Genomic DNA, 216,607 nt, shown 5'->3' on the forward strand with positions numbered 1-216,607 from the left:
CTTTCACCCCCTTAAGTGAAAATGGTATTTTCCTGAAAGTATACATTATTGATCCAATATAAACACTTTGATGAGGCTAACAGTGGACGTGTGTGTATATGCGTATGTGTTTATACACACACATGCACACATATGTATACACACATCGAGCACTTTATTAGTTATTCATTACTTTTTTTAGACTTCTACTGCTGTAGCCTATCCACTTAAGAATTATGATGCGTTGTATGTTCAGAGATGCTCTTCTGCATACCACTGTTGTAATGTGTGGTTATTTGCATTACTGTCACCTTCCTGTCAGCTTTGACCAGTCTGGCCATTCTCCTCTGACCTCTCTCATTAACAAGGTGTCTCTGTCTGCAGAACTGCTGCTCACTGGATTTTTTTGTTTTGTTTTTTGCACCATTCTTTGCAAACTCTAGAGACTAGTGTGCGTGAAAATCCCTGGAGATCAGCAGTTTTTGAGATACTCAATCCACCCTGTCAGCCACCAACAATCATTCCACGGTCAAAGTCACTTAGATCACATTATGATGTGGTCATTAACTGAAGCTCCTGACCCGTATCTACATGATTGTGTGCATGCTTGTTAATGCAAATATTGAATCATCTCTGAGCACACAACGCATAAAACCTCTAAGTGGATAGGCTCCAGCAGCAGAAGCCTTTTGTCAAAAAAAAGTCTAATAAATACCTAATAAAGTGCTCACTGAGTGTATATTTATCCACTACAGGTACCACTAATTAATTACAAACCCTACAAACAAGTTTATCAATGTTTTTGCAAATTTAAAAACCATATAGATCATCTGAAAATTCGCTTGGAAAGACAGGAGGATCAATGATATTTCATGATATTTCTGCTGGAAAAAAATAAAATCTGAATCACAATGGAAATGCAATCCATTGTCCCATTCACTGCCTTTTCCCCATCCTATAATGTTGGTGTATACATTCAACCAGTAATATATATATACATAATTTAGCAATTAGTAATGTTTGAAAGTTTTCATCAAAACAAATTAATAAAATAAAAAACATTCATTGCTGTTATTTTAAGACGCTTAATAATTATTTGAAATGTATGATCACATAATTTTAACATTTCTGAAATAAGTCACATTTTATATGTAAAAGAAAATCCAAATGAGTTTTTAGAGCATCAAATATGAGCTGGTTTACACATATCCATTTTGTGCTCCTGTCCACCATGGAAGTATACCCAAAACCTTGCAATCCATAAATTCACAGCAGTGCTTTGGCCACATTTGATTTGGTATGGTCTGAACTGGATGCTTCAGTGCAGTCATGGCTTATTCTTGAGCAGGTGCCAGACAAAGTTTCCAACCCTTGTAAACGTTAATCCACAAATGCACTTCAACAGCGGCCCATTGCCACGGTGCCTCTGCCAGTGACTGACCAGCTTGGCACTTTTCCTAAATGACACTCCACAAAGGCAGCAGATGTAGCTGCCGGATTGGACATGTCCCAACTCGTGATGAAAAAGGTCGAGGCGGTAACCGAATGATCGGCCACAGTGGCACACGTGCTTGGAAGACGGCAGTTTCCTATGTCTCTTCCGCCGATGTACAGCAAGTGAGTGTGGCCAGGTGAAACGTCCACCGCAGTCCAAACAGCGACGTGCTTTGAGGGAAAACTGCAGTTGACTGGCAGGTTGTACACATAGTTTATTCAAGGCTGTAAGAGGTGAATGCAGTAGTTCAAAATGGCCTTGGGCATTGGGTGGCACAGCTTTGCCAGTATGACTTTCACATGTTTCAACTTTCTCACATGTCCCCGTTGTTTCTTTGTTTTGTTGGCAGAGATACACTTTCTTGACAAAACCCATTGTGGTGGCATCTGAGGTTTTGGTTTCGTGGCATGGATGAAACATGCAGATTTTTAGACATGTTTCAGATCTTGATTCCAAGGCTGGGAAGTTGGAGGTTTCTCCATTCTGTGAATTTTGGGCTAGGGACTCCACTGGGAAGCTGAACTTTGGGCAGGTTTTTCTCATGGAAACTTCCTGCCATTCTTCTGGAAATTTAGTGGAAGAGTCATCAGAAGAGTTCAATTCAGGTGAGCCTTGGGCGGAGAATTGAGGCATCTCTGTCTTTCCTGAGATTTCATTCATAAGGACTTCCCGGGATCGAAAAAGTGGGGACTGGGTGAGAACCGAAAGACTTCCCTGCAGAATGGTTGTCACAGGCTGGTTGGAAGTCCTTGCTTCTGATGATTCCTTGCGACGAAGAAGCGCCCTCTCCTGAGCCTTATGCCAGCTGGACAAGTGGACCTGGGCGTGCATAGCTAGCCAAAATTGACTTTCAAACTTTCTGCCACATTCTTTGCACTCAAATAACTTTGTGGTCCCAAGCAGGAGCTCTTGGTTTACCACAGAGGAAGTAATGGAGGCTTTGCTCTCTGGGAATAATTTACCATGGATCTTCAAGTGCTGGTTCAGTTTCCAGTGGTTGGGAAGCTGCAGGCCACAGGAGCGGCACTTCAGGGGACGGGTGTGATGCACCCTCAAGTGAGAGACCAAGTTCAGGTGAGAGGGAAAGGTCATGCCACAGAAGTTGCATCCGTGAGCAGCCATTTCAAATCTCATGTTCCCTGGAGGATTCCCAATAACCCGTCTTTTTTCTCCTGTCAAGTCGTGTGCTAATAGGGTTCCACTGGCTGCAGCATCTGTTTTACTTATGCCATTATCCACTGAGGTATGCTGCTGACTGCCACTCTGACTCACAGTAACACTGTGATGGAGCGTGTAGCCACTGTTCTCCTCAGTCTCAACAATATTACGTGCTATAGGGAATGTTCCAGAGTCCTGAGTATCTTGCTGGCCTTCAGTGTAAACTGAATGAAGCCCCTTCTAAGAAAAGAGAAAAGCTACCAATTATTTATTAAGAAAATTTGGATTGTGCAATCTGAAATGCATCTCATTACACTGCCTGTGCTGTGTTTCAACAATTGATTTTACTGCTGTAAAACTAGTACTTACATAGTAAATCTATATTTCATGTGCAAAAAAGCAATTCAGCACATCTTGTTAATATGAATTTTAACATGGTAAAGATATGCATGCAACAGATGGTTATGCTGATGTTCTACATATGTCTAAAGGTGGAATAACAACTGTGCATAGACAATGTATGAATAAGACAAGCACTTACTGAACAAGAGTTTAGTGTTGCTTCAACAGGGTCCTCATCTGAGGACTCTGGAATTGTGACTGGTACCTGATTCAGAACACAAAAAAGCGAATATTGTATGATGGCTGTATTTAACAATGAACAAAAAAAAGATTATCACTAAATTGCATTATAATTACTTTAATTCACATAAGATGTATGTAACTGTAAACTAACCAAGCAATACATTATAAATTCTTGCACAGAATCATTTCTTTAGTATATCAATATAATCAGTGGCCCAAAATAACATTCAGTTCATGACCACTTAAAATTCTTACCATTTCAAAGAGCTCTCCATCACTGTCATAGAACAGGGAGGGCACGGCATTTTTCTTAAGCTTCTTTGGCCTTGAATGGTCTTCATTCTTTAGTGTTTGGGTATGATTGCCGATGCCTGTTCTCTTGTACTGATCTGGTGTGAAATGAAGCGAGCACAGTTTGGGCACAGCAGGTAAGGGAGAGACGCCCACCATGCCCACCCATAACTTGTACCTGCTGGAGCCCCCCCGGGGGAAGGAGTGCAGAAGAGCAGGGCTTGAAGTACTTAAGGGGATTAAGCCGATGTTGGGGCAATTTTTTGCACAGCATACCACCATCTTCTTCTGTCCTGACATTGGCACAGTTAAAGTAACACCAGCAACAGATCATGCAAACTTATTTTCTGGGTTCCTGTTGTTTAACGCCTCTGGTGCCATCTGGAACAAAATAAATAAAACTGATATCATTCCAGTACATCACAATAAAAGTACCTGTGATTACCACTAGGGGACATTAATTTCCAACTGAGTTGGGGGGCGTGGAGACAGAGCTTCCGAGTTCAACCCTGTGCCTCTCAGTTAGCAAAAAACTGCATGACATCTAAAGCAGGATTGCAAACATGAGAATAAATGTATTGAAATAAAGGTATATTGTTTTCCTATTTGTTTGAGGATAACATGTAGATTAGTATCGGTGTTACGACATACAGTCTTGCTTCTTCCTTTTTCACTGTTATTTTGGCGCATGCGCCATATCATAAAAATCTCACTCCAGCCAGTTCATCAAAGTTGGCAAACCTGATCAAATGATTTACGGTATATTAATTAATGGTTAGGGGAAAAACTCAGATAACGTAATTTCGTTTGCAAACGTGAAAGTAGTCAAAGCATCCTTTGGTTGTTAAGAGTTCATTATTTTACAAAGAAAATTTAACTAAATTTAAAGTGAACTATGTCTACAATTGATCGATTCAAAATTATCTTTGCAAGTAAGACTTAAGTTATAGCATACTGAACTGCACATTGCTGAATATAGATAATTATATAAACTCGGAACAGATCAGATCAGACCTTTGAACAGTTAGCGAACTCCCTGAGAAGAAAACAGATTACTGTCTATTTTTATTGGACTAAATAACGTATAAGCAGGAAATTAATAGTCGCCTCTGACAGGTTAACGACGTTATCTCTCGTTGTAAGAACGTTACAGTCACTGTTACCTGCACATTGGATATTAACTAGGCCATATAGCCTAATGTAAGTTAAGACTGACATAATCTTTAGCAAGCCTCAACAGAATTTACCTTTATTTTGCTTCAAAAGTTCGTCAGGTTGTGCTTTCATTATTTCAGTGAACTTACTGTCAATTTCTCTTCACGGAAGAGAGGTCCCTCCCCTTTCTCTGAACCTGTCATTCTCCTCGAGGTAGTTTTGGCAAAGTTGTGGCAGCACGCAGTAATATAATTACCGTACATTGTGTGTGTGTTTACCCATTACAACATGATTTAAATGTACTGTTCAGCTTGAAAACGTGTAAATGCTGCAGTCGGTTTTTGCAAGGCGAGTAGCTAAATCAGCGCTACCTAGAGACAACTCTACCTGGAACTAATATCTTGTACATTTGTTCCCCATACGTCAATTGTAGTGATGCTCCACGGTAATTTACTGGAAGGCAGATACTCGATACTGAACAGTGTGGATCAGTGTGGAGAGGTGGCGCAGTGACTGCTGCGAGGCATCCAGGTTAGATACAAGTCAACGAAACCGCGCAGTTTGCGCACGTCGACGCTCTCAACAAATCCACTGTTTAGTTGTCGCTAGCTGCCTCCTGCACTAGCAATTTGACGAATTTAAAGGTAGGGTAGGTTTATTTAGTAATAAGTAGCCGTAATGAACATTTTGTAAAATAAACATTTGTGTTTAAGCAAAATGTCTGAGTCGGGGCATAGCCAGCCCGGAATGTACGGACAGGGACGGAGGAGAAGACGACGCCGAGAACGGGAGCCTGGTCCGCCTGGACAGAACCTATCCGGTCCGGGCCGTGAGCGAGAATATAACCCCCGGGAGCGCAGGGTAAGCAGAGTTTGCTGATGTGCGACACATAAGTAACATCGCTGTCGGAACTGTTATTGCCAGCTAAGAATTGAAGACCAAGATTAACTCTTGACAACATTACTGAAACATAGGCCAAACAATAGGCATACCGAAACTGTTTGGCACATGATTCAGAAGAAATCGAACACTGATGTATGTTCGGGATCATTGCCTTGCTCTAGGATGAAGCACCATCCAATCAGTTTTGAGACATTTGATTGAACTTGCTGATGAGATGCTTCTGTACATTTCAGAATTAATCTTGTGCAGCTATCAATGAAGGCATGTGCGTCAGCATATATGGCAGTCATACATGCTAAACACCCCTTTCTTTAATTCTTGGGGAGTTCCTGCCAGCCTCCACACTTTGCTTTTCCATAACTCTGATCCAATGAAATGTTAGTGTCATCCAGTCATCCAGTACCTTTTTTCCTTGTGGTTGCAGCATGTGGTTTGCACTTGTTTGCTGCAAGCGGTAGCCCTTGTTGATCTGATTATGAAGTGTTCTGTGGAGAGTAGACGCTGAAACACCCACACACACACCTTCATCAAGAATCAAGACTGAAAGCTTTGTTTTACTGGTACTAAGAAAGCAATTGAATACACCTGAATAATCATAAGGGCGGCACAGATGGTGCAGTGGGTAGCACCTCACAGCAAGAAGGTCCTGGGTTCGAACCCCGGTCGGCCGGGGCCTGTCTGTGTGGAGTTTGCATGTTCTCCCCGTGTTCGCGTGGGTTTCCTCCCACAGTCCAAAGACATGCAGGTTAGGCTGATTGGAGAGTCTAAATTGCCCATGGGTATGAGTGTGTGAGTGAATGTGTGTGTGTGTGCCCTGCAATAGACTGGAGACCTGTCCAGGGTGTATTCTTGCCTTTCGCCCAATGTATGCTGGGATAGGCTCCAGCCCCCCTGCGACCCTGTTCAGTATAAGCGGGTTAAGATGATGGATGGATGGATGGATGGATGAATAATCAGATGCTGTCCAATTAGATTTTGTGCCCTATGTATAAAAAGGGATTCAGTTCCTACATGGATCACCCAATATTGATGTAAACACCCTCTAATTAAAGGTGACGTCTATATTTTGGCCTGATATTCATTGTTTCATTTCAAATCCAATGTGCTCGTACAGAGCCAAAAGAACAGCAATTGAACCACTGTCCAAATATTACGGACTGCACTGTATGTACAGCCACCGCGCACTTTATTAGCCTTCTTATTCATGCGATTATCTAATCAGCCAATTGTGTGGCAGCAGCGCAATCATGTAGATATGGGTCAGGAGCTTCAATTAATGTTCACATCAACCATCAGAATGGGGAAAAATGTGATCTAACTGACTGACCGTGGAATGATTGTTGGTCACTAATAGGGTGGTTTGAGTATGTCAGAAATAGCTGATTTTCGCCCACACTAGTCTCTAAGGTTTGCATCTACGCCTGGTTAATGTGAGACATCAGAGGAGAAGGGCCAGACTGGAAAAAAGCTGACAGGAAGGTGACAGTAATGCAAATAGCATCTCTGAACACACCACACATCATAACTCTCTGGATAGGCTACTGCAGTAGAAGTCTAAACCTAATAAAGTCAAGCATGGGCTCCAAAGATCTCGCAAAAGAAGTCCGTGACAAAGTTGTGGAAAGGTACACATCAGGTGAGGGATATAAGAAGATTTCTAAGGCTTTGAAGATACCTTGGAGAACTGTTAAGACCATAATTAAGAAATGGAAAGTGCATGGCACCACTCAGTCTGCCAAAATCAGGGCGTCCGTCTAAACTGGATGACCGGGAGAGAAGACAACTGGTCAGAGAGGCTACCAAGAATCCAATGGCAACATTGAAAGAGCTCCAGGATTTGGCATGAATGCCAAACACTATGTTTGGCGAAAACCCAACACCGCTCATCACCAAAAAAACACCATCCTGACTTTGAAGCATGGTGGTGGCAGCATAATGTTATGGGGATGTTTCTCATCTAAAGGGACTGGGGAACTTGTCAACATTGAAGGGAGGATGGATGGGGCCAAATACAGGGATATTCTGGAGAAGAACCTGAAGAAGTCTGCAAGGAGACTGAGAATGGGTCCAAAATTCATATTCCAGCACAACAATGACCCAAAGCACAAGGCCAAAGCTACCACTGAGTTGCTAGTAAAGAACAAGGTGGATGTGCTGGAATGGCCAAGCCAAAGCCCTGACCTAAATCCAATTGAAAACTTGTGGAATGACTTGAAGGTTGCTGTCCATCAGCGCAAACCAACAAACCTCTCCTAGGTTGAACAGTTTTGCAAAGAGTGGGTGAAGATCTCCAAGTCCAGGTGCGCCAACCTTGTGCAGAGCTACCAAAGAAGACTGGTAGCTGTAATTGCTGCCAAAGGCGCTTCCATCAACTATTGACTCAGGGGGGGTTTATACTTAAAAAATTACGAAATTTCAGTTTTGTCCAGTAAATGCACTTTTTTTCAAATTAAAATAATTTCACTGCATTCATATGGTATGTTGTGTTCTTTTGGTCATGGAAAAACAAGTTCCATTTGAATCCATTCAATTTACATTCTGTGACACAACAAGACATAAAAAATATTGAAGGGGGTGTATTCATTTTCTATCTGCTGTGTGTATATATATATCATTTATTTTTTATTTGTTATTTTTATTAAATACAAAAATGTCTGTAACATATTACTGTAAGCAGTTGACTACTTTTTACACAAAAACTTGATCAAGGCTGTCTGAGGAGCCAACCAAAGTCTGCAGAAGAACTGTGGCAAGTTCTCCAACATGCTTGGAACAACTGCTGACTGTCTTAGCCAATGCTGTCCTGCAGTTCTATATCTCAAACTCAAGTGATGCAGTTTTACTGCCGAAGGGTGGTCACAAAAAATATTGATTTGATTCAGTTTTCAACTATTCTGCCAAATTACTAAAATGTAATGTAAAATGTATAGGATGATTATTTAGGACCTTTCATTTAATTATTTTTGAAAGAATCGTATCTGTACAGAATGTTATACAGACGCCTAAGCGTTTTGCACAGTACTGTACTCGACTCGCCGACCTTTAAAGAAATCTAATGTAACTTATACATCTGTTTTTGCAGGATGGCAGCGAAGAACCACCTGGCCCTGTCCTTCAAAAGACCCCTATCATACTGGCAAAACCCCCTGGAGAAAGGGTAGGGAAGACATCACTTGCAATTAATTTAAACTAATTTTAAAACATTCTGCTGAAATTATTAATACACTCGTTGGCTAGAAGCAAATCATAACATTCATCCACCAGCTGGTGGCACATGTGAAACAATGTCCAAAAATAAATCTGTTTTTTTTGGTAGTGGCAAACTGTGACTGCCTGGAAGTTATGGGTTTTGCTGTTATCAGTATTAGCCAGTTTGGTGACAAAATACTTATTTATGGAATGCATCTGGTGATTTGGGCGACATTGGCTCTGGCAGTAAGAGCAGTCGTATGGCAGGCGGAGGGTTGCCGGTTCGATCGCGCCCTGGGTGTTTCAAAGTCTCCCTGAGCAGGACACCTAACCCCCAAATGCTCCTGACGAGCTGGTTGGTTCCTTGCATTGCAGCCAATCGCCGTTGGTGTGTGAGTTTGTGTGTGAGTTTGTGTATGAATGGGTGAATGAGAAGCATCAATTGTACAGCGATGGATAAATGCGCTATATAAATGCCAACCATTTACCATTTAACTTACTGTAAAGTGTCTTGCTTGCAGACTAAGCCCAGTCAAAGTGCCCCCATAAGCACGCCCCTGGAAAAGCCTATCATGCTCATTAAAACCAGGGAGGAAGGAGGGAAACCAGGGACCCCCCCTGATGTAACCCTTCCTGCCCCTGGCCCGGGGGCTGCTAAGTTGGAGAGGGAGGGGCAGCGTCCCACCCAGCCTGTGTACCAAATCCAGAACAGGGGAATGGGCTCGACTGCGTCCAGCAGCGCTATGGACCGTGAGTTCCCATCAACGCATACCACATTAACCGCTGTTTTCAGAGCCCACTGAAATCAGAAAGAAATGTGTGCATTTCCCATGTTTTTCACACGCAGCCAAATGCCACCAATGTTCAGGCCTACTGAAGACCAATCAGTACTGTACGTGGAGTATGTGTGAAAATGACCCAAGTTGTAAAAATGACAATGAAGTTGTGGAATTCCTTTGCATATGAATTAGACTTAATAGGCTCTGTCATAGTTAAACACTGGTAGTTGTAGTAGTTGTACAACATTTGGAATCTGGGCGGTGATGACCAGGTGTGCATGAGTTCTCCTTCAAACTTCAGACAGTTTGAGCTGTGGAACCAGAAGGAAAAGTATACGATGTGATGGCAACGGGTATGTTTAATTTTGACACTGGGACATAAAAGATTGTAAGTTGTAGCTCCTCTTCATTTTATGTTCTAACCCCATAGGGGAGTGATTTGAATACTCCCAAATCTTCCTCAGGCCTGTTTTTCCTACTGACAAACTGTTTAGATGGGGGTTTATGTCCCAGTGTATTGCAGTCTTGGCAGTAAGGACCTATACAGAAAGTGTGGTAATTTGTGTGATGGTATTCCATCCGAGCTGCTGCATGGATCTAAATGATATTTTACTCACTGTTTTTACATCCGATATCCTCTTCACCGTTATTCTTCCAAGTAAGTGACACTTTGTTTTTTTTTTTTGCAGCTGTGATTGGCCAGACAAAGCTCCTCCCACCTGAGAAAATGAAGCACAGCATTAAGCTGGTGGATGAGCAAATGAACTGGTGTGACAGTGCTATGGAGGTGGGTTGAACTGACTGACGAGGCAGCCTGTGCTTAAGTAGTAGCAGTAATGCTTGCCTTTGCTTGCATTGTCTGGCATCCACAGTGACTGCCATCTATGGACAGATAAATTAGTTTAACATTCATTGAAGTCTCATGAGTCCATGTCATTTTAGGTTCTGTAGCATAAATGATAGAAGCATCCAATAGAATTACAATAAAAATTTCAGCTTCTGATCATGTATTAATTGATATTTCTTCTAATATCATATGACTGACGTTCTGCACACTTTGCCTTTATGCACATGCTTCCGTGCTTGCTGGACGTGACGTCACGGGGACTCACAGAGCTATTTTTCTCTTGTGACTGGTAGTATCTGCGGGACCAGACAGACATGCTGGTAGTGGGAGTTATTGGCTTACAGGGAACGGGCAAGTCCACTGTCCTGTCACTGCTGTCAGCTAACACGCCAGAAGAGGACCAGAGGTACATCGCCTTTAAGCATGATCCTGGGTGCAGGAGAGAGGGGTGGATGTGTTTTTTTTGTGGAGCGCAGAGAAGATAAGCCTTGTGTTAGACTTCGTCTTTTCTACCTCTTCAGTACTTTAGTCCCACAAGCATGACTGTACTGGTCTAGAATGCAATGGTTGATAAATTTATGTTGCTAGCCTGCATTAAGGTGGAGGTGGTGGTTAATATTTGCACAAAGAAAGTGACTAGGGGGATACTGTATGCATAAAGGTTGATGATTGAGAAGAATGTGAGGAAGAGTGCGAAGCTCTGGCCACTAGTAACTTTAAATTCATGTAAAAGCTTTGTGGAGGCTTAAATATTATAATGAGAAGGGAGATTTATAAAGCAACGTATAAAAGTGCATTTCTCATGCTAAGCAAATTCCACAAGAGCTAGAGGTACACAAAGTTGCAATCATCTAAGTGGCACCAACAGGGTGTATGCCTCTAGACCAGGGGTCAGCAACCATGGTTCTGGAGAGCCAAAGGGTGTGCTTGGTGAAGATGAGGCCAGTTAACTGTGTATTCCACTGCTGTCATTAATCAAATGCTGAGTAACAACGAAAGCTAGCACACCCTTAGGCTCTCCAGGGCCAGGGTCGCTGACCCCTGCTCTAGATCTGCAAGACAAAGGGAGAGAAGGGTTTGTTTTGTCATTAAACAAGAGTGACAGCTATGAGTGGTATTTATATCCTCTGAATTATTTTCTTTACCTTTTTCACTGCCAAAATAAACACATGTATAAGCTGGACTCATTTAGCAAATTATTTTCTGGGAAGTCTCAATGTGTAACCAAATGCCATGTGGTAAGTTGTGGTAAGATCTATGTCCTGAGGTCAAACGCAGTGCTTTGGCCAATTTTTGCCAGTATGCATCGTATACTATACTGTATCATGCAGGCCTGGATTGAACCTGAATTAACCTTTTATCTCGCCTGTGTTGTGTAGGGCTTATGTGTTTATGGCACAGAGTCAGGAGATCAAGGAGAGGGGAGGTAACCAGAGCAGTGGAATTGACTTCTACATCACCCAGGAGAGAGTTATCTTTTTGGACACACAGGTAGGATTGAACGCTGCCATTGTACAGTGCTTTGCTCATCCTAAACCTGCGTGTGTGCAGTCTTCCTACTACTCATGAGCTTTATGTATGCGCCACGGTGGTAGGAGCATTTACTGTGGGGTGAAATGCACATTCTTCATAAGCTCTTGCAAATGCTCTAGCTCCAAGTGGGTCAGTCGAGGAGACACCCGACGCTTGGGTTTGTGCTTCTGCTGTTTTCATGGTACAAGTTGATGTATAGTTTCAGTGCTGTGCCTCTTTGACATTTTTTCTCTGACAGAGGGAGAGGGACAGGGCCCGGGTTCGTAGGCAGTAATAACCAGGGGCTAGCCATTTGTCGGATGTAAAATTTCAAAATGTAGAATTCTGGTTGTGATAACTCAGTAAATTAAAGGAGCACTCTCACACTTTTTTCAATTGAGATTATTTGAATTAAATGCTTAAATTATGTGTAGGCATTTTTTTAAATTGCCATCAGTGTAGCAGTAGCAGCCATTTCCTAAATATGGTACAACTTCTTCTGCAGCAATAGGAGGATTTATTGGAAGAGGTATCCACAACCAAGATTTTGATACAGCTTGTTAGCTAGATATTTACTCTACTCGTCACTTAGTTTCCCTCCAGGACCCCTTGGTTGTGGATGTGTCTTCCAATTAATCCTTCTATTGCTGCAGAAGAAGTTGGTAAGTACTGCAGGATCTAGCAAGGGTTCAAAGTTATTTTTGACAATGATGCAAACTTCTTGTCTGTGTTCCTCTGCTGTCTCTCTCTCTCGTTCACGCAATTCTTCCTTTGTAAATTCCGGTTAAAAACAAGATAGATTTTTCTTCATCAAAATCGAAAAGCTCGTCCTCTAACTCGGCGAAGTCAGAGCTGTCCGTCATATCGCTCAGGCTAGCCAAGGTGATATCTGTACGCGAACGTTACCATATTTTTGTTGAAGTGTCTGACGTGTTTGGGGGAAAATGCAATACTTACAGACAACTTGGATGGGTGGCCGCCCATAAACCAGTGTGGAGTTTGAGCCTTCTGGATAACACAGGCTGGAGATTCAAGCCAAACACGTTTGCCCTTATAAGTTTTGACGCATATTTAGGAAACGGCTATTTAAAAAAAATGCCTACACGCATAGTTTAAGCATTTAATCCAAATAACCTCAACTGAAGCGTTATAGTGCTTCTTTACTACATCTGAGAATGCTGCCAACCGTTAACTAACACTTATTGTACATCTAAAATCACAGCTAAGACATTAACACTGTGAAGATTGCGGTTTTGAATCGGTCTATGTTGGAACTGAAATTGGAACCTCTAAGTATGCTTTTTGAAAATGAAGTCAACATTTATCCATGTATTCCTATCAATAAACACTGGTTAGGAGATTCCTTGTTATGACATGCTAGTTTTCCTGAGATATGGTACTAATGAGGAATATTCTTTTACCCTCAAGCCCATCTTGAGTCCCTCCATTTTGGATCATCTCATCAATAATGACCGCAAACTGCCACCAGAATACAATCTCCCCCATACGTATGTGGAAATGCAGGTCAGTATTGGGCCACTAGGGTGCACTGCAGACATTGGATTTAGTATGCGATGTTTGGGGAAATTGGGACTTGGAACTGTACTTTCTCCTGCTTAGTCTATTCAACTGTATGTTGCTCTGGATAAGATGCACTTAAATTGAAATGAAATTAAAAGTTTCTAATTATCACAATTTACTATAAAGAGCAGTAGCAGTATCAAATCAATATTTGTTGTGACCTCCCTTCATCTTTAGAATTGCAAAAAAATATAAGTTGCATTACATAGGCATTTGGCAGACACTCTTATCCCAAGCAACGTAATTTGAAGTAAAATAAATTGGCTGGCAGATTGTTCCAAACGTATCGGGCCACAGGTCTTCTGTAGACTCACTTTTAGCTCTCCAGGTAATCCCAGACAGCCGCAATCAGGTTTTTATCAGAAATGTTTTTATCAGAAATTATTTTACTCTCTTTAATGATATATGAAACATCTCTGTAACATTTAATTTCCCCCCCCCCCCCTTTTTTTTTTTTTTACTGGAATGGAATTGGAAAGTACAATAAAGAAAGAAACCCCTCTCTCTCTTCTTTGTCTGGAGTGAATCCATGCACTCTAGCCCAGATATTTCTTGGCAGTTGTTCCCAGGGGCAGATTGGCCATTGCAACAGTTTTGTCTGTGGTCATTTTTTAACTAATTTGAAATGCTTTGGCCACTGTTAAAATTACAGTAGTCATGGAGGACTGTTTTTTGTGTCATAAGTACGTTTTTTTTTTTTTTACCCATTTGTCAATCACCAATTTCATAAAAATGTTGGTGTTTTATTTACATTATTATTATTCACGAAACTCTAGTTAGCTTGGCTAGTTATTCAATGTGTCTGTCCCTACACAACTACATACATTTCACGTCAGCGTTACTCTTATATCTAGACATGCCCACTCTATGATGCCTGAGCAGTCTCAACAGTATAATCAGTATTTGTAACATACTGATATTAAAAGAAGAAAGAAAATATGTTAATATTTTGGTACAATGATACACTGCTGTTGGTGTACTTTTTACGTGCGAAATGACATGTGAAACAAGTCTCCAGCAACCGATACCAGCAGTCGGCAGTATAAGCACTTTATTTGCTTAAAAAAAAGAAAAATTGAAAATGGAAAATTATGAGTTTGAACATTATTGCCAAGACATAAATAGTGTGGAACTATAGCTTCTAATGTCTTCGAAAAATGTAGGATTAAATTAATGAACAGGCTACTGGTATAATGGTTGGCCTAGAGAAGATTGGCCCTAATTGTCCACCTCTGTAGGTCTGTAGCATCTGTGGTATACTGGGGGCGTAGTGGTTAAGGTAAATGCAGTGTAGTGGTTAAGGTAAATGTAGCGTAGTAGTTAAGGTAAATGTCTGGGACAAGCAAGGTCGGTGGTTCGAATCCCGGTGTAGCCGCAATAAGATCCGCACCGCTGTTGGGCCCTTGAGCAAGGCCCTTAACCCTGCATTGCTCCAGAGGCTGCTAATCAGCTGTACGTCGCTCTGGAGAAGAGCGTCTGCCAGATGCCAATAATGTAAATACTGCTTTCGGTTTGCCTGCTGACATTTTCTCCATTTTCATATTTTGCTCCAGTCCCTGCAAATGGCTGCCTTTCTCTTCACTGTGTGCCATGTGGTGATTGTGGTTCAAGATTGGTTCACAGACATCAACCTCTACAGGTATTTTCCTGTCCAAATGATGATATTCAGAAAAGATTAAAATGAAAAAATATTCCTGTATAAAGATTGTTTTAGTATGTAATAGATAGTGCAGCTTATGTAGTCCAATTATACATACACAGATACTGTTTGTGTCCCAGAGTTCTCTTGACTGCATCTGGGTATAGTAGTGTCTGCCTGGTGTACTATTTCCATTCAAGAAAGAGGTCTGTTGAAATAAAGCACCGCTGGGTGCCATTCCAGTCATTGTGAAGCACACTCTGGAAATGTGTGTACATTTCTGTATACGAGCAGAAGGTAGCTCCTATAAGGTGTACTGTTAAGTATACGTACACCTTATTCCCTCAGGTTTCTGCTAAATCACGAACGATGAAGTGCTAACCGTACTGAACGTAGCCAAGTAAAAAATGAACGTGTACGAGGTCTTGAGTGGTCATTACAGTCCATTCCACACCAGGTTCCTCCAGACCGCCGAGATGCTGAAGCCATCCACCCCATCTGCCAGTCATGACAGCTCTAGCTCATCTGGCTCTGAAGAGGGATCCGAGTACTACCCTCATATCGGTGAGCTCTGTGACTTTCCAGCGATGGGCCACAGGCAGGTGCATGCAGACAGACGGGCATATTGCAGTCATTTTTGTGGAACCGTTTTTTTGGAATTGTTTAAAAGAATTGTCCCGACTTTTAATTTTAATTATTAATTTTATTATTATTTAAATTTTTAATTTTTTTTCCTATCTAGTGTTCCTGCAGAACAAGGCGAGGAGGGATGATTTCTGTCCTCGGAACCTGAGGAAGATGCACACGGCCGTGGACAAGCTGATGGCACACTCTCACCTTAAGTACAAAGGTGTGCGTGCCGCACCAACACAAAGCAATCGGAAATAATGGTCATCAGGAAAACTCCGTGAAAATAAAGTGTGATGGTGAAACTGGCCATCAAGCTAGCAGAGCGTAAATCACCCAAAAATGATATTTAATTTAAAAGGAAACAAATGAGACTACTTGATGGCTTATCCTGTTATGGCCCTGTTCTTGTGCATGGATAGGTCCCACAGTCTGCTTTCAGGGTGACACTGAAGTAACACTAGCGTTCTCCTGGGAAGGGAGGACTTCAGTCGGCCGATGTCGGTCGACAGTGTGCTTGCAGCTAAGGGTCCTTGCATATCTATCTGTTGTGTAGTGACGTATCCTGACGTGACGCATTTTCATTGCTGTAGACTCAGAGTACATTCCTGGCCAAGAATGTACAAACACGAAGCTGGTACTGAGAGCAAGAGCACATCATGAGTTAATATTTATACATGTACGTACATTAGTGTCCATATTAGTATAAAGCACAGATTTATTTGTGTTGGGCCTTGCAGAATCCGTTGAGTGTGTATGCTTAAATAAGCATACACATTAAATAATACATTAAACAATGGTGAACTAGTTGCATTGTTGAAACATTGCTGAGATTATTACATTATATTTTCCGGCAGCACATGCATGCACACATTTACAAAGCCATTACCCTGAAGAAGGGCTGTACTGAGCTCGGATTCTGATGTAATCAGTGGGGAATTTACAGTGTTTGACTCCCTCCCCTCCCAGGCACACTGTCCATGCTGGACTCTAACACCTTCCCTGGCCTTGGGCGAGACTACCTGGAGACCGAGGTCAACCTGTTCCTGCTGCCACAGCTGGAGAATGAGGGGGAGGACGCTTTGACACGGGGAGGTCTGAGAACCATCCACGTCTCACAGAAACACCATTGTCATAGCATTGTCAACATGTTAGCAGTGATTGCAAATGTAAATCAATCCTCACAGCACAATTAAGAGTTGAATGTGATATGCAAAGTACCTCTGCTGAAGCTTTCTACCCCACCCAAGTGTCTAACGTATTTCTGTGGTGTGCTAGGGCCTGGCTCTGCCCCCCTGTTCTCCCTGCTTCCTGGTTACAGGGGACACCCCAGCTTCTCCTCGTTGGCTTCCAAGTTGCGCAGCCAGGTCCTGTCCCTGTCTCGCTGCCAGCTCTCCCACACCATCCTCACTGAGAAGAACTGGTGAGTGTACCCGCATACCGGGGGCGACATACGCGTAAACGGGTAAAAAGCCACACAAAAATCCTGTGTGTGAAATAAAATGATTAATTAAAAAGTATACAGTACTCTCCAGAAGTATGCTGAATGTAGAGGAAAATGCATTGGTTTGGCAATATACTTAAGGCTGTTTCTGTAAAATGATAAAATATATAACCATGTAAGTACCTTGTAATAAACAGATTTCATGATACTTTCAGAGGGCGCTGTGTGAGTTAATATCAAGCCTTATTGCGATCCTCTGTCTTGGTTTTAGACAGCTGGGTGACCTGCTGGGAAGCTGAATTGTTATGGGACGTACAGAATGTTTTATTGTTTAAATTCAGTTCCATTTAAACCTTAAGAGTCTGGAAATCCCTAGTTCCCTTGAGAAGCAGCTCAGAAAATTTGATTAATAATAAAAAAGAAATAAGTCATACTGCCATTGAACTTGAACTTGAATTTCCTGACTTGATCAAATTTAAGACAGAATTGACCCCTGCCTGTTGTTGTATGTTTGGGATCGGGTCAGGTTTCACTACGCGGCTCGGATCTGGGATGGGGTGAAGAAATCCTCGGCTCTCTCGGAGTACAGCCGGCTGCTTTCCTAACGTCCACCGTGGATCGCCATGGAAATGGGACACCCTGAACTGCTGGAATGACCCAGAGACATGTTTGGCTCAGTGGAGGAAAAATCCACACCCATGATCACCTGATCCAAGCCATCCTGGATGTTATTGAAGATACATGTGAAATCTGATATCTTGCCATGTTCTCACCTGGCGCGATTTGTGGGACTGCTTCTGCAGCTTTTGCTCAGTTTGGGCAGATAAATGGTTCTTATCTACAGCCCATACTGTAGAAGGCCAGAAGTGAAACGCATCCCTTTTAACAGAAAAAAGGTTGAGCTCACTCGAGTGCCATCAATTTGTAATAAATGAAAATGTACACTGGTGTTTGTTTTTGTGAAGATTTATTCTGGAACATTGAATATTCAGACACATGTAAATGCATAGATACTGAACACATTGGCTACAGACTGGTAGTTGTTGTTACTGTACCTTCACATGTGACATAAATTTGTTTTATTTAAAAGATAAAATAGCCCCAACCCTGTATGTGCTATACCAATCCCGAAAGAACCGAACATGGATAGTTTCCTGAGGTGTAGATGGGTTTACTTCTGTACAATAAACCAAACCAAACAAAAGTATTTGTCCATGGTGTCAATAAATTCTCTTCATAGACCGGTTAACATGCCCACATAAAAATCCAAGGTGACAGTCGTAGATTGTAATAAATGTGTATGCTGTTCACATTATAAAAAAAAGCTTAGCTATGTTCTTTTTGTTTGTTTTTTTCAATATAAGCAATACTAAATATTTTAATTCCATAAGAACATCATGAAGATCCGAGGCACCAGGTGACCACTACTTTATCTAATATTCGTGAGCCAAAAATGAAAAGGTCCGGAGTAGTTTTGAGATGCTGAGCTTCAAACATTCCAAAGTCAATGCACTCCAAGCAGATACAACTTAAATTCCATTATATTAACATACTTTAACCGTATTTTGGTGTAAAACTTCACGTATTAGTGCCGTATAACAAATTTATGACAATGGAATATATCGAAAACCATTTTCTATAGCACAATGCGATCAAATGATTTGCACTTAAATAGGTACAATAAACAGCTTGCATAGCAAAACGAAAGTAGCAAAAAAATACCATCCTAGCAAACAAGTTATTACGCAAGTAATTACACACTGTTGAGAACTGAACAACAACAACCAATCAATTAGATATTACAGGGAGGTAGGGAGAGGTGCATCTTGAAGAGGTACGCTTCAAGAAGTCTACGCTTGAAGGTGGTCAGAGTCTGCCGTTCTGACATCTACGGGGAGGTCGTTCCACCACCGTGGAGCCAGAATAGACAATAGTCGTGACCCCGGAGGTAGAAGTGCGGAGAGGAGGAGGCGCCAGGCATCCTGTGGTGGCCTGCATGTAGTGTCTGATGATCTTTGGAGGTAAGCTGCTTGGAAGGCTAGCACCAATGTTTTGAATTTGATGCGAGCCATGACAGGCAGCCAGTGGAGGGAAGTGAGCGTGGGCGGGAGACCCAAGGCACGAGTACAGAAAGGCACTTGAACTGGTATGAAGTTGACTCTTCACATTCCTGTCTGCAATGCTCTCGTCAGGAGGTTATTGGCGTCGTCCGCCAGCTCGTTCAAGCAGCTTGTCAGCAAGCTTTGGGTGATGGCGTACGGGATCCCCCCGGCCGCCATTGGACCGAACTCCGGGATTATGCTGGCCCAGTACCTCATCATCCCTGCCCCAGTGGCTTCATGCAGCAACTTGATGACCACGTCAGCCGATATGTCCTGGTGGAGGGGGGATGTGAGGACCGCCTTCAGCTCCTCCAGTGGCACGTCCATTTTGTCCGAGAGGCTTTTCAGGAATTCATCATCCAGGCCAAAAGCCTGGTAATATCTGGTGAGCTCTTTGACCAGAATGCCTACATCCACCACCACAGACAGACCTGGAATGGGTATGGCTGCCACGGTGCCTGACAGCAGGGACACCTTCCATATGTTGGCCTGCAGGGCCTCCTTGTTCCTCCGGGTGATTTCCTGGGTATCGGGCAGCGACAGAAGGAGGACACGCCGCTTGAGCTTGGGCAGCTCTTTCTCCATCATCTCCTCCAGCTTTGGGAAGTCGTAGAGCTGCAGGTCAAAGCTGGAGATAAGGAAGACCGTGGGAGATTCCACCCCGTGTTTCTGGAGGCCTTAAAGAAACAAAATGATAAAAACAGATGACAGATTTGGAAAGCTAGGGAGTAATGTGGCATTGTTGATTAAAACAAAGTACAGGGATTTTTTTAATACTGCTAATACGTACTATATAACTGTATTAAGTCATGGATATTTCTTGTAATTTGTCAGGTCCTGTTAATTGTGTATAGTGCAGCTTTCATATGGTGTTGGTTTCTGTGAAATAAAAAAATACTTTCAACAACTTCGACCCCTACCTTTGATGCAGTCTTGCCGAATTTGACTGAGGGTTTTGTCCTTATCAAAGCCCTTCTTCCTTTTCTCTGCATCAATGCTGTTGTCAATCTTTGAGCGAACAAAGTAGAACCTCTTCTTCATGCTCTGGATCTCTGAGACCAGGTTCACACAGCTGATTTTGAAACGTTCAGTGATGATGATGATGAAGAAATCATAGTGTTGGAATTTTACTCTTTCAAGGTACTCGTCTCCTTTGAAGTTGAGCGTCCCAAGCCCAGGAAGGTCCCACACTTTGACGTTGGGATATTTAGGGTGAGGGTACACAGTTGGCTCCATCGTTGTCTCAACCAGGCCGGTTTCAGCTGCGCCATCTTCGCCATCCACCAGACCCAAGAATGCATTGAGGAAGGTGGACTTGCCAGAGCCAGACTCTCCAGTGATGGCAATATTTAGTTCCACACGGTCAATCTGATCAAAGTGGTCCAGGATCTTAGCCACGGCTGAAGTCAAGGTCTCATCTTCCAGTGCCTCTCTGATCTGCCTCACCTCATTCTCATTGAGAAGTAAATAATCCTCATCCATCACCCTGAATAGGAAAATAAACAAATAGCATAATAAAGAGGCATATATGCATTATTTAGCATGATTTTATTTATTTATTTTATTATACTTGTAAAAGGGGTCTAAATCGAAAGATTATATTTAACCATTGTGTTGTCTTAACATTCTGTATACTCCCCTTGTCCTAAGGGTCAAAAATGACCAGCCTGCACTAAACCCCTAAACTAAAGAAGCTTAATTGAATTTTAAAACCCAAATCTATTTTGCATGAAGAAACAACCTGTCACTCAAAGCAAACTTTGTCATGAAATTTCAAGTTGAAAAAAGATCATTTAGGGCAGAGGTGGCAAAAAGGGCCGTATCTGTTTCTGGTTTTCATTCCAACCGCTGGCCTTAATTACTTAATTGCCTCTAACATTTACACCATATGACATTTTAGCGACATGTCTTGATGAGTGCTTTACTGACAGCCAGACACTGTTTTCGTGCTCCTGTATGATATGATTTTACTGTGATCTAATCTCAGTGAACTAGTGTTGGAGTATACGGCCAATTAGCTCATTTAGCCAGAGTAATTGGTTGAAACAAAAACCTGCATACACACCGGCCCTCCAGGACTGGAATTGCCCACCCCTGATTTAGGGTGTTTTCTCTGCTCTTAAACATAGAGGCGGGTTATTTGGGACCCTAAAGACAACAGAAGGTTTAAAAAAATAAGTTTTATATAATCAAATAGGCCCTACTCCTTATCTTTGTTGTACTGTCAGCAGTTGAAAATGTACTTCCCTCCAGGGTCTTTCAGCACACTTATCCCTGGTTATGAGTATGCACTTTGTTGTACATCACTCTGAATAAGAGTGCCGGCCAAATGCCATTAATGTAATGTAATGTCATATGTAATAGCCTATATGCTGAAATAAAAGTAACATGGAAACACTACTCTGGGACCTCTTCATAAAGGGACCATTTCATTTTGACGAAGTTGAATTAGTGTTATAATGTTATTTGGTTGACGCTTACCAAACATATTTATTTCATATTTATATCATGTCTTATGCCAAAGATAGATGCTTTTATACCAAACACATTTATTTATTATGACTGAATTAATTCATAATATAACTATATCATATCATTTTAGCGACACACCTTTATGAAAGATGCTAACAGAACCTAATTTTGTGCTTGGCATACCTGACTTGACTTAATGAAAAAGTTATAAAACACCCATAGGGTATCATATTGAAATATTAGTGAATCAACCAATTAGCCAAATGTACCCCTGTTCTAAACCTCCCTCACATTGAACTTTACTCAGAGCGAAGTAGTGACCACAAAGTTTATACAAGCACGCAATGCCATGATCAAAGGGAATTTTAGGAAAAATAAATCTGGAAAATACAAAAATGTTATTCATGGGAGAGTTGCAAGGCAGAAACCACTGTTAACCAAAATAAACATCAATGCTTGTCTCACATTTGCAAAAAAGGACCTGGATGATTAAGCCAGGATGATTATGACCTCAAGCCTTTGAGAGGTCCCATTATGTTTGGCATAAGGCAAATCACAGTAAGAACATCATACCAGTCAAATGTGGTGGTAGTGTGATGGTGAGGGGATGCAACAGACTCCAAATGCTATTTCCACATCTAGAATTACCTCTACACATTTTGCTAGCTTTCTGGTGCATGAGCTAATGATACAATGGCCCACAGCTAGCCAAGAAAGAACTGAGCTGCCAATTGTCCAATTAAGTTTAGTCCCGTAAAATGGGGTGAATAAAAGCAAATAAAAAGTGTAAAGGGCAGTCGTTCCTACATGGTTCATATGGATGCAAACGCCTTCAAATGAAATCTGACACTTTTTCGTTTTCATTGTTGAATTTTAAATACAGTTTGCCAGATTACAGAGCCACTGATATTCGGCCACTGTCTAAATACGTACAGACTGCGCTGTATGCATATTGTAATAATACTGTTAAAAATGAACTTACATTACACTGACATTGTACGAATGTTGCCCTCTGGTAAGTACAGGCAATTGTAGTTAGGCCTAGTCCTACGTAAGGCTCTAACCAAACATGTATTTAGTTAAACAACAGGCTATTTTCCCATGTTACGTAGAAACCCGGGTCCTGATTTACCCTGGTCCACAGGAACGTATCCCTTAGCCTACTACTGTATTCCTCATTATAAATAGGCTACCGAAATGACTTGTATGTGGAAGTCGCTGAATGACCGTGACTTCATCTTTGTGTGACATTCGTTAAGTTAAAGCAATTAAATGAGCATTATAGGATAGGCTGGGTGGGAAATACGCTCGGCTATTTATTTTACACGAATTCAGTTTAAATTTAATGACTGCGGAGAGGCGGTCATTTCCATTTTTGTAATTTTTTTATAAACTTACCAAGTGCAGCTCTTATGCCGATTCAATTTCAGCTGATGTTTCGGGGTCTTAAGTTAAAGCGCAGACCATGGGTGGCGACTGGTGAGGCGCAGTGTTTGCTTAGCAGAGCAAGTAGGCTGATATCAGTTTCGATTTACTGGAAAGATTTGTTTTGTAAACGCATGGCGAAAGTGAAAATATGCATACACACTGCCAGAGAGACCAGTTGTGTTCATTAATCGAAGTGTTAAACCCCTTAAGTTTCAACGGCCCTTTTTCAATTTATTCAATCAGGATGCAATTTTCAAACACTATGGTAACAGGAAAGACCGTTCGAAAGCGTTAATGGTAATAGGTAATCAGCTCCGTGAAGTTGGCAAATGTTGCTGGCCACAACTGGAGACTTCCGGTTCGCATTTATCAAAATAAAAGTTCAGTGAATACAATTATTTATGAACTGAATTTTCTCATTTTTCTTTTTAAAATTAATACAGTTGGATATAATTTTGATGTATTTGCAGAGAATATAAAACTGTGCACTCATTTAACGTGTGGCAAAACATGCATTGTTATACACTATCAGTTCACAACCAGCTGATTTGCAAAGCTAATTACTAAAAAACTATACATTGTTACCAATTAAAAGGGGGTATATGTTTAAGCCATAGACCCATATCTTTAATGTTGTACACTCTTTTCTGTGAAATCATGTTCCTAGCAATTGTTGCTGTGTTTCCAGTGTGGTATGGGCATGCAATGCTATTGACTGTCAGTTGACAACCTGCTCATTTGCATAGCTCATAACTCAAAAACTGTAAATTGTTACTGAATGAAAGGGGGCATACATTTACTCTAGATAACCATATCTTTAATATTCTACAGTAATTTCTGTGAAATCATGTTCCCATCAATTGTTGCTGTGTTTCCAGTGTGGGGCGGCCAAGCATTGCTATTGACTGTCAGTTGCCACCCAGCTCATTTTCATAGCTGATAACTCAAAAAGTATAAATTGTTACCAAATGAAAGGTGGTACACATTTACTAGCTGAACTCATATCTTTAAGATTGTATAGTATTTTTGGTGGAATCATATTCACAGCAATTGTTGCTGTATTTGCAGTGTGGGGCGGCCATGCATTGCTATTGACTGTCAATTCACGAACAGCTCATAGCATAGCTGATAACTCAAAAACTGCAAATTGTTACCAAATGAAAGGGGGTATAGCTTTACTCTACAGACCCATATCTTTAATATCAAAATTGAATACACAGTAGAATTAGCCAGCAGTAAGGCCTCGATTTCTATCCTAGAAGTCCCATCTGTGCCCCTACTTACGTCCCACTGCCTTATTGTCATTTTCTCTGGTTTGCCGGGTGGAGAGGAGGATACCCTGAGTCGCAACCATGCTGCAGCGCTGAGACACTACCCCCCCCTCCCCCCCTGCACCCTGCCAATCTCCCACACATTCAAAACCCATCACACAACCAAACTATTCTGAATAAATTGTTAATCTTCTGATCTGACCATCTAAGCCCCTAAGCCGGCCAGAGGAGGATGCCCCCCCCCCCACCTTAAGTCTGGTTCCTCCCAAGGTTTCTTCCTTCTCCACCTAGGAGGTTTTTCCTTGCTACCGTTGCCCTCGGCATGCTTTTGAGGGGGGAAATGCTGGGGCTTACTCTAAAGCTGTGTTTCTCAACTCTAGTCTTGCCAGAAGGTTTTTGTTGTAACCAGAAACTGAAACAAATAAAATAATAACTAAACCAATCATACCACCAAAAATGCCCTTAATTAATAAAATCAGGTTGAGAAGCACTGCTCTAAAGCATGTACTGACAAATATAGTGTGAAGTGTGCAACACAAATAAAGTTGATTTGACTTTAATTTCATTGTAAAATTGCATGGTTTGGGTTTATTCCTGGGTATATGGGTCTATCATGAGCAGCTTGTGAATTCACAGTCTATAGCAATGAATTCCCACCCCACACCTGACACACAATAATAATTGTAGGGAACATGATTTCACAGAAAATTTCACTTTCATTGGGTAACAATTTATAGTTATCAGCTATGCAAATGAGCTGGATGGCAACTGACAGTCCATAGCAACGTATGGCCATTCCACACTGGAAAGACAGCAACAATAGCAATACAGAAATTCCTGTAGAGTATTAAAGATATGGGTCTGTAGAGTAAATGTTGTCGAGGACCCGGCCCTAGGCCAGCCTGATGAGAGATTGACAGAAGATGGGTTAGGCAGGAATGCATTGTTAACCCCTCGCACACGCCATTGAGGTGGTAGTAAGAACCCCCGTAAGAGGAAAAATATGTGGTTCAGAGCTAATGTGCAGCCCTACTTGTCAGCAGAGGAGTCTGAAGTCGGGGGACTTAGATTTAGGGTACTAAGGAGCAAGGCTAAAGGTCTGACTGAGACCATGCGTAGAATGTGTTCCAGCATGACTTTGGAGGAGACTCAACATGCCGAACGGGCGATTGGTGACACAGGGGGTCTGGCTTTCACAGAAATGGTGAATATAATAACATTCTTGATTGAGAAGTGTGGGCTTGCTCCTACTGGGGAGGTACATAAGGCCTGGTTAATGCAAAAAGATGAGGAAAACAATGTGGACGATTGGGAAATGAAAGAGTAAGATGAGATGGAAAAATGTAGGAAAAATAAGGAAGAAGGGAGGGATATTTATACCGAAAGAAGATTAAGAGGCTTTAAGGGCCTCCCTGATTATAGCACTGACAATTTGTTGGATAGATTCAAAGGACTGACTGTAGAGGAGTTGGGGGATGAATTACACTCGGCTATTAGTTGGATGTCCTTTATAGATCCCTTAAGGCACCACAAGAAAGAGCAGCTGAAGAATGTATTGAGATGGTGGAGAGCAATTACTGCTGGCTTGTATGAAGTCAAAGTGTGGAGAGAGTCCAAGAGAGACTATGACAGTGAGGCAGATAACAGTGATGAATAAGCTCATTAAATAAGTTGCAAGAGCTAGTGTAGTCCCACTCGGTATAATGGGGATATTTCTGGATGAATTTCTTACCAGTATAAGTACACTTCTGTACAAGTTTCAGGATATATAATGAGTATGCTTTTAGACGTTAAAAAAGGCTCTTAGGACTTCGCTTGACGAGGAGGGCGGGACGGTAATTATATTTTATATTACTTATAAGGTAGAAGGTAGCATTGTTAGCTGATTTAAAGTTATAAGTTTCCTTTCATTTTTATGTCTTTTATTTTTCAGTAAGATACTATATAAGGTAGGAATAAAGTAGAAAAGTTTAGGGGTGTTCATACCCATTGTATTAATAGGAGTAGTAGCTTTAATCTCCCTGAAGGGGAAGCTATAGGATAAGGTAAAGGCCAAAGAGGATGGATATTTGAAGGGTGTATCTTGGCATCTGGTGGAAAGGTGAATTAGGAAAACAAAGGGGTTATATGAACCTTATGTGAATCACGTAAATGCACCGGTATACGGTTGAAAGAATATAAAGCAATGTATGTGACTAGCAAACTGAAAGATCATATTTAACCTGTGAACTGTATAATTCTATTTACTTGACTACAATAAAATATGCTTAATCATAATTATAATTGAGTGGAATTGAGTCAACTAGAAAAACTACAGTGAATACAGGAGATTATATAACAGCGTTGCGTCACACCACTTCACTTCGAGACTGGGCTGGAAGTTCAGTAGAACTTACCGGTTCTCCAGGACGTTTGAAAGTACTTAAAGGAAAAGAGAGTTTGTCTCCGAGACACCTCCTTGTGGGGTACTGCTCGTGGGAACGTGAGGTCTGAGCTCGGCACGGGGTCCGGGCTCACGACAATGTATACCCCCTTTCATGTGGTAGGAATTTATAGTTTTTGAGTCAGCAGCAATAAACACCCTCAAACCACAGCACCCCTCCCCCTTCTCTGTGAACCTGCTGACGTTGAACCCCCCGCCCCCCTTATAGTTTTAAGGACTATTTACATTACATTATTGGCATTTGGCAGACGCTCTTATCCAGAGCGACGTACAGTTGATTAGACTAAGCAGGAGACAATCCTCCCATGGAGCAATGCAGGGTTAAGGGCCTTGCTCAAGGGCCCAACAGCTGTGCGGATCTTACTGTGGCTACACCGGGATTAGAACCACCGACCTTGTGTGTCCCAGTCATTTACCTCAACCATTATGCTACAGGCCGCCCCGACTATCTTTTAAACACCGGCAAAGGGTGAGTCAGCATATCAGTGAGCCTTTTTCAATGATAGGAAGGGATATACAATGGTCTTGTAACAATGTTTTAACACAAAAATATTAGCTATTGTACCTTTACATTTTACGGTTTTATCTGTATAACCTGTATATTTTATGATGCCATTGCTTTAGTGACAACAGTTCCTTATTTTGTAACATGTGGGTGGTAAATTAGAATTTAAAAAAATTAGCTGATATTATTTGTTCAAATCCTAATTAGAATAATCTATGATGGCTCCCTAGTCAGAATAATCACACAGGCTTCTCCTGATGGTGTTACTCCCAAACAATGCTGTAGCTTATCGTATCTGCAATTTTTGATACATTTTTATAAATGTAGTCAAATAGTTTTTACTCACGACTGAGACAAGGATGAAGCTGCAGTTTTTGGTTTTTAGGCCTCTGCTGATGCTTTCTTCCCCACCCTAGTGTCTAACATATTTCTGTGGTGTGCCATGTCCCTGTCTCGCTGCCAGCACTCTCGCACCATCCTCACTGAGAACTGGTGAGTGTACCCGCATACCGGCCCACCTCAGAGAAACCCATTTTCCCAGATGCTAAAATGCTTTGTGTGGAATGAAATACAGTAAAGGTAGAGTGAAATTTGTTATTTTTCCCAAATGTGAAGGCTTTTGGATTTGAGACAAATATGTTTATGTAAAATGTTTAAATATTTAACCATATTTGTCTCATATTCATCTTTTTATCTGAAATGTAAATGCCTTCAGTAGGCGATATTGCAAATATAACTAATATACCTTTGTAGTGTCCTAATACCACCCCTTGTTGATACCCTTTGTCTTGTTTTAGACAACTGGGTAGCTGCATTGGGGGTTAGCTGAACTGTTATGGGACATACAGATTGTTTAATTCTTTAAATTCAGTTCCTGACTTGACTGAATTTAAGACAGAATTGACCCCAGCCCTGCTTGTTGTTGTATGTTTGGGATGCGTCTCGGATCTGGGATGGAGTGAAGAAGACCTCGGCTCTCTCTGAGTACAGACAGCCACTTTCCTAGCGTCCACACAAGCCTCTGCACCTGACAGTGGATCACCATGGAAACGGGACACCATGAGGAAACACCGTATTCGTATTCGTAGACGTATTCGACTCACGGAACGGAGCAAGGAAGAGGGAACCAGATTTAGGCTTGTTTTCCACAAACTTTACTCAGTCTTATCTTTTCAGAAAGTTAGAATACAGAAAAAAAGGTCAAACTCAAATTCATAACAATTTAATATGGGCACAGATAGACAGAATTCATAGATAAACATAAACCCATAGGTAGATTATATTGGTTACAGATTTAATTACTTGGGAGATTAATTCGTTTTATATAAAAGAAATATACCAGAAAAAATACCAGCACCAATTAATGTCCCATAATACCTAAAGACCAGAACATGGATACATTTCATGAGATGTAGATCATTTTCATTATGTAAAATAAACAATCCTGCTAAGTATTTGTCCATGGTGTCTCATTACAAAGATTGCTTGGCTGTTTTTTTTTTCAATACAAACAGTACTACATATTGCTCAAAAATACACAACCTAATTTATATGAGAACATCTTCATCAAGATCAAAGGCACTAGTACAGAAAGGCACTTGAACTGCAGAGAAGTAGTTTCTTCACACCTCTGTCTGCAAAGCTCTCATCAGGACGTTTTGTGCATCCTCTGCCAGCTCATTCAAGCAGCTTTTCAGCATCCTGTGGGTGGTGGCGAACGAGATTCCCGCGGCCGCCATGGAGCCGAACACCGGGATTGTGCTGGCCCAGTACTCCAGCAACATTAACCCTGCTCCGGCAAATTTGGTGAGCAACTTGATGACCACATCGGCTGATATCTCCTTGTTGAGGGGGGATTTGAGGACCACTTTCAGTTCCTCCAGAGGCACGTTCGTTTTGTCAGAGAGGTTTTTCAGGGATTCATCATCCAGGCCAAAAGCCTGGTAATAACTGCTGAGCTCTTTGACCAGGATGCCTACATCCACCACCACAGACAGACCTGGGATGGGTATGGCTGCCACGCTGCCTGACAGCAGGGACACCTTCCATATGTTGGCCTGCAGGGCTTCTTTCTTCTTCTTGTTGATGTCCAGGGTGATGTTGGGCAGTGACAGCAGGAGGACACGCTGCTTGTGCTTGGGCAGCTCTTTCTCCATCGTCTCCTCCAGCTTTGGGAAGTCGTAGAGCTGCAGGTCAAAGCTGGAGATAAGGAAGACCGTGGGAGATGCCACCCCATTTTCCAGGAGGCCTTATAAAATAGAAAATAGAGTACTGTTATAAAACAAAGAAATGGAGGACAGATTTCAATGTTCAGCTAAAACTTCTCACTGTGTAATACCATCGCAAAAAAATATAACTAGCTACTATCTAAATGTTCCCTATGGAAAAGTTGTAGAAGAGGACGCACAAAACATCTCACATTGACCCGTTACCTTTCATGCAATCTGCCCGAATTATACTGAGGGTTTTGTCCTCATCAAAGTCCTTCTTCCTTCTCTCTGCATGTATGCTGTTGTCAATCTTTGAGCGAACAAAGTAGAACCTCTTCTTCATGCGTTGGATCTCTGTGGCCAGCTGCACATTGTTGACTTTGAAACGTTCTGAGATGATGATGATGAAGAAATCATAGCGTTCAAATTCTACTTTTTGAAGGTACTCGTCTGCTTTGAAATTGGGTGTCCCAATCCCGGGAAGGTCCCACACTTTGACTTTGGGATATTTAGGGTGGGGGTACACGGTTGGCTCCATAGTGGTCTCAACTACGCCGGTTGGAGCTGCGTGCTCGTCTTCGTCCCCCAGACCCCGGAATGCATTGACAAAGGTGGACTTGCCAGAGCCAGACTCTCCTGTGATGGCAATATTTAGTTCCACACGGTCAATCTGCTCAAAGTAGTCCTGGATCTTAGCCACGGCTGAAGTCAACGTCTGGTTTTCCAGTGCATCCTTGATCTCCCTCACTGCCCTCACCTCATCCTCATCAATGATGGCATATTCGTCAGCCATGGTCAAGCTATTGAGCAAACATAGAAACAAATACCATCACATATGTACACATAGTATTTCTTTCTTGACGCCACAATTTTTTATAATGAAATAATTTGTATGTGGCTGAATTGTACACTCAGCTTTTATTTAAGCTATTTTTATACACTTTGGTTTCACCTAGGAGAAATAACAGTACCTTTTAAAAAAATATATATATATATAGTGGCCTCCAGAACTAATGGCACCCTTAATAAAAATTAAGGCTGCATAAAAACAACACAAAGAATAAATAATCTTGTCATGAAAAAATATTTGCCCCCTTCCTGATTTCCTCTGTGATTGCATATTTGTCACATGGAATGGTTTCAGATATTTAGCCAAAATGTAATATTAGACAATGGAAACCTGAGTAAATGAAAACAAAAACACATTTACTACTTAATTAATTTAATGACAAAAGACACCCATATCACCCCTGTGAAAAATTAATTTCCCCCTTAATCTTAATAACTGGTTGCTCCACCCTAAGCATCAATAGCTGCAATCATATGCTTCCTAGAATATGATATAAATAATTAATTCTGACAAATTCATAGACATAGATCAAAGAAAAATCCAGAAGAGATGGGGAAAAAAAGTTGTTGAAATATCAGTTTGGAAAAGCTATTTCAAAGGCTCTAGGCCACCGAAGCTTGGACACTTGGAACAGTGGTAAATCTTCCAAGGAGTGACCAGCCTGCCAAAATGAGTGATAACTCATCCAGGTAGTCACAAATGATCCAAGAACACCCAAAGATTGAGGGGGGGGGGGGGGGGTAAGATGATTACTGTAATGCTAATGGGGATCCCAATAAACCAACCAATAAAGACCTGCAGGCCTGTCTAGCCTCAGCAAATATTATTATTCATGACTATACTATAAATAAGAGACTGGGCAAAGGGATTCATGAGAGACTAGCAAGGTGGGAAGCACAGCTTACCAAGAGAGGCATCAATTCTCATCTCACTATTGCACAAAAAGCCCCTGGATGACCCAAAGCATTTTGGGATAATGTGCTCTGGACAGACCAGTCAAAAGTGGAACTTTTTGAACGATACATGTTGTTTGGTGTAAAGCTAATACAGCATTTCACAGTAAGAACATCATGCCAAAAGTAAAAAATGGTGAAGGTACTGTGTTGGTGTGTGGATGTTTTGCTGCCTCAGGATCTGGACAATGTGCCCTTAACCATCTGAAACCATTCAGTGTGTGAAATATGCGATAAAAGAAATCCGAATCAGAAAGGAGGCAAATACTTTCACGGCACTGTATATGTTCTGTTCAAACTTATGGGAAAATGATATACTTTTATTTCAATACATTTACTCTCACACTTCAATGTTTTTATTAAGTAATCTAATTTTTTTTCTGAAAACCATAAACAGATTATTGGCACTCCTAACAATTATTGTAGATAAAATCAACAAAATGAAATTGGTAATACAATTTTACTTCATTTAGTTAATCTCAGTTTGACGGAACTGCAATGGTTTCCAGAATAATTGGCACCCTTGATAAATATTCACCAAAAACGCTGCAAAATAAAAAAACTAACATAAGTTTTATTTTCCAACATGTGTCAAGCAGTGTGCATTATTAATCATTCAATGGAATCGAACAAATAAAACTTTTTTTTTTTAACCCCACAATTATTGCCACCCCTGGTTTAATACTGAAAACGCCCATGGAAAACATCTGTGAGTCTTTTCCGATAATTTTAGAGAACACAGGGACTTTTGACCATTTCTCCATGCAGAACTTTTCAGAATCATCAATACCCTTGGGATACCTGTTATGTACGGCGCTGAGGACCCAGACGCAGACTACAGGATGATCCAAAATCGTAGTTTATTAGTCCGTAATCGTAGCCAGGAGATCCAATACAATGACAAAAACAGAAGGTAAAAGAATGGTCGAAAAACAGGCAGGAAGGTCAAAAATCCAGAAAATCAAAAGGCGAAAGTACAGAAGGGCGTAGGCAAAAATCAAAGTCAGAAAACAAAGCAGAATATCAAACAAAACCAGAAAGACAGAATTGCAAACAAAACAAGAGGGCAAGGCAGGCTCGGAAGTCAAAGGCGAAGGGGTGTCTATCAAGAATCTCAAGAATTAGGCTTACGAGGAATTTGGCACTAATACTGATCAACGTTCTGACAACAAACAATGCAGAGACTGAGGTTTAAATACATGAGGGAAGGTGACAATCTAGGCGGGGCTGGGAAAAAGGTGGGCTAAACAAATAGACAACAGGTGGGGAAACATAATAGGGTAATAACATAATCACAGAAGGGAGACAAAAACGTGGACTGGATGCACGTAACCAACATGTAAAACATACGGCTCCGGGTTAGGGAGTAGACATTTGCATAGATTGAAGACGTAGTGATAGTTAGAGACAGGTGCGAACACTTCGCTGAAACTAAACGAGTAATCAGGGATAGCATAGGGAGGCGGAGTTATAGAACAGTGCAGAAATACTAGACAAGAGATTGCGTTAGTGAATATTTCTAAACTACCCAATAAAAGTGATTGTTAGTTAGTTAGTTAGACAGACAGTACGTGTATTAATCGGATTAGTACTGTACAATACCTAGATTAGTAGTAGTAAGAATAGTGCTTTACAACATTTAACTACCAAGAAAAAGCAGGAAGTAAGAATCGCGAGTTTAGAAGGAATGTATGAAAACCCGAAAACTACCGTAATCACCTGAATAGTGGGACACGCAGACAGGGGAGTGACTCAGCTGGTAAACATTCAGACGCAGACATGGGGGGGAAGACGAATGAGAACTCTAATGGAAAACACTAACCAATGATCTATGAAAAATGAATAAATAACAAGAATAAACATAAATACACACAGGACAAATACAGGAACATTACAATACCCCCCTCTTCAGTTCAGACCGCAGGTTTTTCATGGGATGTAAGTCTTGAAACTGAGATGGCCATTGCAGAACATGGTCATTGTTTTTACTTGACCATCCATCCATCCATTATCTGAACCCGCTTATCCTGATCAGGGTCGCAGGGGGGCTGGAGCCTATCCCAGCATACATTGGGCGAAAGGCAGGAATACACCATGGACAGGTCGCCAGTCTATCACAGGGCACACACACCATTCACTCACACACTCATACACTCATACACTCATACACTCATACCTACGGGCAATTTAGACTCTCCAATCAGCCTAACCTGCATGTCTGTGGGACTGTGGGAGGAAACCAGAGTACCCGGAGGAAACCCACACAGACACGGGGAGAACATGCAAACTCCACACAGAGAGGCCCCGGCCGACAGGGATTCGAACCCAGGACCTCCTTGCTGTGAGGCGGCAGTGCTACCCACTGCACCATCCATGCCGCCTCTTACTTGACCATTTCTATGTTAATTCTGATGTATGTTTGGAATCATTGTCCTGCTGGACAATCAGCCTATGACCAAGTCTCAAATTCCTGGCAAAGGCAACCAGATTTTCTGCCAAGGGTTCCTGATACTTAGTTGAATTCATTGAGCCATTGATCTTAAATAGCGCCCCTGGACCACTGGCAGTATAACATCTCCAAAACATCAACGGCCCACTGCAGGGTTCCCACACCTTCATAAACATCCAATTAAAGGACCTTTCAATGACTTTCAAGGATCAATAGCCTAAAATTCCAGGATCCTTCGCAGCATAGTTTGAGAGACAACAATTAAAAAGAGGCTTGAATGTGTGTTCACCAGGTCTGTAAAATAATTTTATTCTCTAAACATGTATTCATTTAGACAGTAAAGCTGCATGTCGGAACTTTTTGTAGTTAAATGTTCACTTTTTTACTATTAAGTTTATAAATTGGCCTTAGCATGAGCCAACAAAATCATTAGCGTGACATGACACCAAATGAGAGCTTGAGAATCAATTCTATTATAATTTGTTGTACTGGAAGTACACTGGCGAGAAATCACAGGGAAGTGACATGTTTTGCCCAAAACATTATCACATGTTGCTGCCGTTTTTTGGTTGTTTTATATAAGTTATTTAGTATTTGCTGTGTTTGTCATGGATCTGGTAGGCATTTGGCTAGGTTTCCCAGACATTACCGTTTCGTGCCATTGTTGCATTCTGGCCTATTTTAGTAATTAATTCCACTTTGGAAATGAATGGCGATTAGGTAATCTATGCCCTCGTGTTGATGAATGATTATAATTGCCGCGTGGCTAGGCTAGCTACGTGCCTGTCTATTTAATGCTTTCCACATGCTTTCTCATTTTCTATTTGTCCACATAGTTAACTTCCGCCTTTGTCAAAAGCTACCTTTAGGAAGTAAGGAGCTTTAGGTCGAGTTAATGTGGAACTAGGAGTTCTGAGACCCGTTGAACATCTCTGGAGAGATCTGAAAATGGCTGTGCACCGACGCTCCCCATCCAACCTGATGGAGCTTGAGAGGTGCTGCAGAGAGGAATGGGCGAAACTGCCCAAAGATAGGTGTGCCAAGCTTGTGGCATCATATTCAAAAAGATTGAGGCTGTAATTGCTGCCAAAGGTGCATCAACAAAGTATTGAGCAAAGGCTGTGAATACTTATGTAAATGTGATTTCTTAGTTTTTATTTTTAATAAATTTGCAAAAATGTCTTCTTTCATGTTGTCATTTTGGGGTGTTGTGTGTAGAACTTTGAGGAAAAAAATTTATTTATTCCATTTTGGCAGCTGTGAATACTTTCCGGATGCACTGTACATAAAAATAAACTAAGCAATACATCATTGCACAAAATATTACAATACACTGTTTACATTCAATCCACAAGCTACAGTCATACAAGCAAAAAATCTGCAGCCATTTCAGAGGGTTAAGAATCCAAACACCGCATGGAATTGAATGCTACCATACTGTAGTTGTAAAATAATTTTTGTGTTTTAAATCCGTAGCTGTTAGTCCACTTGCTTATTCTATGGCGTTTCTTCATCCGTGTTTATTCGTCTATGCGCTATCTAGCTACACAAAAATAAATAAAGCAAAACTTTATCAATAGGCTATTTATCCATCGGAGAAAGTTAAAAATGGACACATTAATCTCACCACCACGATTGTCCCACGCCATATAAAATGCATTGGCATATAAAGTGTAAGTTTACTGTTACATAAAATTATATCAACTAGCACAAGGTTGAAAATATAATTACATTTCCCAGTAATCCAGTAAAAAAAGAAAGATACGACCCCTAGCGGTCATAAACAGTATCGGTAAACCGGTTAACCGTTTAAAAAATGCGATGGTAACCGGTTACTAAAACTGATTTGTCACATCCCTACTGCAAACTAGTCTTTGTCCACAAAGTTTCAGTCTGCTATAGTTCCCCTTAAAATAAATACATTAAATTACTGTTTATTTCAATTACTCCAATTAAAGTGGGGTATTTCTCTAATGTTACTCTCACTATATCACCATAGCTATAGGGTGCACAGCTTCACCAGTCAACCAACACTATAATGTGATCAGGCATGCACTATGACAAGATAAAACTGCCAGTCAGGAGATTGAAAACCGAAAATATGACTGAGTGCAATGTTGCCAGAGTGCAGCGTTGGGCTGCGATCACACCTCAACGGGTCATACACAGTTCATTTACTGTTTGTGGTTACCAAAACTAGACTGTTTGTCTGGTAGTGTAACTAGATGGCGTAAGCAGCAAACTGTGCTCTACATGTCATTAACCCACAAATGCAGCCGGGTTTCACATAGTTTTATTATGTAGCTAGCTACAGAAAACAGACATTCCCCACTTTATTCAGCTTCAAAAATCAGAGCAAGAGCCAGTTTTCTTCTCGTAATTTTTATCAAGAAAATGTTTCAGTAGCTGTTGTAGCTAACTATTTTATACACAAGATCGAAACGGTCTCAACCTTTCTTTTCTTCCTCAAAATAGTTTTTCTTCATTAAAAAAAACACGTTAGGTGTGAACATTAGTAACTAGTTAGTAACTAGCAAATGGTTATTATTACCTTCTACATGTTAACATTACCAGAATACAAGGGGTACTGTATGTACCTGCTTTTAGCTTGCTCAGTGCCGTCCGGTGTGATTTCCCAGCTGCATGACTCATCAACACAGTTTCGCCCATCGCGAGATTTACTGCAGGCTCTACTTCGGGACATATGAATCTTTGAGTAGCCATTCTTTATACATGGCTTTTGTGAGCCACGAGTCTCCAAACTTTCTCGAAATTTTCCAGGCATGATACTAGGTGACGGTTCATATAGCTTTTTTAGCTTGCTTGTAAACACAGCTATTGACCAATGACTATCGCACTGAGGCAGGTGGCGCTATTCACAGATGGCAGGAGACACATACAACGGAATGTAATGCAATGTTATGTCCGGTACTAACAAAATTAAGTAATAATAATAATAATACATATATATGACTTGAATTTCCATTATTTAAAATATAAATATTCAAGCACTTTCAATGATTTTTCCCAGTCAAAGGGACCCGTGGGAACCCTGCCACTGCCATATCTGATGGTAGATATGAGCTGCTTCTTCTTGTGTGCATTCCATTTTGCCGTTGAGTCATATGTTTAACCGTTTATGTATGTTTTGTACCCATACCATCTGTATCTTCTGAATTGACTTCTTTGGATTTTCTTGCGCTCATAGTTGACAAAGGGATTTTCCTTGCTTCTTACCTCATTTTTATACTGGAGTTTGCATAATGCATAGAAGGAGAACCACCTCATACAGTACTTACTGTTAAATATGTGGGTAATTGATGCTTGGGAGATGTATTGCTTCCAGTGGCCCAGAGGTACCAGGAGGTTTTGGCAGAAAATCTGATTGTCTCTGCTAGGAAGCTGAGACTTGGTTTTTGGTAGATTTTCCAGCAGGACAATCACTCCAAACATACATCAAAATCCAAACATAAATGGTTAAGTGAATCCATAAGCAGTAACCCAAGGCATTGAGGAATGGTCAAAAATCCTTCCAAATGTGTTCTCTAACCTTATCACAGATTACAGGAAAATACTCATGGTTGTCATCTTTGCCAGGGTTGTTCGCACAAAGTATTTAACCAGGGGTGCCAATAATTGTGAAACCTGTTTTCTGGGCATTTTTTTTAATGTAAGACTTTACACATGTTGGAACTGTTGGCACACTATACTCATGTTGGAAAATAAAGCGTACGTCCATAACTGCATATTTATCAAGGGTGCTAATAATTCTGGAGCCCACTGTACAAACACTGATTTTTAAGCCTGTACTTTGCATTTGCATTGACTTATTTGGTCGTCATGTTGAGTGACAACAGCAACAAACTCCAAATGCCAATTCCACGCCTAGAATCAACCGTTTACCTTGAAAAAAACAGAGCTGCCAATTGTCCAATTACTTTTGGTCCCCTTAAATGAAGGAACTCTGTATAAAAAAGGGCTGTCATTCCTACATGGTTCTCCCAATATTGATGCAAATGGCCTCATATCAACGCTGACAGCCTACACTTAACTTCGTTTCCATGTTGAATATCAAATCCAGTCTGCCCGAGTAAAATGACAAAAAAATGCCAATGTCTAAAAACTGTCCTGTAGCCTATGCATATTGTAATAGCCCAGTATTTTTCAAAATTAGATCACCTATAAAGGTATTTGCCGACGTCTACTGGCATTGAACTTTTTGGTATTGATATGTGATTATCAATCACTTATTTCAACTGCTAAATGTAAAATATGTTGTCCTCTGTAAATACAGGGCTGCATTTGGGAGTTAGGCCTAGGCCTAAGGATCGTGATTTCTTCTGAGCAAACATGTATTTAGTAAGCTAATACTTTCCCAGTAGAAACGTCATTTACGCAGTAGCATAGGTAGAAATCCAACTTACATTGTCTGTCCCTGGGAGCGTATCCTTTACAATTATTAGGTTACTCGGGGACTAGTATAGCAAAGTCATGTAAACTTGCTGAATGAGCGTGATTTCATCAAATGTACGTATTCGTTAAGTTAAAACAATTGTAGGACAAGCTTAATTGACAAGAGGCTAATTTATCTGAAATAGATCCCGTTTATGGTAGCCTAAATTTCATGACTGCGAAGAAGCGGTAACTTCACATTTTGTAATTATTTGATAAACTTACCGAATGCTGCTCTTCTGCCGATTTAAATTCACGGAATACGCACTTTAGCTCATGTTTCCGTCTTTTATGTTCTAGCGCATACCATGGGCGACGAGGGGAAACTGCTCCTACTTAGGCTGATATCAGTTTCGTTTTACTGGAAAGACTTGTATGAAGAATAAACGAAACAAGGTCACATTAAAACGCATGGCGAAGGTGAAATAATGCATTAGAACTACCCAATAGGCGTACTTCACACTATGGCAGATAACCCAGTTGTGTTCATTAATCGAGATCAGTTTAGAACGTGTGATGTAGCCTGAACTATTATTTCACCTGGGTGGAAAATATCATCCGTATTGTGTAACAATTGTAATACTTATAGGCCATATGTTGAAGGTTATATGCATTAAATGTTGACGTGTGCACCCACTTCTTTAAATTCAGAGAGTTGTCAGAATCTAGAGCAACTACATTCACGGGATCCCTGTAACACACTGTAATAGTCCTACTATATCACAGCAACTCGCACGCATATGCCCGCACTAACTACAGTTTCAGTGTCTGTGCATGGTCACACAGTCTTACATTTTACATTTTAGTAATTTGGCAGACGCTTTTAATCCAAAGCGACTTACAAGTGCATAGGTTCTACCACAAGTCAAAGCATCACATCCAGAACTAGGAAAATACACCTGGACTGCTGTTCTAAACATATAGTCGTCATCATAAGTGCAATTTTTTTTTTTTTTGGGGGGGGGGGGGGGGGGGTTAGACAGGGCTATCAGAAGGGGTGGGCGGGGTAAATCAGGAGGGAGGACTAAGGTAGAGTTTGAAGAGGTGTGTTTTGAGTCTGCGTCGAAATAGGGGGAGGGATTCTGCTGTCCTGACAGTGGTAGGCAAGTCATTCCACCACTGAGGAACCAGAACGGAAAACAGGCGTGAACGTGCAGCTTGACCGCCAGGTGCCCGTAGAGAGGGAACCGTAAGGCGACCAGAGCTGGCAGACCGGAGTGGTCTAGCTGGGGAGTAGGGAGTGATCAGGGATTGTATGTAATGTGGGGCAGTCCCCTTAGCAGCCTGAAATGCCAACACTAGGGCCTTGAATCGGATGCGTGCGGCAATAGGAAGCCAGTGGAGGCCAATGAGAAGCATCTTCTCTCCCGATTGAAGATTCCCGTCAACACCAGCCTCAGCTGGTGAAAATACCCCTGCTGCTTTTTAAATAGTCTATAACAATTTACTGCAATTCGCTGACATTATTATTTGTTCAAATACTAAATAGCAATAATCTATTACACCGACCTATACACCAACAAGACCCCTCCGTTCTGCCACTTTGTGCCGTCTGGCACCTCCCCCTCCACTTCACGCTCACGACTGCTGTCTGTCCTGGTCTCACGATGGTGGAATGACCTCCCGGTGGATGTCAGAACGGCAGTCTCTGACCTCCTTCAAGCGCAGACTGAAGACCCATCTCTTCAGGCTACACCTTTCCCTCCCCAATTCACAATCACCGTGATTAGCCTTAGACCGTAATGGCACTTGTGTATAGATATCGTTACTTGTATAGGTATTGTTGTTTTTATTGGCTGTTGTATTCTAGCTGCCAACTGTGGTATGCTAGTTTGAAAGTTGATTGTACTCTTCAAGGGTTCTGAATTTCTGTATGTTTACACTAGGACTCGGAACTGTACTGTCCTCTCAGGTCCACTTTGCACTTGTTCTTGTGTTTAATTTGCACTTTGTTGTACGTCGCTCTGGATAAGAGCGTCTGCTAAATGCCACGTAATGTAATGTAATGTAATATTATGGCTCCCTATTCAGAACAATGATGCCGATTTCTCCGGATGCCGTTACACGCAAACAACGCTGCAGCTGATCGTATCTGAAATGAATGTGACCTGGCATAACACCACTCGATTACGCCACCTTGGAAATTACGCCCAAGGAAATAGACGTGGATTCAATAATAAAACAGAGTTTATTAATTACAATCCTAAAAACAACCCAGAGGATCCCCAAAATTATAAAATGAGCAGGTAGGTCTTCCCCGCCGCTAAGGGGCGCTACTGGATGCGTGCGGGTACGGGTCCGTGGAGGGTAGAGGATTTACCGGAAGTGGAACCGAAAGGTCAGTCAGTCGTGAAGGTGCCAGCAGACACACACGCACTGTAAATCGGTGAGATACGGACACGGTGAATCAAATATTCTACTTCCGCACACTCACACAGACACACACAGACACACACACACACACACACACACACACACAATAACATGCAGTAAAAGAACGGCCCCACTTCCGACGGCGCCCTAGCGACCTCCACGCCAAACCAGATTCCAAACCACGCACTGCAACGTAAGCAGTAAGCCGCCCCAAATCCCCAACTCCATCAACAGTTGGTTTGTCAATAGTACGAATATTAAAACTAGAAATGAATATGGAATCCCAGGGAAAAGGTGGATACAACACAGTTTAAGAACACAAACGCTCCACGTAGCCAGTTACTGGTATATTTGTAGAACTGGCGCCCTGCTATCCACGTCCCTTAGCTCTTTAATGAGCCTACGCGAATTTCTAATGTCGGCAAAACAGCAGCTAGCAATGTCCTATAATGGCAGAAAAACATTTGTTAGTGCATAGGTAGTGTGGCGTTGTGGAAAACGCAATATTGTAGCGGGGACACCCCCAGAATGTGGTTACAACGGTTTAAACAGTATTTCCAGTATCAATTAGTAAAGCTATCTGTATCCCGAATGTGAAGCCTCCCAAAGTGCACCGGATTGATGCGTTTGACCGTTAGATTTCCTGAAAATATTTGTTTCATAAAGCAATGAAAGATCGGTTTGAACCTCATCGCCAAAGTTAAATCATTCATTATTATTCCATACTAGCATACGCACTGGCATTGAGAGTCTAGTTGTGTTTATTCTTATACACTCAGCCTTCTGCTGCTGTATCCACTTTGGTTATTATTATGTAGTTCATAGATTTAAACCTTCAATATCTCATTCATTCATTATCCTAACCCGCTTATCCTGAACAGGGTCGCAGGAGGGCTGGAGCCTATCCCAGCATACATTGGGCGAAAGGCAGGAATACACCCTGGACAGGTCACCAGTCCATCGCAGGGCACACACACCATTCACTCACACCTTCGGGCAATTTAGACTGTCCAATCAGCCTAACATGCATGTCTTTGGACTGTGGGAGGAAACCCACGCACACACGGGGAGAACATGCAAACTCCACACAGAGAGGCCCCGGCCGACGGGGATTCGAACCCAGGACCTCCTTGCTGTGAGGCGGCAGTGCTACCCACTGCACCATCCGTGCCGCCTCTTCAATATATCTTTAGGGCATTTTTAGTTAAAACTACATATAAATAGCAAGTTTTAAAAGACCAATTCAAAAACATATAAACAGAAGTGAGAATTAGTTCATCCACAAACTGACATGGAGGAATCAAGATTTACCAGTGAACAATGATTTAATACTTTAGAACAATTAATAGTGTAAGCTGGATTCATGAACAACAGCTCTGACTGCATATTTCTTTCATGTTGCCCTGGTTACAATGTAATTTGATCATGTACTACTGTATGTACTGTATATAACACTGAAGCCAAACAACAAAGGCTGTTTAAAAACAACTTTTAACTGCCTCAGAGAAATCAAATGCTGGATGACCACTGGCTAAATGCTGGCTTTTCTGACACTCCAACTCCAGATTGCTCAGATCCTCTACCCAACTACCAGTTCCACGTTTGTGGCTTAAACTGAAAGGGGATCTAGCCTTTTCAGTGGCTGCCCCGAAGCAGTAGAACGCTCTGTCACTCCATGTCAGAACTGCCTCCACTATTCCAACACTTAAATCCCATCTGAAGACCCACCTCTTTTCTCTGGCTTTTGGAGACTATGTTGTTGTGTCCTTGTCTCTGTTTTTGTATGATGTAAATTGTAGTCTGTAAAGAAAAAGTCATGAAAAAGAAAAGAAAAGTTTTTTCCCTACTCGAGTAGTTGACAGCCCTAGCCACAATGACATCACAAAAGGAAACAGATACAAAAGCCACATTCTTGCTTTGACCTTTTGCTGACAGAACTGGTTCCACGGGCCAGAGTCAGAAAAGACCAGTGAAAGTGGTTGGACTACATATACTACTGTATGTACAGCATATAACACTGAAGCCAAACAACAAAGGCTCTTTGAAAACACTTTTTAACTGCCTCAGTGACATCAAATGGCGGATGACCAAAAACAAAGTCGACGCTGGAAAATGTCTGTGTTCACGATCGATTATTGCTGTACAACAATGTCCAGGCCTAATTCAATCCGCATCCCATTTGCAGTTTTAATACATAGTCCTCTGTAGGGTTCCCCTCCCAGCATCACCCAGCCAAATCCCCGGGGTCACATTTGGCTCCCTTAGTCCGCATAAAAATATCCTGGATCCGGAACGTCCTCTCGGGTGTTGTCTGCCCCATCCAGAGCTCTGTGCATCACTCTCTCGGCGTCCTCACGCAGGTCCTTGATGGCAGACTTCAGTAGGCTGTACGAGGCCATGAAGGAGACGCCCCCTGAGATGATGTTGCCCAGCACCGGGATCCGACTCTCCAGCAGAGCCGACAGGACCTGCTGGCCCAATGCCACCTGGGACAGCATGCCCTCCACAGTCTGCCTTGAGAGATCCCTGCCGGAGGTGGAGCGCACCTCTCCGTAGAGCTCCTGCAGAAGGGTGAGAGTGCAGTCAGAGGTGCCGTCGGTGGAGGAGACGGGAAACAATAAGCAAAGGACACGGTGAGCACTGTATAAAATAAACACCGCAGGTGTCATGAAATTGGGGGGAAATGGGAAATACACATTAAATGTGTCGTAATGTTTTACAAATATTTACAAATGATGATGTTCGGGTCTTTTGGTGTTCGAACTAAATAGCAGGACGCTACAAGCTACAAGTTACATTACATTATTGGCAGTTGGCAGACGCTCTTATCCAGAGCGACGTACAGTTGATAAGACTAAGCAGGAGACAATCCTCCCCTGGAACAATGCAGGGTTAAGGGCCTTGCTCAAGGGCCCAACTGCTGTGCAGATATTGTTGTGGCTACACAGGGAATCGAACCCCCAACCTTGCCTGTCCCAGTCATTTACCTTAACCACTATGCTACAGGCCGCCCTAGTGCCGTAACAAATTATATTTTAGCAGGAAGGAGCAAGAAATAAAAGCAAGAAGTAGTAGTAGACAACAATAGGCTTCAGGGAAATACTGTATCCAAACAATAAATGCATAGCTGGGTTTTGCCATGTTTTAGAGTCAATGGCATGAATAAGAGTCATGTAATTGTGTAATTAATGTGTAATTGTGTTGTGCTTTTGTATTGTATTGAATTTCATGTGGTAATCTCTGCTTGCTCCTCCCTTGGCCAGGGCTCCCTTGTAAAAGGGACTCACCTGGTTAAATAAAGGGAGAAATAAATGAGTAAAAAAGAGGATCGAGCTTTGAGCTATGGTTACCTGAGAGGATTTTCCCGTCATGTTGGCCAACCGGAGCAGGGAGTTGGTGTCCAAGCCGAAGCTACGCTGGAAGGACTGCAGGGTGCTCATAAGCATGGGCACGCTGCTGTGAACAGCGCCCCCTGGCATCGCGGCACTCAGACAAGCCGCCATCGCCGTCTGCCACACGCTCCCGGCCAGCGCCTGCTGCTTCCTCTCCAGCACGGCAGCGGTGAGGTTGGGCAGCGCCAGCAGGAAGACGTGCCTCTTATGACCCTCCAGCTCCCTCTCCAGGGTCTCGTGCAGCAGGGCGAAGTCGAAGCGCTGCGGCTGGAAGCAGGAGAGCAGGAAGACCTGGGGCTGCCCCGCCCCGATCCTCTGCAAGCCAGCCTTACAGTTGTCTCGTATCTCCCTCAAAACGGCCTCTTCGCTCAAGCCCATATGCCCCCTCCTCCGGGCGGAGGCCTCCAGGTCGTTGTCCACCTTGTTGCGCACAAAGTAGAACTTCTTCCCTGCCTGCGCCACGCAGCTGGCCAGTGTCACATGACACTCCCTGAAGCGCTCTGACGCCACGATGATGAAGAAGTCGTACTTGGTCAGCCCCACGTCCTCCAGATAACGCTGAGGTTGGAAAGTGGGCGTCCCGATGCCCGGCAAGTCCCACAAACGGACGGTAGGCGCAGTGGGGTGGTCGTATGCTATGATCTCCTGGGTAGTTTCTGTCACACCGGTCTTTGCCGCCCTGGGGTCATCATCGTCATCAGCGATGCCTCTGAAGGCGTTGATGAAGGTGGACTTCCCTGAGCCTGACTCCCCCGTGACCGCGATGTCCAGTGTGGCGGACTGCCGTTGTCCCAGCATGCTTTGCACCTGTGCCACCACCTCCGTCACCACTCGTGACTGCAGCACACTGCTCATCTGCTGGATCTCCCCCTCGCTGATTGTCTGAAGCCTTGCCATCGTTGCTCTCTACCCCCTTAGTGAAGCACTAGAAACACATTGCCACAGGTTCAGATCTATAGCACTGGAGACAGAAGCATTCATTTCCGCAGGGGAATGTAATTGTTTTCTTCACAAGCGCAATTAGCGGGAAAATTCAATTGCCAAAGGAAAAAGAAAATTGCATATTCTGTGAATCGTTAATTTAATCCAGCGCAGCAACAAATGCAGACACGCTACTTGATTCTTTCATACAGAGTACACATTCACGCACGCACACACACATACTTGCTGTGAGTAAGGCACACACAGAGGCCGATGCAGAGAAGGATAAAGCCAGAGCAAAAGTATGGATTCCAATGTCTGCATGTGCAATTGAAATGGCAAGAAGTAAAACTGTTTTCGGTAACATGTGAAAGGTGGAAAATATCCTTATTATGGCTGAAAGTATGTATTTACTGCTACAAAATTTGCAGACCTTCCATGGGGTCCAGGCACTAAACTTCCCAAGGACCATGAGGAGTTCTCGTGTGTGTGTGCGTTTTTCTCTCTTATATATTCAATGAGTCTAGATGGGTGAGCTTTGCCCGTCCATTAACCTCCCCCTTGAGTTCCCTTGACCTCTCAAAGCGTTAGATAAGACTAAATGATTATTTCTGATTTACACCCTGTTTTTGTAATGTTGGTTAGAGGTTGATATGTGCTTATTAAGTATTCTGTATTCAACTATTTACTATTTATGTCTTTATTTTCATAGCTATATACTTCCATATCCAACGTTAATATCCACTTATCAAGTTTTTTTAGGACACCTTTTGAACAGTTAAAAAATATCCTTGTATCTGAACATATACACTCAGTGACCACTTTATTACAGTATGTTGACCTATACACCAACTTCTTAATATCGAGTCTGCCAATCATGTGGCAGTAACGCAATGCATAAAAGCATGTGAACATGGTTAAGAGGTTCAGTCATTGTTCAAGCTAAATATCAGAATGGGGAAGAAATGTGATCTAAGTGACTTTGACCTGATTGTTAGTGGTCTGTGTATTTCAGAAACTGCTGATCTCCTGGGATTTTCACACACACAACAGTCTCTAGAGTAACGGTCAGGCCCAAGGCACTTGGAAAAGGATTAGAAATTATTAGCGGTTAATTTACGGTTCTTATTTTGTGTGGTGGCCTAATGTTGACTGTTTATGTTGTTTAAAACAAATTCATAGTGTTGGCAGATTTGTATCACAACCTGCGCCTAAGGTATATCTGCATATCATTTTCGGGTGCTGTTTAAATAGTAATCATGTACAGGTAATAGTAATAGTACAATAGAATTTATGTACATTATGTAACCTCAACCGTGTCCAGTGATTGCTGGTTTGTCACACTGAACAAGCTGCACTGTATCCTATTCAATCAATATTTGCTATTAGCTGACGGACAAGTAAGCACAAACATTACACTAGTTATAGTGATAGCTGAAACTGTGTTTTTGAAGATAAGAGTTATTAAAGCTGAGGACAATGTTGGTATTCTCAAATCCCAGCCTATGTGTTTTGTAAACTTAAGTCACAGTGAAATATCCATCTGTAAGTTTGTTATGTGCCTATCCAGTTAATTTGTTGGAAGTTTGCATTAATTTCCTTCACAGCCAGTAAGAAATGTACTCTAGGGTGTAATAAGTTGTTTAGCATAAGGTAGAAATAATTTAATAACTTATTTATACCTTTTCTGAGAGATCTTTCAGAAAGGCAGAAATGAGAGCAAATACTATCGTTTGAGTTGAGTTTCTACAAGAACTATACACCAAATAGTCCAGCGACAGGACATTTTGTACAAAGTTATTCGCCACGTTATGTAGCCTATGATAATCCCGCTTTACAGAAATATACAAAAGACGAATACACGTGCAGCACAGACACATTGTGTTAAATGCGGTGATTCGTAGGCTATAAATTAAAAAGATGATTAGAATAAAAAAGTATATAAATCTGCTCAGCGAAAGGAACTAATTATTATTTTACTAGCCTATAGTCGACATGGTTCACGAACCACATCCGAGTCGCCCAATGGAAATATAATCACTAATTTCTTCCACAATGCCGTCCAATGTATCGACTATTGAGTTATAAAATAAGACTTTGCTTACCTGGGTGTTGGAAAAGCGTTGAAACCTATCAAGCTCTTATCCCTCGCAGTCGGAACTGAAAGTAGCCTTAAAATGAAACTAACCAATAGGCCTACAAGTTCAGTAAATACAATCTTTTGTGTTACGCTGCCCTCTATGTGTGAATACATGTCTTTACTTTACATTTCAGATCGGCTGACTGAGAAGCCTGTTTTTTTGGGTTTTTTTGTTTTTTGTTTTCCTCTGGCCTATATCTTTAATTTAATACATGCATACAGATACACACAAATTAAAGAAAAAACACGTATAACACAAAAAAGTTTAAATATTTTGTTTATTATTTTTTAAAATATATAATACATATAATACATAATCTCGGATGGCAAAAACATGTTGTGGTGAAAATATTTAACCAAAAACTGTATTTTTAGTTCTTGAGATTAAGAACGTCCCCTACAGGCCAGAAATGAATAAATATAATAATAATTAGCCTACCTCGTCTAGCCTACCTGGATATAAGCACAATCATAGTAAATTAAATATCGTACAATTATTCATAGCTTTACAGTTATCAGTGGAAAGTTATCAGTGGTACTGTTCAAACACACTTAAAATGACAATAAAAAGTGGTTTCCCATGAAAAAATATTTGTGTGAAATTTAGCATATATAATAATTACTTTTACTAGACATCTCTACCCTTACTTGTCAGATACGTATGTGGAAGCAGCCACCCTTCAGCTGGCAGTTGCCACCCAGCTCATTTGCATAGCTGATAACTCAAAAACTATAAATTGTTACCGAATGAAAGGGGGTATACATTTGCATGTTGCGCCATGTGAGTGGAGAACCCCAGAAGGACCCGTGCAACACAGCCACGCACACGTTACGCATTAGGAGAGGTATGCAAAGTAGTCTATTTAGTCTAAAAAGTAGTCTAAAAAGAGTGAGAGGAAGAGCCAGCTCCGAACCGGGTAGACGACGGACCGTCTACGCCCTGCCGTACCGACCCCAAGAACCAGCCCTGAAGGAGACCCCACCTTCCCCGACGGCAACCCCCAAAGACCCGGAATCTGACGCCGGACACGTGAGCCTAATGACACCCAAGAGGGAAGGAGGAAGGGGGCCCTGGAGCAACTTGAGTTGATTTTGCCTGAACGGCCCCTTTTATTTCTCCTGTTTTTCCCTACCCTTGGCCTGAGGGGTGGCGCTATCACCAATACCCCCAAAAAAAAAAAAAAAAAAATTTTTTTTCGGATAATTGCTGACTCCCGTGTCTGGTTTTCAGCTGGGCCCACCCACTGCACCTCAGGATCCACCCCGAGGCACCACATATGGTGGAAAATGCCGGCAGACTGATGCCATGCTGTGGAAGTTGGTCTGGGCAGAAGAACCGTCACGGTTGAGTTTGTGAGAGTGAATGGAAGCAACACACCCTGGGGAAGAGAGAAGAAGGAGACGACTGGCTGCACCTACCCTGGCCGAGATGCAAGGCGCAGGAGCAGAGCCGCACCACCCTGGCCGAGGGTGCAAGGCGCAGGCGCAGAGGAGGGGTCCTGAGGGATGATGATGGAAACACACTTAAAATGACAATAAAAAAGGGTTTCCCATGAAAAAATCTATATGTGTGAAATTTAGCATATATAATAATTACTTTTTTAGTTTTTTTTCTATCATAGACATACTATCCAAGCAATACAACAGAAGGGGAATTCTGAATGGATTGTCGATTAGCAAAACTGTTTTATAATGCAAAAATTGTGTAAAACAGTCTCAGTTATACGAAATAACAAAGGGCATCAGAGTCCTTCTGAATTTTCTTTCAGATAAAAATGTTCTGGGCAGTATCTACGGATAATTCTAAATTAGACACCTCTACCTTTGTCAGATACGGATGTGGAAGCAGCCACCCTTCAGCTGGCATCACTGTAAACTAGGGGTAGTTTCAGTTCAATGATCATCCTAGATTTAAAGGTTCAAAACATAATGGGTCTCATTCATGAAACGTTAGTAAATCTATGTGCAGATTTGCACATAAACGTCCACGCTACTAAAAACCTACTCCGGATTCACAAACGCCGCGGGAAACTCAGATCTGATCGTAAACACGTGTGTATGATCATGAATGCCAATCCATCGTAAAGTGAAAGCACGCTCCCGGTAATCAGCAATTAGCATAAATCCCCGCCCATGAATAGACAATGATTACCATATAAGGAGGTGTAGACGCATCCAGTCGACCTGTCAGTCATCATGGCGCAAACAAGGAAAGAGAGAGAAAGAAAAAAAAACTTTTCCGAAGCGGAGATCGAAATCATTTTGGGTGAAGTGGAGTCAAGAAAAAATATTTTATTTTCTTCTATCAGTAGTGGTGTTGTGACAGGGACAGGCAAAGCGAAGGCCTGGAAGGAGGTGACAGATGCTGTTAATGTTGCCTCTGTAGACAATAGAACCATATCCGAGGTGAAACGTAAATGGTTTGACATGAAACTGGAGGCAAAGAAACGCATAAGCGCACACAAAAAACATGCATCAGCCACAGGAGGAGGAGACTCACAGGCACAAATATCACCTGCTGACGAGCGCATCGCTGGCATTATTGGGGAGACGTCTCTGTCAGGAATTATACCTGACGGAGACACCGACATGCCTCCACTGGAGACAACATCAAACCCAGATGGTAAGGTGATAATTGTTGTATCATAATACATTCTGAAAACCATCACTGATAGCTTAGTGGTTAGTATAGTTTAACCTAGGTCATACAGTCCCACCAAACAAACAGAACATTTGTGGGGGTTTCTCTTCGGATTGAATGAAGCGGAAACGGGAAACCAATAATGTTATATTGTGCGTAATGGTGCGTAATGGATATCAGTGTCGGAATGTAGAGCTATTTAACATTCATTTCAAGAAAGGATACGGATAACATATAGCCCACTGCAGTTTTGTATGCATCGTCTTCAGATTATTTGAATCTTAATAGGCTAAAGCTCTGTTTTATACTGTACAGCTCCAAATAAGTCAGTCTGCAGCCAACGTAAATTAAACATTTTTCAAATAAGATTTATTAAAGGTTTCTTTCAAATGAAAAAAGGGCCACACATAAAACGAAAAAAAAAAGAAACGTTGTCTCCTATTTCTAGCTGGCGAGAGCTCCTCCCATGATGTCGCTCCAGCACCTGCCGCCGCCGCTGCTGCTCCTGCGGCACCCAGGTACCGAGGCCGAAGAGGTGATCCGGCTGTCCTTACGGATGAGGTCCTGAGGAATCAAGAAAGTCTACTTACAGCAGTCAACCAAATCAACACGTCCCTCCAAGAAATTAACACCAGCTTGAAGGAAATCTGCAAGGCACTTTTGCGTCCTCAACAACAAAGTGTTATGTTGTCAGTATTGTGTGATGTCTGTGTTTATCCTGGGAAAACACTTATTTACTACAAGATAATCAAGCAACTCTCTTTTACTCTGATAATTAAATATAGCATATTTGTATACATTTTAAAGAGCATGACATGAAAATGAACTGAGGTAGCCTACTGAAACAGGATGTTGTATATAAATATAAAACAAAATACAAATGAAACTAACTTTTTGCAAAGCTTGTCGGCCTAAAATGTGCACAGCTTATTCAGTCTTAGCAACATTTACCTTAAAATTGCTCTCCAAGTCTCTGGCGTGTCTGTATAGCAGCCGCATTTCGAGGCCCAAGAGCTGGTTCCGGAGGCAGTCGTTCCTCTGCATTGGGGACTTCAGGCAGGGGAAGGCCCTGTTTAATGGCCACATTGTGCAGGACACAGCAAGCTAATATTATTTTGCACACCTTCCCGGGTGCATAAAGAAGGGTGCCACCTTTATTGTCCAGGCAGATCCATCTTGCCTTCAAGACCCTGTTTGTGTGCTTCACAACGGCCCGAGTAGCAGCGTGCGCCTCATTGTATGCCAGCTCCTGTGGTGTCTGCGGGTTGGTCAGTGGGGTCATAAGCCACGGCGTCAGTGGGTAACCCCTATCCTCTATGGATATAGAAGGGTAAGTCCATATATAAAACACACATGCAATTGTATAGGCAGGCTATACTCTTACCAATGAGCCAGCCGTTCCTCACAGCTCCATCCTCCAAACGTGTACCAACTGTGCTATTATGCAGGATAAATGCATCATGCGTCCCACCGGGCCACCGTGCCACAACGTTTAACAGCACACACTTTGCATCACAGATCAGTTGCACATTAAGGGAATGAAAGTTTTTCCGGTTTATGTAAGCAAATGCATCACCAGATGGAGCCTTGATACGTACGTGTGTGCAGTCTATGGCACTGATGACACCTGGCATGTTTGCAATTGCACTGAATCCCTGCATCGTTTCTACCTGCCGTTGTGCGTCATAGGGAAATTTGACTAGTTTTAAAATACCATTGAGCACAGCAGGGAGGATGCGGCTCATAGTTGGTTGCGAAATGCCAGACCTGTCACCTATCTCATGCTGGAAGGTCCCTGTGGCTAGAAAACCAAGCACAGATAGTACAGGGATGGCATGGCTGCGTCTTGTTGGCCTTGTCAGATTCGGCTCCAAAATGTTGCATAAATGCAACAGAATTGGTCTTGGTAGTCGGAAACAACTAATTCATCACTCTCAGCCAACATATCTGCCCGATCCCTGAAATACCTCTCTCTCCAGCGTCTTAATTGCGCCAAATCATGCAAGAGCGCAAGGTCAGCCATTGTTACCATTAATTAAGACTGAAGGCCTTTTATATTGTGGGAAGTTTAATTAGAATTGACACCACCTGAGTGACCCAGATATGGTAATTGTTTACATCCTTTTTGTGATTTTAGCCTATTATTGGCCTATATTCTTATATATTTATTTTTTTATTATTATCATTCAGAAAGAATGTGTAATCTATTGAGTCGATTTACATAGATAATTCACAATCATGAACCTAATCTGGATCTTAAAAATGCTAATTGCCAACTAATTTAACTAAATTGTACATATCTGGATACATATATCCTAGGTTACATTGTACTACATTATATTTTTCTCCCACAATACACTTTATTTTAGTTGAAGCAGAGAGGTGACTATTTGGGGCAGAGAACAATGGAGTATTTCAAGTGGCCATTGGTGGGCCATGGTGAATTTATGCATGATGTTTGGTGTACATGTGAATTGTGCATGATGTGTGTTGCTGAGTGGTCCTGTGTAACTTGGTTTACATGTCATGTTTATAGCAACACAGTATATAGTGACTAGATATCAGAATGTTGTTTTTGGAGAAAGATGTTGCAATGTGCCACTGAATATTTTCACATACCCCTCCTCAGCCCACCACCTCTACCACTGGAACCACAATCTGCATCCGGCCCTCATCCTGCAAAGTCCAGCAGCCTGCTGAAACCAGCTAAAGCCATCTTGAGATTTCACTAAGAGATACATTCAATCATCATTCAATCTTCATCTCCACAACACACTGTCCCTGCTGTCTTGTAGTTCATTACAGTCATTTAGCTGCGAAACACGTTTTAATTTCGTTATATCCAGCCATATACTGATAAATTAGGTTTTCTTCTGCAACACACCTTGTGCTGTCCTGAAATTATTTTTTATTGTTTGTATGGAGCTTTGGTGGCTTTGGTTTTTTAAAGTCTGTGTTTTTTTTACTGTATTTATGGATAAATAAAATGAAGCACAAGCGTAAAAAATCTGTTTAAAACTATAAAACCAGGTACAATTTAACAGTTAAAATGGTGAAAATTAAGCTCAGCAATAGGCTTTATGTAATCTTCTTACCAAGCCACTTTTGAGGAACTGGTAAGCCTGGTTAGAGGAAAGTTTTAATATCGACATATCCTATTAGAAATGTTGATAAATGAGGTTCGCTTGACAACACCCCTTGTACCGCCCTGAAAAAAAATCATACTATTTATGAAGATGTTTTTGGTGGCTTTTCTTTTTTTTATCAATGTTTTTTTAAAAACAAACCATCTCCTGGGAAAACATACAGTGGGTTCCAGAATTATTGGCACTTTTGATAAATATGAGCAAGAAATACTGTAAACTAAGAAATAATACAATTATTGACATAGGGATAGATGAAAAAGGGATTTTGCATGCTTGTTACCTCATTTTTATACTCTGGTGAAACTGGAAGTCTTGTAATGACACAGTATACTTCCTTTAGACTGGGATTAACTAAGTTAAGTAAAATGTATTGCCAATTTAACTTTCTTTGATTTTATTTACAATAATTGTTATGGGCGGCAATAATTTTGACCCCTATTGTTTTCAGAAAAATTTGATTACTTAATAAAAAATAAAAACATTGTAAAAGCTATCTGTGTAAACATGGTCAGCTCTCTGTGCTAACATGGACATCTCTCTGTATTAACATGGTCAGCTCTCTGTGTTAACGTTGTCAGCTCTCTGTGTTAACATGGACAGTGGCGAAAGTTAAGTGGAGAGAATACAATCGTGAACGAAAGGGAGAGGGATCGCAGAGCAAAATAACCAGTAAATAACTAACTGACTACCTAATTTAGAAGATCAACATGGTTCTCAAAAGATATGGAAAGGCTTTAGGCTCGGTCTCAAACAGGCAGGTTAAATATTAAGAACATGACACCAGACCATGTGGTAGGGTGTGTCTAAGTCCAAAAAAACCCCACAAGAGAACAGGATCTACAGTTACAGTAAATATTTTGAGGTCATTCACCCCCATTGCATGGTGATAACAAAGCATTTTCTGGAACCTTGTGCTGTTGCACTGTAATGTGAGCATTACCTCGAACCTTCTGTGGAGATGGTCAGCACCTTTTTATGTTTTTGATGCACATATTTGTTGAGCTAATGAACATATTTTTCTATCCTGTTGAAAGCAGAAAGTGCGGGAGAGAGTAAGCAAAGGCACAAAGTCAGTATCCAAAGTATTTACGCGACAGGGATAAATACAGTTAACACACCCCATATGTGATAACATTGTAAATGGTAAAATGGTAAATGGCAGGCATTTCTATAGCGCCTTTATCCAAAGCTCTGTACAATTGATGCTTCTCCATTCACCCATTCATACACACACTCACACACCGACGGTGATTGGCTGCCATGCAGGGCCCCGACCAGCTCGTCAGGAGCATTTTGGGGTTAGGTGTCTTGCTCAGGGACACTTCGACACAGCCCGGACGGGGGATCGAACCGGCAACCCTGCCAGACGACTGCTCTTACTGCCTGAGCCATGTCGCCTCCATTTAACATTGTTAAATCAATGCTTATGGAGTACATTTTGTTCCTATTGGACTAATATAAAAGGCTGAATAACCAGCTGAACTGGAAAAAGCTTTCTTAATTACTATTGATGAAGTTTCAAAATTGTACAGCCACTCACACATGATAGGCACATTGCTATAATACATTAGTCAAAACAAACCCATTCTTGCACCAACGCAAATATGCAAAATCCCCATGTTTCAACATGCCCTCTGTTCATTTGTCCCTACTCTGTCATAGTCATAGTTGTAAGTTAAGTTAAGAAGATACAACTATGACAGAGCTGTTCACATTGTGACTGAGGATTTGCTTTTGCTGATGGAGATTAAGAACACTATCGGAATGTCAGATCAATATGGGTCCACAGGTGCTGGCTACATTCACAGACCCTCCGCTGATGCGTGATGCCACTAGAAGCAACATTTATTAATAGCTCACCTCCACTCAGTTGAGATAATGATATACTATATGTTGAGCATTTATATTGAGTGCTAAAGCTCCATGCACCACAACATAAGCATTCAAAACTATGTAAATTCAGGCTATCCGGCCATAAGCCTTCAGCCGACATTGGAACATGGCCAGGGTCCTGATCTATTTGATAAGTTATAAAATGTACTGTATCTTTATTTTGTTGTGGACGGATGGTGCGGTGGGTAGCACTGCCGCCTCACAGCAAGGAGGTCCTGGGTTCGAATCCCGGTCGGCCGGGGCCTCTCTGTGTGGAGTTTGTATGTTCTCCCTGTGTCTGCGTGGGTTTCCTCCGGGTACTCTGGTTTCCTCCCACAGTCCAAAGACATGCAGGTTAGACTGATTGGAGAGTCTAAATTGCCTGTAGGTATGTAGGTATGTAGGTATGTGTGTGTTTGTGTGTGTGAGTGAATGGTGTGTGTGCCCTGCGATGGACTAGTGACCGGTCCATTCCTGCCTTTCGCCCAATGTATGCTGGGATAGGCTCCAGCCCCCCTGCAACTCTGTTCAGGGTAAGCGGGTTAAGATAATAGGTGGATAGATCAAAACCTGAACCTCATGCATGCAATGCAACCCAGTGGTGCAAACTGATCCAGAAGTAAGCCAGAAGAACTTGGGAGAGACTGTTGGTGGATAAAAAATGAATGAATTAATTATTGGTTAATAATTGGGTTACTCTAATACATTGGTTCACTAAACATCAATCAACACTCCCTGATTAGTTATATAACTTTCCATGTCTTATAGTATACATGGCTATATTATTTTCCACTTCACCACCAGGCATTTCCTCAACTTACTGTAACTACATGTTTACTTTCTGCTGCTGCTTTACCTTTGTAAAGGACTGCTGAAATCTGAAAAAGTTAGTTTAAAAAGTCAAAGGTAACTGCAGTATGATGACAATATCACCACTCGACACTGTGCATATATGAAGTTGGCTTGACATCTGTTGTAATGAATATGTTCAGGCTGATACTTTGCTTAATGTAGGCTGACCAGATGTTCTCTTTTTTAAATTCCTTAAAAATGTCTGATTATGTTTTGCTCAAACAAATAGCCTTGGCCTCTTTTTTTTTGTTTAATCCAATATTTGGCCCCCCGATTTACTGCCCATTGTACGGTCTTCGCACGGGCCGCCAAATGACGTAGGGATTTTACTCTCTACGAAACCGGGGCGCCAATTAATGTTATGTAGCAGTATAACTGCAAAAAGTAATCAGTCTCAAAAAATCATCCCATTTTGAATGACATTATGTAGTATAAAAAATGAAATAAAAACATGTCTGTTCAGTAGCATTGTCTATCTGATGGACATGACAGGACAAATGTTTTAGCAGTTTTAAACGTGGGGGGGGGCGCTATCAGCAATACCCCGACGGAAAAAAAAAGAAAACAGAAAAAATAAAAAGACTAATTTTTTCTGGATTACTGACTCCTGTGTCTTGGATTTCAGCTGGGCCCACCCACGGCCTCAGGATCTACCCCAAGGCACCACAATACATTCAATCATCATTCAATCTTCATCTCCACAACACACTGTCCCTGCTGTCTTGTAGTTCATTACAGTCATTTAGCTGTGAAACACGTTTTAATTTCGTTATATCCAGCCATATACTGATAAATTCGGCACTGTGTTTTCGGGTTATTTATTGTTTTATTGGCTGGATCTACGTGTATGGACTTTGCTTGTTTTGACTACGCTCCTGGGATTCGTCCCGAATAAAGCCCTGATGGGACTTTATTTTACCATTGTTTCTGAGTCGTGCATTTTGGGTCCAACCCCCATGCACCTGTCTCAGTAACTTGGTTTACATGTCATGTTTATAGCAACACAGTATATAGTGACTAGATATCAGAATGTTGTTTTTGGAGAAAGATGTTGCAATGTGCCACTGAATATTTTCACATACCCCTCCTCAGCCCACCACCTCTACCACTGGAACCACAATCTGCATCCGGCCCTCATCCTGCAAAGGTCAGCAGCCTGCTGAAACCAGCTAAAGCCATCTTGAGATTTCACTAAGAGATACATTCAATCATCATTCAATCTTCATCTCCACAACACACTGTCCCTGCTGTCTTGTAGTTCATTACAGTCATTTAGCTGTGAAACACGTTTTAATTTCGTTATATCCAGCCATATACTGATAAATTCGGCACTGTGTTTTCGGGTTATTTATTGTTTTATTGGCTGGATCTACGTGTATGGACTTTGCTTGTTTTGACTACGCTCCTGGGATTCGTCCCGAATAAAGCCCTGATGGGACTTTATTTTACCATTGTTTCTGAGTCGTGCATTTTGGGTCCAACCCCCATGCACCTGTCTCAGTAACTTGGTTTACATGTCATGTTTATAGCAACACAGTATATAGTGACTAGATATCAGAATGTTGTTTTTGGAGAAAGATGTTGCAATGTGCCACTGAATATTTTCACATACCCCTCCTCAGCCCACCACCTCTACCACTGGAACCACAATCTGCATCCGGCCCTCATCCTGCAAAGGTCAGCAGCCTGCTGAAACCAGCTAAAGCCATCTTGAGATTTCACTAAGAGATACATTCAATCATCATTCAATCTTCATCTCCACAACACACTTTCCCTGCTGTCTTGTAGTTCATTACAGTCATTTAGCTGTGAAACACGTTTTAATTTCGTTATATCCAGCCATATACTGATAAATTAGGTTTTCTTCTGCAACACACCTTGTGCTGTCCTGAAATTATTTTTTATTGTTTGTATGGAGCTTTGGTGGCTTTGGTTTTTTAAAGTCTGTGTTTTTTTTACTGTATTTATGGATAAATAAAATGAAGCACAGGCGTAAAAAATCTGTTTAAAACTATAAAACCAGGTACAATTTAACAGTTAAAATGGTGAAAATTAAGCTCAGCAATAGGCTTTATGTAATCTTCTTACCGAGCCACTTTTGAGGAACTGGTAAGCCTGGTTAGAGGAAAGTTTTAATATCGACATATCCTATTAGAAATGTTGATAAATGAGGTTCGCTTGACAACACCCCTTGTACTGCCCTGAAAAAAAATCATACTGTTTATGGAGATGTTTTTGGTGGCTTTTCTTTTTTTTATCAATGTTTTTTTAAAAACAAACCATCTCCTGGGAAAACATACAGTGGGTTCCAGAATTATTGGCACTTTTGATAAATATGAGCAAGAAATACTGTAAACTAAGAAATAATACAATTATTGACATAGGGATAGATGAAAAAGGGATTTTGCATGCTTGTTACCTCATTTTTATACTCTGGTGAAACTGGAAGTCTTGTAATGACACAGTATACTTCCTTTAGACTGAGATTAACTAAGTTAAGTAAAATGTATTGCCAATTTAACTTTCTTTGATTTTATTTACAATAATTGTTATGGGCGGCAATAATTTTGACCCCTATTGTTTTCAGAAAAATTTGATTACTTAATAAAAAATAAAAACATTGTAAAAGCTATCTGTGTAAACATGGTCAGCTCTCTGTGCTAACATGGACATCTCTCTGTATTAACATGGTCAGCTCTCTGTGTTAACGTTGTCAGCTCTCTGTGTTAACATGGACAGTGGCGAAAGTTAAGTGGAGAGAATACAATCGTGAACGAAAGGGAGAGGGATCGCAGAGCAAAATAACCAGTAAATAACTAACTGACTACCTAATTTAGAAGATCAACATGGTTCTCAAAAGATATGGAAAGGCTTTAGGCTCGGTCTCAAACAGGCAGGTTAAATATTAAGAACATGACACCAGACCATGTGGTAGGGTGTGTCTAAGTCCAAAAAAACCCCACAAGAGAACAGGATCTACAGTTACAGTAAATATTTTGAGGTCATTCACCCCCATTGCATGGTGATAACAAAGCATTTTCTGGAACCTTGTGCTGTTGCACTGTAATGTGAGCATTACCTCGAACCTTCTGTGGAGATGGTCAGCACCTTTTTATGTTTTTGATGCACATATTTGTTGAGCTAATGAACATATTTTTCTATCCTGTTGAAAGCAGAAAGTGCGGGAGAGAGTAAGCAAAGGCACAAAGTCAGTATCCAAAGTATTTACGCGACAGGGATAAATACAGTTAACACACCCCATATGTGATAACATTGTAAATGGTAAAATGGTAAATGACAGGCATTTCTATAGCGCCTTTATCCAAAGCTCTGTACAATTGATGCTTCTCCATTCACCCATTCATACACACACTCACACACCGACGGTGATTGGCTGCCATGCAGGGCCCCGACCAGCTCGTCAGGAGCATTTGGGGGTTAGGTGTCTTGCTCAGGGACACTTCGACACAGCCCGGACGGGGGATCGAACCGGCAACCCTGCCAGACGACTGCTCTTACTGCCTGAGCCATGTCGCCTCCATTTAACATTGTTAAATCAATGCTTATGGAGTACATTTTGTTCCTATTGGACTAATATAAAAGGCTGAATAACCAGCTGAACTGGAAAAAGCTTTCTTAATTACTATTGATGAAGTTTCAAAATTGTACAGCCACTCACACATGATAGGCACATTGCTATAATACATTAGTCAAAACATTCTTGCACCAACGCAAATATGCAAAATCCCCATGTTTCAACATGCCCTCTGTTCATTTGTCCCTACTCTGTCATAGTCATAGTTGTAAGTTAAGTTAAGAAGATACAACTATGACAGAGCTGTTCACATTGTGACTGAGGATTTGCTTTTGCTGATGGAGATTAAGAACACTATCGGAATGTCAGATCAATATGGGTCCACAGGTGCTGGCTACATTCACAGACCCTCCGCTGATGCGTGATGCCACTAGAAGCAACATTTATTAATAGCTCACCTCCACTCAGTTGAGATAATGATATACTATATGTTGAGCATTTATATTGAGTGCTAAAGCTCCATGCACCACAACATAAGCATTCAAAACTATGTAAATTCAGGCTATCCGGCCATAAGTCTTCAGCCGACATTGGAACATGGCCAGGGTCCTGATCTATTTGATAAGTTATAAAATGTACTGTATCTTTATTTTGTTGTGGACGGATGGTGCAGTGGGTAGCACTGCCGCCTCACAGCAAGGAGGTCCTGGGTTCGAATCCCGGTCGGCTGGGGCCTCTCTGTGTGGAGTTTGTATGTTCTCCCTGTGTCTGCGTGGGTTTCCTCCGGGTACTCTGGTTTCCTCCCACAGTCCAAAGACATGCAGGTTAGACTGATTGGAGAGTCTAAATTGCCTGTAGGTATGTAGGTATGTAGGTATGTGTGTGTTTGTGTGTGTGAGTGAATGGTGTGTGTGCCCTGCGATGGACTAGTGACCGGTCCATTCCTGCCTTTCGCCCAATGTATGCTGGGATAGGCTCCAGCCCCCCTGCAACTCTGTTCAGGGTAAGCGGGTTAAGATAATAGGTGGATAGATCAAAACCTGAACCTCATGCATGCAATGCAACCCAGTGGTGCAAACTGATCCAGAAGTAAGCCAGAAGAACTTGGGAGAGACTGTAGGTGGATAAAAAATGAATTAGTTAATTATTGGTTAATAATTGGGTTACTCTAATACATTGGTTCACTAAACATCAATCAACACTCCCTGATTAGTTATATAACTTTCCATGTCTTATAGTATACATGGCTATATTATTTTCCACTTCACCACCAGGCATTTCCTCAACTTACTGTAACTACATGTTTACTTTCTGCTGCTGCTTTACCTTTGTAAAGGACTGCTGAAATCTGAAAAAGTTAGTTTAAAAAGTCAAAGGTAACTGCAGTATGATGACAATATCACCACTCGACACTGTGCATATATGAAGTTGGCTTGACATCTGTTGTAATGAATATGTTCAGGCTGATACTTTGCTTAATGTAGGCTGACCAGATGTTCTCTTTTTTAAATTCCTTAAAAATGTCTGATTATGTTTTGCTCAAACAAATAGCCTTGGCCTCTTTTTTTTTGTTTAATCCAATATTTGGCCCCCCGATTTACTGCCCATTGTACGGTCTTCGCACGGGCCGCCAAATGACGTAGGGATTTTACTCTCTACGAAACCAGGGCGCCAATTAATGTTATGTAGCAGTATAACTGCAAAAAGTAATCAGTCTCAAAAAATCATCCCATTTTGAATGACATTATGTAGTATAAAAAATGAAACAAAAACATGTCTGTTCAGTAGCATTGTCTATCTGATGGACATGACAGGACAAATGTTTTAGCAGTTTTAAACGTCTTATACTGTATACTTCGTGCAGATATGCTGACAAGATTCTGTATCCTCATCGGAGGCATCGTAGTTTTGCGAGAAAACTACCCGGATACAAATGGCCGATTGTTCAAAGTACAAATGTCCCATGTACTCATGTGCTTTTACGGTCTGTACCTTGATCATTATTAATTTATTAACATCTCGCCTGCCTCCATTTTGCGACCACAAATAGTAGATAGTGTAAAGCAGTATCTATTGTTCATGTGTGTGTTTATATTAACCATGTCCTGACTTGTGAAGGTCAATAGCCTTTTTTTTGTTTTGTTTCTTTTAAGAGTTTGTTGCCTTTCCTCGAGGTGACTATTAACAGAGGCATTTTACGTCTCAGCTTGTGTTTTAATTGGCAAAAATATATGCAATGGGTGAGGAAAATGATGTATACAGTATACAGATCGCTAAGATTGAACAAAAAATCCGAATGGTATGTTAATGCCGATTTTGTATTTTGGAATATAATTGTCCAATTACGATTCATAACCGATATTGTATTTATTGTCATCCTTACTCGTCTTTATCAAGCGTGTGAACACTTTTGGAGGTTTCCTCACTGCACCCTGCCATCTTCGGTAAAAAATATAATAAGCAACAGTAACCATGTAGTGTTCAGTAGTGTTGTCTACCTGATGGACATGACAGGACAGATGTTCTGCTGTTTTTAAACCTATTACCCTAATTTACAGGAACATGCACAATTTTAAGTTTATATTCAGAGAAGTGCTTTGAAACTATACCAGGGTCACGCCTTTACGCCCCTCCGGTTCACAGTATATAAATGGTCTCGTTTTCATGCATTGCGCGCATAATACTGGACATAATGAAACTCCTAGTCACCATTGCCCTGACGTGCGCACTCTTCTCCAAAGGTAATACCACTAAAACTTGCTCTCGTGACAGTTTGAAAGCAATAATGTAAACTGAAATTGTTGTCATTAATGGCATGTGGGATTTAGTTTAGTATGTAGGCTACGTTGGCTAACACAGTATTCTCCTACAGACTATTGTTTAGACCTTCTCAAATATTCACCCACTCAGTTCGTGAAAACCGAGAAGACTTTCGGCTAGTCTTGTGCTAAATGTAGATTGGCTACTTCTGTTTAAATTCAGTGAAGGTAATTATTTTGTGTTATATTATATTTCGTTTTTATTGTCCTTTTTGCATGCAGATTTTAAATATCTGTCTGGGATAGGTGTCACAGGGTCTGCACTTGCTTGGTTTTCCTCCTACCTCTCTGGTCGTTCCTACCAGGTGACTTGGAGTCCCACAGGGCTCGGTTCTTGGTCCTCTCCTCTTCTCGCTATACGCCATGTCTCTTGGTTCTGTTTTCTCTTCGCATGGCTTTTCTTACCACTCTTACGCCGATGACACCAAACTCTTTATTTCCTTCCCCCCCGATAGCCAGGTCACCACACAGATCTCTGCCTGCTTGGCTGATATCTATGCGTGGATGACTTCCCACCACCTGAAGCTTAACCTTGCCAAAACTGAGCTTCTCTATATACTATATGTTTAGAACAACACTTCATGTGTATTTTACTAGCTATGGATGTGATGCTTTAACTTTTGGATTAAAAGCGTCTGCTAAATGACAAAAATGTCAATGTAAATAGAACTTTTCATAAAGAGTGACATAGAAATTAGCTCTTACTTTAGAAGGGTCTGCAACTGTATATTTTAAAATAATTAAATAAGTGTTTTTTTCCCAAATATGTTTTAGCATACCCACTGGATTGTGTCACGTGTGAAGGCCCTGGACCGTGTTCGCAGACAGAAACATGTCCTGCAAGCCAGACCAAATGTGTCAGTTTCACAGCAGCAGTCACCCTGGGTGAGCTAGAACGACGACAAGATGTGCATGCTAGCAGGCGTTCTTTTACCAACAGCCTTTACTAAATCGGCTGATTATACAGTCACCCAAGGGGATATGGCTTCTAACGTGTGCTTGGCATTTTTTCCAGGCAATAGTCTGTAGTGATTCCTAGCAGAATCATCTGAATTGTGATGAGGATTTCAGTCGTTCAGTTTGTCATGGGTTATGTGCAAAGATCTAGATTATTTTTGTCTAGTGGTTTGGTTGATAAGGAAAAACAGGACTCCAGTAACAATGGATCCTCTGTTGGTTTAGGCTTGTTGAGGCTTGCCTTAAAGTGAAACACACATTAGAAATGTTATAAACTCCTGAGACCTGGCAAAAAAGTTACATATAGTTTTTTTGACATAAAATGGGTGACAAAAAATGTATGAGATTTAGACCAAAAACTCATGTCCCCTACAGGGTGTTTTATATGTAACAGGCTTTGATTTAGATTAAAAATAAATAAATAAATAAATAAATATATAAATATATATATATATATATATATATATATATATATATATATATATATATATATATATATATATATATATAAGTGCACCTTCTGTCTCATTCTCCATTTAAATAAGTGACAATGTTATTTGAAGGATGAAGATATACAATTCCCGGCGACAGCAGTGTTGCATATTTCACAAATTGTCTTTGTTGATCGTGATTTTTATTTTTGATCCTTCTTGACCCTTCTGTCCTTTGGTCTTTAGGAGAAATATTGACTGAAAAGAAGAAGTCATGCGCCACACCAGCTCAGTGTCTCAGTGGATCTCTTAACGGTGGAATCTTTATGGCAACTATCAACACCCAATGCTGTGATTCCGACCTGTGCAACAATCAAGAACCGCCAGGTAAACATTCCATATTTACATTTTGACATGAGAATTACAGGGTACTAAGTGACTAATTTTTGTTCAATTGTTTAATTTCCCTCATTAGGTCGCGGTTTACCTCTGAATTAACCAATGGCTGATTTATTGGTAGTCAGGTGATTCACAATTAGACATCAACTCCAAGCTTACATAACTTGAATGTTTACCATTTTACTTTTTTATTTTTACTTTATGTTATGGTTATGAACAGGCAGAGCTCCCTGCGTCTTTTTAAGTCTCTTTTTTACTTAATGTCCAGAATTCACACATTATCTTATTATCCTGTTATACTATAAATGAGCGCTTAAAGGCCACAAAACAGTCATTTCATCACATTAAAATTCCACCTAAGCAGAATTCTTGTCCACAACATGTTAATTTAAGGTTAAACTGAGATTTTAATCTTAATATTCATATTGACTTCTGGAAATGAATTTTTCTGTTGTCCTCACTACTGTTATAGCATTACCAGAATCCAGCACAAATGGAAAAAAGTGTTTCACCTGTACAGCTTCTGGTGACTGCACAAGTACTTTGGAGTGCAAGGGAAGTGAAGATTCCTGCTTTAAGTCTTCAGGTGAGAACTATCTTATCTTGTAATTTTATGCTGGGAATAGACATGGCACGAATGTAACAAAAAATATGGGCATTGATATTATTAGTTGATGTTGTTTTGCATAAAGCAAACCAGAATGTTATGACAAAATATTTGTGTAAAGGAAACCATTCTGTAAAAAACATCTTATAGCTGAATTGTATTGTATTGGAACCAATAAATACCACATTCAATCAGAAGTATACATTATACATCTGTTTTTAGTGATGAGGCATGTTCTTACCCTTTACATAACATGTGAGAACGTATGTCCACCTGGTAAATTATTATGGCTATAGCAATTTGGAGGAGTTATCGAATTTGAATTTCAATAATATAAAATATTGGTCACTTAATCTGCAAGAGGTTAAAATGGAGCCCCCGTACGTACCTTGGTAAAACAAATAAAAATTCTGAAATCCGTACACTCAGTTTTGCAAATTGTGCGCTCGGTTTGCCAATCTCCACCCTCACTTTTGCAAACTATGCGCTCGGTTTGCCAGACTGTACCCTGGATCGGCAAACCAAATGCACAGATTGCAAAACCAAGAGTACAAATTACCATGTAAAATATTAACACAGAAATTTTGAATATTTTTTTTACCTAGGGTAACTAAGGGGGGGCTCTGTAAGACTTAAAATACAGGAAATAAATCTTTAGGCAGATGCGTCGATATTTTTTCTTGAAAATGACATTTTCTCCCCATTGTTTCAGGTGGGAAGGTGAAGGGATGTGCATCCCAAAGTTTCTGTTCTGGAGCCCTGAATGCTGGACGGGGAGCCATTGTGGACCTGAACTGCTGTGAGGGAAACATGTGCAACAATGCCCTGCGCATCGGACAGAGCATCCTCTTCCTCCTCCTGGTGCCTCTGGCCTCCTTCTTCCTCTTCAACTAAGCAGTACTTTGACCTGCACACCCACCCCAACGTTCCTCGACTACTCGAGGATAGTGCAAATCAAATAAATTCATACAATGTTGGTTAAACTTGTTCAATTTGATAAAAAAAAAAATTCTAATCAAATACTTTTCCTGGTTTTATCATTCCACTTCTCTGCCTTTAACTAAATATTCAGAAAACATTTAATGTTGTTTACATTATAGGTAACACAAATGAGTTTGCGCAGACAGGAATGTAAACTGCAATTCGACTGGTTAGCGGAGGCATACAACCGCGAGGCGATTATTTCGCTCATTTGAAATAAAAATGTAAAGTAAAATGCCTGCTTGGGTCATGTAGAATCAGATTAAAGAATTCTCACAAGCCACTGTGTTGGAGTTTCACCCGGAGAACGAGAGGGTCGCCTCTCTGCGACTACGTGTCGCTGGGGGGAAAGCTCTGACTGTCGTTTGTGGTTATGCACCAAACGGCAGTTCAGAGTATCCGGCCTTCTTGGAGTCACTGGGCAGCATCCTGGAAAGGGTGCCGCACAGAGACTCCATAGTTTTGCTGGGCGACTTCAATGCTCATGTGGGCAACGACGGAGAAACCTGGAAGCGGCCAAAATGAGCTTCCTCAGTAGGGTGGCTGGGCTCAGTCTTAGAGATAGGGTGAGGAACTCAGACATCCGGAGGGAGCGAGTAGAGCCGCTGCTCCTTTGCGTCGAAAGGAACCAATTGAGGTGGTTCTGGCATCTGATCAGGATGCCTCCTGGGCGCCTCCCTTTGGAGGTTTTCTGGGCTTGTCCAACTGGGAGGAGACCCCGAGGTAGACCCAGAACTCGCTGGAGACATTATATATCTCTCCTGGCCTGGGAACGCCTCGGGATCCCCCAGGAGGAGCTGGAATGCGTTGCTGGGGAGAGGGACACCTGGAATACCCAGCTTTGCCTTCTGCCGCCATGTTTCTGCTTCTCTTATCTTACTGGTATTCATGCCCTATGACACATATTTGCTTGCGTTGCTACAGTTCAGTGGAAATTTACACTGGTAGACAGCTTCTCTCTGCACATTAGTAGAAGTGGGCACATATTAATGCTTTGCACATTTTACTGTTAATACCATATGAGCTATATTTTGTGAGCCAATTAAAGTTTTCCCACAACCCTACTCCGGATAAGCGGATGAAAATGGATGGATGGATGGATGGTTTCTAATCAGCCTGGCTTCAGACCTGGCCACTCAGTGGAGACTGCACTCCTCTCCGTCAGTGAATCACTCTGTCCTCCTGTCCTCCCTGTCAGCAATGGGGATTTGCGGCACAGCCCTGAACTGGATTGAGTCCTACCTCTCTGGTCACTCCTTCCACGTTACCTGGGCTGGTACAGTATCGACACCTCGGCCCCTTGCCACAGGAGTTTCCCAGGGCTCAGTCCTAGGCCCACTTCCTTTCTCTCTTTACTCTTGTTCCCTTGGCCCTGTCATTAGCTCAGACAGTAAGAGCAGTTGTTTGGCAGTCGGAGGGTTGCTGGTTCGATTCCTGCCCTGGGCGTGTCAAAGTGTTCCTGAGCAAGACACCTAACCCCAAAATGCTCCTGATGAGCTGGTTGGTACCTTGCATGGCAGTCAATCGCCATTGGTTTGTGAGTGTACGAATGTGTGACTGAGAAGCATCAATTGTACAGCGCTTTGGCTAAAGGTGCCATATAAATGCAAACCATTTTGATGGGTGGGTGTGTCTGTATATTGTAGTGCAGCTTTAAAGAGCAAGAAGCAATCATACAGGAACTGCAAATAACACTGGTGTTGTGCAAGGCAATAAATTAGCGTTGCTGAGATGACAAAAAAAATGCGAGCGGGGAATATGACTATTACAAACCATATTATTTGAGCCAGATGAATGAAGATGGGATAGGCTAGCCAACAACCATGGAACGGTTGTAGTGGCATTCATTCTGGCGCCCAGCTCCCTTGTAAAATACTATTAATTTTACTAGCCTCCCTTTGCTCTCAAAACAACTTCAATTCTTCGTGGCATGGATCTTTTGAGATTCTGTTCCATGTTGACATGATTAGATCAATCAATTACTGCATGATTGTCAGATGCACATTCATGCTGCGAATATCCCGTTCTACCACATCCCAAAGGTGTTCTATTGGATTCATGTTCATGAAACCAGTTTGAGACGACTTTTGCTTTGTGACATGGTGCATTATCGTCCTGGAAGTAGCCATTGTGATCATGAAGGGATGCACATGGTCAGCAAAAATACTCAAATACGCTGTGGGATTCAAATGATGATTGATTGGTATTAACAGGCCCAAAGTGTGCCAAAAAAAACACACTGCTAGGCTGCAAATCGCAAATACAATATCGGACCATGCTCCTGTTTATCTGAAATTTTCACATGGGGATGCCCAGCAACGCTCAAATAGATGGCGTTTCAATACACATCTGTTAAATGACCCATATTTTTAAAAAGCGACTCTTGCCACAAGAGCAACACTTAATTCACTGCTCACTCGCAAGGCAGAGGAGAATATAAGACTTGTGAGACAAAAATTATATGAATTCGGCATCAAACTCAGCAAATACTTAGCTGGCTTGGTGAGGAGAAGGACTGATTACCAGAACATCTCCTCTGTCAAAGATGCCACTGGACAGGTCAAACGTGAACCTTATTTATGCCATTGCTTTCAAAGAATTTTATCAAAGGCTGTACACAAGTGAACAGCCGACAGAGGCCTTAACACTAATGGTGAGTTTCTCTAATCTATCCCTTCCCAAGCCTAATAACAAACAAAAAACAGAATTGAATGGACCTATAACAATAGAGGAAATAACGGAAGCAATTTGCATCCTTCAATCAGGAAAATCCCCGGGACCGGACGGCTTTAGCTCAGAATCTTACAAACAGTTTAAATTACTGATGTATATAAGAAATATATACATGTTCAATCACTCTCTTGAGATAGGTTCTCTTCCCAAAACTCTTACAGAAGCCCACTGTAGGGTAGGGGCAGGGTGGAGGGCCAGTAGCGACTGAGGTTCGACCCTTGAAGGCGAACTCACAATAAAGTGAGATACAACAATAAGACCTTCTCCCGGGACACAGGGAGGAACAGAAACTAACCCGTAGGCGGTAATGGAAAGAACAGAAATTAAGCCCAAAAAACGGCTGTAGAAAATAAAAACAACCCTCAGAAAACAGGGCGAATACACAAACCAGATATAGTGCTGGGAAGTGAGCACTGAGAAATAATAGTGAATTCCCCAAATAAAAGTACAACCTAGCAAAAACCGCTAGGCACAAAACAAAAACCCATGAGGCGCAGCTCAGGAAGAAAAACACAAACTAAAATACAATACCGGGGACAACGTCCCTCTACCACCGGCTCACACGAGCCCCAAACAAAAAGGAAGAAATGAAAACCTTTCAGGAAGGCGTCGGTGAACAAACACCACAACCGAGCGCCTTCCTTACCTAATTTTTTGGTAGTCTCAGAGATTTTTTGTAAATAACCAACACCGTACCTGACTCTACCAGAACAGAGTCTACCTGGTGTCTTACCGGCTTTGTGCACGTGCAAACGTTGAACACAAAAGCACTGAAGGGAGTCAGCACTGGCTTTAAATACTCTTGGGGAAGGCAATTCCCCAGGAGTTAATGAGGAACAGGTGGAACTAATGATCCTCAGCCCTCTGGTGGACCCACCAGGTACTACCTCCCACCATGACACCCACATTAGCTTGATTCTTAAGAAAAATATACCAGGGGATGAATGTTCATCTTTCGGGCCTATCAGTTTGTTAAATTTAGATGTCAAGCTTTTGTCGAAAATTCTAGCCTTGAGGCTGGAGAAAATCCTTCCACACATTATCAATAAAGACCAAACGGGGTTTATTATTGGAAGGAACTCTTGTAACAATGTTAGAAGGTTACTCAATATTATTCAATTATGCCAGCAAAATAGTCTCAACGGTATGGTAGTTTCCTTGGATGCTGAAAAGGCATTTGATCGTATAGAATGGGATTTTCTGTTTGTCACACTCAACCAATTTGGGCTAGGCAATAATTTTGCTAAAGTGTTATACCATAATCCGGGGGCTGTTGTCACAAACGGTAAATGTTCTCTGCACACAACAGAGATGCCCCCTGTCTCCCTTGCAATTTGCGATGGCGATGGAACCACTTGGGGAAGCCATTAGATCCCACCCCAATATTCATGGCATTCCAGTTAATCAAAGACAACATAAGATATCATTGTATGCAGATGATGTATTGCTGTTTATTACAGAACCAGAAATATCTGTAGCAACAGTCCTTCAGGTTATTACTCAATTTAGTGAATTCTCTGGCTATAAAATAAATTTGAATAAATCAGAGGCAATGCAATTGGGGCAGGTACGTCAAACTTTTCCCCTTGGTATGTCACCCTTCTGATGGGCAACACAAGGTTTTGTTTATCTAGGTATATTTGTCACTCCTGTGCTCCAAAGGATCCCTGGGGAGGGGATGGGGAGAAATGTAAAAGTTGATGTATATGTGAAAAAGATTTGTTGAATGTATTATCAATAAAGATATGTTTAAAAAAGAAAAAAGTTTTAACGGCCAAGGGGACACGGATGTTGCCAAATAAATTCAATATACAAAACCAAACCAAGCTAGAACCAAAGATAGGCTGACTGAAGTTGTAGGGAGAGCTGAATGAGAGTGGGTGAGCAGCAGCAAACACACAGACCCCCCCCCCCCGCCCCCCATGGAAATAAGTGTTTCACCTGTGTGAGTGGTGACTGCTCATATATGGTCAGAACTGTAGAATCTCTTCCCACCTTCAAGCGCAAACTGAAGACGCACCTCTCCCCGTCCCTCCCTACCTCCCTGTGAACCTTAATTGTTGTCTTTCTGTGATTTACTTTTTTGTGTATTGGTATTTTTAGTTTGGCTAGGTAAGCCGTGTTTGGCGAGTTAAGTTTGGTCACTTTTGCTTTGTTAATTTGTAAAAAAAAAAAAAAAAATAATAATAATAATTGTAATAGGCCCTGGTCCTTATCTTTGTTGTACAGGTAGCAGTTGAAATTGTACTTCCCTCTAGGGTCTTTCAGCGCACTTATTCCTGGTTATGGGTATGCACTTTATTGTACGTTGCTCTGGATAAGAGCGTCTGCCAAATGCCATTAATGTAATATATTTTGGAGTCCTGTGGAAAGTCCACAGGTCAGAAATGGATCAGCAATATCTTCTATCCTGGTAATTTTATGTATAACCATATATTATGTTCTTAGTGAGGTGGCATATTTTTGCCCTTTCCATAATGTCACAACGTATGCCCATCTGGTAAAGTAACATAGCCATAGTAATTGGGAACAGTTTAATTGTAATAACATAATGGGGACTAAATCTCTAGGTCAGTCAGTATTTTTCTGCCCATTGTTTTTGAAGTGCATCGATGTGAACTGTTGTGCGGGAGACATGTGAAACAATGCCCTGCGCATTGGACATCCTCTTCCTCCTCTTCCTCCTCCTGGTGCCTCTGGCCTCCTTCTTCCTCTTCAACTAAGCAGCACTTTGAGCAGCCCACTCACCCCAACCTTCCTCGACTACTCCTTCCTCCTCCCCAATTCCACACCACCAGCTCTGCTCTCCAACTCCACTGCCCTGTCCTCTCAGAAAATAACATTTTCATTCTTTATTTTTATATTAGTGCAAAATTATTTTAAATTTATTATAAAAATGTAATGGAAGTCAAACGGCACCTTGTGTGAGTGGTCAGGCAGAATCGTGTAAGAAACACCGTTCATGCTATAGCCTACAATGTTAGACAGTATAGTAGTATATTATACAGTGTTATTAATATTCATTACGCATATTCAAAACGCACTGTAAAAAGTCAGTCAACATTGCTTTTACTTTTTGCAGTAAATGTATTTTTAATGATGCTGCAAAAATAAAAAGTACAATTTGAAGATTAGTTTCAACATTAGTTTCCCAGCAGGCCCTATACAATGCATGCTGGGATTGGCTCCATTCCACAACCATGACAGAGCAAACAGTATAGAAGATACATGGATGGATGTATGAAAGTTTCTCTGCCTTGCCCCAGTGTAAAATTCGTAGTTTTATGAACTTGATAATTTTGGTTTTGTAGAATGATGCAGAATGATGTCACCTCTTCAAGGTTTTACATGTGCATTTTGAACTGTACTGTTTGTGGAACTTATTGAATATGCATGTCTCTTTACTGCAACCTGCATCACCATGAAGCCTCAAAGCATTACTGAAACTGGCTGTATGTTAACACTGGAAAACTATAATTAATCAGAGAGATTAATTCATTTTAAAAGCTAAGCACAGACACTACAATATGGAATTCATTTCACTTCATGGACTTCATGGACTTCATGGACTTCATGGACTTCATGGACTTCATGGACTTCATGCTGTGGATCTTCTGCTTTCTCAGGCCTCGCACTGGACTGTGAAGAGCTTGCCTGCGTCTCCGCGCTATCCGTTGAGGAGCTTGTCTGTCCAGGTTTGGGCTTTCCTCGCTGGTGCTGGTGAAGGTTCGGTTCTCCTTTCCCCTGAACAACTTGCTTTAACCCCCTGCCCTGTCTGCTTCTCTCCAGCTGGAGCCTGTATTGTGCCTCCTTGCGTTGCTCTTCCTTCATAATGCGGTTCTCATGGAGGCTCATGTACTCCATGTAAGTTTGGACTCCATTGGCGAGGACTCTGGTCATGCTCACCACTGCCTCCCGCTGGGCGGCCTTGTCCTTCTCCTTGGTGATTTCCATATTGTTCTTCAGTTCCTGGATCTCCTCCTTCAGGGCATCCTCTTTCCTCTGGAACCCCTTGGCCATCAGCCACTCATGTTCCTGCAGTTTGCTCTCCATTGCTCGCTCCAACTCTTTCATGGCCTCAGCCGCCTCCTTCTGCTTCTTGACCTTCAGAGACAGATTTACATTTTTAGGCATTTGACCAACACTCTTTTTTTCCCAGAGTAGCTCACACACACACACACACACACACACCTAGCTTTTGTTTAACATACTGCCCATTTACACAGCTGGATATCGACTGATATGGTTGGTCCATTGATTCCAAGACCGTATCCACCATCAGGTCAGAATGTTGACAGGGAAGTTAAATGGGGGGTAAAGTATTGAGAATAACTGTACTACAGCCAAAAACTGTTTTGATATCTCGGATATAGTTTTTGGCCTGTATTCAATCAACACTTGTCTTTGGTTTTGCCAAGGTCAGCATTATGTTAATTAAATGTTGAACTGAAAGTCATATATACAGCGGCTATTCATACAAGCATGCACACACATACAGTGCTGTAAAAAAAAGTATTTGCCCCCTTCCTAATTTTGCTTATTATTTTGGTGCTGAATGATTTCAGATCTTTAGACAAAATGTAGTACTAGACAAAGGGAACCTGAGTAAACACAAAACACATTTTTTAAATGATTGCGTCGTTGATTTAATGAAAACTTATCAAATATCCATGTCACCCCTATTTAAACCGATTCTGCAGGCAGACAGACCAACATTTTTATTGTTATTTCAGATGTGGAGGGTTCACCTGTAACTGACGTATGGTCTCCTGGTGACTCTCTTCTTGGTCCCTTAGCATCTTCTGAGCCAGTTCTAGTCTTTCCGTCTCCCTCCTTTCCTCTTGTTCTAAAATGGCCACCCTCTGTTCCGCATCTGAGACAGGAGCAAGTCAAAACATCCTCACAATTGTAAAACTAAATATTAAAATACATGGCTTTAGTAAGCATCCAGTTACCACAATCCTATCCTCAAATCATTTTAAAAGGAACAAATGTTTTTTTCTTTTGAAATGATGACTAAAAGGGAGTCTAGGGTATTGGCAGTCATAAAAGATGACACTCCTTTTTGAAAGAAGGATCATTTTTTTTCCATCTTCCTTTTGGCCATTCTCTCAACTTCCTTGCGCCCCTCTTTGTTGCACGATTTCACACGATAACAGCGATCACCAAGTCACGACCACTATCAGGGCCTTACAATTGGGTGTGACGTAGTTCAAGTCCAACATAGCTCACCAACAGGTTATATAGGTTTCTCTGGAGAACAACATCTACTAAATGCAATAATGTAATGCAAGTAGAATGTGGTGTTGCAGTGAACTGTGCAGCTTTGAGTTAAGGAAATGAGGAGGACTCAACATGGCTTTGCAGAACCCACTCACTCACAGTGGTTGAAGCTTCTCCACAAGGGGGGGCCATTAGCACTCAAGTTAAAAGCATTGCTTAACTGTAGAGGGGAAGAATACTCTGAGCATTCCTCAGTAATCCAGCCGAGCCCTTCTTTGAAGTTTCAGTGATGTGGGAGAAAACAGGTTCACCTGGACACCATGCACTGGTATGACCACAGAGAAGTTTGACAAGTTTGAGCACAAGTTGACAGGTTTGTTGCGAGGGCTTACCGTGAATCCTTTTCTCCTGCTCACTCAGCTTGTTGTCAGCCTGAAGAACGGAGTTGGATTCCACACTTTTTTCTTTCAGGAATTCTTCCAGTACCTCCTCCGCCTATACATTAAGGACACAAACACACGCACATGTCAATATATGGACCATCCGCTGAATACTAAAAATCCAGGCAAGCATGCCTTTCTCCCAGACTCTGCTACAGTACATCATGAGCGAGTAGTCACCGCTACTTCATGATTTTGATTTTGAATAAACAAACCATTAAATATCAGGCGATGTGAGTGTCATTGTGTTTCTTATTTAATAATGATTATTTAAAGTCTTTAAATACATGGCTTATTAAATTTGACTTTAATAAAGCCAGGTCTTTTGTTCCTCAACTATGCAAGCCAGATTTCATACCCCTTCCACTGCGGCATTCTGCTCTGCTAGTTTGTGTTGTTTTTTTGGACACTTACCACAACCCCTTTGTTGGGCGTGCTGTGGAACTGGGCCACGACAGCATCGTTGTCCGCGCAGTAAAGCTCGTAGCCCCCCGGTTCGGCATAGAAGCCCTCCTGCATCCTCTTGCCCATCGGTGCAGACAGTTGAGCCAGGAGGTTCCTGCACAGGTCCTTAGATGCTTGTTCATTCTGGCAGAGAAGTTCGGCATAGTGCTCTGCGATGGCCTCCTGAAAGCAGACACACACGCCAGTGGTAACAGGCAGATCTGAAATGCGATGCCATCCCCTTTCTCTTTAATACGGTTCCATCCCCTTTCTCTTTAATACGGTTCTGTGCCTGTAAGAATTTCACATCCCTGTTTGGTATGGGGGTCATTCTGTGCCATAGACTTGTTCAACTAATCCTAAATTACTTTTCAGCAGATGGTCCGAGGTTCCATGGGGATCATGAGCTACAGTTCATATACTGTAGGGGGTCCACGATTGCACTCAACCCCAGTCCCAAATCTTTAGAAAACATTTTTTAAAATATAACCCTTTTATTTTTCATTTACGTTGGGGGTCCCATGATGCCTTAGAACCAGGGTGGAGCTCCCTGGATCAAAACGGATGGAAAGCGTCTAATATACAGTGTATGGGCCATCTCTGGTTTACCTTTGCATTCCCACAATGAAAGATTTTTTTTACATGACATTACATTATTGGCATTTGGCAGACGCATTATCCAGAGCAATGTACAACAAAGTGCGAAGTGCAAACTCACAACCAGTGCGCTGATAGTGCTAAGAGTGCAATCAGGGCCTATTTGATAAATGGTTTAAATTTACATCTAAAAACTGTTTATACAGCAGAACCCAATAAAATGATATACACTTCCATATCAACAATAAACAGCTTAAATAGCCGAATGTTTGTATTTATTAGTGGTATAGGCCTCACCTTATCAGCGTAACTGATTCAGAAAGCCTGATGAGAACTACAGCATGTTTTTCTACATTCGTTGCATGTTTTGAACGTGTGTTTTGCACACTGCTTCACGGGGCTGTCGTTTTATATTTCTGACATTACGTTTGGCTGCAGGATTAATTGCTCATCGGGGCCAATAAAGACTGACTGACTGATGAGTCTGTGCCGCTGGCTGCAGATACGGCGGTTGTGATTACCGCCAGGGCTTTCAGGTGCTCGCCGCTGTCGTCCTTGAAGGAGCGGCTCATGAAGGTCTTGGTGGCCAGCGAGTCGCAGAGCCTGTGCTGCCGGGACATCTCCTGGACGTTCACGGGGAAGCAGAGGTCCTGCATGCCCTGCTGGTACTCCTTCAGGGCGTCTCTCCTCGCCGCCTCGTTCTCGATCTGCGCCATAGCCAGCACGGCGTTCTCCAGGCAGGGCACGTCGCCTCTGGCGATGGTGTCAACGTAGGTTTTTGCCAAATGACCAAGCACTGTGACAAAAGAAATAAGGCAAGAAAGCAAGAAAAATGGCCAATGAGCTGAGACTTCTCAGGCAAACAGTAACTTAAAACAAGCTAATATTTTCTACTACAGAGAAGTCTTTTTATGAGACTTTTAGTGTGTGAATGTAAATGTGTGTCTGGAAATGATTGTGATGGGGGAATGGGTGCACTCACTCCTTCCAGTGACCTGCACCCCTCCTTTAACCGTCTTGACGTTGCTCTCCATAAAGATGTAACTGCAGAAGCTGGAGGTGACGGTGCGAAATGATTGGCTGAGATCGCATTCATCCAGGGAATCCAGACGTGACATGTTCTCTGGAGTGGTGGGGGTGATGAACACAAAACACCGTCTCGTCGGAAAGTAGCTGCGGATGCACTCCCGGGGGAGGTTGTAGTCTGCAGTCTTCTTGTCCCTGCCTATGGAAATATGACATTACATTTGAACTTTGTGACTCAGCATACACCTTCACGTTCACCGTTTACGTATTTTACAAATTATCCATGTAGTACGTAGTTTTTATCCATTTACGCAGATATTTTATTCTTATGGGTAAAACCAAAGGGCCACCACCAGGAACCTCTTTAGCAAGCTCAGTTACAAGTCCAGTTACAGACCCAGGTCCTTTCCTCAGCTGCGATATTCCACTGCTGACCACACTGCACCAGCTGTGCTGTGCAGTAATTGTATCTATTCTCTTAGTTTCCCACCCTCACCGATGGAAGGGGGCCAGTTGCCCTCTTCCCCGGATGAGGCAGATGCCTGCTGTCTGTCTACAGTATGTCCACTGATCTGGCTGGCCACCCCATTCCCTGGACCGCCATCCACAGACACTGGTCTGAAACTGATTTTGCACTGGGGAACCCACACCCTGAGGCAGCCAGAGGAGGCTGGCCCACTGGGTCCTTCTGAGGTTTCTTCCAACATGTCTTTACAAAGGGATTTTTCCTGCCTCCAGCTTGCTCTGTGGGTAAAGGGCGAGGTGTATTGTGGCAAATCCCTTATAAAAGGGGCACTATCTCTAAAATGTCATAGATTGATTGATTGATTGATTGATTGGTAGCGAACACGTTGCATAGCGGGCTTCTGGGACCCAGTCACCCTCCCTTTCCGGCCCAAGTTTAGCATCTTTGTGCTGTAAAATGAGAAGTAGGATATGGTGAGCTCTATCATCTCCTGAGTTCAAACGCATGTCATTTACCTTTCCTGAGGGACAAGGAATGTTCCAAATACTCGTTGTCAGTCACGGCCCTCCCGTCAATCTTGAGCTCCAGCGTGAAATCCCGGATGACCCACACAAACTTGGGGAAGAACTGCACAAACTGTGCGTCTGCTCCGTCCTCAGAGGATGAAGCGCCACCGGGAGATTTGACTTTGATCCGTTCCGTCAGCTCTGTGACATATCTGCCGTAGCTAAGGAATAATAAAACCCTAAAAGGCTCGTCGAGTCGGACGGGAGAGATGACCGATTCCTCGGTCTGCCTAGGAACAGAGGCGTGTCCCAAACAACCACGAGTCGAGCCCACAAGGCGCATACAAAGCCCGAAAGCATAAAGTACTATTTTGCTAAGTTCTGTTTTTGTTTGTCATTGTGACAAGGGCCATTATCAAAATACTATGACAACATATGACAAAGACAATTAATTAAGTTCAGTGTGACCACCAAAATGAACATGTCAAACAATGTTTACTTTAAACAAGCAGCACTTTAATTTTAGTTAAGTGGGTCACATTTTACAGCCCATTAATTACATAGTATTTACTGTGTAAATACCAGGTACTTATTAGCTAACTATTTTGATTTCAGCGGGGAGTACTATGAAACAGGCTGCGCTTACATATGGTACTTAATGACTTTGTTTCATAGCACTTACCACTGAAATCAAACTAGTTACCTAATAGTTACACAAGTACCTTTGCGCGTACCCAATAAATACTAGGTAATTAACGGGCTGTAAAATAAAGCGTGACCATTAATTGAATCCAGGCCTATCTAAATAAAATAAAATAATGATACATCCATGCAATCAAAAACCTGAAAGTCAGGAATGCTGCTGGTTTTGTTTTGATAGTTATTTACTGATAATCTATCGATAATCTACTGATAATCCCCCGATTAGAGGGGATGAATGAAAACCAGAAGTACTACTGGCCAGTTGAATATCCCTCCTGTAATCCACTCCATTATGACCAAAACTACTCTCCAGCTGAGTCATATTCTCTGCAGCTGAGCATCACTGAAAAGATACTGAAGAGTCTCCACTGCTTGGTTGTCTATGGTCGCCCGGCAGTTGTAGACGAGCATGCTGCTCAAGAGGATGGCCAGTGAGAAGACCCATGCGTCATTCTTCTGATCTCCCTGAAAAACAAACACAACACCACCTCAACCCCCATTTCCAGTGCGATTACAAATGAACATAAAAATGAACCTCTACGTTTGCAGTGGTTTCAAACCAAAGAGGAACAGGTTCAAATTAATGAAATTTACAGTAAAATAAGTTCAATAATGACAACATACAATGGTGCAGAATGTGGATATAGCGTAATGGCTATATGTGAATAGCATGCAATATTATCCAGAACTAATTCCACTTTTCCTAATCTGTTCCCAAAGATCAAAGAAAAGAAGTTTACTTTATGAGTGCAAAGTCTGAACTAGCAACTTCTTTCTTGATAATACTAACTGATCTTTCCTGAAGTGATGACACCCATCCAGAAATTCCAAACCAACCACCTAAATGCACAGAACTGGATATGCAGCAAATTAATCAGAAATTGAACATGAAGTGTATGAGATAAAGCATAAACAAGGCCTTACACTTCCTGTTTATAATACAATAAAAATCACACATGAAATTAGCCTTTTCAAATAGGAAAATCACAATATCATACTTGAAATTCATTCATTTAATTACAAAAATGGCATATGTGAACTGGACATTTTCACATCTGATTGTGATGTCTGATGTGATAATTGTACTTCACATGTGAAAACAAAACATGTGACTAGCATAGGTTACCTTTCCATGCTCTCATCTCATAAATGGCATTATTTTTTATAGTTCACATGCTGGGTGTTCACAAGTGATTTTTGCACACATTGGAGTGGTCTGTCTGTGGTACCAACCTTCTCAACATCCCCAAGCCCCTCAGTGTCCAGTAACACCAGGGTGTGGCCTGCTCTTGTGGGATGTGGAAGGGCCCACATCCAGATGCCCTTGGTCTGTGACTGCACCGTGTCTCCCAGGGCAAAGCCTAAAATAGTGACCAAAGAAATAGGAAAAAACATCCAGGAGAGTTTAAATAGACTGATCGAAGACAAAAAGGTAGTGCAGCACACAATACAAACATAGAGGACAAAGATATCATTGGTGCATTAGTAATTACACTTACTAACAGTTCTGACACTCATATTCAATTCTGACCCTAATATACTATTCATAGCAACAGCAAATAAAATGAAAACACTCTTTTTGCATACATTTAGCATTTATCTAGTGACTATTGTCACATAGTATCACTTCATGTGGAGGTATATTGAAGTATCAGTTCAGTTCAATCATCAAATGAATGCTAACAAGCCCAGTTGCCAATTTGTTAGACAGTTGGCCCTAAGGTTTTGGTGGCCCCCAAAGTGCCCCAACATAAATCAATAAATCACACCCACAACTTATGTAACAGCTGAACTGTGTGGCCCAGGGATGGTTTAGGCCCTAGATGATTGCATAGTCTTTATGCCAGCAACGGGCCTATTATACAGTCAGTGTAAAGGAGGGGAGGGGTCCTCACCGTGCTTCTTCCCAGCCAGTTTGTTCATGAGGTAAGACTTTCCAGAGCGGTACAAGCCCACCACGGCCACCACCACTGCTGGCTGATTCAGCCCCATCAAGACATCCACCGCCTCTTGGTTCACAGAAAGGTTTCCATCCGTATTTTCAATCAAGCACATAGGGGACTCCATGAAGGCAACAGGGCTGGCCATGACTGCTTTGGATGGATGGACAGAATATTATTTCACAGGGTCCCCCCCACAGCCACAAAATCACGTCTTCACCCATGTCGGAATATCTTACACTGTTAAATACATAGATGCCTCATCTACACGATACAATCGTATACGACCATATTTTCAGTCCTAATTATTTTAAGGTATGTTCCATTTGTTTTATTTTGAGATGAAAAGCAAAACAGATGAACAACTGTAGCCTACAAAGGCTAGGCTATCTTTTCTCCATTGCTCACAAAACAGTCAGTTGCGTAATAAAGGGCTTCATTAACTCAGGAATCATATACCTACCTGATCTACTTTCATTTTATATCCCTCTTTTACTCGTGTTTTATTTCATTTGTGAGTTACCTGTATTATCAGTCGAAAGACTGCTTGATGAATGTTCCTCAATGGCACGGGCTTGCATGATAACCCGACGTCAGATGATGAGGAAGTGTGGTAAACAACACTCGAATTTTCGCTCGCAGACTGAACATGTTCAATTCTACGCGCTATACGTTCTTGCCTTCAAATTGACAATCTCCGACAAACAATACTTGAAATACAAGCTACCAGCTGTTTCAAAACATAGCTTCAGATGGTCTAATTGGCCACCGTTTTTTTTTGTTCAGCAGGGGCCAAGGCTCACTAATTGTAGTCTATATTCCGACATTGTTTCTGGGCTCGTGTTGTGTTAAATAATAATTCTTTTTGGTTTGGTTTTGTGAATTATGGTAGCCTAAATCAGTTTGAGTTTGCCAATTACGAATTTAAAGTAAAATCCCTCTTTATACACGTGAGCATTGCAGTTCCTTTTATTGTCGACACTTCCAGAATAGTCATTTTAGATTAATCAAATACATTGTATGCTAATTATATTGCGTCACGACTGCTTACGGGTAGTGTTTTCTTGTTTAACTTTGTTAGCTAGAATTCGTTATAGGACAAACCGAACTTTCGGTAGCACTGAATTTAGTTGATTCACAGAAAAGACATTAGGTTTTTCTTTTTCAGGGTTTAAATTTTTCCCATTGAGCAGAATTTTGTTGAAAAGACATCTAAAAGCACAGCCCGTTTACATTAGCTGGGTGGAAAGCAAGCTGTTACCTTTTGTCATTGTTGATGCCATGAAACCAATAATAACACAAAAACACAACCTCTTCCCAACATTTACGAATAGGATGTAAGCCAAATGCAAAATTAATGAAAACTCACCAGTCAATTATGTCCTTTACAGCGCTGGGTTTTCCAAGTAGATCGACTTTAGTTTTGGATTACGACAGTCCCGGTTCTGCTGTGATTGGGGGGGCAGACAGAAATATCGTGGGGGCACCTTTTTATTTAGGGCACTGTGTGTGCCATACAGTTCCCAGGCTCTCTCCCCCCTCGTTTGCATATATTTGTGTGTGTGTGCGTGTATCCTTGCAACCACACGATCAAAGCAATTGATTAATTTAAGTCAGTGGTCAAAGATTTGTGGGGGGGAGGGGGACAGCAAAAAAACCCGCCCCCCTCTGATCCGGCACTGGTATACGGTCTACAGTACGAAAGTGAAAGAACATGGACTGTCAGGCCTCTGTAGATGAATGTGATGTCATCGTTATCGGTATACACAATCAGAGTATTTTAAGATTGTATTCGTTACTTGCAAGCCAATAAAGAATGGGGGTAAGAGGGGACACTGCATGTCGCATGTCTCTTGACTGAACACATTACAGAAATTTAAGCTGTCTAAGCATTCACCAGTCTTGCAATATCCAAAGATGTTTGCTACCAAAGCGTATGTTCATCATATTGATTGCTCATCAGGGGGCTGGGTTGGTGTGAACACATTAAATACACAGAGGCCAGGGCTTGATTTAATATCTTATCTTTTCTCGTAAACATGTCATTCCCCCACTTGAATGTCTGTCTTCCTCAGTCCACATAACCTTTTGCTCAATGTATTTTGAACCCTAAAACCCAGCCTCCCCTTTTCAACCCTATCACAAGCTGCAATCTGAATGTTTCAGCACAACAGTTGGGCACACTGTCTTAATGAATTGCCAGGTCCAGGCTTAGCAGGAGTCCAGCTACGGGGCCAAGTCCAGGCCCCAATTCCTAAGTCTGGAGCACTTGACCAGGTCTCTAACTACAGACCAATTTCAATTGCACTCTCAAAGATTCTTGAAAAAACAGTTGCTAAACAACTTGTTGATTACCTTGAAAGTAATCACCTTCTGCACCACAAACAATTTGGATTCAGACCAAGGTACTCAACAGAGTTTGCGAACTGTTACCTCAGTGAAACTATAAAACAGTCATTAGAGGAAGGCAGTGTAGTGGGAGCAGTATTTTTGGACTTGAAAAAAACCTTTGATACTGTGAACCACAAAATTATTTTAAATAAACTGCAACAATTACATTTTTCAAATGATGCAATAACCTGGTTTAGATCTTATCTTGAATGCAGAGAGCAATAGATTCTACCCAGTCATCTGTCCAAACTTGCCGAATGGGAATTCCACAAGGTTCAATTTTAGGCCCTTTACTTTTTATTTTATATGTAAATGACTTGCCTGACAGCTGTAAAAGAGTTAGATGCCAAATGTATGCAGACGACATAATTATATATATGCATGCAGAAAACCTTCAGATGGCAGCAGAGATTCTCACAAAATAAATGACTGGTGTGTCACAGTGGCTCCAAAATAATCATCTGATTTTGAACTATAATGAGACAGTCTCAATGTGCTTTTCAATAAAAAATAAATTTCAATGAAAATTTTAGAATAAAGATTGACGAACAATAGATGAGGGACATTAAATAACATTTTTAGGTGTTACTTTAGACTCTCAGTTAAGTTTGATAAACATGTAAAGAGGTTGTGCAAAACTGTCAAAACAAATTTAAATTGCTTCCGCTTAATTAGACATTACATACCTATTAAGGCAGCACAGTTTATACATGCCATGATATTTTCTAAATTATCATACTGTATAACAGTTTGGGGCCAGGCCAACCAAACAATAATTACACCCATCAGGTCATTATATAAACGGGCACTGAAAGTAATGGATCAGAAACGAGTTAGTTGGCACCATTGCGTAATTTTACAGAAACATAACATACAAAGTAAATTTTTCATTTATTAAACTTATTTTTAAATGTGTACAACAACCTTGCCCCAGAAATACTCAATTGGTAAACAAAAAAAACAGTGGAATTAGAACTAGAGGTGCAAGAAGTGGAAATTGCAGAGTAGCAAAACACAGAACAACATTTGGTCAGTCATTCTTCTCAGGAAGAGGTGTGGAACGCATCACCATCTGAAATTAAAAAATTGACAGAGCTCAAGGTTAACATACATGCAAAACAATGGCTGAAACTGAAGCCAGTCTGTGAACATTGATTTGATGTATTATTAACATTTTTATTTTTTGTCTTTGCCCTTATTTTACCACTTGTCCTTATTTTAGTCTTTTATCTGTACTGCTTTTTAACATTTTGGTATTATTTGAAGTTAAATGCTTCTGTACTTCCTGTTTTAACTTTTAAAAGCCTGGCCTGGGACAGGGGTTGCAAATTAGCCATGGCTAGAAACCTGTATGCATGGCATTGACTTTGCATTTTATATATAAAGCAATGTTGTATGCATTGTATGCATGTCCCTGTTAAATAAACATTAAATAATAAAAATAAATAAAAAATTGTCTGTTTGTAAAAGGATCAGAATTCAGCTGATAAAGGTAATTTTTATGAGCAGTTTTTCCTGCGTAATTAATTTCCTTCAGGATTAGGTGTAACAGTTATAGATAGGTTCAACTTCATTTTTTCATGAAGTTTCTGTATATTTCCTAATTTACCTTAACATTTGGGACAAGAATATATATTTTCTGTGTTCGCTCTGCACTCCACAATGTTATCTGCTCAAGTTCACCAAATCCCTCCAAACTCATTGGACAGTACAGGTCATAGCCCTGCTGTAGGTTCATCCTTATGTGTGCAAGAACTTGTAAAGTGTTGTAGAGATCCTGTCACTCAAAATTACAAAATTACAAATTTCTTACTTTCAAAAGATAAGTTGTGTATAGAGTTATGCTTAAGTGACACGCTTGGAGATGCGTGAATGAGTTTTATGAGGAATCTCATTATAAAACTTTCCTTTCACAGTCCATGCATTACTTCCTTAGTTATCATTATCATTCCTTGTTCATTTTAATGATAGCCAGTGTTGTGGAAATATCCTCTTATTCCTATTTCAGCAGAGGGTGGAGAACTCAGTTCAACACAATCCGAGTATTTTAAGACTTTATTCGTTACTTGCAAGCCAATAAAGAATGGGGGTATGTGCTTACCGACACTTTCCCCAAAATGCAAGAGGAGGGACTGCCTGTCACTTCACTAAACACATGACATAATTTTAAGCTGTGTAAGCATTCACCAGTCTTGCAATGTCCAAGGTACAATGTTAGGGTTTCTAAAGATGTTTACCACCAAAAGGTATGTTCATCATATTGATTGCTCATCAGGGAGCTGGGTTGGTGTGAACACATTAAATACACAGAAGCCAGGGCTTGATTTCATACCTTATCTTTTCTGCTTTGTAAGGTGTATCTTTTCTCGTAAACATGTTATTCCCCCCACTTGAATATCTATCTTCCTCAGTCCACATGACCTTTTGCCCATTGTATTTTGAACCCTAAAACCCAGCCTCCCCTTATCAACTTGTCACAAGCTGCAGTCTGAATATTTCAGCACATTGTCTTAATTAATTAAAACACAGTTTATACATACTTATACTTTGTAGGATTTATACAACATACAAAAATAAGAATTTCTCTATACCAGTTTTTGGAAATGGTCTCTTTGTAAAATTATCAGAATTCAACTAATACATTTGACATTTGTCTGAGCAGTTTTGCCTGCGCAATTAATTTCCTTCCGAATTAGGTGTAACATCATAGATATGTTCAACTTCATTTTTTCAGAAAGTTTCCATATGTTTCCTTATTTACCTTGAGGTTTGTATATTTTCTGTATTTCACTCTGCACTCCACAATGTTAGATTTAGGTTTCATCATGTAGAAATGATGGCACTTTATAAGTACATCTTATCTGCTCAAGTTCACCAAATCCCTCCAAACTCATTGGATGGTACAGGTCATAACCCTGCTGTAGGTTCATCCTTATGTGTGCAATAACTTTAAGTGATGTAGAGATCATGTCACTCATGTAGCATACACATTCATTATATGTACGAGATGATGAAATAACTAAGCTGTAACAAATAATTAAGCTTTGTCATTTTTAAGCGGTGGAAAAATAAAATGAACCTGTGGGACAGATTGCTCAAAACCTTACATTCCCATTTCTTACAGAAACAGCAGAAAATATCGATGTAACAACAATTCAAGGCTCAGTCCCCCAAAATCCTACAATTAAACGCGGCTACTTTCATTTCCATTTACAATTTCAGTATGGCCCAAACGCCATGCTGCCCTGAAATGGGCGGCACAACCACGCCCACAAGTATACGCACCATAACACACCTCAGCTGCACACCATTTAAAGAGCAGAACGACACCCGGAAACCGAAATTGGAACTAAAACTGCTATCCGCAGGGAAGTTATTGGACAGCACAGTATTGGTGTCTGCTTGTAAGTGAAAGAAGTCGCCAAACGGTAGGAGATGCATTTATTGTATGTTTTCTCTCTTGATTTTATTAAATATAGGCTATTTTATTTAATCGCCGAGTATCGGGCGTACACTGGCGTACATACGTTTGCACGCTGAAAGCTTCTTATTGTTGCTTTTGTTCTTCTTTACAATGTATGTTATGCTGCTTAAAAATAATAAAGAACATTTTTAAGTAGCCAGGATTTATTAGTTTATTTATTTACTAATCAGTTCGATGTGGATGCTCAAGTGACCGCAGCACTCTCGGAGTTCAAGCTCATTATTTTATAGAATCATTGTAGTCCAGAAGTGCGTTCACAAAATGGGTTGGCAACCCCTAATCGGGCAATTGCCTACTATTGAACACATGCCGTGTTTGACTATTGGCCCTTTTTTGGTACTAGAGCATGCGCACTGGGTGCCTAAACGTGAAGGGATGAATAAGAATGAAAAATAAAAAGGGCCGATTTTTATTAACTCTAAAGGATATTGAACTGTATGTAAATGGTTGGCATTTATATAGCACTGTACAATTGATGTTTCTCATTCATACTCACCCTCACATACCAATGGCAATTGGCTGCCATGCAAGGCACCACAAAGCTTGTCAGGAGCATTTGGGGGTTAGGGGTCTTGCTCTGAGACATTTTGACACAACCAGGGCGGGATCGAACCGGCACCCGGCAACCCTCCGCCTGCCAGACAACTGCTCTTAGCTCCTGAGCCAATGTAACCATAATTGCTCCATCATTAACAAAACAGCAGTTAAAAGAATTGTTTATTGAGACGAATACATACACCTGCTCTCTTGTATTTTTTGCCCTCTTCTTTTTTTCATTGTTTTATTTACAAAATCTCAGCCAATTTGCAATACACAAGTATACTTTAAGACGTGTTTGTATGGTTATGAAGAATTGACTTGATTTATTTTTGTGTTCTTGTGTGTTTGTGCAGAGCATCATGTCAAGTGGCAAAATCTTAATGGCTCAGCCGGAGTGTCTGATTCAAAATGACGAGCACGGGAACCTGCTTCTCCAGACGAAGGCTGTAGAGATCCTGAACCAGATCGATCAGCTTGTGGTGGTTGTGGCAGTAGTGGGTCTGTACCGCACTGGGAAATCATACCTGATGAACAAGCTGGCTGGGAAGACGAAGGATGAGAAGGGTGAGAATTTTCCATTAGAAATAGTACCACCATCACTAAATGTTCCCTACAGTACATAACATGCACATGCTTATTCATTTACATCGAAGACCACAACAATCTTTTTAAAAGGCTAAGGAAAGTAAGTAACCCAAAGTGTCATAAAGAGGGAAGAAAAGTTTCCAAACAAAGAAAAAACAATTGGGTTAAGGTCAGAACTCATGGTGGCCAATTCATGTGTGAAAATGATTCCTCATGCTCCCTGAACCATTCATTCACAATTTGAGCCTGAGGAATTCCAGAATTGTCATCCTGGAATAATTTCATGGCATCAGGGAAGATTATTGATGTGATAACCTGGTCATTCAGTACATTCAGGTACTCAGCAGACTTAATTTTATTGCCACATGACATTGCTGAGCCTTGACCTGACTGACTGAATGAACCCCAGATCATAACACTGCCTCCAGATGCTTGGACAGTGGGTGCATCGCTTCATGCGCTTCCCTTCTTACCCTGAGTGCCCATCGCTCTGGAATGGGGTAGATCTGGACTCATCAGATCACATGACCCTTTTCCATTGCTCCAGGGTCCAACCTTTATGCTCCCAAGCAAACTGAAGCCTTTTTTTCAGATTAGCCTCACTAACAAGTGGTTTTCTTGTGGCCACGCAGCTGTTTAGTCCCAATCCTGTGAGTTCTCGTTGCGGTGTGCGTGTGGAAATACTCTTCCTTTCACTATTTAACAGTTGACTACTGTTTAAATACTGTTTATTTATTCCGACCACATTTCATCCACGAAATTGACAGTTCACCACTATCGTTCCAGGATTTAATAATGTGCTGGACAGTTCTTAACCCGATTCCAGTCATTTCTCCTATCTCTGTTTTCTTTGCTTGATGCAGGCCAATAATTTGACCCTTCTGAAACACAGTAACATATTTCCCATGACCACAGGATACATCTTCAGACACTGTTGTTTAAGAAATAAGAAGCTACTCACTGCATCAGTCAGGGTTAAATGAATTGTTGTCAACTGAAATATGTTAACCACTGCAGTGATTATTCAATCATAGGCTAGTATTTGCTTATTAAAATCCAAATGGCAACTTTTATTTTGGCCAGGCAGTGTATTTTTGTTATAAATAACTGGTTCAACCCTGTACTTAGTTCTGCCCTTTGTACCACTTAAGGATTTGACCTGGGACCCACCGTACAGGCAAAGACCAAGGGCATCTGGATGTGGTGTGTTCCTCACCCAACAAAAGCGGACCACACCCTGGTGTTGTTGGACACTGAAGGGCTGGGGGATGTGGAGAAGGTGGGTGATTCATTGTTTTCTGTCTCCAACATGAATAGACAGATCATAAAGTTATGAATAGGCATAAAAAATGTTGTGTTATAGTTCACTTAATCATGCATTGTCCCCATGGAGAAACGTATCTTTTTTTTTTTTTTTTTTTTTTTTTTCAGAAACAATGTGAATATAACATATAAATGAATGATTTCTGATCTTCAGAAAATATGTAATATTAGACAAAGGGAAACAAAAAGCTTTTTTTTTTTAAACTGTTGTTTCACTGATTTAATTAAAAGTCATCCACACACCGTCACACTAACATCAACAAGTTTGACTCTGGTATGATGTTCCTGTGAAATGCTGTGTTTGCTTTATGCCAAAATGGGACCCATATCATTCAAAAGGTTCTGCTTTTGATTCATCTGTCCACAGAACATTATCCCAAACGGCTTGGGGCTTTTTGGAGATTTACTTTGATCACGGCATACCAAACCAATGAATTTGTCTGAATTAAAGCAGTTCTGCAAAGCCAAGCCGAAAGACCCAGGAGGGAAGTACAATTTCAAGTGCTAACAGTGCAACAAAGGATAAGGACTAGGGCCTATTTGATTAATCTGATTTAATGGATCATATTTGTATCTAAACTGTTATACAGCACAACGCAAATGAATGATAAACAGCTTACCTAGCCAAACAAAACTCGCAGAGACAGAGTGCAAAGTCTGACGCTTAGGCTCTTCATTTTTATATACGCAGGGGGATCCAAAGAACGACAACTGGATCTTTTCCCTGGCAGTCCTCCTGAGCAGCGCACTGGTGTACAACAGCATTGGGATCATCGACAACAATGCCTTACAGCAGCTTCAGTATCCTTTTCCGGGGGCTCTTCTACTCCTTTCGTGCAGCATGTTGTCAGCTCTTAAATCAAATTTCTTATTCAAATAAAATTTGGTGGTATGCATCAAAAAATACTTAATGGAGACCATGCAGAATTTCTCGCTTCTGTGTTTACATACGTCTGCGCCCCATTCGCAACCACGTCTCTCCATTGCAGAAGACCTTGTGCCAAGAGCTAAGAAATATGATTTGCAGAACATCAGCTTTAGTATTCCCTTTCCACACCCCCCCCCCCACCACCTCATTCTATCGAGTGTCGAAGGTTAGTGTATTGGACAAATGCACAATAGGCCACACCCAGAAGAGGCCCAAGGAGTTTTTAGAAGCAAGGAAGCTATTGGACAGAAGTGAACCCAGACATAGGTTGCCAGTGAATCATAGTAATGACTGAGCCTGTTTGTTCTATGATATTTATAAAGTACAAATCCTGCATAGTATGCCTTCAGCATATTTTTTATTTGAATTCATACCTTAATTCTTTTCATTTAGAAAATTCACTGTCATAAAACTGAATTTAGGAACTTAGGAAGCATACCTCGGTTTTAGTTTATTCTTCCTTGAATCACTGAATGTGCAGCTATGTGACAGAGTTGACGGAACATATCAAGGTGAAATCCCAGGCCGAGGATGAGGACGGTGATGAAACGACCGAGTTCATGCGCTTCTTTCCCTCCTTTGTCTGGACAGTTCGGGATTTCACCTTACAGCTAGAATATGAAGGGAAGCCCATAACCGCTGATGAATACCTGGACAATGCTCTCAAGCTGAGGGCTGGTAAGGATGATAGCAGAGAAAATTGGCTGTCAAGATTGCAGATTGAATATACATGCAGTATGCATGCACAATTATTCATCCCTCAGTTTCAATTTAAAAACTGTAGTCTTTCTGTTGGGAGGAATATCTTTTGGGTACATGAGTTATGTACCCAAAAGATATGTACACTACAGTCCTACTTTTTAAGGGTTTCAGTGTTTAGTTACTGTCCCTCCACTTAAGATTTATTAAACACTTTGTCACTTTGGTTGAAATAACTATAGTTCAGCACACAGTGCAGATCACGAGGTGGCCAGAAGGCCAGCCTAGCAACTCATGAAGAATGGATCAATGAATAAGTATGGTCAGCCGTTGGCTCCGAGCACTTAATGCTGAACCAACCAGGAGCATGATAAATCCTCTCCGTTAATGCCATTGGTCTGTATGATGTTTTGGACACGTTATTTCACGGATACCTGGTGTACTCCCGGCCGTATGATGGGAGGGAAGGGTGCGACATCGACACTGCATCAGAGCCGGCGAGTTGGCAGCCTCCTGCTGGGAGGGCCTGGTTTAAATGAACTCCGACATTTCTTTCCCAGGAAACGGGGTGTAACCATTTTTAATTTGTTACAGAATACATTGGGGAGGGCCCGATACGTTTTTTGGGGGAATTCATAGCTGTGGCCCAGGGTGCAGTTAAATGGACAAGAATTCCAGTTCAGTTTGAAACGTCTGTTTGAAAGTAGCCTAATGAAGTTACTTGATCACGCCACAAGCTAAACCAAAGGGGTTGTTTTGTTTTTTGTTTTTACCTCGGGAAGGCCATGGGAAGCAAGTAATGCAGTTCAACATGCCGCGGAACTGCCTGCGGAACTACTTCCCCAAGCGGAAGTGCTTTGTCTTCGACTGCCCCACCAGCGCTGAGAACATGAAGCTCATGGATGAGCTGAGTGACGAAAAGCTGGAACCTTCCTTCGTGCAGCAAGCCACAAGCTTCTGCGATTACATCTATGGTGAAGCCAAGACCAAAACCATGAAAGGAGGCTACAATATGACGGGCAGAAGTGAGTACTACTGACCAACCGCCCTTTTATCATCCATTTATTCTTTGAGTCATTCAGTTCAGCCATCATGGAAATGAAGTAGTTCTGTTATCAGCTGAAAGTTAGGCTAGAGGCCCACTCAGTCATTTTGGTTTATAATATAATGCTAATGGCTGAGCATGAAGACAAATATATGGTACAATAATAAATAATGATAATATGACATATGACTTACCTCATATGTACTTGGCATTGCCACAGCCACAGTGTGAACTGCAACAGTAACAAAGGCTCAGTATCATTGAGTTCAGTGGGCCAAGCAAAGTTGTTGCCCAGGTTACCAAGACCCCAGTGCAACACTATGTGTAGGATGATCCACCTAGGTATTTAATTGTTGTCCATGTAATCTTCATTTAAAAGTGACCGAAATTGAGATTACTGAGCGGGCCTTTAAGCATGATGGATGCTAGGCCACACACTGGCATGCTTAGCACCCTGTAAACAGACCCATCACTGTGTCTTGCAGTGCTGGGGAGCCTTGCAAAGATGTACGTGGACGCCATCTGCAGAGGCCAGATCCCCTGCCTGGAAAATGCAGTTGTAGCTCTGGCCCAGATTGAGAACTCCAATGCAATAGTCAAGGCCATGAAGTTCTACAAGGAGTGTATGGACAGCTGGGTCGCTTTCCCCACCGAGACACTGGAGGAGTTGTCAGACGTACACGGCACAGTTGAGGAACAGGCTGTCAAGATCTTCATGGGCCTCTGCTTCAAGGACGAGGATCAGAAAAGCCAACTTAAGCTAATGGTAAAGGAATGCAGTTGGTCCCAACTGTTTGCCATCACTACAATTCGGGATACTCATGCCAGAATAGTGGCCAATGTTTGGATACTTTGACATTGTAGTATTTTTACAGTAAGATAGTATGCGATTTCAGATGCAGCCCATAGCTCAGGGCTGAGGTGAATCACTTGGTGCATAGTCTGTGTCTTATCCTGATCTGCCTCCTTTCTCCCCTTTTGTAGGAACTGATGCAGGTAGAGTATAAGGCAATCTGCGAGAAGAATGTCGTTGAATCAAAGAAGGCCTGTGAGTCTATCATCAAACGCATATTCAGGCCACTGGAGGAAAATATTGCATCTGGACAATACACGTCAGTTGGAGGATACGAGCGGTACCGCAACGATTTAAATAACTTAATCTCAAAATACAGATCAGCTGAGGGGAGAGGAATAAAGGTACGTACTCTGGACAATGTAAACAGGAGGACGTTTGATTCATGTGATTTATTGTCTAGCATAAACATACACTCATCGAGCACTTTATTAGGAACATTTTTACTTTATTACACCTGCTTATTTATGCGATTATCTAATTAACCAATTGTGTGGGAGCAGTGCAATGCATACAGTCATGTAGATACGGGTGAGGAGCTTCAGGTAATGTTCATGTCAACCAACAGAATGGGGGACAAAATGTGATCTCAGTGATTTTGACCGTGAAATGATTGTTGTTGGTAGACAGGGTGATTTAAGTATCTCAGAAACGGTTGATCTCCTGGGGTTTTCATGCATGACAGTCTCTACAGTTTGCAAAATCGCCCCAAAAATACAGTGAGCAGCAGTTCTGTAGACAGAAATGCCTTGTTAACGAGAGCATTCAGAGGAGAATGGCCAGACTGGTCCCAGCTGACAGGAAGGCGACAGTAACGCAAATAACCACACATTACAACAGCGGTATGCAGAAGAGCATCTCTGAACACACAACGCATCATAACCCTAAGTGGACAGGCTACAGCAGTAGAAGTCTAATAAATACCTAATAAAGTGCTCACTGAGTGTATATTGTAGTACACAGACAGCCCTGCACTTTTAAGTAGATTGGATTGGTTTTATATTAATGTTCTCACTGTTTGTGTAATATGAGTGCTGGGTTACAGGACGAGGAAAGTCTAAAGGAATACCTGGAGAAGAAGAAATCTGTTGGACAAGCCATAATGACTGCTGACCAATCTCTGACTAAAGCACAACGGAAGGAAGAAGGTGATGTCACAAAGGATTCACTCAATGCCTTCTCCCGATCGCATTCTAAATATTTTCCTCTGGTGTAACATCCTTTTGCAATATACAACAGATTACTATGAACCAGATGGCTGACTATTATTTATATTCCTTCAGTCTTCAGTTTTTTCGTAATGACAGGCAGCCAAGTCGTAAGGAACAAGAGTTTTTGGTGATTCCAATGCCCCTTGCGATTCAGCAAGATTATGCTGACACAGTATGGGACACATTTGTTAGCTAAATGGCTTTTAGTCATCATAGGTCCGGGGTATCAAACCAGCCTCAAACAACTGTGCCAGTTTTTTACAGATACACTTTCCATTGAGTTCCACAGAAAAAATGAGTCAATAGAAATAACCCTTTTACCATCTACAGCATATCTGACAGCAGCACAATGGGTTGAGGCTCATCTGATACCTTGGATCCTTGATGACATTTAGCCAACAAATGTGTTGTGTACTGTATTGGCATAATTTACAGCTGTTTTTTCTGGTCTGCCATGTACGATAAATTAAGTGGTGAGTAACAAAACATAGAAAAACAGTCAAATCGGGTGGATTTCCAGAACCCCTACAAGACCCCTGAGCTCTGGCCTTTCCTTGTGCAAATTGCTTTAATTGACTCCTGATTAATGCTGTTGAGCTGACATAGCCGTGCTTCATCCTCCAGAAAATCGAGTGAGAATGGGGGCCATGGAGCAAGAAAGACGAGCTTCTGAGGAGCAGAGAAAGATCTTGAAGAAGCAGATGGAGGACCAGGAGCGAACCTTCATTGAGAACATGGCACAGCTGGAGAGGAAGATGGAGGAGGACAGGAAGAATGCTGCCAAGGAGTTTGAAATGACCCTGAATGGCAAACTGAAGGTAGATTCTGTGGGGATTTGGACTCAACTAGCTTGTAGACCTGTAACCAACTCCTCTATCACAGATGCCCTGTAGGTTTACAAAGTGCATGATTGCCTCTAAACTAGTACTTCAGTTCAAAAAGTAACTAAGTATAGTAGTCAAATACAGTTCACACACCTCACTTCTTTTTTTTTTTTTTTTGGGTTGAAATTGCTTGCTGATTTTAAGGTGAGCTTTAAAATAGCTCGAGTCCAAAGGACACCACATTTACAGTTGATGTAACACTCATAAGTTTTCTGTGGGGCGGCACGGATGGTGCAGTGGGTAGCACTGCCGCCTCACAGCAAGGAGGTCCTGGGTTCGAATCCCTGTTGGCCAGGGCCTCTCTGTGCGGAGTTTGCATGTTCTTCTTGTGTCTGCATGGGTTTCCTTCGGGTACTCCGGTTTCCTCCCACAGTCCAAAGACATGCAGGTTAGGCTGATTGGAGAGTCTAAATTGCCCGTAGGTATGAGTGTGTGAGTGAATGGTGTGTGTGCCCTGTCATGGACTAGCGACCTGTCCAGGGTGTATTCCTGACTTTCGCCCAATGTATGCTGGGATAGGCTCCAGCCCCCCTGCGACCCTGTTCAGGATAAGCGGGTTAGGATAATGAAAGAATGAAAGTTTACTGTGCACCAACATACATTCTGGCTGTACTTCTTAGTACCAGCACACTCCTTGCTTGGAGGAGCTCGTCTCTGGTTTCTATATACAAATGGTGGCAACAACCACACAAATATAAACACAGCATAATCCCCAAAACGACACAAACCACAACATACTGTAACCGCTTCAAATTCAAGTTGACAAATTATCAAGATGCAGGGGTGACAGGGTAGGTATTAACACATAGAATTATTCAAAGAAATTGAATTTTGCATGTGGGATAAAATAGTTCTTAATAATATTCCTTCTGGCCCTGGGTACCCTATGCCACCTCCCAGAAGGGAGCTGGTCAGATTAAAGAAATGATTTACTGGACTTTCTGCCTGTCACATAACACATACTGTACGTATATTACAGAAAGCTGACTCTGTGGTTTCCCTTCGATCTTCCCAGCCATGTTTAAGATCTTTGACAATTTACTCCTGTTCTTAGCCCCAGGAATGCCAAACCATCCTTCCTGTCAGGGCAGTTTGTGCACTATCAATACAAAATCCCACTGATATATTCAACCTGTTTATTATGTGCCAGTGCAGTGCCAAAACACCATGCACTCTTAAAGGGGAATACCAAGCAGTTTAAACACAAGATGTGTCATTGATATACCCCTGAGCTATTCTTTGGGCAATGGAAGAGAGTCCAATTCTTCGTCGTCTTGCTTAGTACGGAGCATCGTGCTGCCTCAAGCTTTTGGGATGTGACATAAGCACTTTTCCATTTTCCAAGTTAAGGTCTTTGAGTGTGGTTTTGTTTGTTGTCATTTCAGGAACAGCAGGAGCTCATGAAGCAAGGCTTTGATGAGCGGGCAAAGCTCATTGAAGCTGAAATTTCTTCCCTGAAGAAGGAGAAGGTTCAAAATGAGAAGTCCCCTTCACCTTTTTCTGTTATTTTGGATACTGTGGGACAAGCAGCCTCCATGTTTTTGCCAGGGATAATCCCAAAGATGGCAGGAGTGGGTCTCTCAGCCCTTTCACGCCTGTTTTGAAAATAGTCTGAAACTGAATAGCTGGGCTGTTTGTTTTGTTCTGTCATTTTTTCCCCATTTTTTGTCTCGTTGTGTATGTGTCTTTTGTTTCCACATTTATGTGTATATATACATGTACGTATACATAGGTGTGTGTATATGTATGTATATGAAGAAAAAAAAAAAGAAAGAAATTATGTACGTACCGAAGCAGCAGCAGTATCATTACCGCACCCTTTTGGGACAAACACAATGGCCTAGATCCAATCAACATTCGCCCTCAAATTTACCATACAGGTAAATGTACTGTAAATGTTCCTTTCCTTCACAAACTCAGTTTGGCAAGTTCATTTTAGTGATTGATACATTCACCCATTCATCTCACTGTGAAGAGAAATAAAAAGCAAAAATCTTGCTTTTACTTAGTTTGTCAATGTTAAGGACAATTTATTTAATATCAGCTATTGTGTGGGTGTCACACACATTTAGCGTTTCCATAAAATTTATACATTCTCAGGGATGGCTAAAAAAGTGTGTATACATTTTTCTGATTGTCATTTTATTTGTCAAATAAATAAGGCTTTTGTACCAACTTCATATGATGAATATAAATTATGTTATCTCATGAATTATGAGACCCAGTTTATATAATAATATAACTTTGAGTAACTCTGTTTAATATTCAATAGGGTAGTTGTCAGCAGTCTGCATGTCTTGTACTTTCTCTCTTGGGATTTGTCACTATGGATAAGATCATCTGCTAAATGGTAGCGAAGTCGAACAACAGTTTTATATCGCTGATTTTCCTTGGTCTTGAAATAACAGAAGAGGTGGTGAAATCTTGTGTGCAAGAGACATGTTCACAAGCCATCAAATGCAAATCTGAGTCAAGTCTCAGGTCTCCAGAATGGTGCAGCTTAAACAACAGTATGCCTATAGAAATTATTGAAGTTGAAGTTATAGAAACCAGAAGTGTAGATGACATTTTGTATATGACATCACGTGTATGACAACTGAAGAAACAGTATTAAAGGGCACACACACAAAAACTGGTTATTTCATACATTTATTCATATATCAATGAACTGCCAACATTTTTGCAAAGCTTTTCTCAAGGAGGTAAGGGAAAGGCTTTGCCAAAACCCCAGGTCTAGTGTGGTAGGCCATTGATATATCATTAAATAAGATGAAATAAGTAACCATTCTGTAATATAAAATGGGGGTCAATACCAAACCAGGGGCCTGTTACATGGACACAGATTAAGCTCAATCCTGGACTAAATGCAGCTTTGTATGGAGAATCTCCAACTGAATTTAGCCTAGGACGAGTCTTAATCTGCGTCTCCGACTTAATAATAATAATTATCACTTTATTTGTAAATGTAATTACAGTGTTGAAACCCAATAATTTTGGTTTATTAACATACTCTTACTTTTTAATTTTTAAATGAAAGGTAAGTTTAAGCATCATTCAAAAGATGATTTATTATAATATTTTTATGCAAAAAATCAGGAGCTATGACTGTCTGCATCTGCATTATGCTATAGGAAAACCTAGCTAGAGTCCTAAGGAATGCCATTATCCAGTTATCCAATACATAGTGAAATTATAACACATTTAAAAATGAGTTACTACAGTAAATGCAAAATTTAAGGCCAACGCCTATTACAAACAAGCTAAAGTACATACATAACGTCACCTAACAGGAAATTCTAAATAACTCACTGTCCTGCTTGCATATCGAGCTTAAAGATCAACCCTCCTGCTCCAGATTAAAATCGAACGGTGATCTACGTTGACAATTAAAATGGAAGGGGCTTTTCAAGCCAACCTGAAGAAGTTTGTCCAAACATTATTGTACAGTTGCGTTAAAAAAATAGCAGTACAACATCAGTAACCTGATGAACCACTGTTATTAGTAGTAGTGATATTTATGCATGGCAAATAATTTACTTGTAGATGTAGTAGTGTAATAGAAAAACAACAGACCCAACTGTCATGACATGCACGCTGCTTGTTCTGAGTAATTGACTCATTCATTGAAAGAAGCATATTCAAAATAATAGCAATGTGGAGTTTAATTAGAGAATTCATTCATTCTGTGAAAAAACAGGTGTCATTAATTGTCCTTTATTAAGGAAGAAGGGAAGCAAATGTTTCACACATTGTTATAAAATGTATTTCCTTCTGAATTGCTAAGTAAAATGGGCCGTTCCAAACATTGTACGGAGGAACAACGTCATTTCATTAAAAAGTTGATTAGAGAGAGGAAAACGTATAAAGAAGTGCAGCAAATTATAGGATGCTCAGCTAAAATGATCTCATGCTTTAAAATGGCAACACAAAAACAAAACATGCGGAAGAAAACAAGCAACTACTGTTAAAACGGATCGAAGAATAGTCACAATGGCAAATATTCAGCCATTCATCAGCTCAAGAAAGATCAAAGATGATCTACAATTAAGTTTAAGTGTTATTAGAGTCAGAAGACGTTTGATTGAAGCTAAGCTATCAGCAAGGAGCCCCGGTAAAGCACTATTGTTGAAAAAACGGCGTGCGCCGAATCGGTTAAAATTTGCCACGGAACACATCGATTGGCCCAAAGAGAAATGGCGTAACATTCTGAGACAAGCAATAATATAAACTGAAATTGTCATTAATGGCATGTGGGATTTAGTTTAGTTTTAGTTCATTTTAGTTTAGTTCAGCCCTTCTCAAATATTCACCCACTCAGTTTGTGAAAACTGAGAAGCCTTTAGGCTAGTCTTGTGCTAAATGTAGATTGGCTACTTGGTTTTTCATGTCATTTTTGCATGCTGATTTTAAATAGAGTGACATGGAAATGAACCTTACCTGAGAAGGGTCTGCAACTGCATATTCTTAAATGTGTTTTATTCCAAATATGTTTTAGCATACCCACTGGATTGTTTTGAGTGTGTAGCCACTGGTACTGGACCATGTTCACAGACTACAAAAACATGTCCAGCAAGCCAGACCAAATGTGCCAGTGTCACAGCAGCAGTCACCGCGGGTGAGCTAGAACGACAACAAGATGTGCATGCTAGCAGGTGTTCTTTTACCAACAGCCTTTACTAAATCGGTCTCTCGTTCCTCACCTTTCAGACTTTCAGCTGGGGAGACATCATATCGATCATCAACAAAGTGTTTTGTAAGGGTAATTTTCTGAATCGATTCTTAACTGACAATGTGTGTTAACATAAAGACAATCACATGATTACAAATAACCTTTTAGTGATAATCCTTATTACTATTAGACCACTTTCAGAATTAAGTGCTTACTATGAGTCTTTCTCTGTCTCTCTCCAGCAGACAGACAGCCTTTCACCTTAATGTCTCTTCCTCTCAGCTAGCACATTCCGGTCTTACAGCAAGGTCAACAAGGGGTATTCGGAAGACAAAATACTGATAAATGTTTGTGGCCAGCTTCATGTCTTTTGTTTTGGTAAAGCCCCCCCTTCTGGAAAAGTGTGTATAAGAGTCTTACTATGTCTGATTCAAATCAGAAAGCCGGTAAGCTTTCTCACTTTCTGTCATTTCTTTGCAAATAAATACGAAAGTTAAATAGAAGAATAGCTATTGTTGTGTTTTTACTGGATCTGTTTCATCAGACAATGCTCACCTGTGATATCTTATTTGTGCATGTTAAAAAGGACATTTTTCCCCGCACAGGTTGCAGTCACAGTTGTGACTATATAGGGATACTACTTAGGAGCTGCTTCAGGTAATTTACTTGCAGTTCATGGAAGATGCTGCTACCAAGATGTTGGTGACGCTGGATGAATGCAGTCTGCCCACTTCCCTCTGTGAACTGCCAAGGGATGTCTTGATTGCAGCCAAGTAGTCAACCTTATTCCCTTCACGCATGGCATAACCTTGGTCAAGGGACGGATCTGGCTCAAACAGGAAGGCTGGGCAACTTGTCCACTCATAAGTGAAGTCCTCCACCTTCTTGTCTTCATCCAAGTCCCGCACAAAGTACAGGTTTCGGACAACTGCACTCTCCCTCGTAGACCTTCTTAGCTTTGAGTGCCATGGACAGTGACTTTTTTGGCTTTGCTGCAAATGTGGCAAGTTGTATTGGGGCTATTTTCTCACTGTCTGTTTTTCTTACTGCAGCCAGTGGCTCTAGTCCTTTTTCACGGGTGTTCATCTAGTCTGCAGATGCAGATTTGTGGCCTGTTGAAACGTTCATCAGCTCCTGTTCATCACATGTGAATGAATTGATCATGTGGTTGTTGATGACATGTTATTTTCCTACCACTTTCTACCTCCTTTGTTCCTTGGCTGTTGAGTCCTCATGGTGTTTGGTGTCATCCATATCCAGGTGTGCCATAGCCTTTGTCTGCTCTGAAACTGCTGTCAGAACTGGAAGAGCTTGCAAGTATTTCTCCATGGCCACTGGCTGCTGACTGATGCCAGTGAAGAGTTCTGTCTTGGCGTCACGGTTGTAGGTTATAGGCAATTATCGTTATATGTAAGTGCCATATAACTGTTGGCTTGTCATCCTTTGTATATTTTGTAATTAAAATCCAAAATTTGTTGTTTTGAATTTCTTTTGTTAAAAGTATTTTCTTTGGGGTACAGGGTTTTGTTAAAATTAAACAGATGTCTTGAGGAATTTTGGGCGTATGGGTAATAAAATCACTACAGATTCATTGATTTTGGGTTGACTTTAATAATCTTTACTGTGGAATGACTATGTTTTCTGCAAAGAATGACACGTTGGCTGGGCATAATTGATTACTAACAAAGTAAAGATGATAATAATGGAAAAAAGCGTGCCATGTCAGGTTCAACCCATTTTCTTGAGCTTTTGGGCCCATGGATCCCTGACTATTCCCATCACTAGTCTGTGGATAACCTGCCAGATCTTAAGTGTCACTTTTAATGCATTGTCTGAGGCTAGTGGATCTGTTTGTTCAATTCTGTTCAAATATTTTTTGGTCAAAATTGAGTTTTGTTTAAATATATAAGTATATCATTCAAGTTGCAGATGTAATCTCACATAAAATACAGAATGCTCACCAAAATATTTTGTATCTTTCAACAGGCGTAGAATGTCTTGACATGGCAGTTACAGACTTGGCCTACCTACCTTGTGTACTGGACATATGATATCGACACAATTATCCTCTTTTTGGCTCTATACACGACAAGATATGCTTTAACTGCAGACTTTCAGCTTAAATTTGAGGGTATTTACATCCAAATCAGGTGAACGGTGTAGGAATTACAACAGTTTCTATATGTGCCTCCCACTTTTTAAGGGACCAAAGGTAATGGGACAATTGGCTGCTCAGCTGTTCCATGGCCAGGTGTGTGTTATTCCCTCATTATCTCATTTACAAGGAGCAGATAAAAGGTCTAGAGTTCATTTCAAGTGTGCTATTTGCATTTCAAATCTGTTGCTGTCAACTCTCAATATGAGATCCAAAGAGCTGTCACTATCAGTGAAGCAAGCCATCATTAGGCTGAAAAATCTAAACAAACCCATCAGAGAGATAGCAAAAACATTAGGTGTGGCCAAATCTACTGTTTGGAACATTCTTAAAAAGAAAGAATGCACCGGTGAGCTCAGCAACACCAAAAGGCCCGGAAAACAACTGTGCTGGATGACAGAAGAATTATTTCCCTGGTGAAGAAAAACCCCTTCACAACAGTTGGCCAGATCAAGAACACTCTCCAGGAGGTAGGTGTATGTGTGTCAAAGTCAACAATCAAGAGAAGACTGAGTGAATACAGAGGGTTCACCACAATATGTAAACCATTGGTGAGCCTCAAAAACAGGAAGACCAGATTAGAGTTTGCCAAACAACATCTAAAAAAGCCTTTACAGTTCTGGAACAACATCATATGGACAGATGAGACAAAGATCAACTTGTACCAGAATGATGGGAAGAGAAGAGTATAGAGAAGGAAAGGAACTGCTCATGATCCAAAACATACCTCCTCATCAGTGAAGCATGGTGGTGGTAGTGTCATGGCGTGGGCATGTATGGCTGCCAATGGAACTGGTTCCCTTGTATTTATTGATGATGTGACTGCTGACAAAAGTAGCAGGATGAATTCTGAAGTGTTTCGGGCAATATTATTTGCTCATATTCAGCCAAATGCTTCAGAACTCATTGGACGGCGCTTCACAGTGCAGATGGACAATGACCCGAAGCATACCAAAGAGTTTTTTAACGCAAAGAAGTGGAATGTTATGCAATGGCCAAGTCAATCACCTGACTTGAATCCGATTGAAAATGCATTTCACTTGCTGAAGACAAACCTAAGGGAAAATGCCCCAAGAACAAGCAGGAATTGAAGACAGTTGCAGTAGTGGCCTGGCAGAGCATCACCAGGGATGAAACCCAGCGTCTGGTGATGTCTATGCGTTCCAGACTCCAGGCTGTAATTGACTGCAAAGGATTTGCAACCAAGTATTAAAAAGATTTATTGTTAGTTCCCATTACTTTTGGTCCCTTAAAAAATGTGAGGCACATATACAAACTGTTGTAATTCTTACACCGTTCACCTGATTTGGATGTAAATACCCTCAAATTAAAGCTGAAAGTCTGCATGTAAAGCACATCTTGTTGTCAAATCCATTGTGCTGGTGTATAGAGCCAAAAAGATGAGATTGTGTCGATGTCCCAATATTTATGGACCTCACTATATATATATATATATATATATATATATAATTATTATTATTATTCGGTGTTATTATGCCTCCGGCCACAGACTTATCATGGTTAGCAGTTCTCACGGCTCACCCGCGAACATTCCTTACTAATTCTTTACATTCTGGACGTATGTGCCTGTATTACACACTGAATGATCCCACTGTTCATCCAGGTGCCAGGTGGGTTTATTTCAGCAGTTATCACTGTAAATGCAATTAAAACTGTAGGGGGAAATTCACAGAACAAAAGATCTCCCTCAAAATCAGGCTCAACCTTGATGAGCAGGCTGGTTCCTCCAAAACTCTCGATGATGTATGCTAAAAGTGTATCAGTATATCCATATGAAAGTATGATATGTAACCTGTACAGTTTCAAACTGATTAACTGCTGCTTGTTATCAATTCAAATGAACCTAGAACATTAATTATAGCTGATATTATGAAAACGCAAGAAACCACAGTGAAAACTGAGCAAAGAATGCAATGTACATTTACTCACTTAGAAGAGAATATTAATCAAATGTTTAGTATGTCTGTATATTAGAAAAGAATATAAGAAGAGAATATTAATCAAATGTTTAGTATGTCTGTATATTTTCAATGATTACTGCTGCTTAGTTCGTTTTAGAAAAGTGACCCATATGTGGAAAAAACCATGGCTGAAGTGTGTGCTAGAGGCAGTTCGCGAGGGCGGGGGCACCCTGAACTTTATAGAGATTTGGCAGAGCATGACTGAACTTTGTACACAGTTGGCAGAGCATGAGGACTTTGGGCGATTTGCCACAATGATGTTTGCACCTGTTGGGGGGTGGAGTTGTGGGAGGAGTTAAGATAAGAACAGTGTGGGTGATTTGCCACAATGAGGTTTGAGGAGGAGTTGTAGGAGGAGTAACTGTGCATAAAATGGGTGTAAAAATGACGGTCCAGGTCCATGTTTATGAAAATGCACTTGTGCTAAATAAAGTCTGATTTTCCTGAACAGCTTGCTGCTGTGGTGTCTTTTCCCTCGTGAAGATGTTTTTCGACACATTTGAGATTTGGACAATTTGTTTTAAAACAGCAGTGCTACTTCTATTTCAATCAGTTGCCTTATTCATCAAACAATATTATCAAACATGAATCACTTTACTTCAATTATATAGCTTTTATACATCAGATGCATACATTGTACCACAAATGAAATAGTCTAATTAATATAAGTGCATCTGCAGCTTGAGCACTTCTGACTTATGATTACCGCAGTAACATTACTATAGCCAGCCAACTTATTCCACGTGTTGGCTTTAGCCATGGAGGCGAGTTTCTATTCCATCAAAACACGTTTAAATCTTTGAAACCAACATAAAACACGGCACAGCGAATACGAACAAGCTTAGTATAATAATATGTGGTGCTTGTGTACTTCTCTCACCTGTAAATGCAATTAAAACAATTTGTTTTAATGCAGCAGTGCTTCTCTTCTCTTTCCATGTAAGTTACTGACTAAATGCTTATTCTATTGTAAAGAACTATTGCATTTGCAGTCAGTCACTAACATAGATTTTTTGTGATGTTTTCTGAATAATAATCTGAAAAAAAATAATGGTAGGGGGCCAAGTTAAGATACCAAGTACAAATACAAGCAGAACTCAAAATGTCCAGGGTGGCACACCTGCAAGCCAAACGCTGTCTTCTTTTATGAAGAAACAAGCGTTTGGCTTGTAGGCAAATACAGTACTGTGCAAAAGTCTTAGGCACCTATATAACATTCTGTATAGATTCTTTCAGAAATAATTCAATGAAAGGTCCTAAATAAATATACTATACATTTTACATTACATTTTATGAATTTGGCAGAATAGTAAAAAACTGAATCAAATCAATATTTTTTGTGACCACCCTTCGGTTTTAAAACTGCATCACTTCTCTGAGATGGCCAACGCTGTCCTGTAGTTCTGTAAGACGATCAGCAGGGAGGTTGTTCCAAGCATGTTGGAGAACTTGCCACAGTTCTTCTGCAGACTTTGGTTTGCTCCTTGCTTCTGATCTCAGACAGCCTCGATCAAGTTTTTATGTAAAAAGTAGTCAATTGCTTACAGTAATGTGTTACGTTTTTTTAAATGAAATACAAAAATGTCTCTGTAAAATTAAATATTTTTGAAATCTCAAATGTGTTCAGTATACGCAAATCTTTGAAGTAGTCCTATCTTTCTCAATGACCCACGACATGCTGTAGATCATAAATTGTCAGATACCGATAGAATGCAACGAATTCATTGCCCAGGAAATAAGACACTTTGCAATTTGTTCACATTATTTATTTTAACCTCCCTTTAACCAAGGGTAACCAAGTGAGCAGCAATGCTATGGGATATAGCAGCGTGGACCGATAATGTCACTGTCGTAAATCCACAATTTCAGGTTGTGTGCAGGTTAACGTTACGGGTAGGGCATTGAAAAATGAATTTCAGTACAGCGCGACTGTGCCTCAAAGTGTGTGTGTGTTTTTTTAATCTAAAGGGGTGACTATAGTCTTCTTTTTTCAAAATCGGTATTACTCGACACAACTTCCGCCGTATAAACACATTTTTAGACTACATTTGCGCGTCAGGGACTCTTCAAAAAATAATCTAAGAGCCTCGCGTGTCGAATGTGCTGCGACCATAACGAAGATAGCAATTAGCTTGCATCCACATTTGCCGGGACTCACGGTAAGAATACATTTTTATGACGACGTTTACGCATCAGTGAACAGCGGCGCGATCAGCTCCCCTGCTGGTAAACTGACTTACCTTTCCGTATGAGTTTTCAAATGTCTTTTGACATTTGACGTGGTTGCTCCCGAATCTTTTATTTTAATTCTCCACATTTTGCTAGTTGCAATCATTTTGTTTGGCTCGATGAGCCTGAATTATTTAAACTCAAAGGCCTCAACATGCGGAACTGTAATCTTTGCAAGAAATACAGCTAGGGTGTTGCTATGGTTGCAATTAAAAGGCGCATAGTGCGGCGCGTAAAACGACGTTGGGTGTGTTTTAATCAAGTAATATCTTTCGTATAAATAATTGAAAAATAACCATTGGCTGTGGCATTATTCACTTCATCATTTCCACGATGCCATTTGGCAGACTCTTATTGTCCGCAAGTCATTTTTGGAGGAGTCCGAGTCGAGTCTGGAGTCCATATATGTGCGACTCGAGTCCCCATCTCTGGTAATCATGAATTGATTAAAAATGTCAAATTGAGCTAAATTGAGAAAACGCATGAGGAAAGGTGGCGTGGTTAGCATGCCATCTGCAGGCAGAGAGGGAGTGGTTTAGCCAGCATGCAACCACAGCGGCAGGTAATCTGATAATCATGGCTAATCCTTTATCTGTTCTACCTGCAGTAAGATCAGGGCAGAGGGTATAGACCCACGCACACAGGAATGAGGCTAAGTGGTTTTGTGGACACCTCCCTCCACCGACAGCCCTGACTGGCAGGTATGCCGGACTCCACCAGCAACAAACCCCACGATGCTCTCACAGCCCCTCGAAAATGACTTGGTTTGCCAGTGGTCAACTCAAGATCTGGCGGGTCATCCACAGACTGAAATGTTACTTTTAAAGCATTGTGTTCGCTAAAGTGTTAGCTCTCTGAGGGTAAAGGATCTGTTTGTTCTTTTCAGGTTCAATCATTTAAAATAGTTTTTCTTTAAATATATACATATATCATTTTATACATCATAGTATTTCTTCTCACAGAGAACTGAGTTGTCATGTAGAATCGTATGAGAAACACCTCAGTAGTGTTATTGATATTCATTACGCATATTCAAAATGCACTGTAAAAAGTCAGTCAGCATTGCTTTAACTTTTTACAGTAAATGTATTTTTAATGATGCTGCAAAAAGAAAAAGTACAATTTGAAGATTACGGTTTCAACATTAGTTTCCCAGCAGGCCCTATACAATTCATGTTCCATTTCCCACACAACCCTGACTGAGAGCAAACCCTATAGAAGATGCATGGATGGATGTATGAAAAATTATCTGCCTTGCCCCAGAAACACCTTTTTTTATGTCTGCCCAGTATAAAATTCATAGTTATATGAATTTGATAATTTTTGGTTTTGCAGAATGATGTAACCTCTTCAAGGTTTTACATGTGCATTTTGCATGGTACTGTTTGTGGAAGTATATTGAATATGCATCTCAACTGCAACCTGCATCACCATGAAGCCTCAAAGCATTACTGAAACCTGCTGTATGTTAACACTGTAAAACAAGATTAATTCATTTTAAAAGCTTAACACGCACACTACAATATGGAATTCATTAGACTTCAAGGACTTCATGCTGTGGATCTTCTTCTTTCTCAGGCCTCGCACTGGACTGTGAAGAGCTTGCCTGCGTCTCCGCGCTATCCGTTTAGGAGCTTGTCTGTCCAGGTTTGGGCTTTCCTCGCTGGTGCTGGTGAAGGTTCGGTTCTCCTTTCCCCTGAACAACTTGCTTTAACCCCCTGCCCTGTCTGCTTCTCTCCAGCTGGAGCCTGTATTGTGCCTCCTTGCGTTGCTCTTCCTTCATAATGCGGTTCTCATGGAGGCTCATGTACTCCATGTAAGTTTGGACTCCATTGGCGAGGACTCTGGTCATGCTCACCACTGCCTCCCGCTGGGCGGCCTTGTCCTTCTCCTTGGTGATTTCCATATTGTTCTTCAGTTCCTGGATCTCCTCCTTCAGGGCATCCTCTTTCCTCTGGAACCCCTTGGCCATCAGCCGCTCATGTTCCTGCAGTTTGCTCTCCATTGCTTGCTCCAACTCTCTCATGGCCTCAGCCGCCTCCTTCTGCTTCTTGACCTTCAGAGACAGATTTAGATTTTTAGGCATTTGACTGTTTAACATACTGCCCATTTATACAGCTGGATATTGACTGAACCAAATTCAATAAAACACAGCAGTACTGAGGCAATTCTAAATGTTGGTCCATTGATTCCAAGACCGTATCCACCATCAGGTCAGAATGTTGACAGGGAAGTTAAATGGGGGGTAAAGTATTGAGAATAACTGTACTACAGCCAAAAACTGATTTGATATCTCGGATATAGTTTTTGGCCTGCATTAAATCAACACTTGTCTTGGGTTTTGCCAAGGTCAGCATTACATTAATTAAATGTTTCACTGAAAGTCATATATACAGCGGCTATTCATACAAGCATGCACACACATACAGTGCTGTAAAAAAAAAGTATTCGCCCCCTTCCTGATTTTGCTTATTTTTTTTGGTGCTGAATGATTTCAGATCTTTAAACAAAATGTAGTATTACACAAAGGGAACTTGAGTAAGCTCAAAACACATTTTTAAAATTATTGCTTCATTGATTTAACGAAAAGTTATCAAATATCCATGTCACCCCTAATTAAACCGATTCTGCAGGCAGACAGACCAACTTTTTTATTGTTATTTCAGAAGTGGAGGGTTCACCTGTAACTGAAGTATGGTCTCCTGGTGACTCTCTTCTTGGTCCCTGAGCATCTTCTGAGCCAGTTCTAGTCTTTCCGTCTCCCTCCTTTTCTCCTGTTCTAAAATGGCCACCCTCTGTTTCTCATCTGAGACAGTAGAGACAGGAGCCAGTCAAAACATCCTCACAATTTCATTGTAAAAAATGCTTCATTGTAAAATAAAATATTAAAATACATGGCTTTAGTAAGCATCCAGTTACCACAATCATAGCCTCGTTATTTCAAATTTCATTTTAAAAGAACAGATGTTTTTTTTCTTTTGAAATGACTAAAAGAGAGTCTAGGGCATGTATTGGCATACAGTCATAAAAGACTGGTCATTTTTTGGTCATATTTTGGGGGCAGCACGGATTATCAGTGGGTAGCACTGCCGCCTCACAGCACGGAGGTCCTGGGTTGAAATCCCGGTCAGCCGGGGCCTCTCTGTGCGGAGTTTGCATGTTCTCCCCGTGTTGCGTGGGTTTCCTCCCACAGTCTAAAGACATGCAGGTTAGGCTGATTGGAGAGTCTAAATTGCCCATGGGTATGAGTGTGTGAGTGAATGGTGTGTGTCCCTGCAATGGACTGGTGAACTGTCCAGGGTGTATTCCCGCCTTTCGCCCAATGTATGCTGGGATAGGCTCCAGCCCCTTGCGACCCTGTTCAGGATAAGCGGGTTAAGATAATAGACGGATCTTCCTTTTGGTCATACTTCTTGATTTCACATGATTTATCACTTTTAAAAAAGTTCTGTATGCGTTTCGGCTTTTTTCGTCAAGGTGCTTTTACACTTCTCTCATGTGTTCCAACTGGTTTGTCTCTTACATTTTGAGTTGTATTTTAATGCTGTCGAACTTCTAGAGCACTACAGACTACAGATATGTTTGTTAACCCCTTCGCCCAAGGCGGCTAGTTTCACAATGCCTGCCTTATGTGACTTAAAAGGATTAAAAATACAGCTTTTCTATGCACCACTGCCGTCTTGAAGTTCATAGGTCGAACAGCCCCCCCTTGCCCAGTCTCATATGCAACAACATTGACCCACTGGAGAATAAAGTATGTGGAAGCATGAACGCGGTTGTAATAATATTTTCTAATATTTTGCCACCAAATATTTGTATTCCGTCATAGCAGCAAGATAAAACCAAAAAAAACAGAATTGTTTTCCGATACAGTGGTGAAAAACGCTGCTCATTGAATCAACTAGATGAATTCTTGTGTAATTATACCACATCATTCTACTATCAATATCTGCAACTAATTATGGAATACATATAAAATCTCACCATTTGCTTTACATGTAGACATTCAGCGGTCATTTTTGGTCTTGGACATTGCGCTTTGGAAAACTGTAGAATCTCTTCCCACCTTCAAGCGCAAACTGAAGACGCACCTCTTCAAGCAGCACCTCTCCCCATCCCTCCCTACCTCCCTGTGAACATTAATTGTTGTCTTTCTGTGATTTACTTTTTTGTGTATCGGTATTTTTAGTTTGGCAAGGTAAGCAGTGTTTGGCTAGTTTGGTCACTTTTGCTTTGTTGTTTATTTGTTTAAAAAAAATAAAAATAAAAATAGGCCCTGGTCCTCATCGTTGTTGTACAGGTCGCAGTTGAAATTGTACTTCCCTCTAGGGTCTTTCAGCGCACTTATCCCTGGTTATGGGTATGCACTTTGTTGTACGTCGCTCTGGATAAGCAAATGCCATTAATGTAATGTAATGTAAAAACAGGCTCATTTGTAAAGCCTGTCCATCGTCTGAATTAGCTGTGTGTAAAACAACACTTGCCGTTTAGTTTGTTGTGGGGCATTCCAATTAATTATGATTTGAGTGACATACCGCTCATCCATTAGAGTACAGCAACTAGTTTCACTTATTTGGTTTTCTATTTGTATTTGTATCCAAATTATGAAAATAAGCTACATTAAGTTGGTATTGTAAATGGTACAAGTGTCTTGCTTAATTTAAGTCAAGCGTCTGTGATACGAAGCGATTAAAGCACCCCAGGACAAAATTGCTGTGGCCAACCACTTCATACACACGCTTAAGCTCAGGTAAGGTCAGAGTCAGAAGCTGTCAGAATGAGCAGTGCTCAGGATTAAAAAATAAGCTTGAGGCTTAACATTTTCTAATTTAAGTTCAATTCAAAGGTTTCACATTTAAGTTTAATCGCCTCATTTATATACAAGCTGTGAGATGAGTAAAGTTCCAGCTTTTGTTTGAATTGCCTTGGAAATTGAGATGTATGACATTACAATACACAATACACAATACATTAAATTGCAGTGAATTCAGGAGCAAACTAGTTCACTTAATTTACATTATAATGTACACTCACTTATATCACCAATTTATTAGGAACACATGTACACCTACTTATTCATGGGATTATCTAATCAGCCAATCTTGTGGCAGCAGTGCAATGCATAAAATTGTGCAGATATGGGTCAGGAGCTTCAGTTAATGTTTACATCAACCATCAGAATGGGGAAAAAATGTGATCTAAGTGACTTTGGTTGTCGAATGATTTTTGGTGGCAGACGTGGTGGTTTGAGTATCTCTGATCTCCTGGGATTTCCATGCAGAGGTCTCTACAGTTCACAGAGAATGGTGCATCCAGTGAGTAGCAGTTCTGCAGGCAGAAATGCCTTTTAATGAGAGGTCTGTGAAGAATAGCCAGACTGGTCAAAGCTGACAGGAAGGTGACAGTAATGCAAATAACCACAAATTACAACAGTGGTATGCAGAAGCGCATCTCTGAACATGCAAGGCATCAAACCTGTAAGAGGATAGGCTACAGCAGCAGCAGAAGTAAAAAAAAAAATAAAAATAAAAAGAAAAAAGTCTAATGAATACCTAATAAAGTGCTCACTGAGTGAATAATATAACAGTGTGTTGAAAAGGAGATACCATTGAACATTTGACCGCACAAAGATTAAAACTGAAAGTTCATTCCAAGTGGTTCATTTATTTGTCATTTTACTGGGCAAATTGTTACATATCAGTTCAACTGCCAATAACACACAGATTAAGTCACACATGCATGCATAACACACTTGTTGTGGGTGTGTGTATCTTAAAGCTATGTGAACTAAAAACCTGGGTTTTCAACAGGGAGTCTGTGGACCACTGGGGATCCTTGAAGGTAACTTATGATGGGAGTCTCTGGTTGCCTTAGAGCATGGATGGGGGGGGGGTCCCTGGATCTTTATTTCATTTTTTTATTTTTAGATTTATATCGGGGAAAAGAGGCTTTCTTGAAAGCCTTGTATTGGAAAATAGAGGTCACCGCCCCGAGCGCTTCGCCGAGTACTGGTAGGATAGTTTTGGTCCAAACGTTTCCAGAACTGGCAGACTCGTTTTTCGTCTCCTTGAGGATCTGGATCTCCTGGTTCATGAGTTCAGCCTTCTCTCTGAATCCTTTATCCAGCAGGTTCTTCTGCTCCAGCAGCTTACTCTCCATGGCCCTGTCTGCCTCTGCCAGCTGGTTCTTCAGCTGTTCCTCCATCTTCTCCGTCATCATGCGGATCCTCTCCTCCTGGCTCCGCCGTTCGTCCTCCATGGTCCTCTCCATCTCCACGCGCTGCTCCTCCTCTGCCTGCCTTTGCTGCTCCAGCAGAGCGGCTTTCTGGGTTTGCTCTGTTCCAGCCATTGCACCAGAAAGGGGGGGTTGGGGTGCAGACAGAATATGTATGTTTATGCTGTGCTTAAGAAAGGTATTTCATGGATTCATCAATGTCACTGATTGGCCATAGATCCCACTCACCTAATGTGTCTGGAATAGGTCTTTGATTACAGGGGAAGAATTAAAAGCTGCAGTACTTTTGGCCTCAATGACCAGATAAGATTGTCCCTGTGGTACAGAGTCAACCACATCAAAGGTGTGACAAGCCATCACATTGTTTTTGACTCATCCAACCAGCCTTTTAATTACACAAGGATCGTTTTTGATCTTCAAAATCTAGTTCTTTTTCTGAAAAAATAATGTTAAAATATTACTAAAAGTGCCCAGTATTGTGTAGTCTTAACATTCTGTACACTCCCCTTGTTCAAAAATGACCCGTCTTCACTAAACCCATAAAATAAAGCGGCTTAATTGAATTTTAAACCCCAAATATATTTTGCTTTAACAACCTGTCACTCATTTGGGAGGGGGGTTCTTTGCTGTTAAACATATGTGGCGGGTCATTTTTGAACACAACACAAGGGTTAAGAAATGTACCTGTCTTTATGTAATCATATGCACTGAAGTTTCCTTTGCTGTGGCATGTAACAGCACATCACTGATATTGCCAGGGAACTGGCCCTTGTGATTAGGCCTGCAGATAACCATGGGTTCATCCCCTTTCCCTCCCCTCTACTGATGTCCTCGTAAGTTTATTTCCTTCTCTGGTTTGTTTTCCTATGTACTTATTTTGCCACATTTAAGTATTTTTTTTTTTTCTTCCCAGCTAGTTGTATCCTGCAAGATCTGAGACCCTTGTTTTGCGTACTTTGCACACTGTTTTATCACGGCCCTCAAGCAGCACTCGAACTGAATCACTGGTGAGCCTATTGCATGTCCAATTGTTACTTGGCCATTGAATTATTGTCAAATAAATTTGACAATATACAGCAGGTAAAATAAGTATTGAACATGTCACCATTTTTCTCAGTAAATATATTTCTAAAGGTGCTACTGACATGGAATTTTCACCAGATGTCAGTAACAACCCATGCAACCCACACATGCAAAGAAATCAAACCTTAGATGTCCATAAATTAAGTTATGTGTAATAAAATGGAATGACACAGGGGAAAAAGTATTGAACACATGAAGAAATGGAGGTGCAAAAAGGCACCAAAAGCCAAGACAACAGCTGAAATCATTCAGTAATCAGAAAGCAATCCTGCGCCTTGTCAGGGCAAATTAATATCAGCTGGTTCGGTCCCAACTGATGGCTTATAAAAAGGTCTCATTGCCAAGGTGTCACACAAGAAACATCTCATGATGGGTAAAAGCAAAGAACTCTCTCAAGACCTTCGCAACCTTATTGTTGCAAAACATACTAATGGCATTGGTTACAGAAGGATATCTAAACTTCTGAATGTTCCAGTGAGCACTGTTGGGGCCATAATCCGGAAGTGGAAACATCATTTGCTCCTCGCAAGATTTCTGACAGAGGAGTCAAAAGAATTATCAGAAGAGTTGTCCAAGAGCCAAGGACCACTTGTGGAGAGCTTCAGAAAGACCTGGAATTAGCAGGTACAATTGTTTCAAAGAAAACAATAAGTAACGCACTCAACAGCCATGGCCTGTATGCACGCTCACCACGCAAGACTCCATTGCTGAAGAAAAAACATGTTGAAGCTTGTTTAAAGTTTGCTGCACAACATTTAGACAAGCCTGTGAAATACTTGGAGAATATAGTCTGGTCAGATGAGACCAAAATTGAACTCGTTGGATGCCATAATATACACCATGTTTGGAGGTCAAATGGCACAGCACATCACCCCAAAAACACCATACCAACAGTGAAGTTTGGAGGTGGGAACATCATGGTGTGGGGCTGTTTTTCAGCATACGGCACTGGCAAACTTCATGTAATGAATGGAAAAATGTACCGAGACATTCTTGATAAAAATCTGCTGCCATCTACCAGGATGATGAAGATGAATCGAGGGTGGACATTACAGCAAGACAATGATCCCAAACACACAGCCAAGGAAACTCTCACTTGGTTTCAGAGAAAGAAAATAAAGCTGCTAGAATGGCCCAGCCAATCACCTGACTTGAATCCAATAGAAAATCTATGGAAAGAACTAAAGATTAGAGTTCATAGAAGAGGCCCACGGAACCTTCAAGATTTGAAGACTGTTTGTGTGAAAGAATGGGCCAAAATCACACCTGAGCAATGCATGCCACTAGTTTCTCCATACAGGAGGCATCTTGAAGCTGTTATTACCAACAAAGGCTTTTGTACAAAGTATTAAATAAATTTAACTAAGTGTGTTCAATACTTTTTCCCTGTGTCATTCCATTTTATTACACAACTTAATTTATGGACATCTAAGGTTTGATTTCTTTGCATTTGTGGGTTGCATGGGTTGTTACCGACATCTGGTGAATTCCATGTCAGTAGCACCTTTAGAAATATATTTACTGAGAAATGGTGACGTGTTCAATACATATTTTACCCGCAGTATATTTTTTGTGCATCCAACCTCTGTCTGAACAGCCAGCATCAAGTCACGACCACTATCAGGACCTTTTTGGGTGTGACGTAGTTGAAGTCCAACATAGCTCACCACAGGTTATATAGGTTTCTCTGGATAAGAACATCTGCTAAATGCAATACAATGTAATGTAATGCAAGTAGAATCTGCAAAGCTGCAAGTAGCACTGGTGTGACCACAGAGAAGTTTGACAAGTTTGAGCACAAGTTGACAGGTTTGTTGCGAGGGCTTACCGTGAATCCTTTTCTCCTGCTCACTCAGCTTGTTGTCAGCCTGAAGAACGGAGTTGGATTCCACACTTTTTTCTTTCAGGAACTCTTCCAGTACCTCCTCCGCCTATACATTAAGGACACAAACGCACGCACATGTCAATATATGGACCATTCGCTGAAAACTAAAAATCCAGGCACGCATGCCTTTCTCTCAGACACTGCTACAGTATATCATGAGCGAGTAGTCACCGCTACTTCATGATTTTGTTATTTTGATTTTGAATAAGGGCGGCACGGATGGTGCAGCGGGTAGCACTGCCGCCTCACAGCAAGGAGGTCCTGGGTCCGAATCCCCGTCGGCCGGGGCCTCTCTGTGTGGAGTTTGCATGTTCTCCCCGTGTCTGCGTGGGTTTCCTCCGGGAACTCCGGTTTCCTCCCACAGTCCAAAGACATGCAGGTTAGGCTGATTGGAGAGTCTAAATTGCCCAAAGGTGTGAGTGTGTGAGTGAATGGTGTGTGTGCCCTGCGATGGACTGGCGACCTGTCCAGGGTGTATTCCTGCCTTTCGCCCAATGTATGCTGGGATAGACTCCAGCCCCCCTGCGACCCTGTTCAGGATAAGCGGGTTAAGATAATGGATGGATGGATTTTGAATAAACAAACCATTGTATTACTCATTTAATGATGATTATTTAAAGTCTTAAAATAAATGGCTAATTAAATTTGACTTTAATAAAGGCAGGTGTTTTGTTCCTCAACTATGTAAGCCCGGTTTCATACCCCTTCCACTGCGGCATTCTGCTCTGCTAGTTTGTGTTGTTTTTTTGGACACTTACCACAACCCCTTTGTTGGGCGTGCTGCGGAACTGGGCCACGACAGCATCGTTGTCCGCGCAGTAAAGCTCGTAGCCCCCCGGTTTGGCGTAGAAGCCCTCCTGCATCTTCTTGCCCATCGGGGCAGACAGTTGAGCCAGGAGGTTCCTGCACAGGTCCTTAGATGCTTGTTCATTCTGGCAGAGAAGTTCGGCATAGTGCTCTGCGATGGCCTCCTGAAAGCAGACAGACACGCCAGCGGTAACAGGCAGATCTGAAATGCGGTGCCATCCCCTTTCTCTTTAATACGGTTCCATCCCCTTTCTCTTTAATACGGTTCCATCCCCTTTCTCTTTAATACGGTTCTGTGCCTGTAAGAATTTCACATCCCTGTTCTGTCATTCTGTGCCACAGACTTGTTCAACTAAGCCTAAATTCCTGTACAACACAGCCTGGGGTGTTCAGCAGGTGGTCATAAACTACAGTTCATGTACTGTAGGGGGTCCACGATTGCACTCAACCCCAGTTCACAATCTTTTTTTATATAACCCTTTCATTTTTTCATTTACCCTTTTATTTTTCTTACATGACATTATTGGCATTTACATTGGCATTGGCTGAAAGACCCAAGAGGGAAGTACAATTTAAATTAGAGTGCAACAAACATACGGACCAGGGCCTATTTGATACATTTGAAAACTGTTTTTATACAGCACAATGCAATAAAATGATATACACTTCCATATCAACAATAAACAGCTTAAATAGCCGAACAGATGTTTGTATTTATTAGTCGTATAGGCCTCACCTTATCAGCGTAACCGATTCAGAAAGCCTGATGAGAACTACAGCATGTTTTTCTACATTCGTTGCATGTTTTGAATGTGTGTTTTGCACACTGCTTCACGGGGCTGTCGTTTTATATTTCTGACATTACGTTTGGCTGCAGGATGAATTGCTCATCGGGGCCAATAAAGACTGGCTGACTGACTGACGAGTCTGTGCCACTGGCTGCAGATACGGCGGTTGTGATTACCGCCAGGGCTTTCAGGTGCTCGCCGCTGTCGTCCTTGAAGGAGCGGCTCATGAAGGTCTTGGTGGCCAGCGAGTCGCAGAGCCTGTGTTGCCGGGACATCTCCTGGACGTTCACGGGGAAGCAGAGGTCCTGCATGCCCTGCTGGTACTCCTTCAGGGCGTCTCTCCTCGCCGCCTCGTTCTCGATCTGCGCCATAGCCAGCACGGCGTTCTCCAGGCAGGGCACGTCGCCTCTGGCGATGGTGTCAACGTAGGTTTTTGCCAAATGACCAAGCACTGTGACAAAAGAAATAAGGCAAGAAAGAAAGAAAAATGGCCAATGAGCTGAGAAAGTTTGACTTCTCAGGCAAACAGTGAATTAAAACTGCCAAGTTAATATTAATAAAAAGTATTTTTATAACACTTTGTAGTGTGTGAATGTAAATGTGTGTGTCTGGAAATGATTGCGATGGGGAATTGTAATTGTGACGGAGGAATGGGTGCACTCACTCCTTCCAGTGACCTGCACCCCTCCTTTAACTGTCTTGACGTTGCTCTCCGTAAAGATGTAACTGCAGAAGCTGGAGGTGACGGTGCGAAATGATTGGCTGAGATCGCATTCATCCAGGGAATCCAGACGTGACATGTTCTCTGGAGTGGTGGGGGTGATGAACACAAAACACCGTCTCGTCGGAAAGTAGCTGCGGATGCACTCCCGGGGGAGGTTGTAGTCTGCAGTCTTCTTGTCCCTGCCTATGGAAATATGACATTACATTTGAACTTTGTGACTCAGCATACACCTTCACGTTCACCGTTTACGTATTTTACAAATTATCCATGTAGTACGTAGTTTTTATCCATTTACGCAGATATTTTATTCTTATGGGTAAAACCAAAGGGCCACCACCAGGAACCTCTTTAGCAAGCTCAGTTACAAGTCCAGTTACAGACCCAGGTCCTTTCCTCAGCTGCGATATTCCACTGCTGACCACACTGCACCAGCTGTGCTGTGCAGTAATTGTATCTATTCTCTTAGTTTCCCACCCTCACCGATGGAAGGGGGCCAGTTGCCCTCTTCCCCGGATGAGGCAGATGCCTGCTGTCTGTCTACAGTATGTCCACTGATCTGGCTGGCCACCCCATTCCCTGGACCGCCATCCACAGACACTGGTCTGAAACTGATTTTGCACTGGGGAACCCACACCCTGAGGCAGCCAGAGGAGGCTGGCCCACTGGGTCCTTCTGAGGTTTCTTCCAACATGTCTTTACAAAGGGATTTTTCCTGCCTCCAGCTTGCTCTGTGGGTAAAGGGCGAGGTGTATTGTGGCAAATCCCTTATAAAAGGGGCACTATCTCTAAAATGTCATAGATTGATTGATTGATTGATTGATTGGTAGCGAACACGTTGCATAGCGGGCTTCTGGGACCCAGTCACCCTCCCTTTCCGGCCCAAGTTTAGCATCTTTGTGCTGTAAAATGAGAAGTAGGATATGGTGAGCTCTATCATCTCCTGAGTTCAAACGCATGTCATTTACCTTTCCTGAGGGACAAGGAATGTTCCAAATACTCGTTGTCAGTCACGGCCCTCCCGTCAATCTTGAGCTCCAGCGTGAAATCCCGGATGACCCACACAAACTTGGGGAAGAACTGCACAAACTGTGCGTCTGCTCCGTCCTCAGAGGATGAAGCGCCACCGGGAGATTTGACTTTGATCCGTTCCGTCAGCTCTGTGACATATCTGCCGTAGCTAAGGAATAATAAAACCCTAAAAGGCTCGTCGAGTCGGACGGGAGAGATGACCGATTCCTCGGTCTGCCTAGGAACAGAGGCGTGTCCCAAACAACCACGAGTCGAGCCCACAAGGCGCATACAAAGCCCGAAAGCATAAAGTACTATTTTGCTAAGTTCTGTTTTTGTTTGTCATTGTGACAAGGGCCATTATCAAAATACTATGACAACATATGACAAAGACAATTAATTAAGTTCAGTGTGACCACCAAAATGAACATGTCAAACAATGTTTACTTTAAACAAGCAGCACTTTAATTTTAGTTAAGTGGGTCACATTTTACAGCCCATTAATTACATAGTATTTACTGTGTAAATACCAGGTACTTATTAGCTAACTATTTTGATTTCAGCGGGGAGTACTATGAAACAGGCTGCGCTTACATATGGTACTTAATGACTTTGTTTCATAGCACTTACCACTGAAATCAAACTAGTTACCTAATAGTTACACAAGTACCTTTGCGCGTACCCAATAAATACTAGGTAATTAACGGGCTGTAAAATAAAGCATGACCATTAATTGAATCCAGGCCTATCTAAATAAAATAAAATAATGATACATCCATGCAATCAAAAACCTGAAAGTCAGGAATGCTGCTGGTTTTGTTTTGATAGTTATTTACTGATAATCTATCGATAATCTACTGATAATCCCCCGATTAGAGGGGATGAATGAAAACCAGAAGTACTACTGGCCAGTTGAATATCCCTCCTGTAATCCACTCCATTATGACCAAAACTACTCTCCAGCTGAGTCATATTCTCTGCAGCTGAGCATCACTGAAAAGATACTGAAGAGTCTCCACTGCTTGGTTGTCTATGGTCGCCCGGCAGTTGTAGACGAGCATGCTGCTCAAGAGGATGGCCAGTGAGAAGACCCATGCGTCATTCTTCTGATCTCCCTGAAAAACAAACACAACACCACCTCAACCCCCATTTCCAGTGCGATTACAAATGAACATAAAAATGAACCTCTACGTTTGCAGTGGTTTCAAACCAAAGAGGAACAGGTTCAAATTAATGAAATTTACAGTAAAATAAGTTCAATAATGACAACATACAATGGTGCAGAATGTGGATATAGCGTAATGGCTATATGTGAATAGCATGCAATATTATCCAGAACTAATTCCACTTTTCCTAATCTGTTCCCAAAGATCAAAGAAAAGAAGTTTACTTTATGAGTGCAAAGTCTGAACTAGCAACTTCTTTCTTGATAATACTAACTGATCTTTCCTGAAGTGATGACACCCATCCAGAAATTCCAAACCAACCACCTAAATGCACAGAACTGGATATGCAGCAAATTAATCAGAAATTGAACATGAAGTGTATGAGATAAAGCATAAACAAGGCCTTACACTTCCTGTTTATAATACAATAAAAATCACACATGAAATTAGCCTTTTCAAATAGGAAAATCACAATATCATACTTGAAATTCATTCATTTAATTACAAAAATGGCATATGTGAACTGGACATTTTCACATCTGATTGTGATGTCTGATGTGATAATTGTACTTCACATGTGAAAACAAAACATGTGACTAGCATAGGTTACCTTTCCATGCTCTCATCTCATAAATGGCATTATTTTTTATAGTTCACATGCTGGGTGTTCACAAGTGATTTTTGCACACATTGGAGTGGTCTGTCTGTGGTACCAACCTTCTCAACATCCCCAAGCCCCTCAGTGTCCAGTAACACCAGGGTGTGGCCTGCTCTTGTGGGATGTGGAAGGGCCCACATCCAGATGCCCTTGGTCTGTGACTGCACCGTGTCTCCCAGGGCAAAGCCTAAAATAGTGACCAAAGAAATAGGAAAAAACATCCAGGAGAGTTTAAATAGACTGATCGAAGACAAAAAGGTAGTGCAGCACACAATACAAACATAGAGGACAAAGATATCATTGGTGCATTAGTAATTACACTTACTAACAGTTCTGACACTCATATTCAATTCTGACCCTAATATACTATTCATAGCAACAGCAAATAAAATGAAAACACTCTTTTTGCATACATTTAGCATTTATCTAGTGACTATTGTCACATAGTATCACTTCATGTGGAGGTATATTGAAGGATCAGTTCAGTTCAATCATCAAATGAATGCTAACAAGCCCAGTTGCCAATTTGTTAGACAGTTGGCCCTAAGGTTTTGGTGGCCCCCAAAGTGCCCCAACATAAATCAATAAATCACACCCACAACTTATGTAACAGCTGAACTGTGTGGCCCAGGGATGGTTTAGGCCCTAGATGATTGCATAGTCTTTATGCCAGCAACGGGCCTATTATACAGTCAGTGTAAAGGAGGGGAGGGGTCCTCACCGTGCTTCTTCCCAGCCAGTTTGTTCATGAGGTAAGACTTTCCAGAGCGGTACAAGCCCACCACGGCCACCACCACTGCTGGCTGATTCAGCCCCATCAAGACATCCACCGCCTCTTGGTTCACAGAAAGGTTTCCATCCGTATTTTCAATCAAGCACATAGGGGACTCCATGAAGGCAACAGGGCTGGCCATGACTGCTTTGGATGGATGGACAGAATATTATTTCACAGGGTCCCCCCCACAGCCACAAAATCACGTCTTCACCCATGTCGGAATATCTTACACTGTTAAATACATAGATGCCTCATCTACACGATACAATCGTATACGACCATATTTTCAGTCCTAATTATTTTAAGGTATGTTCCATTTGTTTTATTTTGAGATGAAAAGCAAAACAGATGAACAACTGTAGCCTACAAAGGCTAGGCTATCTTTTCTCCATTGCTCACAAAACAGTCAGTTGCGTAATAAAGGGCTTCATTAACTCAGGAATCATATACCTACCTGATCTACTTTCATTTTATATCCCTCTTTTACTCGTGTTTTATTTCATTTGTGAGTTACCTGTATTATCAGTCGAAAGACTGCTTGATGAATGTTCCTCAATGGCACGGGCTTGCATGATAACCCGACGTCAGATGATGAGGAAGTGTGGTAAACAACACTCGAATTTTCGCTCGCAGACTGAACATGTTCAATTCTACGCGCTATACGTTCTTGCCTTCAAATTGACAATCTCCGACAAACAATACTTGAAATACAAGCTACCAGCTGTTTCAAAACATAGCTTCAGATGGTCTAATTGGCCACCGTTTTTTTTTGTTCAGCAGGGGCCAAGGCTCACTAATTGTAGTCTATATTCCGACATTGTTTCTGGGCTCGTGTTGTGTTAAATAATAATTCTTTTTGGTTTGGTTTTGTGAATTATGGTAGCCTAAATCAGTTTGAGTTTGCCAATTACGAATTTAAAGTAAAATCCCTCTTTATACACGTGAGCATTGCAGTTCCTTTTATTGTCGACACTTCCAGAATAGTCATTTTAGATTAATCAAATACATTGTATGCTAATTATATTGCGTCACGACTGCTTACGGGTAGTGTTTTCTTGTTTAACTTTGTTAGCTAGAATTCGTTATAGGACAAACCGAACTTTCGGTAGCACTGAATTTAGTTGATTCACAGAACAGACATTAGGTTTTTCTTTTTCAGGGTTTAAATTTTTCCCATTGAGCAGAATTTTGTTGAAAAGACATCTAAAAGCACAGCCCGTTTACATTAGCTGGGTGGAAAGCAAGCTGTTACCTTTTGTCATTGTTGATGCCATGAAACCAATAATAACACAAAAACACAACCTCTTCCCAACATTTACGAATAGGATGTAAGCCAAATGCAAAATTAATGAAAACTCACCAGTCAATTATGTCCTTTACAGCGCTGGGTTTTCCAAGTAGATCGACTTTAGTTTTGGATTACGACAGTCCCGGTTCTGCTGTGATTGGGGGGGCAGACAGAAATATCGTGGGGGCACCTTTTTATTTAGGGCACTGTGTGTGCCATACAGTTCCCAGGCTCTCTCCCCCCTCGTTTGCATATATTTGTGTGTGTGTGCGTGTATCCTTGCAACCACACGATCAAAGCAATTGATTAATTTAAGTCAGTGGTCAAAGATTTGTGGGGGGGGAGGGGGACAGCAAAAAAACCCGCCCCCCTCTGATCCGGCACTGGTATACGGTCTACAGTACGAAAGTGAAAGAACATGGACTGTCAGGCCTCTGTAGATGAATGTGATGTCATCGTTATCGGTATACACAATCAGAGTATTTTAAGATTGTATTCGTTACTTGCAAGCCAATAAAGAATGGGGGTAAGAGGGGACACTGCATGTCGCATGTCTCTTGACTGAACACATTACAGAAATTTAAGCTGTCTAAGCATTCACCAGTCTTGCAATATCCAAAGATGTTTGCTACCAAAGCGTATGTTCATCATATTGATTGCTCATCAGGGGGCTGGGTTGGTGTGAACACATTAAATACACAGAGGCCAGGGCTTGATTTAATATCTTATCTTTTCTCGTAAACATGTCATTCCCCCACTTGAATGTCTGTCTTCCTCAGTCCACATAACCTTTTGCTCAATGTATTTTGAACCCTAAAACCCAGCCTCCCCTTTTCAACCCTATCACAAGCTGCAATCTGAATGTTTCAGCACAACAGTTGGGCACACTGTCTTAATGAATTGCCAGGTCCAGGCTTAGCAGGAGTCCAGCTACGGGGCCAAGTCCAGGCCCCAATTCCTAAGTCTGGAGCACTTGACCAGGTCTCTAACTACAGACCAATTTCAATTGCACTCTCAAAGATTCTTGAAAAAACAGTTGCTAAACAACTTGTTGATTACCTTGAAAGTAATCACCTTCTGCACCACAAACAATTTGGATTCAGACCAAGGTACTCAACAGAGTTTGCGAACTGTTACCTCAGTGAAACTATAAAACAGTCATTAGAGGAAGGCAGTGTAGTGGGAGCAGTATTTTTGGACTTGAAAAAAACCTTTGATACTGTGAACCACAAAATTATTTTAAATAAACTGCAACAATTACATTTTTCAAATGATGCAATAACCTGGTTTAGATCTTATCTTGAATGCAGAGAGCAATAGATTCTACCCAGTCATCTGTCCAAACTTGCCGAATGGGAATTCCACAAGGTTCAATTTTAGGCCCTTTACTTTTTATTTTATATGTAAATGACTTGCCTGACAGCTGTAAAAGAGTTAGATGCCAAATGTATGCAGACGACATAATTATATATATGCATGCAGAAAACCTTCAGATGGCAGCAGAGATTCTCACAAAATAAATGACTGGTGTGTCACAGTGGCTCCAAAATAATCATCTGATTTTGAACTATAATGAGACAGTCTCAATGTGCTTTTCAATAAAAAATAAATTTCAATGAAAATTTTAGAATAAAGATTGACGAACAATAGATGAGGGACATTAAATAACATTTTTAGGTGTTACTTTAGACTCTCAGTTAAGTTTGATAAACATGTAAAGAGGTTGTGCAAAACTGTCAAAACAAATTTAAATTGCTTCCGCTTAATTAGACATTACATACCTATTAAGGCAGCACAGTTTATACATGCCATGATATTTTCTAAATTATCATACTGTATAACAGTTTGGGGCCAGGCCAACCAAACAATAATTACACCCATCAGGTCATTATATAAACGGGCACTGAAAGTAATGGATCAGAAACGAGTTAGTTGGCACCATTGCGTAATTTTACAGAAACATAACATACAAAGTAAATTTTTCATTTATTAAACTTATTTTTAAATGTGTACAACAACCTTGCCCCAGAAATACTCAATTGGTAAACAAAAAAAACAGTGGAATTAGAACTAGAGGTGCAAGAAGTGGAAATTGCAGAGTAGCAAAACACAGAACAACATTTGGTCAGTCATTCTTCTCAGGAAGAGGTGTGGAACGCATCACCATCTGAAATTAAAAAATTGACAGAGCTCAAGGTTAACATACATGCAAAACAATGGCTGAAACTGAAGCCAGTCTGTGAACATTGATTTGATGTATTATTAACATTTTTATTTTTTGTCTTTGCCCTTATTTTACCACTTGTCCTTATTTTAGTCTTTTATCTGTACTGCTTTTTAACATTTTGGTATTATTTGAAGTTAAATGCTTCTGTACTTCCTGTTTTAACTTTTAAAAGCCTGGCCTGGGACAGGGGTTGCAAATTAGCCATGGCTAGAAACCTGTATGCATGGCATTGACTTTGCATTTTATATATAAAGCAATGTTGTATGCATTGTATGCATGTCCCTGTTAAATAAACATTAAATAATAAAAATAAATAAAAAATTGTCTGTTTGTAAAAGGATCAGAATTCAGCTGATAAAGGTAATTTTTATGAGCAGTTTTTCCTGCGTAATTAATTTCCTTCAGGATTAGGTGTAACAGTTATAGATAGGTTCAACTTCATTTTTTCATGAAGTTTCTGTATATTTCCTAATTTACCTTAACATTTGGGACAAGAATATATATTTTCTGTGTTCGCTCTGCACTCCACAATGTTATCTGCTCAAGTTCACCAAATCCCTCCAAACTCATTGGACAGTACAGGTCATAGCCCTGCTGTAGGTTCATCCTTATGTGTGCAAGAACTTGTAAAGTGTTGTAGAGATCCTGTCACTCAAAATTACAAAATTACAAATTTCTTACTTTCAAAAGATAAGTTGTGTATAGAGTTATGCTTAAGTGACACGCTTGGAGATGCGTGAATGAGTTTTATGAGGAATCTCATTATAAAACTTTCCTTTCACAGTCCATGCATTACTTCCTTAGTTATCATTATCATTCCTTGTTCATTTTAATGATAGCCAGTGTTGTGGAAATATCCTCTTATTCCTATTTCAGCAGAGGGTGGAGAACTCAGTTCAACACAATCCGAGTATTTTAAGACTTTATTCGTTACTTGCAAGCCAATAAAGAATGGGGGTATGTGCTTACCGACACTTTCCCCAAAATGCAAGAGGAGGGACTGCCTGTCACTTCACTAAACACATGACATAATTTTAAGCTGTGTAAGCATTCACCAGTCTTGCAATGTCCAAGGTACAATGTTAGGGTTTCTAAAGATGTTTACCACCAAAAGGTATGTTCATCATATTGATTGCTCATCAGGGAGCTGGGTTGGTGTGAACACATTAAATACACAGAAGCCAGGGCTTGATTTCATACCTTATCTTTTCTGCTTTGTAAGGTGTATCTTTTCTCGTAAACATGTTATTCCCCCCACTTGAATATCTATCTTCCTCAGTCCACATGACCTTTTGCCCATTGTATTTTGAACCCTAAAACCCAGCCTCCCCTTATCAACTTGTCACAAGCTGCAGTCTGAATATTTCAGCACATTGTCTTAATTAATTAAAACACAGTTTATACATACTTATACTTTGTAGGATTTATACAACATACAAAAATAAGAATTTCTCTATACCAGTTTTTGGAAATGGTCTCTTTGTAAAATTATCAGAATTCAACTAATACATTTGACATTTGTCTGAGCAGTTTTGCCTGCGCAATTAATTTCCTTCCGAATTAGGTGTAACATCATAGATATGTTCAACTTCATTTTTTCAGAAAGTTTCCATATGTTTCCTTATTTACCTTGAGGTTTGTATATTTTCTGTATTTCACTCTGCACTCCACAATGTTAGATTTAGGTTTCATCATGTAGAAATGATGGCACTTTATAAGTACATCTTATCTGCTCAAGTTCACCAAATCCCTCCAAACTCATTGGATGGTACAGGTCATAACCCTGCTGTAGGTTCATCCTTATGTGTGCAATAACTTTAAGTGATGTAGAGATCATGTCACTCATGTAGCATACACATTCATTATATGTACGAGATGATGAAATAACTAAGCTGTAACAAATAATTAAGCTTTGTCATTTTTAAGCGGTGGAAAAATAAAATGAACCTGTGGGACAGATTGCTCAAAACCTTACATTCCCATTTCTTACAGAAACAGCAGAAAATATCGATGTAACAACAATTCAAGGCTCAGTCCCCCAAAATCCTACAATTAAACGCGGCTACTTTCATTTCCATTTACAATTTCAGTATGGCCCAAACGCCATGCTGCCCTGAAATGGGCGGCACAACCACGCCCACAAGTATACGCACCATAACACACCTCAGCTGCACACCATTTAAAGAGCAGAACGACACCCGGAAACCGAAATTGGAACTAAAACTGCTATCCGCAGGGAAGTTATTGGACAGCACAGTATTGGTGTCTGCTTGTAAGTGAAAGAAGTCGCCAAACGGTAGGAGATGCATTTATTGTATGTTTTCTCTCTTGATTTTATTAAATATAGGCTATTTTATTTAATCGCCGAGTATCGGGCGTACACTGGCGTACATACGTTTGCACGCTGAAAGCTTCTTATTGTTGCTTTTGTTCTTCTTTACAATGTATGTTATGCTGCTTAAAAATAATAAAGAACATTTTTAAGTAGCCAGGATTTATTAGTTTATTTATTTACTAATCAGTTCGATGTGGATGCTCAAGTGACCGCAGCACTCTCGGAGTTCAAGCTCATTATTTTATAGAATCATTGTAGTCCAGAAGTGCGTTCACAAAATGGGTTGGCAACCCCTAATCGGGCAATTGCCTACTATTGAACACATGCCGTGTTTGACTATTGGCCCTTTTTTGGTACTAGAGCATGCGCACTGGGTGCCTAAACGTGAAGGGATGAATAAGAATGAAAAATAAAAAGGGCCGATTTTTATTAACTCTAAAGGATATTGAACTGTATGTAAATGGTTGGCATTTATATAGCACTGTACAATTGATGTTTCTCATTCATACTCACCCTCACATACCAATGGCAATTGGCTGCCATGCAAGGCACCACAAAGCTTGTCAGGAGCATTTGGGGGTTAGGGGTCTTGCTCTGAGACATTTTGACACAACCAGGGCGGGATCGAACCGGCACCCGGCAACCCTCCGCCTGCCAGACAACTGCTCTTAGCTCCTGAGCCAATGTAACCATAATTGCTCCATCATTAACAAAACAGCAGTTAAAAGAATTGTTTATTGAGACGAATACATACACCTGCTCTCTTGTATTTTTTGCCCTCTTCTTTTTTTCATTGTTTTATTTACAAAATCTCAGCCAATTTGCAATACACAAGTATACTTTAAGACGTGTTTGTATGGTTATGAAGAATTGACTTGATTTATTTTTGTGTTCTTGTGTGTTTGTGCAGAGCATCATGTCAAGTGGCAAAATCTTAATGGCTCAGCCGGAGTGTCTGATTCAAAATGACGAGCACGGGAACCTGCTTCTCCAGACGAAGGCTGTAGAGATCCTGAACCAGATCGATCAGCTTGTGGTGGTTGTGGCAGTAGTGGGTCTGTACCGCACTGGGAAATCATACCTGATGAACAAGCTGGCTGGGAAGACGAAGGATGAGAAGGGTGAGAATTTTCCATTAGAAATAGTACCACCATCACTAAATGTTCCCTACAGTACATAACATGCACATGCTTATTCATTTACATCGAAGACCACAACAATCTTTTTAAAAGGCTAAGGAAAGTAAGTAACCCAAAGTGTCATAAAGAGGGAAGAAAAGTTTCCAAACAAAGAAAAAACAATTGGGTTAAGGTCAGAACTCATGGTGGCCAATTCATGTGTGAAAATGATTCCTCATGCTCCCTGAACCATTCATTCACAATTTGAGCCTGAGGAATTCCAGAATTGTCATCCTGGAATAATTTCATGGCATCAGGGAAGATTATTGATGTGATAACCTGGTCATTCAGTACATTCAGGTACTCAGCAGACTTAATTTTATTGCCACATGACATTGCTGAGCCTTGACCTGACTGACTGAATGAACCCCAGATCATAACACTGCCTCCAGATGCTTGGACAGTGGGTGCATCGCTTCATGCGCTTCCCTTCTTACCCTGAGTGCCCATCGCTCTGGAATGGGGTAGATCTGGACTCATCAGATCACATGACCCTTTTCCATTGCTCCAGGGTCCAACCTTTATGCTCCCAAGCAAACTGAAGCCTTTTTTTCAGATTAGCCTCACTAACAAGTGGTTTTCTTGTGGCCACGCAGCTGTTTAGTCCCAATCCTGTGAGTTCTCGTTGCGGTGTGCGTGTGGAAATACTCTTCCTTTCACTATTTAACAGTTGACTACTGTTTAAATACTGTTTATTTATTCCGACCACATTTCATCCACGAAATTGACAGTTCACCACTATCGTTCCAGGATTTAATAATGTGCTGGACAGTTCTTAACCCGATTCCAGTCATTTCTCCTATCTCTGTTTTCTTTGCTTGATGCAGGCCAATAATTTGACCCTTCTGAAACACAGTAACATATTTCCCATGACCACAGGATACATCTTCAGACACTGTTGTTTAAGAAATAAGAAGCTACTCACTGCATCAGTCAGGGTTAAATGAATTGTTGTCAACTGAAATATGTTAACCACTGCAGTGATTATTCAATCATAGGCTAGTATTTGCTTATTAAAATCCAAATGGCAACTTTTATTTTGGCCAGGCAGTGTATTTTTGTTATAAATAACTGGTTCAACCCTGTACTTAGTTCTGCCCTTTGTACCACTTAAGGATTTGACCTGGGACCCACCGTACAGGCAAAGACCAAGGGCATCTGGATGTGGTGTGTTCCTCACCCAACAAAAGCGGACCACACCCTGGTGTTGTTGGACACTGAAGGGCTGGGGGATGTGGAGAAGGTGGGTGATTCATTGTTTTCTGTCTCCAACATGAATAGACAGATCATAAAGTTATGAATAGGCATAAAAAATGTTGTGTTATAGTTCACTTAATCATGCATTGTCCCCATGGAGAAACGTATCTTTTTTTTTTTTTTCTTTTTTTTTTTCAGAAACAATGTGAATATAACATATAAATGAATGATTTCTGATCTTCAGAAAATATGTAATATTAGACAAAGGGAAACAAAAAGCATTTTTTTTTTAAACTGTTGTTTCACTGATTTAATTAAAAGTCATCCACACACCGTCACACTAACATCAACAAGTTTGACTCTGGTATGATGTTCCTGTGAAATGCTGTGTTTGCTTTATGCCAAAATGGGACCCATATCATTCAAAAGGTTCTGCTTTTGATTCATCTGTCCACAGAACATTATCCCAAACGGCTTGGGGCTTTTTGGAGATTTACTTTGATCACGGCATACCAAACCAATGAATTTGTCTGAATTAAAGCAGTTCTGCAAAGCCAAGCCGAAAGACCCAGGAGGGAAGTACAATTTCAAGTGCTAACAGTGCAACAAAGGATAAGGACTAGGGCCTATTTGATTAATCTGATTTAATGGATCATATTTGTATCTAAACTGTTATACAGCACAACGCAAATGAATGATAAACAGCTTACCTAGCCAAACAAAACTCGCAGAGACAGAGTGCAAAGTCTGACGCTTAGGCTCTTCATTTTTATATACGCAGGGGGATCCAAAGAACGACAACTGGATCTTTTCCCTGGCAGTCCTCCTGAGCAGCGCACTGGTGTACAACAGCATTGGGATCATCGACAACAATGCCTTACAGCAGCTTCAGTATCCTTTTCCGGGGGCTCTTCTACTCCTTTCGTGCAGCATGTTGTCAGCTCTTAAATCAAATTTCTTATTCAAATAAAATTTGGTGGTATGCATCAAAAAATACTTAATGGAGACCATGCAGAATTTCTCGCTTCTGTGTTTACATACGTCTGCGCCCCATTCGCAACCACGTCTCTCCATTGCAGAAGACCTTGTGCCAAGAGCTAAGAAATATGATTTGCAGAACATCAGCTTTAGTATTCCCTTTCCACACCCCCCCAAGGGTAATCTCTCTCAAAGCCAGCACCGTAGCCAATCGTCTCCTCTTGCCCCCCCCCCCCCCCCCCCCCCCCCCCACCACCTCATTCTATCGAGTGTCGAAGGTTAGTGTATTGGACAAATGCACAATAGGCCACACCCAGAAGAGGCCCAAGGAGTTTTTAGAAGCAAGGAAGCTATTGGACAGAAGTGAACCCAGACATAGGTTGCCAGTGAATCATAGTAATGACTGAGCCTGTTTGTTCTATGATATTTATAAAGTACAAATCCTGCATAGTATGCCTTCAGCATATTTTTTATTTGAATTCATACCTTAATTCTTTTCATTTAGAAAATTCACTGTCATAAAACTGAATTTAGGAACTTAGGAAGCATACCTCGGTTTTAGTTTATTCTTCCTTGAATCACTGAATGTGCAGCTATGTGACAGAGTTGACGGAACATATCAAGGTGAAATCCCAGGCCGAGGATGAGGACGGTGATGAAACGACCGAGTTCATGCGCTTCTTTCCCTCCTTTGTCTGGACAGTTCGGGATTTCACCTTACAGCTAGAATATGAAGGGAAGCCCATAACCGCTGATGAATACCTGGACAATGCTCTCAAGCTGAGGGCTGGTAAGGATGATAGCAGAGAAAATTGGCTGTCAAGATTGCAGATTGAATATACATGCAGTATGCATGCACAATTATTCATCCCTCAGTTTCAATTTAAAAACTGTAGTCTTTCTGTTGGGAGGAATATCTTTTGGGTACATGAGTTATGTACCCAAAAGATATGTACACTACAGTCCTACTTTTTAAGGGTTTCAGTGTTTAGTTACTGTCCCTCCACTTAAGATTTATTAAACACTTTGTCACTTTGGTTGAAATAACTATAGTTCAGCACACAGTGCAGATCACGAGGTGGCCAGAAGGCCAGCCTAGCAACTCATGAAGAATGGATCAATGAATAAGTATGGTCAGCCGTTGGCTCCGAGCACTTAATGCTGAACCAACCAGGAGCATGATAAATCCTCTCCGTTAATGCCATTGGTCTGTATGATGTTTTGGACACGTTATTTCACGGATACCTGGTGTACTCCCGGCCGTATGATGGGAGGGAAGGGTGCGACATCGACACTGCATCAGAGCCGGCGAGTTGGCAGCCTCCTGCTGGGAGGGCCTGGTTTAAATGAACTCCGACATTTCTTTCCCAGGAAACGGGGTGTAACCATTTTTAATTTGTTACAGAATACATTGGGGAGGGCCCGATACGTTTTTTGGGGGAATTCATAGCTGTGGCCCAGGGTGCAGTTAAATGGACAAGAATTCCAGTTCAGTTTGAAACGTCTGTTTGAAAGTAGCCTAATGAAGTTACTTGATCACGCCACAAGCTAAACCAAAGGGGTTGTTTTGTTTTTTGTTTTTACCTCGGGAAGGCCATGGGAAGCAAGTAATGCAGTTCAACATGCCGCGGAACTGCCTGCGGAACTACTTCCCCAAGCGGAAGTGCTTTGTCTTCGACTGCCCCACCAGCGCTGAGAACATGAAGCTCATGGATGAGCTGAGTGACGAAAAGCTGGAACCTTCCTTCGTGCAGCAAGCCACAAGCTTCTGCGATTACATCTATGGTGAAGCCAAGACCAAAACCATGAAAGGAGGCTACAATATGACGGGCAGAAGTGAGTACTACTGACCAACCGCCCTTTTATCATCCATTTATTCTTTGAGTCATTCAGTTCAGCCATCATGGAAATGAAGTAGTTCTGTTATCAGCTGAAAGTTAGGCTAGAGGCCCACTCAGTCATTTTGGTTTATAATATAATGCTAATGGCTGAGCATGAAGACAAATATATGGTACAATAATAAATAATGATAATATGACATATGACTTACCTCATATGTACTTGGCATTGCCACAGCCACAGTGTGAACTGCAACAGTAACAAAGGCTCAGTATCATTGAGTTCAGTGGGCCAAGCAAAGTTGTTGCCCAGGTTACCAAGACCCCAGTGCAACACTATGTGTAGGATGATCCACCTAGGTATTTAATTGTTGTCCATGTAATCTTCATTTAAAAGTGACCGAAATTGAGATTACTGAGCGGGCCTTTAAGCATGATGGATGCTAGGCCACACACTGGCATGCTTAGCACCCTGTAAACAGACCCATCACTGTGTCTTGCAGTGCTGGGGAGCCTTGCAAAGATGTACGTGGACGCCATCTGCAGAGGCCAGATCCCCTGCCTGGAAAATGCAGTTGTAGCTCTGGCCCAGATTGAGAACTCCAATGCAATAGTCAAGGCCATGAAGTTCTACAAGGAGTGTATGGACAGCTGGGTCGCTTTCCCCACCGAGACACTGGAGGAGTTGTCAGACGTACACGGCACAGTTGAGGAACAGGCTGTCAAGATCTTCATGGGCCTCTGCTTCAAGGACGAGGATCAGAAAAGCCAACTTAAGCTAATGGTAAAGGAATGCAGTTGGTCCCAACTGTTTGCCATCACTACAATTCGGGATACTCATGCCAGAATAGTGGCCAATGTTTGGATACTTTGACATTGTAGTATTTTTACAGTAAGATAGTATGCGATTTCAGATGCAGCCCATAGCTCAGGGCTGAGGTGAATCACTTGGTGCATAGTCTGTGTCTTATCCTGATCTGCCTCCTTTCTCCCCTTTTGTAGGAACTGATGCAGGTAGAGTATAAGGCAATCTGCGAGAAGAATGTCGTTGAATCAAAGAAGGCCTGTGAGTCTATCATCAAACGCATATTCAGGCCACTGGAGGAAAATATTGCATCTGGACAATACACGTCAGTTGGAGGATACGAGCGGTACCGCAACGATTTAAATAACTTAATCTCAAAATACAGATCAGCTGAGGGGAGAGGAATAAAGGTACGTACTCTGGACAATGTAAACAGGAGGACGTTTGATTCATGTGATTTATTGTCTAGCATAAACATACACTCATCGAGCACTTTATTAGGAACATTTTTACTTTATTACACCTGCTTATTTATGCGATTATCTAATTAACCAATTGTGTGGGAGCAGTGCAATGCATACAGTCATGTAGATACGGGTGAGGAGCTTCAGGTAATGTTCATGTCAACCAACAGAATGGGGGACAAAATGTGATCTCAGTGATTTTGACCGTGAAATGATTGTTGTTGGTAGACAGGGTGATTTAAGTATCTCAGAAACGGTTGATCTCCTGGGGTTTTCATGCATGACAGTCTCTACAGTTTGCAAAATCGCCCCAAAAATACAGTGAGCAGCAGTTCTGTAGACAGAAATGCCTTGTTAACGAGAGCATTCAGAGGAGAATGGCCAGACTGGTCCCAGCTGACAGGAAGGCGACAGTAACGCAAATAACCACACATTACAACAGCGGTATGCAGAAGAGCATCTCTGAACACACAACGCATCATAACCCTAAGTGGACAGGCTACAGCAGTAGAAGTCTAATAAATACCTAATAAAGTGCTCACTGAGTGTATATTGTAGTACACAGACAGCCCTGCACTTTTAAGTAGATTGGATTGGTTTTATATTAATGTTCTCACTGTTTGTGTAATATGAGTGCTGGGTTACAGGACGAGGAAAGTCTAAAGGAATACCTGGAGAAGAAGAAATCTGTTGGACAAGCCATAATGACTGCTGACCAATCTCTGACTAAAGCACAACGGAAGGAAGAAGGTGATGTCACAAAGGATTCACTCAATGCCTTCTCCCGATCGCATTCTAAATATTTTCCTCTGGTGTAACATCCTTTTGCAATATACAACAGATTACTATGAACCAGATGGCTGACTATTATTTATATTCCTTCAGTCTTCAGTTTTTTCGTAATGACAGGCAGCCAAGTCGTAAGGAACAAGAGTTTTTGGTGATTCCAATGCCCCTTGCGATTCAGCAAGATTATGCTGACACAGTATGGGACACATTTGTTAGCTAAATGGCTTTTAGTCATCATAGGTCCGGGGTATCAAACCAGCCTCAAACAACTGTGCCAGTTTTTTACAGATACACTTTCCATTGAGTTCCACAGAAAAAATGAGTCAATAGAAATAACCCTTTTACCATCTACAGCATATCTGACAGCAGCACAATGGGTTGAGGCTCATCTGATACCTTGGATCCTTGATGACATTTAGCCAACAAATGTGTTGTGTACTGTATTGGCATAATTTACAGCTGTTTTTTCTGGTCTGCCATGTACGATAAATTAAGTGGTGAGTAACAAAACATAGAAAAACAGTCAAATCGGGTGGATTTCCAGAACCCCTACAAGACCCCTGAGCTCTGGCCTTTCCTTGTGCAAATTGCTTTAATTGACTCCTGATTAATGCTGTTGAGCTGACATAGCCGTGCTTCATCCTCCAGAAAATCGAGTGAGAATGGGGGCCATGGAGCAAGAAAGACGAGCTTCTGAGGAGCAGAGAAAGATCTTGAAGAAGCAGATGGAGGACCAGGAGCGAACCTTCATTGAGAACATGGCACAGCTGGAGAGGAAGATGGAGGAGGACAGGAAGAATGCTGCCAAGGAGTTTGAAATGACCCTGAATGGCAAACTGAAGGTAGATTCTGTGGGGATTTGGACTCAACTAGCTTGTAGACCTGTAACCAACTCCTCTATCACAGATGCCCTGTAGGTTTACAAAGTGCATGATTGCCTCTAAACTAGTACTTCAGTTCAAAAAGTAACTAAGTATAGTAGTCAAATACAGTTCACACACCTCACTTCTTTTTTTTTTTTTTTTGGGTTGAAATTGCTTGCTGATTTTAAGGTGAGCTTTAAAATAGCTTGAGTCCAAAGGACACCACATTTACAGTTGATGTAACACTCATAAGTTTTCTGTGGGGCGGCACGGATGGTGCAGTGGGTAGCACTGCCGCCTCACAGCAAGGAGGTCCTGGGTTCGAATCCCTGTTGGCCAGGGCCTCTCTGTGCGGAGTTTGCATGTTCTTCTTGTGTCTGCATGGGTTTCCTTCGGGTACTCCGGTTTCCTCCCACAGTCCAAAGACATGCAGGTTAGGCTGATTGGAGAGTCTAAATTGCCCGTAGGTATGAGTGTGTGAGTGAATGGTGTGTGTGCCCTGTCATGGACTAGCGACCTGTCCAGGGTGTATTCCTGACTTTCGCCCAATGTATGCTGGGATAGGCTCCAGCCCCCCTGCGACCCTGTTCAGGATAAGCGGGTTAGGATAATGAAAGAATGAAAGTTTACTGTGCACCAACATACATTCTGGCTGTACTTCTTAGTACCAGCACACTCCTTGCTTGGAGGAGCTCGTCTCTGGTTTCTATATACAAATGGTGGCAACAACCACACAAATATAAACGCAGCATAATCCCCAAAACGACACAAACCACAACATACTGTAACCGCTTCAAATTCAAGTTGACAAATTATCAAGATGCAGGGGTGACAGGGTAGGTATTAACACATAGAATTATTCAAAGAAATTGAATTTTGCATGTGGGATAAAATAGTTCTTAATAATATTCCTTCTGGCCCTGGGTACCCTATGCCACCTCCCAGAAGGGAGCTGGTCAGATTAAAGAAATGATTTACTGGACTTTCTGCCTGTCACATAACACATACTGTACGTATATTACAGAAAGCTGACTCTGTGGTTTCCCTTCGATCTTCCCAGCCATGTTTAAGATCTTTGACAATTTACTCCTGTTCTTAGCCCCAGGAATGCCAAACCATCCTTCCTGTCAGGGCAGTTTGTGCACTATCAATACAAAATCCCACTGATATATTCAACCTGTTTATTATGTGCCAGTGCAGTGCCAAAACACCATGCACTCTTAAAGGGGAATACCAAGCAGTTTAAACACAAGATGTGTCATTGATATACCCCTGAGCTATTCTTTGGGCAATGGAAGAGAGTCCAATTCTTCGTCGTCTTGCTTAGTACGGAGCATCGTGCTGCCTCAAGCTTTTGGGATGTGACATAAGCACTTTTCCATTTTCCAAGTTAAGGTCTTTGAGTGTGGTTTTGTTTGTTGTCATTTCAGGAACAGCAGGAGCTCATGAAGCAAGGCTTTGATGAGCGGGCAAAGCTCATTGAAGCTGAAATTTCTTCCCTGAAGAAGGAGAAGGTTCAAAATGAGAAGTCCCCTTCACCTTTTTCTGTTATTTTGGATACTGTGGGACAAGCAGCCTCCATGTTTTTGCCAGGGATAATCCCAAAGATGGCAGGAGTGGGTCTCTCAGCCCTTTCACGCCTGTTTTGAAAATAGTCTGAAACTGAATAGCTGGGCTGTTTGTTTTGTTCTGTCATTTTTTCCCCATTTTTTGTCTCGTTGTGTATGTGTCTTTTGTTTCCACATTTATGTGTATATATACATGTACGTATACATAGGTGTGTGTATATGTATGTATATGAAGAAAAAAAAAAAGAAAGAAATTATGTACGTACCGAAGCAGCAGCAGTATCATTACCGCACCCTTTTGGGACAAACACAATGGCCTAGATCCAATCAACATTCGCCCTCAAATTTACCATACAGGTAAATGTACTGTAAATGTTCCTTTCCTTCACAAACTCAGTTTGGCAAGTTCATTTTAGTGATTGATACATTCACCCATTCATCTCGCTGTGAAGAGAAATAAAAAGCAAAAATCTTGCTTTTACTTAGTTTGTCAATGTTAAGGACAATTTATTTAATATCAGCTATTGTGTGGGTGTCACACACATTTAGCGTTTCCATAAAATTTATACATTCTCAGGGATGGCTAAAAAAGTGTGTATACATTTTTCTGATTGTCATTTTATTTGTCAAATAAATAAGGCTTTTGTACCAACTTCATATGATGAATATAAATTATGTTATCTCATGAATTATGAGACCCAGTTTATATAATAATATAACTTTGAGTAACTCTGTTTAATATTCAATAGGGTAGTTGTCAGCAGTCTGCATGTCTTGTACTTTCTCTCTTGGGATTTGTCACTATGGATAAGATCATCTGCTAAATGGTAGCGAAGTCGAACAACAGTTTTATATCGCTGATTTTCCTTGGTCTTGAAATAACAGAAGAGGTGGTGAAATCTTGTGTGCAAGAGACATGTTCACAAGCCATCAAATGCAAATCTGAGTCAAGTCTCAGGTCTCCAGAATGGTGCAGCTTAAACAACAGTATGCCTATAGAAATTATTGAAGTTGAAGTTATAGAAACCAGAAGTGTAGATGACATTTTGTATATGACATCACGTGTATGACAACTGAAGAAACAGTATTAAAGGGCACACACACAAAAACTGGTTATTTCATACATTTATTCATATATCAATGAACTGCCAACATTTTTGCAAAGCTTTTCTCAAGGAGGTAAGGGAAAGGCTTTGCCAAAACCCCAGGTCTAGTGTGGTAGGCCATTGATATATCATTAAATAAGATGAAATAAGTAACCATTCTGTAATATAAAATGGGGGTCAATACCAAACCAGGGGCCTGTTACATGGACACAGATTAAGCTCAATCCTGGACTAAATGCAGCTTTGTATGGAGAATCTCCAACTGAATTTAGCCTAGGACGAGTCTTAATCTGCGTCTCCGACTTAATAATAATAATTATCACTTTATTTGTAAATGTAATTACAGTGTTGAAACCCAATAATTTTGGTTTATTAACATACTCTTACTTTTTAATTTTTAAATGAAAGGTAAGTTTAAGCATCATTCAAAAGATGATTTATTATAATATTTTTATGCAAAAAATCAGGAGCTATGACTGTCTGCATCTGCATTATGCTATAGGAAAACCTAGCTAGAGTCCTAAGGAATGCCATTATCCAATTATCCAATACATAGTGAAATTATAACACATTTAAAAATGAGTTACTACAGTAAATGCAAAATTTAAGGCCAACGCCTATTACAAACAAGCTAAAGTACATACATAACGTCACCTAACAGGAAATTCTAAATAACTCACTGTCCTGCTTGCATATCGAGCTTAAAGATCAACCCTCCTGCTCCAGATTAAAATCGAACGGTGATCTACGTTGACAATTAAAATGGAAGGGGCTTTTCAAGCCAACCTGAAGAAGTTTGTCCAAACATTATTGTACAGTTGCGTTAAAAAAATAGCAGTACAACATCAGTAACCTGATGAACCACTGTTATTAGTAGTAGTGATATTTATGCATGGCAAATAATTTACTTGTAGATGTAGTAGTGTAATAGAAAAACAACAGACCCAACTGTCATGACATGCACGCTGCTTGTTCTGAGTAATTGACTCATTCATTGAAAGAAGCATATTCAAAATAATAGCAATGTGGAGTTTAATTAGAGAATTCATTCATTCTGTGAAAAAACAGGTGTCATTAATTGTCCTTTATTAAGGAAGAAGGGAAGCAAATGTTTCACACATTGTTATAAAATGTATTTCCTTCTGAATTGCTAAGTAAAATGGGCCGTTCCAAACATTGTACGGAGGAACAACGTCATTTCATTAAAAAGTTGATTAGAGAGAGGAAAACGTATAAAGAAGTGCAGCAAATTATAGGATGCTCAGCTAAAATGATCTCATGCTTTAAAATGGCAACACAAAAACAAAACATGCGGAAGAAAACAAGCAACTACTGTTAAAACGGATCGAAGAATAGTCACAATGGCAAATATTCAGCCATTCATCAGCTCAAGAAAGATCAAAGATGATCTACAATTAAGTTTAAGTGTTATTAGAGTCAGAAGACGTTTGATTGAAGCTAAGCTATCAGCAAGGAGCCCCGGTAAAGCACTATTGTTGAAAAAACGGCGTGCGCCGAATCGGTTAAAATTTGCCACGGAACACATCGATTGGCCCAAAGAGAAATGGCGTAACATTCTGAGACAAGCAATAATATAAACTGAAATTGTCATTAATGGCATGTGGGATTTAGTTTAGTTTTAGTTCATTTTAGTTTAGTTCAGCCCTTCTCAAATATTCACCCACTCAGTTTGTGAAAACTGAGAAGCCTTTAGGCTAGTCTTGTGCTAAATGTAGATTGGCTACTTGGTTTTTCATGTCATTTTTGCATGCTGATTTTAAATAGAGTGACATGGAAATGAACCTTACCTGAGAAGGGTCTGCAACTGCATATTCTTAAATGTGTTTTATTCCAAATATGTTTTAGCATACCCACTGGATTGTTTTGAGTGTGTAGCCACTGGTACTGGACCATGTTCACAGACTACAAAAACATGTCCAGCAAGCCAGACCAAATGTGCCAGTGTCACAGCAGCAGTCACCGCGGGTGAGCTAGAACGACAACAAGATGTGCATGCTAGCAGGTGTTCTTTTACCAACAGCCTTTACTAAATCGGTCTCTCGTTCCTCACCTTTCAGACTTTCAGCTGGGGAGACATCATATCGATCATCAACAAAGTGTTTTGTAAGGGTAATTTTCTGAATCGATTCTTAACTGACAATGTGTGTTAACATAAAGACAATCACATGATTACAAATAACCTTTTAGTGATAATCCTTATTACTATTAGACCACTTTCAGAATTAAGTGCTTACTATGAGTCTTTCTCTGTCTCTCTCCAGCAGACAGACAGCCTTTCACCTTAATGTCTCTTCCTCTCAGCTAGCACATTCCGGTCTTACAGCAAGGTCAACAAGGGGTATTCGGAAGACAAAATACTGATAAATGTTTGTGGCCAGCTTCATGTCTTTTGTTTTGGTAAAGCCCCCCCTTCTGGAAAAGTGTGTATAAGAGTCTTACTATGTCTGATTCAAATCAGAAAGCCGGTAAGCTTTCTCACTTTCTGTCATTTCTTTGCAAATAAATACGAAAGTTAAATAGAAGAATAGCTATTGTTGTGTTTTTACTGGATCTGTTTCATCAGACAATGCTCACCTGTGATATCTTATTTGTGCATGTTAAAAAGGACATTTTTCCCCGCACAGGTTGCAGTCACAGTTGTGACTATATAGGGATACTACTTAGGAGCTGCTTCAGGTAATTTACTTGCAGTTCATGGAAGATGCTGCTACCAAGATGTTGGTGACGCTGGATGAATGCAGTCTGCCCACTTCCCTCTGTGAACTGCCAAGGGATGTCTTGATTGCAGCCAAGTAGTCAACCTTATTCCCTTCACGCATGGCATAACCTTGGTCAAGGGACGGATCTGGCTCAAACAGGAAGGCTGGGCAACTTGTCCACTCATAAGTGAAGTCCTCCACCTTCTTGTCTTCATCCAAGTCCCGCACAAAGTACAGGTTTCGGACAACTGCACTCTCCCTCGTAGACCTTCTTAGCTTTGAGTGCCATGGACAGTGACTTTTTTGGCTTTGCTGCAAATGTGGCAAGTTGTATTGGGGCTATTTTCTCACTGTCTGTTTTTCTTACTGCAGCCAGTGGCTCTAGTCCTTTTTCACGGGTGTTCATCTAGTCTGCAGATGCAGATTTGTGGCCTGTTGAAACGTTCATCAGCTCCTGTTCATCACATGTGAATGAATTGATCATGTGGTTGTTGATGACATGTTATTTTCCTACCACTTTCTACCTCCTTTGTTCCTTGGCTGTTGAGTCCTCATGGTGTTTGGTGTCATCCATATCCAGGTGTGCCATAGCCTTTGTCTGCTCTGAAACTGCTGTCAGAACTGGAAGAGCTTGCAAGTATTTCTCCATGGCCACTGGCTGCTGACTGATGCCAGTGAAGAGTTCTGTCTTGGCGTCACGGTTGTAGGTTATAGGCAATTATCGTTATATGTAAGTGCCATATAACTGTTGGCTTGTCATCCTTTGTATATTTTGTAATTAAAATCCAAAATTTGTTGTTTTGAATTTCTTTTGTTAAAAGTATTTTCTTTGGGGTACAGGGTTTTGTTAAAATTAAACAGATGTCTTGAGGAATTTTGGGCGTATGGGTAATAAAATCACTACAGATTCATTGATTTTGGGTTGACTTTAATAATCTTTACTGTGGAATGACTATGTTTTCTGCAAAGAATGACACGTTGGCTGGGCATAATTGATTACTAACAAAGTAAAGATGATAATAATGGAAAAAAGCGTGCCATGTCAGGTTCAACCCATTTTCTTGAGCTTTTGGGCCCATGGATCCCTGACTATTCCCATCACTAGTCTGTGGATAACCTGCCAGATCTTAAGTGTCACTTTTAATGCATTGTCTGAGGCTAGTGGATCTGTTTGTTCAATTCTGTTCAAATATTTTTTGGTCAAAATTGAGTTTTGTTTAAATATATAAGTATATCATTCAAGTTGCAGATGTAATCTCACATAAAATACAGAATGCTCACCAAAATATTTTGTATCTTTCAACAGGCGTAGAATGTCTTGACATGGCAGTTACAGACTTGGCCTACCTACCTTGTGTACTGGACATATGATATCGACACAATTATCCTCTTTTTGGCTCTATACACGACAAGATATGCTTTAACTGCAGACTTTCAGCTTAAATTTGAGGGTATTTACATCCAAATCAGGTGAACGGTGTAGGAATTACAACAGTTTCTATATGTGCCTCCCACTTTTTAAGGGACCAAAGGTAATGGGACAATTGGCTGCTCAGCTGTTCCATGGCCAGGTGTGTGTTATTCCCTCATTATCTCATTTACAAGGAGCAGATAAAAGGTCTAGAGTTCATTTCAAGTGTGCTATTTGCATTTCAAATCTGTTGCTGTCAACTCTCAATATGAGATCCAAAGAGCTGTCACTATCAGTGAAGCAAGCCATCATTAGGCTGAAAAATCTAAACAAACCCATCAGAGAGATAGCAAAAACATTAGGTGTGGCCAAATCTACTGTTTGGAACATTCTTAAAAAGAAAGAATGCACCGGTGAGCTCAGCAACACCAAAAGGCCCGGAAAACAACTGTGCTGGATGACAGAAGAATTATTTCCCTGGTGAAGAAAAACCCCTTCACAACAGTTGGCCAGATCAAGAACACTCTCCAGGAGGTAGGTGTATGTGTGTCAAAGTCAACAATCAAGAGAAGACTGAGTGAATACAGAGGGTTCACCACAATATGTAAACCATTGGTGAGCCTCAAAAACAGGAAGACCAGATTAGAGTTTGCCAAACAACATCTAAAAAAGCCTTTACAGTTCTGGAACAACATCATATGGACAGATGAGACAAAGATCAACTTGTACCAGAATGATGGGAAGAGAAGAGTATAGAGAAGGAAAGGAACTGCTCATGATCCAAAACATACCTCCTCATCAGTGAAGCATGGTGGTGGTAGTGTCATGGCGTGGGCATGTATGGCTGCCAATGGAACTGGTTCCCTTGTATTTATTGATGATGTGACTGCTGACAAAAGTAGCAGGATGAATTCTGAAGTGTTTCGGGCAATATTATTTGCTCATATTCAGCCAAATGCTTCAGAACTCATTGGACGGCGCTTCACAGTGCAGATGGACAATGACCCGAAGCATACTGCGAAAGCAACCAAAGAGTTTTTTAACGCAAAGAAGTGGAATGTTATGCAATGGCCAAGTCAATCACCTGACTTGAATCCGATTGAAAATGCATTTCACTTGCTGAAGACAAACCTAAGGGAAAATGCCCCAAGAACAAGCAGGAATTGAAGACAGTTGCAGTAGTGGCCTGGCAGAGCATCACCAGGGATGAAACCCAGCGTCTGGTGATGTCTATGCGTTCCAGACTCCAGGCTGTAATTGACTGCAAAGGATTTGCAACCAAGTATTAAAAAGATTTATTGTTAGTTCCCATTACTTTTGGTCCCTTAAAAAATGTGAGGCACATATACAAACTGTTGTAATTCTTACACCGTTCACCTGATTTGGATGTAAATACCCTCAAATTAAAGCTGAAAGTCTGCATGTAAAGCACATCTTGTTGTCAAATCCATTGTGCTGGTGTATAGAGCCAAAAAGATGAGATTGTGTCGATGTCCCAATATTTATGGACCTCACTATATATATATATATATATATATATATATATATATATAATTATTATTATTATTCGGTGTTATTATGCCTCCGGCCACAGACTTATCATGGTTAGCAGTTCTCACGGCTCACCCGCGAACATTCCTTACTAATTCTTTACATTCTGGACGTATGTGCCTGTATTACACACTGAATGATCCCACTGTTCATCCAGGTGCCAGGTGGGTTTATTTCAGCAGTTATCACTGTAAATGCAATTAAAACTGTAGGGGGAAATTCACAGAACAAAAGATCTCCCTCAAAATCAGGCTCAACCTTGATGAGCAGGCTGGTTCCTCCAAAACTCTCGATGATGTATGCTAAAAGTGTATCAGTATATCCATATGAAAGTATGATATGTAACCTGTACAGTTTCAAACTGATTAACTGCTGCTTGTTATCAATTCAAATGAACCTAGAACATTAATTATAGCTGATATTATGAAAACGCAAGAAACCACAGTGAAAACTGAGCAAAGAATGCAATGTACATTTACTCACTTAGAAGAGAATATTAATCAAATGTTTAGTATGTCTGTATATTAGAAAAGAATATAAGAAGAGAATATTAATCAAATGTTTAGTATGTCTGTATATTTTCAATGATTACTGCTGCTTAGTTCGTTTTAGAAAAGTGACCCATATGTGGAAAAAACCATGGCTGAAGTGTGTGCTAGAGGCAGTTCGCGAGGGCGGGGGCACCCTGAACTTTATAGAGATTTGGCAGAGCATGACTGAACTTTGTACACAGTTGGCAGAGCATGAGGACTTTGGGCGATTTGCCACAATGATGTTTGCACCTGTTGGGGGGTGGAGTTGTGGGAGGAGTTAAGATAAGAACAGTGTGGGTGATTTGCCACAATGAGGTTTGAGGAGGAGTTGTAGGAGGAGTAACTGTGCATAAAATGGGTGTAAAAATGACGGTCCAGGTCCATGTTTATGAAAATGCACTTGTGCTAAATAAAGTCTGATTTTCCTGAACAGCTTGCTGCTGTGGTGTCTTTTCCCTCGTGAAGATGTTTTTCGACACATTTGAGATTTGGACAATTTGTTTTAAAACAGCAGTCTATTTCAATCAGTTGCCTTATTCATCAAACAATATTATCAAACATGAATCACTTTACTTCAATTATATAGCTTTTATACATCAGATGCATACATTGTACCACAAATGAAATAGTCTAATTAATATAAGTGCATCTGCAGCTTGAGCACTTCTGACTTATGATTACCGCAGTAACATTACTATAGCCAGCCAACTTATTCCACGTGTTGGCTTTAGCCATGGAGGCGAGTTTCTATTCCATCAAAACACGTTTAAATCTTTGAAACCAACATAAAACACGGCACAGCGAATACGAACAAGCTTAGTATAATAATATGTGGTGCTTGTGTACTTCTCTCACCTGTAAATGCAATTAAAACAATTTGTTTTAATGCAGCAGTGCTTCTCTTCTCTTTCCATGTAAGTTACTGACTAAATGCTTATTCTATTGTAAAGAACTATTGCATTTGCAGTCAGTCACTAACATAGATTTTTTGTGATGTTTTCTGAATAATAATCTGAAAAAAAATAATGGTAGGGGGCCAAGTTAAGATACCAAGTACAAATACAAGCAGAACTCAAAATGTCCAGGGTGGCACACCTGCAAGCCAAACGCTGTCTTCTTTTATGAAGAAACAAGCGTTTGGCTTGTAGGCAAATACAGTACTGTGCAAAAGTCTTAGGCACCTATATAACATTCTGTATAGATTCTTTCAGAAATAATTCAATGAAAGGTCCTAAATAAATATACTATACATTTTACATTACATTTTATGAATTTGGCAGAATAGTAAAAAACTGAATCAAATCAATATTTTTTGTGACCACCCTTCGGTTTTAAAACTGCATCACTTCTCTGAGATGGCCAACGCTGTCCTGTAGTTCTGTAAGACGATCAGCAGGGAGGTTGTTCCAAGCATGTTGGAGAACTTGCCACAGTTCTTCTGCAGACTTTGGTTTGCTCCTTGCTTCTGATCTCAGACAGCCTCGATCAAGTTTTTATGTAAAAAGTAGTCAATTGCTTACAGTAATGTGTTACGTTTTTTTAAATGAAATACAAAAATGTCTCTGTAAAATTAAATATTTTTGAAATCTCAAATGTGTTCAGTATACGCAAATCTTTGAAGTAGTCCTATCTTTCTCAATGACCCACGACATGCTGTAGATCATAAATTGTCAGATACCGATAGAATGCAACGAATTCATTGCCCAGGAAATAAGACACTTTGCAATTTGTTCACATTATTTATTTTAACCTCCCTTTAACCAAGGGTAACCAAGTGAGCAGCAATGCTATGGGATATAGCAGCGTGGACCGATAATGTCACTGTCGTAAATCCACAATTTCAGGTTGTGTGCAGGTTAACGTTACGGGTAGGGCATTGAAAAATGAATTTCAGTACAGCGCGACTGTGCCTCAAAGTGTGTGTGTGTTTTTTTAATCTAAAGGGGTGACTATAGTCTTCTTTTTTCAAAATCGGTATTACTCGACACAACTTCCGCCGTATAAACACATTTTTAGACTACATTTGCGCGTCAGGGACTCTTCAAAAAATAATCTAAGAGCCTCGCGTGTCGAATGTGCTGCGACCATAACGAAGATAGCAATTAGCTTGCATCCACATTTGCCGGGACTCACGGTAAGAATACATTTTTATGACGACGTTTACGCATCAGTGAACAGCGGCGCGATCAGCTCCCCTGCTGGTAAACTGACTTACCTTTCCGTATGAGTTTTCAAATGTCTTTTGACATTTGACGTGGTTGCTCCCGAATCTTTTATTTTAATTCTCCACATTTTGCTAGTTGCAATCATTTTGTTTGGCTCGATGAGCCTGAATTATTTAAACTCAAAGGCCTCAACATGCGGAACTGTAATCTTTGCAAGAAATACAGCTAGGGTGTTGCTATGGTTGCAATTAAAAGGCGCATAGTGCGGCGCGTAAAACGACGTTGGGTGTGTTTTAATCAAGTAATATCTTTCGTATAAATAATTGAAAAATAACCATTGGCTGTGGCATTATTCACTTCATCATTTCCACGATGCCATTTGGCAGACTCTTATTGTCCGCAAGTCATTTTTGGAGGAGTCCGAGTCGAGTCTGGAGTCCATATATGTGCGACTCGAGTCCCCATCTCTGGTAATCATGAATTGATTAAAAATGTCAAATTGAGCTAAATTGAGAAAACGCATGAGGAAAGGTGGCGTGGTTAGCATGCCATCTGCAGGCAGAGAGGGAGTGGTTTAGCCAGCATGCAACCACAGCGGCAGGTAATCTGATAATCATGGCTAATCCTTTATCTGTTCTACCTGCAGTAAGATCAGGGCAGAGGGTATAGACCCACGCACACAGGAATGAGGCTAAGTGGTTTTGTGGACACCTCCCTCCACCGACAGCCCTGACTGGCAGGTATGCCGGACTCCACCAGCAACAAACCCCACGATGCTCTCACAGCCCCTCGAAAATGACTTGGTTTGCCAGTGGTCAACTCAAGATCTGGCGGGTCATCCACAGACTGAAATGTTACTTTTAAAGCATTGTGTTCGCTAAAGTGTTAGCTCTCTGAGGGTAAAGGATCTGTTTGTTCTTTTCAGGTTCAATCATTTAAAATAGTTTTTCTTTAAATATATACATATATCATTTTATACATCATAGTATTTCTTCTCACAGAGAACTGAGTTGTCATGTAGAATCGTATGAGAAACACCTCAGTAGTGTTATTGATATTCATTACGCATATTCAAAATGCACTGTAAAAAGTCAGTCAGCATTGCTTTAACTTTTTACAGTAAATGTATTTTTAATGATGCTGCAAAAAGAAAAAGTACAATTTGAAGATTACGGTTTCAACATTAGTTTCCCAGCAGGCCCTATACAATTCATGTTCCATTTCCCACACAACCCTGACTGAGAGCAAACCCTATAGAAGATGCATGGATGGATGTATGAAAAATTATCTGCCTTGCCCCAGAAACACCTTTTTTTATGTCTGCCCAGTATAAAATTCATAGTTATATGAATTTGATAATTTTTGGTTTTGCAGAATGATGTAACCTCTTCAAGGTTTTACATGTGCATTTTGCATGGTACTGTTTGTGGAAGTATATTGAATATGCATCTCAACTGCAACCTGCATCACCATGAAGCCTCAAAGCATTACTGAAACCTGCTGTATGTTAACACTGTAAAACAAGATTAATTCATTTTAAAAGCTTAACACGCACACTACAATATGGAATTCATTAGACTTCAAGGACTTCATGCTGTGGATCTTCTTCTTTCTCAGGCCTCGCACTGGACTGTGAAGAGCTTGCCTGCGTCTCCGCGCTATCCGTTTAGGAGCTTGTCTGTCCAGGTTTGGGCTTTCCTCGCTGGTGCTGGTGAAGGTTCGGTTCTCCTTTCCCCTGAACAACTTGCTTTAACCCCCTGCCCTGTCTGCTTCTCTCCAGCTGGAGCCTGTATTGTGCCTCCTTGCGTTGCTCTTCCTTCATAATGCGGTTCTCATGGAGGCTCATGTACTCCATGTAAGTTTGGACTCCATTGGCGAGGACTCTGGTCATGCTCACCACTGCCTCCCGCTGGGCGGCCTTGTCCTTCTCCTTGGTGATTTCCATATTGTTCTTCAGTTCCTGGATCTCCTCCTTCAGGGCCTCCTCTTTCCTCTGGAACCCCTTGGCCATCAGCCGCTCATGTTCCTGCAGTTTGCTCTCCATTGCTTGCTCCAACTCTCTCATGGCCTCAGCCGCCTCCTTCTGCTTCTTGACCTTCAGAGACAGATTTAGATTTTTAGGCATTTGACTGTTTAACATACTGCCCATTTATACAGCTGGATATTGACTGAACCAAATTCAATAAAACACAGCAGTACTGAGGCAATTCTAAATGTTGGTCCATTGATTCCAAGACCGTATCCACCATCAGGTCAGAATGTTGACAGGGAAGTTAAATGGGGGGTAAAGTATTGAGAATAACTGTACTACAGCCAAAAACTGATTTGATATCTCGGATATAGTTTTTGGCCTGCATTAAATCAACACTTGTCTTGGGTTTTGCCAAGGTCAGCATTACATTAATTAAATGTTTCACTGAAAGTCATATATACAGCGGCTATTCATACAAGCATGCACACACATACAGTGCTGTAAAAAAAAGTATTCGCCCCCTTCCTGATTTTGCTTATTTTTTTTGGTGCTGAATGATTTCAGATCTTTAAACAAAATGTAGTATTACACAAAGGGAACTTGAGTAAGCTCAAAACACATTTTTAAAATTATTGCTTCATTGATTTAACGAAAAGTTATCAAATATCCATGTCACCCCTAATTAAACCGATTCTGCAGGCAGACAGACCAACTTTTTTATTGTTATTTCAGAAGTGGAGGGTTCACCTGTAACTGAAGTATGGTCTCCTGGTGACTCTCTTCTTGGTCCCTGAGCATCTTCTGAGCCAGTTCTAGTCTTTCCGTCTCCCTCCTTTTCTCCTGTTCTAAAATGGCCACCCTCTGTTTCTCATCTGAGACAGTAGAGACAGGAGCCAGTCAAAACATCCTCACAATTTCATTGTAAAAAATGCTTCATTGTAAAATAAAATATTAAAATACATGGCTTTAGTAAGCATCCAGTTACCACAATCATAGCCTCGTTATTTCAAATTTCATTTTAAAAGAACAGATGTTTTTTTTCTTTTGAAATGACTAAAAGAGAGTCTAGGGCATGTATTGGCATACAGTCATAAAAGACTGGTCATTTTTTGGTCATATTTTGGGGGCAGCACGGATTATCAGTGGGTAGCACTGCCGCCTCACAGCACGGAGGTCCTGGGTTGAAATCCCGGTCAGCCGGGGCCTCTCTGTGCGGAGTTTGCATGTTCTCCCCGTGTTGCGTGGGTTTCCTCCCACAGTCTAAAGACATGCAGGTTAGGCTGATTGGAGAGTCTAAATTGCCCATGGGTATGAGTGTGTGAGTGAATGGTGTGTGTCCCTGCAATGGACTGGTGAACTGTCCAGGGTGTATTCCCGCCTTTCGCCCAATGTATGCTGGGATAGGCTCCAGCCCCTTGCGACCCTGTTCAGGATAAGCGGGTTAAGATAATAGACGGATCTTCCTTTTGGTCATACTTCTTGATTTCACATGATTTATCACTTTTAAAAAAGTTCTGTATGCGTTTCGGCTTTTTTCGTCAAGGTGCTTTTACACTTCTCTCATGTGTTCCAACTGGTTTGTCTCTTACATTTTGAGTTGTATTTTAATGCTGTCGAACTTCTAGAGCACTACAGACTACAGATATGTTTGTTAACCCCTTCGCCCAAGGCGGCTAGTTTCACAATGCCTGCCTTATGTGACTTAAAAGGATTAAAAATACAGCTTTTCTATGCACCACTGCCGTCTTGAAGTTCATAGGTCGAACAGCCCCCCCTTGCCCAGTCTCATATGCAACAACATTGACCCACTGGAGAATAAAGTATGTGGAAGCATGAACGCGGTTGTAATAATATTTTCTAATATTTTGCCACCAAATATTTGTATTCCGTCATAGCAGCAAGATAAAACCAAAAAAAACAGAATTGTTTTCCGATACAGTGGTGAAAAACGCTGCTCATTGAATCAACTAGATGAATTCTTGTGTAATTATACCACATCATTCTACTATCAATATCTGCAACTAATTATGGAATACATATAAAATCTCACCATTTGCTTTACATGTAGACATTCAGCGGTCATTTTTGGTCTTGGACATTGCGCTTTGGAAAACTGTAGAATCTCTTCCCACCTTCAAGCGCAAACTGAAGACGCACCTCTTCAAGCAGCACCTCTCCCCATCCCTCCCTACCTCCCTGTGAACATTAATTGTTGTCTTTCTGTGATTTACTTTTTTGTGTATCGGTATTTTTAGTTTGGCAAGGTAAGCAGTGTTTGGCTAGTTTGGTCACTTTTGCTTTGTTGTTTATTTGTTTAAAAAAAATAAAAATAAAAATAGGCCCTGGTCCTCATCGTTGTTGTACAGGTCGCAGTTGAAATTGTACTTCCCTCTAGGGTCTTTCAGCGCACTTATCCCTGGTTATGGGTATGCACTTTGTTGTACGTCGCTCTGGATAAGCAAATGCCATTAATGTAATGTAATGTAAAAACAGGCTCATTTGTAAAGCCTGTCCATCGTCTGAATTAGCTGTGTGTAAAACAACACTTGCCGTTTAGTTTGTTGTGGGGCATTCCAATTAATTATGATTTGAGTGACATACCGCTCATCCATTAGAGTACAGCAACTAGTTTCACTTATTTGGTTTTCTATTTGTATTTGTATCCAAATTATGAAAATAAGCTACATTAAGTTGGTATTGTAAATGGTACAAGTGTCTTGCTTAATTTAAGTCAAGCGTCTGTGATACGAAGCGATTAAAGCACCCCAGGACAAAATTGCTGTGGCCAACCACTTCATACACACGCTTAAGCTCAGGTAAGGTCAGAGTCAGAAGCTGTCAGAATGAGCAGTGCTCAGGATTAAAAAATAAGCTTGAGGCTTAACATTTTCTAATTTAAGTTCAATTCAAAGGTTTCACATTTAAGTTTAATCGCCTCATTTATATACAAGCTGTGAGATGAGTAAAGTTCCAGCTTTTGTTTGAATTGCCTTGGAAATTGAGATGTATGACATTACAATACACAATACACAATACATTAAATTGCAGTGAATTCAGGAGCAAACTAGTTCACTTAATTTACATTATAATGTACACTCACTTATATCACCAATTTATTAGGAACACATGTACACCTACTTATTCATGGGATTATCTAATCAGCCAATCTTGTGGCAGCAGTGCAATGCATAAAATTGTGCAGATATGGGTCAGGAGCTTCAGTTAATGTTTACATCAACCATCAGAATGGGGAAAAAATGTGATCTAAGTGACTTTGGTTGTCGAATGATTTTTGGTGGCAGACGTGGTGGTTTGAGTATCTCTGATCTCCTGGGATTTCCATGCAGAGGTCTCTACAGTTCACAGAGAATGGTGCATCCAGTGAGTAGCAGTTCTGCAGGCAGAAATGCCTTTTAATGAGAGGTCTGTGAAGAATAGCCAGACTGGTCAAAGCTGACAGGAAGGTGACAGTAATGCAAATAACCACAAATTACAACAGTGGTATGCAGAAGCGCATCTCTGAACATGCAAGGCATCAAACCTGTAAGAGGATAGGCTACAGCAGCAGCAGAAGTAAAAAAAAAAATAAAAATAAAAAGAAAAAAGTCTAATGAATACCTAATAAAGTGCTCACTGAGTGAATAATATAACAGTGTGTTGAAAAGGAGATACCATTGAACATTTGACCGCACAAAGATTAAAACTGAAAGTTCATTCCAAGTGGTTCATTTATTTGTCATTTTACTGGGCAAATTGTTACATATCAGTTCAACTGCCAATAACACACAGATTAAGTCACACATGCATGCATAACACACTTGTTGTGGGTGTGTGTATCTTAAAGCTATGTGAACTAAAAACCTGGGTTTTCAACAGGGAGTCTGTGGACCACTGGGGATCCTTGAAGGTAACTTATGATGGGAGTCTCTGGTTGCCTTAGAGCATGGATGGGGGGGGGGTCCCTGGATCTTTATTTCATTTTTTTATTTTTAGATTTATATCGGGGAAAAGAGGCTTTCTTGAAAGCCTTGTATTGGAAAATAGAGGTCACCGCCCCGAGCGCTTCGCCGAGTACTGGTAGGATAGTTTTGGTCCAAACGTTTCCAGAACTGGCAGACTCGTTTTTCGTCTCCTTGAGGATCTGGATCTCCTGGTTCATGAGTTCAGCCTTCTCTCGGAATCCTTTATCCAGCAGGTTCTTCTGCTCCAGCAGCTTACTCTCCATGGCCCTGTCTGCCTCTGCCAGCTGGTTCTTCAGCTGTTCCTCCATCTTCTCCGTCATCATGCGGATCCTCTCCTCCTGGCTCCGCCGTTCGTCCTCCATGGTCCTCTCCATCTCCACGCGCTGCTCCTCCTCTGCCTGCCTTTGCTGCTCCAGCAGAGCGGCTTTCTGGGTTTGCTCTGTTCCAGCCATTGCACCAGAAAGGGGGGGTTGGGGTGCAGACAGAATATGTATGTTTATGCTGTGCTTAAGAAAGGTATTTCATGGATTCATCAATGTCACTGATTGGCCATAGATCCCACTCACCTAATGTGTCTGGAATAGGTCTTTGATTACAGGGGAAGAATTAAAAGCTGCAGTACTTTTGGCCTCAATGACCAGATAAGATTGTCCCTGTGGTACAGAGTCAACCACATCAAAGGTGTGACAAGCCATCACATTGTTTTTGACTCATCCAACCAGCCTTTTAATTACACAAGGATCGTTTTTGATCTTCAAAATCTAGTTCTTTTTCTGAAAAAATAATGTTAAAATATTACTAAAAGTGCCCAGTATTGTGTAGTCTTAACATTCTGTACACTCCCCTTGTTCAAAAATGACCCGTCTTCACTAAACCCATAAAATAAAGCGGCTTAATTGAATTTTAAACCCCAAATATATTTTGCTTTAACAACCTGTCACTCATTTGGGAGGGGGGTTCTTTGCTGTTAAACATATGTGGCGGGTCATTTTTGAACACAACACAAGGGTTAAGAAATGTACCTGTCTTTATGTAATCATATGCACTGAAGTTTCCTTTGCTGTGGCATGTAACAGCACATCACTGATATTGCCAGGGAACTGGCCCTTGTGATTAGGCCTGCAGATAACCATGGGTTCATCCCCTTTCCCTCCCCTCTACTGATGTCCTCGTAAGTTTATTTCCTTCTCTGGTTTGTTTTCCTATGTACTTATTTTGCCACATTTAAGTATTTTTTTTTTTTCTTCCCAGCTAGTTGTATCCTGCAAGATCTGAGACCCTTGTTTTGCGTACTTTGCACACTGTTTTATCACGGCCCTCAAGCAGCACTCGAACTGAATCACTGGTGAGCCTATTGCATGTCCAATTGTTACTTGGCCATTGAATTATTGTCAAATAAATTTGACAATATACAGCAGGTAAAATAAGTATTGAACATGTCACCATTTTTCTCAGTAAATATATTTCTAAAGGTGCTACTGACATGGAATTTTCACCAGATGTCAGTAACAACCCATGCAACCCACACATGCAAAGAAATCAAACCTTAGATGTCCATAAATTAAGTTATGTGTAATAAAATGGAATGACACAGGGGAAAAAGTATTGAACACATGAAGAAATGGAGGTGCAAAAAGGCACCAAAAGCCAAGACAACAGCTGAAATCATTCAGTAATCAGAAAGCAATCCTGCGCCTTGTCAGGGCAAATTAATATCAGCTGGTTCGGTCCCAACTGATGGCTTATAAAAAGGTCTCATTGCCAAGGTGTCACACAAGAAACATCTCATGATGGGTAAAAGCAAAGAACTCTCTCAAGACCTTCGCAACCTTATTGTTGCAAAACATACTAATGGCATTGGTTACAGAAGGATATCTAAACTTCTGAATGTTCCAGTGAGCACTGTTGGGGCCATAATCCGGAAGTGGAAACATCATTTGCTCCTCGCAAGATTTCTGACAGAGGAGTCAAAAGAATTATCAGAAGAGTTGTCCAAGAGCCAAGGACCACTTGTGGAGAGCTTCAGAAAGACCTGGAATTAGCAGGTACAATTGTTTCAAAGAAAACAATAAGTAACGCACTCAACAGCCATGGCCTGTATGCACGCTCACCACGCAAGACTCCATTGCTGAAGAAAAAACATGTTGAAGCTTGTTTAAAGTTTGCTGCACAACATTTAGACAAGCCTGTGAAATACTTGGAGAATATAGTCTGGTCAGATGAGACCAAAATTGAACTCGTTGGATGCCATAATATACACCATGTTTGGAGGTCAAATGGCACAGCACATCACCCCAAAAACACCATACCAACAGTGAAGTTTGGAGGTGGGAACATCATGGTGTGGGGCTGTTTTTCAGCATACGGCACTGGCAAACTTCATGTAATGAATGGAAAAATGTACCGAGACATTCTTGATAAAAATCTGCTGCCATCTACCAGGATGATGAAGATGAATCGAGGGTGGACATTACAGCAAGACAATGATCCCAAACACACAGCCAAGGAAACTCTCACTTGGTTTCAGAGAAAGAAAATAAAGCTGCTAGAATGGCCCAGCCAATCACCTGACTTGAATCCAATAGAAAATCTATGGAAAGAACTAAAGATTAGAGTTCATAGAAGAGGCCCACGGAACCTTCAAGATTTGAAGACTGTTTGTGTGAAAGAATGGGCCAAAATCACACCTGAGCAATGCATGCCACTAGTTTCTCCATACAGGAGGCATCTTGAAGCTGTTATTACCAACAAAGGCTTTTGTACAAAGTATTAAATAAATTTAACTAAGTGTGTTCAATACTTTTTCCCTGTGTCATTCCATTTTATTACACAACTTAATTTATGGACATCTAAGGTTTGATTTCTTTGCATTTGTGGGTTGCATGGGTTGTTACCGACATCTGGTGAATTCCATGTCAGTAGCACCTTTAGAAATATATTTACTGAGAAATGGTGACGTGTTCAATACATATTTTACCCGCAGTATATTTTTTGTGCATCCAACCTCTGTCTGAACAGCCAGCATCAAGTCACGACCACTATCAGGACCTTTTTGGGTGTGACGTAGTTGAAGTCCAACATAGCTCACCACAGGTTATATAGGTTTCTCTGGATAAGAACATCTGCTAAATGCAATACAATGTAATGTAATGCAAGTAGAATCTGCAAAGCTGCAAGTAGCACTGGTGTGACCACAGAGAAGTTTGACAAGTTTGAGCACAAGTTGACAGGTTTGTTGCGAGGGCTTACCGTGAATCCTTTTCTCCTGCTCACTCAGCTTGTTGTCAGCCTGAAGAACGGAGTTGGATTCCACACTTTTTTCTTTCAGGAACTCTTCCAGTACCTCCTCCGCCTATACATTAAGGACACAAACGCACGCACATGTCAATATATGGACCATTCGCTGAAAACTAAAAATCCAGGCACGCATGCCTTTCTCTCAGACACTGCTACAGTATATCATGAGCGAGTAGTCACCGCTACTTCATGATTTTGTTATTTTGATTTTGAATAAGGGCGGCACGGATGGTGCAGCGGGTAGCACTGCCGCCTCACAGCAAGGAGGTCCTGGGTCCGAATCCCCGTCGGCCGGGGCCTCTCTGTGTGGAGTTTGCATGTTCTCCCCGTGTCTGCGTGGGTTTCCTCCGGGAACTCCGGTTTCCTCCCACAGTCCAAAGACATGCAGGTTAGGCTGATTGGAGAGTCTAAATTGCCCAAAGGTGTGAGTGTGTGAGTGAATGGTGTGTGTGCCCTGCGATGGACTGGCGACCTGTCCAGGGTGTATTCCTGCCTTTCGCCCAATGTATGCTGGGATAGACTCCAGCCCCCCTGCGACCCTGTTCAGGATAAGCGGGTTAAGATAATGGATGGATGGATTTTGAATAAACAAACCATTGTATTACTCATTTAATGATGATTATTTAAAGTCTTAAAATAAATGGCTAATTAAATTTGACTTTAATAAAGGCAGGTGTTTTGTTCCTCAACTATGTAAGCCCGGTTTCATACCCCTTCCACTGCGGCATTCTGCTCTGCAAGCTTGTGTTGTTTTTTTGGACACTTACCACAACCCCTTTGTTGGGCGTGCTGCGGAACTGGGCCACGACAGCATCGTTGTCCGCGCAGTAAAGCTCGTAGCCCCCCGGTTTGGCGTAGAAGCCCTCCTGCATCTTCTTGCCCATCGGGGCAGACAGTTGAGCCAGGAGGTTCCTGCACAGGTCCTTAGATGCTTGTTCATTCTGGCAGAGAAGTTCGGCATAGTGCTCTGCGATGGCCTCCTGAAAGCAGACAGACACGCCAGCGGTAACAGGCAGATCTGAAATGCGGTGCCATCCCCTTTCTCTTTAATACGGTTCCATCCCCTTTCTCTTTAATACGGTTCCATCCCCTTTCTCTTTAATACGGTTCTGTGCCTGTAAGAATTTCACATCCCTGTTCTGTCATTCTGTGCCACAGACTTGTTCAACTAAGCCTAAATTCCTGTACAACACAGCCTGGGGTGTTCAGCAGGTGGTCATAAACTACAGTTCATGTACTGTAGGGGGTCCACGATTGCACTCAACCCCAGTTCACAATCTTTTTTTATATAACCCTTTCATTTTTTCATTTACCCTTTTATTTTTCTTACATGACATTATTGGCATTTACATTGGCATTGGCTGAAAGACCCAAGAGGGAAGTACAATTTAAATTAGAGTGCAACAAACATACGGACCAGGGCCTATTTGATACATTTGAAAACTGTTTTTATACAGCACAATGCAATAAAATGATATACACTTCCATATCAACAATAAACAGCTTAAATAGCCGAACAGATGTTTGTATTTATTAGTCGTATAGGCCTCACCTTATCAGCGTAACCGATTCAGAAAGCCTGATGAGAACTACAGCATGTTTTTCTACATTCGTTGCATGTTTTGAATGTGTGTTTTGCACACTGCTTCACGGGGCTGTCGTTTTATATTTCTGACATTACGTTTGGCTGCAGGATGAATTGCTCATCGGGGCCAATAAAGACTGGCTGACTGACTGACGAGTCTGTGCCACTGGCTGCAGATACGGCGGTTGTGATTACCGCCAGGGCTTTCAGGTGCTCGCCGCTGTCGTCCTTGAAGGAGCGGCTCATGAAGGTCTTGGTGGCCAGCGAGTCGCAGAGCCTGTGCTGCCGGGACATCTCCTGGACGTTCACGGGGAAGCAGAGGTCCTGCATGCCCTGCTGGTACTCCTTCAGGGCGTCTCTCCTCGCCGCCTCGTTCTCGATCTGCGCCATAGCCAGCACGGCGTTCTCCAGGCAGGGCACGTCGCCTCTGGCGATGGTGTCAACGTAGGTTTTTGCCAAATGACCAAGCACTGTGACAAAAGAAATAAGGCAAGAAAGAAAGAAAAATGGCCAATGAGCTGAGAAAGTTTGACTTCTCAGGCAAACAGTGAATTAAAACTGCCAAGTTAATATTAATAAAAAGTATTTTTATAACACTTTGTAGTGTGTGAATGTAAATGTGTGTGTCTGGAAATGATTGCGATGGGGAATTGTAATTGTGACGGAGGAATGGGTGCACTCACTCCTTCCAGTGACCTGCACCCCTCCTTTAACTGTCTTGACGTTGCTCTCCGTAAAGATGTAACTGCAGAAGCTGGAGGTGACGGTGCGAAATGATTGGCTGAGATCGCATTCATCCAGGGAATCCAGACGTGACATGTTCTCTGGAGTGGTGGGGGTGATGAACACAAAACACCGTCTCGTCGGAAAGTAGCTGCGGATGCACTCCCGGGGGAGGTTGTAGTCTGCAGTCTTCTTGTCCCTGCCTATGGAAATATGACATTACATTTTAACTTTGTGACTCAGCATACACCTTTATCCAGAGCAACATTCACCGTTTACATATTTTACAAAGTATCCATGTATCCATTCATGCAGATACTTTATTCTTATGGGTAAACCACCAGGAACCTCTTTAGCAAGCTCAGTTACAAGCCCAGTTACAGACCCAGGTCCTTTCCTCAGCTGCGATATTCCACTGCTGACCACACTGCACCAGCTGAGCTGTACAGTAATGATCTATTATCTTTCCCACCCCCACCGATAGGGCAACTGGCCCCCTTCCCCAGATGAGGCAGAAGCCTGCTGTCTGTCTACAGTATGTCCACTGCTCTGGCTGGCCACCCCATTCTCTGGACCGCCATCCAGACACTGGTCTGAAACTGATTTTGCACTGGGGAACCCACACCCTGAGGCAGCCAGAGGAGGCTGGCCCACTGGGTCCTTCTGAGGTTTCTTCCAACGTCTTTACAAAGGCATTTTTCCCTGCCTCCAGCTTGCTCTGTGGGGCCAGATTAAAGGGTGAGGTGTATTGTGGCAAGTCCCTTATAAAAGGGGCACTATCTATAAAACAAATGTCATAGATGGATAGATACAGTGCAACCGGAAAGTAGTCACAACGCTTCACTTTTCGCACATTTTGTTATGTTACAGCCATTTTTTTTCCTCAAAATTCTACATGTAATGTGACGGTGCGCATGTCATTTACCTTTCCTGAGGGACAAGGAATGTTCCAAATACTCGTTGTCAGTCACGGCCCTCCCGTCAATCTTGAGCTCCAGCGTGAAATCCCGGACGGCCCACACAAACTTGGGGAAGAACTGCACAAACTGTGCATCTCCCCCGTCCTCATCATCTTCAGCGGATGAAGCGCCACCGGGGGATTTGACTTTGATCCGTTCCGTCAGCTCTGTGACATATCTGCCATAGCTAAGGAATAAAACCCTAAAAGGCTCGTCGAGTCGGACGGGAGAGATGACCGATTCCTCCGTCTGCCTAGGAACAGAGGCGTGTCCCAAACAACCACGAGTCCAGCCCACAAGGCGCATACAAAGCCTGAAAGCAAAAAGTACTATTTTGCGAAGTTCTGTTTTTGTTTGTCATTGTGACAAGGGCCTCAATCAACATTATCAAAATACTATGACAACATATGACAAAGACAATTAATTAAGTTCAGTGTGACCACCAAAATGAACATGTCAAACAATGTTTACTTTTAAAAAGCAGCACTTTAATTTTAGTTAAGTGGATGAAACTATTTTAAAGCCCATTAATTACATAGTATTTACTCTGTAAATACCAGGTACTTATTAGTCAACTACTTTGATTTCAGCGGGGAGTACTATGAAATGAGCTGTAAAACGTACTTACATAGTACATACTGACTTGCTTCATAGTATTTACCACTGAAATCAAAGTAGTTACCTAATAATTACACAAGTACCTTTATGCGTACCAAATAAATACTTGGTAATTAACGGGCTGTACAATAAAGCGTTACCGTTAACTGAATCCAGGCCTATCTAAATAAAATAAAATTATGATGCATCCATGCAATCATAAACCTGAAAGTCAGGAATGCTGCTGGCTTTGTTTTGATAGCTATTTACTTCGTACTTAGTGTCATTATTATTTATTTTTTGTTAGTTATTCATATTCATTCATATCTGGTTATTGTTGCCCATTACAGTTATTGCATTCGTGATTCCGTCATGTCTGTTTCTGAATGTTTCCGAGCCTGAGTCACTCCCCTTGTCTGCGTGCTTCACTATTCGGGTGGTTTCGGTAGTTTCCGGGTTTTCAACATTTCTTCCAGCCTCGCATTCCTTACTTCCGGTTTCTCTCTGTAGTTAAATGCTGTAAAGCACTATTCTTACTTACTACTAATTTAGATATTGTACAGTACTATAATTTATTAATACACTTACTGTCTGTCTAACTAACAAACAGCCACTTTAATTGTGTAGTTTAGATTTAATCACGCAACTAACTCACCAACGTATCTCCTAGCTTTCCACGCTGTTCTATAACTCCGCCTTCCTACACTATCCCTGATTACTTGCTTAGTTTCAGTGAAGTGTTTGCACCGGTCTCTTACTATCACTACGTCTTCACTCTATGCATGTCTACTCCCTAATCCAGAGCCGTATGTTTTACATGCGTTTACGTGCATCCAGTCCGCGTTGTCTCATCTCCCCTTGTTATTGTATTATGACCCTATTATGTTTCCCACCTGTTGTCTATTTGTTTAGCCCACCTTTATTCTGAGCCCTGCCTAGATTGTCCCCTTCCCTCATGCATTTAAAACTCAGTCTCCACAGTACCCATTGTCAGAACGTTGATCATATTCAGTGGATTCAAGTACGCCTGTTTGAGATTCTTGACACCCCTTTGTTTTTGATTTCCGAGTTTGCCTGGCCCTCTTGTTTTGGTTGCCCATCTGTTTCTTTGGTTTTTGATTATTTGCTTCTCGTTCTCGCCTATTCTTTTGCATTCTGTTTTGGGCATTGTCTGTTCTTTTAGCTCTGAACCTTGGACTGAATAAACAATGTTTTTGGATTATCCCTTGGTCTGCTTTTGGGTCCTCAATGCCGTACCTAACACTACTGGCCTCAACGGCCACAGTTGAATATCCCTCCTGTAATCCACTCCATTATGACAAACTACTCTCCAGCTGAATAATCTTCTCTTCAGCTGAGCATCACTGAAAAGATACTGAAGATTCTCCACTGCTTGGTTGTCTATGGTCCCCCGGCTGTTGTAAACAAGCATGCTGCTCAAGAGGATGGCCAGTGAGAAGACCCATGCGTCATTCTTCTGATCTCCCTGAAAAACAAACACAACACCATCTCAACCCCCATTTCCAGTGCGATTACAAATTAACATAAAAATGAACCTCTACGTTTGCAGTGGTTTCAAACCAAAGAGGAACAGGTTAAAATGAATGCAATTTACAGTAAAATGTGTTCAATAATAGCAACATACAATGGAGCAAAATGTGGATGTAGTGTAATAGCCATACGTGAATAGCACTAATTCCACTTTTCCTAATCTGTTCCCAAAGATCAAAGAAAAGGAAAAAAGTCTGAACTAGCAACTTGTTTCCTGATACTAGCAACTGATCTTTCCTGAAGTCGCTGTGAAGACACCCATCCAGAAATTCCAAACCAACCACCTAAATGCACAGGACTGGATATGCAGCAAATGAATCAGAAACTGAACTTGGTGTATGGGATACAGTTTGCAGTATAAACAGGGCCTTACACTTCCTGTTTATAATACAATAAAATCACACGTGAAATTTGCCTTTTCAAATTGGAAAAATCACAATATCATACTTGAAATACATTCATTTAATTACAAAAATGGCATATGTGAACTGGTAATTTTCACATCTGATTGTGATGTCTGATGTGATAATTGTACTTCACATGTGAAAACAAAACATGTGACTAGCATAGGTTACCTTTCCGTGCTCGCATCTCATAAATGGCATTATTTCTTATAGTTGGGTGTTCACATGTGATTTTCGGACACGTTGGGGTGGTCTGTCTGTGGTACCAACCTTCTCAACATCCCCAAGCCCCTCAGTGTCCAGTAACACCAGGGCGTGGCCTGCTCTTGTGGGATGTGGCAGGGCCCACATCCAGATGCCCTTAGTCTTTGACTGCACAGTGGCTCCCAGGGCAAAACCTAAAATAGTGACCAAAGAAATAGGAAAAAACATCCAGGCAGAGTTTAAATAGACTGATCGAAGACAAAAAGGTAGTGCAGCACACAATACAAATATAGAGGACAAAGATATCATTGGTGCATTAGTAATTAGTACACTTACTGAGAATGGCTGACACAGTTCTGACCCTCATATTCAATTCTGACCCTAATATACCATTCATAACCAAGAATAGCAACAACAAATGAAATAAAACACTTTCTTAAATAAATCACACCCACTACAGCTGAACTGTGTGGCCCAGGGAGGGTTTAGGCCCTAGATGATTGCATAGTCTTTATGCCAGCAACGGGCCTATTAAACAGTCAGTGTAAAGGGTGCGTGCGTGCCCTCACCGTGCTTCTTCCCAGCCAGTTTGTTCATGAGGTAAGACTTTCCAGTGCGGTACAAGCCCACCACGGCTACCACGACTACTGGCTGATTCAGCCCCATCAAGACATCCACTGCCTCTTGGTTCACAGAAAGGTTTCCATCCGTATTTTCAATCAAGCACATAGGGGACTCCATGAAGGCAACAGGGCTGGCCATGACTGCTTTGGATGGATGGAGAGAATATAATTTCACAGGGTCCCCCCCACAGCCGCTTACAAAATGTCTTCACCCATATTGGAATATCTTACACTGTTAAATACATAGATGCCTCATCTACACGATATAATCTTATTTTCAGTCCTAATTATTTTAAGGTATGTTCCATTTGTTTTATGTCGACTGTAGCCTACAAAGTCTAGGCTATCTACGACTTTTTCTTCATTGCTCACAAAACAGTCAAGTCAGTTGTGTAATTAAGCACGTCATTAACTCAGGAATCATATACCTACCTGATCTACTTTCATTTTATATCCCTCTTTTACTCGTGTTTTATTTCATTTGTGAGTTACCTGTATTATCAATCGAAAGACTGCTTGGTGAGTGTTCCTCAATGGCACGGGCTTGCTTGATAACCCGATGTCAGATGAGGAAGTGTGGTAAACACTCGAATCGTTCACAGATTCCACGCAGGCGGTATACGGTTTTGGCCTTTAAATCGACAATCTCTTACAAACAATACTTAACATCGTAACCTTCCCTTTTGGGAATAGCATACTGACAAGAACTTTTCCCCTAGTGTAAAGTCCAGCTATGACCAGCTTGAAATACAAGCTACCAGCTGTTTCAAAACATAGCTTCAGCTGGTCTAATTGGCCACCGGTTTTTTTTTTTTTTTTGGCAATTACGAATTTAAAGTAAAAGCCCCCTTTATACACGTCAGCATTGCAGTTCATTTTGGCGTAGACCCTTCCGGAAGGGTAATTTCATAGATTAAGCAAATAAATTGTAGGCTGTGCTAATTATATTCCGTCATGACTGCTTACGGTTACGGTTTTCGTGTTTAACGTTGTTAGCAAGAGTTCGTTATTGGACAAACCGAACTTTCGGTAGCACTGAATTTAGTTGATGCGCAGAACATTAGGCTTTTCTTTTTCAGGGTTTTAATTTCATTTATCCCATTAAGCAGAATTTTGTTGAAAAGAAATAAAAAAGAACACTATGCAGTTTGTTTATTCTTTTGAAAGCGAAAGTAGATTATTTTTTCCTGTCGTTGTTTCACTGACTTGCATACAATTTGATTTACAAACTTGACTTCATAATTTAACACCGGTCATGCAATATTTTAATTTAATCTCATTTAATTTGATAAGTAGGCACAGCACGTTTACTTAGGCTACATTAGCTGGGTGGAAAGCAAGCTGTTACCTTTTGTCACTGTTGATACCATAAAACCAATAACACAAAAACACAACCTCTTCCCAACATTTACGAATACGATGTAAACCAAATGCAAAATTAATGAACTCACCAGTCAATTATGTCCTTCACAGCGCTGGGTTTTCCAAATAGATCGACTTAAGCCTGAACTGTTGTTCGCTTTGGTTTACGGTCAAGAGTACGAAAGTGAAAGAGGATCGATTTTAAGGTATGTTCCATTTGTTTTATTTTGAGATGAAAAGCAAAACACAGGAACAACTGTAGCCTACAAAGGCTAGGCTACGACTTTTTCTCCATTGCTCAAAAAACAGTCAAGTCAGTTGTGTAATTAAGCGCGTCATTAACTCAGGAATCATATACCTACCTGATCTACTTTCATTTTATATCCCTCTTTTACTCGTGTGTTTTATTTCATTTGTGAGTTACCTGTATTATCAGTCGAAAGACTGCTTGGTGAATGTTCCTCAATGGCACGGCCTTGCTTGATAACCCGATGTCAGATGATGAGGAAGTGTGGTAAACACTCGAATTTTCGCTCACAGATTCCACGCAGGCGGTATACGGTTTTTGCCTTTAAATCGACAATCTCTTACAAACAATACTTAACATCGTAACCTTCCCTTTTGGGAATAGCATACTGACAAGAACTTTTCCCCTAGTGTAAAATCCAGCTATGACCAGCTTGAAATACAAGCTACCAGCTGTTTCAAAACATATCTTCAGCTGGTCTAATTGGCCACCGTTTTTTTTTGTTTTTTTTTGGCAATTACGAATTTAAAGTAAAAGCCCCCTTTATACACGTCAGCACTGCAGTTCATTTTAGCGTAGACCCTTCCGGAAGGGTAATTTCATAGATTAAGCAAATAAATTGTCGGCTGTGCTAATTATATTCCGTCATGACTGCTTACGGTTACTGTTTTCGTGTTTAACGTTGTTAGCAAGAGTTCGTTATTGGACAAACCGAACTTTCGGTAGCATTGAATTTAGTTGATGCACAGAACATTAGGCTTTTCTTTTTCAGTGTTTTAATTTCATTTATCCCATTGAGCAGAATTTTGTTGAAAAGAAATCAAAAAGAACACTGCAGTTTGTTTATTATTTTGAAAGCGAAAGTAGATTATTTTTTCCTGTCGTTGTTTCACTGACTTACATACAATTTGATTTACAAACTTGACTTCATAATTTAACACCGGTCATGCAACATTTTAATTTAGTCTCATTTAATTTGATAAGTAGGCACAGCACGTTTACTTAGGCTACATTAGCTGGGTGGAAAGCAAGCGGTTACCTTTTGTCACTGTTGATACCATAAAACCAATAATAACACAAAAACACAACCTCTTCCCAACATTTACGAATACGATGTAAGCCAAATGCAAAATTAATGAAAACTCACCAGTCAATTATGTCCTTCACAGCGCTGGGTTTTCCAAACAGATCGACTTAAGCCTGAACTGTTGTTCGCTTTGGTTTACGGTCTAGACTAGAGTACGAAAGTGAAAGAGGATCGACTGTTACGCCTTTATGGATGGATGAATGTGCTGTCATTGGTATATAACGATGTTAAATAAATACAGGGGTGTATATGTGAACTAACAGCGAAATGGGGGATAAAATGAATTAAAATACCCTAAAATGCACCAGCGTGAATAAAATACCCTAAAGGTCACGTGGTACAGTGCTCTCTGTGAGTGTAGTAGGGGAATTTGTGAAACTCAAAACGAAAGTTTTTATGGGATCCAGTTTTAATATTAGCCTAACTTACTGTAGAAACAAAATGTCTCTCTTTCTAACTTTCAGCTGAGTATATCATATTTATCATATCTGTGGGCCTATAAGATATATGACAAGTAAATACAACAAGTGTTGAATGAGAACATTGTTTCATTGTTTATATAACGAGGTGTGGCGGCAGCGGTTTCCGAGAAACGGGCCATTTCCTTGCTTCCATTGCGGTGCTGCTTCTGGGTGTGCTTTATCAGCATAACTACAAAACGAATCGTACTTTCAAAAGATAGTCGTGAATAGAGTTATGCTTAAGTGACACGCTTGGAGATGCGTGAATGAGTTTTTATCAAGAATCTCATTATAAACCGTTTATAAAACGATTTATAATGTACAGTACATTATAAAAACGTTTCACGTTTCAGGATTAGGTATAACATCTTAGATGTAGCTTCCTTTTTCAGAAAGTTTCCATACATTTCCTATATATGGAAATCTTAAGGAGCAGGACGACACCCTGACACCAAAAGATCGAAAGCGGAACTAAAACTCCTGCACTTTCATTCTCTATTCGAAGCTCTGTAATCGGCAGGGAAGTTATTGGACAGCACAGTATTGGAGCCTGCTTGTCAGTGAAAGAAGTCACCTAACGGTAGGAGATGCATTTTTGTCGAACGCCTTTATTGTATGGTTCATGTCTTGACTTTATTAGAGATAGGCAATTTTATTTAATTGCCGAGTACCGGGAAAGGGAAAACACGGGCATATAATGTCGTACACTGGCGAACCCTTCATACGTTTGCACGCTGTAACTTGGCGGAAACCCCGAGGTAGACCCTGAACCCGCTGGAGAGATCCTGGGGACGCCTCGGGATCCCCATAAGGGAGCTGGAATGCGTCGCTGTGGAGAGGGCCGCCTGGAATACCCTGACCCGACTCTGGATAAGCGGGTGATAATGGATGGATGGATGGATGGAAGAACATTTTTAGTGTTAGCCACGGTTTATTTGTTTATTTATTTACTAGTTAGTTCGCACGCAAATGTGGATGCTAAAGTGACCGCAGCACTCACCGAGTACAAGATCGTTATTCTATGGAATCATTGTAGTCCAGAAGTGTGTTCACAGCTGTGTTACCTCATATGTCCACAGGAGGGAGACACGTTCCTGGTAAAAATCGATCAGAATTGGTTGGCAACCCCTAAGGGCTAATAGGAATGAAAAAGAAAAGGCCTAAGTTCACTGTAAAGGATACTGAACTTTATGTAAATGGTTGCCATTCATATAGCGTGTTGAGGAAATATTATTGTCGCTTTTCCTCCTCGTCCCTTTTACGTGGGTGAAGCTGTATTGGCAGCAATGAAGAAATATTCAATAGTTGCTCATTACAAATCTTTTGTTTAAAATAAAACAAATGAATATGGGGAATCTGTGTCCTCCCTGCAAGAAGCCTCAAGAGACCCGAGAATTCCAAAGTAACAGTAGGAAGTATCTTAGTCTTTATATAATATAGCTAACCAATCATTTGTCATATAACATCACATTGTCTCTCTTAACCCGCCTTAATATTTTCTGTTACTCTATGAAAGCTGAGCTGTCTTAACCTTTCGCCTCTATAATGATGCAAGCAAATTGGCTGGTGATCACAAACTCAAAACATTTCTCTGCAAAGACCCAGTGGCATGGTTTGTAAACACCTGATTAAGTGTTCTCTGCACTTAATCTGTTCTCTGCACTCTGTACTTTGAAGCTCAATGTATTTGAACAGACACACAGTTCTAATTACTCATGCTGGCTTATTCACTTATTCTAAATTCTAACCATTTCACAGTTTCAATAAAAGCATTCATCATTATTCTAAATATTCCTGGTTTTCATTAAGAGCATTTTGATCAAACTTCAACAAGCGCCTTTATGCAAAGCACTGTATAATTGATGCTTCTCATTCACCCATTCATACACACACTTACACTCACACACCAACGGCGGTTGGCTGCCATGCAAGGCACCACAAAGCTTGTCAGGAGCATTTGGGGGTTAGGGGTCTTGCTCAGGGACACTTCGACACAACCAGGGCGGGATTGAACCGGAAACCGGCAACCCTCCGACTTCCATACGACTGCCCTTACCTCCTGAGCCAATGTAGCCATAATTGCACCATCATTAAATGCAACAGCAGTTAAAACAATTTTTGTTGGTTATGAAACAAAATGTTTTTTCAGACAGATAGATACACTAGATAGATAGATTCTCCTCTTCCAGGAAGTGGATGAAAAAAAACTGGGTAGTAAAATTAGTTATTTTTTTGGGATTTAAGATGTGTCTGCATGGTTATGAAGAATTGACTTGATTTATCTTGCTTTGTGTGTTTGTGCAGAGCATCATGTCAAGTGGCAAAATCTTAATGGCTCAGCCGGAGTGTCTGATTAAAAATGACGAGCACGGGAACCTGCTTGTCCAGACGAAGGCTGTAGAGATCCTGAAACAGATCGATCAGCTTGTGGTGGTTGTGGCAGTAGTGGGTCTGTACCGCACTGGGAAATCATACCTGATGAACAAGCTGGCTGGAAAGACAAAGGGTGAGACTGTCATTTTCCATTAGAAATAGTACCACCATCACTAAATGTTCCCTACAGTACATAAAATGCTCATACTTATTCATTTACACCGAAAACGACAAGAATCTTTTTAAAAGGCTAAAGGCTCAAGAAAGTTCCCCAAAGTGTCATAAAGAGGGAAGAAAAGCTTCCAAACAAAGAAAAAACAATTGGGTTAAGGTCAGGACTCATGGTGGCCAATTCATGTGTGAAAATGATTCCTCATGCTCCCTGAACCTTCACAATTACTTAAATCCAAACAGTGACTTTTATTTTGGCCAGGCAGTGTATTTTTTGTATAAATAACTGGTTCAGCCCTGTACTTAGTTCTGCCCTTTGTACCACTTAAGGATTTGCCCTGGGATCCACCATACAGTCAAAGACCAAGGGCATCTGGATGTGGTGTGTTCCTCACCCAACAAAAGTGGACCACACCCTGGTGTTGTTGGACACTGAAGGGCTGGGGGATGTGGAGAAGGTGGGTGATTCATTGTTTTTTGTCTCCAACATGTCAGAGTGCGAGGCAGAAGAACTAATACCAACCAGGAAGTATGCCGAATAAAGTTATTTTTATTCCAACAAAGATAGTCCAGACAGAAATGGGTCAATCGCCAGCAGACAGTTGTAATAAGGGTTAACCAAGACAGGGTCGAACCAAAAGTTTGTTAATCAGAAGGCAGTCTGACCAGGCAGAGGTACAAAATGAAATCCAGGAATCATGAAAACAGAATGCAATCTGAAGTCGAAAATGAAAAAGATCATACGATTATGACGACTTATTTGAATAAACATTATAAGTGTTGTGTTATAGTCCACCTACTCATGCATTGTCCTCCCCATGGAGGACAATGATGTGATGTGATGTGTTGTGAATATAACAGATTGAATATAACTGAATGGTTTCTGATCTTCAGACAAAATGTAATATTAGACAAAGGAAAACTGAGTAAACACAAAACATTTTTTAAAAACTATTGTTTCATTGATTTAATTAAAAAGCTTCCACACACCATCACACTACCATGACCTTGTTTGACTCTGGTATGATGTTCCTGTGAAATGCTGTATTTGCTTTATGCTTTTATCATGGGACCCATATCATTCAAAAGGTTCTGCTTTTGATTCCATGGTACATTATCCCAAACGGCTTGGGACTTTTGGAGATTTACTTTGATCACGGCATACGAAACCGATGAATTTGTCTGAATTAAAGCAGTTCTGCAACGACAAGCCGAGAGACCCAGGAGGGAAGTACAATTTCAAGTGCTAACAGTACAGCAAAGGATAAGGACTAGGGCCTATTTGATTAATCTGATGAATGGATTATATTTATATCTAAAAACTGTTTTTATACAGCACAATGCAAATTAGCGATAAACAGCTTACCTAGCCAAACAAAACTAGCAAAGACTGAGTGCAAATCTGATGCTTAGACTCTTCATTTTTATATATGCAGGGGGATTCAAAGAACGACAACTGGATCTTTTCCCTGGCAGTCCTCCTGAGCAGCGCACTGGTGTACAACAGCGTCGGGACCATCGACAACAATGCCTTACAGCAGCTTCAGTATCCTTTTCTGGGGGCTCTTCTCATGAGATATAGCAATCATAACAATAGATTCATACAGTTTACAATTTAGCCATTCGGTAGATCTTTAAACCAATGTTTCTTACAAAAGGAGCATTTAACACGGTAGGCAAGTTTGACATAGGCAATGAAATCAGAGCCGTTGTCAAATATCTTGTGCTCCTTGCAGCACATTGTCAGCTCTTAAATCAAATTTCTTATTCAAATTAAAACTTTGGTGGTATATATAAAAAAATCTCCATGTTATATACTTAAATGCAGACCATCTAGAATTTCTCACTTTTGTGTTTAGATACGTCTGCGTCCCATTCGCAACCCATTCGCCAAGAGCTAAGAAATATGATTTGCAGAACATCAGCTTTTTACATAACAATACATTATTGGCATTTTGCAGATGCTCTTATCCAGAGCGACGTACAGTTGATTAGACTAAGCAGGAGACAATCCTCCCCTGGAGCAATGCAGGGCTAAGGGCCTTGCTCAAGGGCCCAACGGCTGTGCGGATCTCATTGTGGCTACACCGGGGATCGAACCACCGACCTTGCGTGTGCCAGTCCTGTACCTTAACCACTATGCTACAGGCTGCCCAGCGTTAGTATTCGCTTTCCACACCCCCCCCCAAGGGTAATCTCTCTCAAAGCCAGCACCATAGCCAATCGTCTCCTCTTGCCCCCCCCACCTCATTCTATTGAGTGTCAGAGGCTCGCGGATTGGAAAAACGCGGCCTCTGAGGCCACACCCAGAAGAGGCCCAACAAGTTTTTAGAAGCTATTGGACAGAAGTGAACCCAGACACAGGTTGCCAGTGAATCATAGTAATGACTGTGAGCCTGTTTGTTTTGTGATATTTAGAAAGTAAAAATCCTGCATAGTTTGCCTTCAACATATTTTTTACAGTACTGTCAAAACGTTTTAGGCAGGTGTGAAAAAATGTAAGTAAGAATGCTTTCAAAAATAGAAATGTTAGTCGTTTATTTTTTATCAGTTAACTAAATGCAAAGTGAGTGAACAGAAGAAACCTCTAAATCAAATCAATATTTGGTGTGACCACCCTTTGCCCTCAAACCAGCATCAGTTCCTCTAGGTACACTTGCACCAAGTCAGGGATTTTGTAGGCATATAGTCAGGTGTGTGATTAACCATTTATACCAAACAGGAGCTAACGATCATCAATTTATTATGTAGGTTGAAACACAATCATTAACTGAAACAGAAACAGCTGTGTAGGAGGGTTAAAACTGGGTGAGGAACAGCCAGACTCTTCCAAGGTGAGGTTGCTGAAGACAGTTTAATGTCAGAAGTCAAACACCATGGCAAGACTGAGCACAGCAACAAGACACAAGGTAGTTATACTGCATCGGCAAGCTCTCTCCCAGGCTGAAATTTCAAGGGAGACAGGGGTTTCCAGATGTGCTGTCTAAGCTCTGTTGAAGAAGCACAAGGAAACTGGCAACGTTGAGGACCAGTGGTCAGCCAAGGAAACTTAGTGCAGCAGATGAAAGACGCATCATGCTTACTTCCCTTCGCAATTGGAAGATGTCCAGCAGTGCCATCAGCTCAAAATTGGCAGAAACCAGTGCGATCCAAGTAGACCCTGTGTGGAAGAAGTCTGGTCAGAGGTGATCTTCATGGAAGAATTGCAGCCAGTGATGGTAGTGGTGGTATGGCCCCCACAGAGCCCTGATCTCAATATCATCGAGTCTGTCTGGGATTACATGAAGAGACAGAAGCATTTGAGGCTGCCTAAATCCACAGAAGAACTTTGGCTAGTTCTCCTACCTGCTGAGTTCCTTCAAAAACTGTGTGCATGTATACCGAGAAGAATTGATGCTGTTTTGAAGGCAAAAGGCGGTCACACCAAATATTGATTTGATTTAGATTTTTCTTCTGTTCATTCACTTCTTGTGTTCATGCATTTTGTTAATTGATAAAAATAAACTAACATTTCTATTTTTGAAAGCATTCTTATTTTAAAGCATTTTTTCACACCTGCCTAAAACTTTTGCACAGAACTGTATACCTTCAAATTCTATTTCATTTACAAAATTTACTGTCATAAAACTAAGGAATGCTTAACAAGCATACCCCGGTTTTAGTTTTTTCTTCCTTGAATGACTAAACGTGCAGCTATGTGACAGAGTTGACGGAACATATCAAGGTAAAATCCCAGGCCAAGGACGAGGACGAGGACGGTGACGAATCGACCGAGTTCATGCGCTTCTTTCCCTCCTTTGTCTGGACAGTTCGGGATTTCACCTTACAGCTAGAATATAACGGGAAGCCCATAACCGCTGATGAATACCTGGACAATGCTCTCAAGCTGAAGGCTGGTAAGGATGATAGCAGTGCAAATTGGCTGTCAAGATTGCAGATCGAATATACATATAGTAGGCATGCACAATTATTCATTTAAAAACTGTAGTCTTTCTGTTGGGAGGAATATCGTTTTGGTACATAAGATATAGTACACTACAGATGAGTCCTACTTTTTAAGGTTTTCAGTGTTTAGTTACTGTACCTCCACTTAAAGAATTATTGGACACTTTGTCACTTTGGTTCAAATAACTATAGTTCAGATCACGAGGTGACCAGAAGGCTAGCCTAGCAACGAATGAAGAGTGGTCAGCTGTTGATCTGTAAGACACTTTGGGCGTGCTATTTTACGGATACCTATTGTTCTCCCAACCAATTTCTTTCCCAGGAAATAGGATGTAACAATTTTTTATTTGTTACAGAATACATTGGGGAGGGCAAGATATATTCTTTCCCAGGCCTGGGAATTCATAGCTGTGGCCCAGGGTGCAGTTAAATGGACAAGAATTCCAGTTCAGTTTGAAACGTCTGTTTGAAAGTAGCCTAATGAAGTTACTTGATCACGCCACAAGCTAAACCAAAGGGGTTGTTTTGTTTTTTGTTTTTACCTCGGGAAGGCCATGGGAAGCAAGTAATGCAGTACAACATGCCGCGGAACTGCCTGCGGAACTACTTCCCCAAGCGGAAGTGCTTTGTCTTCGACCGTCCCACCAGCGCTGAGAACATGAAGCGCATGGACGAGCTGAGTGACAAAGACCTGGAACCTTCCTTTGTGCAGCAAGCCACAAGCTTCTGCGATTACATCTATGGTGAAGCCAAGACCAAAACCATGAAAGGAGGCTACAATATGACCGGCAGAAGTGAGTACTACTGACCAACCGCCCTTTTATCATCCATTTATTCTTTGAGTCATTCAGTTCAGCCATCATGGAAATGAAATAGTGCTGTTATCAGCTGAAAGTTAGGCTAGAGGCCCACTCAGTCATTTTGGTTTATAATATAATGCTTAGGGCTGAGCATGAAGACAAATATATGGTACAATAACAAATAATTATTTTCCCAATAAAAATAACTACCTCAGATGTACTTGGCATTGCCACAGCCACAGTGTGAACTGCAACAGTAACAAAGGCTCAGTATCATTGAGTTCAGTGGGCCAAGCAAATTTGTTGCCCAGGTTACCTAGATGCAAGTGCAACACATTAAAACTATGAGTACCATAATCCACATAGGTACTTGGTTGTCGTCCATGTAATCTTCATTGAAAAGTTGCCTGAAATTACTGAGAGGACTTCAAGTTTGACAGATCCTGGGCCACACACCCTTCTTCTGTGCTAAGCATGCCAGGGATCAATAAATAGACCCACCACCGTGTCTTGCAGTGCTGGGGAGCCTTGCAAAGATGTACGTGGACGCCATCTGCAGTGGCCAGATCCCCTGCCTGGAAAATGCAGTTGTAGCTCTGGCCCAGATTGAGAACTCCAATGCAATAGCCGAGGCCATGAAGATCTACAAGGAGCGTATGGACAGCTGGGTCGCCTTCCCCACCGAGACACTGGAGGAGTTGTCAAACATACACGGCACAGTTGAGGAACAGGCTGTCAAGATCTTCATGGGCCTCTGCTTCAAGGACGAGGATCAGAAAAGCCAACTTAAGCTAATGGTAGAGGAATGCAGTTGGTCCCGACTGAATAGTGTCCAGTGTTTGCATACTTTGACATTTCATCGAATGTAGTGTGTCATTCGGGTAGCTTTAGCACAATCTTTTATACAGCTGTGGTGTTGGACATACTAATACTATTTTGACACCGTAAATAGTCAGATAGTATGCAATTTTGGACGCAGCCCATGGCTCAGGGCTGAGGTGAATTTTGGCTTAACATCATCTGGTCCATAATCTGTGTCTCATCCTTTTCTGCCTCCTTTCTCCCCTTTATTGTAGGAACTGATGCAGGCAGAGTATACGGCAATCTGCGAGAAGAATGTTGTTGAATCAAAGAAGGCCTGTGAGTCTATCATCAAACGCATATTCAGGCCACTGGAGGAAAATATTGCATCTGGACAATACACATCAGTTGGAGGATACGAGCGGTACCGCAAAGATTTTAATAGCTTGATCTCAAAATACAGATCAGCTGAGGGGAGAGGAATAAAGGTACGTACCCTGGACAATGTAAACAGGAGGACTTTTGATTTATGTGATTTATGGTCTAGCGTAAACATACACTCATCGAGCGCTTTATTAGGAACATTTTTACTTTATTACGCCTGCTTGTTTATGCGATTATCTAATTAACCAATTGTGTGGCAGCAGTGCAATGCATACAATCATGTAGATACGGGTCAGGAGCTTCAGGTAATGTTCATGTCAACCAACAGAATGGGGGACAAATGTGATCGAAGTGACTTTGACCGTGAAATGATTGTTGGTGGTAGACAGGGTGGGTTGAGTATCTCAGAAACTGTTGATCTCCTCGGATTTTCATGCCCAACAGTCTCTACAGTTTGCAAAGAATCCCCCAAAAAATCCAGCGAGCAGCATTTCTGTAGACAGAAATGCCTTGTTAACGGGAGAATGGCCAGACTGGTCCAAGCTGACAGGAAGGTGACAGTAACGCAAATAACCACACATTACAACAGTGGTATGCAGAAGAGCATCTCTGAACACACAACGCATCATAACTCTAAGTGGACAGGCTACAGCAGTAGAAATCTAAAAAATAAGTCTTATAAATACCTAATAAAGTGCTCACTGAGTGTGTATTGTAGTACACAGACAGCCCTACACTTTCAAGTAGATTGGATTGGTTTTATATTAATGTTCTCACTGTACTTATGAGTAGTTTGTGTAATATGAGGGCTGGGTTACAGGACGAGGAAAGTCTAAAGGAATACCTGGAGAAGAAGGAATCTGTTGGACAAGCTATAATGACTGCTGACCAATCTCTGACTGAAGCACAACGGAAGGCAGAAGGTGATGTCACAAAGGACTCAATGCCTTCTCCCGATCGCATTCTTAATATTTTCCTCTGGTGTAACATCCTTTTGCAATATACAACAGATATTACGATGAACCAGATGGCTGACTCTTATTTATATTCCTTCAGTCTTCAGTTTTTTCATAATGACAGGCAGGCAAGTTGTAAGGAACAAGAGTTTTTGGTGATTCCAATGCCCCTTGCGATTTAGCAAGATTATACTGATACAATATGGAACACATTTATTAGCTAAATGGCTTTTAGTCATCATGGGTCCGGGGTATCAAACCAGCCTCAAACAACTGTGCCAGTTTTTTACAGATACATTTCCCATTGAGTTCCACAGAAAAATTATTCAATAGAAATAATCCTAAACAGCATATCTGGCAGCAGCACGATGGTTTGAGGCTCATCTGATACCTTGGATCCTTAGCCAACAAATGTGTTTTGTACTGTATTGGCATAATTTACCACAGTTTGTTCTGATCTGCCATGTATGATAAATTAAGTGGTGAGTAACAAAACATAGAAAAACTGTTTCAAATCAGGTGGCTTTCCAGAACCAGGGTTCAAGACCCCTGAGCTCTGGCCTTTCCTTGTGCAAATTGCTTTAATTGACTCATGATTAATGCTGTTGAGCTGACATAGCTGTGCTTCGTCCTCCAGAAAATCGAGTGAGAATGGAGGCCATGGAGCAAGAAAGACGAGCTTCTGAGGAGCAGAGAAATATCTTGAAGAAGCAGATGGAGGACCAGGAGCGAACTTTCAATGAGAACATGGCACAGCTGGAGAGGAAGATGGAGGAGGACAGGAAGAATGCTGCCAAGGAGTTCGAAATGACCCTGAATGGCAAACTGAAGGTAGATTCTGTGGGCATTTGGACTCAACTAGCTTGTAGACCTGTAACCAACTCCTCTATCACAGATGCCCTGTAGGTTTACAAAGTGCATGATTGCCTCTAAACTAGTACTTCAGTTCAAAAAGTAACTAAGTATAGTAGTCAAATACAGTTCACACACCTCACTTGTTTTTTTTTTTGGGTTGAAATTGCTTGCTGATTTTAAGGTGAGCTTTAAAATAGCTTGAGTCCAAAGGGCACCACATTTACAGTTCATGCAACACTCATAAGTTTTCTGTGGGGCGGACGGATGGCGCAGTGGGTAGCACTGCCGCCTCACAGCAAGGAGGTCCTGGGTTTGAATCCCCGTTGGCCAAGGCCTCTCTGTGCGGAGTTTGCATGTTCTTCTTGTGTCTGCATGGGTTTCTGTCGGGTACTCCGGTTTCCTCCCACAGTCCAAAGACATGCAGGTTAGGCTGATTGGAGAGTCTAATTTGCCCGTAGGTATGAGTGTGTGAGTGAATGGTGTGTGTGCCCTGTCATGGACTGGCGACCTGTCCAGGGTGTATTCCTGACTTTCGCCCAATGTATGCTGGGATAGGCTCCAGCCCCCCTGCGACCCTGTTCAGGATAAGCGGGTTAGGATAATTAATGAATGAATGAATGAAAGTTTACTGTGCACCAACATACATTCTGGCTGTACTTCTTATTACCAGCACACTCCTTGCTTGGAGGAGCTCGTCTCTGGTTTCTATATGCAAACAGTGGCAACAACCACACAAATATAAACACAGCATAATCCCCAAAACGACACAAACCACCACATACTGTAACAGCTTCAAATTCAAGTTGACAAATTATCAAGATGCAGGGGTGACAGGGTAGGTATTAACACATAGAATTATTCAAAGAAATTGAATTTTGCATGTGGGATAAAATAGTTCTTAATAATATTCCTTCTGGCCCTGGGTACCCTATGCCACCTCCCAGAAGGGAGCTGGTCAGATTAAAGAAATGATTTACTGGACTTTCTGCCTGTCACATAACACATACTGTACGTATATTACAGAAAGCTGACTCTGTGGTTTCCCTTCGATCTTCCCAGCCATGTTTAAGATCTTTGACAATTTACTCCTGTTCTTAGCCCCAGGAATGCCAAACCATCCTTCCTGTCAGGGCAGTTTGTGCACTATCAATACAAAATCCCACTGATATATTCAACCTGTTTATTATGTGCCAGTGCAGTGCCAAAACACCATGCACTCTTAAAGGGGAATACCAAGCAGTTTAAACACAAGATGTGTCATTGATATACCCCTGAGCTATTCTTTGGGCAATGGAAGAGAGTCCAATTCTTCGTCTTCTTGCTTAGTACGGAGAATCGCGCTGCCTCAAGCTTTTGACATAAGCACTTTTCCATTTTCCAAGTTAAGGTTTTTGAGAGTGGTTTTGTTTGTTGTCGTTTCAGGAACAGCAGGAGCTCATGAAGCAAGGCTTTGATGAGCGGGCAAAGCTCATGGAAGCTGAAATTTCTTCCCTGAAGAAGGAGAAGGTTCAAAATGAGAAGTCCCCTTCACTTTTTTCTGGTATTTTGGATACTGCGGGACAAGCAGCCGCCATGTTTTTGCCAGGGTTCGTCCCAAAGCTGGCCGGGGTGGGTCTCTCAGCCCTTTCACGCCTGTTTTGAAAATAGTCTGAAACAGAATAGCTGGGAGGTAACAATTCGGAGACGCAGTAACCTGTCTTTGTCACCTTTGTCACCTTTTTAACATTGTCACCTTTTTAACTGAATTGAAGTGGCCAAAACTTTTTTTGAATGTATCTTTTGATGATAGCCCTCTTTCCTTTTGTCCACCCTCATCTTGACAAGTCTCTTCAGTAAGTTACTTAACCTCAGTTGCATCATGATTAAAAATGTAATGTACGTACCGAAGCAGCAGCAGTATCATTACCGCACCCTTTTGGGACAAACACAATGGCCTAGATCCAATCAACATTCGCCCTCAAATTTAACATACAGGCAAATGTACTGTAAATGTTCCAAAACCCAGTTTGGCACATTCATATTAGTGTTCGATAAACTCACACCCAACTCTGTGAAGAGAAATAAAAAGTGTTGAATTTAAAAACATATCTTTTTTTAATATCTTAATTTTTTAATTATTATATTTTATTTTATTTGGACAAGTCAAATAAATAAGGCTTTTGTACCAACTTCATATGATGAATATGAATTATGTTATCTCATATGAATTATGAGACTCAGCTTATATAATAATTTACTTTGAGTAACTGTGTTTCATGTTCAATGGGGTAGTTGTCAGCAGTCTGCATGGCTTGTACTTTCTCTCTTGGGATTTGTCATTATGGATAAGATCATCTGCTAAATGGCAGCAAAGTCGAACAACAGTTTTATATCGCTGATTTTCCTTGGTCTTGAAATAACAGAAGAGGTGGTGAAATCTTGTGTGCAAGAGAAATGTTCACAAGTCATCAAATGCAAATCTGAGTCAAGTCTCGGGCCTCCAGAATGGTGCAGCCTAAACAACAGTATGCCGATAGAAATTAATCATGATTTCTAAGCTAGTTGAAGATATAGAAACCAGAAGTGTAGATGACATTTTGTTTATGACATCACGGGTGTGTCAACTGAATAAACAGTTTTGTCAGGGGCACACACACTAAAGAACTGGCTATTTCATTAATTTATTCATATATCAATGAACTACCACACCTGAGCCAACATTCTCAAGGTGGCTGGGGAAAGGCTTTGCCAAAACCTCAGGTCTGGTGTGGTAGGCCATTCATATATCAATAAGATAAAATAAGTAACCATTCTGTAATATGAGGGTCAATACCAAACCAGGGACCTGTTACATGAACACAGCTTCGTGTGGATAATCTCCAACTGAATTTAGCCTAGGGCTTAATCTGCATCTCCTACTTAATATTGATAATTATCACTTCATTTGTAAATGGAATTACAGTGTTGAAACCCAATGATTTTGGTTTATTAACATACTCTTACATTTTTAAATGAAAGGTAAGTGTTACGCATTAATTTTAATCATTCAAAAAAATGAGTTACAAAACCTTTTATGCAAGAAATTGGGTGCTATCATTGTGTGACTAGTGTAGGGGAAAATTCACAGAATGAAAGATCTCCCTCCTAAAAGCATGATAACCAATCACAAGTCAAAATCAGACTCCGCCTTAGTGAGCAGGCTGGTTCCTCCAAAACTCTCGACGATGTGTGCTAAAAGTTTATCAATATATCTGTATTAAAGTATGATATGTACCCTGTATAGTTTCAAACTGATTAACTGCTAAATTGTGCTAGGATTACACAGTGAGCCCAGCCAGCTGGCAGGGGGGGGCCGTCTTGAACTGTGTAGACCAAACTGTCAAGGACACGGGCAGAGTGAGATATGACTGTACAGCTGATTTCTCCAGGACTCTCGATGTTTTATGCCAGGAGTGTATCTATTTGACCTAGAACATTAATTATAGCTGAGCTTATGAAAACGCAAGAAACCACAGTGAAAACTGTCGAAATGAGAGCAAAGAATGCTACTTACATTTACTCCCTTAGAAGAGAATAATTAATCAAATGTTTAGTATGTCTGTAGATTAGAAAAGTATATTAGAAGTGAATATTAATGAAATGTTTAGTTTGTCTGTATATTTTCAATGATTACTGCTGCTTAGTTCGTCTTATAAAAGCGAAAGATACAGAGTGACGTGTATGGATGACGTGTTAGAGGGAGGGCATCCAGAACTTTCTGAGGTCTGGTAGTTTGCCAAGAGCAGGTGCGGGGTGAAGTGAGGACACGTAGTTGGCAGAATGCCCTGAACTTTGTACAGAGTTGGCAGAGCATAAGGACCGTTGGCAATTTGCCAAAATGACGTTGTGGGAGGAGCGTTGGGAGGAGTTACGATAAGAAAAGTGTGGGTGATTTGCCAGAATGAGGTTTGAGGAGGAGTTGTAGGTGGAGTAACTGTGTATAAAATGGGTGTACAAATGCCAGTCGGGGTTCAGTTCTGGAGAGCTGATCCGGCTTTATGCACGTGTGCTAATAAAGTCTGATTTTCCTGAAGATCTTGCTGCCTGGTGTCGTCTTTTCCCTCACGAAGATGTTTTTCAACAAATTGAAGATTTGGACTCTGTCGTTTCCTAGACACGACACTAGATCTGCATTATGCTACAGGAAAACCTAGCTAGAATCCTAAGGAATGCCATTATCAATGAAATTCATTTCAAAACCGCATGCAACTACAGTAAATGCCTAATTCTACAGATTTTAATGCCAACCCCTAACAAGCTAAAGTTCACAGTTCATATTTGTATGACAATGGAATAACAATCAATGTCCACGCAACTACTACATAACGTCACCTAACAGGACATTCAAAATGACTCGCTGTCCTGCTTGCATAACGAACTTAAAGATCAAACTAAAAGGATTTTTAAAAATAGTGCAACCCTCATACTCCAGATCAAAACCCCATTAGATGACCGTTTAATCGAACGGTGATCTACGTTGACAATTTAAACGGCAGGGGCAAACCTGAATAAGTTTGTTCTAACGTTATTATACGCCTAGTGGTTCTCTAGTTAGCTTGCATAGCTTTTGTTTCATGAAAATTGACGTGGTTGCTCCCGCATCGTTTATTTTAATGCTGCAAATTGTACAGTTGCAATAATTTTGTTTGGCTCAATGCGTCTGAATTCTTTAAACGGAAAGGTCACAACATGCAGAACTGCAATGTTAGCTATGCTGCAAGAAATACAGTGTAGGGTTGTTTGGTTGCAACTGAAACCTGCACGATGTGGCGCGTAAAAAGACAGGTTTTTTTTTTTTTACCAAATATTTTTTTTCATATAAATAATTGAAAAGTAATGATTGATTGTAACATTGCTCACGATGGTATTTGGCAGTTCAGTCCGAGTCGCTGGCTCCAGTCTCTGGTGTGCAAACACTGAGACCTCCTCTTGGCACAGGTCTACAACTAGGATTTGTGCCAACTTCGACATTACGAAAAAATGTGTTACTCCGCAAAAATAAAATATTTTTTATAGCACTGTGCACAGCTCACTGGTGCATAAACATTTTTACCATTTTTTCATTACAATAATTAGTTTATCAACAGCAACAGCCTGTTATGATTGTCTATTATGCATGTCGTGCAATATGTTTTTGAAAAAAGAACAGACAATCCACTCGGTACTCTTTTCGCTACAGGCTTTAATAGGCATGTATTTATTGCACAGCTAACAGGAAAGAACAACTGAGACAAACGGCACATACATATTTTACACTTATTTGACAGTCACTGTAACAGTAAAAACCATAAGGAAGTCTTAGTATTCAACCATCTCACTAAACCTGTTTTTAAGCAGCCTATACACTGCATAGCATTTTGTCATCACACAGCAAAAACATTCAGTGTTCACTTAACTCTGATAGAATACATTTTACTCTGATAGATAGTACTCTGATAACTGATGCAGGATTTTTGCAGGATATTAACATATTTAAAGTTGATTTTTTAAAGGAATACACCAACATTTTGAGAAAGATACCCTTTTTCCGACTTACCCAGACTTAACACGAGATATTTGATTACCCAAAATGTTGGAGTATTCCGTATTCCTTTAAATATGCAGTGTTGTGAACATACTTTCTTTTATACAGACTGAAGACCAGGCAACACCACTTGGGGAGTATGATTACATTAATTTTTAAGCACAACATAGAAACTCATATACCTGTGTATTATTTCAGTCAAACAACAAAATATTCAGCCTAGAGCACAGAGGATTGTTTTTGGTGGTTTTTAATGTTGATAATTTTCACTGACAATTGTCACTGAAAAGAAAATGTGGCCAAAATCTTGAGTCTTCATAACATTTTTTCCCATTACAGTTCTACCTGAGGCATAGCTAAAATGATACGTTGTGAGACCAAAAAAAAAAAGACACGGGTTGGTGTGAGTTCTTGAAATCTGGACAGGCACATTACACGAATGTATGACATGTGCAAATACATAATTATGACCATATCCAAATCCAAATCCAGCCCTGCTTTTCTTTTTGCCCAGGTAATTAACTGAACAATTAAGTGCTTCTGAACAATTATGTGTCTTCATACCTGACTCCCAGGTCAAGGAAAAGTGGAAAACAAGCAGTTCTCAGGTCTCAAGGACTGTAATTTGAGTGACAAGCACAACAGCATTCTTATGCAACAATGGTGGCTAGATAGTTGAGGTGACCATCAGCTGAGAAAGAAATGCCTGACAGCCAGTCAGTCTGCCGCTTGCGGACCGCTGGAGTGCCAATTTTGCTAAACACTGGCTGAATGACACTAGTATCGGCCTGCGGGGTAACTACAATTTAAGGCATCAGTCCAGGGGCCTCATTTATAACCATTGCATACACACAAAAAAGGGCTTGAAATGTGCGTATGCCACTTTCTAAGCATAAATTAGGATTTATTAAAAAAAAAAAACTTGATGAGGAAATTGGCGTACATTTACAGAAACTTTGACCCATGCGGATGCACATTATGGAGGCAGAGGGAAATAGCGACTCACCGAGCACTTTATTGGGAACATTTTTGTAATGTAATGTAATTTTTACTTTATTATACCTAGTTATTTATGGCAGTTTCAGCCAACTGTGTGGCAGCAGTGCAATGCATAAAATCATGTAGATATGGGTCAGGAGCTTCAGTTAATGTTCACCAACCATCAGAATGGGGGAAAAGGCATCAAGAAACACCTTGTTAATGAGAGATGTCAGAGGAGAATGGCCAGACTGATCATCATGCAGTGTAACCTCGCATTTACAGCAATCTGTAGGCTAGTTAAATCCCTGTAGTTTACGTCCAGCCATGCTGGTCGATTGCATGTCTTTTTTTTTTTTTTAACGGATTGGTTAAAATAAGAATTCATGTTTTAATTGGTCTTCCCATTTATTTTTATGTAACGGTAAATTTTGCCAGTGCTTTTTATATGGCGAGGGACAATCGTGGTTGTGAGATTAACATGGTAAATGGTATATTAACATGGTATATTTTTATGTAGATACCGCATAGTGGAAAGCTATGTTCAGTTTGCCGGTAGAGTGAATTCACGCGTCAACAAATAAACACGGATGAAAAAACGCCATACAATAAGCCAGAAGTGAAGCAAGTGCTACAGATTTAAAACAGACATTCTTTGGTACTGTAGCATTCAATTCCCTGTGGTGTTTGCATTCGTATCCCCCTGAAATAGCAATTTTGCATAAACCGCAATGATACGGCTGGTGGTGAATGCGCATTTATTTTAAACAAAGCTTACCAACTTCAGAAAAAATAGTCGGTTATAGATTAGCAAATGAACGTTTAAACGAGGACAAATTTGCTGAATTTTGTGAATCAATTCGATCAATGTCCAAATTATCTTTCTTATTTATCTTTCTAAATTTCTCTTCTTAGCTTTGCGCTCTGACATTGGCATTCACAGACATAGCCTACATAGGGATTATCAAGGACATTTCTATGCTTATCAATATTAATTAAGGGCGTTTCTTTAACAATTTATGGGTAATTGTGGGAGTGAACTAAACGGTGTGTTGGGCTCGTGCACTTACGGACAATTCCAAGTTGATTTGGGATTTATAAAAGGAAATTTATAAATTTGGAGTACGTACATTTCCTCATTTCTATGTACGCAAACATTTAGTATGTATTCTCAGCAGAGGTTTAAATGAGGCCCCATTATATTCTCCTGAATAAAATATTTTAATAAAAAACTTCTCTAATGTTCTCTAATGTCAAAGCATTGAGTTTGACAGGCAGGTTGCTTGCGTTACGGGAACATTACATTACATTACGTGGCATTTAGCAGACGCTCTTATCCAGAGCGACGTACAAGTGCAACATAATTTGCGATGCACAGGGTGGCATCCCAAGCATCCCAAGCATTTCAAGCAAAGACCTGAAACACCAGCAGTGGAAACACCAGCAGAGGGAAAAGCAGCAGAGGAATGATGGCGCTCTGCCGGCTCCCCCCGTTACAGAGGTTCCCCTGGCAGCAGTACACCTTCCCCCGCAGAACCGGCCCCAGAACGTCCGAGATATTCACACCTTGCTTGCAGACACTCTTGGTGGCACACCCTTTACTCACCATAATGTTTCCTGCCACCCGTTCTGAAAAAGAGGAAAGGAGAGTGTAAGCCAGGCCAATAGTGCTGGACACTAAATTCTCGACTGAACATTCAATAATGTGCACTGTAAATGTCAGCACTTAAAGGCCAGAAAGAGATCTTGATGTGACCGAGATGGCAGTGAATGTCAGCGTAATCACTAGCAGAATTATAACACATTTTTACATTTACATTTTTGCCATTTAGCAGATGCCTTTTTAATCCAAAGCGACTTACAAGTGCATAGGTTCTTCCACAAGTTAAAGCATCACATCCATAGCTAGTAAAATACACATGAAGTGTTGTTCTAAACATATAGTCATCATAAGTGCAATTTTTATTTTATTTTTTATAATAGTTATAATAATGAAACAAGTATAGTAACACTTTACAATAAGATTTCATGAATTGGCATAAGCGAATGTAGATGTTACTACAACTACTGATATGTATTTGTACATCATTAATTAACTACTGATATGAAATTGTACATCATTTATTCATGTTAACCCTCTATGGCACTGTCGTCCTCTCATACATCTGATTTCTGGCATGAATAAAGCACCATAGCCCCCCATCATGTTACACTGCCCCCTCACCAACGACTTTGATGCACATGTGCTCATCTCCTCGGCACTGGACAGTCTTCTTGCACAGTGATGGTACTGCAATGCAGCCCATACACTCAAGATCATTGTCATTGGCCTCCTTATTTACTGCAGGCTCTGTGGGGACAGAAAGCGCATTTCAGGCACCAGAGTGACTTACACTTTTTATATAGCATCCACACTGGATATTTACTGAAGCAGTTTAGACAGGGTACCCAAGGAACACAAGGGCAGGTCATTTAACCTGTCCTACCTGGTAATTTAACCTACAACCCCTCAGCAATAGTCTCAGCCAAACCAACCATTATAATACTCTGCTGCCAAGACGGAAAGTGTTGTGGTTTCGGTAAGCCTATTGTTTGGCCTATGTCTCTGATTGTTTTTAATGGCTTCCTTGACTGTCATTGGCAAAACCCTGTTGCTCATGTGGAAAAATGCCAATGACAATCAAACTCCAACTCCAATAGCAATCAAAAGCCTAGAATCAGGACTAGATACTGTAAGCTTTCTTATACCTGCACTAAGGAAACAAACTAACCAATCATAAACAGCTGAGAAGCCAACTGTCCAAATACTTTCTGACCCCTAAAATTGTGGGACTCCTATATTATGGTGATGGTAATGTATGAGGTTGAGGAATGGCGGAGAGCCAGGCATGACAAAGGGTAATCCCTTGTAAGTGGGCACGCAAACGTGTCCGCCACTAAACCCCGGGAGGTAGAGGAAATGGAACACAACTCGGAGACAGCTCCGATCAAATAAAGAAAATAGCCACAAAAAATGGCTAAGGAAAATAAAGCAACCCTTAAAAACCAGTGTGAATAACACAACCAAAATGAGGGCTAAAAGGCGAGCCCTGTAGCCCCGGACCGGGAATCCCAAAATAAGTATAAAAGACTAGGTAAAAATAAACAACCGTGAGTCGCAGCTCCGGAAAACGCACAAACCAAAATACATACCGGGGACAACCTCCCTCACCCACAGGCTCACATGAGCTGAAAACAAAAGAGAAAAAAACAAAAGAACCTACAGGAAGGCGTTCGCAGTGTACGCTTTTTTTTGTTTTTCTTTTAAATGCCAAAACCCAGAACCAGCACAATACCTGACTCATTTAAGAGTGAGTCTACCGTGTGCTTACCAGCTTGGTGGCAGAGCGAACAGTGACACCAAAGCGTCGACCGATGGTCAAAGAGGGCGTTAAATACCTTCTGGAAGTAGACACCCCGTTTGCACTAATGAGCACCAGGTGAAAATAATAAACACAACCAGTACCACCTCCCAACCCTGACAGTAATGATAATCAATTATGGATGTAAATACCCTCATATTTATTGTTTCATTTCAAATCCAATGAGTACAGAGCCAAAGAACAAAAATAGTTCCACTGTAAAAATACTTCTTAAGACTTTCCATTCTCTTACAAAACCCATTGAAACACCATTCTTAAAGGTCATCTTAAAGTTACCCACGGACCGTGAGATAACCACTAGTTAATAAAGTGCAACTAAATAAGGAAAAGGTTCCCCAGCAAACTGCCAACACAAAGCTACCCTGAAACAAGGGAGTGAGAATAAGAAACAGAAATAAAGCGGGGGGTTTCCGATACATGACCAAGCAACCCTGCACCTAGTAATCCCAGGAGCGCACTACGGGAAAATTTTAATTTGCTCACGAAATATAGCTCATATGGCATTAACTGTGTAATTTCTGCAAAGCATTAATATGTGCCCACTTCTACTAAATGTGCAGAGAAGCTTGAGAGTTGTTTTTATGCGATCAACTGGTGAAATTACATTAGCTTGCTGAACCTTATTTTTTCTTTCTGTGTTGTACGCTTTTCTACTTGCATCATTGATGTAGAATAATTGTGTTAGTGTCGAAGTTTATATTTAACAATTAATTGAACCCCATAATTGTTCTCGTTCTGAACGTAAACAGCGCAAATTGGGTTGGACTGAAGTAGTACAAGCAGTGTCGAAAAGAGTGGCGGAAGCAGCAGGATTCCTAAAACCATTATGCAATAAAATGAAACCGAACGCACTGTGAACAAAAGTAACAAATGTCGTTAAGCATGGGATTTGAAACGCCTTCCAGGGAGCAGCCAACTGCATCATGTTCATGCTGTGCACAAAGCCGGTGCGGTCGCGACTGCTCAACACCGTGCGCAGAAAACAGCAGCACGGACATGTCCATCCAAGAGCCTCCCAGCGTAGACGCTCCTGTCCGGCACGGAAACACGGTCCCATGCCGGTGCGGCAAGGACTGCTGACCCAAACCTTCACGACTGGACCACTACGCTGGAACTACAGGTGCCCTTAGCTATGAACTAGCAGGGGCGGAGAGTCCGTCCAGTGCCTTTTTATTCCGGAAAGTGCCTTCAAGGACAAGGCGACATGGCTCAGGCAGTAAGAGCAGTCGTCTGGCAGTCGGAGGGCTGCCGGTTTGATTCCCCGCCCGGGCTGTGTCGAAGTGTCCCTGAGCAAGACCCCTAACCCCCATTTGCTCCTGACGAGCTGGTCAGTGCCTTGCATGGCAGCCAATCACCGTTGGTGTGTGAGTGTGTGTATGAATGGGTGAATGAGAAGCATCAATTGTACAGCGCTTTGGATAAAGGCGCTATATAAATGCCAACCATTTAGAAGCTGTCTACCAGTGGAAATTTCCACTGAACTGTTGCAACACGAGCAAATATGTGTCATAGGGCATGAATACCAGTAAGAGAAGCAGAAACATTTGTTTTCTGTCAGCTTGCAGAAAAACAGGAACCCACCTAACCAGGAACGCCACACTGGATTAACCCCAGAGCTTAGAATTGTTTCTCTCGGTGCATGTGTTGGCTGCTGACTGGAGGGATATAGGGACTGCCCTACTGTCCCCAGCAACAGAATGTGTATATAAGCTGTAACAAAGTATAAGGCATTGTTCTCCACTTTGGAAGCGCTGGACCCTATATGCATATTGTATGAAGCTGTTAACTCTCACTTGTGCAGAGCTGTTATTGTGTTGCAGATTTTTATCCAACAGCACATCCGTGGCTTAAAGAGTGCAGTCTTCAGGTAAGTGCAATTCTAGTTATGTAAATAACAGAAAAGGGACAACAAAAGAAACCTGCGCAAGCCGAATCCGCCACACAAGCTCTACTAATAGTGACAGAGCGGTTAACTGTATACATGGCTTAGTGAATAACAGAAAAGTGACTAAACAAACCTAGACCAAATAAGGCTCTTGCCTCCAGCTCTCCTCATAGAGACAGACCACACAATGTCAGTACAGTAATAAGAGCAGCGCCATCACAGAGAAAAAACCAGCCCAGGGCGAAAAAGAGTCGAACATGATTTAAATGTTCACTTCATATATGAGGGGAAAATAAATTAATTAATACATTTTCATGGAACTGTTCTGTGTAACATGTTGTGCCATCACAGAGGGCCAAGTGAAGAATGGTCTCTATGTCCCCAACTGGTGGCGGCATGAAGAACAATACAAAATGGTTGCCTGTCCAAAGACTACATTTCCCAGTGGCCACCACCAGTTGAAGGTGTTGAAGTCACCCGATTGCTGCTGGGGAGGAACAAAGAAGCTTGCTAACAAAGGTAGAGAAGAAAACAAAGGGCCAAGGAGGTCAGGCTTCGTTGTGCCCAGGAACTGAAAACAGTTAAGCTTTTCGTCATTGCAATCGCTTATTTTTCTCCCGCTTTCCGAAAAATATTCCTTCTGGGTGAGAGAAATATTTTAACAGGCTGGAAGTCCTTAAGAATTATGGACCTTCATCGATTTCCCAGTCAGGAGGAAGGAAAAGAAGTGGAGAAAAATAAGCGACTAGAATAAGCCCAGTGACTTAACCCTGGATTGAATCTCCTTTATTTTGAATTTGACTGTTTTTGAATGGAATTTTGGTGGACTTTAGAGGAGGAAGTAAATCCACTATTTTAATTTGAATCACTGTTTTGCCTGCTTTGGTCATTGTTTGCACTAACGCACCCTGCCCTGCACAACATCGCCTCCCATGTGTGTATGCAGTCACATATGTGCATGGCATTATGACCTACCTTCATTGTCACACCCGGTTCTTATCTTCCAGCTTGCATATTTGAAGTTAAAGGACAAGTTAGCATTGCAAAAGCCAGCATCAGCACATGATCTGGCAACCTTCTTGGTGACATGGGTCTCTTTTTTAAAATCAACTGAAAGAAAAAAGAAAAAAAATCACAACCTTGTTTGGAGTAGTACTGAATTATCTACTGTTCTGTTAAGCAATTGCTTCTTTTTTCTGAGATGCCACAATCCAACCCATTTGCACAACATGAATTTATAATAAAAAAAATAATGTGTGGTTGTCAGATTGTAATAAAGGGCATTTTGGTTTCATCTGTCCACAAGATCTTTTTCCAGAACTGTGGTTGCTCTTTTAAGTATTTCTTGGCAAACTGTAATCTGGCAATCCTGTTTTTGCAGCTAACCAGTGGTTTGTGTCTTGTAGTGTAGCCTCTGTATTTCTTTATTTACAGAAGCAATGAAACTCCCCTGAGCAAACATCTGTGAAGCCATCTGACCCAAACATTATGGTGCCCCAAATTTGGGGGGCTATGTATAAACATTCCTATAATTTCTACATAGTGACTCCAAAATGTATTAAAATACCCTTTAATAAAATCTAAAATTCTGCCAAATCAGAGGCAAATCAAGACATAATAGGTCTTTGTCCCAAACCTTATGGAGGGCACTGTATGTTGATGAGTATGTTTTACCCAAGTGAAACATATAGAAAGTATATTTATTTTTCATGATTATGGCCCCTTTTTTATATACACCTATGTGCAAAATTTTTCAATAATTGTTCTTTTTTTTTTTAAAGAAGAAACAAGTCGAGTATGGAGTATACAGACAATATAAAATATATACAGTGGCTTCAGAAAGTATTCGGAATGCTTCACTTTTTGCACATTTTATACTGTTGTATATATGTATGCCATTTTTGCCCATCAGTCTACATTCAATTACCCATAATGGCAAAGTGAAAACATGTTTAGACATTTTTGCAAATGTATTAAAAATAAAAAACTGAAATCTCCCATGATGTTTCCACCACCATGTTCTGTCCAAAGCATTTAATTTCTGTCTCACCAGACCAGAGAATATTTTTCCTCATGGACTTCATGACTTGGTATTTGTCCAGACATGCAGTGAACATTTTGGGGCCTTATATATATATACAGGTGTGTGCCTTTCTAAACTATGTCCAATCAATTAAATTCTAGACACATCACAAAGATAATTCAAACAGGATGCACCTGACCACAATTTGAAGTGCCACAGCAAAGGGTCTGACAAAGAACCATTTAACTTGATAGGGTTCTTCGATGGAATCACAGGGTTCGTATTGGAATAATTTTTTGAGAGGTCTTCACAATTGAATTGTACATTGTGTTAATCAGAATTGTATGTTATACATACGGCCCAGTGCAAAAGTTTGTGAACACCAAGACTGAAGCTGACTGTAACAGAAAATCATGTGGGTTGTACTTGGCTGTTTTTAGGCTATTGTAGCTTTAATTTACGTAATAAAGTTTAGTGGATGTGTTTAGTAATTTTCTGCATGAAGAGCGATACATGCAAACAGTGTACACATGCTTAATTGTGGTGACTAGTATTGATGCATTCCATGCATTATGAATTAAGAATAATGGTGCAATTAATTAATTGAGCAAAAATAAAGTTGTTGTTTTTCACATAGTTTCATGTATTTCTAAGTACATGTCCTGGCAAGCTGTAATGGAGGCAGAAACACTGGGGGTTTTCAAGACCAGGCTTGATAAGGTGCTAGATACTACTTACCTAACTAAGCAGTAAGTGGTAGGAAGAGGCGAGCATGGCTGGGCTTAATGGCCATGTTATGTTATGCATTACATTATTACATTACATTAATGGCATTTAGCAGACGCTCTTATCCAGAGCGACGTACAACGAAGTGCAAATGTGGCGCCATGGAATGTGGTACTGTTTATAATTTTGTTCATAACATGCATTTTGTTAGCATAGCCATGTGGCTCGGCACGGAGAATAACGTTAGACTAGTGAAGTTGGGAGTGAGCCGTTTATGGGTTTAAAGGCGCCGTTTTGGGAATGTCACAGCATAAAAGTTAAACCGTTATAAATGTTATAAAATATGGTGCAAATAGTAGTAATAGCTGGATCATTGTTATTATTTCATTTTCTTGTTTTGGTAATGGTAGTATAGTAATATAATATATGTTATGATATAATATGATAATTTATCTGATCATTATAAAATATTGTAAGTGCAGAGCAAGTCATGTCAGTGTGAATGAAAGCAGAAAGCAGAAGCGTATCATAGCTGCTCATCGTGACTACAGTTTATCTAACAATTTTCATGTGTTGCAGAATATAATAAAATATGAGCACCTGGATATCACAAAGTGTCATTATTCAAGTGTGCAACACAAAGTGCATACCCATAACCAGGGATAATTGCACTGAAAGATCCTAGGCTAGAAGGAAGTACAATTTCAACTGTTATGTTATAGCATGGGCGGAACGGATGGTGCAGTGGGTAGCACTGCCACCTCACAGCAAGGAGGTCCTGGGTTCGAATCCCCGTCGGCCAGGGCCTCTCTGTGTGGAGTTTGCATGTTCTCCCCGTGTCTGCGTGGGTTTCCTCCGGGTACTCCGGTTTCCTCCCACAGTCCAAAGACATGCAGGTTAGGCTGATTGGATAGTCTAAATTGCCCGTAGGTATGAATGTGTGAGTGAATGGTGTGTGTGCCCTGTGATGGACTGGCGACCTGTCCAGGGTGTATTCCTGCCTTTCGCCCAATGTATGCTGGGATAGGCTCCAGCCCCCTGCGACCCTGATTAGGATAAGCGGGTTCAGATAATGGATGGATGGATGTTATATCATGGCACCGAAAAATAACCAACCACTCAGGGTAAATGACCCTGTCGGGCACCACCCTGACGGGCAGTTATTTCCTAATAATTGAGAAGTTCATTATAACTTACTTTCGTTATAAGTAGAAATTTTCTTTACTGCAACACTCTTCACAAACCTTTACACCTGACCTTTATACAATGATAGTCCCATTCCTTTCTTAGATGTTCCTATATATAAAAGGGGCCATAAGTGTTTTCTATGTTTCATTTAGTAAAACATAATAATCAACACATATGACTTTTACAAACCTTTTGCGTATGGGAAGCACTGTTGTTCTCATACCACATACAGTACGCACCCTCAGTTAATTCAGACGCTGCTGCCACGCATTTCTGCCCAGCCGGACATGCGTTTGCAATGCCACTGCAAGCGGCCCAGTCTTCCGCAACACACTTTGTGCAATTTAGCGCGTTGCCTAAAAGGACATAACAAAAGACATTGATCACGGAAGAACTTTACAGTGATGTAAACCTTTGCTGCTTTCCGTAGCCTAGAGGTAAAGCTAATATCAGTGCCAAAAGTTGTTATTTTAACGCAACGCATACCTTGTATCCACTACGTTGTAAAAACATAGTAATTAACCCACGTAGACGCCGAAACAACGGACTGCGTCACAGGGTATTAGACTGAAGCCTAAAATGCATCCCACCCTCAGCCCAGCTTCGACATACACCGCTTCCAGGCGGCTGTGACTAGATGAGACAATGGGCATATAAAAGATATCATGTTCTTGCATTACCTCAAGAACAACAAACGCATTGAGCATCTCAAGTTCCCAGTCTTTCGCCCCTCATTTCTGGCTCGAGTTTAATTATTATTATTAGAGTAGGAGTATTTTATTGCATAACTAATTCAACGGAAGCTAAGCACTAATATTGCATGATGTAAAGTGTACAACGCTGTGTAGGTGCCGACACCACACCTCATTCACCTTGACCGTAAAGTATAATGACCTTGGCTATAGGCTACCAAGTCGCTCGATGTAGCCTGTGAGAATAAAAATGGCGCAGACATAAAATGACTTGTTGAACAATACAATAAAGTTTCAATTTTGAATAGGCGTAATTAAATATTGTATTCCACTATAAAGCAGGCTCATTGTTGATTTTTTAAAAACGAATTACATAATTTTCTTTAATCGAAATGTTGGTCTAAGATGATAAAAATGGTCTAAATCTTGCCTACATGGTTGCTATTACCTTTGTGGGGAATTGCCGATAGCCTACACTTGTTTGAATCGCCCCAAAATATGGAACTCTAAACTATAAATACAAGGTCAGCGCTAAGAAAAGTTCGCTGTATTTCTAGAAGTAGCTTAAATGCAGTTTAATAGCGCACACCGACCTAACCTGGATAAACAATTCCGTGAGAATAATATTGCCATAATGACATGTTGTAGAAATAGAAAACCAAGTCTTACCAGCCACAAGTACCACACAAAGGGATAGACCCAACGCCCAAAACATGATGGTAATCAAAGCTGCGTGTGTTCAGCACACAGAGATGTTCGTGTATTGGGAACCAAGCCGTGTCTACAGTCTTCCGCGACAAGCCCCTTGTTGGGGAAATGATGCTATGGGGGGCGGGGAGGGGGGGGGGGGGGTGCTCGCGTGACGACGAGCTGTAGCCTATATCATTCATGCAAAGAAGATAATGAGACAGCAACCCGTTTATTGTGATTATATGCTGTTATAAATGTAAGAATTGTACACGCCTCGACCAGTCTGAATTGTCCCCAGCAATAATTTCCTGATAGTCAAAATATAAAATGTATTATTATTACATTAAAGGGGGTTTAAAGGGCACAGTCAGAGCGCAAAAGGGAATTGGAGTGGGAGACGCCAGGCAGGCGGTGAATTATAGGTAGGACTAGAAACAGCCTGTGAGTCTCCCCCTTTCAGACCGCGGCATGTGTCCGTTTGAAAACGCGAAACTGAGTTATTATAATGTAGAGGATGGGCGGAGGGCCAGACGCGACTAAAAGTAAACCCCTACAAAATCCCGGAAGAGAAAAGAACTGGGATGTACAAATAAAAATGGGGAATACTCCCGGAACAGGGGGAGGAACAGAAAGTAATACAAAAGAAAACTCCGATCCAAATCAGAATATTAATCCCCAAAACGGCTAAGAGAAAATAAAACGACCCTTAAAAAACAGGGCGACTACCCAACCAAAAGAAGTGCTTTAAGTAGAGCACCGAAATCCCCGGACCGGGGATAAAATAGAAGTACAACCTAACAAAAGACTAGGCACGAAAATAAAACCTTGAGTGGCAGCTCAGGAGAAAAAACGCAAACCAAAATACAGTTACCGGGGACACCGTCCCTCACCCACAGACTCACACGAGCCCGAAAAATAAAAAGAAAGAAAACAAAGAACCTACAGGAAGGCGTCAGTTGTGTACACACACTAGCGAACTGATCACCCTCCTTACCTTTTACTTTTACAATAGTCATAAACTGTCCAAAACGTCACCCCACCACCCACACCTCCCAGTATCACACCAGTGGTCAATACAACTGACTCATCTGATAGACAGCTGGTGGTCACTCGAGCAGGCAGAGTTAGCCAACGCAATCAGCGTTATCAGGACTATGTCAGTACCTAGGCTGAAGACAGTTAAGTTATGGAAATTGAGTCTGTGTTCAACTGTTAACTCAACTAAGCTTATTTGCTTATACGCACTTTGCTAACAATGTTGTGTGTCATCCTATGTTCCTCTGTAGGTGGCCTGGACAGTTTAATTTACAGTATTTACTTATGTTCCCGTTATGTTAAGTGATACCTAAAGCACATTACCTGACTCCGATATCACTGAGTCTACCGTGTGCTTACCAGCTAATTGTGCCAGAGCGAACAGTGGACACCAAAGCGTTGACTGATTGTCCGCGAGTGCTTTATATACACACCATCAGGAGGTAGGTACCCTTGGCACTAATGAGGGCTACCTCCCAACCCTGACAGTTATGAGCTTATGGGCGACCGAGAAAGAGAGATGAAATGGGAAAATAACACGTGTACAAGAAAAATATACATTGTGTATGTGTCTAAGAACTTCACGTAGAGCTTGTGTGAGTGTAGACACAAAACTGCTTTATTTCACCTTACCCACTTCCCATACCCCGGGTCGCCACCTAGTGAAGTCAACATAGACACTGAGATTTAAGGTGATAGTGTCACAACTCTACATCCCTTTTCTTCCAGAACAGATGCAAATAAAACTTAAAGCAGGGGTCTCCAACCCTGGTCCTGGAGAGCTACTGGGTCTGCTGGTTTTTGTTTTCACTTTAAAATCAGCACCTGTTGAGACCCAAGTAACCAGGTGAGGTGAGTTAATTAATCAATTAGAGCAGTTGATTACAGTTAATTGCTGGGTAACAAGGAAAACCAGCAGACCCTGTAGCTCTCCAGGACCAGGGTTGGAGACCACTGACTTAAAGCATCCACAACACATTTCATAACCTGTGCTTTAGGTATCACTTAACATAACGGGAACATAAGTAAATACTGTAAACTGTCCAGGCCACCTACAGAGGAACATAGGATGACACACAACACAACAATGGCAGCTGCTACGTTGGCTTGGACAGCAGGTGGGAGCATGTCTGTGGTTGCTGGCAGGAAGGTCCTGGTCTGTCTGGACATGAGGCGCTGAGCAGCGGAAGGGAGTCCATCACGGGGAATGTTGCGGGTGTGGAGAAGGGCCGCTTGGATGTCTGTGCTGTCACGGTGGCACTTCTCCAGCAAGTGCTTAGCGGATCTCACTGCACACTCAGCAAGACCGTTAGATTGTGGGTAATATGGACTGCTGCGTATGTGTTTAAAGTCCCACGCTTGTGAAAAGTCTGCAAAGTCCCTTCCCGTGAACTGGGTCCCATTGTCAGTCATGAGGGTGTGGGGCACACCATGTGTTGCAAAGTGTCGCTTCAGCTTCGCAATGACTGTGTTGCTGGTCATATTGGGGAGGTAGTCCAGCTCAAACCACCCTGAGTATGAGTCCACCAGGACTAGATGCATTTTGGCATGCCACTCAAATATGTCAGCCGCAGTGAATGACCATAGTAGCTCAGGGATGTCATGGAGGTGCATTGGTTCCTTTGTGTTGTGTGATGTCAACGCATTGCATGCGGCACAGCGAGACACCTCTCTTTTGATATCTGCGTACATTGAGGTCCAGTACATGGTCTCTCGAGCTCTCCGTTTAGTAGCTTCAATCCCAGGATGGCCCTGGTGTAGCTGGCCAACATAAAACGTCTGTAGTGCTGCAGGTATTATTAGCCTTTGTCCACGTAGGAGCAGTCCATCTTCCACCGTCAGTTCTTCCTTCATGGAGAAGAAATGGTCGCAGCTGTTGTGGCAGCTCCTTGGAGGTGCTGGGCCAGCCACGACCTCAGAGAGCTGTTGGCAGATGATGTCACCCTTCACTGCCTGTCGTAGTTCCTCTGTACGACGTGAGGAGAGCACCTGGAGAGACATCACCTCTAGTAAGTCGTCAGTAAGTGGGGGCTCAGTCACAGGTAAGTGTGCACGCAGCAACGCGTCTGCGATATACAGTTCTTTGCCTCGCTTATAGATCACATCCAAGTGGTAACGGTGCAGTTTTAACGTCATACCCTGCAGGCGTGTTGATGCGTTGTGCAATGGTTTCCCCAGGATGGTTGTAAGGGGCTGATGATCTCATGATTTCAGCAGTGACGGGGCGGCCATAGATTAAGTCATGGAATTTGTTAGTTGCAAACACCAGTGCTAACATTTCTTTTTCAATCTGAGCATAGCTGGACTCAGTTGGGGTGAGGGCACGTGATGCGAATGCCACAGACCTCCCTTGCTGGAGGCACACTGCCCCAAGACCGTGTTGGGAGGCGTCTGCCGATATGACCACTGGCTTTGATGTGTCAAAAAACTGCAGCACAGGAGGATTAGTCACTGCCTGCTTCAGTTTGTTGAACACTGCATCATGGGCGTCATGCCAGTGCCACTCCACGTCGTGGTGTGTCAGCTGTCTCAGGGGGCCAGTCACGTCACTGTACTGAGGGATGAATTTGGATAGATAGTTTGTCATACCCAGGAACTGCTGTAGGGCGTGTTTGTCCTGTGGCTTCTCCATCTCACAGACCGCTTTTATCTTTTCAGGATCTGGTTTAACACCATCAGCGGTTAACAAGTGGCCTACATAGTGTACGCAGTGTACTCTGATTGTCACTTGTCAGGATTGAGCTTCGGGTTGATTGCACGGATCCTGTTCAAAACCTGTGTTAGGCGTTCATCATGTTCTTGTAGTGTTCGTCCCCAGATGAGGATATCATCAACCACAATCTCGCATGGTTGTCCAGCAAATAACTGTTCCATCACATTCTGAAATACCTCACTGCCTGTGCATATGCCGTATGGCATTCTCAGGAACCTATAGCGACCATGGGGTGACATGAATGTTGTGAGCTTCGAGGAGGCGCTGTCAAGGGGTATTTGCCAAAAACCACATTTAGCGTCTAGTATTTTTGCACCCGGCATGTCTGCAATGATCTGGTCAATTGATTTGAGCGGATGACGGGGTCTGAGGATGGCCCGGTTTAGATGTACTGGGTCGATGCAAAGTCGCACTGTTCCATCTTTTTTTTCCGCTGCAACCATAGCAGACACCCATTCTGTTGCGTCATTTTCTGGTGTAATAACACCTAGAGCAACCATTCGGTCCAGCTCCGCCTTAACCTTATCTTTCATGGCAATGGGGATCCTGCGGGGAGCACATATTGTGGGGGCAACAGTGTCATCTAGTCTCATATGATATATGACAGGCAGTTTACCAATGACATTGGTGTCAAAGAGGTCTTTGTACTCCAGCACCTCTGGAGCTTCATGTTGCAGCATGTGAACGTCAGGTCTGAGGTGTATGAGACCAATAGCAACACTGTCTTGTAGTCCCAGTATGGGTTTCACATCCCTATTGACCACATGAAACTTGAACTGCCCCTGTATACAGTGCAGTGTTACAGTGCCATCTGTTTTGATTGTTTCACCTCCATTTGTCTGGACAGCACATTACATTTGGCACCAGTGTCTACTTTTACCTTCAGTTGTCCATTTCCGTTCTTCAGTGCGAGTGTGGCGAATATTTCTCCCTTCTGCGGGGGTGTGAGTATTGTGTCACAGTAAAAAGTATCAACCACCTGATTGTCTGGTTCAGTGGTGAATTCATTTACTCTACTGAAAAATCCCGCAGGGGCACACGCACAAACTTAAAACAGGCACTGCAAGTAGGTTATTTACAGTATTTTAACCCAATGCTCATCACCTTGCCAAGAGCCCCCGGAGGCAACATTAGTGACTAGAGGGGTCCTCTGCACCCTTCTATGGGTGAAAGTGGGTGTTGCCCGGCCTAGCTCTAGTGGCCCTTTTATAGAGTGCTGTGTATTTTTTCATACTGTGTGGTTTGACTGACCTATAGTTTGTAGTGGTCCTTATTAGAGTGCTGTGCATTTTCCATACCGTTTTCTTAGTGTGCAGTGGGTTGCGGTGCTTTATACTGTGCAGTGTTTCTGGCAGTGTGTTTGCCAAGCTTTTGTACCGTAACAGTCTGTGAACATTCTCATTCCCCTGACACCGGACCAGACCGGAATACCAAAGGTGGTGGCAGCATTACGCTATCCTTAAAACACCTAACAACAAAGTTTATTACAATACTGTTGCCAATGAAAAGTCGTAGTCCTAAACCATGGGTCTCCAACACGTTGCTCTCAAGCTACCAGTCACTACTAGTCGCAGTCGCTTGCCGCCCCCTTCTAAGTAGCTTGGCAAGGGTTGAAGCAGTATACATTTAAACACAATTGTTGCCGCGAGGCATTCCAGCCTACAAATTTAATAAAAAGTAAATCAGGCAAAATTAAAAATGTACTCAATTTAGCCTACTTGGCTACGCAATAAGGTTTCCATGTATTTACAGCACAGCGCACGTTCAATGAATTAATGAAAGCGGCTGCCTTGGCTCGCAATAAACAGACGGGTGGAAATCCCGACACTCTTTCAACTACATAAAACTTAACAGTGAACCATCAAATACCCCCCAGATTTCAGTGCCCATCAGTCCCAACATTTAGCAATAGAATCAAACAGTCCAAAAGTAAATTAAATCCCAAACCAAAGCGAAAATCTTTTGATAGCCTACCGGTATGCTGCTCCAAACGAAACGCATGTCTCACAATAAAACGCACTTTAGGAAAAAAGATCCTTAACTTGCTGTTATCTACGCTAATTTTTTATTGTTCATGAAGGCGTGTCTGGCAAGTAGTTATTTTATGGATTCTGGACTTGCATGTGATTTATTGTGTTTGAGAATATTTGCAATAAACTAAGTCTGTTAAGACGGACACTATGACTTACCAAACGGTGTTTCCTGATTAGCCTACACTAATTGATTTCTGAACGGTTACAGGAAGTGTTGAACAGTGTTGGTCCACTTTAAGTGTAGCCTTTTACTTTATGTCTAAGAATAAAATTCTACAACAGAAGCCAAATAAGAAATAAAGTCCTGCCTGGAATACAAGCCTGCCCCAAATAAAGGCCTGTGCTTTGTGCAGCCTAAGTAAATAAAAGACCCCGGACACAATTTGAGGATTTACGGTACAGTAGTGTAGAATCTTGCTCTATGAATCATTTAAAGTGGTTAGGTTTTCAAGAGGTAAAAAAAAACACATCAGGCATTTATTTACTGCATGTGTTTGTAAGTGGAGCCTAACTCTTGAGCATGGGTTGATAAGTCTTCAGATAGAACTCTAGGTATCATGACTCTGTATCAGACACCAGCATCGGCATGTTATGTTTTATTTACATTATTTTAATTACTTTGTCATGGTGACTTTGCAATCAGGGTTAATTTGACAGAAGCACCACCACATTACTGGTGTAATGAATTATTTTATCTGATTAGCTGACGTTTTCAATAAAAGCGCACCACAACAACAAGCAAAACGCACCAACACGAAAACGAACATAAGATATGGCGGAAAAAAAGAAAGAAATAAGCGGTCCCACAGCTTCACAGCAAACGAAATGGAGATATTGTTAGACGTGGCACTGAATAAAGAGACATTATTTTCCAGTTTGTCTCTACGGTGGCAAAGTTTCTGGACTACGGTGTCCAACAAAACCAAGAAAGAACTATGGTTTTGTTGGTTCAGTTTATGAATATAATTTGAAAGGCAATTAGGCAATGTTCAATAAAGTGCAACATGCATCCTTCGTAATGTATTTGCATAAAAACAGTCCCATTAATGTGGTATTTTAGTAATAATATTAGCTACAACTGTAGAATTATTAGTGTACATATTGCTTAACAAATTGAGATATAACTAAGTGCAACAGCTGATTTCAGAGGCTTAACGGCGGTCGTAACAGTGGTGGCCACTAGCGGAGTGAGCTGACAACATCGCTCAGTGTTCCAGACCAACTTTACAAAAGCACGACGTACAGAAGGTATACTTACCTAAGAACGTCTCGGGAAACTTTAAAGCTGAAACGTTAAGGTAGCGCTTAAGGTACAACTTACGAACGACATAGCGTTAAGAAGGCTTCGGGAAACGAACCCATGTTTATTAATTATATAATAATAAACTGTTTAGGCAGCACGGATGGTGCAGTGGGTAGCACTGCCGCCTCACAGCAAGGAGGTCCTGGGTCCTGGGCCTCTCTGTGCGGAGTTTGCATGCTCTCCCCGTGTTTGCGTGGGTTTCCTCCAGGTACTCCGGTTTCCTCCCACAGTCCAAAGACATGCATGTTTGGCTGATTGGAGAGTCTAAATTGCCCGTAGGTATGAGTGTGTGAGTGAATGCTGTGTGTGCGCCCTGTGATGGACTGGCGACCTGTCCAGGGTGTATTCCTGCCTTTCGCCCAATGTATGCTGGTACAGGCTCCTGCGACCCTATTCAGGATAAGCTGGTTAAGATAATGGATGGATGGATGGATGGATGTCGCAAAACAAACATAAAAAAAACAAATAAATAACACATAGAATATAACGATAATTCTTACAATTTATGTTTAAAACAGGTCTTACCGAAAGAGGATTTACTTTTTAGGAGATGGGCAGCGGGGTTTTGATTTGGATGGAATATTATCGACGACGCTCTCCTTATGTGCCCTGTGAATGAAACTTTAACAACAAGACTTTCACCTGTGACAGTACTGTACCAATAGAAACATTAGATTGCCAACATTCAAACAGCTCTGTAGCCATGTTGTTGTCTGTAAGCACACAGACAAGACTCAGTTTTTAGCATTCAGTATTCAGCCAGACGATTTAAGTTATCCCAAACTATTGCTTTCTGTAAAATAAAACATCGTTTCACACGTGGGAACAAAAGCGTGGAAATTTACCTGCCCGAAGCCCAGCATTTTTAAAATCCTTGGCAGCTGTGTTATTAGCAATATGATGATCGTACCCAGATCGTGACTGTGAATCACAGTCAATATAATATACACTATGATATGAATATGGTGCCGGAAGAAATATATAAAAAGTGGCATAGATAAGTAGAAAGTTGATTTGTTGAAGTTTTGCCCCAGCTTACCTAGAAAATCTGCTCCAAATAGACCTCCTAAAGACAAACCTGATAGATGTTTTAATCTTTTGAAAGAGCAAAAACTGAAACTGCAAAACTTTTTCTCAATGTTCACAGTGGCAATTTCCAAGATATTTTTGTTCATGTCATCACCTTTTTTCTGGACAAGGAAGACTATCCAGGAAATCTTAGGGATTTCTTCTGTAGGTGCCTGTAAGGGTAATTTTCTTAATTGATTCTTAATTGACAATGTGTGTGAACATAAAGACAATCGCATGATTACAAATAACCTTTTAGTGATAATCCTTATTACTATTAGACCACTTTCTGAATTAAGTGCTTACTAGGAGTCTTTCTCTGTCTCTCTCCCAGCAGACAGACAGCCTTTGACCTTAATGTCTCTGCTTCTCAGCTTGCACATTCTGGTCTTACAGCAAGGTCAACAAGGGGTATTCAGAAGACAAAATACTGATAAATGTCCGTGGCCAGCTTCATGTCTTTTTGTTTTGGTAAAGCCAGTAAGCTTTCTCACTTTCTGTTATTTCTTTGCAAATAAATACTAAAGTTAAACTCAAGTATAGCAATCATTGTTTTTTACTGGGATCTGTTTCATCAGACGATGCTCACCTTTGAAATGTTAAAAAAGGCATTTTTCCCTAACAGTGCCATACAGAGAAATATCATAAATTGGTATTGTATTTCAGTTTTTTCTGCTGACTGCAGGAGGCAATTTTCACACACACACACACACACACACACACACACACACACACACACACACACACACACACACACACACACACACACACACACACACATTGTTTAACTATCCCTAATATTACATAATGTATTTGCTGGACCATTGTGTAATGACTTCATGCAATGCAGCACCAGAAAACATAGTCAGTAGACAGTCATAGTCAGTCAGAAACTAGGATTAACATTTCATTGCAATCTGTGTATTTGTTAAGATTACTTGACGTGTGGATGTGTGCTTGGTATGTGTAACTTACGTGTCACACAAATTTAACTGAATTTAAAAGAAAACCTTTTTTCTGAAACATTGAAATGAACTTTAACATCCAATCTAGTACACGTTAAATGATAAGTACATTATATTAGAAACGCGATAAGCAGAGAAGAAAAGGAAGAAGCTGCAAATCACTTACCTCCAAAATGATGCCCTATTCACAAAAACACAAACTATAATCTATAACTTGTGATAAGTACTGCTGCAAAAATGAAAGAGTGTAATACTGCTACAACGACAAGGATGGTGGGTGGGTTGTCGAGGACCCGGCCCTAGGCCCCCCTGATGAGAGATTGACGGGGGATGGGTTAGGAAGGAATGCATTGTTAACCCCTCGCACACGCCATTGAGGTGGTAGCAAGAACGCCCGTAAGAGGAAAAATATGCGGTTCAGAGATAATGAGCAGCCCTACTTGTCAGCGGAGGAGTCTGAAGTCGGGGGACTTAGATTTAGAGTACTAAGGAGCAAGGTTAAAGTTCTGACTGAGGCCATGCATAGAATGAGTTCCAGCATAACCTTGGAGGAGATTCAACATGCTGAGCGAGCAGTCGGGGAATACCCCAACCCTACAGGGGAGGAGCACAATGCCTGGCTAAAGCAAAAAGGAAAACGGAAGGGACGTCAATACCAAAAGAATATTAAGAGGCTTTAAGGGCCTTCCTGATTATAATCTGATAATTTATTGGATAGATTCAAAGGACTGACTGTAGAGGAGTTGGGGAATGATTTACACTCAGCTATTGGCTGGATGTCCTTTGTAGATCCCTTAAGGCGCTGCGGAGAGGGGCACCTGAAGAGTGTGTTGAGATGATGGAGGGCACTAACTTCTGGCTTGTATGAAGTCAAAGTTTGGAGAGAGTCCAAGGAGAGATTATGACAGGGAGACAAATACCAGTGATGAATAGGTTCATTGAAAAATTACATATGAACTTGTGTTTTTCCACTCGTATACTGAGATGGTGGAAACTCCCAACCGGAGGGGCACATGAGATAAAGTATTGGGGAAACTTCCTTTGAGGTATGAGAAAAGGACAGTGAGACAAACAATAGTGATGAATATGTTCATTAAAAAAGTTGCATAAGAGATAAATGTCTTCCCACTCGGTATACTGGGGACATTTCTTATCAAAAAAGGTACACTTTTATACGAGCTAAGGATATATAAGGAGTGAGCTTTTAGACGTTAAAAAAGCAGGAAAAAAGAAGGAGAAGAAAGAAAAAAAAGCATCTTAGAATTTTGCTTCAGAAGATATCTATGGGCTGTTGAAGAGAGAGCAACGCAGGACAGCTGTAGTCAAGGATCTGGATATGGAGAACAGAGTGATGTACACGGTGCGGACTCAGAGTTGTGGCAGCGGGACTGATGTCGAAGAGGTGTTCATGCGCATCCCTCATCATACAGAAAAGCTGATGAAAGAGTTAAAGGGCTTTTACGACATGCTTGGAGCCGTGAACTGCACCTGGAGGCCAACAGACGGGACGCGGGGTTCCTCCACGCTACAGAACACCTTCCTGCTGGACCCACGTAAGAACCTGAAGCCCCCCCCCCTAACCTCAGGGTCAGTGAGGAGAGGCATATGCTGCGGCTGCACTGCAAAACCCCCGACGTGTTCGAAGACATACCAGTGCACATCCCATACAACAGGCAGGAGAAGTACGAAGTGCAAAGTCACGTCTTTCGAAAGTCTGGGTCCTGATCCTGCCCCAGATTCCCAAACCAATGCAGCTGTTCAAAGAGCTCATCAACAGCAAGGAGGAGGGATCAAATCCCGTGGAAAACGAGATGGCTATATTTAGGGCATGGGTGGTAATTATAATCTATATTACTTGTAAAAGTAGGAAAAGTAGTACATAGAAGTTCAACGTTATAAGTTTCCTTTCATTTTTATGTCTTTTATTTCTCATTAAGTTTTTAGAGTTTAGATAAACATAATATTCTAGGAATAGTTTCTTTTAAATGTCCAGAAGGGGGAGCTATAGGATAAGGCTAAAGCCAAAGAGGATGGGTATTTGAGGGGTGTACCTTGAATTTTAACATCATGGTGGAAAGGTAAATTAGAAAGAGCTAAAGGGGTATATGTAACTTGCATGTGATCAGCAAACTGAAAGATGATATATATCCTGTCAGCTGTACAACTCTATTCTTTTGATTGATTATAATAAAGTATATCTTACTATAATCATATGTGATAAAGGTTCTTTTAGAGGAATACAGTGAATACAGGACATCGTATACCAGATTTGCATCACACCCTTCACTTCGAGACTGGGCTGGAAGTTCAGTAGAACTTACCAGGGCTCCAGGACATTCGGAGTACTTAAAGATAAAGAGAGCTCGTCCCCGAGACACCTCCTGGTGAGGTACTGCTCGTGGGAACGTGAGGTCTGAGCTCGGCAAGGGGTCCGTGGCTCACGACAGGGTGACTGCTGTATCTAATTCAGTTCCCAGCGCCCCGATCGTGTTGGGAGTCACATTCGCGGTTGGAGTGTACACTGATAAACCAGTGTTTTTGGTTTATCAGCGTAAGATAAGGATCATCGGGTGAGATACCAAATCAGATGAAATTCATTCAAAACAGTGTATTTCATAATACATTTTACAGCAGACTGCCGCCTAAAACACCAGAGCCCATCGCCCTGTGGCCAGCTCAGGATGCATACAGCCTGACACGGCTGAATCAGGCTACTGCTTTCTCAGATATGGCAAATATTTCAGAGAAGTGCAACAAGTGCACTTTAAGGGTTCACTCCTGTCGCTTATATGAACTTATTGCATCTCCTTCTTGTGCCCATTCCTCAGTCCTTAGCCCTACCCAAGGAAGGCGGAGGCAAGACAAGACATGGCAGATGTGGAGAGGTGGATCCACAGGGGGATCATGTGTATGTCACATGTTCTGTGCAAAGACATTCACAAAGCTGCGCTCCTGCATCCCTACTGAGCATCCTCAAAAAGTCTCCTCTCATGGACTTAGCTGACAAACAGGCACACAGCTTTTCGGGGTCTAGAAATAATGTCTCTCTTTTCGTGTCACTGAAGTGCTCTGGACCATCGACAAAATGACTCACCTGTGGCCAATGTTTCCAACATTCCAACGGGCAGCGCTGCTGCCAGGCCCTCTGTAAACATACAGACATCACACGTGCCCTTACATTACATTACATTACATTACATTACATTACATTAATGGCATTTGGCAGACACTCTTATCCAGAGCGACGTACAGTTGATTAGACTAAGCAGGAGACAATCCTCCCCTGGAGCAATGCAGGGTTAAGGGCCTTGCTCAAGGGCTCAGCGGCTGTGCGGATGTTATTGTGGCTACATTACACTACATTACATTAATAATGTAGTGTGATAAGAGCGTCTGCTAAATGCCTTGCAATGTAATGTAACGTAATGTATAAATGTGGTTTCAGATCGCAAATGGGAGAAGCTGACGTGCTAACCACTAGACCAGGGGTCGGCAACCCTGGTCCTGGAGAGCCGCAGGGTGTGCTGGCTTTCGTCTCCACCTTAAAATAAGCAACCGATTCAGACCCAAGAAACCAGGTGAGGTGAGTTAACTGTGTAATCAACGGCTTTCATTGATCAATTAATGCCAAGTAACAACGAAGGCCAGCACACCCTGCGGCTCTCCAGGACCAGGGTTGCTGACCCCTGCACTAGACTGAACCACTAGTTGTCACGCCCTTCTCCTGAGCATTCGTGCTTCTTTTCCAGTAATTTCACTTCCCTTTGGCACCCCCAGTGGACATTTGATTTCGAAACTGCAGCAAAGCATACCTGTGATAACGAAATCTTCGTTTTATTAAAAAAAAAAGTGCGCAGAGGTGCATATTTGCAATGAGCCTGGGTAGCGCCCGATTGTCAAGAAAAGCTTTATTTCGTACAGGGCTGCCCAATCCTCCTCCTCATTATACTCATTAGCAGCTCAATCTAGCTGTAGACAGTAGATTGCCCGGAACAGGGTGGGCAGCCTTGATTTTACTTGTTTGGCTTGTGTGTTCACATAATTTCTCTATGAAGCTAAATTAGGCTAATTGCTTTTCAATTCATTATTTCCCTGACTGAAGTGTATCCCTTCATCATTTTACGCAATCATTTTACACACACAGTACACGCCACAACATCCACATGAAGACTTTCACACTCATTATCAAAGTTATTTATGATTGTTACTTCTTTAATAACTTGTGTTATTCCTTCCAAAAGTGTCTCCTAGCATTCTACAATACTTCCTCGAGAGGTTATCCTAAAGAGGGCAACAACTTGCCTCTTTAGCTTTCAGATTTGATTTTGATTTTAATACACACCTTGAACCAGAATGACCAGGGCTGCAGCTGTGACCAGCAGAATAAATTGTTGGTGTCCTTTGTGTCACTGGTGTTTCATTGTTTCACAGGTGTTACTGTGTGTTTTTTTGGTCATATGAAAACAAAATTATCACATTTCATATATAAATTATTTTATATCAATTGGCTTTTGCTTCATTCAAGAGTTAGGATTTTAAGGATAACGTTACTATTATTACATTTATGTGACTGTCCTTCAAATATTGTTGTTATTATAGCAAAGATGGTGTTAATGAGCAAACGTCACACAATCACACATTTCACAAACTTGATTAAAATAAATAAAGACATAATCTCCTAATTTTTTGCATTATCATAATCCTAGTGTGCCTCTGAATATATATGCAGAAGAGATTGAGAAATAACTTTAAAAAAAAGCCTTTAATATTGTTGAAGGTATGAGGTAACACCAGTGACAAAAATACAGCAGAAGCATTCTTTAAGTAAATATACAAAAAAATTCAAAATCCATTAAGCTCTCATTTATGTGGATTCATAAATCAAAGGGTTAACCGATATTGTAGCCTAAGTTAAAATGTAGGAAAATGAAATACATTTTAAGACATATTGCTATTTCAAAAGTGGGTGTTTCTGTAGAATGACTCTGTGTGTGAGCCTTAGGGCTTATTGAACATAATCTGTTAACTTTTATTTACAGCTAACAGAAGATAATGGCAGTGCTGCTATGGTGAGATCATGAGTATTACATTGGTATACATTTGATTAAATGAAATAAATATATGAACACATTAATAAAACAAATATCGACAACATAAAATGTCTTTGCTTCAATAATAATATTAATATTTGTCCAATGGTGGACATAAAAAAAAAAAATCATTATCATTACAACAATACATTTTTGCTAAAGATAATTCAAAGAAAGCATTTTCAGCATTGCTTGTTAGCTCCTTCTAAAATATATTTTCTTGTGCTGTGTTTCTATGTATACTCTATTTCTGAAAAGATTTCGAAACATCCCCTTTTGTTCGTTATGAATTGATCAATTTTTCATGGAACCTTTCTCACCTTGGTACTCGTAAGGTAAGAGGAAAGCTGTCAGTGGATTTTTACGCACGCTTGACGTTGAGGCCGACTGAACTGCTTTGCCTCTTTCCCTTCCAGAAGGTGGCAGTGCAGGTCAGCTCTTCCTCATAATTGTTTCCAGTGAGGATGACCTGGAGCGTGGAGGACGTTTCCCAAATGGCAAGGCCGCTGTGCATGCCTGTCTCTGATACCACTTTCAGACAGACACGGTTCTGGTTCTGGCTCTGGTTCCGTTCTGGAGTCTCAGAACCTTGGTGCTTTCTGGTGAACCAGCCCGCGTATGTGCCAGTTTAAGCAGAACCAAAGTTCCACCACCCTCCATCATCAACGGAGGGCGTTGATAGACAATTTATATAACACAACTGCCATGCTGGTCTACCTCACATGATATGGGGGGATCAATTACTGAACCACTGTACATTTAGGAAAATACTTTCCATTATTGATGTATGATAAACACATTCTAAACATGGAAACATGTTAAAGGAAACATGAACATGAAGCATTTGATTACTTATGTATTATTTGTATGACTTATATTATGTATAAAGAACGTAATAATTTGATATGCCATACTTACTTTTCACTTGTTAATTGATTGAGGTATTTGCTATTTTCCCATCAGGGAACTCAGCTGTGCAGGTCAGACCTTTAGGTCATCCATAGATGCAATAAACATTATATTGGATACAGTTTGCCAGTTTATGGCAGCCATTTTTGTAGTAATGCTGGAGGCTTTCATATCCTTGTAATTCCACATAATAGTAGGCTGTTGATTACAGCAGGTTTTAAAAACAGAGCAAGTCATGTTCTCCACCATGCCTTCAAGGAACTCTCACTTCTGGCTTGTGATTAATAGTGATCTCCCCAACTGAACCTAAAGCAGAGAGATACAATGCAGCTACAATTACTATTTGTTCATACATTAGTCAAATGTAGTCATCGGTTTCGGTGAAAACATAGGCCAGCAGACCCTGTGGCCCCCTGTGATCAGGGTTGGCTAACCCTGCTATTACATTCTGCCTGAACATTGATTTCCGCTTTGGCTGCCCAGCCTCCTGGGTGCTCGACATGACAAGACGCTGTCTGTTGATCTTCCACGATGACCCAAGTCTGCACCAAGGTGGTTTTCCACTTGACATCTTACACCTCACTTTCATTGACCCTGAACCTCCCTGGAGGACCAATGAGCCTCAGTGTTGGGGGCATAGCTGTACATGTGTGGTACACACTGCACTGAACACTGATCTGCTCTCCCACCTTAGCTGTGCCCATAATCTGGATGAAAAAAATAATGAAATCAGGTAAAAGTTTTCATTTTTTAAGTGGCCAGCATCTATATTGAGGTAACACATAACAAGAAAGAGAGCCAATCATTTAACCACAAATGGAAACAAAAACAATCTCTTCAGCCTGAATTTGACTCAGTCAAATTAAGTTTTATTTCTTTTATTTCTTTTTTCTTTTTACAAAAATAACAAAAAAGTAAATGAAAAAGATATAATGATTGCCTTCCACATTTACATTTCAAGCACGTACATTTTCAGACTGAACCTCTAGTCTCCTGGCAATCCAAACTGCTGGGTTTTCCCCTTGAAATCTTTGATGACAACATCAGGGTGTGCGGGATACACTACTGGGTACCCCTCAGTTGCCTATTTGTACCACATGATCTGAGATGAGAGGGCAGGGTGGAGGAGTACTCAAACTGGCAGGGGATGACCAGGCACGAGCCCTGCAGACCTGTCACCTGGCTGGGCATTGAGAAGGCCCATCCCAATGAAAACATGGCTCCTATAAAACTGAGGCACAAATGGTAAATGGTAGGCATTTTATCCAAAGTGCTGTACAATTGATGCTTTTCATTCACACACTCACACACCAACAACGATTGGCTGCCACGCAAGGCACCAACCAGCTTGTCAGGAGCATTTGGGGGTTAGGTGTCATGCTCAGAGATACTTTGACACACGCTGACTGCCAGACAACTGCTCTTACCGCCTGAGCCAATGTCGCCCCTACGGAGTAACACGATGGTCGATGCTCTGTTCTTAACATTGAGATCCCTCTAGTGTCTAAATAATTCCTATTGGATGCATTTTCTGAAGGGCCATGACCAAAGACTGTGGCAACTGGTGATCTGTCCTTGGGCATATGTCTATTCGACGAAATTAGTTTCATTTCATGTTAATTTGACAACTGTAACATAGCATTGAGAAACCCCTGTTACCAAACAGAACACATTAGTGCTGAGGCACGGTTGGATTTCATCCAGTCACAGTGTCATGATGATGGAGAGACAAGTCTTGTGATTAGTTCATACGTCTTTTCAGTTCAGGGCAGTCTCACACATCAAAAGATGCATGTTATGAGCAAAATCAAGCAGCTGCCAGCATTACCCCGGTTTTTGGCAGTGACAGTTGCTTATCACACAAAGCTTTATCAGTAAATATGTATACTGAAATACTTATGGAGTGTATACATACACTCACCGAGCACTTTATTAGGAAAACGTTTTCTGTTTTACACATATTATTCATGTGATTATCTAACCAGCCAATTGTGTGGCAGCCATGCAGGTCCATAAATATTGGGACATCAACACAATTCTCATCTTTTTGGCTCTATACTCCACCACAATGGATTTGAAATGAAACGAACAAGATGTGCTTTAACTGCAGACTTTCAGCTTCAATTTGAGGGTATTTAAATCCAAATCAGGTGAACGGTGTAGGACTTACAACAGTTTGTATATGTGCCTCCCACTTTTTAAGGGACCAAAAGTAATGGGACAAACTAACAATCAAGGGTTTCATCCCTGGTGATGCTCTGCCAGGCCTCTACTGCAACTGTCTTCAGTTCCTGCTTGTTCTTGGGGCATTTTCCCTTCAGTTTTATCTTCAGCAAGTGAAATGCATATTCAATCGGATTCAGGTCAGGTGATTGACTTGGCCATTGCATAACATTCCACTTATTTGCCTGAAAAAACTCTTTGTTTGCTTTCGCAGTATGCTTCGGGTCATTGTCCATCTGCACTGTGAAGCGCCGTCCAATGAGTTCTGAAGCATTTGGCTGAATATGAGCAGATAATATTGCCCGAAACACTTCAGAATTCATCCTGCTGCTTTTGTCAGCAGTCACATCATCAATAAATACAAGGGAACCAGTTCCATTGGCAGCCATACATGCCCACGCCATGACACTACCACCACCATGCTTCACTGATGAGGTGGTATGTTTTGGATCATGAGCAGTTCCTTTCCTTCTCTATACTCTTGTCTTCCCATCATTCTGGTACAAGTTGATCTTTGTCTCATCTGTCTATAGGATGTTGTTCCAAAACTGTAAAGGCTTTTTTAGATGCTTTTTAGATAGCTTAAATAGCTGTGGAATTTATCAGTAGATTAGCTTTGATTTGATATTGCTTGTGAGCAATTGTAGGCGATTTAAATAGGCGTGTCAGAGCGACGCTAGCGTCCCTCCGTCCCAGTTTGTGATGTTATGTTTCACCCCATCCCAGTCTGCTCTCTCCCTCGAAGACACCCCCTGCGACGTGGGCCTCCACGGCGTCGGAACCCCTCCAACCTCAGCTACCCCCCGCTGACCCCCTGTGAGGACTTTGCTGTCACAGGGGGACTATGGAACTGCCAGTCTGCCACTCGGAAGGCTGACTTCATCCCTGCGTATGCCTCCCTCCAGTCCCTACAATTCCTTGCCCTCAAGGAGACCTGGATCACACCTGACAACACCGCCATTCCCGCTGCCCTCTCATCCTCCTTCTCCTTCTCGCACACTCCCCGGCCTTCCGGCCGTGGCGGTGGTACTGGTCTTTTAATTTCCCCCTCGTGGAAATTCTCTGTTCTCCCCCTCTCTGACCTGTCCATATCCACTTTTGAATTCCATTCTGTTGCAGTATCCTACCCTACTAACCTTTTCATTGCAGTTATCTACCATCCTCCAGGGCCCCTGGGAAACTTCCTTGATGAGCTAGACACCCTTCTCAGCTCCTTCCCTGAGGATGGCACCCCACTGATTCTCCTAGGAGACTTCAACATCCACCTAGAAGCCTCCCATGCTGCTGCCTTCCTACCGCTAATCCACTCCTTAAGGCCTCTCCCTGCAACACTCTCCTCCAACCCACAAGGCGGGCAATGTCCTAGACCTTGTCTTTGTGAGGAACTGCTCATGCTCCGATTTCATGGTTACCCCTCTGCATACATCTGATCACCACTTCATCTCATTCTCCCTCCCTCTTCCTCCCCATCCTCCTCCCCCTCCTCCCACCCACACTTCCTCAGCCCGCCGTAACCTCCACTCCCTCTCACCCTCTTCCTTTGCCAGCACCGTCACCGCTTCACTCCCCCCTCTCGAATCCTTCTTCAAACTCCCCACTAAGTCTGCATCTGCCACCCTCCTTTCATCTCTCTCCTCCGCCTTTGACTCTCTCTGTCCGCCTGTCTCAAAGCCACCTTGCACATCCCCTCCCAGTCCTTGGATATCTGACACCCTCCGTACCTCCAGGGCCAGCCTCCGCGCAGCGGAGAGGAAGTTGGGGAAATCCAGAGACGCTTCAGACCTCACGACTTACCAGTCTCTCCTGGTGGCATTCTCTTCCGCTGTCACTGCCGCCAAAGCAAAATACTATCAAACACAAATTCAGAATTCCAGTTCTAACCCCCGGAAACTTTTCTCTATTTTCTCCTCTCTCCTCAACGCACCACCTCCTCCTCCTCAGTCCTCCTTCGCTGCTGATGACTTTGCTGATTTCTTCGATGAGAAGGTCACAGTCATCCGCAGATCCTTTACAACCACCGCCCCCCTCACTGTGCCCTTCCCCCCCTCTAGGCCCATCCCTTCCTTTTCCACTTTCTCCCCCCTTACAGACTCTGATGTTTCTCAACTCCTGCTCTGCCACCGCCCTACAACCTGTGCCCTTGACCCTATCCCCTCTTCTCTTCTCCAAACTATCACACCTGACATTCTCCCATTTGTCACCTCCCTTGTCGACTCCTCCCTGTCTTCCAGCTGTGTTCCGGCATCCTCCAAGAGGGCCCACATCACTCCGCTGCTAAAAAAGCCTACTCTGGATCCCTCCATCATCCAGAACTACCGCCGGTATCTCTTCTTCCTTTCCTTTCTAAAACTATAGAACGAGCCGCTTCTACTCAACTTTCTTCTTTCTTTTCTAACAACAACCTGCTAGACCCCCATCAGTCTGGCTTCAGACAGTGTGGATCACTCCATCCTCCTGTCTGCCCTGTCAGCAACGGGCATCTGTGGCACAGCCCTGGACTGGATTGAGTCCTACCTCTCTGGTCGCTCCTTCCAGGTTGCCTGGGCTGGTTCGGTATCGACACCTCGGCCCCTCGCCACAGGAGTTCCCCAAGGCTCAGTCCTAGGCCCGCTTCTTTTTTCTCTTTACACTCGCTCCCTTGGCCCTGTGATCACTGCACATGGGCTATCCTACCACTGCTACACGGACGATACCCAACTCTTCGTCTCGTTCCCGCCGTCTGATACGCAGGTTTCGGCCCGTATCTCTGCTTGCCTGAGGGACATCCAGAGCTGGATGGACAACCACCATCTAAAGCTCAACCCAGGCAAGACTGAAATGATGTTCATCCCTGCTAAAACCTCTCCCCATCTGGATCTCTCCATTTCCCTTGGGGATACCACACTCACACCGTCACCCAGTGCAAGGAACCTCGGCGTGGTGATGGACAGCAGACTGTCCCTTTCCGAGAACATTGCAGCGGTGACCCGGTCTTGCAGGTTCTTCCTATACAACATACGGAGAATCCGCCCCTTTCTCACCCCCTACTCGACCCAGCTCCTGGTCCAAGCGATGGTTCTGTCCCGTCTGGACTACTGCAATTCCCTCTTGGCTGGCCTCCCAGTGTCCGCCATCAGACCCCTCCAACTCATCCAGAATGCAGCAGCTCGTCTGGTCTTCAACCTTCCCAAATACTCACACGTCACCCCCCTGCTTATTTCCCTCCACTGGCTGCCTGTCATGGCTCGCATCAAATTCAAAACATTGGTGCTAGCCTTCCAAGCAGTTAAAGGGTCTTCCCCAGCTTATCTACAAAAAATCATCAGACCCTACACCCCTGCCAGACCTCTTCGTTCAGCCTCCACAGGCCGCTTGGCACCTCCCCCTCTCCGAACCTCCACCTCACTCTCACGACTACTGTCTGTTCTGGCTCCACGGTGGTGGAACAAACTCCCCATTGAGGTCAGAACTGTAGAATCTCTCCCCACCTTCAAGCGCAAGCTGAAGACACACCTCTTCAAGCAGCACCTCTCCCTGTCCCTCCCTACCTCCCTGTGAACCTTAATTGTTGTCTCTGTGATGTGCTTTGTGTATCGGTATTTTTAGTTGGCTAGGTAAGCAGTGTATGGATAGTTCACTTTGGTCACATTTGCTCTGTTTGTTTGTTTATTTGTTCTCAGCTTTCAGCGAACTTATCCCTGGTTATGGGTATGCACTTTCTTGTACGTCGCTCTGGATAAGAGCGTCTGCCAAATGCCAATAATGTAATGTAATGTAATGTAATGTAATCAAAGACCAAAACTCAAACCAGACTTAAGTTGATGTCATTTATCCAGCACAACTTTATCCCCTACCTCTATGTCTGCTGAGACATTCTGAGTATTGAACATGCCTTCTGGCAAAAGTTAACCTGCAAATATCAGGAACAAAATTGGTAGACAAATGTATTTTGTTTCCAGTAATGCATAGTTTGCACATATAAATAAATATAAATAATCATATAATTCCTATGCAGCCTTTATGCCTGTGACCAGATTAGTATTTTCTTAATTCCTAACTTTCCTAAAATCCAAGCTTGATTTAAAACATTACTATATACTGTACTATGCAATGAAGATACAGTACACTTGCTGATGATTCATGATTGATTTTGCTTTTCACCAATTAACCATCTTATGTACATTCCAGTCACTTAGTAGACACTCTTATACAGAGTGATTTACAAAAGTGCAGACCATTAGTGAGTTGGTTTAAATTATAGTATCCAAAAAGCATCCCTTTGAAGCAGCTTGACAATTATATACTCAATTCTGAGTGGGGTTTTTGAGGCCAAAATCATCATAATGACGAATTACCTTTATTTAGCCATGACATACAAATATTTGGAGTTATCTAATAGTATTTTTATTTTCTTGACACAAATGTCAGTCATCTCATTCAAATAGACATGGCAACTAAATCAAAATAGTACTGGAAAATTACTTGATATATTTGGATGCTATGATTATCTTACATTCACATTTGAGTCACCAACTTGTAATGCACCCCACCCAAGGAACAAAATACCATCCATCCATCCATCCATTATCTTAGCCCGCTTATCCTGAACAGGGTCGCAGGGGGGCTGGAGCCTATCCCAGCATACATTGGGCGAAAGGCAGGAATACACCCTGGACAGGTCACCAGTCCATCGCAGGGCACACACACCATTCACTCACACACTGATACCTATGGGCAATTTAGACTCTCCAATCAGCCTAACCTGCATGTCTTTGGACTGTGGGAGGAAACCGGAGTACCCGGAGGAAACCCACGCAGACACGGGGAGAACATGCAAACTCTGCACAGAGAAGCCAGATTCGAACCCAGGACCTCCTTGCTGTGAGGCGGCAGTGCTACCCACTGCACCATCCGTGGGAACAAAATACCTCAAAATGAAATACTATGGAGCAGATTTGAGCCATCTGCTGTTACTGATAAGCAAGAGAGCATTGCATTGAATTTCCCTATGCAAATGCAGACTCTGGATCGTTGGCTGCTAAAAAGCACAAAAATAACTGTGTCCACCTTCAAGCTCTATGTTCTGCTGTCCATATTAGGGCATATTAGTGCCTCCAACAGTACTCACCATGTACCTACACAGTACATCATTGTTACACATTCTGTGTTACCCAAGGAAATAAATAATTTGTGTTTCAAGTGTGCTTATACTTTTTATAATTGAAGTATGCTTGAAATTAACTTTTTAAAGGTAAAGGGAATAATTATACTAAATCTCATATACAATACTAAAATAATGGTATTTTAGTATTTAAAGTATGCTTTTTTTCTATCCCTGGATAGCATACTACTAGTATACTAATTGAAAGTCTACTTTTACTTCCCTTGAAAAAAACATGGCTATCCATTAGGATGTTATTATTTTCGAGAGATAAGCACAATTTCTTCGGTTTGTATTTCTTCAGTTTCTAAATACTTGCCAGTAGTTTGAAGATGATCTCACTTAACTCTTTGAGTACACTGAGTGTATGCTATCAGGGCCTGCTGCCTTATTTGCCTTTAGTTGATGTAATTTATCTAACACTGCTTCATCCCCAATCTCCATATCTACTGAGACATTCTGAGTATTGAACATGCCTTCTGGCAAAAGTTAACCTGCAAATATCTGGAACAAAGTTTGTAGACAAATTAATTTTGTTCCAGATATTTGCAGTAATGCATAGTTTTCATATATAAAGTATTTTCCAGTATTTTCTTAATTCCTAATTTTCATCAAATCCAAGCTTGATTTAAGACATTACTATATACTCTACTATGCAATGAAGATACAGTACACTTGCTGATGATTCATGATTGATTTTGCTTTTCACCAATTAAGCATCTTATGTACATTCCAGTCACTTAGTAGACACTCTTACAGATAGGCATTTCACACCGGCAAGGCTCTGTGCCGGTTCCGGTTCCCAAACCTAATTTTGAACCAGCCGGCGCGTTCAGAACCTTGTCTGTCTGAAAGCGGTATCAGAGACAGGCATGTTAGGTTAGGTGCGCTCCTGCAGTTTCCCCAGTGTAACTTGAATGGGTCAAGTGCAGAGGACAAATTAACCCACGGGCTTCAAGAAAGTATATCTCACCTTACACCTGCACTGGCGCATATACACAAGTGTGTGCGTGCCTCTCACCCTCCTCTTTGTTTGTGTAACCTCTCCAAGCATGCCTGTGTTACGTTCTCAGGCATCCAGGGGTAGGAGGGAATACGCAACAAAATTATAATGAAATAAAAATGACCGGGAGGATGTATTTGAGTGCTATTGGAGTGAAAATGATCGAACAAACCAGGTTTGAGGTGCAATAAGTGTATTTACAAAAATTTACAGTGGCGGTGCTATTTACAGTTTTCAAACAAAAACTCACAAGACAAAGACACATGGGGTACGAGGCCAAGGGATCTGGGTGTTGCCAAATCAATTAAATTAACAAAACCAAAGAGAGCTAAAAACAAAATACATACTAACTGTTCACTGAACAAAATAATATATCTCTACTCTATAATCAAAAGTACATAGGTGGCAATCACCCCTTTCCTAAGGTGTCTAAACAATGGTTCACCCTACGTGCAGCAACAGTGTATAGAGGCCTCTGTCTTACCTGCCCCAGGGCCTACACACGGACAACCACATTCACAGGAGTAGGAGAACGGAGGAACACACATGCACACAACAGGGTTATCAAGTGAATGAATAGCCAAGTCAAGCATCGCCCCCTATAGGGCAGCCAACACAGTTTATATAAGCAGAGGGATGTGATTGGTGGAGGCGGGACCAGGGCAATGATGATGGACAGCAGGGACAGCGAATGGAAATGGTTGATGGCTTCATCTGTAGAGTTTAAGGGGGGGAAACAGACAGACATACATACGTGGAACGTAACAGCCTGTTATGACACCCCTACCAGAGGAGGTTTGTGGAAGGGTCAGCTCTTACTGCCACTTGCCCCTCACATCCTCCTACTTTCATCTGGAATGTCCAAGGTGGAGAGACCACCACCAGTCACATGCACAGCGGCCTCGCCATTTGGGAAACGTCCTCCACGCTCCAGGTAATTACATGACATTATATTATTGGCATTTGGCAGACGCTCTTATCCAGAGCGACGTACAGTTGATTAGACTAAGCAGGAGACAATCCTCCCCTGGAGCAATGCAGGGTTAAGGGCCTTGCTCAAGGGCCCAACAGCTGTGCGGATCTTATTGTGGCTACACCGGGATTAGAACCACCGACCTTGTGTCTCCCAGTCATTTACCTTAACCACTACGCTACAGGCTGCCCCTGCTGGAAATGAGTGAGTTGTTTTAAATTATAGTATACAAAGAGCATCCCTTTGAAGCAGCTTGACAATTATATATCCAATTCTGTGTGGGGTTTTCAAGGCCAAAATCATCATGATGATGAATGACCATTATTTAGCTATGACATACAATTCGAAGATATTTGGAGTTATCATACCTTATGATCTTTATTTTCATTTAAAAATTAAACAAATGTCAGTCATCTCATTCAAATAGACATGGCAACTCGATCAAAATAGTACTGTTACAGTAACACTGTTTAAGATTCGAGGTAAATTACTTGATATATTTGCATGCTATGATTATCTTTCATTCACACTTTGCACCCAAGGGATGCCTCAAAATGAAATACCATGAAGCAGATTTGAGCCATCTGCTGTTTTTGATAAGCAAGAGTGCATGACATTGAATTCCCCTATGCAAATGCAGGCTCTGGATCGTTGGCTGCTACTACTACTGTGTCCTCAAAGTATGTGTGACTAAGCGTACTGCATACTATTTAGTACATTTTTAGTACACAATGGGCATTATACTTAAAATATCCTCCGTAGTGCCCTTGCGCCACTGTTCTTGCTGAAGGAAGAATCAGCAAAGCTGCACCTAATTTTTAAGGAGAAGCTGTGGATCATATTTATGGGACCAAAATAGTCAATTCTATTCTGTCTTCAGTGAATGTTAGAGTTCTTTCCTGTCTTCAGTGAATGTCACTGTTCTTTTATGTCTTCAGTAAATGTTTCTGCTCTTTTCTGTCTTCAGTAAATGTTTCTGCTCTTATCTGTCTTCAGTGAATGTTACAGTTCTTCCTGTCTTCAGTAAATGTTTCTGCTCTTATATGTCTTCAGTAAATGTTTCTGCTCTTATCTGTCTTCAGTGAATGTTTCTGCTCCTATCT

At 41.4% G+C, this 216,607-nt stretch overlaps 13 protein-coding genes across 40 annotated transcripts; 5 read left to right on the forward strand and 8 right to left on the reverse strand.

Moving 5' to 3' along the window:
* Positions 1 to 1,151: 1,151 nt before the first annotated feature.
* LOC133126338 (zinc finger protein 30-like) lies at positions 1,152 to 4,864 on the reverse strand. Of its 3 annotated transcripts, XM_061238494.1 has the most exons (5): positions 4,756 to 4,829; positions 3,687 to 3,889; positions 3,473 to 3,606; positions 3,174 to 3,239; positions 1,152 to 2,872 (listed from the first exon to the last, which is right to left on the reverse strand). In XM_061238494.1, exons 3-5 carry the CDS (start codon positions 3,473 to 3,475, stop codon positions 1,307 to 1,309), a joined length of 1,635 nt encoding a protein of 544 aa, XP_061094478.1. In that variant the 5' UTR covers positions 3,476 to 3,606; positions 3,687 to 3,889; positions 4,756 to 4,829; the 3' UTR covers positions 1,152 to 1,306. The 3 variants fall into 3 exon arrangements, with proteins under 3 accessions (XP_061094478.1, XP_061094469.1, XP_061094459.1); XM_061238485.1 differs by having other exon boundaries at positions 3,473 to 3,889; positions 4,813 to 4,864; XM_061238475.1 differs by having other exon boundaries at positions 3,473 to 3,889.
* Positions 4,865 to 5,058: 194 nt separating this feature from the next.
* On the forward strand, positions 5,059 to 18,388 carry smg9 (SMG9 nonsense mediated mRNA decay factor). Of its 3 annotated transcripts, none has more exons than XM_061238636.1 (14): positions 5,059 to 5,194; positions 5,377 to 5,524; positions 8,649 to 8,723; positions 9,277 to 9,505; positions 10,224 to 10,321; positions 10,675 to 10,787; positions 11,761 to 11,872; positions 13,322 to 13,417; positions 15,028 to 15,113; positions 15,571 to 15,677; positions 15,856 to 15,963; positions 16,710 to 16,835; positions 17,019 to 17,163; positions 17,711 to 18,388. In XM_061238636.1, the coding sequence occupies exons 2-14, from the start codon at positions 5,381 to 5,383 to the stop codon at positions 17,787 to 17,789; spliced, it is 1,518 nt and encodes a 505-aa protein (XP_061094620.1). In that variant the 5' UTR covers positions 5,059 to 5,194; positions 5,377 to 5,380; the 3' UTR covers positions 17,790 to 18,388. The 3 variants fall into 3 exon arrangements, with proteins under 3 accessions (XP_061094620.1, XP_061094611.1, XP_061094602.1); XM_061238627.1 differs by having other exon boundaries at positions 5,088 to 5,307; XM_061238618.1 differs by having other exon boundaries at positions 5,088 to 5,524.
* Positions 18,135 to 23,364, reverse strand: LOC133126511 (interferon-inducible GTPase 5-like). The gene is made up of 3 exons (XM_061238804.1): positions 23,157 to 23,364; positions 20,207 to 20,772; positions 18,135 to 19,963 (listed from the first exon to the last, which is right to left on the reverse strand). The coding sequence occupies exons 2-3, from the start codon at positions 20,766 to 20,768 to the stop codon at positions 19,347 to 19,349; spliced, it is 1,179 nt and encodes a 392-aa protein (XP_061094788.1). The 5' UTR covers positions 20,769 to 20,772; positions 23,157 to 23,364; the 3' UTR covers positions 18,135 to 19,346.
* A 5,172-nt stretch (positions 23,365 to 28,536) lies between these two features.
* Positions 28,537 to 39,963, reverse strand: LOC133126478 (interferon-inducible GTPase 5-like). 3 transcript variants are annotated; one of them, XM_061238754.1, is made up of 3 exons: positions 39,829 to 39,963; positions 29,838 to 30,415; positions 28,537 to 29,653 (listed from the first exon to the last, which is right to left on the reverse strand). In XM_061238754.1, the coding sequence occupies exons 2-3, from the start codon at positions 30,406 to 30,408 to the stop codon at positions 29,028 to 29,030; spliced, it is 1,197 nt and encodes a 398-aa protein (XP_061094738.1). In that variant the 5' UTR covers positions 30,409 to 30,415; positions 39,829 to 39,963; the 3' UTR covers positions 28,537 to 29,027. The 3 variants fall into 3 exon arrangements, with proteins under 3 accessions (XP_061094738.1, XP_061094728.1, XP_061094747.1); XM_061238744.1 differs by lacking the exon at positions 39,829 to 39,963 and adding an exon at positions 38,545 to 39,018; XM_061238763.1 differs by lacking the exon at positions 39,829 to 39,963 and adding an exon at positions 36,465 to 36,527.
* A 2,035-nt stretch (positions 39,964 to 41,998) lies between these two features.
* LOC133126463 (interferon-inducible GTPase 5-like) lies at positions 41,999 to 49,099 on the reverse strand. Of its 2 annotated transcripts, XM_061238732.1 has the most exons (4): positions 48,968 to 49,099; positions 48,565 to 48,644; positions 44,043 to 45,009; positions 41,999 to 43,253 (listed from the first exon to the last, which is right to left on the reverse strand). In XM_061238732.1, the coding sequence occupies exons 3-4, from the start codon at positions 44,979 to 44,981 to the stop codon at positions 42,954 to 42,956; spliced, it is 1,239 nt and encodes a 412-aa protein (XP_061094716.1). In that variant the 5' UTR covers positions 44,982 to 45,009; positions 48,565 to 48,644; positions 48,968 to 49,099; the 3' UTR covers positions 41,999 to 42,953. The 2 variants fall into 2 exon arrangements, with proteins under 2 accessions (XP_061094716.1, XP_061094709.1); XM_061238725.1 differs by lacking the exons at positions 48,565 to 48,644; positions 48,968 to 49,099 and adding an exon at positions 47,111 to 47,206.
* A 12,780-nt stretch (positions 49,100 to 61,879) lies between these two features.
* LOC133126564 (phospholipase A2 inhibitor NAI-like) lies at positions 61,880 to 65,424 on the forward strand. The gene is made up of 5 exons (XM_061238912.1): positions 61,880 to 61,932; positions 62,785 to 62,895; positions 63,645 to 63,785; positions 64,270 to 64,383; positions 65,117 to 65,424. Exons 1-5 carry the CDS (start codon positions 61,884 to 61,886, stop codon positions 65,296 to 65,298), a joined length of 597 nt encoding a protein of 198 aa, XP_061094896.1. The 5' UTR covers positions 61,880 to 61,883; the 3' UTR covers positions 65,299 to 65,424.
* A 5,840-nt stretch (positions 65,425 to 71,264) lies between these two features.
* LOC133126247 (guanylate-binding protein 1-like) lies at positions 71,265 to 81,018 on the reverse strand. Of its 4 annotated transcripts, none has more exons than XM_061238286.1 (11): positions 80,832 to 81,018; positions 79,418 to 79,612; positions 78,756 to 78,883; positions 77,878 to 77,987; positions 76,830 to 77,032; positions 75,805 to 76,047; positions 75,344 to 75,618; positions 74,196 to 74,408; positions 73,734 to 73,836; positions 72,867 to 72,991; positions 71,265 to 72,222 (listed from the first exon to the last, which is right to left on the reverse strand). In XM_061238286.1, exons 2-11 carry the CDS (start codon positions 79,608 to 79,610, stop codon positions 71,653 to 71,655), a joined length of 2,163 nt encoding a protein of 720 aa, XP_061094270.1. In that variant the 5' UTR covers positions 79,611 to 79,612; positions 80,832 to 81,018; the 3' UTR covers positions 71,265 to 71,652. The 4 variants fall into 4 exon arrangements, with proteins under 4 accessions (XP_061094270.1, XP_061094261.1, XP_061094251.1 ...); XM_061238277.1 differs by having other exon boundaries at positions 79,418 to 79,615; XM_061238267.1 differs by lacking the exon at positions 80,832 to 81,018 and adding an exon at positions 79,986 to 80,300.
* A 4,159-nt stretch (positions 81,019 to 85,177) lies between these two features.
* Positions 85,178 to 95,217, forward strand: LOC133126365 (guanylate-binding protein 1-like). 3 transcript variants are annotated; one of them, XM_061238539.1, is made up of 11 exons: positions 85,178 to 85,281; positions 86,231 to 86,441; positions 87,614 to 87,741; positions 88,477 to 88,586; positions 89,195 to 89,391; positions 90,195 to 90,437; positions 90,943 to 91,223; positions 91,442 to 91,654; positions 92,356 to 92,458; positions 93,146 to 93,339; positions 94,791 to 95,217. In XM_061238539.1, the coding sequence occupies exons 2-11, from the start codon at positions 86,237 to 86,239 to the stop codon at positions 95,007 to 95,009; spliced, it is 1,893 nt and encodes a 630-aa protein (XP_061094523.1). In that variant the 5' UTR covers positions 85,178 to 85,281; positions 86,231 to 86,236; the 3' UTR covers positions 95,010 to 95,217. The 3 variants fall into 3 exon arrangements, with proteins under 3 accessions (XP_061094523.1, XP_061094539.1, XP_061094532.1); XM_061238555.1 differs by having other exon boundaries at positions 85,178 to 85,257; XM_061238548.1 differs by having other exon boundaries at positions 85,185 to 85,299.
* Positions 95,218 to 105,506: 10,289 nt separating this feature from the next.
* Positions 105,507 to 121,078, reverse strand: LOC133126275 (guanylate-binding protein 1-like). Of its 5 annotated transcripts, XM_061238352.1 has the most exons (12): positions 120,083 to 120,292; positions 119,515 to 119,712; positions 118,853 to 118,980; positions 117,975 to 118,084; positions 116,927 to 117,129; positions 115,902 to 116,144; positions 115,414 to 115,688; positions 114,401 to 114,613; positions 113,586 to 113,688; positions 110,489 to 110,775; positions 107,122 to 107,241; positions 105,507 to 106,496 (listed from the first exon to the last, which is right to left on the reverse strand). In XM_061238352.1, the coding sequence occupies exons 1-12, from the start codon at positions 120,138 to 120,140 to the stop codon at positions 106,068 to 106,070; spliced, it is 2,367 nt and encodes a 788-aa protein (XP_061094336.1). In that variant the 5' UTR covers positions 120,141 to 120,292; the 3' UTR covers positions 105,507 to 106,067. The 5 variants fall into 5 exon arrangements, with proteins under 5 accessions (XP_061094336.1, XP_061094317.1, XP_061094328.1 ...); XM_061238333.1 differs by lacking the exons at positions 110,489 to 110,775; positions 120,083 to 120,292 and adding an exon at positions 120,929 to 121,078 and having other exon boundaries at positions 107,122 to 107,246; XM_061238344.1 differs by lacking the exons at positions 110,489 to 110,775; positions 120,083 to 120,292 and adding an exon at positions 120,929 to 121,071 and having other exon boundaries at positions 107,122 to 107,246; positions 119,515 to 119,709.
* A 4,197-nt stretch (positions 121,079 to 125,275) lies between these two features.
* LOC133126352 (guanylate-binding protein 1-like) lies at positions 125,276 to 135,387 on the forward strand. Of its 3 annotated transcripts, none has more exons than XM_061238508.1 (11): positions 125,276 to 125,379; positions 126,329 to 126,539; positions 127,712 to 127,839; positions 128,575 to 128,684; positions 129,365 to 129,561; positions 130,365 to 130,607; positions 131,113 to 131,393; positions 131,612 to 131,824; positions 132,526 to 132,628; positions 133,316 to 133,509; positions 134,961 to 135,387. In XM_061238508.1, the coding sequence occupies exons 2-11, from the start codon at positions 126,335 to 126,337 to the stop codon at positions 135,177 to 135,179; spliced, it is 1,893 nt and encodes a 630-aa protein (XP_061094492.1). In that variant the 5' UTR covers positions 125,276 to 125,379; positions 126,329 to 126,334; the 3' UTR covers positions 135,180 to 135,387. The 3 variants fall into 3 exon arrangements, with proteins under 3 accessions (XP_061094492.1, XP_061094510.1, XP_061094501.1); XM_061238526.1 differs by having other exon boundaries at positions 125,276 to 125,355; XM_061238517.1 differs by having other exon boundaries at positions 125,283 to 125,397.
* Positions 135,388 to 145,689: 10,302 nt separating this feature from the next.
* On the reverse strand, positions 145,690 to 163,395 carry LOC133126299 (guanylate-binding protein 1-like). Of its 9 annotated transcripts, none has more exons than XM_061238390.1 (12): positions 162,248 to 162,581; positions 161,913 to 161,980; positions 160,408 to 160,605; positions 159,905 to 160,032; positions 159,056 to 159,165; positions 157,049 to 157,260; positions 156,084 to 156,326; positions 155,596 to 155,870; positions 154,583 to 154,795; positions 153,768 to 153,870; positions 147,304 to 147,428; positions 145,690 to 146,679 (listed from the first exon to the last, which is right to left on the reverse strand). In XM_061238390.1, the coding sequence occupies exons 3-12, from the start codon at positions 160,598 to 160,600 to the stop codon at positions 146,251 to 146,253; spliced, it is 2,031 nt and encodes a 676-aa protein (XP_061094374.1). In that variant the 5' UTR covers positions 160,601 to 160,605; positions 161,913 to 161,980; positions 162,248 to 162,581; the 3' UTR covers positions 145,690 to 146,250. The 9 variants fall into 9 exon arrangements, with proteins under 9 accessions (XP_061094374.1, XP_061094423.1, XP_061094383.1 ...); XM_061238439.1 differs by lacking the exon at positions 161,913 to 161,980 and adding an exon at positions 150,671 to 150,957 and having other exon boundaries at positions 147,304 to 147,423; positions 162,248 to 162,580; XM_061238399.1 differs by having other exon boundaries at positions 160,408 to 160,602; positions 162,248 to 162,580.
* On the forward strand, positions 161,760 to 177,954 carry LOC133126384 (guanylate-binding protein 1-like). Of its 2 annotated transcripts, none has more exons than XM_061238570.1 (11): positions 161,760 to 162,029; positions 165,923 to 166,124; positions 166,493 to 166,620; positions 167,599 to 167,708; positions 169,856 to 170,058; positions 170,659 to 170,901; positions 171,424 to 171,704; positions 171,984 to 172,196; positions 172,913 to 173,015; positions 173,686 to 173,879; positions 175,326 to 177,954. In XM_061238570.1, the coding sequence occupies exons 2-11, from the start codon at positions 165,929 to 165,931 to the stop codon at positions 175,542 to 175,544; spliced, it is 1,890 nt and encodes a 629-aa protein (XP_061094554.1). In that variant the 5' UTR covers positions 161,760 to 162,029; positions 165,923 to 165,928; the 3' UTR covers positions 175,545 to 177,954. The 2 variants fall into 2 exon arrangements, with proteins under 2 accessions (XP_061094554.1, XP_061094548.1); XM_061238564.1 differs by lacking the exon at positions 161,760 to 162,029 and adding an exon at positions 163,600 to 164,198.
* Positions 177,955 to 179,086: 1,132 nt separating this feature from the next.
* On the reverse strand, positions 179,087 to 191,164 carry LOC133126551 (uncharacterized). Its single transcript, XM_061238889.1, has 5 exons — positions 191,029 to 191,164; positions 189,907 to 190,023; positions 186,706 to 186,840; positions 182,648 to 182,773; positions 179,087 to 182,052 (listed from the first exon to the last, which is right to left on the reverse strand). The coding sequence occupies exons 1-5, from the start codon at positions 191,072 to 191,074 to the stop codon at positions 181,829 to 181,831; spliced, it is 648 nt and encodes a 215-aa protein (XP_061094873.1). The 5' UTR covers positions 191,075 to 191,164; the 3' UTR covers positions 179,087 to 181,828.
* Positions 191,165 to 216,607: the final 25,443 nt, after the last annotated feature.

The sequence above is a fragment of the Conger conger genome, chromosome 1, assembly GCF_963514075.1.
Source record: "Conger conger chromosome 1, fConCon1.1, whole genome shotgun sequence".
NCBI classification, from domain to species: domain Eukaryota; kingdom Metazoa; phylum Chordata; class Actinopteri; order Anguilliformes; family Congridae; genus Conger; species Conger conger.

Bases quoted from the DNA above. Each gene is read 5' to 3' on its own strand.
- LOC133126338 (XM_061238485.1), bottom strand. From the start codon at position 3,808: ATGTCAGGACAGAAGAAGATGGTGGTATGCTGTGCAAAAAATTGCCCC. The intron at 3,240-3,472 runs GTAAGAATTTTA...GTTCTGAATCAG, and splicing joins ATGGAGAGCTCTTTGAAATG to GTACCAGTCACAATTCCAGA. The intron at 2,873-3,173 runs GTAAGTGCTTGT...CTCTTTTCTTAG, and splicing joins CAACACTAAACTCTTGTTCA to AAGGGGCTTCATTCAGTTTA.
- smg9 (XM_061238636.1), top strand. From the start codon at position 5,381: ATGTCTGAGTCGGGGCATAGCCAGCCCGGAATGTACGGACAGGGACGG. The intron at 10,788-11,760 runs GTACATCGCCTT...TGTGTTGTGTAG, and splicing joins ACGCCAGAAGAGGACCAGAG to GGCTTATGTGTTTATGGCAC. The intron at 11,873-13,321 runs GTAGGATTGAAC...TTTACCCTCAAG, and splicing joins TTATCTTTTTGGACACACAG to CCCATCTTGAGTCCCTCCAT.
- LOC133126511 (XM_061238804.1), bottom strand. From the start codon at position 20,768: ATGGATGAGGATTATTTACTTCTCAATGAGAATGAGGTGAGGCAGATC. The intron at 19,964-20,206 runs GTAGGGGTCGAA...TGTTTCTTTAAG, and splicing joins TCGGCAAGACTGCATCAAAG to GCCTCCAGAAACACGGGGTG.
- LOC133126478 (XM_061238754.1), bottom strand. From the start codon at position 30,408: ATGGCTGACGAATATGCCATCATTGATGAGGATGAGGTGAGGGCAGTG. The intron at 29,654-29,837 runs GTAACGGGTCAA...CTATTTTATAAG, and splicing joins TCGGGCAGATTGCATGAAAG to GCCTCCTGGAAAATGGGGTG.
- LOC133126463 (XM_061238732.1), bottom strand. From the start codon at position 44,981: ATGGCAAGGCTTCAGACAATCAGCGAGGGGGAGATCCAGCAGATGAGC. The intron at 43,254-44,042 runs GTAACCATAGCT...ACCCTTCTGCAG, and splicing joins TGACGGGAAAATCCTCTCAG to GAGCTCTACGGAGAGGTGCG.
- LOC133126564 (XM_061238912.1), top strand. From the start codon at position 61,884: ATGAAACTCCTAGTCACCATTGCCCTGACGTGCGCACTCTTCTCCAAA. The intron at 62,896-63,644 runs GTGAGCTAGAAC...TTTGGTCTTTAG, and splicing joins CACAGCAGCAGTCACCCTGG to GAGAAATATTGACTGAAAAG. The intron at 64,384-65,116 runs GTGAGAACTATC...CCATTGTTTCAG, and splicing joins TTCCTGCTTTAAGTCTTCAG to GTGGGAAGGTGAAGGGATGT.
- LOC133126247 (XM_061238258.1), bottom strand. From the start codon at position 80,043: ATGCAAGCCCGTGCCATTGAGGAACATTCATCAAGCAGTCTTTCGACT. The intron at 78,884-79,417 runs GTGAGGACCCCT...TCACTATTTTAG, and splicing joins ACTGGCTGGGAAGAAGCACG to GCTTTGCCCTGGGAGACACG. The intron at 72,992-73,733 runs GTAAGCCCTCGC...CTCCTGTCTCAG, and splicing joins GCAGGAGAAAAGGATTCACG to ATGCGGAACAGAGGGTGGCC.
- LOC133126365 (XM_061238539.1), top strand. From the start codon at position 86,237: ATGTCAAGTGGCAAAATCTTAATGGCTCAGCCGGAGTGTCTGATTCAA. The intron at 89,392-90,194 runs GTAAGGATGATA...TACCTCGGGAAG, and splicing joins TGCTCTCAAGCTGAGGGCTG to GCCATGGGAAGCAAGTAATG. The intron at 90,438-90,942 runs GTGAGTACTACT...TGTGTCTTGCAG, and splicing joins CTACAATATGACGGGCAGAA to TGCTGGGGAGCCTTGCAAAG.
- LOC133126275 (XM_061238352.1), bottom strand. From the start codon at position 120,140: ATGCAAGCCCGTGCCATTGAGGAACATTCATCAAGCAGTCTTTCGACT. The intron at 118,981-119,514 runs GTGAGGACCCCT...TCACTATTTTAG, and splicing joins ACTGGCTGGGAAGAAGCACG to GCTTTGCCCTGGGAGACACG. The intron at 116,145-116,926 runs GTAAATGACATG...ATATTTCCATAG, and splicing joins TTCCTTGTCCCTCAGGAAAG to GCAGGGACAAGAAGACTGCA.
- LOC133126352 (XM_061238508.1), top strand. From the start codon at position 126,335: ATGTCAAGTGGCAAAATCTTAATGGCTCAGCCGGAGTGTCTGATTCAA. The intron at 129,562-130,364 runs GTAAGGATGATA...TACCTCGGGAAG, and splicing joins TGCTCTCAAGCTGAGGGCTG to GCCATGGGAAGCAAGTAATG. The intron at 131,394-131,611 runs GTAAAGGAATGC...CCCCTTTTGTAG, and splicing joins AAAGCCAACTTAAGCTAATG to GAACTGATGCAGGTAGAGTA.
- LOC133126299 (XM_061238439.1), bottom strand. From the start codon at position 160,600: ATGGCCAGCCCTGTTGCCTTCATGGAGTCCCCTATGTGCTTGATTGAA. The intron at 160,033-160,407 runs GTGAGGGCACGC...TCACTATTTTAG, and splicing joins ACTGGCTGGGAAGAAGCACG to GTTTTGCCCTGGGAGCCACT. The intron at 156,327-157,048 runs GTAAATGACATG...ATATTTCCATAG, and splicing joins TTCCTTGTCCCTCAGGAAAG to GCAGGGACAAGAAGACTGCA.
- LOC133126384 (XM_061238570.1), top strand. From the start codon at position 165,929: ATGTCAAGTGGCAAAATCTTAATGGCTCAGCCGGAGTGTCTGATTAAA. The intron at 170,059-170,658 runs GTAAGGATGATA...TACCTCGGGAAG, and splicing joins TGCTCTCAAGCTGAAGGCTG to GCCATGGGAAGCAAGTAATG. The intron at 173,880-175,325 runs GTAGATTCTGTG...TTGTCGTTTCAG, and splicing joins CCCTGAATGGCAAACTGAAG to GAACAGCAGGAGCTCATGAA.
- LOC133126551 (XM_061238889.1), bottom strand. From the start codon at position 191,074: ATGTTTTGGGCGTTGGGTCTATCCCTTTGTGTGGTACTTGTGGCTG. The intron at 182,774-186,705 runs GTAGGTCATAAT...CTGTCCCCACAG, and splicing joins AACCGGGTGTGACAATGAAG to AGCCTGCAGTAAATAAGGAG. The intron at 182,053-182,647 runs GTGAGGGGGCAG...CCTCTTTTTCAG, and splicing joins CATGTGCATCAAAGTCGTTG to AACGGGTGGCAGGAAACATT.